At 46.6% G+C, this 288358-nt stretch overlaps 1 protein-coding gene across 1 annotated transcript; it reads right to left on the reverse strand.

Moving 5' to 3' along the window:
• Positions 1–90499: 90499 nt before the first annotated feature.
• LOC148515342 (solute carrier family 22 member 6-A-like) lies at positions 90500–190129 on the reverse strand. The gene is made up of 10 exons (XM_088480142.1): positions 189666–190129; positions 188771–188874; positions 188495–188649; positions 150077–150245; positions 133253–133376; positions 133048–133163; positions 131124–131338; positions 130935–131043; positions 93790–93993; positions 90500–91990 (listed from the first exon to the last, which is right to left on the reverse strand). Exons 1-10 carry the CDS (start codon positions 190047–190049, stop codon positions 91906–91908), a joined length of 1665 nt encoding a protein of 554 aa, XP_088336268.1. The 5' UTR covers positions 190050–190129; the 3' UTR covers positions 90500–91905.
• Between the last annotated feature and the right edge of the window lie 98229 nt (positions 190130–288358).

Below are 288358 nucleotides of genomic sequence, written 5' to 3' on the forward strand. Positions count from 1 at the left end.
TGGAGAGACATCCTCTCATTCTCTTCTGAACTCTCTGCATTCAGACTTCTGCCCTAAATATCCCCCCGTAAGTGCCCTCATAAAAGTTATAAATGGTCTAATGTACTTACAGCACACAAACAAAAAAAAGGGCAGGCTATCCCTCGAAAAAAAAACTATTTTCAGAAAACATTAAGCATCAACTGGATGTATCTACAGGAAATTGCAGCAGATATCATAGCTTCAGGTGGCATTAGCCATTGTAATCTATGGGCTACATTATGCAAAAGTCTCAGCATGGTAGCACCTTCTTATTATGTTTAGAAATAGTTGTGTGCAGTCCAAGGTCCCCCATATATTCTATATTGTGTACATGTGTACACTTGAAGGCGGAGACTCCTTCAGCTTGGACTAGCACTCCACCCATCTGTCCTTGGGTGCTTTTAATTACTATGGTTCCTTACGTTTGCAGTCTACATATTGGAATGGGCACTATCGTAGGTAAGTTCTGGATACATTTATATAATATGTCAATATTATGAATGGGTTTGGGATTGGGGCATGGGGCCCCCTGGGCTGGTGTGGCTGGGCTGCTTCGGGGCATTATTGTGAGTGAACTCATTTAACATATGAACTGTCACTTCTTACCAATCTAACACATTTTAGCACCTAGGCTGCTACTTCTTACTAGATATGAGCGGGTTTGGATCTAAGAGATCCGAACCCACCCGAACTAAGGAGATCCGAGTTTGATCCAAGTGGGCTCGGATTGTTCCCGCCGGCTCGGATCTCCAAATTGATGCAAAACTACAGAGATGAGATCTCGCGGCTCGCAAGCTTTCGTCTCTTCTATATATAGGGGACGTGACGGGCGCCATTTCACACCAGCTGTGGAGACTGAACAGGGAGGGTGGGTAGTGTAGGACTGGGGAGAGGTGCTGGTGCTGCTGATTGAGTTCTGGGCTGGTATTGTGTAACTTATGTTGTGCTGTCTGCTGTGTCCATCTGGGCTGTTGCTGCTGATCCATCAGGGCTGGTGCTGTGCTGTGTTGTCTGCTGTGTCCATCTGGGCTGTTGCTGATCCATCTGGGCTGGTGCTGTCTGCTGCGTCCATCGGGGCTGTTGCTGCTGATCCATCAGGGCTGGTGCTGTGCTGTGTTGTCTGCTGTGTCCATCTGGGCTGTTGCTGATCCATCTGGGCTGGTGCTGTCTGCTGCATCCATCTGGGCTGTTGCTGATCCATCTGGGCTGGTTCTGATCCATCTGGGCTGGTGCTGTCTGCTGCGTCCATCTGGGCCCAAGTTCTGGACCTAAATAAAGTTTTTTTTTTTTTTGTGTAATATAAATTTGTCTGTGTGCTTGTTAGGCTTAGCCGCACAAGATCTATCAAGTCGGCAACGCAAGCTAGTGCTGCCCGACTCCAGTCGTGATCAATCTGTGCTCTGGGCCCAAGTTCTGGAGCTGAAATTTTTTTTAAATCAATTGTCTTTTTTTTATCTTTAACGTTGTGCGTGTATCCAGCCAGCAATGCAACTTGCAACATCTCCATTTGTAAAAACTCTCACTATAGTAAATATACCCCTTAGTGCTTAGAGTATGCACCTACATTTTCACTTTTCAAACAGCCTGTAACATGGCAGTTAGGAGCTGATTGGTTGGTACTTTATCCTTCCACTTTTTCACTCTCCAAGGCTTAGTACATCTCGACAATGGTCTATCTATTAATGTACTATAATTACTTGTTTAATTTTTTAGATGACGCTACTGTGAGTACAGGAGATTTCATCTTTATTAACTTGTTTCTTACTTCTGTTTTAATGAATATACCATGTATCCCCATTTTGAAAGCTTGTCCTGTTTCTAACCGATAAATTATATAATATATGTCTTATTTGTCAAGTAATTTTTCAATTTATAATTGTGTAGTACTTTCCAAACCAATAAAAATGAACTAATTCTGGAATCTGCATTATTTGTTCTGTTCTTAGATATGCCATGATTCATGTTTAAGAGACTAATGAAAAAGAAGACTGACCTTTGAATAGTCTAACACGAGCTGAAAACTGTCCAGGATTAATTGAACTCTATGATGGTGGCAAACAGCCTGTAAATGTTTTACTCTTATTTTGTCACCAGCTGTACTGTAAGTACAATTGTAATAGTTACTACATAAACTGCATGATCTACATATGGTCCCTTGTCATATACTGCACCTTCCTGATCTATAGCATACTTGCCTACCTTCCCAATTCGGCCGGGATCCTCCCGAAAATCTGGTGCCGCTCCAGCCCCCTGGAAAGGCAGGCAAGCCTCCCGGGCCCCAGCGACCCATCTGCCCTCCACTGCACTTACAGTATAAATCCCGCCAGCGGAGGGGCCTGTGACGTGATTCGCGCTGAATTGCATCATCGTGGCCCCGCCCCCTGCCGCACAATGCCATTAATAACGGCATTGTGAAGAGGGGGCGGACACTACCCGCCCTGGTCCATACCTTGGTAATAAGGCCTGTATACCAGTGAAATTGGACCTAAGGATCATATAAAAACCACCAGTACTGAATATGGATGACTTGAATGAACCTTGGAGGGAGAGGGGTGAAAGGGTACATATTTAAGATGGCCAGAGTCCCTTTCAAAACAGTCATTCCTGAAAATGTGTCCAAGTCAGCAAAAATCCCTAGTACTGTATCAGGATGGTCATATGTAGCAGATACTGGGCCTGATCAGCTATGGACAGAATTGCAATTCCATCTGTGCAGATATGGTAATGCATGAGGGGGCATCACACCTCCTGCTGCATTACGTATCCAAGCTGTGTTGTCCAACGCAGCATCGGATACTCTGCGGAACATCGGCCAGCTAAAGTGACCCAAGGGGTCACTCAGCTGGCCACCACAGATGAGAAGAAGAAGCCAGGAAATCTCCACCAGCCGCCCCCTCCTCACCCACAAATGGCAGCAAACTGTCAATCACTGACAGCCTCGTGCCAGTCTCCGTGCGGGATCATGCGCCGAGCGTGCACCCACTAATTGCAGAGAGTCACATTCAGTGATTTTGGCAAAATAGGGGGCTATATTTGCCCCATAAATCTAAATAATACCTATGGGTGGCATTGAAAATGTAAAATCAACACAGCACAACATAAATATTAAAAGCATCATTGACTGAATATAATGAATATAATGAATTATCTGGCTGACACTTGACACACTGTATAAGTCTGAATTGAGTAACAACTATGAATGCACAGCATGTAATTAATCAGTAACCACTGTAAAACCGGATTCAATTAAGGCAATCAACCTGGTAACAAGTGAAATATGTAATTTATTAATATATAGTCAGCACAACAAAATACAATTAGCAAGATTAACCCCCTATATTAGTGTTACAGGGCTACACTATAATTCAGTGCAGCAACTGGAAGGAGTTAGCAAACATTTATGGTATGACAAACATATGATATATAGTTATATACTCAGCATCAGTTATAATTTAGGTAATCAAAATAAAATCACAAATAACTGAATGTGGCATTCATGACTAGTGTCTGTACCAATACCACATCCCATAGAGTTATACATCAAATAGATAAATTCATTAATTCCATTCAGCATAAATACCATTGTTATATATTTAACTGATAATAAACTTTACATAGCAATGACATGAATTGATTTGAGGTACCACTACTAGAGAGATGCAGAAATGTTACATTTATACTTTTAGTAACAATCAAAATAGAGTTATCTTTAACATGATAACAGATGGAGGGAGATGTACTAAATATTGGGAGAGAGATAAAGTACCAACCAATAAGCCCCTAGCTATCACTTTACAGGCTGTGTTTGAAAAATGACAGTTAGGAGTTGATTGGTTGGTGCTTTAGTTCTATCCATTTTATCTCTCTCCAAGGATTAGTACATCTACCTATACTGTTTCAACTAACTGCATGAATGTGCTTGAGGAGAAATCTGGTGATTCTAACAAATATCAATAGGAGCACAACTAATTATTATATAGATTGAATGATTATAAAGTGCTAATAGTACTTAGTACTATCTGAAAACAAACATATTTATTAGAGTTCGGCACAGACCACCGTGTTTTGGTTCTAAATCATCTTGGTGTGTTGGTTGTGGTTTTGGTTCTGGCAAAACCAGCTTCAGGTCTTTTGATTTTGGATCTGGATTTCTTTAAAAATGTATAAAAACAGCTAAAATGAGCAGTTCGGGTTTTCTGAAAACGGAACAATCCCAAGATTATGGGTTCAGAGTGAATCCGAGCCCCAGCTCAGGTGTCATGCCAAGATCAGATCTTAGAACGAGTCTAAACTTAATTTTCACGGAAAATGTCGGTTCTGGCGTGTTTTAGATTGCATATAAGAGTCCCTCCCTCGTGATCAGGCGCCATTTCATACAGGAGAGTAGAGGGAGAGGGTGTGGGACTGTGAGCTGTGCATAAACTCTGCCAGCAGGACGCCACTAGGGCAGAGGGAGTTGTAGATGGAGTGGGTGGGAATAGTGACTGCAGGAATCTTTGTCACTGTATGTGTGTTTGTCAGGCTACTGTGTGTAGTGCTGCAAACATAGGGCCTGATTCAGAGCCGCCCGTAAGCGGCCGCTCATTCGTTCCGAGCGATGTTTGCCCAACTGCGCATGCGTACGGATCGTAATACGCATGCGCGAACCAGTCAGTGCGGCCGAAAATCGTTTGTTCGCTAAATAGCGAATGCCTGCTAATATTAGTGACAGGAGGAGGCGTATGTGGGTGGTAACAGGGGAAGGTGCTTGAAAACGGGGAGTGGAGATCCGAACGCAGGCATGCTTAAAGGTCAAAACGGGCGTTTTATGGGTGTGCATAATTAATACAGCAGCGTCACTGACCACGTCACTGGGTTATTTTATAGTCAGAACTGCTCGCAAATTTGTGGTAGGAAAAACCAACCACAAGAATAGCGATCAGTTCATACGCTGGTCGATGTACTCGATTAATCTAATAAATAGCGGACATGACGTATGATGCGAGCGGCCAGGGGGCGTTTTTATAAAAAAAACGACCGCATGTTTTGTTCACTCATTCAGACATAGAGGCGGCAACAGACCGCAAAGAGCGAACGGTTCATTTGAATAGCCACCCCCTTTTTCTGAAAGAGCGAGCGCTAATAGCGACCGGCTCTGAATCAGGCCATAGGCTCTTGATTGTTTGTTAAAAAATTAAATTGCACTTTTTTTTATAGGAAATTTATTTATTTACACTATATTGTTTGTTACTTGTGTATGAGGGCACAGGCAGTGTTGATTTCAAGATTATTTGTCCAAAAAATGCTGTGATTTGTCTAAGATAAAAGCTCTTTTACTCTTATAAAAAAAAAATAATAATTGCAAAAACTTTTTTCGGGTTTAAAAAACCCTGCAATCTTTTCAAAATCATTTTAAATTGTATTTTTCAAGAAGTGTGTGTTTTTAAGATGCACTGTATATTACTGTTCTAACTGTGTATGGGGGTATCCCCATCATCTGCTGCTCAAAACAAGATTGCAAAAAGTAATTTTCTTTTCCTGGTGTGTAAATAATCAAATTAGCATAGTGTGTTTTTCAGTTACTGCTACTGTGTGCGTTGGTATCCCCATCATCTAAACTTCAAAACAATTATTTCACAATTATTGCACAACAATTATTGTAGAACAATGGGGGGTGAGGCTAAGCTTTGTGCCACCTGCTAGGGGAAAAATAAAACCATTGCTGCAAAACCATGGACCATAGGTGGCAAATCATCCATGGTGCATGGCCATCCCTAAACCAATCATCATGAAGTATCTGCTGATCAAATGAAAATTGATTGATAAGCAACCGACTCTCTGTAAAGTCTATGGCCTGTCTACCCCTGATTCTCATAGAAACAACAAGGTGGCATATTTTCCAGTGCCTCCCCCCTCTCCTGAATCCACCACAGGGCATTGCAGAGAAACAGGAGAGAGCTAAATGGTAAATTAAACCATTCAAAGCTTTATCAAATAAATAACCACCAGCCTTTGGATTCTAAAGACTTAGAAGCAGTAATGTTGGAGTTGTGCACTTGTAATTCTTCTTTTTGTGTTTGCAACAATAGTCTCCACAGGTAGCACCTCCCATTATATATATATATTCAGGGTGTGCAGTATAGGGCCCTTTTCCACATATTCTATTTAGTGTGCTCCTATGCACACCTGAAGGAATGAGACGCCTTCAGCCTAGGCTAGCACCCCTTCCCACCTGTCCCTTATTGGTTTTAAGCAGGGATCTGGCATTTTGACTGCACTTTAGTAAGAGGCACAATCTAGGTAAGTCCTAAAATTTTTTATACTGCAGTGAAGCTATGGGTTGATTTTTGGGTTGTGGGTCCCCTGGATTGCTTTGGTTGGGCATCTTCAGGGCATCGCATTATAAACACAATTTTCCTTTCTTGCACTTTTAGCACCTCTATTGTTTGTTTAATATATATGTATCATTTTCACATCTTCATTTTTCACTGTACTATATGCAACAGCAGCAGCTCTTATTTATCTAACACCTTTTTACACTTCACCTTTCCTCGTTAGAGTGATGCCCTGGGGTGGCTCAGCTGGGCCTGTTTGGGGGTGTCCTGTGCTCTGGATTTCAACCTCAGTATGTTAGGGACCTACCCTCAGAGGTTACCTGGGCGCGGTGGGTAGGCCCATAACCATGGCCATGATTATGCCAAAACCTCTATTTATTGCAAAATTCTATTGCACAATGTACAATACTCGTATTATATATAATTAGTAATGTTGGAGTTGTGTACTTGTAATTCTTATTTTCGTGTTTGCAACAATAGTCTCCAGAAGCAGGGGTGGGCAAACTACAAATCCCAGCATGCCTTGCAACAGTTTTAGCATGGCCAAATGGCAAAACTGTGGCACGGCATGCTGGGATGTGCAGTTCTACAACAGCTGGGGGGCCGCTTATTTCCCACCCTTAACCTAGAGAGATTGGAGCTGCTGAATACTGATATGGCAGACAGTTTTGTTTGTCACTATACTGAGTTATAGCGCCCATCTCTGCAGGCGTCCACATCAGGCCCTTTTTCACCACCACCCAATCCCGGTAATTTGCATTTGTTCAAAGGAAGGAAGGGTGAGGAGGGAAAGGGAGGGAACGGATCTTTGATCTGCAGGGAAATGCATTTTGCTGGCTGTTTGGGGGAGGAGCGAATTACCAGGGTCTGGGCAATAGTGTAAGTCAGTGATTACCCTCAAAGTGACATAGGTCTCCTGCTGCTCAATAATCCCTGGCCCATTGAACACTTTAGTTACGGGCTTCATGGGACACCCTTTGGGGATATCCTGGAGTGGGTGATCACAGAGGCAACACAATGCAACACTTGGCAGCATTTGGGAGCTGGACCATGAACATGGGTTGCCCCGCCCACTTCATTGCAGACCTGGAAGAGGTGTATGAGGGCTGTCTGCTCTCTCCAGAGTCTAGAAGAGCTTCAGTGAGAGTATGAAAGTATGGTCAAATTATTGTGTACTGCTGCAACACCCCAGGCACACACATAAGTTAATCACTTTAAATCATGAAAATTGGCCATGGCTGCACTTGCACTGTCATTGCTTAATTATATTTAGTCAGGGTAATATATAATTGGTAGCCATGGTTGCAAGTTCTAGAATTGACAGTAAATTACCCTAAATATATACTAGAAAAACATATAACACACATTAAAAGGAAGAAATAAAAGGAAGAGAACAAGGAGTTCCAGTCAGACGCCAGCCAAGGGTAACACTAGAACAGCCTTTAAATCCAAGTTTTGTTTTTTTAATGTGTTTACACAGACAGGAGCAGGTTGTTCTGAGTCTTAATTAATGTGTAACTCAGTAAACCACAGTGACACCATTTTCCAACAGACACAGAGATTTCTCAGCACTTCCTAACATGGTATGCTTAGACAATTTAACACCTGCTGATTATACATAGTTATCAATAACATACACTCCTGCTTCATATAGTATACATGGGCTTACATCTTTTAAAATACAATACTGCTACTTACCGTACAGCATAGGCAAGAGGAAGTTTGCTCAGTCAGGCAGCTCAGGCTTCTTTTGCAGGCTCTGAGACAGGGGGGTACAAGGGGGATACTTGTACCAGGCCTTGTGATTTCACCCCCATGCCTGTAAGTATGTCTATGACACCAAGGTTTGGGAATGATATGAGTCACTCATTCCTGTGGTACTCACACAATGAGCCCAGTCTGGCATGAAGGAGCAGCAGTATTACCTATGAAGCTCCTGACTTCAGCTCTTCCATAGCAGTAATGGGCTGGGAGCATGGCACTTGGGTATGAAGTCACTGCCCGGCACCACACGGTCAGATCTAATATAGTAGCAGATGATGATAATGCTGCCCCTTGCTCCACACAATGTAAGTCGCTAAGGGTGATCTAACCAATTTCAGTCACAGGCCTAGAGCCAAAGACTGTCAGTGCCGTTTAGTTCCAATGGCAACATGGTTACTCACTCTGCACGCTTCAGAATTTCCCAGGATGTTTGATAGATAGCATACGGTGATCATTAAGAGGATTTTACATGTGATACATCTCGCTCTTTGGTTTATAGCAGCCACCATGCAGGGATTAGCACTATTAGGCAGGGTAAAAGCAACCACTTTAAAGACTATAAAGCAGGGGTGGGGATTGTCCGGCCCGCACAATCATTTGGTCTGGCCCTGCCAAGGCAACCACAGGCAGGACTCGAAAATCAATAAAGCTAGACGGTCACATCGCTGCCCTTACAGCTCCCCAGGGCATCCTCAGGATGCTCCGGTTGCCGTAATCACCAAGGATTGTGGCCCCGCCCCCTCCAGATGACATCACACGGAGGGGGCATGGCCTGCACCGGGCCCGCAAATGATTTTATAAATACCCAAATGGCCCTTGGCAGAAAAAAGGTTCCCCACCCCTGCTATAAAGGATGATCTTCCTAAACCCATGTCACGCCATAAAATAATCCATAAGTGTTTTTATAGGGAAAACTGCTCCTTCTTCCTACAGATCAGAACTTGCAGCACAACATGGCCAGTCAATAGCAGAGGTAGTGCCACAATGTCTTTAATTAGTGGCTAACGCAATGTCAATGGTGCCTCCAGGAGACTGGTTACCTTATTCTGCCCAGGTAAATATAGGAAATAGCAATGCAATACCGCGCTGGTACATAAAAATAATATATATATTTTATTTTAATTTATTCTAGTTAGCAGTAAATAATAAAACACATAATTAAAGGACAAGTAACAGAAGAATAATGATAATACCACAATATGACAATATATTAAATAAATGAAAAAATAAAAAAATTATTAATAAATAAGCATAGACAATTAATCAATTAACTATCATACATAGACTAAAAGTTCCTATAAATTGAGAAGATGCTGTATCCCGAATTCATATAGGATTGTTGGTTGAGGCAATAAAGTGCAAGTGTCTTTAAAAAAGTCAATACCTATAAAAGACGAAACATAATTGTTCACCGCTTAGCTTAGGAAATTAAGAATGAATAGATCCGTGCTGTTATCTAAACAGTGGGCAGCGGGGACTGTCTCATATTCAACATGTACACACTGCTGGTATTTGTAATGGCAGTTTGACGCCCCGCCAGGTTCTAAGGATATCTAAGTTGGCTAAGTTACCTCACTTTGTGGAATAATCACTGTGGGAGGTGTGGGCCGACAAGCCACCAGACGAGAGATACGGCAAGGTGATTCTCTGCCCGACTCCATGGATAGTGTGGTTGGCTGGGGTATCTCGCTGTGTAAAATAGTTAGTACAACAAACACAAGTCACTGAAGTTAGTGCGGCTAATGACCCTATGCCGAGCTCCAGGAGTGGGTAACAAAGATGATGTGTCTTGAGTTTCTCAAATGGTGGTATGGTAGCGTGGCCGCGACTAAAGATTCCTCACACCAGAGATCAAAATGGTTTGTTCCTTGACACAATAAAGCAATGTAGCAGTAGAAGTGTAGCTTCAAGATATTTAGCAATCTCCAAGTAGTGGGCAGCAACGCGTTTTGTCCCAGGTAAATTTAGGAGGCGACATGCTGGAAACGCCAGTAGTCTCTATAGAACCCATATGGTTATCTTTAAGAAGAACTACACACCACACTTCAAAATACATTATAAGGGTATACTATTTCACATATAATAATATAATAATACCAATATCTACAACAATGCTGGGCGAATGGGGATGCCTGGATGAATAACCTTTATATTCAATATGTCCAAAACCCTACTCTTTGTCACACGACCCAATGACCCTTCTTTTGTAAATGTACAGTATTATTATCGCTCTTATTTCAAAGGGGAATGACAAACTTAACTGCCTGACCAGTAGATAATATTGTTGGTCAGTTTATGTTATGTACATGGAGCATATTTAAGAGTTGCTTTGTTGTCTTGGATCCTGGTATATTTTCAGGCTTGGAGTAGGCTACCGGGGATTCAGTGAAATCCCCAGGGCCCCCCACTGATTTGTAGCCACGCCCCCTATCACTGGAGGGCGTGGCCTACGGTGCCATGTGTAATTGTATGGCAGGTGCAGTGCTTGCATGGTTGTGACTGACCCGGTCGGCAGCTACACGCAGGAGACAGGAGCACAGTGCAGTCAGGCTCAGTACTGCAGTGCACTACTGAGTAATAACTCCCCACATCAGAGGAGCATGTGCTGAGCTTTAATTGGAGGAGCCCATCACGTGCTCCTCTGACCTGGAGTTTAGCAGCAGCGCAGCCTCATGGGTGTAACTCATTGTGGGGCTGTGACTGCTGCTCTGCCGGCTGCCTAAGGATGCTTCTGGTGAGTACACTGTGTGGGCACTACAGGTGGCATAATGTGTAGGTACTACAGGTGGCATAATGTGTGGGCACTAGAGGTGGCATAATGTGTGGGCACTACAGGTGAAATAATGTGTGGGCACTACAGATGGCATAATGTGTGGGGACTACATTGTAGCATAATGTGTGGGCACTACAGGTGACATAATGTGTGGGCACTACAGTGGCATAATGTGTGGGGGCTAAAGGTGGCATAATGTGTGGACACTACAGGTGGCATAATGTGTGGGCACTACAGATGGCATAATGTGTGGGGACTACATTGTAGCATAATGTGTGGGCACTACAGGTGGCATAATGTTTGGGGACTACAGGTGGCATAATGTGTGGGGACTACAGTGCAGCATAATGTGTGGGCACTACAGGTGACATAATGTGTCAGGACTACAATGTAGCATAATGTGTGGGGCACTACAGGTGGCATAATGTATGTCGACTACAGTATAGCACAATGTGTGGGCACTCGAGGTGGCATAATGTGTGGGGACTACAGTGTAGCATAATGTTTGGGCACTACAGTGTAGCATCATGTGTGGGTACTACAGTGTGGCATAATGTGTGGGTACTATAGTGTGGCATAATGTGTGGGCACTAGAGGTGGCATAATGTGTGGGCACTATAGTGTATCATAATGTGTGGGGACTACAGTGTAGCATAATGTGTGGGCACTACAGGTTGCATAATATGTGGGCACTTTAGTGTGGCATAATATGTGGGGCACTACCGTGTGGTGTAATATGTGGGCACTACAGGTGGTATAATGTGTGGGCACCAGAGTCGAAACTAGACTTTTTGGTGCCCTGTGCCAGAAAGAGCATTGGCGCCCCCCTCATTTTGCAAAGGGACATACAGTAATGCACCCAAAAAAAGGCCATGGCTTCATGGGGAAGGGCCAGGGAAGAGTTAGGGGAGGCCAGGAGACGGTGGGGATGAAATAAGAGGAAGCTACAACCAAGAATGATAATAAACAGAAATTTGACAGGCCCAAACAGCATCCCCTGACCTGTGGTGTCCTGTGCGATGGCACCAGCTGCACTACCCTAGCTACGCCATGGTGGGCACTACAGGTGGTATAATGTAGATGCACTACACTGTGGTAAAATATGGGGGGCACTACAGTGTGGCATAATGGTAGTACATGTAGTGGTCTCATTTACCCACAACTGACCAGCATTGCAAAGGTTAATGGGTGGCTCAGCACTACTTCTCTGACTCCTTTGTGCTTACCACTACCTATCTGGACTACCCTCTGACCCCTCCATACTCACCACTACCTATCTGCACTACCATCTCACCCCTCCTTACCAAACACTATCTATCTGCACTACCTCCCTGACCCCTCCATAGTCACCACAATATTATCTGCACTACCTCCCTGACCACTCCATAGTCATCACAATATTATCTGCACTACCTCCCTGAACCCTCCCTACTTACCACTACCTATCTGCACTACCTCCCTGACCCCTCCCTGCTTACCACTACCTATCTGCACTACCTCCCTGACCCCTCCTTACCAAACACTTTCTCTCTGCACTACCTCCCTGACCCCTCCATACTCAGAGGTAGCTATCTGCACTACCTCCCTGACCCCTCCTTACCAAACACTTACTCTCTACACTACCTCCCTGACTCCTCTATACTCACCATTACCTATCTGCACTACCTCCCTGACCCCTCCATACTCACCATTACCTATCTGCACTACCTCCCTGACCTCTCCATACACACCAATACCTATCTGCACTACCCTCTGACACCTCCTTACCAAACACTATCTATCTGCACTACCTCCCTGACCTCTCCATACTCACAATTACCTTTCTGCACTAACTCCATGACCCCTTTGTGCTTACCACTACCTATCTGCACTATCCCCTGACCCCTCCTTACCAAACACTTTCTCTCTGCACTACCTCCCAGACCTCTCCATACTCACCACTACCTATCTGCACTACCTCCCTGACCCCTCTGTGCTTACCACTACCTATCTGCACTACCCCCTGACCCCTCCTTACCAAACACTTTCTCTCTGCAATACCTCCCTGACCCCACCATACTCACCACTACCAATCTGCACTACCTCCCTGACCCCTCCTTACCAAACACTACCTATCTGCACTACCTCCCTGACCCCTCCATACTCACCACTACCTATCTGCACTACCTCCCTGACCCCTCTGCGCTTACCACTACCTATCTGAACTACCCCCGGACCCCTCCTTACGAAACACTTTCTCTTTGCACTACCTCCCCCTGACCTCTCCATACTCACCACTACCTATCTGCACTACCCCCTGTCACCTCCTTACCAAACACTTTCTCTCTGCACTACCTCCCTGACCTCTCCATACTCAGCACTACCTATCTGCACTACCTCCCTGACCTTTCCGTGCTTACCACTACCTATCTGCACTACCCCCTGACCCCTCCTTACCAAACACTTTCTCTCTGCACTACCTCCACCTGACCTCTCCATACTCACCACTACCTATCTGCATTACCTACCTGACCCCTCCGTGCTTACCACTACCTATCTGCTCTACCACCTGATCCCTCCTGACCAAACACTTCTCTCTGCACAATCTCCCTGACCTCTCCATACTCACCACTACCTATCTGCACTACCTCCCTGACACCTCCGTGCTTATCACTACCTATCTGCACTACCCTCTGACCCCTCCTTACCAAACACATTCTCTCTGCACAACCTCCCTGACCTCTCCATACTCACCACTACCTGTCTGCGCTACCCTCTCACCCCTCCTTACCAAACACTATCTATCTACACTACCTCGCTGGCCCCTCCATACCCACAATTACCTTTCTGCACTACCTCCCTGACCCCTCCGTGCTTACCACTACCTATCTGTACTACCCCCTGACCCCTTCTTACCAAACACTATCTCTCTGCACTACCTCCCCCTGACCTCTCCATACTCACCACTACCTATCTGCACTACCTCCTTGACCCCTCCGTGCTTACCACTACCTATCTGCACTACCCCCTGACCCCTCCTTACCAAACACTTTCTCTCTGCACTACCTCCCTGACCTCTTCATACTCACCACTACCAATCTGCACTACCTCCCTGAACCCTTTGTGCTTACCACTACCTAACTGCACTACCCCCTGACCCCTCCATACCAAACACTTTCTCTCTGCACTACATCCCCCTGACCTCTCCATACTCACCACTACCTATCTGCACTACCTCCCTGACCCCTCCGTGCTTACCACTACCTATCTGCACTACCCGCTGACCCCTCCTTACCAAACACTTTCTCTCTGCACTACCTGCCTGAACCCTCCATACTCACCACAACCTATCTGCACTACCTTTCAGACCCCTCCTTACCAAACACTTTCTCCCTGCACTACCTCCCTGACTCCTCTATACTCACCACTACCTATCTGAACTATCTCCCTGACCTCTCCACACTCACCACTACCTATCTGCACTACCGTCTCACCCCTCCTTACCAAACACTATCTATCTGCACTACCTCCCTGACCCCTCCATACCCACAATTACCTTTCTGCACTACCTCCCTGACCCCTTTGTGCTTACCACTACCTATCTGCACTACCACCTGACCCCTCCTTACCAAACACATTCTCTCTGCACTACCTCCCCCTGACCCCTCCATACTCACCACTACCTATCTGCTCTACCTCCTTGACCCCACCATGCTTACGACTACCTATCTGCACTACCCCCTGACCCCTCCTTACCAAACACTTTCTCTCTGCACTACCTCCCTGACCTCTCCATACTCACCACTACCTATCTGCACTACCTCCCTGACACCTCCGTGCTTACCACTACCTATCTGCACTACCCTCTGATCCCTCCTTACCAAACACTTTCTCTCTGCACAACCTCCCTGACCGCTCCATACTCACCACTACCAATCTGCACTACCTCCCTGACCCCTTTGTGCTTACCACTACCTAACTGCACTACCCCCTGACCCCTCCTTACCAAACACTTTCTCTCTGCACTACCTCCCCCTGACCTCTGCATACTCACCACTACCTATCTGCACTACCTCCCTGACCCCTGCGTACTTACCACTACCTATCTACACTACCCCTGACCCCTCCTTACCAAACACTTTCTCTCTGCACTACCACCCTGACCCCTCCATACTCACCACTACCTATTTGCACTACCTCCCTGACCCCTCCTTACCAAACACTTTCTCTCTGCACAACCTCCCTGACCTCTCCATACTCACCACTACCTATCTGCACTACCTCCCTGACCCCTCCGTGCTTACCACTACCTATCTGCACTACGCCCTGACCCCTCCTTACCAAACACTTTCTCTCTGCACTACCTCCCTGACCTCTCCATACTCACCACTACCTATCTGCACTACCTGCCTGACCCCTCCGTGCTTACCAGTACCTATCTGCACTACCCCCTGACCCCTCCTTACCAAACACTTTCTCTCTGCACTACATCCCTGACCCCTCCATACTCACCACTACCTATCTACACTACCTTCCTGACCCCTCTGTGCTTACCACTACCTATCAGCACTACCCCGCTTACCCCTCTGTGCTTACCACTACCTATCTGCACTACTTCCCTGACCCCTCCGTGTTTACCTCTGCCTATCTGCACTACCATCTGACCCCTCCTTACCAAACACTTTCTCTCTGCACAACCTCCCTGACCTCTCCATACTCACCACTATCTGTCTACACAAGCTCCCTGACCCCTCCGTGCTTACCACTACCTATCTGCACTACCCCCTGACACCTCCTTACGAAACACTTTCTCTCTGCACTACCTCCCTGACCTCTCCATACTCACCACTACCTATCTGCACTACCTCCCTGACCCCTCCAAACTCACCACTACCTCTCTGCACTACCTCCCTGACCCCTCCGTGCTTACCACTACCTATCTGCACTACCCTCTGACCCCTCCTTACCAAACACTTTCTCTCTGCACAACCTCCCTGACCTCTCCATACTCACCATTACCTATCTGCACTAGCTCCCTGACCCCTCCGTGCTTACCACTACCTATCTGCACTACCCCCTGACCCCTCCTTACCAAACACTTTCTCTCTGCACTACCTCCCTGACCCCTCCATACTCACCATTACCTTTCTGCACTCCCTCCATGACCCCTTTGTGCTTACCACTACCTATCTGCACTACCCCCTGACCCCTCCTTACCAAACACTGTCTCTCTGCACTACCTCCCCCTGACCTCTCCATACTCACCACTACCTATCTGCACTACCCCCTGACCCCTCCTCACCAAACACTTTCTCTCTGCACTACCTCCCTGACCCCTCCATACTCACCACTACCTCTCTGCACTACCTCCCTGACCCCTCCATACTCACCATTACCTTTCTGCACTACCTCCCTGACCCCTTTGTGCTTACCACTACCTATCTGCACTACCCCCTGACCCCTCCTTACCAAACACTTTCTCTCTGCACTACATCCCCCTGACCTCTCCATACTCACCACTACCTATCTGCACTACCTCCCTAACCCCTCCGTGCTTACCACTACCTATCTGCGCTACCCGCTGACCCCTCCTTACCAAACACTTTCTCTCTGCACTACCTCCCTGAACCCTCCATACTCACCACAACCTATCTGCACTACCTTTCTCACCCCTCCTTAACAAACACTATCTATCTGCACTACCTCCCTGACCCCTCCATACCCACAATTACCTTTCTGCACTACCTCCTTGACCCCTTTGCGCTTACCACTACCTATCTGCACTACCACCAGACCCCTCCTTACCAAACACTTTCTGTCTGCACTACCTCCCCCTGACCCCTCCATACTCACCACTACCTATCTGCTCTACCTCCCTGACCCCACCATGCTTACTACTACCTATCTGCACTACCCCCTGACCCCTCCTTACCAAACACTTTCTCTCTGCACTACCACCCTGACCCCTCCATACTCACCACTACCTATCTGCACTACCTCCCTGACCCCTCCTTACCAAACACTTTCTCTCTGCACAACCTCCCTGACCTCTCCATACTCACCACTACCTATCTGCAATACCTCTCTGACCCCTCTGTGCTTACCACTACCTATCTGCACTACCCCCTGACCCCTCCTTACCAAACACTTTCTCTCTGCACTACCTCCCTGACCCCTCCATACTCACCATTACCTTTCTCCACTCCCTCCATGACCCCTTTGTGCTTACCTCTACCTATCTGCACTACCCCCTGACCCCTCCTTACCAAACACTGTCTCTCTGCACTACCTCCCCCTGACCTCTCCATACTCTCCACTACCTATCTGCACTACCCCCTGACCCCTCCTCACCAAACACTTTCTCTCTGCACTACCTCCCTGACCCCTCCATACTCACCACTACCTATCTGCACTACCTCCCTGACCCCTCCATACTTACCACTACCTATCTGCACTACCTCCCTGACCCCTCTGTGCTTACCACTACCTATCTGCACTATGCCCTGACCCCTCCTTACCAAACACTTTCTCTCTGCACTACCTCCCTGACCTCTCCATACTTACCACTACCTATCTGCACTACCTGCCTGACCACTCCGTGCTTACCAGTACCTATCTGCACTACCCCCTGACCCCTCCTTACCAAACACTTTCTCTCTGCACTACATCCCTGACCCCTCCATACTCACCACTACCTATCTGCACTACCTCCCTGACCCCTCTGTGCTTACCACTACCTATCTGCACTACCCCCTGACCCCTCTGTGCTTACCACTAAATATCTGCACTACTTCCCTGACCCCTCCGTGTTTACCACTACCTATCTGCACTACCCCCTGACCCCTCCTTAATAAAAACACTTTCTCTCTGCACTACCTCCCTGACCCCTCCATACCCACAATTACCTTTCTGCACTACCTCCCTGACCCCTTTGTGCTTACCACTACCTATCTGCACTACCTCCCTGACCCCTCCATACTCACCACTACCTATCTGCACTACCTCCCTGACCCCTCCGTGCTTACCACTACCTATCTGCACTACGCCCTGACCCCTCCTTACCAAACACTTTCTCTCTGCACAACCTCCCTGACATCTCCATACTCACCACTACCTGTCTGCACTAGCTCCCTCACCCCTCCGTGCTTACCACTACCTATCTGCACTACCCCCTGACCCCTCCTTACCAAACACTTTCTCTCTGCACTACCTCCCTGACCTCTCCATACTCACCACTTCCTATCTGCACTACCTCCCTCACCCCTCCGTGCTTACCACTACCTATCTGCACTACCCTCTGACCCCTCCTTACCAAACACTTTCTCTCTGCACTACCACCCTGACCCCTCCATACTCACCACTACCTATCTGCACTACCTCCCTGACCCCTACTTACCAAACACTTTCTCTCTGCACAACCTCCCTGACCTCTCCATACTCACCATTACCTATCTGCTCTAGCTCCCTGACCCCTCCGTGCTTACCACTACCTATCTGCACTACCCCCTGACCCCTCCTTACCAAACACTTTCTCTCTGCACTACCCCCCTGACCCCTCCATACTCACCATTTCCTTTCTGCACTACCTCCATGACCCCTTTGTGCTTACCACTACCTATCTGCACTACCCCCTGTCCCCTCCTTACCAAACTCTGTCTCTCTGCACTACCTCCCCCTGACCTCTCCATACTCACCACTACCTATCTGCACTACCTCCCTGACCCCTCCGTGCTTACCACTACCTACCTGCACTACCCTCTGACCCCTCATTACCAAACACTATCTATCTGCCCTACCTCCCTGACCCCTCTATACTCACCACTACCTATCTGCACTACCTCCCTGACCCCTCCATACTCACCAATACCTATCTGCACTACCTCCCTGACCTCTCCACACTCACCACTACCTATCTGCACTACCCTCTCACCCCTCCTTACCAAACACTATCTATATGCACTACCTCCCTGACCCCTCCTTACCCACAATTACCTTTCTGCACTACCTCCCTGACCCCTTTGTGCTTACCACTACCTATCTGCACTACCCCCTGACCCCTCCTTACCAAACACTTTCTCTCTGCACTACCTCCCCCTGACCCCTCCATACTCACCACTACCTATCTGCACTACCTCCCTGACTCCTCCGTGCTTACGACTACCTATCTGCACTACCCCCTGACCCCTCCTTACCAAACACTTTCTCTCTGCACTACCTCCCCTTGACCTCTGCATACTCACCACTACCTATCTGCACTACCTCCCTGACCCCTCTGTGCTTACCAATACCTATCTGCACTACCCCCTGGCCCCTCCTTACCAAACACTTTCTCTCTGCACTACCTCCCTGACTCCTCTATACTCACCACTACCTATCTGCACTACCTCTTGACTCCTCCATACTCACCATTACCTATCTGCACTACCTCCCTGACCTCTCCTTACTCACCACTACCTATTTGCACTACCCTCTAACCCCTCCTTACGAAACACTATCTATCTTCCCTACCTCCCTGACCGCTCCATACCCACAATTACCCTTCTACACTACTTCCCTGACCCCTCCGTGCTTACAACTACCTATCTGCACTACCCGCTGACCCCTCCTTACCAAACACTTTCTCTCTGCATTACCTCCCTGACCCCTCCATACTCACCACTACCTATCTGCACTACCTCCCTGACCCCTCTGTGCTTACCACTACCTATCTGCACTACTCCCTGACCCCTCCTTACCAAACACTTTCTCTCTGCACTACCTTCCTGACCTCTCCATACTCACCAGTACCTATCTGCACTACCTCCCTGACCCCTCCGTGCTTACCAGTACCTATCTGCACTACCCTCTGACCGCTCTTTACCAAACACTTTCTCTCTGCACTACATCCCTGACCCCTCCTTACTCACCACTACCTATCTGCACTACCGCAAGACCCCACCTTACCAAACACTTTCTCTCTGCACTACCTCCCCCTGACCTCTCCATACTCACCACTACCTATCTGCACTACCCCCTGACCCCTCCTTAATAAAAACACTTTCTCTCTGCACTACCTCCCTCACCTCTCCATACTCAATACTACCTACCTGCACTACCCCCAGACCCTTCCTTACCAAACACTTTCTCTCTGCACTACCTATCTGTACTTCCTCCCTGACCCCTCCTTGCTTACCACTACCTATCTGCACTACCGTCTGACGCCTCCTTACCAAACACTTTCTCTCTGCACTACCTCCCTGACACCTATATACTCACCACTACCTATCTCCACTACCCTCTGACCCCTCCTTACCAAACACTATCTATCTGCACTACCTCCCTGACCCCTCCATACTCACAATGACCTTTCTGCACTACCTCCCTGACCCCTTTGTGCTTACCACTACCTATCTGCACTACCCCCTGACCCCTCCTTACCAAACACTTTCTCTCTGCACTACCTCCCTGACCCCTCCGTGCTTACCACTACCTATCTGCATTACCTCTGACCCCTCCTTACCAAACACTTTCTCTCTGCACTACCTCCCTGACCTCTCCATACTCACCTCTACCTATCTGCACTACCTCTCTGACCCTTCTGTGCTTACCACTACCTATCTGTACAACCCCCTGACCCCTCCATACTCACAACTACCTATATGCACTACCTCCCTGACCCCTCTGTGCTTACCACTACCTATCTGCACTACCCCCTGACCCCTCCTTACCAAACACTTTCTCTCTGCACTACCTCCCCCTGACCTCTCCATACTCACCACTACCTATCTGCACTACCTCCCTGACCCCTCCGTGCTTTCCACTACCTATCTGCACTACCCCCTGACCCCTCCTTACCAAACACTTTCTTTCTGCTCTACCTCCCCCTGACCTCTCCGTACTCACCACTACCTATCTGCACTACGTCCCTGACCCCCCTGTGGTTACCACTTCCTATCTGCACTACCTCCCTGACCCCTCCCTGCTTACCACTACCTATCTGCTCTACCCCCTGACCCCTCCTTACCAAACACTTTCTCTCTGCATTACCTCCCTGACCTCTCCATACTCACCACTACCTGTCTGCACTACCCCTGACCCCTCCTTACCAAACACTTTCTCTCTGCACTACCTCCCTGACCTCTCCATACTCACCACTACCTATCTGCACTACCTCCCTGACCCCTCTGTGGTTACCACTTCCTATCTGCACTACCTCCCTGACCCCTCCCTGCTTACCACTACCTATCTGCACTACCCCCTGACCCCTCCTTACCAAACACTTTCTCTCTGCACTACCTCCCTGACTCCTCTATACTCACCACTACCTATCTGCACTACCTCCCTGACCCCTCCATACTCACCATTACTTATCTGCACTACCCCTGACCCCTCCTTACCTAACACTTTCTCTCTGCACTACCTCCCTGACCTCTCCATACTCACCACTACCTATCTGCACTACCTCCCTGACCCCTCCGTGCTTACCACTACCTATCTGCACTACCCCCTGACCCCTCCTTACCAAACACTTTCTCTCTGCACTACCTACCCCTGACCTCTCCGTACTCACCACTACCTATCTGCTCTACCCCCTGACCCCACCTTACCAAACGCTTTCTCTCTGCACTACCTCCCTGACCTCTCCATACTCACCACTACCTATCTGCACTACCTCCCTGACCCCTCCGTGCTTACCACTACCTATCTGCACTACCCCCTGACCCCTCCTTACCAAACACTTTCTCTCTGCACTACCTCCCCCTGACCTCTCCGTACTCACCACTACCTATCTGCACTACCTCCCTGACCCCTCCGTGCTTACCACTACCTATCTGCTCTACCCCCTGACCCCTCCTTACCAAACACTTTCTCTCTGCACTACCTCCCTGACCTCTCCATACTCACCACTACCTATCTGCACTACCCCCTTTCCCCTCCTTACCAAACACTTTCTCTCTGCACTACCTCCCTGACCTCTCCATACTCACCACTACCTGTCTGCACTACCTCCCTGACCCCTCTGTGCTTACCACTACCTATCTGCACTACCCCCTGTCCCCTCCTTACCAAACACTTTCTCTCTGCACTACCTCCCTGACCTCTCCATACTCACCACTACCTATCTGTAGTACCCCCTGACCACTCCTTACCAAACGCGTTTTCTCTGCACTACCTCCCTGACCACTCCGTGCTTACCACTACCTCTCTGCACTACCCCCTGACCCCTCCTTACCAAACACTTTCTCTCTGCTCTACCCCCTGACACCTCCTTACCAAACATTATCTCTGCACTACCTCCCTGACCTCTCCATACTCACCACTACCTATCTGCACTACCTCCCTGACCCCTCCATGCTTACCACTACCTATCTGCACTACCCCTGACCCCTCCTTACCAAACACTTTCTCTCTGCACTAGCTCCCTGACCATACTCACCACTACCTATCTACACTACCTCCCTGACCCCTCTGTGGTTACCACTACCTAACTGCACTACGCCCTGACCCCTCCTTACCAAACACATTCTCTCTGCACTACCTCCCTGACCTCTCCCTACTCACCACTACCTATCTACACTACCTCCCTGACCCCTCTGTGGTTACCACTTCCTATCTGCACTACCCCCTGAACCCTCCTCACCAAACTCTTTCTCTCTGCACTACGTCCCTGACCCCTCCATACTCACCACTACCTATCTGCACAACCTCCCTGACCCCTCCGTGCTTACCACTACCTATCTGCACTTCCAACTGACACCTCCTTACCAAACACTTTCTCTCTGCACTACCTCCCTGACCTCTCTATATTCACCACTACCTATCTGCACTACCTCCCTGACCCCTCTGTGCTTACCACTACCTATCTGCACTACCCCCTGACCCCTCCTTACCAAACACTTTCTCTCTGCACTACCTCCCTGACCCCTCCCTACTCACCATTACCTTTCTGCACTACCTCCCTGACCCCTTTGTGCTTATCACTACCTATCTGCACTACCCCCTGACCCCTCCTTGCCAAACACATTCTCTCTGCACTACCTCCCCCTGACCTCTCCGTACTCACCACTACCTATCTGTACTACCTCCCTGACCCCTCCGTGCTTACCACTACCTATCTGCTCTACCCCCTGACCCCTCCTTACCAAACACTTTCTCTCTGCATTACCTCCCTGACCTCTCCATACTCACCACTACCTGTCTGCACTACTTCCCTGACCCCTCCGTGCTTACCTCTACCTATCTGCACTACCCCTGACCCCTCCTTACCAAACACTTTCTCTCTGCACTACCTCCCTGACCTCTCCATACTCACCACTACCTATCTGCACTACCTCCCTGACCCCTCTGTGGTTACCACTTCCTATCTGCACTACCTCCCTGACCCCTCCTTACCAAACACTTTCTCTCTGCACTTCCTCCCTGACTCCTCTATAATCACCACTACCTATCTGCACTACCTCCCTGACCCCTCCATACCACCATTACTTATCTGCACTACCCCTGACCCCTCCTTACCAAACACTTTCTCTCTGCACTACCTCCCTGAACTCTCCATACTCACCACTACCTATCTGCACTACCTCCCTGACCCCTCCGTGCTTACCACTACCTATCTGCACTACCCCCTGACCCCTCCTTACCAATCACTTTCTCTCTGCACTACCTCCCCCTGACCTCTCCGTACTCACCACTACCTATCTGCACTACCCCCTGACCCCACCTTACCAAACGCTTTCTCTCTGCACTACCTCCCTGACCTCTCCATACTCACCACTACCTATCTGCACTACCTCCCTTACCCCTCCGTGCTTACCACTACCTATCTGCACTACCCCTGACCCCTCCTTACCAAACACTTTCTCTCAGCACTACCTCCCCCTGACCTCTCCGTACTCACCACTACCTATCTGCACTACCTCCCTGACCCCTCCGTGCTTACCACTACCTATCTGCTCTACCCCCTGACCCCTCCTTACCGAACACTTTCTGTCTGCATTACTTCCCTGACCTCTCCATACTCACCACTACCTGTCTGCACTACCTCCCTGACCCCTCTGTGCTTACCACTACCTATCTGCACTACCCCCTGACCCCTCCTTACCAAACACTTTCTCTCTACACTACCTCCCTGACCTCTCCATACTCACCACTACCTATCTGCACTACCCCCTTTCCCCTCCTTACCAAACACTTTCTCTCTGCACTACCTCCCTGACCTCTCCATACTCACCACTACCTATCTGTAGTACCCCCTGACCACTCCTTACCAAACGCTTTTTCTCTGCACTACCTCCCTGACCACTCCGTGCTTACCACTACCTATCTGCACTACCCCCTGACCCCTCCTTACCAAACACTTTCTCTCTGCTCTACCCCCTGACACTTTCTTACCAAACATTATCTCTGCACTACCTCCCTGACCTCTCCATACTCACCACTACCTATCTGCACTACGTCCCTGACCCCTCTGTGGTTACCACTTCCTATCTGCACTACCTCCCTGACCCCTCCCTGCTTACCACTACCTATCTGCACTACCCCCTGACCCCTCCTTACCAAACACTTTCTCTCTGCACTACCTCCCTGACCTCTCCATACTCACCACTACCTATCTGCACTACCTCCCTGACCCCTCCATGCTTACCACTACCTATCTGCACTACCCCTGACCCCTCCTTACCAAACACTTTCTCTCTGCACTAGCTCCCTGACCATACTCACCACTACCTATCTACACTACCTCCCTGACCCCTCTGTGGTTACCACTACCTAACTGCACTACGCCCTGACCCCTCCTTACCAAACACATTCTCTCTGCACTACCTCCCTGACCTCTCCCTACTCACCACTACCTATCTACACTACCTCCCTGACCCCTCTGTGGTTACCACTTCCTATCTGCACTACCCCCTGAACCCTCCTCACCAAACTCTTTCTCTCTGCACTACGTCCCTGACCCCTCCATACTCACCACTACCTATCTGCACAACCTCCCTGACCCCTCCGTGCTTACCACTACCTATCTGCACTTCCAACTGACACCTCCTTACCAAACACTTTCTCTCTGCACTACCTCCCTGACCTCTCTATATTCACCACTACCTATCTGCACTACCTCCCTGACCCCTCTGTGCTTACCACTACCTATCTGCACTACCCCCTGACCCCTCCTTACCAAACACTTTCTCTCTGCACTACCTCCCTGACCCCTCCCTACTCACCATTACCTTTCTGCACTACCTCCCTGACCCCTTTGTGCTTATCACTACCTATCTGCACTACCCCCTGACCCCTCCTTGCCAAACACATTCTCTCTGCACTACCTCCCCCTGACCTCTCCGTACTCACCACTACCTATCTGTACTACCTCCCTGACCCCTCCGTGCTTACCACTACCTATCTGCTCTACCCCCTGACCCCTCCTTACCAAACACTTTCTCTCTGCATTACCTCCCTGACCTCTCCATACTCACCACTACCTGTCTGCACTACTTCCCTGACCCCTCCGTGCTTACCTCTACCTATCTGCACTACCCCTGACCCCTCCTTACCAAACACTTTCTCTCTGCACTACCTCCCTGACCTCTCCATACTCACCACTACCTATCTGCACTACCTCCCTGACCCCTCTGTGGTTACCACTTCCTATCTGCACTACCTCCCTGACCCCTCCTTACCAAACACTTTCTCTCTGCACTTCCTCCCTGACTCCTCTATAATCACCACTACCTATCTGCACTACCTCCCTGACCCCTCCATACCACCATTACTTATCTGCACTACCCCTGACCCCTCCTTACCAAACACTTTCTCTCTGCACTACCTCCCTGAACTCTCCATACTCACCACTACCTATCTGCACTACCTCCCTGACCCCTCCGTGCTTACCACTACCTATCTGCACTACCCCCTGACCCCTCCTTACCAATCACTTTCTCTCTGCACTACCTCCCCCTGACCTCTCCGTACTCACCACTACCTATCTGCACTACCCCCTGACCCCACCTTACCAAACGCTTTCTCTCTGCACTACCTCCCTGACCTCTCCATACTCACCACTACCTATCTGCACTACCTCCCTTACCCCTCCGTGCTTACCACTACCTATCTGCACTACCCCCTGACCCCTCCTTACCAAACACTTTCTCTCAGCACTACCTCCCCCTGACCTCTCCGTACTCACCACTACCTATCTGCACTACCTCCCTGACCCCTCCGTGCTTACCACTACCTATCTGCTCTACCCCCTGACCCCTCCTTACCGAACACTTTCTGTCTGCATTACTTCCCTGACCTCTCCATACTCACCACTACCTGTCTGCACTACCTCCCTGACCCCTCTGTGCTTACCACTACCTATCTGCACTACCCCCTGACCCCTCCTTACCAAACACTTTCTCTCTACACTACCTCCCTGACCTCTCCATACTCACCACTACCTATCTGCACTACCCCCTTTCCCCTCCTTACCAAACACTTTCTCTCTGCACTACCTCCCTGACCTCTCCATACTCACCACTACCTATCTGTAGTACCCCCTGACCACTCCTTACCAAACGCTTTTTCTCTGCACTACCTCCCTGACCACTCCGTGCTTACCACTACCTATCTGCACTACCCCCTGACCCCTCCTTACCAAACACTTTCTCTCTGCTCTACCCCCTGACACTTTCTTACCAAACATTATCTCTGCACTACCTCCCTGACCTCTCCATACTCACCACTACCTATCTGCACTACGTCCCTGACCCCTCTGTGGTTACCACTTCCTATCTGCACTACCTCCCTGACCCCTCCCTGCTTACCACTACCTATCTGCACTACCCCCTGACCCCTCCTTACCAAACACTTTCTCTCTGCACTACCTCCCTGACTCCTTTATACTCACCACTACCTATCTGCACTACCTCCCTGACCCCTCCATACTCACCATTACTTATCTGCACTACCCCTGACCCCTCCTTACCAAACACTTTCTCTCTGCACTACCTCCCTGACCTCTCCATACTCACCACTACCTATCTGCACTACCTCCCTGACCCCTCCGTGCTTACCACTACCTATCTGCACTACCCCCTGACCCCTCCTTACCAAACACTTTCTCTCTGCTCTACCTCCCCCTGACCTCTCCGTACTCACCACTACCTATCTGCACTACCCCCTGACCCCACCTTACCAAACGCTTTCTCTCTGCACTACCTCCCTGACCTCTCCATACTCACCACTACCTATCTGCACTACCTCCCTGACCCCTCCGTGCTTACCACTACCTATCTGCACTACCCCCTGACCCCTCCTTACCAAACACTTTCTCTCTGCACTACCTCCCCCTGACCTCTCCGTACTCACCACTACCTATCTGCACTACCTCCCTGACCCCTCCGTGCTTACCACTACCTATCTGCTCTACCCCCTGACCCCTCCTTACCAAACACTTTCTCTCTGCATTACTTACCTGACCTCTCCATACTCACCACTACCTGTCTGCACTACCTCCCTGACCCCTCTGTGCTTACCACTACCTATCTGCACTACCCCCTGACCCCTCCTTACCAAACACTTTCTCTCTGCACTACCTCCCTGACCTCTCCATACTCATCACTACCTATCTGCACTACCCCCTTTCCCCTCCTTACCAAACACTTTCTCTCTGCACTACCTCCCTGACCTCTACATACTCACCACTACCTATCTGTAGTACCCCCTGACCACTCCTTACCAAACGCTTTTTCTCTGCACTACCTCCCTGACCACTCCGTGCTTACCACTACCTATCTGCACTACCCCCTGACCCCTCCTTACCAAACACTTTCTCTCTGCTCTACCCCCTGACACCTTCTTACCAAACATTATCTCTGCACTACCTCCCTGACCTCTCCATACTCACCACTACCTATCTGCACTACCTCCCTGTCCATTCCGTGCTTACCACTACCTATCTGCACTACCCCTGACCCCTCCTTACCAAACACTTTCTCTCTGCACTACCTCCCTGACCATACTCACCACTACCTATCTACACTACCTCCCTGACCCCTCTGTGGTTACCACTACCTAACTGCACTACCCCCTGACCCCTCCTTACCAAACACTTTCTCTCTGCACTACCTACCTGACCCCTCCCTACTCACCATTACCTTTCTGCACTACCTCCCTGACCCCTTTGTGCTTACCACTACCTATCTGCACTACCCCCTGACCCCTCCTTACCAAACACTTTCTCTCTGCACTACCTCCCTGACCTCTCCATACTCACCAATACCTATCTGCACTACTTCCCTGACCAGTCTGTGCTTACCACTACCTATCTGCACTACCTCCTGACCCCTCCATACTCAACACTACCTATAGGCACTACTTCCCTGACCCCTCCTTACCAAACACTTTCTCTCTGCACTACCTCCCTGACCCCTCCATACTCAACACTACCTATCTGCACTACCTCCCTGACCCCTCCTTACCAAACACTTTCTCTCTGCACTAGCTCCCTGACCTCTCTATATCCACCACTACCTATCTGCACTACCTTCCTGACCCCTCCATACTCACCACTACCTATCTGCACTACTTCCCTGACCCCTCCTTACCAAACACTTTCTCTCTGCACTACCTCCCTGACCTCTCTATATTCACCACTACATATCTGCACTACCTCCCTGACCCCTCCATACTCACCACTACCTATCTGCACTACTTCTCTGACCCCTCCTTACCAAACACTTTCTCTCTGCACTACCTCCCTGACCTCTCCATACTCACCACTGCCTATCTGCACTACCTCCCTAATCCCTCCATACTCACCACTACCTATCTGCACTACTTCCCTGACCTCTCTATATTCACCACTACCTATCTGCACTACCTCCCTGACCTCTCCATACCAAACACTTTCTCTCTGCACTACCTCCCACTGACCTCTCCATACTCACCTCTACCTATCTGCACTACCTCCCTGACCCCTCATTACCAAACACTTTCTCTCTGCACTACCTCCCTGACCTCACTATATTCACCACTACCTATCTGCACTCCCTCCCTGACCCCTCCATACTCACCACTACCTATCTGCACTACCCCCTGCCCCCGCCTTACCAAACACTTTCTCTCTGCACTACCTCCCCGTGACCTCTCCATACTCACCACTACCTATCTGCACTACCTCCCTGACCCCTCCGTGCTTACCACTACCTATCTGCACTACCCCCTGACCCCTCCATACTCACCACTACCTATAGGCACTACTTCCCTGACCCCTCCTTACCAAACACATTCTCTCTGCTCTACCTCCCCCTGACCTCTCCGTACTCACCACTACCTATCTGTACTACCTCCCTGACCCCTCCGTGCTTACCACTACCTATCTGCTCTACCCCCTGACCCCTCCTTACCAAACACTTTCTCTCTGCATTACCTCCCTGACCTCTCCATACTCACCACTACCTGTCTGCACTACTTCCCTGACCCCTCCGTGCTTACCACTAACTATCTGCACTACCTCTGACCCCTCCTTACCAAACACTTTCTCTCTGCACTACCTCCCTGACCTCTCTATACTCACCACTACCTATCTGCACTACCTCCCTGACCCCTCTGTGGTTACCACTTCCTATCTGCACTACCTCCCTGACCCCTCCCTGCTTACCACTACCTATCTGCACTACCCCCTTTCCCCTCCTTACCAAACACTTTCTCTCTGCACTACCTCCCTGACCTCTACATACTCACCACTACCTATCTGTAGTACCCCCTGACCACTCCTTACCAAACGCTTTTTCTCTGCACTACCTCCCTGACCACTCCGTGCTTACCACTACCTATCTGCACTACCCCCTGACCCCTCCTTACCAAACACTTTCTCTCTGCTCTACCCCCTGACACCTTCTTACCAAACATTATCTCTGCACTACCTCCCTGACCTCTCCATACTCACCACTACCTATCTGCACTACCTCCCTGACCCTTCCGTGCTTACCACTACCTATCTGCACTACCCCTGACCCCTCCTTACCAAACACTTTCTCTCTGCACTACCTCCCTGACCATACTCACCACTACCTATCTACACTACCTCCCTGACCCCTCTGTGGTTACCACTACCTAACTGCACTACCCCCTGACCCCTCCTTACCAAACACTTTCTCTCTGCACTACCTACCTGACCCCTCCCTACTCACCATTACCTTTCTGCACTACCTCCCTGACCCCTTTGTGCTTACCACTACCTATCTGCACTACCCCCTGACCCCTCCTTACCAAACACTTTCTCTCTGCACTACCTCCCTGACCTCTCCATACTCACCAATACCTATCTGCACTACTTCCCTGACCAGTCTGTGCTTACCACTACCTATCTGCACTACCTCCTGACCCCTCCATACTCAACACTACCTATAGGCACTACTTCCCTGACCCCTCCTTACCAAACACTTTCTCTCTGCACTACCTCCCTGACCCCTCCATACTCAACACTACCTATCTGCACTACCTCCCTGACCCCTCCTTACCAAACACTTTCTCTCTGCACTAGCTCCCTGACCTCTCTATATCCACCACTACCTATCTGCACTACCTTCCTGACCCCTCCATACTCACCACTACCTATCTGCACTACTTCCCTGACCCCTCCTTACCAAACACTTTCTCTCTGCACTACCTCCCTGACCTCTCTATATTCACCACTACATATCTGCACTACCTCCCTGACCCCTCCATACTCACCACTACCTATCTGCACTACTTCTCTGACCCCTCCTTACCAAACACTTTCTCTCTGCACTACCTCCCTGACCTCTCCATACTCACCACTGCCTATCTGCACTACCTCCCTAACCCCTCCATACTCACCACTACCTATCTGCACTACTTCCCTGACCTCTCTATATTCACCACTACCTATCTGCACTACCTCCCTGACCTCTCCATACCAAACACTTTCTCTCTGCACTACCTCCCACTGACCTCTCCATACTCACCTCTACCTATCTGCACTACCTCCCTGACCCCTCATTACCAAACACTTTCTCTCTGCACTACCTCCCTGACCTCACTATATTCACCACTACCTATCTGCACTCCCTCCCTGACCCCTCCATACTCACCACTACCTATCTGCACTACCCCCTGCCCCCGCCTTACCAAACACTTTCTCTCTGCACTACCTCCCCGTGACCTCTCCATACTCACCACTACCTATCTGCACTACCTCCCTGACCCCTCCGTGCTTACCACTACCTATCTGCACTACCCCCTGACCCCTCCATACTCACCACTACCTATAGGCACTACTTCCCTGACCCCTCCTTACCAAACACATTCTCTCTGCTCTACCTCCCCCTGACCTCTCCGTACTCACCACTACCTATCTGTACTACCTCCCTGACCCCTCCTTGCTTACCACTACCTATCTGCTCTAACCCCTGACCCCTCCTTACCAAACACTTTCTCTCTGCATTACCTCCCTGACCTCTCCATACTCACCACTACCTGTCTGCACTACTTCCCTGACCCCTCCGTGCTTACCACTACCTATCTGCACTACCTCTGACCCCTCCTTACCAAACACTTTCTCTCTGCACTACCTCCCTGACCTCTCTATACTCACCACTACCTATCTGCACTACCTCCCTGACCCCTCTGTGGTTACCACTTCCTATCTGCACTACCTCCCTGACCCCTCCCTGCTTACCACTACCTATCTGCACTACCCCCTGACCCCTCCTTACCAAACACTTTCTCTCTGCACTACCTCCCCCTGACCTCTCCGTACTCACCACTACCTATCTGCACTACCTCCCTGACCCCTCCGTGCTTACCACTACCTATCTGCTCTACCCCCTGACCCCTCCTTACCAAACACTTTCTCTCTGCATTACTTCCTCGACCTCTCCATACTCACCACTACCTGTCTGCACTACCTCCCTGACCCCTCTGTGCTTACCACTACCTATCTGCACTACCCCCTGACCCCTCCTTACCAAACACTTTCTCTCTGCACTACCTCCCTGACCTCTCCATACTCACCACTACCTATCTGCACTACCCCCTTTCACCTCCTTACCAAACACTTTCTCTCTGCACTACCTCCCTGACCTCTCCATACTCACCACTACCTATCTGTAGTACCCCCTGACCACTCCTTACCAAAAGCTTTTTCTCTGCACTACCTCCCTGACCACTCCGTGCTTACCACTACCTATCTGCACTACCCCCTGACCCCTCCTTACCAAACACTTTCTCTCTGCTCTACCCCCTGACACCTTCTTACCAAACATTATCTCTGCACTACCTCCCTGACCTCTCCATACTCACCACTACCTATCTGCACTACCTCCCTGACCCCTCCGTGCTTACCACTACCTATCTGCACTACCCCTGACCCCTCCCTACCAAACACTTTCTCTCTGCACTACCTCCCTGACCATACTCACCACTACCTATCTACACTACCTCCCTGACCCCTCTGTGGTTACCACTACCTAACTGCACTACGCCCTGACCCCTCCTTACCAAACACATTCTCTCTGCACTACCTCCCTGACCTCTCCCTACTCACCACTACCTATCTACACTACCTCCCTGACCCCTCTGTGGTTACCACTTCCTATCTGCACTACTCCCTGAACCCTCTTTTACCAAACTCTTTCTCTCTGCACTATGTCCCTGACCCCTCCATACTCACCACTACCTATCTGCACTACCTCCCTGACCCCTCCGTGCTTACCACTACCTAACTGCACTTCCAACTGAAACCTCCTTACCAAACACTTTCTCTCTGCACTACCTCCCTGACCTCTCTATATTCACCACTACCTATCTGCACTACCTCCCTGACCCCTCTGTGCTTACCACTACCTACCTGCACTACCCCCTGACCCCTCCTTACCAAACACTTTCTCTCTGCACTACCTCCCTGACCCCTCCCTACTCACCATAACCTTTCTGCACTACCTCCCTGACCCCTTTGTGCTTACCACTACCTATCTGCTCTACCCCCTGACCCCTCCTTACCAAACACTTTCTGTCTGCATTACTTCCCTGACCTCTCCATACTCACCACTACCTGTCTGCACTACCTCCCTGACCCCTCTGTGCTTACCACTACCTATCTGCTCTACCCCCTGACCCCTCCTTACCAAACACTTTCTGTCTGCATTATTTCCCTGACCTCTCCATACTCACCACTACCTGTCTGCACTACCTCCCTGACCACTCTGTGCTTACCACTACCTATCTGCACTACCCCCTGACCCCTCCTTACCAAACACTTTCTCTCTACACTACCTCCCTGACCTCTCCATACTCACCACTACCTATCTGCACTACCCCCTTTCCCCTCCTTACCAAACACTTTCTCTCTGCACTACCTCCCTGACCTCTCCATACTCACCACTACCTATCTGTAGTACCCCCTGACCACTCCTTACCAAACGCTTTTTCTCTGCACTACCTCCCTGACCACTCCGTGCTTACCACTACCTATCTGCACTACCCCCTGACCCCTCCTTACCAAACACTTTCTCTCTGCTCTACCCCCTGACACTTTCTTACCAAACATTATCTCTGCACTACCTCCCTGACCTCTCCATACTCACCACTACCTATCTGCACTACGTCCCTGACCCCTCTGTGGTTACCACTTCCTATCTGCACTACCTCCCTGACCCCTCCCTGCTTACCACTACCTATCTGCACTACCCCCTGACCCCTCCTTACCAAACACTTTCTCTCTGCACTACCTCCCTGACTCCTCTATACTCACCACTACCTATCTGCACTACCTCCCTGACCCCTCCATACTCACCATTACTTATCTGCACTACCCCTGACCCCTCCTTACCAAACACTTTCTCTCTGCACTACCTCCCTGACCTCTCCATACTCACCACTACCTATCTGCACTACCTCCCTGACCCCTCCGTGCTTACCACTACCTATCTGCACTACCCCCTGACCCCTCCTTACCAAACACTTTCTCTCTGCTCTACCTCCCCCTGACCTCTCCGTACTCACCACTACCTATCTGCACTACCCCCTGACCCCACCTTACCAAACGCTTTCTCTCTGCACTACCTCCCTGACCTCTCCATACTCACCACTACCTATCTGCACTACCTCCCTGACCCCTCCGTGCTTACCACTACCTATCTGCACTACCCCCTGACCCCTCCTTACCAAACACTTTCTCTCTGCACTACCTCCCCCTGACCTCTCCGTACTCACCACTACCTATCTGCACTACCTCCCTGACCCCTCCGTGCTTACCACTACCTATCTGCTCTACCCCCTGACCCCTCCTTACCAAACACTTTCTCTCTGCATTACTTACCTGACCTCTCCATACTCACCACTACCTGTCTGCACTACCTCCCTGACCCCTCTGTGCTTACCACTACCTATCTGCACTACCCCCTGACCCCTCCTTACCAAACACTTTCTCTCTGCACTACCTCCCTGACCTCTCCATACTCACCACTACCTATCTGCACTACCCCCTTTCCCCTCCTTACCAAACACTTTCTCTCTGCACTACCTCCCTGACCTCTCCATACTCACCACTACCTATCTGCAGTACCCCCTGACCACTCCTTACCAAACGCTTTTTCTCTGCACTACCTCCCTGACCACTCCGTGCTTACCACTACCTATCTGCACTACCCCCTGACCCCTCCTTACCAAACACTTTCTCTCTGCTCTACCCCCTGACACCTTCTTACCAAACATTATCTCTGCACTACCTCCCTGACCTCTCCATACTCACCACTACCTATCTGCACTACCTCCCTGACCCTTCCGTGCTTACCACTACCTATCTGCACTACCCCTGACCCCTCCTTACCAAACACTTTCTCTCTGCACTACCTCCCTGACCATACTCACCACTACCTATCTACACTACCTCCCTGACCCCTCTGTGGTTACCACTACCTAACTGCACTACCCCCTGACCCCTCCTTACCAAACACTTTCTCTCTGCACTACCTCCCTGACCCCTCCCTACTCACCATTACCTTTCTGCACTACCTCCCTGACCCCTTTGTGCTTACCACTACCTATCTGCACTACCCCCTGACCCCTCCTTGCCAAACACATTCTCTCTGCACTACCTCCCCCTGACCTCTCCGTACTCACCACTACCTATCTGTACTACCTCCCTGACCCCTCCGTTCTTACCACTACCTATCTGCTCTACCCCCTGACCCCTCCTTACCAAACACTTTCTCTCTGCATTACCTCCCTGACCTCTCCATACTCACCACTACCTGTCTGCACTAGTTCCCTGACCCCTCCGTGCTTACCTCTACCTATCTGCACTACCCCTGACCCCTCCTTACCAAACACTTTCTCTCTGCACTACCTCCCTGACCTCTCCATACCACCAATACCTATCTGCACTACTTCCCTGACCAGTCTGTGCTTACCACTACCTATCTGCACTACCTCCTGACCCCTCCATACTCAACACTACCTATAGGCACTACTTCCCTGACCCCTCCTTACCAAACACTTTCTCTCTGCACTACCTCCCTGACCCCTCCATACTCAACACTACCTATCTGCACTACCTCCCTGACCCCTCCTTACCAAACACTTTCTCTCTGCACTAGCTCCCTGACCTCTCTATATCCACCACTACCTATCTGCACTACCTTCCTGACCCCTCCATACTCACCACTACCTATCTGCACTCCTTCAATGACCCCTCCTTACCAAACACTTTCTCTCTGCACTACCTCCCTGACCTCTCTATATTCACCACTACATATCTGCACTACCTCCCTGACCCCTCCATACTCACCACTACCTATCTGCACTACTTCTCTGACCCCTCCTTACCAAACACTTTCTCTCTGCACTACCTCCCTGACCTCTCCATACTCACCACTGCCTATCTGCACTACCTCCCTAACCCCTCCATACTCACCACTACCTATCTGCACTACTTCCCTGACCTCTCTATATTCACCACTACCTATCTGCACTACCTCCCTGACCTCTCCATACCAAACACTTTCTCTCTGCACTACCTCCCCCTGACCTCTCCATACTCACCTCTACCTATCTACACTACCTCCCTGACCCCTCATTACCAAACACTTTCTCACTGCACTACCTCCCTGACCTCACTATATTCACCACTACCTATCTGCACTCCCTCCCTGACCCCTCCATACTCACCACTACCTATCTGCACTACCCCCTGCCCCCGCCTTACCAAACACTTTCTCTCTGTACTACCTCCCCGTGACCTCTCCAAACTCACCACTACCTATCTGCACTGCCTCCCTGACCCCTCCGTGCTTACCACTACCTATCTGCACTACCCCCTGACCCCTCCATACTCACCACTACCTATAGGCACTACTACCCTGACCCCTCCTTACCAAACACATTCTCTCTGCTCTACCTCCCCCTGACCTCTCCGTACTCACCACTACCTATCTGTACTACCTCCCTGACCCCTTCGTGCTTACCACTACCTATCTGCTCTACCCCCTGACCCCTCCTTACCAAACACTTTCTCTCTGCATTACCTCCCTGACCTCTCCATACTCACCACTACCTGTCTGCACTACTTCCCTGACCCCTCCGTGCTTACCACTACCTATCTGCACTACCTCTGACCCCTCAATACCAAACACTTTCTCTCTGCACTACCTCCCTGACCTCTCTATACTCACCACTACCTATCTGCACTACCTCCCTGACCCCTCTGTGGTTACCACTTCCTATCTGCACTACCTCCCTGACCCCTCCCTGCTTACCACTACCTATCTGCACTACCCCCTGACCCCTCCTTACCAAACACTTTCTCTCTGCACTACCTCCCCCTGACCTCTCCGTACTCACCACTACCTATCTGCACTACCTCCCTGACCCCTCTGTGCTTACCACTACCTATCTGCTCTTCCCCCTGACCCCTCCTTACCAAACACTTTCTCTCTGCATTACTTCCTCGACCTCTCCATACTCACCACTACCTGTCTGCACTACCTCCCTGACCCCTCTGTGCTTACCACTACCTATGTGCACTACCCCCTGACCCCTCCTTACCAAACACTTTCTCTCTGCACTACCTCCCTGACCTCTCCATACTCACCACTACCTATCTGCACTACCCCCTTTCCCCTCCTTACCAAACACTTTCTCTCTGCACTACCTCCCTGACCTCTCCATACTCACCACTACCTATCTGTAGTACCCCCTGACCACTCCTTACCAAAAGCTTTTTCTCTGCACTACCTCCCTGACCACTCCGTGCTTACCACTACCTATCTGCACTACCCCCTGACCCCTCCTTACCAAACACTTTCTCTCTGCTCTACCCCCTGACACCTTCTTACCAAACATTATCTCTGCACTACCTCCCTGACCTCTCCATACTCACCACTACCTATCTGCACTACCTCCCTGACCCTTCCGTGCTTACCACTAACTATCTGCACTACCCCTGACCCCTCCTTACCAAACACTTTCTCTCTGCACTACCTCCCTGACCATACTCACCACTACCTATCTACACTACCTCCCTGACCCCTCTGTGGTTACCACTACCTAACTGCACTACGCCCTGACCCCTCCTTACCAAACACATTCTCTCTGCACTACCTCCCTGACCTCTCCCTACTCACCACTACCTATCTACACTACCTCCCTGACCCCTCTGTGGTTACCACTTCCTATCTGCACTACTCCCTGAACCCTCCTTACCAAACTCTTTCTTTCTGCACTACGTCCCTGACCCCTCCATACTCACCACTACCTATCTGCACTACCTCCCTGACCCCTCCGTGCTTACCACTACCTATCTGCACTTCCAACTGACACCTCCTTACCAAACACTTTCTCTCTGCACTACCTCCCTGACCTCTCTATATTCACCACTACCTATCTGCACTACCTCCCTGACCCCTCTGTGCTTACCACTACCTACCTGCACTACCCCCTGACCCCTCCTTACCAAACACTTTCTCTCTGCACTACCTCCCTGACCCCTCCCTACTCACCATTACCTTTCTGCACTACCTCCCTGACCCCTTTGTGCTTATCACTACCTATCTGCTCTACCCCCTGACCCCTCCTTACCAAACACTTTCTCTCTGCATTACCTCCCTGACCTCTCCATACTCACCACTACCTGTCTGCACTACTTCCCTGACCCCTCCGTGCTTACCTCTACCTATCTGCACTACCCCTGACCCCTCCTTACCAAACACTTTCTCTCTGCACTACCTCCCTGACCTCTCCATACTCACCACTACCTATCTGCACTACCTCGCTGACCCCTCTGTGGTTACCACTTCCTATCTGCACTACCTCCCTGACCCCTCCCTGCTTACCACTACCTATCTGCACTACCCCCTGACCTCTCCTTACCAGACACTTTCTCTCTGCACTACCTCCCTGACTCCTCTATACTCACCACTACCTAGCTGCACTACCTCCCTGACCCCTCCATACTCACCATTACTTATCTGCACTACCCCTGACCCCTCCTTACCAAACAATTTCTCTCTGCACTACCTCCCTGACCTCTCCATACTCACCACTACCTATCTGCACTACCTCCCTGACCCCTCTGTGCTTACCACTACCTATCTGCACTCCCCCCTGACCCCTCCTTACCAAACACTTTCTCTCTGCACTACCTCCCCCTGACCTCTCCGTACTCACCACTACCTATCTGCACTACCCCCTGACCCCACCTTACCAAACGCTTTCTCTCTGCACTACCTCCCTGACCTCTTCATACTCACCACTACCTATCTGCACTACCTCCCTGACCCCTCCGTGCTTACCACTACCTATCTGCTCTACCCCCTGACCCCTCCTTACCAAACACTTTCTCTCTGCACTACCTCCCCCTGACCTCTCCGTACTCACCACTACCTATCTGCACTACCTCCCTGACCCCTCCGTGCTTACCACTACCTATCTGCTCTCCCCCCTGACCCCTCCTTACCAAACACTTTCTCTCTGCACTACCTCCCCCTGACCTCTCTGTACTCACCACTACCTATCTGCACTACCCCCTGACCCCACCTTACCAAACGCTTTCTCTCTGCACTACCTCCCTGACCTCTCCATACTCACCACTACCTATCTGCACTACCTCCCTGACCCCTCCGTGCTTACCACTACCTATCTGCTCTACCCCCTGACCCCTCCTTACCAAACCCTTTCTCTCTGCACTACCTCCCCGTGACCTCTCCGTACTCACCACTACCTATCTGCACTACCTCCCTGACCCCTCCGTGCTTACCACTACCTATCTGCTCTACCCCCTGACCCCTCCTTACCAAACACTTTCTCTCTGCATTACTTCCCTGACCTCTCCATACTCACCACTACCTGTCTGCACTACCTCCCTGACCCCTCTGTGCTTACCACTACCTATCTGCACTACCCCCTGACCCCTCCTTACCAAACACTTTCTCTCTGCACTACCTCCCTGACCTCTCCATACTCACCACTACCTATCTGCACTACCCTCTTTCCCCTCCTTACCAAACACTTTCTCTCTGCACTACCTCCCTGACCTCTCCATACTCACCACTACCTATCTGTAGTACCCCCTGACCACTCATTACCAAACGCTTTTTCTCTGCACTACCTCCCTGACCACTCCGTGCTTACCACTACCTATCTGCACTACCCCCTGACCCCTCCTTACCAAACACTTTCTCTCTGCTCTACCCCCTGACACCTTCTTGCCAAACATTATCTCTGCACTACCTCCCTGACCTCTCCATACTCACCACTACCTATCTGCACTACCTCCCTGACCCCTCCGTGCTTACCACTACCTATCTGCACTACCCCTGACCCCTCCTTACCAAACACTTTCTCTCTGCACTACCTCCCTGACCATACACACCACTACCTATCTACACTACCTCCCTGACCCCTCTGTGGTTACCACTACCTAACTGCACTACCCCCTGACCCCTACTTACCAAACACTTTCTCTCTGCACTACCTCCCTGACCCCTCCCTACTCACCATTACCTTTCTCCACTACCTCCCTGACCCCTTTGTGCTTACCACTACCTATCTGCACTACCCCCTGACCCCTCCTTGCCAAACACATTCTCTCTGCACTACCTCCCCCTGACCTCTCCGTACTCACCACTACCTATCTGTTCTACCTCCCTGACCCCTCCGTGCTTACCACTACCTATCTGCTCTACCCCCTGACCCCTCCTTACCAAACACTTTCTCTCTGCATTACCTCCCTGACCTCTCCATACTCACCACTACCTGTCTGCACTACTTCCCTGACCCCTCCGTGCTTACCTCTACCTATCTGCACTACCCCTGACCCCTCCTTACCAAACACTTTCTCTCTGCACTACCTCCCTGACCTCTCCATACTCATCAATACCTATCTGCACTACTTCCCTGACCAGTCTGTGCTTACCACTACCTATCTGCACTACCCCCTGACCCCTCCATACTCACCACTACCTATAGGCACTACTTCCCTGACCCCTCCTTACCAAACACTTTCTCTCTGCACTACCTCCCTGACCCCTCCATACTCAACACTACCTATCTGCACTACCTCCCTGACCCCTCCTTACCAAACACTTTCTCTCTGCACTAGCTCCCTGACCTCTCTATATCCACCACTACCTATCTGCACTACCTTCCTGACCCCTCCATACTCACCACTACCTATCTGCACTACTTCCCTGACCCCTCCTTACCAAACACTTTCTCTCTGCACTAACTCCCTGACCTCTCTATATTCACCACTACATATCTGCACTACCTCCCTAACCCCTCCATACTCACCACTACCTATCTGCACTACCTCCCTGACCTCTCCATACCAAACACTTTCTCTCTGCACTACCTCCCCCTGACCTCTCCATACTCACCTCTACCTACCTGCACTACCTCCCTGACCCGTCATTACCAAACTCTTTCTCTCTGCACTACCTCCCTGACCTCTCCGTACTCACCACTACCTATCTGCACTACCTCCCTGACCCCTCCGTGCTTACCACTACCTATCTGCTCTACCCCCTGACCCCTCCTTACCAAACACTTTCTCTCTGCACTACCTCCCTGACATCTCCATACTCACCACTACCTATCTGCACTACTTCCCTGAGCCCTCCGTGCTTACCACTACCTATCAGGACTACCCCTGACCCCTCCTTACCAAACACTTTCTCTCTGCACTACCTCCCTGACCTCTCCATACTCACCACTACCTATCTGCACTACCTCTCTGACCCCTCCATTCTCACCACTACCTATCTGCACTACCTCCCTGACTGCTCTGTGCTTACCACTACCTATCTGCACTACCCCCTGACCCCTCCATGCTTACCAATACCTATCTGCACTACCTCCCTGACCCCTCCTTACCAAACACTTTCTCTCTGCACTACCTCCCTGACTCCTCCATACTCACCACTACCTATCTACACTACCTCCCTGACCCCTCTGTGGTTACCACTTCCTATCTGCACTACCTCCCTGACCCCTCCCTGCTTACCACTACCTATCTGCACTACCCCCTGACCCCTCCTTACCAAACACTTTCTCTCTGCACTACCTCCCTGACTCCTCTATACTCACCACTACCTATCTGCAATACCTCCCTGACCCCTCCATACTCACCATTACTTATCTGCACTACCCCTGACCCCTCCTTACCAAACACTTTCTCTCTGCACTACCTCCCTGACCACTCCATACTCACCGCTGCCTATCTGCACTACCTCCCTGACCCCTCTGTGCTTACCACTACCTATCTGCACTACCCCCTGACCCCTCCTTACCAAACACTTTGTCTCTGCACTACTACCCTGACCTCTCCATACTCACCACTACCTATCTGCACTACCCCCTTTCCCCTCCTTACCAAACACTTTCTCTCTGCACTACCTCCCTGACCTCTCCATACTCACCTCTACCTATCTGCACTACCTCCCTGACCCCTCCGTGCTTACCACTACCTATCTGCACTACCCCCTGACCCCTCCTTACCAAACACTTTCTTTCTGCACTACCTCCCCCTGACCTCTCCATACTCACCACTACCTATCTGCACTACCTCCCTGACCCCTCCGTGCTTACCACTACCTATCTGCTCTACCCCCTGACCCCTCCTTACCAAACACTTTCTCTCTGCACTACCTCCCTAACCTCTCCATACTCACCACTACCTATCTGCACTACCTCCCTGACCCCTCTGTGGTTACCACTTCCTATCTGCACTACCTCCCTGACCCCTCCCTGCTTCCCTCTACCTATCTGCACTACCCCCTGACCCCTCCTTACCAAACACTTTCTCTCTGCACTACCTCCCTGACTCCTCTATACTCACCACTACCTATCTGCACTACCTCCTTGACCCCTCCATACTCACCATTACTTATCTGCACTACCCCTGACCCCTCCTTACCAAACACTTTCTCTCTGCACTACCTCCCTGACCTCTCCATACTCACCACTACCTATCTGCACTACCTCCCTGACCCCTCCGTGCTTTCCACTACCTATCTGCACTACCCCCTGACCCCTCCTTACCAAACACTTTCTCTCTGCACTACCTCCCCCTGACCTCTCCGTACTCACCACTACCTATCTGCACTACCACCTGACCCCACCTTACCAAACGCTTTCTCTCTGCACTACCTCCCTGACCTCTCCATACTCACCACTACCTATCTGCACTACCTCCCTGACCCCTCTGTGCTTACCACTACCTATCTGCACTACCCCCTGACCCCTCCTTACCAAACACTTTCTCTCTGCACTACCTCCCCCTGACCTCTCCGTACTCACCACTACCTATCTGCACTACCTCCCTGACCCCTCCGTGCTTACCACTACCTATCTGCTCTACCCCCTGACCCCTCCTTACCAAACACTTTCTCTCTGCATTACTTCCCTGACCTCTCCATACTCACCACTAACTGTCGGCACTACCTCCCTGACCCCTCTGTGCTTACCACTACCTATCTGCACTACCCCCTGACCCCTCCTTACCAAACACTTTCTCTCTGCACTACCTCCCTGACCTCTCCATACTCACCACTACCTATCTACACTACCCCCTTTCCCCTCCTTACCAAACACTTTCTCTCTGCACTACCTCCCTGACCTCTCCATACTCACCACTACCTGTCTGCACTACTTCCCTGACCCCTCCGTGCTTACCTCTACCTATCTGCACTACCCCTGACCCCTCCTTACCAAACACTTTCTCTCTGCACTACCTCCCTGACCTCTCCATACTCACCAATACCTATCTGCACTACCTCCCTGACCAGTCTGTGCTTACCACTACCTATCTGCACTACCTCCTGACCCCTCCATACTCAACACTACCTATAGGCACTACTTCCTTGACCCCTCCTTACCAAACACTTTCTCTCTGCACTACCTCCCCGACCCCTCCATACTCAACACTACCTATCAGCACTACCCCTGACCCCTCCTTACCAAACACTTTCTCTCTGCACTACCTCCCTGACCTCTCCATACTCACAACTACCTATCTGCACTACCTCTCTGACCCCTCCATTCTCATCACTACCTATCTGCACTACCTCCCTGACTGCTCTGTGCTTACCACTACCTATCTGCACTACCCCCTGACCCCTCCATGCTTACCACTACCTATCTGCACTACCTCCCTGACCCCTCCTTACCAAACACTTTCTCTCTGCACTACCTCCCTGACTCCTCCATACTCACCACTACCTATCTACACTACCTCCCTGACCCCTCTGTGGTTACCTCTTCCTATCTGCACTACCTCCCTGACCCCTCCCTGCTTACCACTACCTATCTGCACTACCCCCTGACCCCTCCTTACCAAACACTTTCTCTCTGCACTACCTCCCTGACTACTCTATACTCACCACTACCTATCTGCACTACCTCCCTGACCCCTCCATACTCACCATTACTTATCTGCTCTACCCCTGACCCCTCCTTACCAAACACTTTCTCTCTGCACTACCTCCCTGACCACTCCATACTCACCGCTGCCTATCTGCACTACCTCCCTGACCCCTCTGTGCTTACCACTACCTATCTGCACTACCCCCTGACCCCTCATTACCAAACACTTTGTCTCTGCTCTACTACCCTGACCTCTCCATACTCACCACTACCTATCTGCACTACCACCTTTCCCCTCCTTACCAAACACTTTCTCTCTGCACTACCTCCCTGACCTCTCCATACTCACCACTACCTATCTGCACTACCTCCCTGACCCCTCCGTGCTTACCACTACCTATCTGCACTACCCCCTGACCCCTCCTTACCAAACACTTTCTTTCTGCACTACCTCCCCCTGACCTCTCCGTACTCACCACTACCTATCTGCACTACCTCCCTGACCCCTCCGTGCTTACCACTACCTATCTGCTCTACCCCCTGACCCCTCCTTACCAAACACTTTCTCTCTGCATTACTTCCCTGACCTCTCCATACTCACCACTAACTGTCGGCACTACCTCCCTGACCCCTCTGTGCTTACCACTACCTATCTGCACTACCCCCTGACCCCTCCTTACCAAACACTTTCTCTCTGCACTACCTCCCTGACCTATCCATACTCACCACTACCTATCTGCACTACCCCCTTTCCCCTCCTTACCAAACACTTTCTCTCTGCACTACCTCCCTGACCTCTCCATACTCACCACTACCTATCTGTAGTACCCCCTGACCACTCCTTACCAAACACTTTTTCTCTGCACTACCTGCCTGACCACTCCGTGCTTACCACTACCTATCTGCACTACCCCCTGACCCCTCCTTACCAAACACTTTCTCTCTGCTCTACCCCCTGACACCTTCTTACCAAACATTATCTCTGCACTACCTCCCTGACCTCTCCATACTCACCACTACCTATCTGCACTACCTCCCTGACCCCTCCGTGCTTACCACAACCTATCTGCACTACCCCTGACCCCTCCTTACCAAACACTTTCTCTCTGTACTACCTCCCTGACCATACTCACCACTACCTATCTACACTACCTCCCTGACCCCTCTGTGGTTACCACTACCTAATTGCACTACGCCCTGACCCCTCCTTACCAAACACATTCTCTCTGCACTACCTCCCTGACCTCTCCCTACTCACCACTACCTATCTACACTATCTCCCTGACACCTCTGTGGTTACCACTTCCTATCTGCACTACCCCCTGAACCCTCCTTACCAAAATCTTTCTCTCTGCACTACGTCCCTGACCCCTCCATACTCACCACTACCTATCTGCACTACCTCCCTGACCCCTCCGTGCTTACCACTACCTATCTGCACTTCCAACTGACACCTCCTTACCAAACACTTTCTCTCTGCACTATCTCCCTGACCTCTCTATATTCACCACTACCTATCTGCACTACCTCCCTGACCCCTCTGTGCTTACCACTACCTATCTGCACTACCCCCTGACCCCTCCTTACCAAACAATTTCTCTCTGCACTACCTCCCTGACCCCTCCCTACTCACCATTACCTTTCTGCACTACCTCCTTGACCCCTTTGTGCTTACCACTACCTCTCTGCACTACCCCCTGACCCCTCCTTGCCAAACACATTCTCTCTGCACTACCTCCCCCTGACCTCTCCGTACTCACCACTACCTATCTGTACTACCTCCCTGACCCCTCCGTGCTTACCACTACCTATCTGCTCTACCCCCTGACCCCTCCTTACCAAACACTTTCTCTCTGCATTTCCTCCCTGACCTCTCCATACTCACCACTACCTGTCTGCACTACTTCCCTGACCCCTCCGTGCTTACCTCTACCTATCTGCACTACCCCTGACCCCTCCTTACCAAACACTTTCTCTCTGCACTACCTCCCTGACCTCTCCATACTCACCACTACCTATCTGCACTACCTCCCTGACCCCTCTGTGGTTACCACTTCCTATCTGCACTACCTCCCTGACCCCTCCCTGCTTACCACTACCTATCTGCACTACCCCCTGACCCCTCCTTACCAAACACTTTCTCTCTGCACTACCTCCCAGACTCCTCTATACTCACCACTACCTATCTGCACTACCTCCCTGACCCCTCCATACTCACCATTACTTATCTGCACTACCCCTGACCCCTCCTTACCAAACACTTTCTCTCTGCACTACCTCCCTGACCTCTCCTTACTCACCACTACCTATCTGCACTACCTCCCTGACCCCTCCGTGCTTACCACTACCTATCTGCACTACCCCCTGACCCCTCCTTACCAAACACTTTCTCTCTGCACTACCTCCCCCTGACCTCTCCGTACTCACCACTACCTATCTGCACTACCCCCTGACCCTACCTTTTCAAACGCTTTCTCTCTGCACTACCTCCCTGACCTCTCCATACTCACCACTACCTATCTGCACTACCTCCCTGACCCCTCCGTGCTTACCAATACCTATCTGCACTACCCCCTGACCCCTCCTTACCAAACACTTTCTCTCTGCACTACCTCCCCCTGACCTCTCCGTACTCACCACTACCTATCTGCACTACCTCCCTGACCCCTCCGTGCTTACCACTACCTATCTGCTCTACCCCCTGACCCCTCCTTACCAAACACATTCTCTCTGCATTACTTCCCTGACCTCTCCATACTCACCACTACCTGTCTGCACTACCTCCCTGACCCCTCTTTGCTTACCACTACCTATCTGCACTACCCCCTGACCCCTCCTTACCAAACACTTTCTCTCTGCACTACCTCCCTGACCTCTCCATACTCACCACTACCTATCTGCACTACCCCCTTTCCCCTCCTTACCAAACACTTTCTCTCTGCATTACCTCCCTGACCATTCCATACTCACCACTACCTGTCTGCACTACTTCCCTGACCCCTCCGTGCTTACCTCTACCTATCTGCACTACCCCTTACCCCTCCTTACCAAACACTTTCTCTCTGCACTACCTCCCTGACCTCTCCATACTCACCACTACCTATCTGCACTACCTCCCTGACCCCTCTGTGGTTACCACTTCCTATCTGCACTACCTCCCTGACCCCTCCCTGCTTACCACTACCTATCTGCACTACCCCCTGACCCCTCCTTACCAAACACTTTCTCTCTGCACTACCTCCCTGACTCCTCTATACTCACCACTACCTATCTGCACTACCTCCCTGACCCCTCCATGCTCACCATTACTTATCTGCACTACCCCTGACCCCTCCTTACCAAACACTTTCTCTCTGCACTACCTCCCTGACCTCTCCATACTCACCACTACCTATCTGCACTACCTCCCTGACCCCTCCGTGCTTACCACTACCTATCTGCACTACCCCCTGACCCCTCCTTACCAAACTCTTTCTCTCTGCACTACCTCCCCCTGACCTCTCCGTACTCACCACTACCTATCTGCACTACCCCCTGACCCTAGCTTTTCAAACTCTTTCTCTCTGCACTACCTCCCTGACCTCTCCATACTCACCACTACCTATCTGCACTACCTCCCAGACCTCTCCGTGCTTACCACTACCTATCTGCACTACCCCCTGACCCCTCCTTACCAAACACTTTCTCTCTGCACTACCTCCCCCTGACCTCTCCGTTCTCACCACTACCTGTCTGCACTACCTCCCTGACCCCTCCGTGCTTACCACTACCTATCTGCACTACCCCCTGACCCCTCCTTACCAAACACTTTCTCTCTGCACTACCTCCCTGACCTCTCCATACTCACCACTACCTATCTGCACTACCCCCTTTCCCCTCCTTACCAAACACTTTCTCTCTGCACTACCTCCCTGACCTCTCCATACTCACCACTACCTATCTGTAGTACCCCCTGACCAATCCTTACCAAACGCTTTTTCTCTGCACTACCTCCCTGACCACTCCGTGCTTACCACTACCTATCTGCACTACCCACTGACCCCTCCTTACCAAACACTTTCTCTCTGCTCTACCTCCTGACACCTTCTTACCAAACATTATCTCTGCACTACCTCCCTGACCTCTCCATACTCACCACTACCTATCTGCACTACCTCCCTGACCCCTCAGTGCTTACCACTACCTATCTGCACTACCCCTGACCCCTCCTTACCAAACACTTTCTCTCTGCACTACCTCCCCCTGACCTCTCCATACTCACCACTACCTATCTGCACTACCTCCCTGACCCCTCCGTGCTTACCACTACCTATCTGCACTACCCCCTGACCCCTCCTTACCAAACTCTTTCTCTCTGCACTACCTCCCCCTGACCTCTCCGTACTCACCACTACCTATCTGCACTACCCCCTGACCCTAGCTTTTCAAACTCTTTCTCTCTGCACTACCTCCCTGACCTCTCCATACTCACCACTACCTATCTGCACTACCTCCCAGACCCCTCTGTGGTTACCACTTCCTATCTGCACTACCCCCTGAAACCTCCTTACCACACTCTTTCTCTCTGCACTACATCCCTGACCCCTCCATACTAACAACTACCTATCTGCACTATCTCCCTGACCCCTCCGTGCTTACCACTACCTATCTGCACTTCCCCCTGACCCCTCCTTACCAAACACTTTCTCTCTGCACTACCTCCTCCTGACCTCTCCGTACTCACCACTACCTATCTGCACTACCCCCTTACCCTACCTTTTCAAACGCTTTCTCTCTGCACTACCTCCCTGACCTCTCCATACTCACCACTACCTATCTGCACTACCTCCCTGACCCCTCCGTGCTTACCACTACCTATCTGCACTACCCCCTGACCCCTCCTTACCAAACACTTTCTCTCTGCACTACCTCCCCCTGACCTCTCCGTACTCACCACTACCTATCTGCACTACCCCCTGACCCTACCTTTTCAAACGCTTTCTCTCTGCACTACCTCCCTGACCTCTACATACTCACCACTACCTATCTGCACTACCTCCCTGACCCCTCCGTACTTACCACTACCTATCTGCACTACCCCCTGACCCCTCCTTACCAAACACTTTCTCTCTGCACTACCTACCCCTGACCTCTCCGTACTCACCACTACCTATCTGCACTACCTCCCTGACCCCTCCGTGCTTACCACTACCTATCTGCTCTACCCCCTGACCCCTCCTTACCAAACACATTCTCTCTGCATTACTTCCCTGACCTCTCCATACTCACCACTACCTGTCTGCACTACCTCCCTGACCCCTGTTTGCTTACCACTACCTATCTGCACTACCCCCTGACCCCTCCTTACCAAACACTTTCTCTCTGCACTACCTCCCTGACCTCTCCATACTCACCACTACCTATCTGCACTACCCCCTTTCCCCTCCTTACCAAACACTTTCTATCTGCATTACCTCCCTGACCACTCCATACTCACCACTACCTGTCTGCACTACTTCCCTGACCCCTCCGTGCTTACCTCTACCTATCTGCACTACCCCTGACCCCTCCTTACCAAACACTTTCTCTCTGCACTACCTCCCTGACCTCTCCATACTCACCACTACCTATCTGCACTACCTCCCTGACCCCTCTGTGGTTACCACTTCCTATCTGCACTACCTCCCTGACCCCTCCCTGCTTACCACTACCTATCTGCACTACCCCCTGACCCCTCCTTACCAAACACTTTCTCTCTGCACTACCTCCCTGACTCCTCTATACTCACCACTACCTATCTGCACTACCTCCCTGACCCCTCCATGCTCACCATTACTTATCTGCACTACCCCTGACCCCTCCTTACCAAACACTTTCTCTCTGCACTACCTCCCTGACCTCTCCATACTCACCACTACCTATCAGCACTACCCCCTTTCCCCTCCTTACCAAACACTTTCTCTCTGCACTACCTCCCTGACCTCTCCATACTCACCAATACCTATCTGTAGAACCCCCTGACCACTCCTTACCAAACGCTTTTTCTCTGTACTACCTCCCTGACCACTCCGTGCTTACCACTACCTATCTGCACTACCCACTGACCCCTCCTTACCAAACACTTTCTCTCTGCTCTACCCCCTGACACCTTCTTACCAAACATTATCTCTGCACTACCTCCCTGACCTCTCCATACTCACCACTACCTATCTGCACTACCTCCCTGACCCCTCTGTGGTTACCACTTCCTATCTGCACTACCCCCTGAACCCTCCTTACCACACTCTTTCTCTCTGCACTACGTCCCTGACCCCTCCATACTCACCACTACCTATCTGCACTACCTCCCTGACCCCTCCGTGCTTACCACTACCTATCTGCACTTCCAACTGACACCTCCTTACCAAACACTTTCTATCTGCACTACCTCCCTGACCTCTCTATATTCACCACTACCTATCTGCACTACCTCCCTGACCCCTCTGTGCTTACCACTACCTATCTGCACTAGCTCCCTGACCAATCTGTGCTTACCACTACCTATCTGCACTACCCCCTGACCCCTCCTTACCAAACACTTTCTCTCTGCACTACCTCCCTGACCTCTCCATACTCACCACTACCTATCTGCACTACCTCCCTGACCCCTCCGTGCTTACCACTACCTATCTGCACTACCCCCTGACCCCTCCTTACCAAACACTTTCTCTCTGCACTACCTCCCCCTGACCTCTCCGTTCTCACCACTACCTATCTGCACTACCTCCCTGACCCCTCCGTGCTTACCACTACCTATCTGCTCTACCCCCTGACCCCTCCTTACCAAACTCATTCTCTCTGCATTACTTCCCTGACCTCTCCATACTCACCACTACCTATCTGCACTACCTCCCTGACCCCTCTGTGCTTACCACTACCTATCTGCACTACCCCCTGACCCCTCCTTACCAAACACTTTCTCTCTGCACTACCTCCCTGACCTCTTCATACTCACCACTACCTTTCTGCACTACCCCCTTTCCCCTCCTTACCAAACACTTTCTCTCTGCACTACCTCCCTGACCTCTCCATACTCACCACTACCTATCTGTAGTACCCCCTGACCACTCCTTACCAAACGCTTTTTCTCTGCACTACCTCCCTGACCACTCCGTGCTTACCACTACCTATCTACACTACCCACTGACCCCTCCTTACCAAACACTTTCTCTCTGCTCTACCCCCTGACACCTTCTTACCAAACATTATCTCTCAACTACCTCCCTGACCTCTCCATACTCACCACTACCTATCTGCACTACCTCCCTGACCCCTCAGTGCTTACCACTACCTATCTGCACTACCCCTGACCCCTCCTTACCAAACACTTTCTCTCTGCACTACCTCCCTGACCATACTCACCACTACCTATCTACACTACCTCCCTGACCCCTCTGTGGTTACCACTACCTAACTGCACTACGCCCTGACCCCTCCTTACCAAACACATTCTCTCTGCACTACCTCCCTGACCTCTCCCTACTCACCACTACCTATCTACACTACCTCCCTGACCCCTCTGTGGTTACCACTTCCTATCTGCACTACCCCCTGAACCCTCCTTACCACACTCTTTCTCTCTGCACTACGTCCCTGACCCCTCCATACTCACCACTACCTATCTGCACTACCTCTCTGACCCCTCCGTGCTTACCACTACCTATCTGCACTTCCAACTGACACCTCCTTACCAAACACTTTCTCTCTGCACTACCTCCCTGACCTCTCTATATTCACCACTACCTATCTGCACTACCTCCCTGACCCCTCTGTGCTTACCACTACCTATCTGCACTAGCTCCCTGAGCAATCTGTGCTTACCACTACCTATCTGCACTACCCCCTGACCCCTCCTTACCAAACACTTTCTCTCTGCACTACCTCCCTGACCACTCCCTACTCACCATTACCTTTCTGCACTACCTCCCTGACCCCTTTGTGCTTACCACTACCTATCTGCACTACCCCCTGACCCCTCCTTGCCAAACACATTCTCTCTGCACTACCTCCCCCTGACCTCTCCGTACTCACCACTTCCTATCTGTACTACCTCCCTGACCCCTCCGTGCTTACCACTACCTATCTGCTCTTCCCCCTGACCCCTCCTTACCAAACACTTTCCCTCTGCATTACCTCCCTGACCTCTCCATACTCACCACTACCTGTCTGCACTACTTCCCTGACCCCTCCGTGCTTACCTCTACCTATCTGCACTACCCCTGACCCCTCCTTACCAAACACTTTCTCTCTGCACTACCTCCCTGACCTCTCCATACTCACCAATACCTATCTGCACTACTTCCCTGACCAGTCTGTGCTTACCACTACCTGTCTGCACTACCCCCTGACCCCTCCATACTCACCACTACCTATAGGCACTACTTCCCTGACCCCTCCTTACCAAACACTTTCTCTCTGCACTACCTCCCTGACCTCTCCCTTCTCACCACTACCTATCTACACTACCTCCCTGACCCCTCTGTGGTTACCACTTCCTATCTGCACTACCCCCTGAACCCTCCTTACCAAAATCTTTCTCTCTGCACTACGTCCCTGACCCCTCCATACTTACCACTACCTATCTGCACTACCTCCCTGACCCCTCCGTGCTTACCACTACCTATCTGCACTGCCAACTGACACCTCCTTGCCAAACACTTTCTCTCTGCACTACCTCCCTGACCTCTCTATATTCACCACTACCTATCTGCACAACCTCCCTGACCCCTCTGTGCTTACCACTACCTATCTGCACTACCCCCAGACCCCTCCTTACCAAACACTTTCTCTCTGCACTACCTCCCTGACCCCTCCCTACTCACCATTACCTTTCTGCACTACCTCCCTGACCCCTTTGTGCTTACCACTACCTATCTGCACTACCCCCTGACCCCTCCTTACCAAACACTTTCTCTCTGCATTACCTCCCTGACCTCTCCATACTCACCACTACCTGTCTGCACTACTTCCCTGACCCCTCCGTGCTTACCTCTACCTATCTGCACTACCCCTGACCCCTCCTTACCAAACACTTTCTCTCTGCACTACCTCCCTGACCTCTCCATACTCACCAATACCTATCTGCACTACTTCCCTGACCAGTCTGTGCTTACCACTACCTGTCTGCACTACCCCCTGACCCCTCCATACTCACCACTACCTATAGGCACTACCTCCCTGACCCCTCCTTACCAAACACTTTCTCTCTGCACTACCTCCCTGACCTCTCCATACTCACCACTACCTATCTGTAGTACCCCTTGACCACTCCTTACCAAACACTTTTTCTCTGCACTACCTCCCTGACCACTCCGTGCTTACCACTACCTATCTGCACTACCCCCTGACCCCTCCTTACCAAACACTTTCTCTCTGCTCTACCCCCTGACACCTTCTTACCAAACATTATCTCTGCACTACCTCCCTGACCTCTCCATACTCACCACTACCTATCTGCACTACCTCCCTGACCCCTCCGTGCTTACCACTACCTATCTGCACTACCCCTGACCCTTCCTTACCAAACACTTTCTCTCTGCACTACCTCCCTGACCATACTCACCACTACCTATCTACACTACTTCCCTGACCCCTCTGTGGTTACCACTACCTAACTGCACTACGCCCTGACCCCTCCTTACCAAACACATTCTCTCTGCACTACCTCCCTGACCTCTCCCTACTCACCACTACCTATCTACACTACCTCCCTGACCCCTCTCTGGTTACCACTTCCTATCTGCACTACCCCCTGAACCCTCCTTACCAAAATCTTTCTCTCTGCACTACGTCCCTGACCCCTCCATACTCACCACTACCTATCTGCACTACCTCCCTGACCCCTCCGTGCTTACCACTACCTATCTGCACTGCCAACTGACACCTCCTTGCCAAACACTTTCTCTCTGCACTACCTCCCTGACCTCTCTATATTCACCACTACCTATCTGCACTACCTCCCTGACCCCTCTGTGCTTACCACTACCTATTTGCACTACCCCCTGACCCCTCCTTACCAAACACTTTCTCTCTGCACTACCTCCCTGACCCCTCCCTACTCACCATTACCTTTCTGCACTACCTCCCTGACCCCTTTGTGCTTACCACTACCTATCTGCACTACCCACTGACCCCTCCTTACCAAACACTTTCTCTCTGCATTACTTCCCTGACCTCTCCATACTCACCACTACCTGTCTGCACTACTTCCCTGACCCCTCCGTGCTTACCTCTACCTATCTGCACTACCCCTGACCCCTCCTTACCAAACATTTTCTCTCTGCACTACCTCCCTGACCTCTCCATACTCACCACTACCTATCTGCACTACCTCCCTGACCCCTCTGTGGTTACCACGTCCTATCTGCACTACCTCCCTGACCCCTCACTGCTTACCACTACCTATCTGCACTACCCCCTGACCCCTCCTTACCAAACACTTTCTCTCTGCACTACCTCCCTGACTCCTCTATACTCACCACTACCTATCTGCACTACCTCCCTGACCCCTCCATACTCACCATTACTTATCTGCACTACCCCTGACCCCTCCTTACCAAACACTTTCTCTCTGCACTACCTCCCTGACCTCTCCATACTCACCACTACCTATCTGCACTACCTCCCTGACCCCTCCGTGCTTACCACTACCTATCTGCACTACCCCCTGACCCCTCCTTACCAAACACTTTCTCTCTGCACTACCTCCCCCTGACCTCTCCGTACTCACCACTACCTATCTGCACTACCCCTGACCCTACCTTTTCAAACGCTTTCTCTCTGCACTACCTCCCTGACCTTTCCATACTCACCACTACCTATCTGCACTACCTCCCTGACCCCTCCGTGCTTACCACTACCTATCTGCACTACCCCCTGACCCCTCCTTACCAAACACTTTCTCTCTGCACTACCTCCCCCTGACCTCTCCGTACTCACCACTACCTATCTGCACTACCCCCTGACCCCTCCTTACCAAACACATTCTCTCTGCATTACTTCCCTGACCTCTCCATACTCACCACTACCTGTCTGCACTACCTCCCTGACCCCTCTGTGCTTACCACTACCTATCTGCACTACCCCCTGACCCCTCCTTACCAAACACTTTCTCTCTGCACTACCTCCCTCACCTCTCCATACTCACCACTACCTATCTGCACTACCCCCTTTCCACTCCTTACCAAACACTTTCTCTCTGCATTACCTCCCTGACCTCTCCATACTCACCACTACCTGTCTGCACTACTTCCCTGACCCCTCCGTGCTTACCTCTACCTATCTGCACTACCCCTGACCCCTCCTTACCAAATACTTTCTCTCTGCACTACCTCCCTGACCTCTCCATACTCACCACTACCTATCTGCACTACCTCCCTGACCCCTCTGTGGTTACCACTTCCTATCTGCACTACCTCCCTGACCCCTCCCTGCTTACCACTACCTATCTGCACTACCCCCTGACCCCTCCTTACCAAACACTTTCTCTCTGCACTACCTCCCTGACTCCTCTATACTCACCACTTCCTATCTGCACTACCTCCCTGACCCCTCCTTACCAAACACTTTCTCTCTGCACTACCTCCCCCTGACCTCTCCGTTCTCACCACTACCTATCTGCACTACCTCCCTGACCCCTCCGTGCTTACCACTACCTATCTGCTCTACCCCCTGACCCCTCCTTACCAAACTCATTCTCTCTGCATTACTTCCCTGACCTCTCCATACTCACCACTACCTGTCTGCACTACCTCCCTGACCCCTCTGTGCTTACCACTACCTATCTGCACTACCCCCTGACCCCTCCTTACCAAACACTTTCTCTCTGCACTACCTCCCTGACCTCTCCATACTCACCACTACCTATCTGCACTACCCCCTTTCCCCTCCTTACCAAACACTTTCTCTCTGCACTACCTCCCTGACCTCTCCATACTCACCACTACCTATCTGTAGTACCCCCTGACCACTCCTTACCAAACGCTTTTTCTCTGCACTACCTCCCTGACCACTCCGTGCTTACCACTACCTATCTGCACTACCCACTGACCCCTCCTTACCAAACACTTTCTCTCTGCTCTACCCCCTGACACCTTCTTACCAAACATTATCTCTGCACTACCTCCCTGACCTCTCCATACTCACCACTACCTATCTGCACTACCTCCCTGACCCCTCAGTGCTTACCACTACCTATCTGCACTACCCCTGACCCCTCCTTACCAAACACTTTCTCTCTGCACTACCTCCCTGACCATACTCACCACTACCTATCTACACTACCTCCCTGACCCCTCTGTGGTTACCACTACCTAACTGCACTACGCCCTGACCCCTCCTTACCAAACACATTCTCTCTGCACTACCTCCCTGACCTCTCCCTACTCACCATTACTTATCTGCACTACCCCTGACCCCTCCTTACCCAACACTTTCTCTCTGCACTACCTCCCTGACCTCTCCATACTCACCACTACCTATCTGCACTACCTCCCTGACCCCTCCGTGCTTACCACTACCTATCTGCACTACCCCCTGACCCCTCCTTACCAAACACTTTCTCTCTGCACTACCTCCCCCTGACCTCTCCGTACTCACCACTACCTATCTGCACTACCCGACCCTACCTTTTCAAACGCTTTCTCTCTGCACTACCTCCCTGACCTTTCCATACTCACCACTACCTATCTGCACTACCTCCCTGACCCCTCCGTGCTTTCCACTACCTATCTGCTCTACCCCCTGACCCCTCCTTACCAAACACATTCTCTCTGCATTACTTCCCTGACCTCTCCATACTCACCACTATCTGTCTGCACTACCTCCCTGACCCCTCTGTGCTTACCACTACCTATCTGCACTACCCCCTGACCCCTCCTTACCAAACACTTTCTCTCTGCACTACCTCCCTGACCTCTCCATACTCACCACTACCTATCTGCACTACCCCCTTTCCCCTCCTTACCAAACACTTTCTCTCTGCATTACCTCCCTGACCTCTCCATACTCACCACTACCTGTCTGCACTACTTCCCTGACCCCTCCGTGCTTACCTCTACCTATCTGCACTACCCCTGACCCCTCCTTACCAAACACTTTCTCTCTGCACTACCTCCCTGACCTCTCCATACTCACCACTACCTATCTGCACTACCTCCCTGACCCCTCTGTGGTTACCACTTCCTATCTGCACTACCTCCCTGACCCCTCCCTGCTTACCACTACCTATCTGCACTACCCCCTGACCCCTCCTTACCAAACACTTTCTCTCTGCACTACCTCCCTGACTCCTCTATACTCACCACTACCTATCTGCACTACCTCCCTGACCCCTCCATGCTCACCATTACTTATCTGCACTACCCCTGACCCCTCCTTACCAAACACTTTCTCTCTGCACTACCTCCCTGACCTCTCCATACTCACCACTACCTATCTGCACTACCTCCCTGACCCCTCCGTGCTTACCACTACCTATCTGCACTACCCCCTGACCCCTCCTTACCAAACACTTTCTCTCTGCACTACCTCCCCCTGACCTCTCCGTACTCACCACTACCTATCTGCACTACCCCCTGACCCTACCTTTTCAAACTATTTCTCTCTGCACTACCTCCCTGACCTCTCCATACTCACCACTACCTATCTGCACTACCTCCCTGACCCCTCCGTGCTTACCACTACCTATCTGCACTACCCCCTGACCCCTCCTTACCAAACACTTTCTCTCTGCACTACCTCCCCCTGACCTCTCCGTACTCACCACTACCTATCTGCACTACCTCCCTGACCCCTCCGTGCTTACCACTACCTATCTGCTTTACCCCCTGACCCCTCCTTACCAAACTCATTCTCTCTGCATTACTTCCCTGACCTCTCCATACTCACCACTACCTGTCTGCACTACCTCCCTGACCCCTCTGTGCTTACCACTACCTACCTGCACTACCCCCTGACCCCTCCTTACCAAACACTTTCTCTCTGCACTACCTCCCTGACCTCTCCATACTCACCACTACCTATCTGCACTACCCCCTTTCCCCTCCTTACCAAACACTTTCTCTCTGCACTACCTCCCTGACCTCTCCATACTCACCACTACCTATCTGTAGTACCCCCTGACCACTCCTTACCAAACGCTTTTTCTCTGCACTACCTCCCTGACCACTCCGTGCTTACCACTACCTATCTGCACTACCCCCTGACCCCTCCTTACCAAACACTTTCTCTCTGCTCTACCCCCTGACACCTTCTTACCAAACATTATCTCTGCACTACCTCCCTGACCTCTCCATACTCACCACTACCTATCTGCACTACCTCCCTGACCCCTCCGTGCTTACCACTACCTATCTGCACTACCCCTGACCCCTCCTTACCAAACACTTTCTCTCTGCACTACCTCTCTGACCATACTCACCACTACCTATCTACACTACCTCCCTGACCCCTCTGTGCTTACCACTACCTATCTGCACTACCCCCTGACACCTCCTTACCAAACACTTTCTCTCTGCACTACCTCCCTGACCTCTCCGTACTCACCACTACCTATCTGCACTACCCGACCCTACCTTTTCAAACGCTTTCTCTCTGCACTACCTCCCTGACCTTTCCATACTCACCACTACCTATCTGCACTACCTCCCTGACCCCTCCGTGCTTTCCACTACCTATCTGCTCTACCCCCTGACCCCTCCTTACCAAACACATTCTCTCTGCATTACTTCCCTGACCTCTCCATACTCACCACTATCTGTCTGCACTACCTCCCTGACCCCTCTGTGCTTACCACTACCTATCTGCACTACCCCCTGACCCCTCCTTACCAAACACTTTCTCTCTGCACTACCTCCCTGACCTCTCCATACTCACCACTACCTATCTGCACTACCCCCTTTCCCCTCCTTACCAAACACTTTCTCTCTGCATTACCTCCCTGACCTCTCCATACTCACCACTACCTGTCTGCACTACTTCCCTGACCCCTCCGTGCTTACCTCTACCTCTCTGCACTACCCCTGACCCCTCCTTACCAAACACTTTCTCTCTGCACTACCTCCCTGACCTCTCCATACTCACCACTACCTATCTGCACTACCTCCCTGACCCCTCTGTGGTTACCACTTCCTATCTGCACTACCTCCCTGACCCCTCCCTGCTTACCACTACCTATCTGCACTACCCCCTGACCCCTCCTTACCAAACACTTTCTCTCTGCACTACCTCCCTGACTCCTCTATACTCACCACTACCTATCTGCACTACCTCCCTGACCCCTCCATGCTCACCATTACTTATCTGCACTACCCCTGACCCCTCCTTACCAAACACTTTCTCTCTGCACTACCTCCCTGACCTCTCCATACTCACCACTACCTATCTGCACTACCTCCCTGACCCCTCCGTGCTTACCACTACCTATCTGCACTACCCCCTGACCCCTCCTTACCAAACACTTTCTCTCTGCACTACCTCCCCCTGACCTCTCCGTACTCACCACTACCTATCTGCACTACCCCCTGACCCTACCTTTTCAAACTCTTTCTCTCTGCACTACCTCCCTGACCTCTCCATACTCACCACTACCTATCTGCACTACCTCCCTGACCCCTCCGTGCTTACCACTACCTATCTGCACTACCCCCTGACCCCTCCTTACCAAACACTTTCTCTCTGCACTACCTCCCCCTGACCTCTCCGTACTCACCACTACCTATCTGCACTACCTCCCTGACCCCTCCGTGCTTACCACTACCTATCTGCTCTACCCCCTGACCCCTCCTTACCAAACTCATTCTCTCTGCATTACTTCCCTGACCTCTCCATACTCACCACTACCTGTCTGCACTACCTCCCTGACCCCTCTGTGCTTACCACTACCTATCTGCACTACCCCCTGACCCCTCCTTACCAAACACTTTCTCTCTGCACTACCTCCCTGACCTCTCCATACTCACCACTACCTATCTGCACTACCCCCTTTCCCCTCCTTACCAAACACTTTCTCTCTGCACTACCTCCCTGATCTCTCCATACTCACCACTACCTATCTGTAGTACCCCCTGACCACTCCTTACCAAACGCTTTTTCTCTGCACTACCTCCCTGACCACTCCGTGCTTACCACTACCTATCTGCACTACCCCCTGACCCCTCCTTACCAAACACTTTCTCTCTGCTCTACCCCCTGACACCTTCTTACCAAACATTATCTCTGCACTACCTCCCTGACCTCTCCATACTCACCACTACCTATCTGCACTACCTCCCTGACCCCTCCGTGCTTACCACTACCTATCTGCACTACCCCTGACCCCTCCTTACCAAACACTTTCTCTCTGCACTACCTCTCTGACCATACTCACCACTACCTATCTACACTACCTCCCTGACCCCTCTGTGGTTACCACTACCTAACTGCACTACGCCCTGACCCCTCCTTACCAAACACATTCTCTCTGCACTACCTCCCTGACCTCTCCCTACTCACCACTACCTATCTAAACTACCTCCCTGACCCCTCTGTGGTTACCACTTCCTATCTGCACTACCCCCTGAACCCTCCTTACCAAACTCTTTCTCTCTGCACTACGTCCCTGACCCCTCCATACTCACCACTACCTATCTGCACTACCTCCCTGACCCCTCCGTGCTTACCACTACCTATCTGCACTTCCAACTGACACCTCCTTACCAAACACTTTCTCTCTGCACTACCTCCCTGACCTCTCTATATTCACCACTACCTATCTGCACTACCTCCCTGACCCCTCTGTGCTTACCACTACCTATCTGCACTAGCTCCCTGACCAATCTGTGCTTACCACTACCTATCTGCACTACCCCCTTACCCCTCCTTACCAAACACTTTCTCTCTGCACTACCTCCCTGACCACTCCCTACTCACCATTACCTTTCTGCAGTAGCTACCTGTCCCCTTTGTGCTTACCACTACCTATCTGCACTACCCCCTGACCCCTCCTTGCCAAACACATTCTCTCTGCACTACCTCTCCCTGACCTCTCCGTACTCACCACTACCTATCTGTACTACCTCCCTGACCCCTCCGTGCTTACCACTACCTATCTGCTCTACCCCCTGACCCCTCCTTACCAAACACTTTCTCTCTGCATTACCTCCCTGACCTCTCCATACTCACCACTACCTGTCTGCACTACTTCCCTGACCCCTCCGTGCTTACCTCTACCTATCTGCACTACCCCTGACCCCTCCTTACCAAACACTTTCTCTCTGCACTACCTCCCTGACCTCTCCATACTCACCAATACCTATCTGCACTACTTCCCTGACCGGTCTGTGCTTACCACTTCCTGTCTGCACTACCCCCTGACCCCTCCATACTCACCACTACCTATAGGCACTACTTCCCTGACGCCTCCTTACCAAACACTTTCTCTCTGCACTACCTCCCTGACTCCTCCATACTCAACACTACCTATCTGCACTACCTCCCTGACCCCTCCTTACCAAACACTTTCTCTCTGCACTAGCTCCCTGACCTCTCTATATCCACCACTACCTGTCTGCACTACCTTCCTGACCCCTCCATACTCACCACTACCTATCTGCACTACTTCCCTGACCCCTCCTTACCAAACACTTTCTCTCTGCACTACCTCCCTGACCTCTCTATATTCACCACTACATATCTGCACTACCTCCCTGACCCCTCCATACTCACCACTACCTATCTGCACTACTTCCCTGACCCCTCCTTACCAAACACTTTCTCTCTGCACTACCTCCCTGACCTCTCCATACTCACCACTACCTATCTGCACTACCTCCCTAACCCCTCCATACTCACCACTACCTATCTGCACTACTTCCCTGACCTCTCTATATTCACCACTACCTATCTGCACTACCTCCCTGACCTCTCCTTACCAAACACTTTCTCTCTGCACTACCTCCCCCTGACCTCTCCATACTCACCTCTACCTATCTGCACTACCTCCCTGACCCCTCATTACCAAACACTTTCTCTCTGCACTACCTCTCTGACCTCACTATATTCACCACTACCTATCTGCACTCCCTCCCTGACCCCTCCATGCTCACCACTACCTATCTGCACTACCCCCTGCCTCCGCCTTACCAAACACTTTCTATCTGCACTACCTCCCCCTGACCTCTCCGTACTCACCACTACCTATCTGCACTACCTCCCTGACCCCTCCGTGCTTACCACTACCTATCTGCTCTACCCCCTGACCCCTCCTTACCAAACACTTTCTCTCTGCACTACCTCCCTGACCTCTCCATACTCACCACTACCTATCTGCACTACTTCCCTGAGCCCTCCGTGCTTACCACTACCTATCAGCACTACCCCTGACCCCTCCTTACCAAACACTTTCTCTCTGCACTACCTCCCTGACCTCTCCATACTCACCACTACCTATCTGCACTACCTCTCTGACCCCTCCATTCTCACCACTACCTATCTGCACTACCTCCCTGACTGCTCTGTGCTTACCACTCCCTGTCTGCACTACCCCCTGACCCCTCCGTGCTTACCACTACCTATCTGCACTACCTCCCTGACCCCTCCTTACCAAACACTTTCTCTCTGCTCTACCTCCCTGACCCCTCTGTGCTTACCACTACCTATCTGCTCTACCCCCTGACCCCTCCTTACCCCACACTTTCTCTCTGCACTACCTCCCTGACCTCTCCATACTCACCACTACCTATCTGCACTACCTCCCTGACCCCTCCATACTCACCACTACCTATCTGCACTAGCTCCCTGACCCCTCTGTGCTTACCACTACCTATCTGCACTACCCCCTGACCCCTCCTTACCAAGCACTTTCTCCCTGCACTACCTCCCTGACCCCTCCTTACCAAACACTTTCTCTCTGCACTACCTCCTTGACCTCTGCATACTCACCACTACCTATCGGCACTACCTCCCTGACCCCTCCGTGCTTACCACTACCTATCTGCACTACCTCCCTGACCTCTCCATACTCACCATTACCTATCTGCACTACCTCCCTGACCCCTCCGTGCTTACCACTACCTATCTGCACTAGCCTATCTCTGAGTTTTCATTTTAAGATGCCATGAGTGCTGCACCTTTGCACTATACATTCTTTTTTTGAGGACACCAGCAGCAGTTAAACACTGTTATTGGGAGTTCCAGACCAAGGACGGATTTATATAGATTAGGGGTGTGCACCGGCCACTTTTCGTGTTTTGTGTTTTGGTTTTGGATCTGGATCTTTCTTCGTGTTTTGGATCTGGATTGGTTTTGCCAAAACCACCCTTCCGTGTTTTGGGTTCTGGGTTTTGTGTTTTGGATCTGTATTTTTTTGAAAATAAGCATAAAAACAGCTAAAATCACAGAATTTGTAGGTTTTTCTGCTCCTATGCTATTATTAACCTCAATAACCTTAATTTCCACTCATTTCCAGTCTATTCTGAATACCTCACACCTCACAATAGTGTTTTTATGTCCAAAAGGTTGCACCGAGGTAGCTGGATGACTATGCTAAGCGACACGAGTGGGCGGCACAAACACTTGACCCATCTAGGCGTGAAACTGCAGTGGCAGACAGGATGGCATTGAAAAACTAGGCCCCAAACTGTACATAATGCAAAGAAAAAAAAGAGGTGCAAGATGGAATTGTCCTTGGGCCCTCCCACCCACCCTTATGTTGTATAAACAGGACATGCACACTTTAACAAACCAATCATTTCAGCACCAGGGTCTGCCACACAACTGTGGCTGAAATGATTGGTTCGTTTGGGCCCCCACAAAACAAGCTGGCAATTAATCTGTCCCTGCACAAACTGGCTCTACGGAGGCAAGAAGTCGTCCTCATCCTCCTCATCCACAGATTCCTCACCCTCTTCAGTGTTATGTACATCCTCATCCTCACAGAGTATTAATTCGTCCCTGCTGGAACCACAGGTCCCTCTGTACGTTCTGGAGGCTGGTCTCCCTGGAAGAGTTGATCATTCATTTTATGAACATCATCTTCTCCACATTTTGTGGAAGCAACCTCCTACGCCTTTCGCTAACAAGGTTCCCGGCTGCACTAAACACTCTTTCGGAGTACACACTGGAGGGGGGGCAACTCAGGTAAAATAGAGCCAGTTTGTACAGGGACCTCCAAATTGCTTCTTTTTCCTGCCAGTACAGGTACGGACTGTCTGACATGCCTACTTGGATGCTGTCACCGATGTAATCCTTTAACAGACAGACGCACGCTTGTCGCTGCTGCTTTGAGGATGCAAGTGCGGCTACAGCCCACACAATTCACAAAGACAGAAAAAAGAAGAAGAATATTTTTATTCTTTGTGTAGCACACTTTGAGGGTGTCACCACCCTTTAACAGACAGACGCACGCTTGTCGCTGCTGCTTTAAGGATGCAGGTGCGGCTACAGCCCACACATTTCACAAAGACCAAAAAAAAAAGAACAATATTTTAATTGTTTGTGTAGCACACTTTGAGGGTGTCACCACCCTTTAACAGACAGACGCACGCTTGTCGCTGCTGCTTTAAGGATGCAGGTGCGGCTACAGCCCACACAATTCACAAAGACAGAAAAAAGAAGAATATTTTTATTGTTTGTGTAGCACACTTTGAGGGTGTCACCACCCTTTAACAGACAGACGCACGCTTGTCGCTGCTGCTTTGAGGATGCAAGTGCGGCTACATCGCACACAAGTCACAAACACATTAAAAAAATAGTTTTTTATTTTGTGGAGCACTTTGAGAGTTACACCACCCTTTAACAGACAGACGCACGCTTGTCGCTGCTGCTTTAAGGATGCAGGTGCGGCTACAGCCCACACAATTCACAAAGACAGAAAAAAGAAGAATATTTTTATTGTTTGTGTAGCACACTTTGAGGGTGTCACCACCCTTTAACAGACAGACGCACGCTTGTCGCTGCTGCTTTGAGGATGCAAGTGCGGCTACATCGCACACAAGTCACAAACACATAAAAAAAAAAGTTTTTTATTTTGTGGAGCACTTTGAGAGTTACACCACCCTTTAACAGACAGACGCACGCTTGTCGCTGCTGCTTTAAGGATGCAGGTGCGGCTACAGCCCACACAATTCACAAAGACAGAAAAAAGAAGAATATTTTTATTGTTTGTGTAGCACACTTTGAGGGTGTCACCACCCTTTAACAGACAGACGCACGCTTGTCGCTGCTGCTTTGAGGATGCAAGTGTGGCTACATCGCACACAAGTCACAAACACATTAAAAAATTTTTTTTGATTTTTTGGAGCACTTTGAGAGTTACAACACCCTTTAACAGACAGACGCACGCTTGTCGCTGCTGCTTTGAGGATGCAAGTGCGGCTACAGCCCACACAATTCACAAAGACAGAAACAAAAAGAACAATATTTTAATTGTTTGTGTAGCACACTTTGAGGGTGTCACCACCCTTTAACAGACAGACGCACGCTTGTCGCTGCTGCTTTAAGGATGCAGGTGCGGCTACAGCCCACACATTTCACAAAGACAGAAAAAAAAAGAACAATATTTTAATTGTTTGTGTAGCACACTTTGAGGGTGTCACCACCCTTTAACAGACAGACGCACGCTTGTCGCTGCTGCTTTGAGGATGCAGGTGGAATCTAGACGGGATTTGGAACCGAGGACACACTACCTCCATCAATTGTCTAAATCCCACTGCACTAATGTCGGATACCGGACGCACGTCTAACACCAACATAGCAGTCAAGGCCTCAGTTATACGTTTTGCTTCAGGATGACTGCTGTCGTACTTCATCCTCATCGCTAGGGACTGTTGGAGGGTCAATTGTTTAGTAAAAGTAGTGATGTTCTTACTTCCTCTCTGGGATGATGAACAACTCCCAGCAGCAGCAACAGCATTAGTAGGAAGTGGTTCTTGATCTTTCCCTATTTTATTTTTATCAGAGAAAGTTTGGTCCTCCATTTATGTTATATTGATATATATACGTGCGGCTAAAGCGCACACAAACACAGAAAATATTTTTTTATTTTTGCTGGAGAGTAGTGCACTTTGTGGGTTACACCACCCTTTAAGAAATGAGCCAGCCGGCTCTTTATTTATGGGACACAGGCGCACGCTTGGCGCTGCTCCTTTGTTGATGCACGTGCAGCCACAGTGCACACAAGTCACAAACACAGAAAATATATATTTTTTTGGTTTGGAGTGTACTTTGGGGGTTACAGAACCCTTTAACGGTCAAGCCAGCCGGCCCTTTACTTATGACACAGGCGCACGCTTGGCACTACTTTGTTGATGCACGTGCGGCTACTGCGCACACAATTCACAAACACAGAAAATAATTTTTTTTTTGGTTTGGACTGGAGTGTACTTTCGGGGGTTACAGCACCCTTTAACGGTCAAGCCAGCCGGCCCTTTACTTATGACACAGGCGCACATTTGGCACTACTTTGTTGATGCACGTGCGGCTACTGCGCACACAATTCACAAACACAGAAAATAATTTTTTTTCGGTTTGGACTGGAGTGTACTTTGGGGGTTACAGCACCCTTTAACGGTCAAGCCAGCCGGCCCTTTACTTATGACACAGGCGCACGCTTGGCACTACTTTGTTGATGCACGTGCGGCTACTGCGCACACAATTCACAAACACAGAAAATAATTTTTTTTTTGGTTTGGACTGGAGTGTACTTTCGGGGGTTACAGCACCCTTTAACGGTCAAGCCAGCCGGCCCTTTACTTATGACACAGGCGCACGCTTGGCACTACTTTGTTGATGCACATGCGGCTACTGCGCACACAATTCACAACACAGAAAATAATTTTTTTTTTGGTTTGGACTGGAGTGTACTTTGGGGGTTACAGCACCCTTTAACGGTCAAGCCAGCTGGCCCTTTACTCATGACACAGGCGCACGCTTGGCACTACTTTGTTGATGCACATGCGGCTACTGCGCACACAATTCACAAACACAGAAAATAATTTTTTTTTTGGTTTGGACTGGAGTGTACTTTGGGGGTTACAGCACCCTTTAACGGTCAAGCCAGCCGGCCCTTTACTTATGACACAGGCGCACGCTTGGCACTACTTTGTTGATGCACGTGCGGCTACTGCGCACACAATTCACAAACACAGAAAATAATTTTTTTTTTGGTTTGGACTGGAGTGTACTTTCGGGGGTTACAGCACCCTTAACGGTCAAGCCAGCCGGCCCTTTACTTATGACACAGGCGCACGCTTGGCACTACTTTGTTGATGCACGTGCGGCTACTGCGCACACAATTCACAAACACAGAAAATAATTTTTTTTTTGGTTTGGACTGGAGTGTACTTTCGGGGGTTACAGCACCCTTAACGGTCAAGCCAGCCGGCCCTTTACTTATGACACAGGCGCACGCTTGGCACTACTTTGTTGATGCACGTGCGGCTACTGCGCACACAATTCACAAACACAGAAAATAATTTTTTTTTTGGTTTGGACTGGAGTGTACTTTCGGGGGTTACAGCACCCTTAACGGTCAAGCCAGCCGGCCCTTTACTTATGACACAGGCGCACGCTTGGCACTACTTTGTTGATGCACGTGCGGCTACTGCGCACACAATTCACAAACACAGAAAATAATTTTTTTTTGGTTTGGACTGGAGTGTACTTTCGGGGGTTACAGCACCCTTTAACGGTCAAGCCAGCCGGCCCTTTACTTATGACACAGGCGCACGCTTGGCACTACTTTGTTGATGCACGTGCGGCTACTGCGCACACAATTCACAAACACAGAAAATATATTATTTTTTTAGCACTTGGGGGGAGCACCCCTGATGGACAGAGCACCCCCTGGACAACACTACAGCACCTCTTTAGGACTGGGACACTGCACAGGACTTTGGAGTGGACACAGCCCCTATGGAGAACTGACTGCACAACACAGTCCAGGCAGCCCCTATGGACTTTGAAGTAGTGGACACAGCCCCTATTAACAACAGCAGCACAGCACAACACAGCCAGCCCCTATGGACTTTGAAGTAGTGGACAACAGCAGCACTACACTACACTACACTACACAGCCCTAACTCCCACCCTCCCTCTTCACTGTCCACAGCCGAGTGAGAAAATGGCGCCGACGTGGGTACCTTATATAGGATCCAAAACCCGCGAGACTCGGAAGGCGGGATGATGACGTTTTGCCTCGATTTCAGATCCGAGTCAGGCGGGAAAAGTCGAGCCTGATTCGGATCGGACTCGGATCGGGGGGGCTCGGGGGGGTTCGGATTTCAGAAATCCGAACCCGCTCACCCCTAATATAGATAGATATGCACCCTCCAGTGTTTGAAAGATTTAAAACTTGTTGCGTATAATAAAACTAGTTGATAAATGGGCATCCTTAGTTTGAAAAATGACAGTTAGGAACTGATTGGTTGGTAATTTATATATCTCCACTTTATGAAGGTGATGTACTAAGCTCTGGAAAATGATAAATTGGAGAGTGAAAAAACTACCAGCCAATCAGCTCCTAACTGTCATGTTACAGGCTGTGTTTGAAAAATGATAGTTAGAAGCTGTTTGGTTGGTAGTTTATCACTCTCCAAGTTATCACTTACCAGAACTTAGTACATCTGCCCCTAAAAGGCTTAGTACTGTACACCTGCCCCTAAAAGGCTTAGTACCCCACTACTGTTTTTTTTTTAGTATTTGTTCAGATTTATTTTATTTCACCTTAAGGTATATGTCTCCACACTGTTAAAAAGTGCAGCTCTGAAGGTATGTGTCTTATGGACAATTTAATTTTTGTGTTTTCTATAATAACATCTACAATACATACCTACTGCTAAAAACGCAGATTATGTGGGACTGCCCCACCATCTCCATCCCATCTGCTGGGAGTTATGCCCGGTGGGCAGACATTTCTCACATGCTAGTCATGCCCACAACCAGGGGCAGCCAATCCCCCAATATGCTGTGGCCACACACCCTCAAAGGGGGAAGGGGTAGGAAGTTACTGTACCAGAACCCAAGATTCCTTTTGGCACCCACAGACCTGGGAGTCATCGTTATCTCTGTCACGGTTTTAGGGTTATTGTATAGGAGCATACACACGTAACGATTTTGTTACCAACGATTTTCTGTCAGATTTTCTATCAGATTTTTTAAAGTGTAATGAACTATTTTTTGAACTACAAACGATATTTGTAACTTCCCTTAATGAAAATCGTTCAGTTGGTCAGTTAGAATGAACTACAAACTACAAACGGGAATGCGCATAAACGATAATCGTTCATCGTTATAACTCAGAAACTGAACGATTTTTTCAACGATTGAACGATAACGACGTCGTTATAGTTAAAGGACAATCTAGGACTAAACATTTCGCTTTAGGTCACAGTATTGGTAATCAATGTAAACATTAAATTACCCTTTTAATTTATTATGTCACCTTCTGCCAAAAAAAATAAAAATAGTACAGGTAATATTCTTTCTGTAGTTTCTTTAAGTACTAATTTTCTTCACATACATGGCATTGGTGAAGATTGAAAGCTACACTCCTAAATAGATTAGGGTCATCTCTCTGTTTGACCAGGAATGCTTACCATGAAATGCTAATTCATAACGCAAATCACATTATTAATGAGATTTTGAATGATTTGTTAATGGTCACTGTGAGGACATGGGATGTGTGTTACAAATTTACTGGCAGCATCTCAGTCATTGCAGAGATCAATTTACTTTTTAGTCCTTTTGTGTCCCACATCCGTCTCCTAGTGTATGTGTGATCATTCTCAGGACACACATTTTCATTAGCATGTCTATTATGTACTGTAATAATGTAAGTTATTGAAATGTTTAATACTGGATAAGCCTTGATGTTAGCCTGGTCCATATGTCTGTGTTAGAGCAAGGTGACACCTCCCAAAACAAAAGACCCTCTAAGTTAATTCCCACCTCCCCAGGGGACGCTCAGGATTTACTCCTCCTTCCATTTGCCTGTTTTGTGCTTCACGTGAACCTGGTAGACTGAACGGAACCATCCCAGCAGGTGTTCGTCAGGGAAGTAATACCCAGAGGAGGTAGGAGAAAGTGACAGCATAAGGGACTCGCACCAATCAGGAAACGGTGCAACCCCCCCTGGGAGGTCACAATATCGTGGGAAATTGGAAGATTTTAAAACAGGTCACTGAAGGTAACTCCACATGTTAGTCGCTGACTTTGGCTAAGAGGCCTCGCTCTGCCAAGGTGCTAGTGGAACGCATCACCAGTTCTGTGGATTTATACTTGGAAATTCTGCAAGGACCTATATGCTATTCATTGCTGTGTGTTCTGTGATTAGCTTCTACTGCATGGGGTCCTGGAAATGCTTGATTGTACCCAGGGACTATCACTGCTGTGTGATCTCTGATAGTTTCTACGTGTGGGGTCCTGGAAGTGATTGAGTGGACATACGCTATGCACTGCTGCGTGATCAGTGATAGTTTCTACTGTGGGGACTGAGGGTCTCTAGCTATTTCGTGGAATTGTTCTGGGACATTATACTCTACTGGGACTGCCTCTGTCTGGACTGCTACCTGTTTATTGCCCGTTCACTGGATTTACTGCTTGTCCTGACATATTATCTATTTCTGTGTGCTGAGGAAAAATAAACCATCACGTTGGTTTCATCTGCTCGGTGTCTGGGTGATTGAGAGAACCCCGTATCCTCACATTTGGCGGCAGCGACAGTGGGATCATTCAGACACCAGCTTTCAAGCATAAAGTCATAAAATACAGCAGGGAATGGATCCAGAACCACTATGCTACCGATACCTCAAGAAGGGCCCCCTGCAGGATCTCTGCCGAATAAAACAGATTGAGTTTTATGCGGAGGACACCAGGAAAAAATTAATGGCAAAACTAGCCCAGTGGGACCAAGATCATCCAGTGGAGGAGGACGATGAGGACGATGTACCGGAGCAGACCGAGGGTCAGGGAACCACGGCGACAACGGTTTCTGGGGCAATGCCTACCATGGGAGGGGTAGATCAATTGCGGGAGTTGCTGGCAGCGTTAGGACAAGGAGCAGCGGTACTGGGGGCCGCACTGGGAGCACAGACCTACACCCCTGTCCCACCAGTATCAGTAAGTCAGCCAGCCAGGCTGCGATATCGGGACATACCGCCTTTTGATGAGGCCAGCTCGGACATTGATAACCATTTGCAGACGTTTGAATCAATGATGTCTCTGCATAAAATTGAGGCAGCAGAATGGCCTCTATATTTGTTACCCAGTCTGAGAGGACGGGCGCTGGAAGCGTGCCAGGCTTTGAGTCCAGAACAGACATTGTCCTATGAGGAGGTCCGGGGGGTGCTGCTTGCCAGATATGCGGTGACTGCTGAATCATACCACGCCAAGTTCCGGTCAATGTCATGGAAATGGGATACCTCATTTACAGAGTTTAAGAACCTGTTGCGGCGGAACTGTGACAGATGGTTGGCCGGAAAGCAGGCATGCACTGTAGTGGAGGTTAAAAACGTTATTATCCTGGAAGAGTTGCTTAACAAGATGCCCCCGGAAATTCGAGAGTGGGTGGCGGATCGGAACCCCACCACTCCGGAGAATGCAGCACACCTAGCTGACGAGTTCACAGCTAACAGGCCCCGGTGGAGAGGAGCCAACCCAGTAGAGAGGTCAGCCCCCCGACGGCCCCAACAAGACCAGAATCCCTACCTGGCAACCCAGCGCCCGGCCCCACTACACACCCCAGCTCTGCAAACGGCCAATGCAAGGCCGCGGGGCCCTGCACTTCCAGAGCCTCGGCGGTGTTTCAACTGTCACCAGGTAGGGCATGTGCAGCGAGACTGTCCGCGGGGAAGAGGACAATTTCCAGGTGCCCGACCAGCTGTGCCCAGGGTAGCTGTGTGCCAGGAAACAACATTTGGGGGTGGGGAGGGGAACTGCATTCCTGATGCGCCAGAGGCGGAGGAAGTAGCATATCAAGTGGAGGTAGTAGCAGCTATTGGGAAAGCTACCCCGGATAACATGAAAACCCACGTACAGCCTGTTAAAGTCAATGGACAGGAACTGCAAGGATTGAGAGACTCCGGGGCCTCCATTACCCTGGTCCGACCGGAGTTAATCCCCCCTGCCAACTATTGGAGAAACGGAAAATTAAAATCTCCATGGCCGGAGGGCAGATCACTGTTATCCCCATGGCCCGGGTACACTTGGATTGGGGCCTGGACTCAGGGGAAGTGGAGGTGGGACTTTTGGGTGGGTTACCCACCCATGTTATCCTGGGAAATGATCTGGGCAGTGGTTTGGCTAGTTATTTTGTGGGAGCTATCACCCGGAGCCAAGCGCAGTTGTTGGCGACAGCACCCGAGGACCCTCTCGGGCCAGCATCGGCGGTCTTGGTGGGATCAATGGCCACAACCCCTGACCTGTCACCGGTGAGTAACACTGAACCAGGCTTGTTTGACTGTAATGGGAATCTGGGGGAGCTAGACAGGACGGCATTTAGGGAAGCCCAACGGACAGACCCTTCCCTAGCTAGCCTCCGCAGTGCGGCAGAACGGGCAGATTGGGGACCTCAGGGGGATCGCATCCAGTGGGAGGAGGGGAGACTGTACAGGGTGCCTGCAAAAGCAGACCCCTTAGAGCCTGAAGTCCTAAGGAAACAGTTGATTGTTCCCCAGCAGTACCGTACCCGGTTGCTAGCACTTGCCCATGACACTCCCTTAGCAGGCCACTTAGGGGTTTGTAAAACCCGTGCCCGGCTATTACGGCACTTCTTCTGGCCTGGAATAAGCCAAGCAGTAAAACAGTATAGGGAATCCTGTGAGGTATGTCAACGCCTCAGGGGGCCCCCACGTCGAGCTCCCCTACAACCCATGCCTGTCATAAGCGAGCCATTTAAGAGAGTGGCCATGGACATTGTTGGGCCTTTTAAGAAGCCGAGCCGAACAGGGAAGAAATACATACTGACCGTAGTTGACTATGCGACTAGATACCCTGAGGCAGTGGCCCTGGCATCCATAGATGCTGAGCATATTGCCCAGGCTCTCATGGACATCTTTAGCCGTGTAGGATTTCCCCAAGAAGTAGTTACCGATCAGGGTACACAATTTCAAGGGGACTTGCTGCAAACAGTATGGGACAAATTTGGGGTCCATTCCTTCCGCACGACAGCCTACCATCCCCAGACGAATGGGCTCTGCGAGAGGTTTAATGGGACCCTAAAGCAGTTGCTGCGGGCATATGCTGAATCGGAGGGGGGGGATTGGGAGAAGTCGTTGCAGCAGCTATTATTCGCGTACCGCGAAGTGCCGCAAGATTCCACTGGATTCTCCCCTTTTGAGTTATTATATGCACGAAGGGTACGAGGGCCTCTAGACCTAGTCCGGGAAAGCTGGGAAGGGACATTCCAGGAACCTGAGGTTCCTGTCCTGGAGTATGTAGTCCAAATGAGGGAGAGATTGCAGCGTTTGATGCAGCTTGCGCATGACCACATGCTGGGGGCACAGGAACGGCAGAGCCAGTACTACAACCAGCGAGCACATGAAAGGGAGCTAGATGTTGGGCAGAAAGTGATGGTTCTAGTACCTGCCCAAAAGCACAAGTTACAGGCAACCTGGGCAGGGCCCTATACCATCATGGGTCGTCAGGGCCAGGTAGATTATATTGTTGCCCTAGGTCCAACAGGGAAGCGGGTGGGTACCTACCACATAAATCGGTTAAAGGAGTATGTCACTAGAGAAATAGGGGCTGTGGCAATCTGCTGCCCACCTATGGATGACCCAGAGACTGACCCTATCCCTGACATTTTAGCAGCAACCAAAAAGGATCTAGGGGTAGAGGCAGTGCCCATAGGCTCACAGTTAACAGCAACCCAGGCCAGAAAGATGAGGGAGGTGTTGGAGGTAGAGAGACCTCAATTCACAAGCAAACCAGGGCGCACCCATGTAGTGGCCCATCATGTCGACACCGGGGCGGCTCGGCCCATTAGGCAACCCGCATATCGGGTGAGTCCAGAGGTGCTGGACATGATCAAAAAAGAGGTTGATGAAATGCTGGCACTTGGGGTCATTGTACCATCCACTAGTCCCTGGGCAGCCAGTGTAGTCTTAGTGCCTAAGAAGGATGGGAGCACTCGCTTCTGTGTGGACTATAGGAAGCTGAATGAGGTGACTGTGATGGATGCATACCCCATGCCCCGGGTAGATGAGTTGCTAGACAGGTTGGGGGCGGCTCGCTATGTATCCACTGTGGACCTTAGTAAGGGGTACTGGCAGATACCCCTTACCAGGGAGGCACAGGAGAGGTCTGCATTCAGCACCCCATTTGGGCTATTTGAATTTGCAGCCATGCCCTTTGGTATGAAGAATGCCCCAGCCACCTTTCAGCGTACAGTAGATCGCGTGCTGACAGGGTGTCAGGAGTTCGCTCAGGCATACCTGGACGACATAGCAATTTTTAGTGAGACCTGGGAGGAACATCTGCAGCATGTTGCCCAGGTGCTAGCCCGGATTAGCCAGGCGGGGTTGACTATCAGACCAGACAAAAGCAGAGGTGTTGTATCTCGGGCACAGGGTTGGTGGACGCCAAATTCGTCCAGAGCCAGCAAAAATTGAGGCCATCTTGAAGTGGCCTCAACCCACTAACCAAAAACAGGTACGTGCCTTCCTTGGAACGGCAGGGTACTATCGGAAGTTTGTGCCCCAGTACAGCACCATTGCCAAGCCATTAACTGACCTGACGACCAAAAAGTACACCCGAGAAATACACTGGACCCCTGAGTGTGAACGGGCTTTTTCCCAGCTTAAGGAAATTTTGTCCCAATCCCCAGTATTAGCAGCCCCCGACTTTCGCAAGCGGTTCATTGTGCAAACCGATGCCTCAGGTTATGGAATAGGAGCTGTGTTGAGCCAGGTAGGGGAAGATGGATGTGAACACCCAGTGGCTTTTCTCTCGCGGAAGCTTGTCGACCGTGAGGTAGCCTACGCCACTATTGAAAAGGAGTGTCTGGCTATAGTCTGGGCCCTTAAGAAGCTGCAGCCATACGTGTATGGGCGCGAGTTCTCGGTGGTCACAGATCATAACCCCCTTAGTTGGCTACAACGTACCGCAGGAGACAATGGACGCTTGCTAAGATGGAGTTTGGCCCTGCAACTGTACAACTTCTCTATTTCCCACAAACAGGGTAGAGATCACGGAAACGCGGATGGCTTGTCCCGTCAGCAGGAACCAGACCCAGTTCTACGCAACACTGGAAGACCTAGCACCGCCTCGCCCAGTCAGTAATGTGTCCTTATCACCCCTGGGAACAAGGCCTAAAAAGTGGGAGAGGAATGTGAGGACATGCGATGTGTGTTACAAATTTACTGGCAGCATCTCAGTCATTGCAGAGATCAATTTACTTTTTAGTCCTTTTGTGTCCCCCATCCGTCTCCTAGTGTATGTGTGATCATTCTCAGGACACACATTTTCATTAGCATGTCTATTATGTACTGTAATAATGTAAGTTATTGAAATGTTTAATACTGGATAAGCCTTGATGTTAGCCTGGTCCATATGTCTGTGTTAGAGCAAGGTGACACCTCCCAAAACAAAAGACCCTCTAAGTTAATTCCCACCTCCCCAGGGGACGCTCAGGATTTACTCCTCCTTCCATTTGCCTGTTTTGTGCTTCACGTGAACCTGGTAGACTGAACGGAACCATCCCAGCAGGTGTTCGTCAGGGAAGTAATACCCAGAGGAGGTAGGAGAAAGTGACAGCATAAGGGACTCGCACCAATCAGGAAACGGTGCAACCCCCCCTGGGAGGTCACAATATCGTTGGAAATTGGAAGATTTTAAAACAGGTCACTGAAGGTAACTCCACATGTTAGTCGCTGACTTTGGCTAAGAGGCCTCGCTCTGCCAAGGTGCTAGTGGAACACATCACCAGTTCTGTGGATTTATACTTGGAAATTCTGCAAGGACCTATACGCTATTCATTGCTGTGTGTTCTGTGATTAGCTTCTACTGCATGGGGTCCTGGAAATGCTTGATTGTACCCAGGGACTATCACTGCTGTGTGATCTCTGATAGTTTCTACGTGTGGGGTCCTGGAAGTGATTGAGTGGACATACGCTATGCACTGCTGCGTGATCAGTGATAGTTTCTACTGTGGGGACTGAGGGTCTCTAGCTATTTCGTGGAATTGTTCAGGGACATTATACTCTACTGGGACTGCCTCTGTCTGGACTGCTACCTGTTTATTGCCCGTTCACTGGATTTACTGCTTGTCCTGACATATTATCTATTTCTGTGTGCTGAGGAAAAATAAACCATCACGTTGTCTGCTCGGTGTCTGGGTGATTGAGAGAACCCCGTATCCTCACAGTCACCAATGTAGTATTATGGATTGAACACAGATGATTAATAAAAGGTAATGAAGGAGAAGCCCCTGGATGGGTATATACTGTATGAATGCACACACCAAAACTAAGATTGTACTTTAACAAAAGTCTACGCTTAAGGCGTAATGCGTCAGAGGCAGTCTACGGGGAGAGAAAAGGTCATTTATTTAGATCAAGTGCTGGTAACAACAAGATTTCAGGTTTTCAATTCACTATATGGAAAATGTGTACTTGTCTACATTACCACAGATTATAACTCACATCAATATTATAAAGTCATTCATTTTTCAGCCCTTAATCTGGAGGAGTTACTAACGCCGAAATTGTACTCGGCGCTGTCAAATTTATGGTCTGCAAACAACAAAAATTATCAGACCGGCGCTGGTAAGCTAATTATGATTAACCAAAAAACAAACAGCTACACACACCTATGGGTCTGTGTACACCCAATTCAGACCACCAAGGGGTGATCAGACAAGGGGTGACCAGACAAAAATGGAACAAGGCGGTTTGCGCTAATAATCTAAATATTGGAGTTGTTAAAGGACTAAATATGGCAGAAAATCAACAAATGGATTCAAGACACCAAAAATAATATAAGAATCATCATTCTTTATATAGATTGTACTAGAAAATAGACCTAGTTACAATACAACATATACTAAAAAGTTACAATTCTTCTCACAGACTAATCTAATATACATATATAAAACCTCTTAACATACATTAAATGATGTGTACACATAAACAGCTGTAATAAAGACTACATAAAGTTGTCTTGTTGACTGACATAAAGATCTCACTGGATTGTAATCCACAAAGATATAAGTATAAATGGATACTCTTGTGTCCACAATTAACACTTGGAAGACTGAAGCCTTGATTAGGTCTCTACAGTGTCGGACTGGGGCATGAAGTGCCCACCGGGGGAAGGCAGTGGTAGGGACCCATGCTTAAACCTCTACAGAGAGGTGTGGCCAGTCACCACAGACACTTGGCTAACCATTATAGAGAACAATTGTCTGTAGACAACATGGATACTACACTGCATGGTCTGTTCATCCATGTTCCTGGTCTACCTAACAAGCTGACTCTGTAATAGAGTAACAATGCATTCAAGTGCACTGTCTGAAACTTGAAGATGTGGTGGGGCCCTCAGGCATTAGGGCCCACCGGGGATTTTGCCTGTACCCATGTGGGCCAGTCTGACCCTGGGTCTCTATATAAAAAGGTAAGTGCTGCTGATGTAGTGAAATCCAAGTCTTATACAAGCACTTAATTAGCGCCATGTAACATGGCTTAAAGTCCCCATCTATCCAGGTAGCCTGCTGTGCTGATGACCTCAAGGTCTTTTAAAACCGCAGCTTCTCCACTCCATATTTTAGATAGCAGGTGCCGTGGTGGAGTGAACCCCAAAAACAAGAGGAATACTACACAATACCAAAACTTGTTCCTTATGGAGGAAGGTAAGGAGAGAGAGGCGTTCAAACACTAGCCACAGAATTTCTCCTTCTCCACATAATACCTGCACACCTGTCCCTGCCCTGTTTTTGGGGTTCACTCCACCACAAACCACCCTTGCGTGTTTTGGTTCTGTATTTTCTTTCAAAAATCGCTAAAAACTGCTAAAATCACATAATTTGGGCTTTTTTTTAGTTCCTACAGTATTATTAACCTCAATAACATTAATTTACACTCATTTCCAGTCAATTTTGACCACCTCACAGCTCACAATATTGTTTTCATCCAGTTTAGGCCCAAAAGTTGCACCAAGCTAGCTGGCTGACTAAGCTAAGCGGCATCGGTGGGTGGCACAACACGTGGCAGTTCAACAATCAACATGGCACATAAGGAAACATGTTTTCATTAATCAAGAGGCCTGAGGAGATGGACTATGTAGGTAGTTAAAGGCAGGTAAAGGAAGTGTTGATTCATAGTACATTTTATTTCACTTTTTTATTCCGAAGTAAATTTATGAGGGAGGAAGGGAGAGCATGGGTAAACAATATGCCCCATGTTTTGCCCACAAAATCAACTTGGTGGTTCTGAATATTTTTTAAACTTAAAGGGGCATACAGGAAATGCTGTCTGTGGCTATAAACATTTCTGCATTCAGCAACCGTATGTCAGAGATTGCAGCAGCTGTGGCAGTTCAACTTCCAACATGGCACATCAAGAAACAAATGTTTTTATTACTCAAAAGGCCTGGGGGAGTTGGAATATGTATGTAGTTGAAGGCAGGGAAAGGAAGGGTTGATAAGTAGTACATTTTATTAAATTTTTTGATTCTGAAGCAAATTTATAAGGGAGGCGGGGAGGCATTTACAAAAAAATATTTTACTCATTCATATCAGTCCTTACCCCAATGGAGCTTCTCGGTGGTTCCAATTTTTTTTAAAAAAGCATCAAAGGGTCATGCAGGGGATGATGTCTGTGGCAGCACACAAAACAGAAGCTCTGAACAGGAAGGGAGCAGATGGATCTTAAAGTCTGGTACTAAACATCTCTTATCATTGTGTTTCTGGGATTATGGATGGGAAGGCTGGGAGGGGAGGAGGAAGAACATCTCCAGATACCATCACAAAGTAGCCTCTCTATCTGGGTTTGAGTTGCATCTGACCAGACATCACTGTTATGATCAAGGAAAGCCCAGCCCACCAGGTTGGTATCTAAAATCAAGGTTGAAAAATGGCATAAGAGTATTTTGCAAGTATGCCTACTTGTGATTTTAGTTAAAATAAATACAGTATGAAACTAAAAAAAAAAAGGAAGCATCAGAGCAGTGGCACAAAAGCACGGCAGTTTAAAAAAAAAATAGGACATTTATGAAACATTTGCCACACAGCAGTGGCAGACAGGATGGCAATTTAATACACTATAAAATTAAAAATGTCAGGCAGCAATGCCCCAAACAGCACATAATGCAAAGAAAAGAGGTGGAAGATGGAATTGTCCTTGGGACCTTCCACTTACTATGTTGTATATAGTAAACAGGACATGCACAGTTTGACAAACCAATCACTTCAGAGACAGGGACTGCCAATTTGTCTGTTTGGGCCCCCACAAAACAAACTGTGAAAACGGGCAGTTGATATTGCTGGCAATGATCTCTCCTTGCACAAACTGGCTTTACAGAGGCAAGATGTTGTCACCATCATCATCCAATTCCTCACCCTCATCAGTGTGTACATCAGCTTCACACAATATTAATTCGTCCCCGCTGGAATCCACCATTACAGCTTCAGGTGCCTCTGTCATTTTTGGATGTAATTTGAGGTAAAAGTCTTCCTCATGAAATTTGTAGTTAATTTTGATAAACATCATCTTTTCCACATTTTGATCGCTGACAAGGTTCTTGGCTTTGCTGAAAACTTTTTCTGAGTACACACTGGAGGGTGGGCAGCTCAAGTAAAGCAAAGCCAGTTTGTGCAAGGGCCTCCAAATTTACTTTTTTTCCTGCCAGTAGTGAAACAGACTGCATGATATGCCTATTTGGATGCTATCATTAAAATAGCCAGCAACCATTCTTTGAATGGTGACTGTATCAGATGGAGTCACGGTTGAGGTCTCATTAAATGTAGGCAATTCTTTTAGACCCGACCAGATGTTAAAACTTGGATGCGTTGACTCATGCATGACCAGTGGGTCTTTTTTTGGGAAAGTTTAGTTTTTCCTGGCAGCCGCACTTGCTGGAGAAACTGAAGGAGGAGCCGTCGCTGCATCACATGTCACTTGAGCTGACAATTTCCTTACCAACAGCTCTTTGAATCTCTTCAGATTTGTGTCCACTGGGAAGAAATACACGACATATGACTTAAACCTAGGATCCAGCACGGACACCAAAATGTATTGATCCGATTGTAAGATCCTGACAACCCTTGGATCCTGGCAAAGCGAATAGAGGACTTGATCTACAAGTCTGACATGCTTAGCGGAATCGCTTGTTTCAGCTCGTCCTTCAGTTTCTCAAGCTGTTTTTCCAACTGTCTAATTAGGAGAATTACCTGACTCAAGTTGGCAGTGTCTGAACTCACTTCACAGATGACTACTTCGAAGGGTTTCAGCACTTTGCACAACACGGAAAGTATTTTCCACTGAGCTTGAGTAAGGTACATCCCCCCTCCTCTTCTTATGTCATAGTTCTTTGTGTAGCTTTGGATGGCTTTTTGCTGTTCCTCCATCCGCTGAAGCATATAAAGGGTGGAGTTCCACCTCGTAACTACCTCTTGCTTTAGCTGGTGACAGGGCAAATTCAACATTTCTTGTAGGTGCTGCAATCTTCTACATGCACCCACTGAATAGCAAAAATGTCCAGCAATTTTGCGGGCCACAGATAGCATCTCCTGCATGGTCCTGTCATTTTAAAAGAAACATTTGCACCACCAAGATAATTGTTTGGGCAAAGCATGGTATGTGTTGGAATTCAGTCTAGGGGCAGCTGGGGCTGTTTGCAGCTGGGGTTAAAAGCACCAAGTGTTAAATGCACAAAGTGTGTTTAAATAACAGTTAATCAAACAGTTACCCTGCATGAATATAGACTAATCATTTGTTTATTTCATTTCATCCCTCAGGTATGTGACTCTCATCTTGCTTATTGCACCTATATTCTGCATAGAACCTCATGCTTGCAATCGTGTGTGGATTTAAATGTATGTGACTCTCATCCTGCTTATTGCACCTATATTCTGCATAGAACCTCATGCTTGCAATCGTGTGTGAATTTAAATGTATGTGACTCTCATCCTGCTTATTGCACCTATATTCTGCATAGAACCTCATGCTTGCAATCGTGTGTGGATTTAAATGTATGTGACTCTCATCCTGCTTATTGCACCTATATTCTGCATAGAACCTCATGCTTGCAATCGTGTGTGGAATTAAATGTATGTGACTGTCTCTCTTGCATAGATTTTTTTTTTTTTTTTTCCTGTATAGTCTGTATACTGGTCAGTGAAGCATAGTTTATGGTATATATCTGGCCTGGTTTTTGCTCCAACTCAGAGCAAGTTATCTCCTTTGATCAGCAGACCAATTGAGTCAGTTGTAGCCTGTCTTAATCAAGGGATACCACTCCTTTATATTCAGTCTAGGGGAGGCTGGGGTTAAAAGCACAAAGTGTGATTACATAACAGTTAATCAAACAGTTGAACAAACATTGACCAACATCTAAGGTCATTTCAGATTAAGAAACTGATTGCTTTAAAATTTGTCTAAAAATAACAAACCTAAAACTCACCATGTACTACACATTTCTTTTTATCAACTCCCTCCTTTGTATTTTCTTTAAGGATATAACATCCCTAACTCTCCCTGCATCTCTCCTCTCTTGGCACACTGCCGCCCTATTGAGTCACTCACCTCCTCTAAAAACTAATGAGCTTTCTTTTCATCAAAAATTGACTATTACAGCCTCATTGTGTCACTATAAAAAACTTTTACACACCTACAACTATATCTACTTCTCCATCCTTCTGCTTTGATTATCTGGTGACATATCACCAAATCCAGGCCCCACACACACACACACACAGCGGTTTTACTATGGAATAAATATCCTGCAAACCTCACATGTCTCCCATCACCCTCCAAATCAATAAATGTGCCTTATAGAATTCACACTTGATCACAACTTATTATTTTACATCTGAACATCTCTTTACAATAACTACTTTCACCAATTTCTACATTTACCTGAGACTGCTGGTTTACACGTTAACCAAACTCTCTAAATAGCCCTTCTTGAAGTGGCTTCAGCTACCCGTCAGACTTCACGTAAACTGACATAACAGCCATGGCTTTCCACAGACACCTACAAAAACTGCCTCTTAAAGTAGAATGTCAGTGGCGTAAATCTTAATTCAAATGACTTCCACACATACTGTAAAATAGGAATCCAGCCATCTGTCAGCCTAACCCTCTGTCCCATGCTCACTGTCTACCCCATCCGTGTCACCCCTGTCTGTTTGCCCATCCCCTCTAGAATGTAAGCTCTCATGAGCAGGGCCCTCTTTCCTCTTGTGCTTATCCTTTCTTTACTTATATTATCTGCTCTATACTCAAAAGCACCTAACCCGTGACTTTTGCCATCCTGCTTCTGTTGCAGCAGTGTTTATATGCCATGTACTTGTCTTGTAGTGTCTTAAACTGTATGATGCTGTTTTCTTGTTCTACTCAGCTGTTTATGTACTATGTTTATGTACTATGTTTATGTACTATGTTTGTGCACTATGTTTATGTACTATGTAAGGCGCTGCGGAACCCTTGTGGCACAATATAAACAAAGTATAATAGTAATAATTCACCCAGCTATAATGCTCTCACAATATTGGTGGCATTGTCAGAAATGAAAAATCCTGAGGAGAGTCCAAGCGAGGTAAGCCATTTTGCAATGACTTCCCTGAGTTTTTCTAAGAGGTTGTCAGCAGTATGCCTCTTAGTGAAACTGGTGATAAACAGAGTAGCCTCTCTTTGAATGAGCTGCTGTTTCATAAATGCTGCTGCTGTTGGTGGCGCTGAAGGCAATACACCCACCCAGTGGGCTGTTACAGTCAGTAATCTTGTGTTGGTCCTGTTCCACTTGTCCACATATCTGTGGTTAAGTGGACAATGGGTACAACAGCATTTTGGAGGACACTAATTAAGTTATTTTTAACGTCCCTGTACAGGCTGGGAATTATTATTATTATAATAATTTATTTATATGGCGCCACAAGTGTTCCGCAGTGCCTTACAAAGTACATAAACAAAAAAAACATAAAAACATAAACCAGTGGTTTACAATACAATACAAAGCAGGACAAAGACATGTATAATAAACATTGCTATATTAGCAACCTTAACACTCACATAAGCAGCCAAGTGTTAGTTGCCCTTGTGGGGAGTAAGATAGAAATTACATTACAGTAGGGAGAATCACAAGAGGGTAGAGGGCCCTGCTTGAAAGAGATTACATTCTTTAAGGGAGTGGCAGACAAACAGGAGTGACACAGATGGGGTAGGCGGGGAGGAAAGAAGATGTAGCAGCAAGTTACGATGAGAGCTGGAAGGCTTTAATGAAGTGGTGGGTTTTAAGAGCTTGTTTGAATGACTGTAGAGAGGTGCAGAGTCTGATGGGGAGAGGGAGAGAGTTCCAAAGGTGGGGAGCAGCAGGGGCAAAATCTTGGAGGCGGGTGGGAAGAAGTAATCAATTGGCATGAAAGGCGGCATATATTAAGTGAATGAAGAGGGTGGACAGAAGAGTGAAGAGAGATGAGATCAGAGATGTAAAAGGGAGAGGAATGGGTGAGGCCTTTGTAAGTGAGTGTGAGAACATTGAATTGGGTTCTGGAAGGGAAGGGGAGCCAGTGGAAAGCAGAAGCATTGAAGACAGACTGGAGAGGAGAGAGATGAGATTTGGGGAGACCAGATAGGAGTAGGTTACAGAAGTCCAATCTGGAGATGACCAGTGAATGTATGAGGGTTTTGGTGGCATCCTGGGTGAGAAAGGGTCTGATCTTGGAAATATTCTTGAGATGGAAATGACAGGACTGTGAGAGGTTCTGAATATGTGGTTTGAAGTAGAGGGAAGAGTCCAGGATGATTCCAAGACAACGCACTTTGGGACTAGATGAGATAGTTATGCCATCTATTGATAAAGAAATAGTGGGACATGATATTATGTGGGAGGGTGGCAAGTCGATCAGCTCAGTCTTAGGCATATTAAGTTTGAGAAATTGCTGGGACATCCAGGAAGAGATAGCAGAGAGACAGTTGGAGATACGAGTCAGTATCGAGGGAAAAGATCAGGTGAGGAAAGGTAGATCTGAGTATCATCAGCATAGAGATGATAATGAAAGTCAAAAGAGCGGATGAGTTTACCTAGAGAGGATGTATAGAGAGAATAGGAGAGGCCCAAGAACAGAACCTTGGGGAACACCTACTGTAAGAGGCTGTGGGGGGAGGAGGAGTTGTGAGAGGAAACAAAGAAGGAATGGTCAGAGAGGTAGGAGGACAGCCAGGAGAGAGCAGTATCACGTAGACCAAGGGAGTGAAGGATATGCAGCAGTAGAGGGTGGTCCACAGTGTCAAAAGCAGCAGAGAGGTCAAGGAGAATGAGCAGGGAGTAGTGGCCCTTGGATTTGGCAGCAAGGAGGTCGTTGCTGACTTTCATGAGGGCAGTTTCAGTGGAGTAGAGAGAACGGAAGCCAGACTGAAAAGGGTCAAGATGGAAGTGGGAGGAAAGAAATGTGGTGAGGTGGTTGTAAACAATATGCTCAAGGAGTTTGGAGGCAAAAAGGAGGAGAGAGATTGGTTGATAGTTAGAGAGAATGTTAGGAACAAGGTTAGGTGTTTTAAGAATGGGGGAGACAAGTGCATGCTTGAATGCAGAAGGAACAGTGCCAGAAGAGAGGGAGAGATTAAGGAGGTGGGAAACACAAGTTGTGGAAGGAGGCCACTCTTTGAGTACAGTTTTGGAAAGGTCAGGCTCACACATGGCACCCGCCGACACACTCTCCTCAGGATTTGTGACAATTTTATGTCTTTCTGCAGCTAACTTTCCCTTTGATGTTTTTTTCTTTACCAATGTAAAAGATTGGTTCTTTGATTTTAGATACCCTGACTTGAGCCCTGTATGCCCTTGGGTATCGGCTTTAGTAGATGACGTAGATGGACTAGTATCGTCATGACTTGTGGCATTGGCAGCAGCTCCAGCTCTAGATGTGGTTCCTGCTCTCCTCTAAACTGACTGTTCTCCATATCAACAATCATGAATGAAGTGGGTTACACACACACACATCAATTTGTACCAATTTTAAATATTACACTGCGGTATAAATGACCTACGGTGTCACAAGATTTTTTATGAACAAAACAAGAATAACACACTGCCCTGTCACTTACAGTGTCACAATATTTTGTATGAGTAAAACACTGCGTTACCACTTACAGGGTATCAAGATTTTTTTATGAATAAGAAAAGAATAAAACACTGCACTGCCACTTACAGTGTCACAATATATTTTTATGAGTAAAACACTGCTCTACCACTTACAGTGTCACAAGATTTTGTATGAATAAGAAAAGAATAGCACACTGTGCTGCCACTTACAGTGTCATAAGATTTATTATGAATAAGAAAAGAATAACACACTGCGCAGCCACTTACAGTGTCACAAGATTTTTAAAACACTGCTCTACTACTACTATGTGTGTGGGTGGCTATGGGGACAGTGTGTGTCTGTGGCTATGGGGGCCATATGTGTGTTTGCGGCTATGGGGCAGTGTGTGTGTGTGTGTGGGGCTATGGGAGCTGCATGTGTGTGTCTGTGCAGCTATGGGCCAGTGTGTGTAAGTGTGTGGATATGGGGGTCGTGTGTGTGTGTGTGCGGCTATGGGGCAGTGTGTGTGTGTGTGTGGCTATGGGAGCCGTGTGTGTGTGTGTGTGTGCAGCTATGGGGGCCATATGTGTGTGTGTGGCAGTGTGTGTGTGGCTATGGGAGCTGCGTGTGTGTGTCTGTGCAGCTATGGGCCAGTGTGTGTAAGTGTGTGGATATCGGGGTCGTGTGTGTGTGTGGCTATGGGGCAGTGTGTGTGTGTGCGGCTATGGGACAGTGTGTGTGTGTGGCTATAAGGACAGTGTGTGTGTGTATGTGCGGCTATGGGGCAGTGTGTGTGTGTGCGGCTATGGGACAGTGTGTGTGTGTGGCTATAAGGACAGTGTGTGTGTGTATGTGCGGCTATGGGGCAGTGTGTGTGTGTGCGGCTATGGGACAGTGTGTGTGTGGCTATAAGGACAGTGTGTGTGTGGCTATAAGGACAGTGTGTGTGTGTGTGTATGTGTGGCTATGGGAGCCGTGTGTGTGTGTGGCTATGGGACAGTGGCCCTGATTCAGAGCCGGATGCTCTGACAGAGCGCTCGCTCTGAATCAGGGCCTGCCCTCTTGTTTTTTAGAGTGGCCTCCTGGCCGCTTGCATAGCTGTGGGTGACCACCCACAGCTATAGCGAGTGGCCAGGAAGATGGTCGCGATGGTCAAGACCATCGCGACCATCGGGCTTGCGATGAGACCCTTGTGGTAGGGTCTTGTTGCCGCAAGCCCCAGAGAGATTCGGCTCTCACAGAGCCGAAATATCTCCCACTGACACCACTCATGATGTCAGTGGGGCCGCCCCCAAACGGAGGTGTTCACATGAGGGGAGAATGGCCTCAAAAATGAAACACCAGTTCAATACTTATACATATCAAAAAACAGGCGAGAGACAAAATTGCACTTGGAGTTGTTCCACACAGATCCTTTCAACAGGTGTCTTGTAATTCTCAAGTTGTTATTAGATATTTGTGTATGAAAATAAACAAACAATGAAACCCAGTCAGTATATTAATCAATATGGTTATTATGGATATAGACATAGGATAAATCCGAATACAGAAGTTTCCTGGATAAGTATTGTCGAAGTCAAATAATTGGTTATGATCGTTTGTAATTATTATCTGACAATCTAGTTGTTTATGGGCTGATAAAGAGTAAAATCAGACGCTACTCTGCGTTGGAAGCAAGCCGATGCGCACAAATGCGTACATATATATCTTTCAAGGTTTAGCCAAGTGTGTGAGAAGCAGGAGTATGTCTGAGAAAAGTAATCAAAAATACACAAAGATACTGTGAGTGTTTTGCATATAAATTGAGAAGCTCCGCATACATACAGTATGTCTGTGGCAATTGAAATGTAACCCAGACACTGATATGCACAATTGAAGTGTTCTGAATGTAGAGTTAGAAACAATTGTCAGAAGTTTGAATATCATTAGCAATTGTTTGCCTTGTGTCCAATGCTGATGTGTTTAAGAAGAACTAACAATTGTATTTTAAATAAGCATAGGAAAGCCTTTGTTAAAATTATCAGACTTCTTGCCAAGGCTTGCAGCACCTATGAGCAGGGCAAACTTCATTTTATATGACATTTTGTAATTATCTTCAGATGAATATAATATAAAAAAAACAGTTACTGGATGAAGCTATATATATATATATATATATATATATATAATGTGTATATTTATATATTACTATATATATATATATATATATATATATATATAAAATTAATCCATGACACATATTCAGACACACATTAACAAATATGTTCAGACGCACAACACACACTGCTGAATTCCTGTAAATACTCACTATTACTTATGCAAGCACATATAGAAAAGGTTCCCTAGCATTAAGAAAAGGTTTTGTTAGACAATCATTATGGTGTAAAGTGTGCATGTTTGGTACTATACTGACACCCTGTTTATTTCCAGATATTCGAGTCTATCAGCGAGGAAGTCGCATCTTGCGTTAGATGGTTATGGATCATAGGAAATTATTAGTTAGAATGTATACTCTGTATGTAGTGTCTTTAACCAGTTAAAGAAAGACAATGTAATCTCAAGACATTGTTGGAGAATTGGGACATACCCCTAGTGACAACATATGAACTACAGCATACTACAAAGACCAAGAGCAAGAACCAATGGAATTATGTTTGTCTGTCTACATTGTTGTTATCAGTAATCTGTAAAGTATATAACCTGCTTGCTGATCCCAACATACAGCCATTCTCCTTGGATTACCACAGGCTTCTGGACTGATGACTGTATGCTGGGACCAGTGCGCACGCGTATGTATTGGGCTGTATCTTATTTTTTGTATTTAATTGTTTTTGCGCTAATTGTGCTGGATCAAAGCGTGTACCTTTCATTTTGAATGCAATAGAATTTTTGTGCTTTGGAACCACAATTATTGTTTGGACAGCGATGATTTCTCTCTAGCAATTTAGGGGTATTCATAAGTATAGTATCTGCAGTCACCAGTGTATCCCTCAGAGGAAACCAAAGAGAAAAAAGCATAAGGTACTTCTGTACTTTACGCAGGGCCGGCTGGCCCATTACGCCAGGTACACAGACGCGTACGGCACCAAGTTGTAAGGGCGTCATCTGAGGCCTGTCGCTGTCCCCCACAGCCTTCGGCATTACAATGAGTCACACTGACTCATTATATGCCATTACGCAGCCAGCTGCCAGTGCCGCAGATGTGGCACTACCTAAACATCAGCCCACACATTGAATGACAAGCCAGGCACGGGCAGAGGGGGAGGAGTGGCAGCTCTCTTTTCTCCTCCCTTTTCAGCTCCTCCCCCCAGAGTTACACAGCAGACTCTGTGCCTGGCTGGAGGAGGAGGAGGGGCCTCACTTTCCCCTCTCCTCAGCTCCTCCCCTTTCTGCATTACAACCCCAGCTTCCTCTCTCTCAGAGGGTCTGCTACTGCTTGGAAGCTGGGGATCTGACGTCACAATCTCGTGACCATCCCCAGCATTAAGTCCAAGGTTAGGAAGAGCCATCCACGCGCTGCAGTAAGTTCTGGCTCCATGTAAGAAAATTTAACTACACTGTATTTGTCATGGACTGGCTGCCCATTGGTCATTCTCTCCCTTTCACCCACTGCTTTCACCGTCTCCTGGCATCACCCTCTCTCTGTCACCTAGTGCTGTCACCCTCTCCCTGTTGTCACCCTCTCCCTGTTGTCACCCTCTCCCTGTCATCACCCAGTACTGTCAACCTCTCCCTGCTGTCACTCTTTCCCTGTCACTTTGTGCTGTCGCCCTCACCCTGTCGTCACCCTCTCCCTGTCACCCACTGCTGTCATCCTCTCCCTGTCGTCACTCTGTCCCTGTCACCTAGTACTGTCGCCCTCACTCTGTCGTCATCATCTCCCTGTCACCCACTGGCTGCCTCCCTCTCCCTGAATACGTATCTTAGGGTGTAATTGTAGCTTAGCACCAGGGGGGTCCTGCTGTATAGGGGCCCTATTCATACATTTTCATGTGGCGGCCTATGTGTGTGTTTAATTATTTTCATGTAGGGGCCTATGTGTGTGGTTTTTTTGTCATGCAAATCCTATATTTTTTATTACTTTTATGTGCATGTTTTATTTTCACGTGGGGGCTAATGTGTTTTTTTTTTAATGCAAAGCCTATGTGTTTTGTTTTTTTCATGCAAAGCCTATGTGCTTTATTATTTTCATGTGGGGGCATATGTATGTGTTTTTTATTTATCATGTGGGGGCCCCCACAATGGGGGTTAATGTTTTTTTTCCCCCTGTTGGGTCCATTGTATATTATCACAAAGGATTCTGTATGGTCTGATGCAGGAGAAAATCCATGTGGGGTGACACCATGAGTGACTGCACTCATTTACGTCAACCATAGTGATGGCACTTTAGTATAGTATTACATTACAACCGTGTATATAAAGCTGGTCTTTTTATCTACAGCTTCCCTTTTGTCATTGTTACATTATTACATGTACTCCTGATAATTCACACTCCGAAATATGAGGTTTTATTTCAACAAGGGGCGCCAAAATCTATATCCGCTTGCCAAAAAAATGAGGCTTGGGCCAGCCCTGACTTTACGGATTGCAGAGAGAACCCAATGAATGTTTTAAATGGTACTTGTGTACTTTATGTACACAAGTACCGAAAGTTGTCCCCACCTTAAGAAGAAAGTTGTCCCCTCGCGGGCTCGGTGGCTCGCTACAAGGTTATATTCCCCCTCTATGCCCACTTGGATGGTAGGGAATGACGCTGGATACTGGGAATGATGCTGGACACTGGCTGATGACATCAGGGTCCTCTCCGTGAAGGGGATTTAGACATTACCATGATTGATAATAATGAGTGTCGGACACTTGGGTTCTCTCTGCAATGAGTCCGTAAAGTACACAAGTACCAAATAAAATATAGCACCCTTAAGTGTGCACCAAGTCAAAGCAGATATAAAGCTGATTACTTGTTTGCCTACATCAGTAAGACAGTATGAAGACACATAAAGGTTTCTTCATCCAAGCTTTCATCTTTCTTCAAAATATGTTGCATTCTGTCTTTAAACACAGGAACATGAATTTTCCACATTCAAATATGGCTTTAATAGTCTCCATTAAATACAGTATGTCAATAGACATATTTACTGGACACCATTAAAGCCATTTTTAAATGTGGAACATTCAGTCATTTGCAAATGAAGACTTACTGCACCATTGGACATCAAAAGTTTGGTTGATGTCCACTCCGTAACAGGTGCCGTTATTGCACGGGGCCCGACTTTCTCCACAGATGTTCCTGTGTTTAAAGACGGAATGCAACATCTTTTGAAGGAAGATCAAAGAAACCTTTATGTGTCTTCATACTGTCTTACTGATGTTGGCGAACAAGTAATTAGCTTTATATCTGCTTTTACTTGGTACACACTTAAAGGTGTTATATTATGTTTTTTTCTCTTTGGTTTCCTCTGGTGACTGCAGAGACTATACTTATCCAGGAAACTTATGTGTTCGGATTTATCCTATGTCTATACCCATAATAACCATATCGATATATACACAGACTTGGTTTCATTGCTTGTTTATTTTCATAAACGAATATCTGATAACAACTTGAGAATTACAAGACACCTATTGAAAGGATCTGTGTGCCCTTTATTCAATACTCCAATTCTCTTCCTCTTGTTCCTCTCACTCCTGTGGTTCTTCCTTGTCTTCGCTTATGTTTTTTCCCTTAAATTGTAAACTTTCCATTTTGGCTATCCTGTGATATTTTTGTATCTTCTATTATGTCTTATCCTATATGTTCTAAAGGTGATACGTTCAGTATTCCGGCACACAGGGGATGCCGACGCTTAGAATAAGGCACCGGGATCCTGAAGGTATTTAGCGGGCTGGGGGGAGGGTTAGGGATTAGGCACTATGGGGGAGGGTTAGGTTTAGGGTGCAGGGAGGGGGAGGTTAAGTTTGGGCACCGGTGAGGGAGGGTTAAGGTAGGGAGAGGTGGAGGGTTAGGATATTTGCTGACAGGTGTCAGTATCCTAACCCTGTCGGGATTTTGACTGCCGACATCCCGAGCACCGGCATCCCGTACCCATCCCGTCTTAAAGCCCTCTGTTTTCCCTTTGTATCAAGCATGATATTCTCCCTTATGGTGTAGTCATTACCTCTTACATTTTCTCAATGCCTTTAGATTTTCTCCACATTTGCATTTAGTAAATAAGTAAATAACCCCCTATTTGCTTTTTTTTACTTCCAGGGTAAGTCTGCAGTTTGTTATTAGTTTGGGAAATGTTGTTAATATGAAGTATTTTACATTAGATGCATCTCTTTCATACAGAAGAATTATTAAGGAGGCACAGGTGTGCACTCAGCGCACTTCAAGTGCTCCATAAATAGAAAATCAATTAATGTAACCTTATTGTCTGGCCCTCGGCTGGAAATAATCGTAGTTTACCCGCACAACTCTACATACGCAGCACCACCAAAAAGGATTTTGCTCTATGCCTTGGCCTCTCTGCACTTCAGAAATGAGGATCCACATTTTATGTACAATAAACTGTTTATGATTAAGACGAAGGTTGGTAAATAGTTCATTGGGTGGTCTGGCCCTTTCTACAAGATCCTTTGCAATGATCACCTACTGTACATGCAGCTAGAGCCTGCTTTATCTAACTTGCCATGGTTGTGGGGATCAGATCCAGGTATTAGAAAATGCAGTATGTGATGGTGTACTTAAAAAATGGTCTGGTGTATTATTATTTTATATAACTTTCTTATATTAGGCTGTCAGATCGATTCCATTTGTGACCGTATTAGCGACATAGATTTAAAGGTGCTCAGATAGGCTATATTATTCCATTTCAGATAGTATTCTCTTCAGATTCCCACAGTAATCTTCAATGAATGTATCTCATAAGGCCACATAAGAACTCACATAAATACATTATAGCATTTTGTCTGACTCTCTTCTGCAATCTTTATTGACATCACACCACATCATGCACAGAATTTGTGGTTACTGCCTTTAGATGTAGTATTTCCTTCTTCTGTTCTTCCACGTGTGGCTTTTTTCTGTATAACAACAAAAAGGACATTATCACAACCATTTAGAGATTCCATGATTTCCTCAGCTAAATCTACACCTATTTCACTATGTTGTACAGAACGGAGGGGAAGAGGGGAGAAAAAAACATTGCTGTGAACACAAAAAACCTATATTTAACATCCAAAGGACAACATACTTGTACAAAATCTATCATTACCCCTCACACCATACCTGCATAGTATATTCAAGAAATCTAACATTTTCCCCCATTTCTTCCACAGTTGATGCTTTATGGGTTACACTTAAAAATGCTTAATAGCGCAGATCAGGGCCGTAACTAGGGTGGTGCGACCAATGCCGCCGCACAGAGGGCAAAAGCCCTGTGAGTGGAACCGTCCGCCCACCACAATCTCTTTCCGTCAGACGCCCGCTGCTATATATATATTAATAACGCGGCTCTTCCACCGAGCCTTGCCCCTGCATCATGTCACTTACAGTATTCACCCCGCCTCCAGACCCAGTGCCACAATGTCTCCTCCCACAGTCCTAGAGTGAGGAGACGGAGGGTCAGGTGCTCTGTAGGCGGCTGCAGCGCAGCGTCAGCACAGCAGGTCCGAGTCACAGTGACAGTTACGTCTGCGGCGGCCACATCCAAGCATGGTAATGTCTAAATCCCCTTCACGGAGAGGACCCTGATGTCATCAGCCAGTATCCAGCGTCAATCCCTGCCATCCAAGTGGGCATAGAGGGGGAATATAGCCATGTGGCGAGCATAGCGAGCCACCGTGGCCGAAGCGCGGCGAGCGCAGCGAGCGTGCGAGGGGACAACAAACGTGTTTAAGTGGGGACAAAGTACTTCTTTAGCTGGCTCTCATGGGCAGGAACTGCACTTCTGCCCTCACTCACGTCACTTCCAGGTCCCTAGCACGAAGGGGAAATACAGCCAACCCATCCACCACCAAAAGGACCCATTGAATGATAGGTCCAGCGTCATCATCCACTAGGTCTGTGCTACATATATCTACAATAAGAAACCTTTGGGTGTTTTAACCCTTGATCATTATCAGTTAGTGGCACAGGTGCTGTTCTGTAGCTGCAGTGCTGCATATACAATAAAGAGCCTTGGTGTGTGTATGAGGGGGAAATGTGTCAGTTGGGAGTGTTTGAGCCTTGGGGGGGACACCAATGCCAGTGGCAAACGCAGGATTTCTAGAGGGGGGTTTCCAAATGCTTGATTTTAGAGCGAGTGTGGCCAGTCCATGAAGAGAGCAGAATTAGTACTCAACCAGTTTTAATATGCATCATACAAAGTGTATTGTGTATCATAATTCCAGCATATACAGGACCAGCGATCACAATAAGCCATTAGATGCGTCATTAGGGCCATCCTGCCTGAGCTGGATGTTTTTTATTATAGATGTGGGCACCATTCCAGACTATTGGAGCAAGTCTGGGAGCCTGGAGGAGCAGCAGAAGAACCTAGCACTGCCCTGGACATATATGTACATATTGGGCTCTATAGCAGTGCATCCCTAATAATGCATGTTTTCCAGAACACATAGTTGGTGCACATGTTATTTATTACTGTCTGATACATGTTAAAAGATCCACAGGTGGTGCTAATTATTTAATTTGTGATACTGAGAAGAACATGCAACACTGGCAAAATTCTATTATATTACTATTTCTACTGTGGTCATGTGTGTGCTGGGGAGGGGGGTTTCCAGGCAGACGGAAACCCCCCCTGCGTTTGCCTATGAATGCTGTTTCACGCACAGGGCACCAAAATATCTAGTTACGGCTCTGGGACAGATATTGGACTTACCCTGCTATCATCTCTTCTATGGTGTCTGGCAGTGGTTTGTTGACTGTCTCAGGTAAGAAGTAGATGAGTAGTCCAGATATTATAGGTGCACCACCGTATATGAGCATAGGCAGGATCGGATAGAAATCACCCAACATCTTTATTAGAGGAGCCACGATACCTCCAACACGTGCCATGGTGGATCCCAAACCCAGACCACTCTGTCTGAGAAGCAATTATATAATTTAGTGTTACATATGCTAGGACTGCGATAGATGTATTAAACATACAGTATGTATGGGATCCACTTCAGGAATACTTCTGTATTAGATACTATTTTTTATTTATTACCAGTTATTTATATAGCGCACACATATTCCACAGTGCTTTACAGAGACTATTTGGCCATTCACATCAGACCAGTGGAGCTTACAATCTATGGCCCCTATTTACCAACGAAGGCAAATATCAGCAGAATTATTTGTTTAGTATCACTGTAATACTACCGAAAAATTCACTGGTATTTAGTTACCAATACTTCTCCTGCGAGGTCCTGCGAAGTCTTCAGCGAGGTCCTCCGCTGAGCTTCTGGCAACTTAACGCTGCCAGCGACGGGGCTCCGGTGTTATACTCATACGCGACGGTCCGTCTGCACATGTGCATGACACGGGGACCCGGCACTGACGGGAAGGCTTTGCTGAAGCCAGAAAGGCACCGCTGGGTCTCCATGATGCTGTGACAAACAGCGGTAATCTTAGTGAGCGCTAAAGGTATGCTTTGTTGGTAAATGGGGGCCTATATTCCCTACCATATGCACACACACACACATATACACTAGGGTTAGTTTTTGATAAAAGCCAATTAATCTACCAATACTGTATATTTTTGGAGTGTGGGAGGAAACCGGAGCACCCATGCAAGCATGGGAAGAATATACAAACTCCGCACAGTTAGGGCCATAGTGGGTATGAAACCCACAACCTCAGTGCTGTTAGGTAGTAATGTTAACGTTCCTCTTCTGCGCACTATGGCCCTGATTCAGAGCCGGACGCTCTGACCAGAGCGCTCGCTCTGAATCAGGGCCCACCTCCATAAATATGGAGTGTCCTCCTGGACGCTCGTATAGCTGTGGTCTTGACCATCGCGACCATCGCCAGTGCGAGCAGAAGGCTGCGGTTGAGTTTCTCAACCGCAAGGCCAGGAGTGATTTTGGCTCTATCAGAGCCAAAATCACTCCCACTGACATCACTAGTGATGTCAGTGGGGCCGGCTTCTGACGGTAGGCGTTCCCTTGGGAACGCCTCCGTCTGGCAGGCACGCCCACCAAAGGGGGCGTGTTGTCAATCAACATCGACAGCATGCCCCCTTTGATCAGACACAACGAGCGAAGGAAAGTCCTTCGCTCGTCGCGTCTCGTGCATGCGCACGACGGAGCTCCCTCCGTCGTGCGCATGCGCAGTGCACACCATCGACCCACTTGCGAGCGGACAGCCGCTCGCGAGTGGGTCTGAATCAGGCCCAATGTCCTCTACCACATCATAGGTAGAGCTGCGTTTATGCAAGACAGGATTCTTAAATATAAGGGTTTATGTACAGTAATAGGGTGCACGCTGCAGCCACTGCGGGAACCCCTGCGCGTCTTCCCATATTTTTAAAGCAGCAATCATTTTAAAGTCAAAACCAGCTTGGTTTTGCTTTAAAATGATTGCCGCTTTAAAAATACGGTAAGACTGGCAGGAGTTCCCACAGCGACTGCAGCGTGCACCCTATTACTGTACATAAACCCTTATATGTAAGAATCCTGTCTTGCATAAACGCAGCTCTACCTATGATGTGGTGTAGAACATTGTGCGCAGAAGAGGAAACATCGCAGACATCACTTCAACACAGTAAAACTTTTTCAAATAAAGTTTACTTGAATAAAACATTCCTAAAAACCTTCATTAACCAATTAAAAAAATTGGGGGAGTCTCTTAAATATTAACGTAAACTGGTGTGTATGTCTGCTGGAGCCACCAGGCTGGCAAATTATCATGGCAATGGTCCCAATAAATTATACTGCAAGTGAAGGATAAGCAGGCATGGAACTACTTGCAAAATACACTCTCTTCTCCCCTTTGTCTCCTATACAGTATATATAGTAGTCTTGCTTCACAATGTGATATATAAACAGTGTCGGACTGGAGCACAAAGGGCCCACCGGGGGAATCCAGTGGTAGGGGCCCATGCTTTGGGGCATGGTCAGTTACCACAGGGGATGAGGCCAGCCCCCACAGAAGCTTGGACAGGCATTAGTGACCATTTAACTGACCCTCTAATAGAATAACAATGTATAGTTCAAGTGCACAGTCTGAAACTGACATTAGAGCAAGTGGTAGGGCCCTCAGGCAGTGGGGCCCACCGGAGATTTCCCCTGTACTCCTGTGGGCCAGTCCAACCCTGTATATAAAGTCTGAATGGCCCCACTCTGTATTTTGTTCGGATACATTCAGGCCGCCTGTACTGTCACTGATTGTAGCTCCGCCCCTGCTGCAATGTGACATTACCATCCTGTGCATTTCCAGTTGAATCTGCAATCCTACAGACCCATGGTACAATGTACCCCCTGACATGGCTGCTTGATGAGCCAGCCTCTATATGTCTCTACACTACAGGATAGTCATGGTTTTCATCATCTGTTCTCCTGAAACCTTGTGGGAGAATTGTGAAAGCTGAAATAGGTCTGTGAGATGCAATAAAAGCCATATAGATTATATTCATAACTGTAACTGCACTGGTCCCTTCAGTAATTTCCTGCAATCATGTTATTAAATGTTCAGTTTAGGGAAAATTACCCTACTATCCCCTATTCCTGTCTTGCTTTGGTCAGTGTTGTTATGGCTGTATAAAAAGAAGTTTGATCTTTATATAAAGTTCTTAGGCAGTGTTTGTACCATACTTGCCTACTTTTGAAAACTAGTTTCAGGGAGATTGCAGGTGGTAGCATAATGTGCCGCGCGGAGCGCGGCACGTTGCTGAGGGGGCGTGTCATGTCCCGCCCCAAGGGGGCATGTCTAGCTTCACCTATGGGTGTGTCTAGTCATTTAGGGGCGTGTTCTGCAGTGGCATTTGAAAACTTTAGTACTAACAGCAGCATTTTAGCAGGAGGCTCCTGAAAGTACAGCTGCCTGTTCAAAAAAATATATAAATCAAATATTAACTTAACCATTAAATGTCCTTAGACAATAGTTGCCAATGATTAGGGGCAGCTGTATTAGTCAGAGCTCTGTTATATATCTAGTGACCAGACACAGGCATTAACTGCACTCTGAAAGGGCACTCACTGACAGCTATCCATTTATTGGCTGTCAATGAGTGCCCTTTCAAAGTGCAGTTAATATTGCCTGTGACACTCAGCCCCCACACTCATCACCCAGCCCCCATCAGGGTATACATATAGCGCAGATGACAGAGGTCTCATTGGCCCCTTATAATTAGATTGGAGGCCACACACCTGTCTGTGCACACACAGTGCAGCGCTGCTGATCAGTGAGTGCAGCGCTGCCGGCTCCGCTCAGCTCAGCTCTGCCTCTGCCCGCCGCCGCCGCACCTCCCAGCCACAAGCACACTTCGTGCACAGCTTCCTGACTAGCCGGTCACCGCTACCCAGAACCCCGCAGTGGCCGGCCCTGAAGTATCATGGCGTCACGGGTCGTGACGTCATGACGTCCTCTCCGTAAACTCCGCCCCCCGGCAGTCCGGTTTGCGCATGCGCAGTAAAGGAGGGTTAGAAATAATCGGGAGATTCGGTAATTTGCGGGGGAGCGGGAGGGTTAATTAAAAAACGGGAGACTCCCGCTAAAATCGGGAGGGTAGGCAACACTGGTTTGTACAAAGCTTTTAACATGCACAACCGTATAATATAAGAGCAATTCTGTGATTTACTGTAATAGCCAGTTCGTATTCTGATGGATAGCCCTGGGAATCGGCCTATCAGAATTAACGGTATGATCTGTGAGTAGCGGAAAATGTGGGAATTGTATAATGTTCATTCTACTGCAAATCAGTGTAACCTGATTGTTTGAGGAAGAATTCTGACGGAAGATAGATATGTTTATTTAATGTATAACGTGTATATGTCCAGAAATACCTGAACTCACAGGTTTTCAATAAATCATAATATATTGCTAATAAATCATCACTTGTTAATTTATTCAGAATCCACAATTGGGATAAATGTATTAAGGGCCTGGGTCTGAAAATGTTCAAGGGCCTATACTGAAAAGAGGAGGAGCTGTGACAACCCTACATTATCAGCTCCACTGTCTCATTAAATACATAAAAATAGAAACGTTGCGTAATTTAGTGAAAAAAATGTAAATATTCTCTGAATACTATGATTTGTCTGACTGTGTGGCCAGCTGGTCTTCATCATCCTTTCATGATGATGGGCCTATTTTTATATGGAGGCCTGGTGCTGGAGGTCCATCCGCCCCATTGTTAATCTGGCTCTGTGATGTGTTATTCTGCTTCTATTTTGTACTCTCATATAGAGGCACATGTAGTGTTGGACGCATTTTGCATAAATAAACGCAGATGTAAAATGTGTTGATAAAAAAAAAATTACATCATAGGGGCATAGTCAATTCCAAGCGAAAAGTCCCATATTTTTTGCATGCTGGACTTTTCGCCGACATCAGTAGTTTTCAATGCGGAAAAGTATCGCGCACATGCCCGCTTTTCCCCGTATTCAATTAGAAATCGTCGAAAACGGGAGCTGGCAAAACTGTAATATGCAAAAAATGCTGTCAGATTTGGGGAAATCAGCCTGACACCCCCCACATGATGCACTGACATTGGGGTTCACTCTAGTTAACCCCAAATAGCCCTGCTGACGGTATTTGGGGTTCTTAAATGCTCTCAATTGCTGCTATTTGGCGTCTTTGCATGAGTGGTGAAAAATAGCATTTAACAGTTTTTTTGGCTCAAAAAAAGTAGTCCCAGCAAATTTGGGGTACATGAAAATGGGTGCTAGCATATTTTTACGTTGCTAAAGTGTAGTTGTAAAAAACTTTAAAAATCCAACTTCCGCAAGCACCTGCAATCTTAAAAACACACATACTTGGGGACCCCTGGAGTTTATTTCGCTAGTTTATAAGTTTTACCCCCAACTTTGGACTTTTTCGCCCCCAAAACTAAAGTACTTTTTTGGGGTGAACGAAATACTTTTTTTAAACTTTTTTTGAACGCAGCTTACCTTTGGGGGACTGTCCCAAGGGTGCAGGGGGGTTCCCGCAGCTTTGCACCCCAAAACCCCAATTCTGCACTTTTTTCCAACACCTATTCATAGGCAAAAATTTATCGCAGGTCCCATTGTATTGAGTTTCCGCACCAGCGAAAAGTCTACGGAATTGAATATGGAGGAAATTTTCACATGGCGAAATGACGTCACTCGCCATACTTTACTGCAGAAACGGACTTATCGCGGCTAATTGAATACGGACCATAATTGCCTACTCTCCCGGAACATGCAGAGGGCTCTAGATTTTTTGGGTAACCCCCCGCACCCCTAGAAGAGTAAGCACTTCTCTCGCGTCCAGCCCACTTCCTAGGTTCCTAGTGAAGTAGGCAGAATGGAGAGAATTATCACTGGAATCGGCTGTCCGCAAGTAGGGGGCGGGGCTTAATTACGTGATTCCATAAGAATCGTGTCATTTGGCCGGCCCCTATTTAAATATGCGGTATTCACAGGAATTTACCATGAGGGGGTGGAGCTTAATGACGCAAAATGCCCATCAGCGCCCACCTGCTTCTCCTCCTCTAGGTAAGTATGAATTACATCATTATGCTGATCCGGACGCATATCAAGATGCTTTCAGCTCTCCAGATGTGTGACAGGAGAAAACAGTAGCATATGAGCTTTATATTACCAGGACTAATCAAAGCGTAGAAATGTCACTTGATTGTATGAGTAGTAATTGCTAACGCCAAATTACCCAGTTTGTACTTTGTACACAATATTATGCAGTACAGTATTATTAATAAATGTTAAAGTTACATTTATCAATAAAAATGCAATAAAGGATTGTACTATCAGAGGGAGGGGTCCAGACACAAACAGCCAATCAGAAATGGCTACTGACTGCTCATTGGTGTGTATTTTGTACCAAGGGTTAAGCACAGCCAGAGATATGCCTTTACCAGTATTTGTGTCCAGGCATATATGTGTGTGAACACACCCTAGCTGTACCCGGCCTATGCTTGCCAGCCTATTCCTATCCCTGATTTGCCTCTCTACACATAAAGTGGTAAGCTTGAGAAGCAATTAAATCTGTATACAAAAGTTTTCTATTTTGTACATATGCACAGAACAGAAATGTAAGTTGTATACACACACACACAAAAAAAAACATATGTTCATCTCTACATGAGCTGATGAGACCAATTTGATCACTAGCCAAAAGTTACAAATGTCAGAACAAAGTGATTATGCCCAAAACAAAAACAACACAATGCATAATGGGAAAACATACAAAACATAATTGAACATGCCAGTTACTTGCTATGCAAGGCAGCAACACTAAGCTCCCAAACAGTGCAAGGGGCCTTATTAAGCCATTCTGCCATATATTACAGAAACAGTAGTTTCTGCATTATTTAAAACATATATATTTAACAAGGCTAAAAGCAGGAGATATTGCTGACAAAAAAATGTGTAGTTGCGCAATTTAACAAGCTCTGAAAAACCAAAAGTTTGTTAAGCTAGGGAGGTAATTAGTCATTTGTGAGCCCCATAGCAACATTTGTTACTGCTCAATGGCAAAAATAACTCCCATAGGGTTGCATTTATCTTCTATATTTAGAGCTATGCCGGTGTTTTCAGGGAATAACTGCAAATATTTAGTATGCCCGGATATATTAAGGAGGGACTGCAGCAGACTCCATCCCCTCCATTCCCGCTGCCAGATTTACCAATATCCGGAATGCGTTGCATTCCCGATATAGGCCCCTGCAGCTAACGCCATCTGCAGATGTCGTTAGCCACTGTAGCCCATACTTGCCTACCCTCCCGATTTGGTCGGGAGCCTCCCGAAAATCGTGTGCCGCTCCCGGCCTACCGGAAAGGTAGGCAAGCCTCCCGGTCCCCGGCGATCTATCTGCCCCCCCCGCGAATACAGTATAATCCCTGGCAGCGGGGGGGGCCGGTGACGCGATTTGCGCTGAATCGCGGCATCGTGGCCCCGTCCCCTGCTTTACAATGCCATTTATCTCGGCATTGTGAAGAGGGGGCGGGGCCGCAATGACACGATCGCGCTGTCACGCCCATGCCCCGCCCCCATTGTCGAGTCATTTTCTGGGCCACGCCCCCTTTTGATGTGGCACGCCCCCCTGCTGAGGACGCCTGACAGCTCCCTCCCGGAAGGAGGGAGCTAGAAGTCGGCAAGTGTGCTGTAGCCTATGGGCTACACACCGCATAATTAGCCGACGGAGGGTTCCTCCAGAATCCTCCCCCGGCAATAAGTGCCACACGTGCAGTCAGTGGGACTGTGCATGCGCTGCAGCCCCGGCAGCACTCCGGCACATCGCAGGGACAGGCTCCTTTCGGAGCCCCTCTCCCTGCATGTGCCGGATAATACATTGCGGTGCTACAATCGCACCTTGCAATGTGATCATGGGCAGTACTAGCATGCCCAGATTGCATTGCAAATGCGATCATAAATAAATGGGAGCCATAGAAACATGAGAGACAAGGAAGTCAGGCCCACCATCAGATGTGGGCCCCATAGCAGCTGCACCTATGGTAGTCATGTCCTTGAGCTTACCTCTGGAGCAGCCTAGTGGGGAAGGATCCTGCGATCCCTCCCTGGTGAACTGTACTGTAGCTGAAGCTGATGCCAATCACAACTATTTCGCACTGCACATGTGTAGCCTGGTCCAAGCCCTCTCCAGCATTTGCCGGCACAGGCTCTTAACTTATTAGAGCCTGTGTCATAAAGTCTAATTGTTGATACATTGCCCCAATAATGCATTAGAAATTGCCGCACTATGCAGCATTGAGAGAAAACACTATCAAGAATCTTTAAGTAGAATTCGGGCAGATCATGGCAAAGTACGTTTCAGTGGCATCAATGTAAATTGTGAGGTAATTAGTAACAAAGTGTAAACGTCCAATAGCACACGCCTGGGGCTTCGACTTTCTGCTCATTTTCTGTTTTATATATAAATATACTCTGGGCCTAATTCAGCAAGGATCACAGTTGCTAATACGCACGCAATCGTCCCATTGTTGCGTACTGCGCATGTGTGCGGGTGAGTGCTCCACTGTATAAATAAGCCACTGCGCTCTGGTATGCAGTCTGAGGACTCATAGGGGCCTATTCATCAACACTAAAAATAACGTTTTTAAGGACATTTTCCTTAATTTTAGTATTCATGAAATATCTTAACCCAGGAGATATCACTGATATATCCTGGTTAAGTCCCCCTGCCTTCATTTCCACACTCCCCATACATTAGTATGGGGATATGGAAATTATGGTATTCATCAAATTCCGAAAATTATGTATTTTTGGAATTTGATGGAGTTACTATCCGCCACTGTGAGGTGGCAAATAGCAGGTGACACTTACCTGCTTCCAGCTGGTGAGGTCCTCCGGCACTCTGGTCCGTCCTCTGGCTCCTGTGGCTGCTCTGACACTGTGTTCTGCCAGCAGCACACAATAAAGTTTAGAAAACTAAACTGTACTGTGGTCTGCTGGGAGAACATGTGTCAGAGGAGACACCGGAGCCAGAGGCAGCTGCAGCGGGCAGGTAAGTGCGGGACAGGGGGGAGGTTTTCGGAAGGGGGAGGCGGGAGACACACAAAATTACTGCAGCTGTAGGTAGTGCTGCGCATGCGCTGGTTTTTACAAATGTAACAGTGCATGCGCAGCACTGTTTCCAGCTGCGGTAAGTTAGTGTAGATAGAGATAACTATCTATTTCCCGAAAAGCTGTCATCACAAAAATTACAGCTTTTCGGAATAGATAGTTATGGGGAGGAGGAATGATGAATTCCTCCGGTAATTAGGTAGAACTCCATGCGAGTTCTAAACCTAATTACCTACAGAGAATTTTAAGTTATGATGAATAGGCCCCATAGCGTTAGAGGAAGTCAGCAGTTTCTGAGTAAGGTCAGACCTTGTGCAAGTGTGCGTGAGGCTGCGATTGTACCGATGGTTTCACAGTCTTGCTAAATATTACAAATGTGTGTAAGGTAAAGTGGGCGTCCTTATGTAGTGCCGAGATGACATAGCGATCTCAATGTATTAGCATACTATCGATCGCAATAGCTGAATCAGGCCCTCAGTTTCTTGGACTTTCTAAAGTGCATTGCTAAGGTCCCAGCCATGGCATCACACTACATCATCAAATATTGTTCAATTCCAGGGACGTGCAGTCAGGGTAGGCAGAGCCTCCCCTGTTATATCCCTGAGATTTGATATAAAAATGATTAGAATAATACAAAGAAGATAGTTATAGCTTATAAACATCTTCTTTGTTTATTGTTATAATTTTTATAGTTAACACTCACCAGCTTTGTGGAGCTCCCGGGACTGCAGGGAGACAAGCGTTGAGGCTGCAAAAGCTCAGCCTCGCTTCTGTATAATCAGATACTGCTTGCAGAGCTGGGTGCGAGGCCACACCATGGGCGGTAAGATGCACAGAAAGAGCTAATAGAGGCATGTCTCTAGTATGGGGGGCATGCTTGGGCACTGATGGACACCTTGGATGTGCCATGTGACTAGGAAGTGCACTGCAGTGTTTAGAGATCTGAGCTCAGCAGCAAGAGAAGGCACAGTGATGCAGGTAGGAGAATCAATGGACACTGAAGCTTAGTGTAGTGAGAGGAGAGTAACAGTGAGTAGGGAGTGAGACAGGATCCCAGCACTCAGACCCATCTCCATGTGTGCCTCCCCAGCCATTGATCTCACCACACGTCACTGTTCAATTCATTTCTGAGTAGAAATATCTGTTGTGGCAACCAAACAAATCCGAAGTCATATATTTATCCATAATATTTCAGTTCTTACTTATCTCTTCCATCTGTGCACCATATGGATTAGAGGAACATTTCTATAAACTAGTTCACAGAACTAAAAACAGAGATAATCAGAACATGGGATCAGTTACTTATGAAAACTTCTTTCTCTGTACTTTATAAGCTGTAATCCCCTAAAGACTCATCTCAGAAGCAGTCATTTAGGACGTACTGGTGAGCTCTGGGATTCAGAGACCTCTATGGGCCTGATTCAGAGAGGTTCAGTACTGTGTCTTCGCAGAGGATCTCAGAAGATATACAAATGCTGCAGGTGCCATCTTTTGTAAAAAGACGCCTGCTGCCAGTTTCCCGGATACGCTGCCTGTGTCTGAAGGCAGCAAATTGATGTTTCCAATAGTGTCCAATAAAGATGGTATGATTATAGGTCACCCCAAAAAAGTTGTAGCGGTATGGAGAAGGCTTAACGCGTTTCACTGGTTAATAGTGTCCAGCATCAATTTGCTGCCTGGGAATCTACATCCACCATCCATCTAAAGCTACAGCTACAAGTGGACACTAATCCAGTCAATCCTTATGCGGATTTCGCCTATAGGACTGAGATACATCTTCTATCCACTTGGTAAATATTTGCTGTGCTCTATTGGAACTATACATTTGACCCATCCAGCTAGTGTCCGCTCTACTATTATGGACTTTGGATCCCCCTAATAGTGGTTCTATTGCAGTGATTTAATATTTTTTATATTGCTACCATTTTCCTTTAAATATACTTTAACCGATCGATATACTATTTATGCTTGTCTTATTATCAGTTTTTGAAATAAATGTGATATTGTATTATACAACCGTTTCAGCACATAACTATAGATACCTATTTTCATCTTAATACCTAGCAACATTATTTAGCGCCAGTATGTACCTAGATTTATTATTCCTTATCTAGGGTCTGACTACCCCTTACTGGCTGCTCTCTTGGCAGCGCATTGGTTCTCTATGGTGATCATGATGGTGCGCCAATGGTGGAGTGATTGAAAACACAGGCAGATTTCCACTGGCATTGAAAGTGGACATCTCATGGCTTGCACTGTCCGGGGCACACTAGTACACAACAAGGGGAAGCATATGCAGATTACTGCCGCTGCGACTCCACAAAAAGTTGCGTGCATTAGCGGCCACCTCTGAATCAGGCCCAAAAGTTTTCATGTTTTTTGCTCTCGAATCTACAGAAAAATGTTTGGGCTACATCAGAGCAGCAGAAGATCAGTCAAATCATAACATTGATATTGATTCAGTATTCCGGGGGGATTACTAAACTGATTATTCTTTTTCCCATTGACTAATGGCAAAAACAAACCTATATTGATTTCAATGAGAATTCTTCTATACTTGTTTGCAGTTTATCATAATTATCCCAATTTTCCAATGAGTAATTGTGCAATATTGGATGGACAGTCACAGTTCAGTTTCAACGACCTCTTCCTCTTATTGGCTCTATTAATAATAATATTAATAAAATATTCCAGTAAAATAAAAAAATGTAATGTTTGGAAATGTTTCATATTTTAATTCACTACATCATTGAATCAAATTTGATTTCTTCTGTATTTCTTAATTTCAAACAAAACGGAATACACTGTCATGTCAATTAAAAAAAATAAAAATGCTAAGCTTATTCTTAATAATTACAATGTGGGGGTGGTGATGGTGTTAATGTATCAGGTTGGTTTGCAATTTTCTCAATAATTATTATCCCCGGGCTGACAGATATCCTCCCCCATTCACCCAGCACACACAGCTATCATGTGTATTTAGTTGCTGGCATGCAATATACTATATGCTCTCACGCTAATCAATCATAGTGTCTGCAACATGTTACACTTTATGTACAAATGAAAAAGCAATTGCACAAGTCCCACTCCCAAATAAAGGAGCTCATTCAGACCCGTTCGCAAGCGGGTGCTCGCTCGTATGCGGCCGATGGTAAGCGACCGCGCATGTGCAAGCTTTGTTCTGCGCGTGAACGAACTACTCGGAGCGATCGCAATCCGCTCGCTCGCCCAGCAAAGACAGCCCAGTGTAATGAGTGACAGGAGAGGCCATTTGTGGGTGGTAACAGGGGCAGGACACTAATAACGGGGAGTGGAGAAGCGAACGCAGACATGCCTTAGTCTTCCAACGCCATTTCATAGGCATGCATAATTAACAGCCAGCGTCATAGTACACGTCCTATGCCTGTTTTCTACACAGAAGTCATCACAGTGCTTGCGGTAGGGTAAGGCAACCACAAGTGCTGCGATCCCTTCCGATGGTCCTCGATGTACCAACGTTTTTAATACACTTCCTGGAGATGACGTGCGCTAGTGGGCGTCTCTACATATGCTAATGGGAGTCTATAGACACAAACTGATCGCTCGCAAAGTCAAAGTGGGTGTGCTTATGCCTTTCCGAGCGAGCGCCTGCCATGTTGTCACTTAGCCGAATTTGCATCTAGCGAACGGCTCTGAATGAGCTCCAAAGACCTGACCAGAAGGAGCAGCACTTTCAGAGCTATGCTCACTTGTGTGGCTCCATAGGAATGTAAGATTTGCAGAGACAGCAGTTTTTCACAAGCTGTGTCCCAGCTCTGGAGAAGTGAGACAAGTGCGCATGCGTGACCTACAGGTCACGCATGCACACAAGAGCCCCGATAACTGATGGAAGGAGCCAGACAGGGGCGGAGGGATCCAAAAGGATCCCTCTTTGTGACCCGAGACTCCTTCCCGGGTAACGGGACCACTCGCCATCTGAAGATAGCGAATGCTCCCACACTTAAGCTCCAAAAATATAATATTTTCGAAGCTTGATGAATTCTGTCGGGGACAGCGGGTCATTCCCCAGAGAAAGGTAAGCAGGAGATATCTGTGATACTAGTGTATGGGGACAGCGGGCCATTCCCCAGAGGAAGCTAAGCAGGAGATATCTGTGATACTAGTGTATGGGGACAGCGGGCCATTCCGCCAGAGGAAGGTAAGCAGGAGATATCTGTGATACTAGTGTATGGAGACAGTGGGCCATTCCGTCAGAGGAAGGTAAGCAGGAGATATCTGTAATACTAGTTAATGGGGACAGCAGGCCATTCCGCCACAGGTAGGTAAGCAGAAGATATCTGTGATACTAGTGTATGGGGACAGCGGGCCATTCCCCAGAGGAAGGTAAGCAGAAGATATCTGTGATACTAGTGTATGGGGACAGTGGGCCATTCCCCAGAGGAAGGTAAGCAGAAGATATCTGTGATACTAGTGTATGGGGACAGCGGGCCATTCCCCAGAGGAAGGTAAGCAGAAGATATCTGTGATACTAGTGTATGGGGACAGCGGGCCATTCCCCAGAGGAAGGTAAGCAGAAGATATCTGTGATACTAGTGTATGGGGACAGCGGGCCATTCCGCCAGAGGAAGGTAAGCAGGAGATACAGTATCTGTGATACTAGTTAATGGGGACAGCAGGCCATTCCGCCACAGGTAGGTAAGCAGGAGATATCTGTGATATCTCCTGCTTTACCTACTTCATGTATGGCCCGATAACTTAATGTTTACAATTGCATGTGAAAATGTTACAATTGCAGGTGCAAGTGATGATGAATAGGCCCTTGTGAATCATAGCAAAAACAAACTTTTTATGAATGCCCCTTTTTCACAGAGATTGATAAATAGCCCTAAAATTGAAAAGGGACTTTACAGGAGATTTACTAAGCAGTAGTATCTCAAAACCACTTGGTTTTTGGCAGTTCTCTGTGCAGTTTGAGATTTACTACAGGCAAAACTGCACATACATCTGCATTATTTCAAAGTGCAAGTTTGGAAACGGAAGTCCCTATTTTTACATATGGGTGGTATACAAACTGTGCCATGCATTAATGGCTTTCAAAACCTTTTAGCAAGCCCGCTGAACAGCAAACCACTGCCTATGCATACCACCGCTATTTAATAAAAAAATAAAAAAATAGACATGATTAACAAAGACAACATAGCTCAAAGCTCATGTTGATTTAACTATTTTATCTGTGACAAGTAAGGAGAAAAATGGAAATAAATAAAAATAATAATAATAATATAATAGATAGATAGATAGATAGATAGATAGATAGATAGATAGATAGATAGATATATAGATAGATAGATAGATCTAAAAAAAACCCCTCTCTTACAATCTAGACATGACCAGCGCAACACTGAATCAGGGCTCGCGACCTCTGGGGTGTGTGCAGAGGCCAGAGCCGTAACTAGACTTTTTGGTGCCCTGTGCCAGAAAGAGCATTGGCGCCCCCCTCATTTTTCAAAGGGACATAACGCACCCAAAAAAGGCTAAAGGCCTCATGGGGAAGGGCCAGGGAAGAGATAGGGGAGACCAGGAGATGCTGGGGATGAAATAAGAGGAAGCTACAAGTGAGAATGATAATAAACAGAAAATTGACAGGCCCAAACAGCGCCCCCTGACCTGCGGTGCCCTGTGCCACGGCACCAGCCGCACTACCCTAGCTACGGCCCTGGCAGAGGCATCACCGGGTGTGGTGACAGACGGTGCGGCACTCATATACCCCTAGTGCGTGCTAATGAAGGGGGGCGTGTCCGTGAAGCCATGCCCCCTGATGTGCCGTTTTAGGGGTCATGCCCCCATTCACATCATGCTGGGGGGCTTGCACAGCGCTGTGAGAGCTGCTGGAAAGCCACTGGATTCCCTCCACATAGCGTGGATGACATGCACATGTGCGCGTCATCCATCATCGCTGTGACTCTGCTATGTGGCACCATCTGAGGGGGTGACACCAAAATAGCAGAGCACACCCCACGTATAGAGTCACCTGATGTGGCCTGCATCTCCCTAGTAATGCCACTGAGCGTATGAACCAATCATTGGGCCCCGGCACCTAGACAAGACACAATGCTTAGTAGATCTGCGCCCTCCCTGTTCCTTGTGGATATCAGGAAAATTTTTTAAAATTGCAAGCAATTATGACAGCAGATGACTGTTCTTGCATTCTGCTGGTCCTGTAAAATTTCACTGTGTAGGCAACATGTATGCTAAACTGGGAATCAGAATATAGGCAATTATGCCATTGGTATTATGTTGTTTATGTACTTAGGGACTGATTCAGACACGAACGCTATTTGCGGACGGTCGTTGCAAAAAAGGGGCCGGCTATTTAAATTGAGCGCTTGCTCATTGCGGTTTGTTGACGCCTCACAATTTGCGCTCAAAATTTTGTAATGACGCCCCGTTACCGTTCGCATCACACGTCATCTCCGGTATTTATTTGATTAATCGGGTACATCGAAAGGCATCTGAACTGCTCACAGTGCTTGTGGTAGGTTTATCCTACCGCTATCACTGCGAGCAGTTCAGGCTAAAAGACAGTCAAGTGACGTGGTCGATGACGCTCCTTTACTAATTATGCACTCCAATTAAACGCCCTTTTTACCGTTAGGCACGCCTGCGTTCGGATCTCCACTCCCCCGTTTTCAAGCACCTTCCCCTGTTACCACCCGCAAACGGTACATTCTGTCAATCAAATTAGCAGCCCCTCGCTGTTTTGCGAGCACACGATTTCCAATCGCAATGACTGGTTTGCGCTTGCGCATTACGACCCATACGCATGCGCAGTTGTGCGAACATCGCACAGAGCTAACGAGTAGCCGCTTATGAGCGGCTCTGAATCAGGCCCTTAGGCCCTGATTCAGAGCCGGACGCTCTTTCAGAGCGCTCGCTCTGAATCAGGGCGCTTTCTTTGTTGTTGTTGTTTCGGCCTCCTGGCCGCTCACACAGCTTATGTGAGCGGCCAGGTGATGGTTGCGACGAGACCTTTGTGGTAGGGTCTCGTTCCCGCAAGCCCCAGTGAGCTTCCGGCTCTAAATAGAGCCGGAAGCTCACCACTGACATGACTGGTGATGTCAGTGGTGCCTCCCACAAACGGCAGGCGTTTCTTCGGGAACGCCTCCGTTTGTGTAGCCACCCCCCCTGCCCGCCTCCAAAACGGGGCGAGCTGTCAATCAAAATCGACAGCCGCCCCTTTTTGGTGCGAGACCCGTAGCGACGGAGCGCCCGTCACTGGCCGGGTCTCGCGCATGCACAGTGGGGGACCATCAACCCGCTTGTGAGTGGTACGCTCGCGAGCGGGTCTGAATCAGGCCCTTAGTACTAAGTTGAAGGAAGGAGTTATTTTAAAATTCAAAATAAACATTATTACTTACAATATTTGAGGATTTTTGTTTTGTTATTGGGGGCGAGATGTACTACATGGAAAATGCAACAAAAAATAGTTTCCGGGGTTTTACAGCATTTTCCATATGCACTATGTGGCTGCTGGGGTTCCGATGCGAAGGGTAACGCCAGCTTTTGTTGGCGTTACCCTATAGAAGCCCATGGGTTTCTATCGCATTGCACTAGTATGAGAGATCCAATCTGATCCCTCCCAGCATGCTCCACGGAAGAGTTGTCCTTTGCTGTACTGATCGCATATGTTAGTGCATATGCGATCAGTACAAATGCGGTGTCTGGCTGTAAGTACCGCATTATGGGGACGATTCAGACCCGCTCGCTAAGCTGCGTTCACAGCTGGCCGATTTTTGCTTTCTGCGCATACGTACGCATAGCAGCGTGCATGCGCAAACCAGTCTCTGTGATCAGGAAGCGATCGCACGCCAGCCATAGATCACTCGCTAGCATGAGTGACAGATAGTGCCATTTGTGGGTGGTGACAGGGGATAGTCCATGAAAACAGGGGAGTGGATGTGCGTTCTAACGGTGTTTAATAGGCGTGCATAATTAGCATGGAGCGTCATTGTACTCATCACCTGGTTGTATTTCACACTGCAGTGCTTGCGGAGGAATAGGGTTAACCTCAAGAGCTGCGAGCACTCAGCTGGCACTCCGATGGCACTCGATGTTACTGTTTTAACATACACTTTCTTGGAGATGACGTGCGCTGCAAATGGAAGGGGGCGTCTGTACACTGGCATGCGATCGCTCTGCCGTTGCACGCTAAGACACAGTGGGCGTCCTCATGCCTTGCCCTGCGATCGCAGCCTATGTATATGTTAGCAGCCGAGTGGCTGCGTGCGAACGGGTCTGAATTGAGCCCTATGTACAGTAAGTGCATCCCGCCCTGGATCACACAATTTAAAATCTACCCTAAAAAATCCCTTCTGACAAGAATAGAATCACTACGATGCATTACAATGTCCTTTGTGCTTCTCTGTGGTCAGTACCATCTCCCTGTTTGGACACTATTGCTGTGGGCATTGTAAAAGGGGCATTACTACTGTGGGCATTGTATAAGGGGCATTACTACTGTGGGCTTTGTGTATAAGGGTCACTAATGTGGACATTGTGTAAAAGGGGAACTACTGTGGACATTGTGTAAAAGGGGCACTACTTGGGCATTGTGTAAAAGGGGCATTACTGTGTTTCGTTACATAAATAAGAGACACTACTTTATGGTGTAATGTGAATCAGGCACTATGGGCCTAATTCAGAGCCGCTCGCAAGCGCACAGTGCTCGCAAGTGGCTCGATGTTTTTTTGCACTGCGCATGCGCCGCTTCCGGCATGCGCGAGCTGTCGATGGTGAGTGAGAGCTCGCCCCGTTTTATAGGCGGGTAAGGGGGGTGGCTGCACAAACGCAGGCGTTCCCTTATGAACGCCTGGCGTTTGTGGGAAGACCTACTGACATCACTAGTGATGTCAGTAGTGGACTTCCTGCTCTATTAGAGCAGGACGTCCATTCAGGCTTGAGGCAGCTGAGACCCTACCCCAGGGTCTCGTCGCAAGCCCGATGGTCGCGATAATCGCAACGGTCTCCACTCGCTCGCACAAGTTGTGGGTGCACAGCGAGCAGGTCTGAATCAGGGCCTAGGGGCCTGATTCAGAGACGTTCGCTATTTGCGGTCGTTCGTTCAAAAACAAGGGGTGGCTATTCAAATGATCCGTTCGCAAATTGCAGTCTGTTCACACCTCTAAGTCTGAACGAGCGAGCAAAACATACGCTCGTTTATTTGTTAAAAACGCCCCCTGGCCGCTCGCACCATACGTCATGTCCGCTATTTATTAGATTAATCGAGTACATCGACCAGCGTATGAACTGCTCGCTATTCTTGTGGTTGGTTTTTGCTACCACAATCTTGCGAGCAGTTCTGGCTATAAAATAACCCAGTGACGTGGTCAATGACGCTGCTGTATTAATTATGCACACCCGTAAAACGCCCGTTTTGACCTTTAAGCACGCCTGCGTTCGGATTTCCACTCCCCATTTTCAAGCACCTTCCCCTGTTACCACCCACATACGCCTCATTCTGTCACTCAAAATAGCAGACATTCGCTATATTGCGAGCACATGAATTTCGGCCGCACTGACTGGTTCGCGCATGCGTATAATGATCCGTACGCATGCGCAGATGTGCGAACATCGCTCGGAACGAGCGTACTGCCGCTAGCAAGTGGCTCTGAATGAGGGCCTATGTGCGGTGTAATGTGAATAAGATTGTGCACTGTGACTCCTTGGGCCGTAGCACACTGTGTAAACAAGTACTGTGACTCTGCTGGCCGTATCCCACTGGGTGGGTGGGAGGGCCCAAGGACAATTCCATCTTGCACTACCTTTCATTTCTGTCACTGCTGTGTGGCAATGTTTCATAGATGTGCTTTAAACTGTGGGGTCTGTGCTGCTGCTCTGTCGCTTGGTAACCAGTCAGCTCACTGCAACCTTTGGCCAATAATGGTGAAAACAATACTATAAGCTGTGAGGTGGTCTAAATTGACTGGAAATGACTGGCAATTAATGTTATTGAGGTTATGAATAGGCAGAAAAAAAAGCCCAATTTATATGATTTCAGCTTTTTTTGTCAATTTTTGTAAAAAATCCAAATCCAAATCCAAAGCTAGTCACCGCAGTTTGGCAAATCCAAATACAAAGCCGGACGACGAATTAGAACCAAATACGGCAAAAATGGTCCAGCGCACATCCCTAGTTAACACTTGTAATTATTTCTCTTTCATGCATTGAAAATACAGTTTGCAGTAAACTCATAACAGCAGATGCATTCTTTATGCATATTTGATGAGTGTTTCATTCAGATTTTATACAGATTAGTATGCTTTCGTGGGGATTTCATGCATATTCATGATTTGCTCATGAAGATCTGATAACTTTTTATGTGAATTAAATGCGTATGGCCAATGTTTCTATACTCTATGGGAGGAATCCGCAGTGTATCAGCGGCCAAACCCTACATGCTGTCCATGAATACGTAAATGGGAATAGTCCAAATAACTTTCGTGAACTTAAACTGCATTAATACCAAATGAAAACCCCCTGTGAGTCAATATACTTTGTAATTTTCAAAAGTGACTTGTGCTTTTTAAATTGGGTAATAGCTGATTATGGGTGGGATGCACTAACATTGTGCGGTACAACCTGCCAGACATCGCATCCCTACTGATCGCATATGTACTAACATACAGTATGCAATCAGTACTGCAAAGAACAGCTCTTCTGATAAAATCCTTTGCGATCAGCGCTGCGCCCTGGACTTCCGGGTTTATGAACTGGGAATCCATCTGCACATTCGCAGAGTGAAGCGGCGGCCGCGGGGAATACTAGGAGTTGAAGCCCATAGGCTTCTATAGGGTAACGCCAGCAAAAGCTGGAGTTACCCTCCGCATCGAAGCCACAGCAGCCACCCAATAGTACATCCCGCCCTATGTTTGTAGCCATAATACCAAGGGGTAGGGGAAGGAGTTATCTCCTGTATTAGGCGATCTCTAAACTATTTCCCTCTCTGTTACTGTAGAAATTCTATATATATATAAAATCAGATGTCCTGAATGACTCACTCACTCACTCATTAACGCCCAGCCAAAACCTCTGGACCTAGAAACATGAAAATCATGGAGTATATTGCTTTCATGATGTAGGTGCCCACCAAAGAGGGATATTTTGAAATTCGACTCCTAAGGGGGAGAAAAGGGCTAAAATGTTTCCTCCCCCTGTGCATTGTCCTGACTGGTCTCATCATGGCTGCAGCACAGTTCATATTCAAACACCAACTGTCATCCCAAGTGCTGCCAAACATCACTGGCAGTTGGTGTGACTCCACTATTTGAATAGTGAAGGAAGGGAATGTGTTACTACAGAGGTGGGAGAGAAAAATGTGCTACAAAACAGGTGAGGGACTGGAATGTGAAATATTTTACTACAGGGTGAAGGAAGGGAATGTGTTACAACACGGGTGAGAGAGGGGAATGTGTTACTACAGGGGTGAGCGGGGTAATGTGTTACTACAGAGGTGAGGGAGCGGAATGTGTTACTCCAGAGGTGAGGGAGGGGAAAAAGTTACTATCGGGGGTATTATTACTAAAGGTTGATTTTAATCAATTTAAAATCGATCAAAATTGATTAGCATTGAAGTTGTGTTTCTGGGGCTAAATTACACATTTACTAACAGACAATTTTTTATTTCTTTTTTTAAGTATTAGTAAATGTATGATTTAGCCTAAGGAATACAACATCGATGTTGATCGATTTTAAATCGATTAAAATTGACCTTTAGTAAATATACTCCCAGGTGTGAGTGAAGGTAATGTGTTACTACAGGTGTGAGGGAGAATTGTATTTCTACACAGGTGAGGGAGAGGAATTTCAAATGTGTTACAACATGGACGAGGGAGGGAAATGTGTTACTACAGAGGTGATGGAGTGAATGTGTTAGCACGGTGTTAGGTGAGGGAAGGTAATGTCTTACAATAGCAGTGATTTAATACTATAGAGGTGAAGGATTAATGTGTTATTTGGGTGGTGAGATGGAAATGGAAACAGTAAATATATAAGGTCTACCTGGGTGAAGCTGGATACATCAGCTAGTGGTTTATATAAATATTGTATTTTGGAGGTCATTTCCTTTAACTGACAAACCTGATTTTGGTACACATGAACTAAATGTGCTGTGATATGTTCTTTAATGTAGTACTACATTTCGGGTAGTGCGCTCCAGCACTACCTCCTGTCTGTACCTCCACTGAAGCAGCCCAGCGTCCTTTACCAACACATCCGCCAAGGGAATTACTGTGCATGCGAGTTTGCGCCATCTTTACTGTGCTGAGAGTAGCAGCTCTCAGCTCCGGGTGTGAGTACTTACAAATACCCTGTATTGCTGTTGTATTACTTGACCAGGTGGTCTGCCACTTATCTCCACTGTCAATGCTTATAATGCTGTTACCACCATTACCAGTTACCCTGTGCAGCACTGCCGCCCCTCTCGCTCCCCCCCTCCCCCCTCCTCCCCATGAGAGCTTACCTTGCCATCCAGGTGATGTAGGGTGGGTGGGATCTTCCACCGTTGTTCTTCAGCACCGCTCACCACTGCCAGAGGTCTCTTCCTGTAGACCTCCAGCGCCGGGAAGTGTGTGTGGCCGGTGACCCTGGAGGCTTCAGCCCTGTGCGGAGGCACCGGCCGCACCACCCTTCCTACGGCCCTGACCATTACTGTCTTTACCACTGTATCCCTGTATTATGGTTCCTCACCAATAGCACATTGAGTCTCCCATATCCAAACTGCTTGGGATCAGGGGTATTTTGGATAAAGGAATATTCCGTATTTTGGAATATTTGCATACCATATTGAAATGTCTTAGGAATAGGACCCAAATATACACACATAATGCATTTATGATTTATATACACCTTATACACACAGCCTGCAAGTAATTTTATACAATATTTTCAATAATTTTGTGGCTCCAACAAAGTTTGTGTAGATACATGAAATTCATTTATATGTCATATACACCTTATACAAACAGCCTATAGGTCATTTTATACTTTATTTTTCATAATTTTGTGCCTTAAACAAAGTTTGTGTACATTGAACCATCAAAAATTAAAGGTTTCACTATCTCAGTCATGCTAAAAATATTCCGTATTTCGGAATATTCCATATTTCGGAATATTTGGATATGGGAGACTTAACATGTATCAACTATACAGAGTGAGGTTTAGCTGTTTTGTACATTTCAGTGTTTGCACAACCTGACGTGACGTCTCTTTTTCATGCTGTTACCTGAAGCTGAAAACTGTCTCAGCTCTGGCAGACTAAGGACCCTAGTTATTATTATTACTTATTGTGACAATAAGTCATACTGGCCTACCCTTCCAGAATGGCCAGGAGGCTCCCGAAAGTCGGGTAACGATCCCAGACGGATGGAAAGACGGAAAAGTCTTATGGAGGCTGGGACCACTCTGCTGCAACCGCCCACTTCCCCAATGAAGGGGACAGTTAATGCAATTTGCATTAAATCGTGTCATTGTGGCTCCGCCCACTGCTTCACAATGCTGGTAAACATGGCATTGCAGAGCGGGGGACGGGACTACGATTATGCAATCGCACCATCACTCCCCCGGAGTGATGGTGCGATTGGGGGAAAGATTGGGGGGAAGATGTTACAGACATTTACTAATTAAATGCTGATTAATAAGTCTGCATTTATATACCTTATTTACTTGCTATTCCCAGTGATATTATAATGGTGGGATCAATATTGACTTTTACAGCATATATTATCTGTTTATTTGCACTTTTGGTTACTTATGTCTCAGGATCAGCCCAAAATTGTATACGAGAAGTTCCTGTTTTATGATAGAGGGGTGAGCTCATATCTTTTAGATTGTTAAATACATAATGAAATTTCCCGCAGCGTGTATGTCAGGTCAGTAAAGCAATTACAACACAAGCACATTTATTTTTGAAGCAACATTTGTCTACATGACATTTAAATGTTTAAATTAACATCTCAAAATCAAAGAAAAAAATATAGATTTATTTTCTGTTCAATCATATCTATATGTAACCAAACAAGTACATTTCTGAATGCAGACGCTGCAGCAGCTCCCCCTTGTGGTGTAGCGTCACATGTTTATGATAGAGTTATTTATTTAGCACCTGCAAATAACAAACACTTTACAAATGTGTATTCATTCACACCCGTTCTTGCCCCAGTGGACCTTCCAACTAATCTACTCTACAACAAACGTATAGGCTAAAAGGGGAAGTTGGTTAGGATGATTAATCTACCTACTAGAGATGCGTGGGTCTGGTTCTCAGAGAACCGGACCCACCCAAACTTGCAGACACCTGACTCGAAACTCAAAGTGAGGCAAAACATCATCCTCCCGCTGTTGGATTCTCGCGGGTTTGGATTATAAAAAAATCCCCACGATCGGTGCCATTTTCACTCCGGCTGTGGAGAGTGTAGTGAACGGATGTGCTACGTCCATCCAAGAGCTGCTGTATCTGTCCAGAGCAGCGACTGCTGTGTCAATCCAGGGGTGGGGATGCTGTGTCCATCCAGGGGCAGTGGCTGCTGTGTCCATCCAGGGGCTACTGTGTCCATCAACGGCAAGGGCTTCTGTGTCCATACAGGGTCTGCTGTGTCCATCCATGGGTTGCTGTGTCCATCCAGGGGCAGTGGCTGCTGTGTCCATCCAGGGGCTGCTGTGTCCATCCAGGGGTTGTTGTGCCCATCTAGGGCAAGGGCTGTTGTGTCCATCCAGGGGTTGTTGTGTCCATCTAGGGCAAGGGCTGCTGTGTCCATCCAGGGTTTGTTGTTTCCATCTAGGGCAAGGTATAGCTGTGTCCATCCAGGGGTTTTTGTGTCCATCTAGGGCAAGAGCTGCTGTGTCCATCCAGGGGTTGTTGTGTCCATCTATAGCAGGGCTGCTGTGTCCATCCAGGGGCTGCTGTGTCCATCCAGGGCAGGGGCTGCTGTGTCCATCCAGGGATTTCTATGTCCATCCAGGGGAAAGGGCTGCTGTGTCCAGCCAGGGGTGCTCTGTCCATCCAAGGGTGCCCAGTGTATAAAAAAATAAAAGCTAATAATAATATAATTAATAAAACAATAATATATATTTTTTTGTGCTGTACCCCAGTGTACTATATTATTATTTAGTTTTTTTACTGTGACGCTGCCTGTCAGACCGCAGTGTAATATTCATACAATGTATTGTTTGTGACACTGTAAGTGGTAGCGCAGTGTATAATAAATAATGTGACACTGAAAGTGAAAAATGTAGTGTATTCGTATAAAATATTGTGACACTAAGTGGAAAATGCAATGTATTCGTAAAAAAATATTAACACTGTTAGTGGAAACGCAGTGTATTCGTAAAAAATATTGTGTCACTGTTAGTGGAAATGCAGTGTATTCGTAAAATATTGTGACACTAAGTGCAAAACGCAAAACGCAGTGTATTCGTAAAAAATATTGTGACACTAAGTGGAAAATGCAGTGTATTCATAAAAAATATTGATACTGTTAGTGGGAATGCTGTGTATTCATAAAAATCTTGTGACACTGTTAGTGGAACCGCAGTGTAATATTCAACACGTATTAAATTCATTTGTGACACTGTAAGTGGAAACTTCACAATTTTACAATTTAATAACACAAAGTTAGCAATAAAAAAATTTTACTTTTCACTTCTTTCCTCAATCATGCTACACACTGACTACAAGACCACAACAAATTACTAATTAACGTGCATAATATATTAAACATAATGACATCACAAATGCCTCAGTTGAGATTCACATAAACATATTTTCAAAAGGTGAAAATAGAGGATATGGTTTAAAAAAAAGGAATAGAGCAGCTAAAACTGTGTTCTCTGATATAGTATCCCTACTCACTACCCATGGCCCCTCTACCTGAATTTCAGCGAGTCAGAGGGGCAACTTCATGCAACCGTATTCCAGAGTGCAGCTGCTACTCCTGTAGCCCAGGTCAGAAGATGTGTAGGGGGTGTGGTGATATGGACTAAAATGGAGCTCACATCCACTAAAGTGGACAATGAATCCCCAATCTAAAGGCCCCCATACATCAGAGATTGATTGCAGCAATCGTGCAATTTACAATCGATTGTGTATAAAAATATTTCCCTTTTTCAATCGATTGTGGTAAGTCTGCAATCTGCAATCGATTGAAAAAGGGAAAGATTTTTATACACAATCGATTGCAAATTGCACAGTTGCTGCAATCAATCTCTGATGTATGGGGGCCTTAACAGGATGCACAGCTGTAATTTATACACAACACATGATGGGATAATGATATAGGCTTGGATATGGTATAATCTGGGGTGATGGTATAGGCTGGGGTAATGATATAAACTGGAGTTATAGGCTGGGGTAATGCCTGGGCATCAGACCAGAAAAGCCACATCTTGGGTGTGGAATTATTTTAACCCAATTCCTGACAACAGTTATGAATCATCTGTACCATTTGTAAAGCCAAAATTAGGAGAGATAGGGGCCTTAACCATCTAGGAACCTCCACCCTGTTACATCATCTGCAGCACATCCATCAAAAACATTTTTGCTAAATTCAGAAACTTTGGCTAAAAAAGTAACAACAAGCAGTCCAGTGTCAGCTAGCTCCCTTCTCTCTGCTAGATTCAAGCACCAGACATCTTCACCACCAACACCTTCATCAACAATATCCTCAATCATGAAGCATTGGTTTGTTTGTGCCCTCACAAAACAAGCTACCAATGGGCAGCTGACATTGCTGGTAATGATCTCTACGTGCACAAACTGGCTTTACAGAGGCAAGATGTTGTCGCCATCATCATCATCCGATTCCTCACCCTCATCAGTGTGTACATCAGCTTCACACAATATTAATTTGTCCCCGCTGGAATCCACCATTACAGCTTCAGGTGCCTCTGTAATTTTTGCATGTAATTGACGGTAAAGGTCTTTCTTGTAGAATTTGTAGTTCAATTTGATGGACATCATCTTTTCCACATTTTGGGGAAGTAACCTCATAGGCCGATCAATGGCAAGGTTCCTAGCTGTGCTGAAAACTCTTTCTGAGTACACACTAGAGGGTGGGCAGCTCAAGTAAAGCAAAGCCAGTTTGTGCAAAGGCCTCCAAATTACCTTTTTTTTCCTGCCAGTAGTCAAACGGACTGTCTGACATGCCTATTTGGATGCTATCATTAAAATTTTTTAAAAAGTCCTCAACCTTTCTTTGAATGGTGACCATATCAGAGTCACGGCAGAGGTGTCATTAATTGTAGGCAATTCTGATGCGAACAGAAGTCAAAAGTTAAAACTTGGTTTTGTTGACTCTCTGCATCACCAGTGGGTGTTTTGAAAGTTTAGTTTTTTCTCGGCAGATGAACTTACTGGAGAAACTAAAGGAGAAGCCATCCCTGCATCACATGCCACTTGAGCTGACAATTTGCTTACCAACAGCTTTTTACATCTCTTCAGATCTGTGTCCATTGGGAAGAAATACACAACGTCTTCATCCCTTCTAGGATGAAAATCCACTCCCATCAGCAGCAGCAGGCATGGCGCTCAAGGATTCTCAAGAAAGAGACAACGTAAGACTTAAACCTTAAATCTTGAATTTGCTCTGTTTGGCTTGTCCACATATCTCTGGTTAAGTGGACAGTGGGTACAATGGCAGTTTGAATGCCACTGTTTTTTTAATGTCCCTATACAGGTTGGGTAATGCTTTTCAAGTTGGAATCTTTGCAAAGGATTATTTAACAGTCAATCATTTTGGAAAGCATTACTAGTAGTCTTCCTGATCCCTTTCTGGAATAAATATTGACTCAAAGCAGTAGCAGGCATGGTGCTCAAGGATTCTCAAGAAAGACACAAAGTAAGACTTAAACTTTAAATCTTGCATTTGCTCTGTTCGGCTTGTCCACATATCTGTGGTTAAGTGGACAGTAGGTACAATGGCAGTATGGATGCCATTATGTTTTTTGTAATGTCCCTACACAGGTTGGGAAATGCTTTTCAAGTGGAATATTTGCAAAGGATTATTTAACAGTCAATCATTTTGGAATGCACTACTAGTAATCTTCCTGGTCCCCTTCTGCAATAAATATTCACTCCCAGCAGTAGCAGAAGTAGGCATGGTACTCAAGGATTCTCAAGAAAGACACAACGTAAGACTTAAACCTTGAATTTTAAATCTTGTATTTGCTCTGTTCAGCTTGTCCACATATCTGTGGTTAAGTGGACAGTGGGTACAATGGCATTTTGGAGGCCACTAATTGTCTTTTTTTAATGTCCCTGTACAGGATGGGAAATGCTTTTCAAGTGGAATCTTTGCAAAGGATTATTTACCAGTCAATTTTTTTTAAAGCTCTACTAGTAGTCTTCCTGGTTCCCTTCTGGGATGAAAAGGATTCTTCTGGCGCAAGGACTGATGTGAATGAGTAAAATATTTTTTGTAAATGCCTCCCCTCCCTCCCTCCCTCCCTCATAAATTCCGAATCAAAAATGAAATTAAATTTACTACCAATCAACCCTTCCACTCCCTGCCTTCAACTACATACATACTCCAACTCCCTCAGCTATCTTGAATAATAAAAACATTTGTTTCCTTAGGTGCCATGTTGGAAGTTGAACTGCCACCTGTTTGTGCCACCCACTGCTGCCGATTAGCTTAGCCAGCTAAATTGGTGCAAATTTTGGGCCTAAACTGGATGAAAGCAATATTGTGAGCTGTGAGGTGGTCAACATTGACAGGAAACGAGTGGAATGATGTTATTGGGCACCGGGGATGTGAGTTGGTCACGTCACGATCTCGTGACCGCCCCGGTGCCTACTGTGGGTGGAAGGAGATAGAGGATCAGAGAAGCATAGGCATCCATTTCCCTGCACAGCAGCAAGACTAGGTAGGCAAAAAAAAAAAGTTTAACAAAGCTGATTTTCTGCATACAATATGTGCTTTATTAAGGATGCTGGTGAAGCAGCAGTGACCAATGACCATTGCTGTATGATTCCCCACCTCACATCACATGCTTGAAGGAAGTAAACAATACAACAAGGTACTAACGTCTCTTGTTTTCTTTCTGTGGGTTTATGTCAGATGTTGGGGTGCGGGGTGCCTGGAATGGGGGGAGGCCCAAAGCATATTCTTGCACCTGGGCCCACCACACTTTACAGCCATGGCCAAAGGTTTTGAGAATGACACAAGTATTGGTTTTCACAAAGTCTGCTGCTTCAGTTTTTATGATGGCATTTGCATATACTCCAGAATATCATGAAGAGTGGTCAGATGAAGTGTAATTAATTGCAAAGTCCCTCTTTGCCATGACAATGAACTTAATTACAAAAACAACATTTCCACTGCATTTCAGCCCTGCCACAAAAGGACCAGCTGACATCATGTCAGTGATTCTCTCATTAACACAGATGAGAATGTTGACGAGGACATGGCTGGAGATCAATCTGTCATGCTAATTGAGTTAGAATAACAGACTGGAAGCTTTAAAAGGAGGGTGGTGCTTGAAATCATTGTTATACCTCTGTTAACCATGGTTACCAGCAAGGAAACACGTGCAGTCATCATTTCTTTGCACAAAAAGAGCTCCACAGGCAAGGATATTGCTGCTAGTAAGATTAAACCTAAATCAGCCATTTATCGGATCATCAAGAAGTTCAAGAAGAGATGTTCAATAGTTGTGAAGAAGGCTTCAGGGCACCCAAGAATGTCCAGCAAACGACAGGACCGTCTCCTACAGTTGATTCAGTTGTGGGATCAAAGCACGACCACTGTAGAGCTTGCTCAGGAATTGCAGCAGGCAGGTCCGAGTGAATCTGCACGCGCAGTGAGGTGAAGACTTTTGGAGGATGGCCTGGTGTCAAGAAGGGCAGCAAATAAGCTACTTCTCACCAGGAAAAACATCAGGGACAGACTGATATTCTGCAAAAGGTACAGAGATTGGACTGCTGAGGACTGGGGTAAAGTTATTTTCTCTGATGAATCACCTTTCAGATTGTTTGGGGCATCTAGAAAAATGGTTGTCCGGAGAAGGAAAGGTGAGCGCTATCATCAGTCCTATGTCATGCCAACAGTAAAGCATCCTGAGATCATTCATGTGTGGGGTTGCTTCTCAGCCAAGGGCAAAGGAAGTAGGTTCACTCACAATTTTGCCTAAGAACACAGCCATGAATAAAGAATGGTACCAAAACATCCTCCAAGAGCAACTTCTCCTAACCATCCAAGAACAGTTTGGTGACAAACAATGCCTTTTCCAGCATGATGGGGTACCTTGTTATAAAGCAAAAGGGATAACTATGTGGCTTGGGGAACAAAACATCGAAATTTTGGGTCCATGGCCAGAAAACACCCCTTATTGAGAACTAGTGGTCAATCCTCAAGAGGCGGGTGTTCAAACAAAAACCTACAAATTCTGACAAACTACAAGCATTGATTAGGCAAGAACGGGCGACCACCAGTCAGTTTGTGGCCCAGAAGTTGATTGATAGCATGCCAGGGAGAATTGCAGAGGTCTTGAAAAAGAAGGATCAACACTGCAAATATTGACTATTTTCATAAATTTAATGTAATTGTCAATAAAAGCCTTTGACACTTATGAATTGCTTGTAATTTTACTTCAGTATACCATAGTAACATCTGACAAAAAGGTCTAAAAACACTGAAGCAGGAAACTGTGGGGGTCATTCAGACCCACTCGCGAGCGGCAGTACGCTCGCAAGTGGGTCGATGTTCCCCACTGCGCATGCGCACGACGGAGGGAGCTCCTTCGTGCGCATGCGCGAGACCCGGGGAGCGACGGGCTTTCCATCGCTCCGGGTCTCGCACCAAAGGGGGCGTGCTGTCGATGTTGATTGACAGCACGCCCCCTTTTGTGTGCGTGCCAGGGGCGTGGCGGCCAGACGGAGGCCCATGGGAACGCCTACCGTCTGAAGCCGGCCCCACTGACATCACTAGTGATGTCAGTGGGAGTGATTTTGGCTCTGATAGAGCCAAAATCACTCCAGGGCTTGTGGCAGGGAGACCCTACTGCAGGGTCTCCGTCGCAAGTCCGATGGTAGTGATGGTCAAGACCATCGCGACCATCTTTTTGGCCTCTCGCATATGCTGTGGGTGGTCACCCACAGCTATACGAGCGGCCAGGAGGCCGCTCCATTTTCATGGAGGATGGCCCTGATTCAGAGCGAGCGCTCTGGTCAGAGCGTTCGGCTCTGAATCAGGCCCTGTATCCATACTTGCCTACCCTGCCAATTTGTCCGGGAGCCTCCCGAAAATCGGGTGCCACTCCCGGGCCCCTCGGAAAGGCAGGCAAGCCTCCTGGCGGCAGTGTTCCCAGATATTGAGACAGTGAGATGGATGAGGGGGGGAGTGATATATGAGGGTGACACTGGGTTGGATGGAGAACAGTGCTATGGGGGGCACTGAGCTGGATGGCAAGGGGGGTGGAGACACTGGGCTGGTTAGATGAGATACACTGGCATTTGGGGGATCAGTTATAGATGGTAAAGGACCTTGGGCTGGAGAAGTGGAAGAGACTGGGTGGGGGTCAGTGAAATGGGGGGGCACTGGGCTGGGGGGATGGGAGCAGGGCCGTAGGGAGGGTGGTGCGGCCGGTGCCTCCACACAGAGCGGAATCCTCCAGCGGCACCGGCCACACATTTCCTGGCACCAAATGTCTGCAGGAAGAGACCTTCGGCAGTGGTGCGCGGCGCACAAGAACGTCAGCACAGGATCCCACCCCCTGGAAGAAAAGGTAAGCGCACAGGGGAGGAGGGGGGCGGAGAGGGAGCGAGAGGGGCAGCAGTGCTGCACATGGCGCACTGCCATCCAGATACGGCGCTGGATGGGAGCACTGACCTAGGCTTGCTGCTGTTCCAGTAGACGGCATGCCTGATCCCGCACACGTTCTCCAGAACCGCACATGCTGACAGCTGCCTCCTAAACAAACCGCACCGAGTCTCCATCTCCCTGATGTGGCTGCGGCTGGGATCTGTAAGTGGCTGCCTCACTTTATGGCCAGTGTCTGTGGAGACTTTTCCGTAGGTGCGGGGAGAGGGGGGGAGAGGTCAGACCGCCCTGGTGAGAAGAGAGTCTGTTATGCCCAGCGCCAGCCCAGGCATGCAGCCACCCACCATCACAGAGCTGTGAGGAGTCAGGATTGATGGCAGGGCCTCCCTCCAGCTCTCTCTCTCTAGTTGTCATACGCTGGGGGCCAGCTCCCGAACAGCGCTTACAGGGCACATATTAAAAAAAAAAAACAGATAAGTTCCAACGGCCGCAAAACTCTCTGGCCCACCAGCAAAACTCCAGCTGTGGCCTACAGGCAATCCGCCCTCTGCTGAGGGCACATACAAACTCCACACTGACAGTGCTACAGTCAGATTTCAAACCAAGGGCCTGATTCAGAGCCGCTCGCTGCTGGCGAGCTCTCGCTCTGAATCAGGGCAGAGATTTTTTTTTTCTTCAGGCCTCTCACTAAGCTGTGGGTAATCACCCACAGCTTTTGCGAGCAGCCTGGAGATGGTCGCGATTATCGCTCAACCCTTCAACCCGCCTACAAAACAGGGCGAGTTGTCAATCAACGTCGATAGCCGCACCATCTTGTAGCGAGCCCCGAATCGACTGAACTTCAGTCGCTCGCTGGGGCTCGTGCACACGCACATAGGACGTGGCGCATGCGCAGGGGGCAAACATCGACCCGCTTGAGAGCGCTGTGCGCTTGCGAGTGGGTCTGAATTGGGCCCCAAGGCCCTACTGTTCTGAGACAGCAATGCAAAACACTGTGGGCCTGATTCAGCAAAGAAGGCAGTTGCTAATACGCAGGCAATCTGTCGATTAGTTCGAACTGCGCATGCGCAAGCCAGACCCTGCGGTCAGAACTGCGTACGCAGAGGCAACGCAGACTCACAACAAGGTGATTGTCAGGAAGTGCCATTTGTGGGTGGTGACGAGGGGGTGGGCGGGCGAACGCAGGTGTGCCTATGCACTGGGGCGCCGTTACAGGGGAGTGCACAATTAAGGCAGACCACTCGATGAACGCAGGAAGTGGGCAAAATCCTGCGCAAGCTCAGGTCAATCACTATTGTGCGTATGGGTCCGATGGTTCTTGATGTTACCAATATTTCCGCTGTCTTGCGGACTACTCAGGCTTTGAGTAAAGGAAAAGCATTATGTAGTGCTGGGCGTCTGCATCTTATGCTGCGGTTGCCGTACATATGCATTGATTAGCATATTCTCGCAGCAGCCGGCTCCATGCATTCTCTCACCCGCATTCCTTACGGAATCAGGCCCTGTGTTATTTTAATTAGAGAATTGTGGGTTAAATGTCGATATTTACGCAGATTGAGCGATTGAGCGTGCAGCAATTGAATTTCAATTATGCTCACACAGAATATTCACTCACAAAGTGAGTAACAGGTAGACAGCGTTTGGGGGAGATAATGGGGTGTGGTTAGAAAAATGCAGGCGTGTCGGACTGTTTAAACGCCATTTTCACCACGTGCATAAATTAGCCACTGCATTCTTGCTGGCAGCTGGAGAGCCCTCTGTGTGTCCGGAGACCCGCCATATCCCGGCAGACTCAGAAGGCTGATGACCACCGGATCTGCAAATGATGTTTCTGGTGTTTCCTTATGTTTTTTTGTGTGAGTGGCAGGTGTGAGTTGCTTTCAGTGGGCATCTCTAAGCCCTGGACAGCAAGTGAGTCATTAGCATATTTTCGCAATTGCGATCCGTGAGATATCGCAGTCACGATTGTATCTAACTCAGGCCCCAAGTTTGGATCTTAGAAATAACGTAATTTTCACGGAAATCTTGGATCTCGCGTGTTTTGGATTGCATATAACAGTCCCTCCTTGTGATCAGGTGCCATTTCACACAGCAGAGTGCAGGGAGAAGGTGTGGGCTGTAGTTGTTCTTCAAAAAAACGTCATTAGGACAGAGATTTGTAATGGGCAGATGGAGTGACTAGAAGGGGTGACTTCAGGTGCAGGCATTTTTGTCACTGTAATGTATGTGTGTTTCACCTTGTTTGTCACACGACACACCAACCAGCAATTGCAATCGAGTGTAACACAAATTGCAAACAAGCTACTGTGTGTTTATCAGACACTAGTAGCAGGATGCGGTTAATATACCGACGATCGGGATGCCGACTGCAAAAATCTCGATGCCGGAATCCCGATTACCGAGAGAACACTGGCGTCGGAATCAAAGCCTTCCAGCTGTCATTCTAACTCCCTGATACATACACTTTCCTCCCCATCTGTGTCATCCCTATTTGTCTTCCCCTCCCGTTTTAGAATGTAAGCTTGTGCTGTGCCTGAGTGAGCTGCACGACAGAAGTCCTATTTTCCCGAACAAACAAAGAAGGCATTTTTTTTTTGTCTTTAGTCTTTTATAATTCAATGTAAATCTTATTCTTTCTACTGGAGTGTGTGTTTTTGAGAGACAGTGTATATTAATGTACTTATGGGTGTGTTCGTGTCCTCGTCAGCTGCACCCCAAAAAATTATAAGTGGAAAAAAAACATTATTTTTCCTGGAGTCTAAAAAAATCTCCAGTCGTCAATTTAAATCATTTTCTAAGTATTAGAGTGTGTGTTATTATTGTACTTACGGGTGTGTTTGTGTCCCCGTCAGCTGCGCCCCAAAAAATAATAAGTGCAAAAAAGGCATTGTTTTCTCGTGTATTTTATAATGAAATATAAAGCATATTCTCTCTACTAGATCAGTGGTTCTCAGGTCACGTTTTCCAGGTCACCCAGCAGGTGCACAGGTGAATTCTTTAGTCACTGACACATCTTAAAAGATTCACAGGTGAAGCTAATTATTTAACTTGTGATTCTGGGAGGAGAGCTGGAAAACATGCACTGTTTGGGGTCCTGACGACCAAGTTTGAGAACCTGTGTCCTAGATGTTACAACGGCAGTACCACTCTTCCTCCATTGGTGGTCTCACAGGCCAGTCTGCAACATTGCAATCCGTGCTACTCCAGTGTGTATGTGTGGCTGTACTCATTAGCCCTTCAAGTGATTTCCATATTACAGGACTTTGCCTTATTGCCACAGTCTATACTGCAATACAAGTCAAGTCTGCTATCTTGCTATATTGGGTTGGGTACGGGATCCTGATGGTGAGGATGCCAACGTCAGAGAGCGGCACCTGGCAGGTAGAACCCAGACAGATTTCTGTAAGTATTATAACCCTTACCCTGACCCTCCCCTCCCGCAGCCTAACCCTGTTCATCCTCCCAGTGCCTAACCCTAACCCGTCCCTAAACCTAATTCTCCCCTTGACCCTAATACTTACCTCCACCATCTGGGGATTCTGAAAGTCGGGATGCTGCTGTCTGTATTGTGGCCATCGGCATCCTGACTGTCAGGATGCTGACTACATCCCGTTATATTACATTGCAAGTCAAATCTGCTATTCTGTTACACTGCATTACACGTTACTCCAGTCTCAGCACATCCTCCTATACCTGCTGTACCTGTCTATGGTTTTGCAAGCTGCAACACATCCACTATACCTGTCTACAGTGCTACAAGTTAAACCAGTTTCTGCACATCCAGCAGTTCCTGTCTATGTGTTCATCCAGCTTGGCAGTGCCAATCTCCGCCAGAGAAGTCTACATTTATTCTGCATTCTAGTGGAAAGTGTTCATAGACTGTCCTTAGTTTTTCCTCAGTGTGGGTAATCTGCTGCTGCTCAGCTATTAACCCAGGGGCATTTCAAGAGAGGAGGGGCCTGTGTACAGTCTCTGTCAGGGCCCCCTCCTCTCTCTTCGGCAGCTGGCAGCGCACTGAGCACAGTGCCGCGCCGGTAAACTCTGGGCACTACAGCGCATGCACAGGTCACCGGGTAAATGGCACCGTGGACATTTTCCCAATGTTTTTCCTACTGCGCATGCACAAAGCGCTAGGAAAATGTCCACGGCTGCCATTTTCCAGGCGATTTTGACAGCGCTGACACCGGTGCCGATGTGGGAGGTAAGTATTAAAAATATGGGTGCAGGGTGTGCGATGTGGGTCCCCCTGGAGCCATTATAGAAATGTCCCTGTATTAATCCCTGCCTGCAGTACTGTTTTATTACTGTAATTCTGGACTTTTCATAATTGAACTGTTTTGTGCTGTCATTATCCTGATACTGTTGCACCATCCATGCTGCTGTATATTGCTGTGTGCGAACCTAACATTCTCAGAATATCCTCTGTAAACCCTGGTCTCTGTCTCACCCTCAAGTGTTTAATAAAACAGCTACTGTTTCAATCCACTTGTGCATCACATCTCTGAAATACACACTTGTAAGGGTAATCCAAGAGAACTCATGACATGAGTGTGTGTTTTTGAGAGGCAGCATATAATACTGTAGTTACTGGGTGTGGACGTGTTCCCATGAGCTGCACCTCAAAAATAAGTGCAAAAAATATATTTTTTTTCTTGGTGTCAACTAAAATCTCTAGTCTTTTAATAAAACTGCATTCAGCAACCATATGTACAAGATTGCGGCAGCTGCAAAAACAGTTATATTTGCCATGACACAACTGAAGCAAAAGGTAGTAACCAAGTGGAATTCCACTCTTTATATGCTCCAGCGACTGGAGGAACATACACATCAAGTCATGAGATAGGGAGAGTTGAACATGGTACCTTAGTCCAGCACAGTGGAGAATACTCTCAATTTTACGAAAGCTACTAAAACCATTTGAAATTGTAACCAATGAAGTGGATCAGAACATACCCTTAATGATACTACTGGAAAAGCAGCTAGTGAATTTGAAGGAGGAGATAAAACTAAGTGATTTCACTAAGTATGTTGAACTTGTAGATCAGTTTTTTAACGCTTTGCCAGGACCAAAGGGTTTGTATCATCTTGCAATTGGATCAGTACATTTTGGCAACCATGCTTGATCCTAGTGTTAGGTCCTATGTAATGTCTTTCTTTCCAACTGACACAGATCTTAAGAGATGCAAAGAACTCCTTGCGAGCAAGTGGACAGCTCAAGTGGCACATGACATGACAACATCTCCTGCTTCAGTTTCCAAGAGACCCAATGGTGGTGTTGATGAGTCAACTCAGTGTACCAGAGTGAAACATTATGACATCTGGTCAGGCTTAAAGAATTGCCCACAATTATGGACACCTCTAACGTGACTTAAACTGATACCGTAAGCATCAATAGATTGGTGGAGGATTACTTTAATGATAATGTACAAATTTGCATCTTACACAGTCCCATTGAATATTGGGAGAAAAAAAAGGCAATTTAGAGCCCCTTGTACAAACTAACTGTGGTGTAATTAAGCTGCCCTAACTCCAGTGTGTACTCAGAAAGAGTGTTTTGTATAGCCAGGAACTTTGTGAGTGATTGGCATAGAAAGCTACTTCCAAAAATTTAAAAAAATAACTGATGTTCCTCAAAATGAACTATAAATTATATGAGGAAGATCTTTGAGGCTCAGTTGCAATAAACAGACTATATGTTGAATTCCAGTGGAAATGAGCTAATATTGTGTGATATTGATATTAACAAGAGTGATGAGGGTGAGGATGATAATGCCATTTACCAACTGTGGGGATGCTTGGTTTAATCAATTCACCAAGATGTTTTCTTTTGTGGGGGCCCAAACAAACTAAGCACTTCAGCCACAAAAGTGGCAGACTCTGTTGCTGAAGTGCTTGGTTTGTTAAACTGTGCATATCCATTTTAGTATAAAACATAAGGGTGGGTGGGGGGACCAAATGACAATTCTATCATGCACCACTTTTCATTATGGACTTTGCCAAGACTGTGTATGTTTGTCAGGCAGCATATATTATTATTACTGTGCTTTATTAGGGGTTTTGGCCCTGAATCAAAATCATATTAATACAAAGCAAAATTCTGACTGCATGAAAACAAGGTTGCAAGTTTCTACGCGATTATCATCACTATGCTCCCGTACAATTAATGTGAATACTTGTAAATTATTAATCACTGCCATCCTGTCTTCCACTGTCGTACCACTATGTGTCCTACATATGCTATATCCATTTAAACTGCCATGTGTATGTACCACTGCTCTGCAGCCTTTGGCCAATATTGGTGAATACAAATTGACTGGAAATTAATGTTATTGAGGTTAGCAATACTGTAGCAACAAAATAGGTCCAAATTACATTATTTTAGCTGTTTTTATAAACTTTTAAGGAAATCTAGACTCAAAACCGAAACACTCGAGGATGGTTTTGCCAAAACTAAGATACAAAGATGATTTAGAACCAAAACCAAAACACGGGGGTCAGTGTACATCTCTAATTTTTATACTACACTCACCTGATGACTGTAGGATACAATTCTGTGGTGAAAAGAAAAACACAACTAAATGAAGCAGCCAAACAGCCCTTTCCAAATACTGCCAGGCTGGCTCTCAATATCTGAAGGTCTAAAAACAAAAAACAAATTAGATTTTCATCTATAGAGAGACACTTCTAGAACATGCAAATAGCTTCATGTGTCTCTTACCATTGGGTACAAAGATGTTTGCCAATATAGCCAGTCCTCCAAGGACTAGGGAGAAGAACTGTGTGACTCTCCGACCAATGTAGATCATGCATATAGTTGAAATTAGCTTGGCTGGGAAATCAACAGCTCCAAAGATAACCTGAATAAGATAGATGCTGACACCAAATTTTTGTAAATCCATCGCCAAACCATAGTAGGAAAAACTAGTGGAGAACCTGGGAAAAGAATGAAAATTGGCAGCTTGTTCATATATTTTTTTTATTTAATAAACATGTGATCCAAACATTGCAATGCCTTGTGAAACAGTCTGCTCTACAGTATGGATGCTTAGATATTGTGACCTACACACTTACATAAGTTATATAGATTACAGATGAACAACCTGTCTCCCTATATGAGTGTATCAGTGGATTGGTCTGGATTCCCAAACTTAAAAAAAAGAGAATTCTCTGCCTCAGCCAGCCGCTCAGACATGCTTTTAGTACACCACAAGCTCACGTTGGGCTACTGCAGCTAATTATTTATTGATGGAATAATTGATATACTGAATCACTTGTTGATTCCCTCCACAAATTAGTGGGATCTCCTGGGAAAGATAAATTTGTTATACTTTTAATGCAGTCATAAGGTGAAGCTATTGTACAGACTAAATGTAGCTTCTAGTGGTGTACTGGCTGGCAGTAACACTGATAAAACATTTCTTTAATTGGGCATACAGACGTAGGATGGTGTGTCTTGTATGCAAGGGCTGTTTTTAGTCTCTGTTTGTCCAAGCTATGCACTGCTAAGTGCGCGTACTGTAGAAAGTGCAACATTAAAAGAGGCTACAACCATTTCTTAGTGTTGTAACCATTTGTAAGCACAAATATCACGTATGGGCAATTCTTTTTTCCCCATGTCATGGTACTCTGCGTTTTGTGCTCTGTGCTACAAAAGAGATTGTGTATTAAATCCCATAAGAAGAAGCTCCCTTTATTCCCAACTCCCAGGGCCATTAGGCCCATTGGGGAACAATAGTCCTCAGCTATCCTTAATTGCAATGCCGTGGAAAGTATCTCTATAAGGGCGGGATGTACTAGGGCGAAAATGCGGTAAAACCCTCGAAAATGGCATTTTCAGGGTTTTACCGCATACCCCATATCTATACGGAATATGTACTAAGCACTGGAATGCAATCCCAATGGGTAACGCCCCTTTCAGGTGGTGTTACCCTATAGAAGCCTATGGGCTTATTATCGCGTCACGCTTACTTAGGAGGGATCCGGTCGGATCCTTCATCACCCCCGCTGCCCGCAGCCTTCTGCGCATGCCCAGAAGGACAGCAGGGGGACTTCTTTGTGTTATACCTGGAAGTCCCTCTGACCGGAGTCATCGCAAGGACAGCTCTTATCGTGAGAGCCATATTCTAGGTACATACCATGGTAATGAGCCACAGTATGTACCCGAAGACAGGCGACACTTAGTACATCCCGCCCTAAGGCTTTTGTCTACCAAAGCTTCCCACTAGGACCCAAATCTCTCTCACTACATAAAAGACTGAGCTTCCGAAATATCCAGAGCGATGAAGGCCAAAAAGGCCATCTTACAGCACCTAGGCTATAATACATCTATTTATCGTCATGCCCAATTTGTTAGATCTTTTCTGCATTTATCTGGATGCCAGCTGGAGTCTTCTTTTTGAGGATCTCTGGACATAAATCTTGCTACAGTATATTACTGAGCTTTTCCAACTATAAACACAGCTGAACCGCTTTAATAGGGCCTATAATGGGAACTTGTTTTCAGCATGTTATTATTATGTTTTCTACAACTAATTTATATACGGTCTGAGTTCTGGTATTTGTACTTTAACCAATGGCTCCGCTAGTTTCTTTATGGTCTATAACGTCAACATATTTTGAGACAAGGGATGAGGCCTTCTTACCAAAGAAAGGAGATGGCAAAGGATATCTTCCGCATGAGACTAGTTCGAAACAAATCAAAAACTGAATAGGATGTTTTCATACAAGCCATCTCTTTCACCATGTCAGCTTTTAGTGTCTATAAGGAGAATAAATGAAGACATGTACAGTACAAAGGCATAAAAAGGGTGAAATAATAGACAACATTCTCCCTATGTACTACATTACCTCCAGTGTTATGTTCTCAGCCGCTTCCGTCTTTCTGTTGTACTTGGCTACTCTCTTCATTGCACTGACAGCCTTTGTGGGATTACCAGAGAGAACGAGCCAGCGAGCAGATTCAGAGAACCACCTGTGCAGCAGATTAGCCACAGTGTATATTGTCATACATATTACTTCTATAATAACCCAAGGGTTAGAGGCTTCTGTATGCAGTTATAGGACCTTAGGCAATAGCCAGCAAGTTGCAGGAACTGTCATGAATCAGGTGATTTAGCGGTATATATTTACGTGTTACTCTGTATCAGGTCTTAAGTTAGCATCATAAATGATGCCCCTTGTTGTATGTAGATGTACAAATGTGCACATTTTGATTGAAATCATAATTCTGCTATTACAAAGTGTATCTTAATAAGATTTCACAACTCACTGTTTAATTCCTTACATACTTACTGATTTATATTTCACATCAATGCGTTTGTACAGTACATACCAGAAATAATACAAAGGAGGAAGATTTTAACGCCATACATCAGAGGTACTATCTGCCATTTGGAGGCTGAATACTGAAACCACATTTGAGGTGTGAAGTTTGCAAACCCTAAATTACATGTGGTTTAGGGCAAACAGCATGGTAAAACCAGAAGTGCATGGTGGAGCCCCTGCCAATCTCACTTGGACTAAATTAAAATAAAGTATGAGCAATAATTATGTAAGAGCTGGACCCACTCAATATTGGGCATGGTCTTCTAGGGAGGATCACTTGATAAAATGATTGTGCACCCACAACTAGGGAGTAGAAGCCCAATGTTGAGTAGCAGTGTGACCCTCCTGGTACCCCGACTGTTGTGTACCATGGTGATACTCTCAAATGAGTGCATTAAATTCGATGTTCGCAAAGTGCAGGGCCGTAGAGAGCTTGCCTGGACCCGGGTACTGGCAAGGGGGCATGGTCTAATGTAAAGAGGCATGGCCATGCCTCCTTAAAAAACGATACGAGGGGGGGCAATCAGTGCAGTCACTCTCCCCCCTCCTAACAGGTGCTGGCAAAGGAGCCTCTCTGTACTCACTGCAACTTAGCACATGTCAGTGGGGAGAGTGGGGAGGAGCAGCAGACCAGTAATCAGTACCAGTCTCCCTCCCCTCTCGGCGCCCGTGGCCATCGGATAGTCAGAACTCCATGGCCAACAACATTGGCAATTTTCCCTTGCATTTTATAGAAGTGTGTAGGCAAATTGCAATGGTGGATTACCAGAATTCTCAGAGATGCAGAAGCACATTGACAAAAATTAGAATTTCCCCATAATATAGTGCAAGCAGTAGTAACACTACGAGTGCCGGCAAGCACTGACAACCCATGTGGGTTATTGCATTCAGTCACTTGTAGAACTGCAAGCACCAGTAAGCACAGGGGCACTATGCTATGCCATGTTGTACCTGGTATATACTGTGGTAAAATAATATAGAGTTAGTACTGTATTGTTATTACACATTATTTTACAGTGTCTCTCTGCCGCTTTAAAGTTTTTTTTCATTGCATCCCTTACATCAAATAGATGTTGACATTTATGCTGGTATAGGAAATAGTAGCCTTCCAGCATTTAAATGTGAACTAACTGGATTAATCTGTATTAAACACACAGTTACATTTAATGTGCTAACATTTCCCATTCATTTGATATTTCTGAGATAAAACAAGGCTTGTTTTGTTTGTAAGCATTTTATTTGAAGTGTGAATGATTGCAGAACACTGCTGGGCAGATTGTAGAAAGGTTCGCTAATAGCAGATGTCCTTTTCTATTGTGGAGAATACAGGCAGGGCTAAACACATCACTTGGCTGCAGCCACATAGTTTTAAAAAATGTACAAGTTAATCCTGAATAACTGATCTGCTTATTGCTAATTATTCTTGTTTTTTTTTCCTAATGGCTTTGATTATACACCAGGGGGTAAATGTGGGTTGAGTATGAAATACCGGCTGTCGGGATGCTGCTGTTCAGAATACCGACAGCGGCATCACAACAGCCATAACAATGGCTGGTAAGTATTTTAAGTACCCCTACCCTAACCCTCCCTCCCCGGTGCCTAAACCTAACCTATCCGCCGCCGCACCCTAAATCTAAGTCCCTCTCCCCGGTGCCTAAACCTAACCTCCCCCCCTAGTGCCTAAACCTAACCTCCCCCTCCCCACACCCTAATCTTAACACTCCCTCCCCAGTGCCTAAACCTAACCTCCCCCTACACCCCGATACTTACCTTCAGGATGCCGGCGGTCGGGATACTGGTGCCGGGATCCCGACCTGTCGGGATTTCGGCACCGGTATTTAGACCGTCGGCATCCCGCACGCCGGGATGCCAACTACATCCGGTAAATATAATAGCCTGCATACTGCAAGCATCTGCGAGTTCTGTGCGAGACTATCTGATGTTTTAAAGTAGTAGTCATTTAAAAAGCAAAATCAGCTTGACACATAGGGCAGTCTTGCACGGAACCCGCAGTCCACAGGCTATTACATTTACCCCCAAATATGAACATACATTAGGTGGACTTTTACATCTCTTGTGTTTCTGCAATGTCAACTCTGTGGCTGATACAGTGCGATTACTGCACCAGTTTGCAATGTGCATCATGAGCAGAAAATGAATATATAGACAGGCACAATTGCAGACCTGCATGCATCTGCGCTTACATCCACCTGGGTCTGGAGATGCAGGACAGGGGGAGGGAAAGAACGTTCTAGGCTAAGTACAGTAAAGTCATGTTTATGCAAATATGTCTCATATGGACTTGCAGAAACACGAATTTAAGCATGCAGACAGGCTGATCCTGTGGTCTCTAGGACCTGCCGACGTGCAGTCAGCAAGCCCGACCTCTGACATGTGCTACTGCGCATACGCGGCATCTTCGTGCATATCTCTCCCTGGTGTACATATGGAGTGGACAGAAGTGTGAGACTCTCCTGTAGTTACTAGCAGTATCAGCATCCTAGGCTGCTGCAAGTATACTATACTACCACTGATGTATTAGGGCACTTTATGCTGCCACCTGCCGCCGTCCATTACACCCAGACACCTGGCACACTACAAAGCCGAGCAATACCCCAAAGGGCTCCAGGCAGCTTCTACTATATTGCAAAACTGGGACCAACAATAAAACACACTCTGCTAATAGGTTCAGTGCCCAAACCCCTAGTATTGTGTAAATGTTATACTCTGCTAATATATATATATATATATATATATATATATATATATAAGCGCAAGCATAGGAGGCACTCCAGGACTTGTAAATGATGCAGACAGCAACGTTTCGGTTAATTTCAAACCGTCATTAGCCTGGTGACGGTTTGAAATAAACCGAAACGTTGCTTAGCATTCAGTATTGCTGTCTACATCATTTACAAGTCCTGGAGTGCCTCCTATCCTTGCGCTTTTTACATATCCTCCATTTAGGTTTGTGCACCTGGGCTATAGCCTACAACTAAAGGTGAGTGCTGGTTTTTGTGACTGTTATATATATATGTATCTAATGTATCCACTGAAGGAAGGATGCACTCTCCACTTTAAAATCATCAGTTGAATTTATTCATAATGGAAAATCATAATAGCACATAACTGCAGTATGAGCTGGCGCTTGCACTGGTTTGCACCCAGTCTCGCTGCCAGCCATCCCCCTTCAATACTAGACTCTGGATGCTTTGAGTGCTTTCTATGGTGTCTTGGTTGTATGCTCCTTACAAGGCTAGTTGAGCCCTGATCCAATTGTCATTACGTTTTGTGCGTTCCTGATTGCCCCACCCTGATTAGGGTATTTTTCCAGCATTGATTGGACTGATTGGACTGGCACTGAGATTATGTCATATCATTCTGCTATTATTGTTGACAGGGTTGGACTGGCCCACAGGGGTACAGGGGAAATACTGCCTGTGGGCCCACCCTCCTCTTCTAAGTGTCAGGTTTCAGACCTCAAATTATAGATTGTTACTCTAGACAGTCAATTACTTGGAGGAGCAGAACCACTGATCAACATGGGGCTTGGTTCCCTTCTATAGAAACTACTGTACACCAAGATTTGATTAATGGATAGTCAAGTGTCTGTGATGGCTGGCCACAAACCTTAAGCATGAGCCCTTACCACTGCATTTTCCCGGTGGGCCCTTCATGCCCCAGTCCGACACTGATTGTTGGTTGTGAGTACCAGTGATTGAGGTCTTGAGAAAGGTTCAGATTGGAACCGAAACGTCGACCACGACCATCATTTCATTTGAGCTATTATGATGTTCCATTATGAATAAATTCGACTGATGATTTTAAAGTGGCAAGTGCATCCTTCCTTCAGTGGATACATTGGATTATTTAGGAGCCTTTGTGGTCCTTGGAAGCACCCTGAAAATGTCTTTGTAAAATGAGAGAGCAGGACTTTTTTGATATATATATATTAGGGGTGTGCACCGGCCACTTTTTGTGTTTTGGTTTTGGATCTGGATCTTTCTTCGTGTTTTGGATCTGGATTGGTTTTGCCAAAACCACCCTTCCGTGTTTTGGGTTCTGGGTTTTGTGTTTTGGATCTGTATTTTTTTTTTTTTTAAAAAAAGCATAAAAACAGCTAAAATCACAGAATTTGTGGATTTTTCTGCTCCTATGCTATTATTAACCTCAATAACCTTAATTTCCACTCACTTCCAGTCTATTCTGAACACCTCACACCTCACAATAGTGTTTTTATGTCCAAAAGGTTGCACCGAGGTAGCTGGATGACTACGCTAAGCGATACGAGTGGGCGGCACAAACACGTGGCCCATCTAGGAGTGGCACTGCAGTGGCAGACAGGATGGCAGTTTGAAAAACTAGGCCCCAAACTGTACATAATGCAAATGCAAAGAAAAAACAGAGGTGCAAGATGGAATTGTCCTTGGAAGTGACCACCCACCCATATGTTGTATAAACAAGACATGCACAATTTAACAAACCAATCATTTCAGCGCCAGGGTCTGCCACACTACTGTGGCTGAAATGATTGGTTCATTTGGGCCCCCACAAAACAAGCTGGCAATTAATCTGTCCCTGCACAAACTGGCTCTACGGAGGCAAGATGTCATCCTCATCCTCCTCATGCACCGATTCCTCACCCTCTTCAGTGTTGTGTACATCCTCATCCTCACAGAGTATTAACTCGTCCCCACTGGAATCCACCACCACAGGTCTCTCTGTACGTTCTGGAGGCTGGTCTCCCTGGAAGAGTTGATAATTCATTTTTATGAACATCATCTTCTCCACATTTTGTGGAAGCAACCTCCTACGCCTTTCGCTGACAAGGTTCCCGGCTGCACTAAACACTCTTTCGGAGTACACACTGGAGGGGGGGCAACTCAAGTAAAATAGAGCCAGTTTGTACAGGGGCCTCCAAATTGCCTCTTTTTCCTGTCAGTACAGGTACGGACTGTCTGACATGCCTACTTGGATGCTGTCACCGATGCAATCCTCCACCATTCTGTCAATGGTGACAGTATCATATGCAGTGACAGTAGACATGTCAAAAATTGATGGCAGGTCATTCAGTCCAGACCAGATGTCCAAACTTGGTCCTGCCTGGCCTGCATCACCGCCAGTGGGTTGCTTAGGATACCTAAGTTTTTTCTTGGCAGCCCCAGTTGCGGGAGAAAATAAAGAAGGAGCTGTTAACGTGTCACGTTCCGCTTCAGCTGACAGTGTTTTCACCAGCAGGTCTTTGCACCTCTGCAGGCTTGTGTCGGCCGGAAAGAGAGACACCACATAGGCTTTAAACCTAGGATCGAGCACGGTGGCCAAAATGTAGTGGTCTGATTTCAACAGATTGACCACCCTGGAATCCTGGCAAAGCGAATGAAGGGCTTCATCCACAAGTCCCACATGCTGAGCGGAATCGCTCCGTCTTAGCTCCTCCTTCACTTTCTCCAGCTGCTGATGAGGGGAATGACCTGACTCAAGCTGGCAGTGTCTGAACTGACTTCACGTGTGGCAAGTTTGAAGGGCTGGAGAACCTTGCACAACACGGAAATCATTCTCCACTGTGCTTGAGTCAGGTGCATACCCCCTCCTTTGCCTATGTCATAGGTGGATGTATAGGCTTGAATGGCCTTTTGCTGCTCCTCCATCCTCTGAAGCATATAGAGGGTTGAGTTCCACCGCGTCACAACTTCCTGCTTCAGGTGATGGCGGGGCAGGTTCAAGAGTGTTTGCTGGTGCTCCAGTCTTCGGCAAGCAGTCGCTGAATGGCAAAAGTGGCCAGAAAATTTTCGGGCCACCCAAAGCGTCTCCTGCACGCCCCTGTCGCTTTTCAGAAAATTCTGCACCACCAAGTTTATTGTGTGAGCAAAACATGGGACGTGCTGGAATTTGCCCAGATGTAATGCCCGCACAATATTGGTGGCGTTGTCATATATCACAAATCCCCAGGAAAGTCTAAGTGGGGTAAGCCACTTGGCGCTGATTTCCCTCAGTTTCTCTAAGAGGTTGTCGGCGGTGTGCCTCTTACTGAAACCGGTGATACACAGCGTAGCCTGCCTTGGAACGAGCTGGCGTTTCTGAGATGCTGCTACCGGTGACGCTGCTGCTGTTGCTGCATAAGGTGATACATCTACCCAGTGGGCTGTCACAGTCATATAGTCCTTAGTCTGCCCTGTTCCACTTGTCCACATGTCCGTGGTTAAGTGGACATTGGGTACAACCGCATATTTCAGGACACTGAGGACACTTTTTCTGATGTTTCTGTACAGTCTCTGTATCGCCTGCCTAGTGAAGTGGAATCTAGACGGGATTTGGAACCGGGGACACACTACCTCCATCAATTGTCTAAATCCCACTGCACTAATGGCGGATACCGGACGCACGTCTAACACCAACATAGCAGTCTAGGCCTCAGTTATACTTTTTGCTTCAGGATGACTGCTGTCGTACTTCATCCTCCTCGCTAAGAACTGTTGGAGGGTCAATTGTTTAGTAAAAGTAGTGGTGTTCCTACTTCCTCAGGACAACGGGATTTAGGTGTCCCTGGACTGCTTACGGTCTTAGCCAAAGTTTCTGAACTTGACAGTAACTTTTTATGAACGCGCTGCAGGTGCCGTATAAGGGAGGATGTTCCTAGGTGGTTAACGTCCCTACCCCTACTTATTTCAACTTTACATATGGTACATATGGCAAGACAGTTGTTGTCCGGATTTGGATAGAAATATTGCCAGACCAAAGAGGTGGAATGTTTGGTCTTCTGCCCAGGCATGACCGTGATGGGCTTTTTCATCCCACGGACAACAACTGTCTCCCCCGGAGCCTGATTTAAACAAACCATATCACCATCAGAATCCTCCTCGCCAACTTCCTCCTCAGCGCCAGCTACACCAGTATCCTCATCCTGTTGTACTTCAACAGTGACATCTTCAATTTGCATATTAGCAAGTGGACTGTGGGTGCTCCTTTCAGCACTTGCAGGGGGCGTGCAAATGGTGGAAAGAGCCACCTCTTCCCGTTCAGTGCTGGGAAGGTCAGGCATCGCAACCACCACCACACTTGGACTCTCCTTGGTGATTTGTGATATCTTCTTAGAACGCACAGTTCTTCGCTGTGCTTTTGCCAGCTTAACTCGTTTGATTTTTTTAGTGGGAGGAGGGCTTCCATCGTCATGTGAAGCTGAACCACTAGTCATGAACATAGGGAAAGACCTTAGCCGTTGCTTGCCACTTTGTGTCGTAAATGGCATATTGGCAAGTTTACGTTTCTCTTCAGATGATTTAAATGTTTTTTTCAAGGTCATTTTCCTGAACTTTGTCATTTGGGATTGTATGTGCCCTCTACTATGACATTGGGCATCGGCCTTGGCAGACGACGTTGATGGCATGTTATCGTCTATGTCATGACTAGTGGCAGCAGCTTCAGCACTAGGAGGAAGTGGTTCTAGATCTTTCCCTATTTTATTTTTATCGGAGAAAGTTTGGTCCTCCATTTATGTTATATTGATATATACGTGCAGCTAAGGAGCACACAAACACAGAAAATAATTTTTTATTTTTGTTGGAGACTAGTGCACTTTGTGGGTTACACCACCCTTTAAGGAATGAGCCAGCCGGCCCTTTACTTATGGGACACAGGCGCACGCTTGGCGCTGCTCCTTTGTTGATGCACGTGCAGCTACAGCCCACACAATTCACAAACACAGAAAATATTTTTTTATTTTGTTTGGAGTGCCCTTTGAGGGTTACAGCACCCTTTAACGGACAAGCCAGCCGGCCTTTTACTTATGGGACACAGGCGCACGCTTGGCGCTGCTCCTTTGTTGATGCACGTGCAGCCACAGTGCACACAATTCACAAACACAGAAAAAATATTTATTTTTTTTGCACTTGGGGGAGCACCCCTGATGGACAGAGCACCCCCTGGACAACACTACAGCACCCCTTTAGGACTGGGACACTGCACAGGACTTTGGAGTGGACACAGCCCCTATGGACAACTGACTGCACAACACAGTCCAGCCAGCCCCTATGGACTTTGAAGGAGTGGACACAGCCCCTATGGACAACAGCAGCACAGCGCAGCACAGCACAGCACAGCACAGCACAACACTACACTGCACTACACTACACTACACAGCCCAGCCAGCCCTAACTCCCACCCTCCCTCTTCACTATCCACAGCCGAGTGAGAAAATGGCACCGATGCGGGTACCTTATATAGGATCCAAAACCCGCGAGACCCGTAAGGCGGGATGATGACGTTTTGCCTCGATTTCAGATCCGAGTCATGCGGGAAAAGTCGAGCCTGACTCGGATCGGCCTCGGATTGGGGGGGCTCGGAGGGGTTCGGATTTCAGAAATCCGAACCCGCTCACCCCTAATATATATATATAGTCCACTATATATATATATATATACATATATATATAGTGGACTTGATGTGCAGCAACTATAGTGCTTAAATACTGTATGTGGAGTAATTAAAACTCGTTGATCGACAATAGACGTATACAGTATAACAGTGTGAACGCCTTCACTTAGTACTAATACAAGATATAATATACTCTAGTAGACAATATACATGGTGAATATAGTTTCTTATAGTCTAAGAGCCGTATTCAATTAGAGCGGATCCACGATACTTTTCCGTCTCCCAGACTTTTCGCCTACATTGCGTCTTTTGTAGAGATGAGCGGTTCGGATTCTGTGGAATCCGAACTGCTCCGAACATTGGGGATCCGAGTCCACCCGAACCCTGTTCAGGTGTTCCCCGCCTGACTCGGATCCCCGTTCGGGGCCGAACGGCGGCCGCCTGATGTCGGATTCTCGCTAGAGAATCCGACATCAGGGCTCCTATTGTGTAGGGCAGAGCGCTGTGATAGCGCTCTGCCCTACACAGATACAAACACACAGCCGCCAGCGGCAGCTGTGTGTTTGTTACAGCAGCCAATGAGAGTCACACAGACTCTCATTGGCTGCTGCATGGAGGGAGCCTGCTGGAGCTCACACATAAGCTCCGTCTTCCGGCTCCCTCCTCAGCGTGTGACAGCAGAGCGGACGGCGCGGGAGCGGGGATACAGGTAAGTTGTTTTTTTTTTACTTGTGCAAGGGCCGGGGGCGCTACTGGGGGGGGTCTGCTACTGGGGGTCCATACTACTGGGGGGGCCTGCTACTGGGGGGGGGATATACTACTGGGGGGTCTGCTACTGGGGGTGGCTATACTACTGGAGGGGGCTATACTACTGGGGGGGTCTGCTACTAGGGGGGGTCTGCTACTGGGGGTCCATACTACTGAGGGGCTATACTACTGGGGGGGCTTACTACTGGGGGGTGGTCTGCTACTGGGGGGGTCTGCTACTGGGGGGGCCATACTACTGAGGGGCCATACTACTGGGGGGGCCATACTGGGGGGGTCATACTACTGGGGGGGCTTACTACTACTGGGGGGGGCATACTTCTGGGGGGGCTTACTACTACAGGGGGGGCCATACTACAGGGGAGGCTAATACCGGGGCAGCCTACTACTGGGGGGGGCCTGCTACTGGGGCAGCCTACTACTGGGGGTGCATACTACTGGGGGGGCCATACTACTGGGGGGCCATACAACTGGGGGGGGGCTGCTAATGGGGGGCATACTACTGGGTGGCATGCTAATGGGGGGCATACTACTGGGGGGGCCTGCTAATGGGGGGCATACTACTGGGTGGCATGCTAATGGGGGGTATACTACTGGGGGGGCCTGATAATGGGGGGCATACTACTGGGGGGCATTCTACTGGGGGCACTGCATAAGGGACCCTACTACTAAGGGGACTGCATAGGGGGCACCACTGCTGGGGGCATTGTGTAAGGGACACCGCTACTGTGGGCATTGTGTAAAAGGGGCACTACTGTGGGCATTGTGTAAAAGGGGCACTACTGTGTGTCGTAACATAAATAAGAGACACTACTTTATGGTGTAATGTGAATCAGGCCCTATGTGCGGTGTAATGCGGTGTAATGTGAATAAGATTGTGCACTGTGACTCCTTGGGCCGTAGCCCACTATGTAAACAAGTACTGTGACTCTGCTGGCCGTACCCACTGGGTGTGTGCACTACTTTTTATTTCTGCCACTGCTGTGTGGCAATGTGTCATAGATGTGCTTTATACTGTGGTGTCTGTGTCGTTGTGCCACTGCTTTGTCGCTTAGTAACCAGTCAGCTCACTGCAACCTTTGGCCAATAATGTTGAAAACAATATTATAAGCTGTGATATGGTCTAAATTGACTGGAAATTAATGTTATTGAGGTTAATAATACTCTAGGAAGAAAAAAAAGACCAATTTATGTGATTTTAGCTTTTTTTGTCAATTTTTGTAAAAAAATCCAAATCCAAATCCAAAGCCAGTCACCGCAGTTTGGCAAATCCAAATCCAAAGCCAGTCACCGCAGTTTGGCAAATCCAAATCCAAAGCCGGACGACGAATTAGGACCAAATCCAAATCCAAATCCGGCAAAAATGGTCCGGCGCACATCCCTAGTCTTTTGTATGCGGAAAAGTTTTGCGGCCGTGCCCGCTTTACCCCGTATTCAATATGGAAGTACGCGAAAATGGGACACGGCGAAACTTGAACAGGAGGAAAGTACTGTCAGATTTGGGAAAATCAGCCTGACACCCCCCAAGAGTTGCTCTGACATGGGGGTTAGCTATGGTACCCCCCAATTTGGCTTGCTGAAGGTATTTGGTGTTTTTAAATGGGCTCAATAGCTGCTAAATAGCGTTTTTCTATACGTGGTGCAGAATAGTATTCAGGAGTATTTTTTCCAGAAAATAAGTTATCCCAGCAAATTTGTGGTACTTGAAAATGGGGGCCAGCATATTTAAAAGTTGCAACAAGAAAAGAATGGGAACCGCACTGAAAAATATACTTCCGCTGTGACTAGGTGATATATCTCTCAAAATAAAACCTATAAAGGACTGCACAAGTAATAAACAAATTGTTGAAATACTCCCAAGAATGATCATAAGACCTTGGTCTAGCAGATCTATTAATAGGTAAGTCCTTGGTGCTCCCCAGAGTCTGTTTATAACATATAAACCAACAAGAAAAACGATTAAAAAGGTCTCTTATTGGGGGCACACAAATAGGTATAGAGATTCGGCCAGCCAGCCTATTAAAAATTAACTTTTATTAAGTATAATTAAAAAAGAGCAACTATAAATGAACAGACAATATTAACAAACAGATATTTAACACATAAATGACTGGGGATGCATCTCTCCCAATGTAAAGAAAGTGAATTATTAAGGCTAAATATAGTGGTTTAGTCATGTACTAACAGCCACAAATCAATATATTGCCATTAGTATACCACATGTCAAGGAAAAACCATCCCTCCAGTGAGAAAATATAAAAAATATAAAAAGCCAGGCGAGATAATAATGTTGATTGAAATAATCTATTGCAAATAGCCACAATTCATGTATCACCAATGGTTTACAGTCTAGACATATGATTTCAAACGTAAATAAATTATTATATTATTTTAAATAAGGTAAATAATTTCCTAATGCCTGCATGCACTCTGAGCTATACACATCCAGATAGTAACTATCAGTGAGTCATCTGATGTGCATTTGACATTACTGATTGGAATACACATTGATTTGCTTTGCTGTTCATAAATATCACAAGTTTAATAGAATGGAGATCAGAATGTACTGTATATTATCTTTTTCTCCCTCATATAAATGATCAAATCTGCTGAAATAGCAGTAGTCCAGCAATGTGTGTATATGTAAAATGGTGCGCTGTCAGGACCAGTGGCCGTCTGTCCTGATGCGCTAGGCAGTGCAGGGGGTATGCGCCAGTTACCTGATCAGCTGTCCGGACGTGTGAGACTGGTGGTGGTCAGTAGAAAAAGTGCATGCCGCTGTGTGATCGGAGTGCCGGAGTCACGTGTGCTCATCACGTGACCCAGTAGTGCCTGACGCGCATTTAGCCTAGAACGGCTTGTTCACAGTTCCAACCCGGGGTTGGAAAAGGAGTCCTTTTTTCTCTTTTTTCTTGTTGGTTTATATTTAAAAGTTGCTAAAGTTAAGTTGAAAAAAACGTGAAAAATCCACTTTCCGCAAGCACCTGCAATCAAAAAAACACTTGGGCATACTTGGGGACCCCCTGAGTCAAGTTCACTAGTTTTTAACTTTGTCCCCCAACATTTTTTTTTACACCCCCAAATGCATTCATATTTTTCTTAAGTGTTTTTTTTTTATTTTTTGACACAGTTTAAATTTGGGGGACTGTCTGAAGCCTCTACGGGGCTTCCCACAACGTTGCACCCCAAAACCCCAATTCTGCACTTTTTTCCGCCTCCCATTCATAGGCAAAACTTTTCCGCCTATTACATTGCATTGACTTTCCGCCTAAGCGGAAAGTCTTTCAAATTGAATACGGAGTAAAATCAAAATAGGTGAAAATAACGTCATCGGCGAAAAGTTTCCGCCTAAAACACGCAGAAATGGCTTTTCGCCTCAAATTGAATACAGGCCTAAGATGTTATAGATGACACTCCCTTGTTTTTCATATAAACCAGAGAGACAGGTAGCAATTTGATATAACAAAACATTAGGTGTGGCCAAATCAACTGTTTGGAACATTCTTAAAAAGAATGAACGCACCGGAGAGCTCAGCAACGCCAAAGACCCGGAAGACCACGGAAAACAACTGTGGTGGATGACAGAAGAATTATTTCTCTGGTGAAGAAAAACCCCTTCACAACAGTTGGCCAAATCAAGAACACTCTGTCAATGTCCCAATATTTATGTACCTGACTGTATATCGTCTTAGACTATAAGAAACTTATTTTGCATGTGGTAATACTGTGTGTACACAAGTTTTATTTCTGAAATATTCACCTTGCACAATTGCACTGACACTTTATTTATTTTTCATAATTTTTTCTATTTTTAGTATATTTATTAACCATGTATATTGTTTACTAGAGTATATTATACAGTGCATCCGGAAAGTATTCACGAGGCTTCATTTTTTCCACATTTTGTTATTTTACAGCCTTATTCCAAAATGGAATAAATACATTTTTGTCCTCAAAATTCTACACATAATAACCCATAATGACAATGTGTAAAAAGTTTTTTTTGCGATTTTTGCAAATGTAATTAAAAAACGTTGGATCTGCCGTTGCATCGCAAAGTGCATATCGCACCGTGTACGGGGCCCTTAAGGGCTCTTAACATAGTCTTAATATAGTATACCTCATATTTTCATACTTGTGACATTTAGTCATTGTAGTATATGCATCACGCACTTTAAGTCTACAGACACTTCTCTTGCACTAGAACACTTGATGTATTTGCACTTTATTATATCCTATTCTATTGTATATAAGTATCCTGCAGTATGTTGTTTATATGTTGCAATAGATACTAAAGGTCCCGGCATGGGCATCTCCGACATACATGCTCTGGGAGACATTACTTGCGGTAAGACACACATTGGTGGGGCATGGCGAATGCTGGCCAGAAGCATGGATGGCAGTGGCGCGGGATGCCAGTTGGGTTCTGGACCTAAGTATCTAAGTTTTTACTTTTGCACAAATGTTTGTCCTGATGACGGGGATACATTTCTCAAAACGTTAATGTAGAATAAACACAATCTTTTCATCTTAAGAAGTCTCTGAGTGCCGCCTCTAACCGTATGAAATGCATGGGGAGAGGAATAACCCAAGGGCAGAGCTTATTTCCCCTTCATGCTAAGGACCTGGAAGTGACATGGAGTGAGGGCATTCCATGCCCATAAAGGCCACCTAAAGAAATTTGTTCGCTCGCCACTCTTCGGGCTCGGTGGCTCAGTTCACTCGCCATAGGTTTATATTACCCCTCTATGTCCACTTGGATAGTAGCAGTGTTCTTCCCAGACTGTTTTTTGCGGGTGCACCACCTGGCAAAAAACAGCCTACCACCCGGCACTTTGGGAGCCTGCAAGTGGGGACAGTATCTGGGATGTGTATAAAAAGGACCAGATCCTACAGACTTTGCAGCTTTTTCATAATCAGACGACTGGGCCTCTAATAAGAAGAGGAGAATTAATATATAAAATGTTATTTCAAGTTTAAATCATTACAAGGTCAGGGTTCAAAACATTTTATTATTGCGAAGGCCCCCACCCGGCTACTTCTTGATGCCACCCGGCTGGAAAAATTTTCTGGGGAGAACACTGTAGTAGGGAATGACGTTGGACAGTAACTGATGAGATCAGAGTCCACTCCGTGCAGGGCATCTCGACACTACCATGACCCAAAGAAGGCACCGTGAGCAAGTATTTTTTGGTCTTATCTTTAGAGTGCCCGATTTATCTCTTGCTGCATATATATATATATATATATATATTAGGGATGTGCAGGCTCGGATAGGTTCGAGTTTGCACGTGGAGTTCGGATTTTTCCCTCCAAAAAAACGGAACTCAGAACGAGGCAAAACGTCATCTTACATGGACGAACATCATCATTCCTGGACAAAAGACCAGGAATGATGATGTTCGTCCATGTAAGATGACGTTTTGCCTCGTTCTGAGTTCCGTTTTTTTGGAGGGAAAAATCCGAACTCCACGTGCAAACTCGAACCTATCCGAGCCTGCACATCCCTAATATATATATATACAGCCGTGCCCAAAAGGTTTGAGAATGACAAGTATTAGATTTTGAAAAGTTTGCTGCTTCAGTGTTTTTAGACCTTTTTGTCAGATGTTACTATGGTATACTGAAGTAAAATTACAAGCATTTCATATGTGTCAGAGGCTTTTATTGACAATTACATTAAGTTTATGCAAAGAGTCAATGTTTGCACTGTTGATCCTTCTTTTTCAAGACCTCTGCAATTCGCCCTGGCATGCTGTCAATCAACTTCTGGGCCACATACTGACTGACGGCCGCCCATTCTTGCCTAATCAATGCTTGGAGTTTGTCAGAATTTGTGGGTTTTTGCTTGTCCACCCGCCTCTTGAGGATTGACCACCAGTTCTCAATGGGATTAAGGTCAGGGGAGTGTCCTGGCCATGGACTCAAAATTTCGATGTTTTGTTCCCCGAGCCACTTAGTTATCACTTTTGCCTTATGGCAAGGTGCTCCATTATGCTGGAAAAGGCATTGTTCATCACCAAACTGTTCTTGGATGGTTGGGAAAAGTTGCTCCTGGAGGATGTTTTGGTACCATTCTTTAGTCATAGCTGTGTGCTTAGACAAAATTGTGAGTGAGCCCACTCCCTTGGCTGAGAAGCAACCCCAAACATGAATAGTCTCAGGGTGCTTTACTATTGGCATGACACAGGACTGATGGTAGCGCTCAACTTTCCTCTTCCGGACAAGTGTTTTTCCAGATGCCCCAAACAATCTGAAAGGGGATTCATCAGAGAAAATAACTTTACCCCAGTCCTCAGCAGTCCAATCCCTGTACCTTTTGTAGAATATCAGCCTGTCCCTGATGTTTTTCCTGGAGAGAAATGGCTTCTTTGCTGCCCTTCTTGACACCAGGCCATCCTCCAAAAGTCTTGGCCCTGTGTCATGCCAACAGTAAACCATTCATGTGTGGGGTTGCTTCTCAGACTTATGAAATGATTGTAACTTTACTTCAGTATACCATAGTAACATCTGACAAAAAGGTCTAAAAACACTGAAGCAGCAAACTTTGTGAAAACCAATACTTGTGTCATTCTCAAAACTTTTGGCTGTATATATAACATAGTTCCCAATAGATGGGTGCACCTCTATGACGTCATCACGACTTCAGCTGTGGTGGCTCAATTGGTGCACGGGTGTATCTATGTTTGCTATATATGGTATGCAATTGCTCCTTATACTTGTTCCTGACAAAATAATTTATATCATGAAACGTCGAAAACAACTAATGTGTCCTAGCTTTTCTTTTTTCTATATAGAATCTCCTTGAGTGAACTATAGGAATGCAGCCTTTTGATTGAATATATATATATATATATATATATAATATAGGTTGCTATATATATATATATATATATTTATATATATTTATATATAATGTGCAAATCTATCAGGGAACATTCATTATTACTGTAAAATCATTGACGGAAATATATTTATGACAGTTAGGAATAGGAGGAAATATATTGTGATGTTTAAATTATAGTTAATTCAACACATTTTTATTTAATACTGTGTCAATTCTACAATGGGACAAATTATTTTGTTGTTTCAAATCTAAAATATGTGTGACATTTGAACAGTAGCTGCCAAAAAGAAACCAAACCAACCGTAAGGTTATTAGAAATGTACTGTGTCCACCATCTATTATACATAAATCATCATAATACTTGCCAGGAGTAGAGGAAAAACAAAAGAAATGGAAGCGAGACAGTCAATTGTAGCCATCGCCAGTCTCTGATGCCATATGCCAAGCCTGCTAAGAAAAGTTGCCCAACTGTGTACGAATATCCTGCCAGGGTACCAGTGATGGTGCGAACTTTGGTTGGAACCCACTCTACAACTGCAATGATAAAACACCATATGCACAATGTAAACAACATGATGGTCTCTACTGCCACACTGTGAAATAAATATAATAAATGCAATGTATCATCACTTTACTCAGCATATGCATGTATGGTAATTAGTGAGAGGCTAAATCTGAGTCACACAAAGGGGTATATTTACTAAAGTACGGGTTTATAGAAGTGGAGATGTTGCCCATAGCAACCAATCATATTTTAGCTGTTATTTTCAAGAAGAGAACTTGATAAATGATAAGTAGAATCTGATAGGTTGCTACGGGCAATATCTCCACTTTAGTAAATATACCCCCATGTGGCAGTAGTTGCTGGCATCCAAGGAAGCCGGATATACAGCCTAATGCTAACGTGAGTATCTGTAGGACTAATGTGGGGTATTGTGTACCTGCAAGCGGAAACCCGTGCTGCCCATTTCTTGTACTCCAATTGCTGCAAATGGCGTCATTAGGGCTTGCACAAGCCCCATGCTAGGTGCATCAGATACATCAGAACTCGGCTTCCCTTTTCCGTGTACAAGGCTCAGAATCTCACAGAGCTTTACCAGGCTCCCATGACACTCCCACAAGGCAGGGCATTTACGTGTGATCACATTGTTGCGTTCCAGTTGCCGCCCTAAAATGCCCAACTTGACAGAAAGGCAGATCCGGCAGAGTGCCGTCTGACTCAGAATAGGACGGACGCGAGCAAAATGTATAAATTTGTATCTGCACATGCGCTGTCTGCACATACTCACAGGTTACGCCTGAGCATGGGATCCGTTCAACTGAGGATCAGCTCCTGAGTTCAATATATTTGTTAAACATGTTCATCAAGCCTCTTACTGTACCAGAGCCGTAACTAGACTTTTGTACTGTACTGAACTAGCTTATCTAGTTAAATAGTTAGTAAAGATGAAAATGGGAACAGATCAAGTTCAACCTTTTAGAAATATTGTTTTGATCTAGACAAGGGCAAAGCAAAACCCCTAGTGTAACAGTTGCCAAATAAGGCTCACAGGAGCGGAAAAAAACCTTGCTGGTCCCAAAAATGTCAGCAAGTTAAATGACCAAACACAATCACCTCCATAAAGTCATGCACTATTTATAGGTACAGATTGTACTTTTTATAAGCAAGACGTCTAATCCATTTTTAAATTCTGTTACTGAATTTGCCACCATCACTTACATAAGGTGATAAGGTATTCTATATTTTTTACTGGGTACACACTTAACGATGTGTGTACCCAGCGATGTGACACACGAGTCCACGACCATAGCGCCGATGGCCCGACACATCGGGCGGTCCGTATACAATGGGCGCGCCGGTGCCCGATATGACGGCCCCCTTTCCGTATAGCACTGCATGGGGTCGCCAGCAACATCGCCTCATTTTATTGCATGTACAATAGATCAGGCAGTGCGGCTGACGACCCCACAGTAGCACAAACTGGACCTATTTCAGACCCGCTCGTTAAGGTGCGATCGCTCACTGAGCAATTTTCGCCCATCTGCGCATGTGTATAATTCCCAGTGCGCGTGCGCAAGCCATTCGTTGCGATCTGATTTTGGTTGCTCGTAAGTCACTATCAGGTCGCTGCTTTGAGTGACAGTTAGTGCCGTTTGTGGGTGGTAACAGGGGAAAGTGCTTGTCGTTCCGATGCGTCAGAATCGGACAAATTGTAAGCAATATCGTTTAGTGTGTAGGGGCCTTTTACCTCCCTTATGTTTACAAAGTTTTGTAGATGCTTTGTTGTTGGCCAGAAATAAATATGTATATATACGAAGGTGGTTCAATAAGTAAGGTATCAAGAATTCTCACATGTATAATGTTCTCTATTTCATTCTAATTTCCCACCAGGTCAAGCAGGTAGACCACTGCATCCCCTCACGGTCATTAGACTGCGCCTCATATCAGTCATACTGTCCCAACATCAGTTGTAAGATGGCGGGGCTGGCGGAAACATGGTCATACATCCAGGGCCGATGAGAGCCGCGCCGGGCCCAGGTGACAGGGGGTGTGGCCTAATAGCGGGAGGCGTGGCCACGCCCCATAAGAAAAAAAAAGAAAAAATATTTTTCCAGCGCTGTGTGCCCCTCAGCCCGGCGCACAGCCAATAGGGGGCACTATCAGTGTGATTGCTTCCCCCATAGGCATAGGAGACTGCTCCAGCTGCTGCTTTAGCAGCCACAAGCAGTCTTCCAGTGCAGCCCAGCACACAGCAGTGTGTGCTCGGCAGCTGTGACTTAAGATGGGTGGGGAGCGGTGCCGTGCCCCTGCAGCAAACCTGGGCCCACGTAATTTGTACCCGCTCCCCCCCCTTCTTGACGCCCCTGCATACATTGAGGTGCATAGTGTGATCAGATTTCTGCGGCTAAAGGGCACATCAGAAGCTGAAATTCATTGGCAACTTCTCGTGGTGTATTGTGATAATGTCATGTCACAGAAACAGGTTTGGTGCACTGCATTTGATAACAGCAGGACAGACGTTCAAGATGAGTAGAGATCCGGCCAGCCAAGCACGTCCACCACAGATGACAATTTGTGCTGCATTGAAAGTCTGATTCAGGAAGACAGATGCATTCCAGTTAGTGATATCGCTGACAAACTGAACATCTCAGTGGGTACTGTGCACAACATCGTTTATGAGCAACTAGGGTACAGGAAAAAGTGTTCACCCTGGTTACCAAAGCAACTCACACAAGTTCCCAAAACCAATAGGATGGGATTGTCTCTCGTGCACTTGATACGGCACCATGAGGAGGGAGTGCAGTTCCTGCAGCGTATGGTTACAGGCGATGAAACGTGGGTGCATCAGCAAAGAAGGTCATGGTGACTGTGTTTTGGGACACCAAGTGCGGGATGCAGCAAAGTAAAAAAATGCGGTCGAGTCCTGAAAATGCAGGTTTGACTGCATTTCTCATATGTACCAAGCCCCAGAATGCGATGTACTCCGGGGCTTGGTTGCAGTGGGTAACGCCATCTTCTCTCCACAGAGTGCACCCCCTGCAGCACGTGCGTTCTCCTGCGCATGCAAGGACACCGGAGGGGCTTCTGGGCCATAGACTCGGAAGTCCCTTCACCACAAAGGGCCACTCTTACTGAGAGAGCGGTCATTTGCAGGATTCATCATGCATACTGGCGTTGCAAATGCCAGCATGCTTGCGATGATCGGCGGAATGCCTTCGCACTACCCCAAAAACGCCTCTGCAATCAGCAGTGTGCTGGTATACACTGCTGAATGAGGCCCAATGATCAAGACGGCCTTAACAGCCACCGTCTGACAGTGTGCTGCAACTAAGCTCTCTGGGCCTTATTCAGACATGTACGCTAACCCGATGGTTAGTGCACATCTCCGATGGTGGGAGGATTACGCATGTGAAGGAGGTGTACTGCACATGTGCAGTCCTCCGACTGCGAGCCCCTGATTGATAGGCTGCGGCGTTTGCGAGGCGGAGCGGGGGCGTGCCGCCCCGTTTTCCAGGAGGGACGAGGCTAGAGTCTGTGTGGGTGCACTTCCTGGCCTCGCAAGTTGCCAGGATCCGGCCAGGCTGGGCAAAGTTTTAGCTCCCACAGCCTGGCCGAAGGAACATCAGCAACAATCGCGACCTTTGACACCTCCTTCTGCATTTGCATTTTAAATGGACGGAATTGCACAACTGCCTGTTTGAGTTTGCAATTCCATCCATCTCTGAATCAGGCCCTCTGTAAAGTACTGTAGTATCCCTATTATCCCTATATCCTTTCCATCTCAGTTCTCCACACTTGTGTTCAGTTTATTAGGTAAGTAACATAAAAAGCAGTTCTTTGTGATATTGTGTTATGGAAATACTTTCTACAATGTACTTCAAATCTCCTGCATCATAATCCTTTCATATAAGTTACAGGTGATGGGAGTCAGTCTGACATGTCTATCATTTACTGTTAGTACAGTTTTTTCCTTTTTCAAGATTGGATGAAGACACCTGTGGCACCAATCTAGTGGCAATTACCCAGTTACAGGGAAGTCAATAAATTAAAAAAACAGTGGTAGCAGACTCATGGATTATGTGTAAAACTTGGTGCACAGCTAAAATCCCAGGTCATTCAGCTCAGATCCCTGTTCTCCATGTTTCCTATCTGTCTGCTGTTATGCTGCATACACACGGTACGACTTGAACAACCAAAGATATCGCTGATAGATTTCCCTCCAACTTTCTGTTGTACACACTGATAGATATCTATGATAGATATTTCAGTGAAGATATCTTTTTACAGGCAAATCTTTACAAAACCATCTAAGTTGGCCTGCAGGGGTGCAGGAGGGTCCAGCAGTGTCCGTGACAGGATACGGGGAGGTTCCGCAGCGGCAGTGGCGTAACTTCATCCCAGGTGCCCGGAGGAAAGATAAATGTTGGTGCCCCCCCCAAACTAAAATGTACCACCCCCCAGCACCTATGCCAGCCCCAGCTGCCACCGCCCCCCTTATGCAGTTCCTTTTATATAATGCCCCCAGTAGTGGTCCCCCTATGCAGTGCCCGCCTATGTAGTACTCCCCAGTAATGATACTCCTATGCAGTACCTCCAGGAGTGAGCCCCCGGTAGTTGCCCCCAGTAGTGAGCCCCCTGTGGTTGCCCCCAGTAGTGAGCCCCCGGTAGTTGCCCCCAGTAGTGAGCCCCCTGTAGTTGCCCCCAGTAGTGAACCCCCTGTAGTTGCCCCCAGTAGTGATTCCCTTGTAGTTGCCCCCAGTAGTGAGGCCCCTGTAGTTGCCCCCAGTAGTGAGCCCCTTGTAGTTGCCCCCAGTAGTGAGCCCCCTGTAGTTGCCCCCAGTAGTGAGACCCCTGTAGTTGCCCCCAGTAGTGAGACCCCTGTAGTTGCCCCCAGTAGTGAGCCCCCTGTGGTTGCCCCCAGTAGTGAGCCCCCGGTAGTTGCCCCCAGTAGTGAGCCCCCTGTAGTTGCCCCCAGTAGTGAACCCCCTGTAGTTGCCCCCAGTAGTGATTCCCTTGTAGTTGCCCCCAGTAGTGAGGCCCCTGTAGTTGCCCACAGTAGTGAGCCCCTTGTAGTTGCCCCCAGTAGTGAGCCCCCTGTAGTTGCCCCCAGTAGTGAGACCCCTGTAGTTGCCCCCAGTAGTGAGACCCCTGTAGTTGCCCCCAGTAGTGAGGCCCCTGTAGTTGCCCCCAGTAGTTGCCCCCAGTAGTGAGCCCCCAGTAGTGAGACCCCTGTAGTTGCCCCCAGTAGTGAGGCCCCTGTAGTTGCCCCAGTAGTGAGCACCCTGTAGTTGCCCTCAGTAGTGAGCCCCTGTAGTTGCCCCCAGTAGTGAGACCCCTGTAGTTGCCCCCAGTAGTGAGGCCCCTGTAGTTGCCCCCAGTAGTTGCCCCCAGTAGTGAGCCCCCAGTAGTGAGGCCCCTGTAGTTGCCCCCAGTAGTTGCCCCCAGTAGTGAGCCCCCAGTAGTGAGGCCCCTGTAGTTGCCCCCAGTAGTGAGCCCCTTGTAGTTGCCCCCAGTAGTGAGCCCCCTGTAGTTGCCCCCAGTAGTGAGACCCCTGTAGTTGCCCCCAGTAGTGAGACCCCTGTAGTTGCCCCCAGTAGTGAGGCCCCTGTAGTTGCCCCCAGTAGTTGCCCCCAGTAGTGAGCCCCCAGTAGTGAGACCCCTGTAGTTGCCCCCAGTAGTGAGGCCCCTGTAGTTGCCCCAGTAGTGAGCACCCTGTAGTTGCCCCCAGTAGTGAGCCCCTGTAGTTGCCCCCAGTAGTGAGGCCCCTGTAATTACCCCCAGTAGTGAGGCCCCTGTAGCAGCCCCCAGTAGTGAGCACCCTGTAGTTGCCCCCAGTAGTGAGCCCCTGTAGTTGCCCCCAGTAGTGAGCCCCCTGTAGTTGCCCCCAGTAGTGAGACCCCTGTAGTTGCCCCCAGTAGTGAGACCCCTGTAGTTGCCCCCAGTAGTGAGGCCCCTGTAGTTGCCCCCAGTAGTTGCCCCCAGTAGTGAGCCCCCAGTAGTGAGACCCCTGTAGTTGCCCCCAGTAGTGAGGCCCCTGTAGTTGCCCCAGTAGTGAGCACCCTGTAGTTGCCCCCAGTAGTGAGCCCCTGTAGTTGCCCCCAGTAGTGAGGCCCCTGTAATTACCCCCAGTAGTGAGGCCCCTGTAGCAGCCCCCAGTAGTGAGCACCCTGTAGTTGCCCCCAGTAGTGAGCCCCTGTAGTTGCCCCCAGTAGTGAGCCCCCTGTAGTTGCCCCCAGTAGTGAGACCCCTGTAGTTGCCCCCAGTAGTGAGACCCCTGTAGTTGCCCCCAGTAGTGAGGCCCCTGTAGTTGCCCCCAGTAGTTGCCCCCAGTAGTGAGCCCCCAGTAGTGAGACCCCTGTAGTTGCCCCCAGTAGTGAGGCCCCTGTAGTTGCCCCAGTAGTGAGCACCCTGTAGTTGCCCCCAGTAGTGAGCACCCTGTAATTGCCCCCAGTAGTGATTCCCTTGTAGTTGCCCCCAGTAGTGAGGCCCCTGTAGTTGCCCCCAGTAGTGAGCCCCTTGTAGTTGCCCCCAGTAGTGAGCCCCCTGTAGTTGCCCCCAGTAGTGAGACCCCTGTAGTTGCCCCCAGTAGTGAGGCCCCTGTAGTTGCCCCCAGTAGTTGCCCCCAGTAGTGAGCCCCCAGTAGTGAGGCCCCTGTAGTTGCCCCCAGTAGTGAGCCCCTTGTAGTTGCCCCCAGTAGTGAGCCCCCTGTAGTTGCCCCCAGTAGTGAGACCCCTGTAGTTGCCCCCAGTAGTGAGACCCCTGTAGTTGCCCCCAGTAGTGAGGCCCCTGTAGTTGCCCCCAGTAGTTGCCCCCAGTAGTGAGCCCCCAGTAGTGAGACCCCTGTAGTTGCCCCCAGTAGTGAGCACCCTGTAATTGCCCCCAGTAGTGATTCCCTTGTAGTTGCCCCCAGTAGTGAGGCCCCTGTAGTTGCCCCCAGTAGTGAGCCCCTTGTAGTTGCCCCCAGTAGTGAGCCCCCTGTAGTTGCCCCCAGTAGTGAGACCCCTGTAGTTGCCCCCAGTAGTGAGACCCCTGTAGTTGCCCCCAGTAGTGAGCCCCCTGTGGTTGCCCCCAGTAGTGAGCCCCCGGTAGTTGCCCCCAGTAGTGAGCCCCCTGTAGTTGCCCCCAGTAGTGAACCCCCTGTAGTTGCCCCCAGTAGTGATTCCCTTGTAGTTGCCCCCAGTAGTGAGGCCCCTGTAGTTGCCCACAGTAGTGAGCCCCTTGTAGTTGCCCCCAGTAGTGAGCCCCCTGTAGTTGCCCCCAGTAGTGAGACCCCTGTAGTTGCCCCCAGTAGTGAGACCCCTGTAGTTGCCCCCAGTAGTGAGGCCCCTGTAGTTGCCCCCAGTAGTTGCCCCCAGTAGTGAGCCCCCAGTAGTGAGACCCCTGTAGTTGCCCCCAGTAGTGAGGCCCCTGTAGTTGCCCCAGTAGTGAGCACCCTGTAGTTGCCCCCAGTAGTGAGCCCCTGTAGTTGCCCCCAGTAGTGAGACCCCTGTAGTTGCCCCCAGTAGTGAGGCCCCTGTAGTTGCCCCCAGTAGTTGCCCCCAGTAGTGAGCCCCCAGTAGTGAGGCCCCTGTAGTTGCCCCCAGTAGTTGCCCCCAGTAGTGAGCCCCCAGTAGTGAGGCCCCTGTAGTTGCCCCCAGTAGTGAGCCCCTTGTAGTTGCCCCCAGTAGTGAGCCCCCTGTAGTTGCCCCCAGTAGTGAGACCCCTGTAGTTGCCCCCAGTAGTGAGACCCCTGTAGTTGCCCCCAGTAGTGAGGCCCCTGTAGTTGCCCCCAGTAGTTGCCCCCAGTAGTGAGCCCCCAGTAGTGAGACCCCTGTAGTTGCCCCCAGTAGTGAGGCCCCTGTAGTTGCCCCAGTAGTGAGCACCCTGTAGTTGCCCCCAGTAGTGAGCCCCTGTAGTTGCCCCCAGTAGTGAGGCCCCTGTAATTACCCCCAGTAGTGAGGCCCCTGTAGCAGCCCCCAGTAGTGAGCACCCTGTAGTTGCCCCCAGTAGTGAGCCCCTGTAGTTGCCCCCAGTAGTGAGCCCCCTGTAGTTGCCCCCAGTAGTGAGACCCCTGTAGTTGCCCCCAGTAGTGAGGCCCCTGTAGTTGCCCCCAGTAGTTGCCCCCAGTAGTGAGCCCCCAGTAGTGAGACCCCTGTAGTTGCCCCCAGTAGTGAGGCCCCTGTAGTTGCCCCAGTAGTGAGCACCCTGTAGTTGCCCCCAGTAGTGAGCCCCTGTAGTTGCCCCCAGTAGTGAGGCCCCTGTAATTACCCCCAGTAGTGAGGCCCCTGTAGCAGCCCCCAGTAGTGAGCACCCTGTAGTTGCCCCCAGTAGTGAGCCCCTGTAGTTGCCCCCAGTAGTGAGCCCCCTGTAGTTGCCCCCAGTAGTGAGACCCCTGTAGTTGCCCCCAGTAGTGAGACCCCTGTAGTTGCCCCCAGTAGTGAGGCCCCTGTAGTTGCCCCCAGTAGTTGCCCCCAGTAGTGAGCCCCCAGTAGTGAGACCCCTGTAGTTGCCCCCAGTAGTGAGGCCCCTGTAGTTGCCCCAGTAGTGAGCACCCTGTAGTTGCCCCCAGTAGTGAGCCCCTGTAGTTGCCCCCAGTAGTGAGGCCCCTGTAATTACCCCCAGTAGTGAGGCCCCTGTAGCAGCCCCCAGTAGTGAGCACCCTGTAGTTGCCCCCAGTAGTGAGCCCCTGTAGTTGCCCCCAGTAGTAGGCCCCTGTAGTTACCCCAGTAGTGAGGCCCCTGTAGTTACCCCCAGTAGTGAGGCCCCTGTAGTTGCCCCCAGTAGTGAGCACCCTGTAATTGCCCCCAGTAGTGAGCCCCTGTAGTTGCACCCAGTAGTGATGGCCCCCACCGCGCGCGCGCACACACACACAAAAAAAAAACCACTTACCTTTATCCCCGCTCCAGTGCTGCTGCCGTCCATCCCCGGCGTCCACTCCTCAGCACTATGGGAGTGATGTCATTACGTCACTGCCATAGTGCACAGCGGGACCCTGAAGATGGAGCTCACTCCTGAGCTCCGTCCCCGGCGTCTGCTCCTCGGCACTATGGGAATGACGTTATGACGTAACTCCCATAGTACACTGCGGGACCCGGAAGACGGAGGGAGCTCCGTCCTCCGGCTGTCACCGGGGGTTTGAATAGGTGCCTGGCGCCCGCTGGTAACACACTCAGCGGGCGCCCGGCAAGTGGAGGGTGCAGGGGGTTCAAACAAGCTTATCTGATGGTAGCTGGTCTTAGAGTCTAGGGGTACACCCACAGTCCTCAATGCGTTTCATCCTTAATGCAGTTAAAGCTGGACTTCTTCAGGAGGATTCATATGGCAACCTCAAGTGCTGTCTTATATACCTTTAAAAATAATTGCTAGTGTCCATAACTGGTGTTTCCGGCAATCGCCGCCATTTTGTTGGATACCGCGCATGCGCGGGATTAGATAACACTTCGCGAGTCTCCAGGAGGTATGGGACACCATGCGCGAATCGCGGCACCTTCTTGTGTTTACCCACGCATGCACGGTTAACACTGCGCTGGAGACATGGCGTTGTAATACAGTAAACAGCGCTGTTTCCCACCAGAGGAGGAAGACAGAAACTTAAAAAGGAGAAGAAACCTCAAACACCACTAACGGGATCAGACAAACAGAAACAAGGGATTTTTAATTTATCAAGCTACAAATTGTCTAACATAGATGTCTCCCTTTTGAAGAAAGGGTTCTCTTTTGCCCCTACAGCACGAGCAAATAGTTTTCAAATGTTCATTGATTTGAACAAATATACCAGGAATCTCACATTAAAAAGACATTTCCTGAAAAAGGATACAGGCATCTTAAAAAATTATGAGGCAGCATCAAAATCAGGGTTGAAACTTCCATCAAAGTACTATCCTTTAGAATCAAGGAGCACACAAATAGAAACCTTCTACGACTTAGTGAAAAGAGACTTATGTGCTATTGATAGTAGAGCCCCTAAGAATTCTAATTTAACCAATTTTGAAAAGGAAGCATTGAAGAAACTAAAGAATAATGAGCAATTAGTCTTTAAACAGGCAGATAAAGGGGGTGGACTTGTGATCCTTAACTGGAATGATTATATTAAAAAAGCCCAGAGACTTCTGGGAGACCAAATATCTTATAGGGAACTAGAAAAAGACCCTACTTCAGTGTTTATAGAGGATTTACGGAACATTTTAGTGGAAGCACTCCACACTGACATTATCACTAAGGATGAATATCAATTTTTGATTAAAAATAATCCAGTCGTCCCTACTTTCTATTATCTGCCTAAGGTCCACAAAAGATTAGTGTGGATCCCCCGGGATGGCCTATAGTATCAGGGATTGATTCTCTGACCTCGGGCTGTTCAGAGTACATGGAGAAGTTTTTAAATAACTATGTAGGCACTTTAGAATCCTTTATAAAAGACACTACGTCGATTCTACAAATACTGAATACTATACAGTGGCAAGATGGTTTTATATGGGCCACGGTGGATGTACAGTCCCTGTATACCTCGATTCCACATAATAAAGGTATATGTTTTAATCAGTCAAAAACATAAAGATTTTATCTGCCTTTTAATGACATTTACTTTAAGTCATAATTATTTTACATTTTTAGATAGATTTTATATTCAGATTGAAGGTACAGCAATGGGTACTGTTTTTGCTCCCAGTTTCGCCAATCTCCACATGGGAAGCTGGGAGCGTAAATACATCTATGGAAACCACCTTTTTAAAAATCATCTAATTTTATACGCTAGATACATAGATGACATTTTAATAATCTGGGATGGCACAGAAGCCGATTTTATGTCTTTTATGGAGTACTTTAAACCAAATTAATATAATCTATGTTTCACATATAAATTCAGTGAACATGAAATTGAATATTTGGATTTGATTTTAAGTAGTGATAATTGTGGTATTAAGAGTCGTAATTATATCAAACCGGTGGACACAAACAGCTATGTCCATTTCAAAAGTGGACACAAGAATAGTTGGAAAACAAACATACCGTTCTCCCAATTCTGTCGTCTAAGAAGAAATTGCACCTCGATGGATACTTTCAAAGAACAAATGGGAATTTATTCAAACAGATTTCGGGAAAGAGAATAGACAAAAGAGATCGTAGGTCAAGCCACAGAAAAAGCGACCAACATGAAACGAGAAGACTTATTGGTCTACAAACCTAAGAATACAAATGATAACAATCCAATCTTCGTCACTCAATACAACAGCAAAGAGAAAGAAATACGTAATTTTTTTAATAAACACTGGAATATACTAAAGACTGATCAAATTCTTGTAAAAGCACTCCCTGACAAACCATTATTAGCTTTCAGGAAGGCCAATAACCTAAAAAATTTCCTTGCTCCCAGCATTTTGAAACCACTAGAAACCAAGTCCACACAATAGATTAGACAAACTAAAGGTTTTTTTTAATGAAATAATTGCAATATCTGTAAGTTTGTAACTAATAACAACAGCCAATTCTCCAATCATGATAATACATCTTCTTTTAAAATTAAGAGTCTAATGAATTGCATGAGCAACTGGGTTATATATGTAATTGAATGCCCATGCCACTTGAAATATGTGGGCAAGACGAAAAGAAATGTAAAATTGAGAATCCAAGAGCATATATGAGGAATCAAAAATAGGGTTGATAACCACTCTGTCCCTAAACATTTCTGCAAATATCATAATGCAGACCCCGCCGGTTTGAAGTATAAAGCCATAGAATATGTCTTGTTAGGGAAAAGAAATTATCACAACGTGAAATGTTTTGGGTTTTTACTTTAAATATAATGGCCTCATTTGGTCTTAATGAATCATATGAGATTGCACCATTTTTTTAAATTCTGATTTTTAGTAAAAAAATATTTTTTTACATTTTTTATATATTTCATAGATTTTAGTAATATTATATTTGGAACCCTTTTTTTAAGATGTTTGCATGTATTTTTAACATCAATGCACTGATTCCAGTTTTATATATAATCTGTTTTGCATACTAAATGTATCCTCCCTTCTTAATATACATCCTCATTTTAGTCTATATTATTAATATTAATCAATTTGCTGCTAGTGTTTTTAAAAATGTTTTGCTGCTATATATTTATTACTGCAATTATGCCTGAGTAAATATGTATATGAATTTTGCCAAACCTTGGACAAAAGGGCAGCCACTATTATGTCTATGGAGGTACTTCAACAAAATGGCCACTGAAGGTGGGACATTTTTTGAGTAGTACTATATTAGTAATAGTGCATTTTGGGAAAAGGTGATAGTCAGTGACAAGTATTTTAAGTAGTCAAACATACATAAATAACAAGCCTTATAATGTGAGACATGAGGGCAAGATACGGTGTAACTAGTTAAGCCCACAGCTTAGATGCAGGGAAACAGCGCCGTTTACTGTATTACAACGCCATGTCTCCGGCGCAGTGTTTACCGCGCATGCGCGGGTAAACACATGATGGCGCCGTGATTTGCGCATGGTGTCCCATACCTCCTGGAGACTCGCGAAGTGTTATCTAATCCTGCGCATGCGCGGTATCCAACAAAATGGCGGCGATTACCGGAAACACCGATTATGGACACTAGCAATTATTTTTAAAGGTATATAAAACAGTTCTTGAGGTTGCCATATGAATCCTCCTGAAGAAGTCCAGCTTTAACTGCATTAAGGACGAAACGCGTTGAGGACTGTGGGTGTACCCCTAGACTCTGAGACCAGCTATCATCAGATAAGCTTGTTTTAACTTTCATAAATGTAATTCTTCATTTTTATGTGTGTTGTGTGTATTTTGGATTAAACTTTTTTAAACAAACTACACTATGAGAAGTGTTCTCTCTCTTCTTAAACCCTCTGCTTGGAGTATGTAACCAGCTGCTTTTGGATGTGTAAGAGGACTAACCTGGTGAAGCCTGGAAAAAGGACTCATAAATAAATGCTTGTTGTTCTGGGTCATTACGGTATGCATGCCATTTATTGAGAGAGTGTGCTGCATTTTCACTTAATACCCACTATATAGGCGCTTGTTCTCACCTTTTGTTTTTCATAAATTCCTGGGATCATACAACAACTGATTCCTCTGGAGAACATACAGCTGCCACCGCAAAAACGGGATTATAGTGGATCAAAATATTCATATTGATATAAAATAATAGCATTTACACAGAAACATACGGGATTGAGCGCTGCTTCAGTACCATACTGTAATATATAAATATATATATATATATATATATATATATATATATATATAGTATGCTCAAAGAACCAGCACATCCAATTAGTAAATGCAAAAAAAGTCTGTATTAGTAAAAAATACACAATAACATCATGAATAGAGCAGCAACGTGAGTGATTTCAGATTTGAGATTAGACTTAGTGCCCTAGGGTCCTGTTGGATGCATGCACGTACTGACAGTTTGGTGACCACCCTGGCTCTGCTAAGTATACTATTATGATGTCATGCTTCACTTCTTTATTGGACTCTATTTTGGGCTGAAATCACTCATGTTGCTGCTCTATTCATGATGTTATTGTGTATTTTTCACTAATACAGACTTTTTTGCATTTACTAATTGAATTTGCTGGTTCTTTGAGCATACTACCTACCATTACTTTATGTACCGTGCAGTCCCCTGTCTCCATATCTAAGAGTGCTACTGGGTCTTGAACTCTGTCTCTCTTTATAATTTATATATATATATATATATTCTAATGGCAGACCTTAAGCCAGTGCCTCTGGTTTTGATGCAGCACACAGGTTCTCCACACTGTAAATTTAAACGTGAAGAGTCCTTTAAATGACAGCAGCACATTGAAACTGACATTCATGAAAGCTGCTGTACTTCTTGACCCATCTCTATCCAATGTGCAACTAAGTTTCTGATACTCTTTATCTCTCTAGAGATTCTCTATGTGCAGTTTCTCTACAGTAATCTGCAGCTGTCTGATTTGTTCTTTTTTATTTGGGAGCTACTTATATAGGCCTTGTCCATGTCACCCTCACAGGCCTCCTGCCTCTTCTCAGAAATACAAAGGCCTCTTACTGGGCACTCTACTTAGCTCCTCTCTGAGCTCCCCAAGCTGCTTACTTGCCATGTGCAGATCTTTGCTGTGCCCTCTACTCAGCTCCTTGCTGAAGCCTATACTGAGCCCTATTCTGAGCTCTTCTCTTGTGGCGGAGGATCCTACATCATACATGCCTACTCTCTCGAAACATCCAGGAGACTCCAGAATCTCAGATGGCTCCCCAAGACACCCAGAAAAATAGGCAAGTTTCCCAGAGCGCTATTGCGGCTGCCCACTGCTTCCCAATTCCTGAGTAAAGTCCGGGAGACTTCATGACACGATTCACAATGAATAGCGTCATTATTGTCCTGCCACCACTTTACAATACTGGCAATCGCTGCACTGTATAGCGAGGGAAGGGCCACTAAGATGCAGGGGCTTCATCTCACACCACTTGCGCTGCCCACTGGGCCGCACCATGCACACCGCATATACCACCTGTCTGCCTTTTCCCAGGGGCAGACCGAACTTTGTTAGGTATGTTGTACATTCCCAGGTTTGGAGCAGGTGGTGGTGGACTAACCTCACTTCCCCAGTGACTTTGCAACATACCATTAATGCCAAAGTCCCACTTTTACGACTTCATCAGGTTCTTTCCAGTTCTTGAGGATATCTTGATTCTTCTTCCATGCAGAATTGTCTTTGTGTATATACAGTATGCCTGTCTTTGTGTATATACTGTATGCCTGTCTTTGTGTATATACAGTATGCCTGTCTTTGTGCATATACAGTATGCCTGTTTTTGTGTATATACAGTATGCCTGTCTTTGTGCATATACAGTATGCCTGTCTTTGTGTATATACAGTATGCCTGTCTTTGTGCATATACAGTATGCCTGTCTTTGTGCATATACAATATGCCTGTCTTTGTGCATATACAGTATGCCTGTCTTTGTGCATATACAGTATGCCTGTCTTTGGGCATATACAGTATTCCTGTCTTTGGGCATATACAGTATGCCTGTATTTGTGTATATACAGTATGCCTGTATTTGTGCATATACAGTATGCCTGTATTTGTGCATATGCAGTATGCCTGTATTTGTGCATATACAGTATGCCTGTCTTTGTACATATACAGTATGCCTGTCTTTGTGCATATACAGTATGCCTGTCTTTGGGCATATACAGTATGCCTGTATTTGTGCATATACAGTATGCCTGTCTTTGTGCATATACAGTATGCCTGTCTTTGGACATATACAGTATGCCTGTATTTGTGCATATACAGTATGCCTGTCTTTGTGTATATACAGTATGCCTGTCTTTATGCATATACAGTATGCCTGTCTTTGTGCATATGTGGAAGGCTGTGCTGGGATCAAGGGTTTGATCCCAGCATCAGCAGAGTTGCTGGGGCAGGCAGAGGGGATGTGTCCTCTGCGGGACACATCCGTTGCCGGCGCTGGGACAGTGATGTCCCTAGCGTCGGTGCAGACGCCGCGGGCACCTGGTGAAGGGACCGCCTGGTCCCTTTCATCAGTGCCGGCGGTATTGTGGCGCCGGGAGAAGCTTGGTTCCGGGCACAAGCTCAGCGGAGCTTGGCGTCCGGCAGCCAAGAAGCGGCGGGTAGCCGGCGCTGTGACAGAGTACCTGCTCCCAGCGCCGGTCAAGCGTTGGGCGCGGCGGGTGTTTGGCTCTGGCCACGAGCCAAACCTGGCTCACGGGCCAGCAGCCAATAGGAGGCGGACGCGACGAGCCAATCGCGGCTCGCCACGTCATAGCCCCGCCCACTCGCGCCATCTTGTATTAGACGGCGCCAAGCGGGAAAAGTTAGTTCGGCGGTGGAGAGGGAGGAGAGAAGACCTCCCGAAGAGCGGAAGATCGGCGTGTCAACAGGGGCGGCGGCCGCGGAAGAGGCTAGAAGACGCCGCTGTCAAGAGAGAAGACAGGCGGCGCCGGCTGGAAGAAGAAAAGAAGAGGCAGTGCCGCTGGCCAGGACGGGCCAGCGGCCGAAGGATGCGGCTGAGGACTGGAGAGGACTGCGGGGGTGGGAAGTAAAGAGCTACACAAAGTTCCCCGCCGCAGCCTCTTCCAACGTAGCAGGTAGGCCCTCCGTGAGGCGCACCATATTCCCCCCTCCCTAGAACGCCAGGGTTGTCGGGCACTAGGCCCGTTGGGCATAGTCGTGCACTAGGCCCGTGCGCAAATAGGCGGGCACAAGGCCCGGGGCACTATAGCTGGCATTAGGCCCCATTAAAGGATTGGCCCTTAATCAGGTGTGAGTGGCCTGGGTACTAGGCCCAGGTCACAAAATAATAGAGTAGGCGGGCAACTGCCCGAGCCACCCAAAATATAAGGTGGTCTGGGCATTAGGCCCAGACCGCTAAGTGAGCCCCACAGATAGGCAGGCAAATAGGCCTGAGCCCCACAAAAAAGTGGTCTGGGCATTAGGCCCAGGCCACTACCAGAGGCCACGGTTAGGCAGGCCCCTAGGCCTGAGCTGAAAAATAGATACGGGACTCTGGGCAGTAGGCCCAAGTCCCTTGAGTACCCTGCAGTAGGCAGGCATAAGTCCTGAGCCGCTGGTAAGACCCTGGGCGTTAGGCCCAGGGCCCTAAGCCCATTAGGTGTGCCCCTCATACAGAAAGGTAGCCCCGCATAGATGATCAGAGGTGTGAGTTGTGGTGGAGAGCTGTACGGCTCCCACCAATAGTGTTTCCCCAGTCACTGAGAAGAGGAGCTGGCCAGCTCTGGAAAGGTAGGAAGCAGGCATTTAAAGGGACAACACTGTGTTTTTGTATACGTATAGTCTGCGTTTGGTGTTCCGTGCAGGGCAAAAGTTTAGTTATTGTTATATCTGTCGCACTACACACACTGTAGGTTGAGGGCTATGTCGTTTTAGTATGTGTAGTTGCATGACATAGGTTTAGGCCCTGCACGGCTGTGTTGTGTATCTCCTTACAGGGACCTGTAGGCGAGTGAGCGGACGAAGAGCAGGAGTGGACACGGTGAGAAATATCTGTGTGTACTGTCTCTCCCTGTTTGTTTGTCACTACCTATCCTTCCTTCCTTCTGGGCGGACGGTGAACCTTGCAACCCGGTGCAAGGACGGATCTTCACCTGGTGCGTGAGTACCGATAGGTGAAAATTCGGGATCTGAGGCCAAAAGTGCCAATGATGATCTTCACTTAAAACCTGAATTTATCCCTCGGTTCGGTAGGGCGCGTCGGTCGACGTGAGGAAGGACGGTACTCACCTCGTCTCCTTCCCCCTAGGTTATCGTGTCCGTGTTCTATTTGCTGGTTCCAGGACCGTCTGTTCAATACACGGCCTGAAGGTGAGAGGGTGCGACGCAAGGTAAGGAACAGACGTACACCTGCACGGCAGCAGGCACTGCACCGCACTACCTCTTACACATATACAGTATGCCTGTCTTTGTGCATATACAGTATGCCTGTCTTTGTGCATATACAGTATGTCTGTCTTTGTGCATGTACAGTATGTCTGTCTTTATGCATATACAGTAGGGATTAGGTGAAAGCCGGATCAGATTAGATTCCGGAACGCCGGACTGTGACAGTTCCCTGCAGCGACCTCTGCTGCTGAAGAGCTGGCAGCTATATAATGCGCGTCCCCGGCACCCCGTCCCCGTGTGTCAGTGACAGGCAGGGATCGATCATTACAGTGGCTCCCTGCTGGACCAGATGCCGAGACGCCGGAACGGACCAGCTCTGCTGTAATGCGCTGTCTGTCCGAGGGAGCCGGCTGTAATCTCTCAATCCCCCCCGGTGACAGGCTGCCACTACACGGCACTACACAACCCCCAGACACAGCTTCTTAGCAGCAGAGCTGGTCCGTTCCGGCGTCCCGGCATCTGGTGCGGCAGGGAGCCACTATAATGAACGCTCCGTTCCTGTCACTGACACACCTCCCGGACGGGGACTCACATTATACAGCTGACAGCTCCTCAGCAGCAGAGGTTGCTGCAGGGAGCTGTCCCAGTCAGGCATTCCGGAATCTTGTCCGGTCCGGTTTTCACCGATACCCTATGCAGTATGCCTGTCTTTGTGCATATACAGTATGCCTTTGTATTTCAGTCCTTTAATATGTGACTGCTCTCTTTTAGCATTTCACTAATCCCCTTTTACTTATTGGGAAGTTGTGAAAACTGCTGGTTTTGTTCTCTTATGCAGATTTTCCTATTTACCTGGCTTCATTACCAGGGCTGCCATCAGAATTGGTGGGGCCCGGGACTGACAAAATAGGCAGCCCCCCCCCAGGTTATTAGATCCAGTCTCTGCCCAGCATTTTTCTTCACACTCCCCCCCCATTATTAGATGCAGTGTCTGACCAGCATTTTTTTTGCCCACTTCCACCTCCCTTATTAGATCCAGTCTCTGTCCAGAATTTTTTTTCCCACTTTCCCACCCTTATTAGATCCAGTGTCTGACAAGCATTTTTATCCCACTTCCGCCCCCCTTATTTGATCCAGTGTCTGCCCAGAATATTTTTTCCCACTTTCCCACCCTTATTAGATCCAGTGTCTGCCCAGAATATTTTTTCCCACTCCCCCCCTTATTAGATCCAGTGTCTGCCCAGAATACTTTTTCCCACTCCCTCCCCCTTATTAGATCCAGTGTCTGCCCAGAATACTTTTTCCCACTTTCCCACCCTTATTAGATCCAGTGTCTGCCCAGAATACTTTTTCCCACTCCCTCCCCCTTATTAGATCCAGTGTCTGCCCAGAATACTTTTTCCCACTTTCCCACCCTTATTAGATCCAGTGTCTGCCCAGAATATTTTTTCCCACTTTCCCACCCTTATTAGATCCAGTGTCTGCCCAGAATATTTTTTCCCACTCCCCCCCTTATTAGATCCAGTGTCTGCCCAGAATATTTTTTCCCACTCCCTCCCCCATATTAGATCCAGTGTCTGCCCGATGTGCACACCTTTCTTGTCACTTACCTTATTTCCTTGAAGCCTTCAGTTTCTTCTCTGCCTCTTCCCCAGCACTGCAGACGCTGGTCCAGCTTCTCCGCAGCTCTTCCTACCTCAGGCTCTCCCTCCAGAGGCACGGCGTGACGTAATGACGTCACATGCGCCGACTTCAATGCAGCACACTTTATTGACATCCCAGGGCAGACGGATGTTGGTTGGTGGAGGAGCGGCCCGAGCGGACCCGCTGCCTCTTCCATATGGGGACCAGGGTGGAGGCCGGTACCATCGGTGCCGGCGGCTGGGCCCCTTTTCTTCTGATTGCCGGTTAGTTTGGGCTGCAAGCTGTGCAGTGCCGAAAGCGGCCAGGCGCCGGCGGGCCCGCCCTCCTTCAGCCAGGGGCCGGGCCCGGGACTCCAGTCCCGGCAGTCCCCCCCTGACGGCGGGCCCATTCATAACTGCTTTCTTCTTAGCAGCTTTTTTTCTTTCTGGTACTGTAATGACCATTGTCCCATCACATCCATGAGAGCAGACTACCAATTCCTCTCATAGACAAATTAAACTGGTCTAAAAAAGATAGACAGTTGCTGATTGATTGCTATGGGCAACTTCTCCACTCTTTAGAAGGTTTGATATATTTTCCCTTACATCTTTCACAGTCTTCTTACTATCCATCCTCTTCTGTATGTCATCACATCCACCGCCATATCCAGAGCTTCTGGGAGCTCCTACTTTATCATTATCTTTATACTTTATATTTTTGAGACTGCTCTAGCTGACAACTCGCCATCAGAATATTTTTGGGAATATTAAGGGTTCTATGTACTTAGCCAATTAACTCCTGACTGCCATGTCACAGGCTGTGTTTGAAAAATGTCAGTTAGAATCTGGTTGGTTGGTTTGTTATCTCCGTTCAATTTATCTCCATCCAAAGCTTAGTACATACTATAGACCCCACAGCCTGTAACATGACAGTTAGGAGCTGATTAGTTGGTACTCTATCTCTGTTCACTTTATCTCTCTCCAAGGCTTAGTATATAGACCCCTAAGCTCTTTCCTGTGACTCTCAATCTTATTACATGGAAGAGTCTTCACTTAATTGGCTAGATCATTACACTTACTTTCCAAAGCCTTGTTGACATTATCCCAGCACTCTTGCACCTGTTTTGACTGTTCCAGTTGTTCAGACAGTTCCTTGTGGTAATTTCTGTTCGAGCTCTTGGACTCAAGCTCCACATATTTGCACTGTTTCACCCTTAGCACTTTTCAAGTTCTCTTTCTCATCATGCAGTGGCTTGTTGAGTGTGTTTAGTTTAACATGAATTTCCAACCCTTTCTTTAGGTCATTGAACTTTTAATCTTCTCTACAGGGTGCGACCGTTCTAACTCCTGCATCTTCTCTCGCAGAGCCTTTTCCTGAAGATTTTTACATGCCGGGGTCAGCACCATTGAAAGGGTCTCTTTCAACATTTTTATCCTACTATCTCCGTGATTTACTCACTGTCACATAGATATAGTAGAAATACTACCCATTAGATACAGGAAAGTACCCTAGTGGCAGGAGCTGGGAGCTATTATGGCAGAGCGAAGGGAAACTGGATATATGGAGATGCTGGGATGTGTAATATGAGCAAGAAATGCTGACAGACAGAATAATATGAAGCAACTGAGGATGTTCTATACACCCCTCAGTCTGCAGTGAGAGAAGGTGTTTACTTTAGGGGCATAGGCCAACCAGCTGGCTCTCGACTAACCATAAATAACTCACAGACATGTATTGGACAAAAATGGTCACAGCTTTATATTCCGATACAACAGAGTGCAGGACAAGAAAGTATTTAGCAAGACTACCCTAAAGAATCTGGAATGTAATCATTACATTGAGGGATGCTCCAACTACCATTTAGCCTTTCTGCCTACCATGTAGGCTGTTCAGCTTACCATATAAGCACTTATTCCTCTCACACCCTCTGGAGACCAGTCCTTGCTAAATATCACCCTTTTGCTTGTACCTTGCACACTACCAATGGTGTCTCATCCATTGAAACCGGAGTCAGGTGTGCAGGCCCAGCTGGCTCCCTTCCTCATCCCTATGAATTGGGAACCACTTCTCAAGTGTACGTGATTACACAGATATCAACAACACCACACAGTCTCGCTGTTTACCAGGACAAGCTAGGCACTCGCTCTTGATTCCTTGTTTTTTTTTTTTTAGACTTACTTAGTCTCGCTGCCCCTGAATAGTGAGCGGGGCTGCTGAGATGCCAAAGGTAGAATAGGAATACCTGCCCGTTCCTCTTTCATCCCACCCTTGCCCCATGGATCGCCTGGGCCCAACCCTCTTACCGGGGCTTTGCTTCCATTTCAGCCCTTCCATCTAATCTTTTGCAAAAACGACTACAGAGTCTGTGAGCAAACCTTTGCGCTCACAGAGCAAATATGCTCATTGTTATGACTGCGATGGACAGTAAGAAATCATCGAGGTAGTGCACTATATGACACAGTGTGCATGTCAAGTGACCAGTGCAGGAAATGGCATGCCCCATTGGCAAGCATTTACTGTATATATGAAAAATACACATCAACCTATGAGCTTGAAACTCTCTGTGTGTAGGGGCAAAAGTGTGACTCTATGGGGCATTTTCAATTAGCCGCGATAAGCCATTTTCGGCGAAAACTTTCGCCGGTGACGTCATTTCGCCCGGCGAAAAGTTCTACCCGTTTTCAATTACAAAGACTTTCCGCCGGCTAATTGAATATGGCCCTATGTCTAACGTCACAATAATCGCCCTTTGCCATGTTTCCTAACTACAAGTGTGTCCTTACTAATCTTTGCTAAACTCGTGCAAAAGTCCCCTCTGTCTAGTGCCACATTATATGATACAGTGGTGTGCCAAATTATAGGCCGTTCGTAATATGCGAGTTCTCTCAAAACATACCTGTTCATCTACATTAAATATGCAAGAAATAAGCACTTTCAATTGTGCAAAATATTTTCTCACTCTTAAGAGCCTATCAAAAAATATTTGTGGGATATATTAAGTATTCCCTGAATGTACCATGGAGGGACTGCAGCAGTTTGGCCCCACAGCTAATTATCCAGTTGTAGCTTATGGGCTACATATAGCAGGAATCACCGGTAGAGGGTTTCCGTGGAACCCCTTCCTGGCATTGGCTGCGGCATATGTGTGGTCAATAGATCATGTGTGCACAGGAGTCCCAAAAGAGGAATGAAGAAAGCACTGATGTGGTCACCTGACTCCAATCACATTGCATGGACGGGCTCCTTACAGAGCCCCTGTTGCTGCGTGTAGTTATTCAATTAGTTTCGCGCACGCAAAGCTTCTTCGCATGCCGTACTTTTTGCCAACATCCCGTGTTTTGGCCACAGAAACTTTTAGTGCGCGCCCCCACTATTCGCCGTATTCAATTCCAAAAGACGCGAAAACGCATCCCAGCGAATGTGTACCAGGTGAAAAGTACTGTCAGAATCATGCACTAACATTGGGGTTCAATATAGATGCCCCCAAATAGCCCTAATAAAGCTATTTGGGGTACTTAAGTTGTCTCATTTACTTCTATTTACTTCTATTTAGTGGTGAAAAATAGCATTAAGCTATTTTTTTTTGTGAAAATAAGTAGTCCTGTCAAAAATGTGGTACTTGAAAATGGGTGCTAGCATGGTTTAAAGTCGCTAAAGTAAAAAACACACCTGAAGCAAGCACCTGCAATCCAAAAAACACCTCACCCATACTTGCAGACCCCCAAAAAGTTTATTTCGCTAGTTTTTATGTTGTACTTGTACTTTTTCACCCCCAATTTCAAAGTGCTTTTTTGGAGTGTACCTCACTTTTTTTAGGGATCTTTTGATGCAGTTATTCTTTGTGGGGCTGGCTGTCCCAAGGGTGCTGAGTGGTTTCCCCAGCTTTGCACCCCAAAATAGCGATTTTGCACTTTTTTTCTCCATCTATTCAGAGGCGAATCTTTTTCGCTTATTACAGTGCATCGTGTTTTCGCATACGTGAATTGAATAGGAGATATGTTACCGTCTGGCGAAAAGTAGCAATCGGCGATACTTTTTCGCGGATTCCGACTTTTCACGGCTAATTGAATTCGGGACTTAGGGCCTGATTCAGACCCACTCGCGAGCGGCTGTCCGCTCGCAAGTGGGTCGATGTTGTGCACTGCGCATGCGCACGACGGAGGGAGCTCCGTCGTGCGCATGCGCGTGACGCGACGAGCGAAGGACTTTCCTTCGCTCGTTGTGTATGATCAAAGGGGGCGTGCTGTTGATGTTGATTGACAGCACACCCCCTTTGGTGGGCGTGCCGGGGGCGTGCCTCCCAGACGGGGGCGTTCCCAAGGGAACGCCTACCGTCCAAAGCCGGCCCCACTGACATCACTAGTGATGTCAGTGGGAGTGATTTTGGCTCTGATAGAGCCAAAATCACTCCGGGCCTTGCGGTTGAGAAACTCGACCGCAGGCTCCGGCACGCAGTGGCGATGGTCGCGATGGTCAAGACCATCGCGACCATCAACCTGCACGCTCGTATAGGCTGTGGGTGGTGACCCACAGCTATACGAGCGTCCAGGAGGACGCTCCATAATTATGGAGGTGGGCCCTGATTCAGAGCGAGCGCTCTGGTCAGAGCGTCCGGCTATGAATCAGGGCCTTAGTCGGTATATAATTTCTTTTTGAAGTGAATAGCAGCGATAAGAAATTACAATGTTCTGGTCTGAAACCCAATAATTAATAAATATGCCCCTCTATGTTTTATGGTCAGGTGAACTTTTTCCAATCCGCACTCCATATGTGTCATTTGTAGGGATTCATTCAATGAGTCTCTGGACCTCATTCAGATTCGGTCGTTGCGGCCGCACGGTCGTACGCCACCGATGTTCGCTAAACTGCGCATGCGTAAAGTTCGCAATGCGCGTGCGCAAACTAGCTGCTACGATCAGAAATTTCTCTCTCCTTGAACACAGCCAGGTCGGTAGTTTGAGTGACAGAATGAGGCGTTTCTGGGTGGTAACAGGGGAAGGTGCTTGAAAACGGGGGAGTGGAGATCCGAACGCAGGCGTGCCTAATTATGCGAACGGCATTTTATGGGAGTGCATAATTAACAAAGTAGTGTCATGGCACACGTGACATGGGTGGTTTGTACACTGACCTGATCATAGTGCTTAAGAGAGGGTATGGTCAACCTTAAGCTCTACGACCAGTTCCGATGGTTACCGATGGTCTCGATTAATCCTTATATGGCTGGAGATGACTTGTAATGCGTACGAGAAGGGGGCGTATTTTTTGTCTTACGGCCGCATCCTCCCCTTGGTCGGCCAGCTAACGATCCGATCTTAAGGACGCAACTTGCGAGTGCATCATTTGCATATCCGGCCCCTTTTCCCTTACGACCGTGCGGCCGCAACGACCGACTCTGAATGAGGTCCTCGTTCTTTTAGCACCAGAATTTGGTGGGACACTTTCTCCTGTGTGTGTTCTGTTTTGCTTTGATATCCTTTATACATTCATGTAATGTTGCCATTTCTTGCTGAACTACTGTAAGTTTTTGAATCAGAATAACATATTTTTGTTCTCGCTCTGCTATGATCTGACTACTTTTGGTGCCCTGTTTGCTTTTCAGTCTCTTTGAATAGTTCATATTTCTGAAGGCGCTTAGCCATATCTGCCAGGTATATCTTCTCTTTACTAGCAGTGACAGCTGTCTGTTTCTTTTCCTAACACTGTAAGAACCTTAACTTCATACTATCTTTGTTCCTGATGCTCTTTTAAGTCTTATTTTCAATCTCTCTCATTTTTCATTATGTACATTTATGACATGTTTATGACATGTTTAAGGATTATAGTTCACTCTGAAAGTTTTCAATAGTTGTTCTCGAACTGTTTCTCTTCAGCAAACTTTTGACTGGTTTCTTTTTTTTAACTATTTTCCTCCAAATGGCACAAATTTTTTTTCACACAGAACTTGGTGCATATCATCTTCCAAAGTCACATAGTTTACTCCAGGTAGACTCAGCACCGTACTTTGGCACTGACCACACATCCTTTATGAGCTGTACCAGCTGCTTGCCTGCTACATGAAGGTCTTTACTGGAAACTCTAATTAGTTCCTCACTTGCGCCTACACTGAGCTTTCCAACTGTAGAGAGGTAACACCATTTTTTAATTTTGTGGGGAAGGATCCTATATTACCAGGCTTATACAGGAGGATGGCTAGGAGGATGACTAGTGTCACATAGCATGTGACTATCACACATCAGTGGCTTCACTATAGGGGTACGGGCCACACCTGGGTGTCACCCTCGGAGGGGGTGTCACCAAAATATTCCTGCAAGGCCACACCCCCTTTGTGGTAGGCCATGCCCCATTTTTGGGCACGGAGGGATTTAGAGTGCTCACCGGGTGTCATCAGACCCAGTGACGTCTCTGCCACACATCCCTCTCCCCAGTTCACAACCTATGGGGTGCAATGAGGAACCTTCCAATACTTTGTCAGATGCTTTACCCATCCAGTGGTCTCATCACATGTTATTTTGTATTTCTTAAAGTGTCAATACGTGACTGCTATTCATTCTCACGCAGCATTTTGCCAGCCCATTTTTATTTATTAGGAACTTTGTACAAGCACTTAATTTGTTATTTTTTAAACTTTGACTTTGTAAATCAGCATCAGCAACACTGTAAGCTCTATACAGGGCTCTCCAAGGGCCACACCTCTTTTCAATTTTGTGGAAGAGTGTCCTTCATTCCCATGTTTTAACAGGTGGTCGATTAGAGGACCCACTGAAGAAGCCACACACTGGTGGCAAAATGTGTTTGGGAAAAATACTACACTCATAACAGTTTGCTTTACAATTATATCTTATTTATTTCATAGTTATTTCTTATTTATTTAATTTTCACTACTGTGATCGTCCCCAGTTTCTTTTACTCAGTATTTTTTATGTTATCTGCTAGTACATTAAAAAAGCCAAATAAAATGGAGTGGAAAAATTAGTTTAAATACCAAATCTTCACAATAAAAACCTTTATAGCAAAAAACGAGGCCCTGAGTACCACAGACACGAATTTAATTACTTCAAATATTAATATGAAGGAACATGTAGCTTCTCTCCTCACCACCTCTCCTAAAATAATCTCTCATCACTTGTCAGAATTCCTGGATACATCACATTCTAATATCCAACTACAACTATATATATATATCTATATATCCAACTATATATATATATATAAAACACACACCTAAATTATTCTACCACATTTATCTCTTACCACACTTTATTCCAGCATACAATTTAAACACCTCTATCATAACACCAGGGACGGATTGGGCCACTGGGACAGCGGGCAAGTTCCCGCTGGGCCAGTCCTATTCCCCTCTCTGCTGGGCTGGATTTTGCTGCCTACCGAGCCTGCCCACCGTGCCTACCAGCCCGAGCTGATTCATGTGTCTGCCCGGCTGGTTGCCGCACTTCCAGGATTTGCATTCCACATTATGGGATGCAAACCGGAAGTTGTCATTGGCTCCTGGCTAGCAGGCACTTCCGGGTGCAATTAGCCAGGAACAGCGGTATAGCTTTGGGGTAGAGCTTATTTCCCCTTCGCGCTAGGAACCTGGAAGTGACGTGAGTGAGGGCGGAAGTGCAGTTCCATGCCCATAAAGGCCACCTATAGAAGAAAGTTGTACCCTTGCTTCGCTCGCCACGCTTCAGGCTCAGTGGCTCGCTTTGCTCGCCACAAGATTTTATTAACCCTCTAAGCCAGAGGTTCTCAAACTCGGTAGTCAGGACCCCACACAGGTCATGTTTTCCATGTCACCCAGCAGGTGCACAGGTGTAGTCATTACTCACTGACACATTTTAAAAGATCCACAAGTGGAGCTAATTATTTCACTTGCGATTCTGTGAGGAGACCTGTAAAACATGCACCGTGTGGGGTCCTGAGGACAGAGTTTGAGAACCTGTGCTCTAAGCGAACATGAATGGTAGGGAATGACGTTGGACAGTAGCTGATGATGTCAGGGTCCTCTCCGCAAAGGGAATCTAGACACTACCATAGCGTTGGCACTGCTGCTCCCTTGCCTTATTATTAGTAGCATGCTCACCCTGCTGCGGTGCAGCCAGCTAACCACACTTATATTGCCTGAAAGCCAATGTGCAGGCGGATGCAGAGTGTTGTACATTAAGCACCCTCCCGCCCCATGACATACACTCCCCACCCTACCTCCCAACCCCTAGAAACAGTGCCCCCCAACTCAGGGACATAAACTACACACTCTACCACCACCATACTCTCCCTCCACACCCGCCTTGCCCCCAAAACTCCAGCTGCGGCCCGCAAGGCAGTTGGGTACGGCTGATTCTTCCTGCAGTACCTGTGTTGGTACTGTTGCCAGCCTGCGCACCTCAGTGATCACAATAAATTACAGCTCCCAATGGCTCTTGTGCCGGGAGCTAAACAGCCGAATTCACAATGCTCTGTGGGGCAGAGCCAAGCATGATATTTAGTACTGCAGAAAGATCAGGCTTCTGTGAGGAACTGGGGCAATTATGTATTATTTTTTTTCCTGTGGGGGCCAATGTGTTTTATAGTTTTTTCCCCGTAGGGGCCAATGTGTTTAATTTTTTCCTTTGGAGGCTATTGTGTTTGTTATTTTTCTGTAAGGGCCAATGTGTGCATTTTTTTCCCTGTGGGGGTCAATGTGATTGTGTTTTTTCATGTGGGGCCATAGTGTTTTACTTTTTTCTTGTGGTGGCTGATGTATTTTATTTTTTCCTATGGGGGTCATTATGTTTGCTCTTTTCTGTGAGGGCCAAAGTGTGTGATTTTTTCCTGTGGGGGACAATGTTTTATTTTTACATGTGTCGGCCATTGTATTTTAATTTTTTCATGTGGGAGCCAATGAGTTTTATTTTTTTCTTGTTCTATGTTTTTCATTTGTACTTGCATATGAATTGCACCATGCATGCGTTCCCAATGGTGTTCATACAGAGCTATAGTACAGATTCAGATGCTCACACAAGAAGTGTATTAGAAATGTGTTGGGCGGTCAAAGTGGGTTGGCTAATCAGAGGGGATCCTCAGCCCTATAAGTTAACAAATAAAAAGAAAATACTGGAAGTGAATCCCAGCGCATAACCAACAGTATGATATGGTAACAGAAAGATAATATCAGATGGTGACAGTGGGATAATATAAATAATGATCGAAGCACAATTTAAACATGATAAATAATTGTAGTGGATTATCTTAAATTGTTCATCAATACACACAAATTTACAATAAGTTTTGAAAGAATGGTTTACCATAAGAAAAAAAGTTAAAAAGAAGGAAAGATTCTGGGTGGCGAGACGCTTAACCCGCAGTGTTAGTTTCCTGCCTGAAGAAGCATCTGAGTAGGAGAAACACGTTGCAAGGAAACTAGCACTGCGGGTTAAGTGTCTCCCCACCCAGACACCGAGCACCTGTCCCCATTTTGCAGGCAAAACCCCTCTCTTTTCCCCTGTGGATTTGAAAAGTAAACTCTTTATTACTTCATTGGAAGGACTTATGAATTGTATCTATGTCTCCATTAAGGATTATCAACTGCAGTAGTGACTCTTCTTAGTTTTGGATTATACCCTTTGCATATTTTTTTGATTTATACTGAACATTTTTTGCACCTTGCTATTGCACTTTACATTGGGACTTTTATTGATTTTATCCAGTGTTGTTGTTTTTTTCCCCTCTTTCCTTCTTCTTTTTTTTCCTTCTTTTCAACTTTTTTTCTTATGGTATAGCATTCTTTTAAAACTTATTGTAAATTTGTGTGTATTGATGAACAATTTATGAACATTTTATTGTATGTTTTTTTAAACTCCCTGCAAGTTAATAAATCCACTACAATTATTTATCTTATTCTCTATTGTCCTGAAGAAGCCTCTTAGCAGGAAACTAGCACTGGGGGTTAAGTGTCTCACCACCCAGACATCGAGCACCCGTCCCCTTTTTGCCGGCAAACCCCCTCTCTATTCCCCTGTGGATTTGAAAGGTAAACTCTTTATTACCTCATTGGAAGGACTTATGAAATGTATCTATATCTACATTAAGGATTATCAACTGCGCTAAAGACTCTTCCTATTTTTATATTATACTCTCTTGCACCCATAGTTACAGCCCTGAATAAGGTGGTTATGCACACCACAACTCACATGTGTTACCTCTTGCCACCCCACATCCGCTTAGCTGTTCATACCAGGAACTGCCTACTTCTACTGAACCCACTGTCACTCTACTTATACAGGACACAACTGCATCTCCATATACAATATCTATAGGCCACAGCTACTGCCCAACAACAACAGAAAGACACCCTACTAAAAGCAGCATTCCTCGGCTACGGACAGATAGAGCTGTTTTTAAAAGGGTGAAAAGTGGCTATTGCACTGGGACCACCAGAGCTTGGGACCAGCACTACATTTGTTAGTAATGGAGTCCGGATTGGAGTGTGTTCTCAGCTCCTTGTTTCTCATAGGGGTGAGTCTCCTCATTCAAGTGAAATGTAAAATTAAATCGTATAAGATAAAAAATAAATATTGCACTCAACTTTAACATTACTTACTGACACTTACATTGCAAGAGCATTAGACCAAATCCTAAATCTGCTAGATTTAATCGAATACCTACAGTAGCCTAAACTCTAGTCTAATGGTTGCCAAACTTTTTCCATTCACAGCACCCTAGGGTCTCAGCTTTTGTTTCCTGACACCATTAGGCCAAAAGATAATCATCAAAACTTGTGCTTAACAGTCATCATTAGGTTCAGTTATGTGGGGGTGGACACCGTTGCGCTTCTGTTTGTCCACGTGTTTTATGACTTTTAGCCATTAGCATTGGTTATGGCTATCACATTGATCATAAATAAATTGATTTGGGATTGGACTACCAACCTGTGGCACAAGTGCCCTGTGGTGCCCCAGCATTCAGTTTTGAAACCACTGCCCTAATCCAAGTTTGTCCATTATCCTAGATCAAACTCTAATCCCAGATTAATCATAGCAGTAGTTTAATATCTAATCCAATTAAAAAATAAACCTAATTTAAGAACTGATCACAGTCTTACTAAAAATCTAATGCTGGGTACATACTGGCCGATATATTGGCCGATCAATTGATATATATATCGTGCCTCCATTGGCCAGTGTGTACAGACGATATGTCTGTGAACAACGTCGTTCACAGACATATCGCATTGGCTGTGCTGCACAGCCAATGAACAGATATGTCTGCAGACATATATGTGCTTCGGCAAGTGTGTATGGGCGATCAGCCAATCGCCCGTACACAGGGGTGCAGAGAGGGGGGGGAGCCGCAAGCGGGTACTACTTACCCAGGTCGGTCACAGCTACCCATCCACAGCAGCCCAGCACACGCTGCTGTGTGCTGGGCTGCACTGGGAGACTGTCTGAGGCTGCTAAAGCAGCAACCCGAACACGGTGCCCCAGTGGCGTAACTAGGGTATTTGGAGCCCAGGGCAAATTTGAAAAGAGAGCCCCCCCCACTAACATACTGATCTGTGCGCGCGTGGAAAAAATGTGCGTGGTCACTTAAAAATGGGGCGTGTCAACATGACACACCCCTTTATTTTCACACTGAACATTCCTATCCATATGCACCTTAACCCCAGTAGTACCCCTTATACAGTACCCCCAGTATGCAGTTGTGGTCCCTCTTATGCAGGCCCATAGTAGTGCCCCTTATACAGTATCCCCAGTAGTGGTCCCGCTTATACAGCCCCCAATTAGTTCCTCTTACTCAGTACCCCCAGTAGTGGCCCCCCAAATGCAGTGCCCCACGTAGTGTTCCCCCTTATGCAGTGCCCCCAGTAGCAGTCCCCACAATGCAGTGTGCCCAGTAGCAGTATCCCCTTATGCAGTGCCCTTTATATGGTGCCCCCAGTAGTAGTCCCCCCCTATGCAGTGCCCTTTATATAGTGACCCAGCAGTAGTCCCCCCCCATGCAGTTTTCCCAGTAGTGGTCCCCTTATGCAGGGCCCTGTAGTGATCCCCCCTATCCAGTGTCCCCTGTAGTGGCCCTTCCTATTACTTCCCCCAGTAGTGGTCCCCCGAGTGCAGTGCCTCTAGTAGGCCCCTTTTATAATGCCCCCAGTGGTAGTTCCCCCCCAAGTAGTAGTCCCCAGTAGAGTAGGTCCTCCCAATGGTGCCCCCAGTAGTAGCCACCCCTCCCCCAGTAGAGGTCCCCCCAGTAGTAGCCACCCCTCCCCCAGTAGAGGTCCCCCCAGTAGTAGTCACCCCTCCCCCAGTAGAGGTCCCCCCAGTAGTAGCCACCCCCCTCCCCCGTTGTGCAGATAGGTTAAAAAATATATATATATATATATATATATATATATCTATATCTATAAAAATATACTTACCTGAATCTCTGCTCCTGATCCTGGTCCTGGTCCTGCTCCTGCTCTCGACGCCGCTCCCGCCCGGGCGGGCACGCTCAGCATTATGGGACAGACGTCATGACGTCATGACGTCAGTCCCATTACCCACTGCAGGAGCCGGACGGAAGTCCGGCTCTTGCAGTGGGTGCTGCAGCAGTCAATGAGAGTCTATCTGACTCTCATTGGCTGCTGTTTAACACACACATCGCCGCCAGCGCTGGCGGCGATGCGTGTGTTATGCACAGCCTGAGCCTGCCTCCTGGCGCTATTGGGCAAGCACTCAGGGGGAGGGAACGGGCTCAGGCGTGCAGCACAGGACCGGCGCTGGAAGCCTAGCGCCGGTCCTGTGTAAATGTGTAGCGCTGACCGCACTCACTGCGGTCAGCGCTACACTGGCTAACTAGGGTGGACGGGCCAGTACTGTGGCCGGCGGCGCCCCCCCGCGCCGCCGGTCCAACAGCGCCCAGGGCACGAACCCCGCCCGCCCTGCCCTAGTTACGCCACTGCTGTGCCCCACTCCCCAGTGCGCAGCGTCGCAAATGTATTTTTCCCCAAAGGGGACATGGCCACGCCTTCCGCGATTAGGCCACACCCCCTACCCGCCCCCAGGCTGGCCCGACCCGCTGTAGCATGCAGATGATGGTCGTTCAGTGTGTATGAATGACCATCATCTGCAGATCTATCTGTCAGGTGTGTACCCACCTTAACACTCTAAAACTGTCCATATACTGTATATAAAGATCTATAATGTTCTTACTTAAATTCTAAAAAATTCATGAAATCTCACACAGACCAGTTTGTTTGTACCAGTGGAAGAAATATTAATCTTAAGAAACTAGATACTTTATTCTTATGGTATGAATTCTGTTTTTATTGTGCAGAAGGGTTATTTATCAACCCTATGTACCCTGGCAATCATGCGGAAACAGCATTTTTTACATGTTTATCTCTACATTAAGTAACAAGGTAACTTATTAAGGTTATAACTTTTAACGCAGGAGAGTCTAATTTCTGCTCTCCAGTAATTAACAGAGCACATCACAGTCCCCATACAATGTATGGGAACATAGCGGTTGGGCTATTTATCAAGCCATTTGAAAGCTTCCAGAGCTTGACTGCAGGTACAGTACTAACTCCATCTAGCCTGCTCCTAACTTTGGGAAGAGGGCCAGAGTGCAATAAGAGATCTGTCCACTTCCTCCAGCCCTTATAGTGCATGCACAGTAACACTGTCAGGACAGAATCTGACAATGCCAACCTTAGCTGCTACTATTAGCTGTGAAAGTGTTAGTCAGAGCCGTAACTAGACTTTTTCGTGCCCTGTGCCAGAAAGAGCATTGGCGCCCCCTCATTTTTCAAAGGAACATAATGCACCCAAAAAAGGGCCATGGCTTCATGAAGAAGGGCCAGGGAAGATATAGGAGAGGCCAGGAGATGCTGGGGATGAAATAAGAGGAAGCTCCAAGCAAGAATGAAAATAAACAGAAATTTGACAGGCCCAAACAGCGCCCCCTGACCTGTGGTGTCCTGTGCGATGGCACCGGCCGCACTACCCTAGCTACGGCCCTGGTGTTAGTGATAGGCTTTGCAGCTATTGTAGGAGATGTTCCTGCAAGTGGTTGTAATGGAGTCAACGATAAATAGCCCGAAACCCATTCCTATCTGGCCGTGAATAGGAACACTATATTTTGGGGCATTTATCACTATATTGATAAATAGGCCCCTTTAAGTGACATTGCTTACAGCAAGTTTAGTAAAGAAAGTAAACAAAAACGGAATACCGAACTGAAAAATTATCTGCCTGTATATCATAAACTATGTATGTCTCTCAATGGGGGAGATTTATTATTACCGAGGCGAAGCAGGAAGCACTAACAATGAGATGTATGAATGGGTCCCAGCCCGGATTCTGCCTGTTCCGGTCCCAGCCCGGATTCTGCCTGTTCCAGTCCCAGCCTGGATTCTGCCTGTTCCGGTTCCAGTCCGGATTCTGCCTGTTCCGGTCCCAGCCCGAATTCTGCCTGTTCTGGTCCCAACCTGGATTCTGTCTGTTCCGTTAGGAGACTCCAGTTGGCAACCCCAGGAGGGGCCTCCAGAGTCTCAACCCCAGGAGGGTCCTCAAGTCTCGTAACCCAAGAAGGGGTTTTGAGTCACTCACCCCAGGAGGAAGTCTCTGTCCTCGCATCCCAAAAGGGGGGTTCATGTTCCATACCCCAAAAGGGAAAGTCGAGTCAGCTTCCCCAGAAGGGGATTTTGGGTCCCATATTCCAACAGGGAGTGTCAAGTTCTGTACTCCAGGAGGGGACCTTAAGTCTCTCACCCCAGGAGTGGGTTACAAGAATTATGCCCCAGGAGGGGGTCCCAAGTCTCGCACCCCAAGAGGGGGTCCCAAGTCTCTCACCCCAAGAAGGGGTCCCAAGTCTCACTCCCCAAGAGGGGGTTCCAAGTCTCTCACCCCAAGAGGGGGTCCCAAGTCTCTCACCCCAAGAGGGGGTCCCAAGTCTCTCACCCCAAGAGGGGGTCCCAAGTCTCACTCCCCAAGAGGGGGTCTCAAGTCTCTCACCCCAAGAGGGGGTCTCAAGTCTCTCACCCCTCGCACCCCAAGAGGGGGTCCCAAGTCTCGCACCCCAAGAGGGGGTCCCAAGTCTCACACCTCAAGAGGAGGTCCCAAGTCTCATGCCCCAAGAGGGGGTTTCAAGTCCAGTCCTCCAGGAGCAGATTTCAAGTTCAACACTCTTGGTGGAAATTTCCGTTGTCCTGTCTATGAAAGAACATCTATTAAGTTCGGCTGAATCATCTAATCATCATGTTAAAGAATTTCTAAGTGGTTCCTTCTCAGTTCCTGAAAAGAATGCTGTAACTCAGGATGATATAGTGTCCATGACCTTCGATGATGATGTGTCCCAGTACACCATATTGCTTAAGCATTATGATGCCCTAATGAGAACCAATCCAACCTGTGGTATTACTCCCACCAACATCGTCCTGTTTCTTTTTATGCACTTTAGAGGTAAAGCCTTGGAGTGGGCCAACCCACTCATTGAGTCCAAGGATCCAATTCTACAAGACATAATAGCCTTCAGTACAGCTCTGCTTAAAGAATTTGCTCCTATGTGTCCGTCTCCAGATACCCGTTCTGATAAATATTCTAGAGTTATTTCAGCACCTTCAGATATTAAACTCGCATACACCGCTGTTCTCCCTTCTCAAAATCATATGGTACAGGATCAATCAGTCCGAAAGAAGAAGACTCAAAGAACTTTTAGAGACCAACAACATGATACCATGAGAGTTGGTTGTGTTTCCCTCTGCCCATCTCCGGAGTCCTCTAGGTTTTCAAGTCATGTTAACTCCTCTGATCTTCCTTTGGACATGGATTCTGATTCTGAATTCGATCCTGTGCATGACAATACTCCTTTCCTCGACAACCATTTGGTATCAGACCATGTTCTTCCTAGTCATACATTCTCCCAAGAATTACCACTAAAAACTAATTTGCTGAAAAAGGAAAATTCTTCAGCTACTCTTCTTAACACTATGCAAATTCCTCTAGGGACAGAGAGATGCTTGAAGGGATTAACCTTTGTGATTGTGGGATATTTGGAGTCCATAGAAAAGGAGGAAGCCAAGTTGTTAATTGAGAGTTATGGAGGTAAAGTTTCCGAGAAGATATGCAGTAAAATCGATTATCTCGTTATGGGTCATTTCGGTGGAAAAACCAAGCGAGAGAAAGCAAAGAGTTTTGGGGTCAAGGTTATTAAGGAAGATGGCTTGTTTAAGTTGATTGACATTATGCTCTCCAAGGAAAGATTTTTTGAGCAAATTACCTCAGGAAACAATTTTCCAACCACCTTCTAGAGTTCTCAAAGTTTCAATTTCTTGAAGATATCGGACAGGCTCAGCCAAGTTTTTAGAAGTTTTCCAAGTTGTCCTGATGTTTCGAGTTTCGAGTCTTTTGGAAGCTTTCTTGTATTTCTGAAGGAAGTTTTGCCTGGGTGTTCGGAGTCCACCCTTGAAGAGGGGGGTACTGTCACAATCCTGGCTAGTTTTTACCTTTTGTGACTAACCTCTGCCAGCTGTTCCATGGATCTGTGTTTGTAATTTTCCTGGGACATCTGCTCTGGCTGAATCATGCTGGCTGTAACATCTCTGTGTGTGCAGACTGCTCTCCCCCCACACTGATTAAACACCTGGACCCTGCTCTGTCTGTGAGCATTGCTAGTCTTAATTGGAATCACAGGTGTGGTCCTGATTCTCAAGGGCTGCAGAGATGAATACTCCCTCTGCATGCTGGGCCTTGCTCCACTCTGAATGCCACTGCCAGACCACCTGTCTGTATCCATCAATCGCTGCCAGACTCTAGGTATATAGATCCTCCTCTAATAGCACTCAGTGCTTGAACATCTTGTTACATTCCATGGTGTACAACTTATGCTATAGCTGTACCTCTGAGTACCAGTATGTCCCAGGCTCCTGCTGGTTCCTAGACCAGTGCTATCCATAAGCCTGCTGCGTTCAGCTATCCATGCTACCAGCCTCTCACCTACAGCTCCCAGGCTGCTCCAAGTAGCTTCCACGCTACCAGCTTCTCCACACGGCTCCCAGGCCGCACCAAGTAGCTTCCACGCTACCAGCTTCTCTACACAGCTCTCAGGCCGCACCAAGTAGCTTCCACGCTACCAGCGTCTACCCACAGCTATCCGGCCGCTCCACGTAGCCACCCAGCTACCAGCGTCTACCCACGGCTATCCGGCCGCTCCACGTAGCCACCCAGCTACCAGCGTCTACCCACGGCTATCCGGCCGCTCCACGTAGCCACCCAGCTACCAGCGTCTACCCACGGCTATCCGGTCGCTCCACGTAGCCACCCAGCTACCAGCGCCTACACACGGTTATCCGGCCGCTCCACATAGCCACCCAGCTACCCACGTCTACCCACGGCTATCCAGCCGCTCCATGTAGCTACCCAGCTACCAGCATCTACCCATGGCTATCCAGCTGCTCCACGTAGCCACCCAGCTACCAACGTCTACCCACGGCTATCCAGCCGCTCCACGTAGCTACCCAGCTACCAGCGTCTACCCACGGCTATCCGGTCACTCCACGTAGCCACCCAGCTACCAGCGCCTACCCACGGCTATCCGGCCGCTCCACGTAGCCACCCAGCTACCCACATCTACCCACGGCTATCCAGCTGCTCCACGTAGCTACCCAGCTACCAGCATCTACCCACGGCTATCCAGCCGCTCCACGTAGCCACCCAGCTACCAGCGTCTACCCACAGCTATCTGGCCACTCCACGTAGCCACCCAGCTACCAGCGTCTACCCACGGCTATCCAGCCGCTCCACGTAGCCACCCAGCTACCAGCGTCTACCCACGGCTATCCAGCCGCTCCACGTAGCCACCCAGCTACCAACGGCTACCCACGGCTTCCCAAGCCACAACAAGTAGCTTCCACGCTACCATACGTCTGCAAGCCCATCTACTAGTAACTCTACCAGCTCAGTAAGCCTTCCTGCCGGTCCCAGTCCGGTTCCTCCAAGTCCACTCACCTCACGGCTCATTAGCTGTACCAAGTAGCTTCCGTGCTACCATCCACCTGCAAGCTCATCTACTGGTACCCCGACCAGCTCAGTCAGCCTACCTGCCGGTCCCAGTCCGGTCCCTCCAAGTTCCTTCTGGTCTCATTCCAACGTCTCAAGTTTCCAGTTCCAGTCACTCATCACCAAAGGCAGTTCTCACTGCTACCCACTTCTTATATTAAAAGAGCTATTCATGTTACCCATGGTTCCAGTCCTGCCGGCCTCCAGTGATTCCAGTTCATCACCTGATACAGGTAACTCACTAGCACCAACTGTGACATAAATGAAGGGACTTATTGTCTTGAAAGGTTGAATTAATTCCCTAAACTTTAAACATCAACATCTTTATTTCCTTCAACGTTACAGCCTGAGTTAAAGATAATTACTCTTATTAGATAGCGAAACTGATCACTTGAGAGATCTTAGAAAAGAAGAAGGTTCTGAACAGAAGAGGACAGCTTACTTTATGATGTAAGTCATGACTACCCAATAACATGCCTCCCTGCTCTTTTCAGATATCTCTAAGCAAGGATGTCATCAGCTTCAGATAATGGTGCAATACTGGATGACATATCATATTAAGCAGGTTGCTGTCTTACAGTAGACAACAGTTTTAAGATATCTGGAACATGTGAAAAACTATACCGGAATATATAACATTTAAATGTATTTACAGCACTAAGGCCCTGATTCAGAGCCGGTCGCTCTGACAGAGCGCTCGCTCTGAATCAGGGCCGGTCTTTTTTTTTTTTAGAATGGCCTCCTGGCTGCTTGCATAGCTGTGGGTGACCACCCACAGCTATAGGGAGCGGCCAGGAAGATGGTCACGATGGTCAAGACCATCGCGAGGAGACGAGACCCTTGTGATAGGGTCTCGTTGCCGCAAGCCCCAGAGAGCTTTCGGCTCAAACAGTGGGGCCGCCCCCAGACAGTAGGCATTCTCATGGGAACGCCTCCATCTGGGCAGCCACCCCTCTGGCCCGCCCACCAAAGGGGGCGTGCTGTCACGCAACATCAACAGCACGCCCCCTTTGGTTCGAGACCCGGAGCGGCGGCTTGCCCGTCGCTATCTGGGTCTCGCGCATGAGCACAACGGAGCCGGCTCCGTTGTGCGCATGTGCTCTGGGCCACCATCGACCCGGTTGCGAGCGCTCAGCGCTTGCGACTAGGTCTGAATCAGGCCCTAAGTGTTAATTGTTTAGCAGTGTACAGCAGCTAATCAACAGGTCAAAATGTCCACCACACCTTGTATATTGTACTTTCCAACATAACAAACATATATTATGTAAATGCCCTTCTACATACTTAATGCAGTAGTGTTCATGCCAATTCCTGACAGAGCCATCCCAACAAGGAAGCGGAACACACAGTAGGAGAGGTAATTCGGAGAAAAGGCTGTGCAGACCCCGGTGACAGCCATCTGTAAATAAGACCAGATCAGCACTACCCTTCGTCCGTACCTAGGAAAGATTAAGAACCTTTATGATGATGAATCATTGTATGGGCATAGACAACAACAGAGACAGATTATGACAGTAAATTCAGATGAAGAGCATTAGGGGCCAACAAAATGTTGCTCACCTGTCTGATAGACCTCCAAGAATGATGGCTCCAACCAGCACACCTGACATATATATGGACTGAGCCAGCTGTCTTCCATTTTTCTTTCCGCATACCAAATCCCACTATAAAAGTCATCATCTGTACATTAACAAAGTTCTGGATATTTTATGTGTCTACTGTTATAGACTTGGATCTCTTATATATTTGATTGATAATTCCATCTCAGTAGAAAATACATCAGGGTATAGCATCACACTGAAGTCCATGCCTTAACTACTGGGTGTATTAAGCATGGCAGGGACCCATTCTGAGACAAACTGTTTCACCCTCTACAGGGAGTACTAAGCAGATAATAGGATTAAATGGGATGTAGATCCCAGCGATCAGGATGCCAGTGGTCACAATCCCGGCGCCGGAATCCCAACAGCAGTTGGGATCTAGGCTCCCCTATCCCGACAGCTGGCATCCCAATGGTAAGTATTAGGCTTAGGATAGGGGTTAGTGTTAGTCACTATGGGGAGGGTTAGTGTGCGGGGAGGGAGGGTTAGGCTGTGAGAGGGAGGGTTAGGCTGCTAGGGTGGAGAGTTACGGTTAGGGTAGGGGTACTTACCTGTAGGCGTTGGGATTCTGACTGTTGGGATGCCGCTGTCAGGATTTGAAACCACCGGCATCCCGACCACCAGGATCTGGTACGCAACCCGATTAAAGCACCTATCTTGCAATGAGACTTAACAAGGGCAAAAGCATTTTTCAACATTTGCATATTGCCTTTAGGTGGTAGCCCAAAGGTTTCCCTAACTCAGATTATTATTCCAGTGAGGAAAACAATATATAAACAGTGTTTACACTGAGGTGAGAAAAATTTTCTTTGATGACTTGTTGAGCCAGCCTCCCAATGCCTTGAAGCACTTACCTCAGTGATTATTGTTGAGCTAAATTCATCCTTGCTATACTCCCATCCACTCATGCATGCTCTTGTCTGCACATCTGAGGCATTGTAGAAAGTGATGTTGGAATCCACCATCCTCCACTGTTCTTCAACAAACTCCAGGCAGGACTCAGGCCTCCCATTTCCATCCAGAGGACTGAACACCCTCAGCCAGCCATCCCTGACAGAGCTACTGTTAAGAATCCCAGAGTCATTAATTTTGCACTTGTGACTTGGAATTGCAGCACTGAAGTTTTGTAGAAGGTTATGACTGGCCAGCAATAGTATCGGAAAGCATAGCAATATAACCTGCGTCTTCTGGAACCGTCCCATGCCTCCAGTTTTCTCCAACAGATCAGCAAACGCCATGACTACTCAATATGACTTCTCAAATATGGAAGTAGACTGTATTCTTACTGTAGATAAATATATTTATATTTCTCTTGAAATTCAACAATAGTTTTTTAAAAACATAAGTATACAATTCCACTCCCACATACAAAACAAATTAAGAGTTTTATATTCTGTTTAGTGAAGTACTCATGCCAATATTTCCACAGGCATTCTTAAACAGGATTATAATAAAATCCTCTCTTCTTGCTTAGAATTATGTTCTTTATTCTTTGAGTATTTAAAACCCTTGTAAAAAATTCTTAGATAATTGCTGCTGTTTTATTAATAATCCTTGAATTTCCTTTAGATCATTAATGAAAATGTTCAGAATACTTGTTTTCCACACCAAATTACGGCTAACTCTAGTTCAGCATTTGTCTTCTTAGAAGCGTCTGTTAAATTCAACTTCTTTCAGATGATGTAGGTGCCATTTGTCTCTGTAATTATAAATGGTTTCCAATAACCTTGGTCTTAAACAATAACAGTAAAAATGGGCAGTTTCTTGAAAACATCAAAACACCTTAATAAAAGAAAAGTCAAAATGATAAATAGTAAATAGCTCTTAAAGTAGTCAGATACATATACTGTATCTACGGATGTGTCACATAACAAATATATACATCCATCTGAATTTACACCCTAGATGTATAATAACAAGCATGCTCTTTAGGGAAGGGATTGCATCATTTATTTAGGTAATCAATGATAATATATCGATACTGACTATGAAGATCAGACATACATAGCTCATGTTTATGCCTGTAATGTTAGATTGTGAGCTCTGAACAAAAAGTTACTTTACTAAGAATGTAAATAACATGAGATTTGAAAAATTTACCTGCAGTGTTTGTAATAAGCCCCAGAATCCAGTCAGAAGCAAAGATTTCTAGTATTTACTCAATTTAGTGGATTCATGAAATCGAGTCAGAGATTCATTAGGAATGAATACAGGGCGCAGCATTCCCTAGGGTAGAGTGTGGCAGGCAGAACTTGCAGACTTTCCAAGCAAGTCACAGGCAATACAGGCATTTGTGTCTCGAGGTTCGGGATTATATAGAGAGTCAGAGTCCAACGGAGTTAAAGTATCACTGCAAACAGTGGGGGCTTAATGAGAGGAAGCTGAAAATGTGGGGAATGTACTATAAACTGCATGAAATATATGGGGTTCATAGTGTGACAACTGTATACTATGTAATCAGCTACTCAAGTTATAATAAATAAACACAGGGTCCTGTTAGTTGAATTAATTAGAGGTGAATATAGCATAAGTATAAATATTGTCCTCATCATAATCATTTTCTTTTATTTGTAAAGATGTCACAAAATTCTGCAGTCTGAATAGTAAATCATAAAAACTAAAAACGTGTAAAAAAACAGATTGAGTACATAGGATCTTAAGAAAATGTGCAGATTTGAAGGGAGCTGCACCTGAAGAACTTGCAGTTGGGATTGACAGGTACTTATTAGAGAGGAGGTGAGGCACACGTCAGAGGCAGACCTAAAAAAGGCAAATGGAAGTGTATCTTGTGATAAGGCAAGAAATGTATGAGTGGGAGGTATTGGTGAGGATAATGGTGAGTAGCTTGGCTTGGATTCTGGAGGCTATGGGAAGCAAGTGTAGGGATTTGCAGAGTGATGCAGTGGGTATGGAACAGTAAGGGAGGAAAATCAGACACGCTCAGGCATTTAGGTGTCTATTTAATAAGCCTTACAGGGGTATTCAATATGGAGCGAAAACTCACTTTTTGTGATGTTTTCGCACCGATGACGTCATTTTCGGAGGTTTTGGTTTTACACCGTATTCAATTTCAAAGACATTACGCAGGTTCGAAAAGTCTTTGAAATAAAACGGAGATAACTTTTCACCATTGAATAAGTGGCGAAAAAAAGTGCAGAATTGGGGTTTAGGGGTGCAGGCTTAAAAAAATACGTCTGCACCCTTCAGAATGACCCCTTGAAAAGATCTGTGTCAAAAGAAAAAAAAATCGGGACACCCCAAAAAATACACTTTGAATTTAGGGGCCAAAAAAAAAAAAATGTTGGGGGACAAAGTTAAAAAATAGCGAACTTGACTCTGGGGGGGTCCCCAAGTATGCCCCAGGTGTTTTTTTCATTGCAACTGCTTGCAGCAGGTGGGTTTTTCAGGATTTTTTCAAGTCACTTTAGCAACTTTAAAATATGCTGACCCCCATTTTCAAGTACCCCAAATTTGCTGGGCATAGTTATTTTTCCCCAAAAAAATTCTAAATGCTCTTCTGCATCATTTTCTTCAAAGTCGCATTTATGCACTTGCCGCGGCTATTAGAAACCCTGACTTCCTTCAGTAGTTAAAAATGGGGGTACCCATAGTGATCCTCCATGTCTACACATCTTTATCGGGGTCCCTAGAATATTTCCCGAAAATTTCCGTTTTTGATGAACCTGTAAAAAAAAGTAGCAAAAATTTACAAAAAAAAATGACATAAGGTCCCACCCCCAAAAGCCAAACCTGCTCCAGGCTTGCAAACCAGTGGTGGTTTCTAAAAATATGGGGCAAAAAAGATGTGGGGTACCCCCTATATTTAAGACCAGCACCAGACCCAACTGACCAGGGTGTAATGCCACAGCCCGGAGACCCAATCACCGGGGCTCCAGGTCCAAAGCATTACACCCCAAGTCTGTCAGCGCAAACCGGTGATCTCGGGGGAGTCGGGGACCCCCCAGAAAAGGGTCCCCCCACTCCCAAGCACCACAAGCTTACGCTGAAGCCTGGGGCTCATCCCCATGCCCCTGGAGCGGTGGGTATGGGGGTAATAGGGTGGCCAAATAATGTCACACTTTTGTACTTTACAGTGGAACTACAAGTGCCAGCAGACATGTCCAGTATAAGTTTATTTAACACACCTACCCATTCACACATACTTACCTATACCAGATGTTCGGTCCCCTTGTCCAAGTAGAATATCCAAAAAAACATGGCCCTGCAAGAAAGATTTCATACTCACCTACATCCAGCACTGGTCTCCGCAGTAATCCATGGGTGTTTAAAAACAAAAAAACGAGTTACCCAATCCACGGAACACAGCTATCTGTATGTGTGTTGCCACACATACAGATAGCTCCCGAATGCCAGCTATCGGCACTTCACGGGGCATTGCAGTCCCGTGAGCCAATCAGCGGCAACGCTGACTGTAGAGCGCCTGCTGATTGGCTCCAGCAACTGACAGTTCCCATGTGGGCGAGTCACACCACGTGGGAACTGTCAGTAGCCGGAGCCAATCAGCGGCCGCTCTACAGTCAGCACGGCCGCTGATTGGCTCTCTGGACTGCAATGCCCCGTGAAGTGCCGATAGCTAGCATTCGGGAGCTATGTGTATTTGTGGCAACACACATACAGATAGCTGTATTCCGTGGATCGGGTAAGGACGTTTTTTTGTTTTTAAACACCCAAGTATTAAATCTTTCTTGCAGAGCCATGTTTTTGGGAAATCCTACTGGAGAAGAGGACAGATTCATCTGGTATAGGTAAGTATGTGTGAATGGGTAGGTGTGTGTAATAAACTTATACTGGACACGGTGTGGGTGTTTTGTCTTTTTTTAACTATTTATTTTACAGTGAAATTACAGGTGCCGCATGTCTGCTGGCACTTGTAGTTCCACTGTAAAGTACAATAGTGTGACATTATTTGCCCCCCCTATTACCCCCATACTCACCGCTCCAGGGGTATGGGGATGAGCCCCAGGCTTCAGCGTAAGCCTGTGGTCCTCGGGAGAGGGGGGACCGACTTGGGGTGACCGACTCTGGGTGTAATGCTTTGGACCTGGAGCCCCGGTGATTGGGTCTCCGGGCTGTGGCATTACACCCCGGCTGGTTTGGTCTGGTGCTGGTCTTAAATATAGGGGGTACTCCACGTCTTTTTTGTCCCCTATATTTAAAACCAGCACTAGTCCCTGCAGCCTGGTGTTGGTTTCTAAAATACGGTGGAACCCTACACATTTTGTTCCCCGTATTTTTAGAAACCACCAATGGCTGGCAAGCCTGGGGCTGGTTTGGCTTTTGGGGGGGGAAATTTTTGCTACTTTTTTTTACAGGTTCAACAAAAACGGGAATTTTCGGGAAATATTCTAGGGACCCTCCTAAAGATGTGTAGACATGGGGGATCACTATGGGTACCCCCATTTTTATCTCCTGAAGGAAGTCGGAGCTTCTAATAGCCGCGGAAGGGAAAAAGACCTGGCAAAGCTATTTATAAACCCGACTTCATTTTGCAGGCAAAAACAGGGGTTCCCATAGTGATCCCCCATGTCTGGACATCTTTAGGGGGGTCCCAGTCATATTTCCCAAAAATTCCCGGTTTTATTCCTTAATGGGGTCAAGGGTCATTTTTAAAAAAACAGGGATAATTTTTCAAATCATTACAGCAAGTGAAAAAAAGTGCAGAATTGGGGTTTGGGGGTGCAGGCTTATAAAAAATATCCTGTACTTTTGGGAATGTCCCCTTAAAAGGAAATGTTCAAAAACAAATTGTTTAAAAAAAAAAAATCGGTACACCCTAAAAAAAAAAAAAAAAAAATTGTTGTGAAAATATAAAAAAAGGAAAAAAAAATGCCAAACTAACGAAATTAATTCTGGTGGGGTCCCCAAGTATGTGGCAGGTGTTTTTTCATTGAGCAAAGTAGCGGCAGGTGCATTTTTGCAGAATTTAAAAAAAAAAACTTTAGGGACTTAAAAATATGCTAGTACCCATTTTCATGTACCCCAAATTTGATGGGACCACTTTTAAAAATGAAAAAAAAAGCTAAATGCTCTTCTGCATCACTTCTTCAAAGTTGGGAAAAAATACCTGCAGCGGCTATTTAAAAACTCCGACTTTCTTCTGCAGGCAAAAACGGGGGTACCCATAGTGGACCCCGAGGTCTGGACATCTTTAGGGGGGTCCTACAATTATTTCCAAAAAATTCCCATTTGTTTTCACCAATCCAAGTATCGCCGGGTCCCGTTTTCGACGATTTCATATTGAATACGGGGATAAGCAGGGGCGCGTGCGATACTTTTTCGCCGGCAAAAGCTCCAATGTGCAGCAAAATTTTCGATAGCGAGGTTAATGTTTCATATTTAATACCCCTCTTAGATGGAGATAATGTGAACGGGGATAAAGTACCAGCTATTTAGCTCCTAACTGCCATGTCACAGGCTGTTTGAAAAATGACAGTTAGGAGCTGATTGGTTGGGACTATTTTATCTCCATTCACTTTATCTACATCCAAGGCTTAGTAAATAGACCCCTTAGAATGGATTGTAGCTGGGATAAATACAGTAGATGACAGGAAAGTCAGGTAGGCTACCGTAAATATTGAGAGAATGGGTAAGGGCTTCTGTAACATCCAGAATGAGAAAGGGGCATATTCTGGCAATGTTTTAAAGGAGGAGCGGAGTAGGCTGAGGATGAACTCATAAATTATATCTCTGTAGTGGGTATGGGCAGCTATGAGCGAGACTAGAAAAAGCATAGTAACACTATAGGTGTTACAGTACTCTAGGGAAAATAATAAAGAAATGACTGCCCAGAGCTATTCAATTGTCCGCACTATGCATTTAAGTCAGAAGATACAGTTTATTGCACCTAATGCCAGGGGTTTAGTCTCGGTAAACAGAATTTTCCAACTCTAATCCATGCACTCATCATTTCCTGCATTCACTATTGCAATAGTCTCCTTACTTGTCTTCCCAAAAATTGGCTCTCACCACTACAATCCATTATGAATGCAGCTGCAAGGCTGATCTTCCTCTCCAAACATTTATCATCTGCTGCTCCGCTCTGTCAGTCCCTCCATTGGTTGCCCGTTTTCTACCGTATTCAATGCAAAATACTTTTACTTAAACATAAAGTTATTAAGCAAACCACACCAACATACATCTCTTCACTCATCTCAAAATATCTCCCAACCCGAGCTCTCCGCTCAGCACAAGATCTGCGTCTCTCATCCCCACGCACTACTTGCTCCCAATCACAGTTACACAACTTTTTTAGGGCTGCACCAACTCTGTGGAATGCCCTTCCACGCACAATAAGACTTTCCTCTAGTCTCCAAACCTTCAAGCGTTCCCTGAAAACTCACCTTTTCAGACAAGCTTATCAGATTCCAGAACCACCCACATAACCTTCATAGCTTCCATATCTAATTACATCCCCTCTCACAGTCCACACATAGGCCCTCATTCAGACCCGGACGCAAGTGGCCGTTCGTACGTTCGGCGTACATACAAACATATGTAAATTCAAGCACTCGCTCGTATTTTCGAACGCAGCTAAACATCCTCCCCAAACTCTACCGACCCCTCCTCTAACTAACGAGCGTGCCAAATAGCGAGCGTACATCCCCAAAGTGGCTTGAAGGGAACGCACGCACAAGTACAAACCGGAAGTGGGACTGTCAGATTCCGATTACCTGCTCCTTTATTCTGCTTACCTCCCTCAATCGTATCATGCCAATCAATATATCAATTAGCTTAATTGGTTTTTTTATTTTTTTTGGACAATGCAATAAACTTTAATCTTGTCCGTGTTTGTGTTTACCCGCAGAATACGTACGGCTTAAACATTCGCTTTTCTTTGTCAAAATACATGTTAGAGCCAATTAAACATTTGTTTTATTTGTTTTTAACGACGCATATTTTCCTGGGTTCATTTCTTTATTTAAATTTGCTTACGCATGTCACTGCATCAAGCCTATCATAACTCTCAAGAGATTTCTGGCCCTGTCGAACACATGACTCATACTCTAACCAATAGAATTGGTCCTGTTAATTACCCAAATACATTAGCCAATCAAATTTATTTTCGTGTCTTTATTAAAAATGATTTTTAACAAATACACCATTGCCATCATGAGAGCCTCGGCATACACCAGGTGCGAGCTGCTGGTGTTAACCGAGGTGATGGATAGGCGGATCACCAGCCAGCCTCCACCCATCACAAATAGAGAGAAGCGTTCCGCATATGCGGAGGTACGTGGCCGCCTGCGTTCCTTCGGCTCACGCCGCCAGATCGGCCAGCTGGAGCGCAGGTGGTCCGACCTGCAACGGCGGACGCCCCGCTTGCTGGCATGCTTTCGCATGCAGATCGCGGAAAGGAAGTTTTTGGGACTGTGGTTTTCATGTTTATCTTTGTGTCCCTAACTGCGTGTGCATGTTTTCATGTATGTCCTATTTATTCATTGTACTCATATCTGCTTGGCCATGTTTTCATGTATGTCCTATTTAGTCATTGTACTCATATCTGCATGGCCATGTTTACATATTTGTGTTGTCATAAATTAGTGTTTAACTAGGTTTTGGTTGAAACTAACCACAATTTGTTTCACATCTTTTAGGGGCAGAGCGAAGACTACGGCGTCATCGGCGTCAAAGACGGTGCTCTCGCCCACTCTCCCCAACCCCAAGCCAAACCTCCACACCCCCAAATTCCCGTATTTCCCCCTCCTCCCCAGCCTGCACAGACCCTGTGGAGGATGTTTCGGGGCTCCTTCCTCTCCATCCCAATTCCCCCTCTCCTCCAACCACCCCTCTTGTAACTACCCCCTCCCCTGAATCCCAAATCACCCCGCCAACCTCGTTGGGGAATGGAGGCACCTCCGAGGAGGAAGAGGGAGTGGCTTCTGGAGCGGCCGTTAGTTTGAACGGTATGGTTTTTTTTTAGTTTCGTTTTTTGCAAAAACTGTTTGTATGTAATCATGTGTCTGTGCCTTTTTTTGTGTTGTTTCGGAGAATTTGTTGGAGTTTTCGGTTTGTCTTTACCTGTTACTGCTGATGTCACCATACACATATCACACCTGTCTGAATCTGATTTTTTGACTTTTAATTTTTGGGGGGACTATTTTTGGGTGCTTGGTATTTTCGGTGTAATTCTGCTTTGGGTCACAATATTGACATTTTTGGTTAGCTTGGTTTGGCTTGTTTTTTAATGTGGTTTCATTATTGATGTATTAATCCCCACACTTTTCTAACCCACAGAGGAACAGAGTATGGCGGAATTAGCTGGATGTGTGGGACGGATGCGTGCCAACGTCATCGGGCTGCTGGTGGTCCTTGACCATATGTCGGTCCTCCTTCGGAACTAGTTTTTGGATTTTTTTGTACAAAAGTTTTATAAATTAAAAATTTAAACTTAACGTTCTGTCTCATTCCTTGTTTCCAAATCAGAGATTGTTTACACTGACATAAGTAGACTCTTCCAGCAAGGATTTGCAATTATTGTCACTAAGATTGTGTGTTGTATTTTTTAGGAAAACAGGCACAAGAAACACCTAACAGTAACAATCTGATTGGCCTTTTTTGGTGTTGTACAAATTATATATTACTACATTTTACAGGTTCCTATTTGGGGGGCAACCTGCTTAGGCCGATATTACGAAGCCAACTGATTGTACAGGATTCCTTTGGGTGTTGGTTTGGACCCAGAAAACATCTTACATTTTAGCTCAACTTGCGTCATTACAGGCTTACCCCTTAGGCAAATTTAACGTGGGTGAACCTGGTTACACTTGCTTGTAATGGGCAAAAAAAGGTACAAAATTACACTCTCAAAACATTTATTCACAACATAACTAAAATAACAAAGTGTTCACTCACAAACAATACACACAGTGATAATCATAAATACAACCCATACAAGAACCTTTTAAAAAAAAATAAAAAATCAAGAACTGGTTGACGAAGGACCATGCCAACATGATTCCACAAATGTGGCGTTGCAATATGGGTTCCATAATATATTTCCAAAGTGTCCCCATGAAGGTTTTTTTAGGGTAGCAGGAAGTAGTCATCGTTGGAGTCCCAAAGATTATGAAAACAAACAGAAGATGGAGAAAAAAATACAAAATAATTAGATGTTCTCAAACAATCCTTACCACATTGTGTCTAAACACTGTTGTGTTGCCAATAATTACCTAAAATATCTGGCCACCACATCATCGCGTATGGCCCCCCCACATACTGACCTCCGACCAACCTCGGGGGGGCCATCCTCTGGCTGCATTGGGACACCACTCCTTATGGTGATGTTGTGAAATATCCCACACAGGACCACAATTTTAGAAACCATATCCGGCAAATACATGAGCTCGCCACCAGAGCGGTGGAGGCATCTGAATCGGCCTTTTAAAAGGCCGATACAGTGCTCCACCACTTGCCTGGTGGCTGTAAGTGCGGCATTAAAATTACTTTGTGGCCCTGGTGTGGGAGCCAAATAAGGAGTGAGCAGCCAGGGTGTGCAAGGGTAGCCACTGTCTCCTGTGAAAAAGAAGTGACAACATCAGGATCACTGTGTATCAAGCTTAACATTGTTATGTACTAAAGGTCTCCACTTACCCAGAAGCCACGCATCACCAGCTTGTAGGTTGTTTAATTTGTGCCATATCCCTGATTGCCGGATGATGAATGAGTCATGTGCACTTCCTGTTAATTTTGCATTCAGGGACAGGATCTGGTGGGAGGCATCACATACCACCATTACATTCAGGGAGTGATAGTGTTTACGGTTGCGAAATATGGCCTCCAGCCGTGCTGGAGGCTGAAGTGGTATGTGAGTACCATCCACAACCCCTATGATGTGTGGGAAGCCAGCTATTTGGTAAAAATTGGCCTTGGCCACACTAAGGGCACCCATATCCAAAGGCATTTTAATAAAATGATGGAGGTGCTTGAAAAGTGCCTCCATCACTGCCCTCAGGATCCGGGAAAAGGAGGATTGGGAGATGCCCGCCACTATTCCCACCGTTGTTTGAAACTATCCTGAGGCACAGAAATGTAACACCGCCATAAATTGCATAAGTAGTGGTATTGCTGTAGGACTGTCAATTTGCCGCTCAAGATCACTCTCTATTAATGAGAGAATGTCTATGATGATTTTGGGAGGAAGACGGTAGCGTCTTAACACCTCATCATCGGGCATTCCAAAAAGGGTGACACATGTTCGATATATCTGGGGCCTTGCACGCCTACGATGCTTACGCCTGGGACGAGATTGAGGTTGGTCGGGAGCATGGCCAGAACAATCCGACCAAGATCAACCTGAAATGGCAAGATTTGAATGTAAGGCTTTTTTCCCCCCCCAAAAAAATAGATTTTTACTTAGCTTGATGATACAATCCATTGATGCTTACATGCCGGGGTATTGTCATGATTGGGCCAAACTCTAAATAATCACAATATAAAAATGCAACAATTTAGGGTGGGCATTTAGGAATCTAAATTGGGTGCAAGACAAAACATAAAAGGGGAGAAACACACATTTGGCCAAATAGCAAAACGACAGTGCGCAGACTACCTCAAATTGGGCCAAAATGTAATCAACAAATGCTAAAGGGAAAACACAACCAATTTAACGGGCCTAAATAAGCATTTAAAAATGCGCTAATTAGTTCGCAAATACCAGTCACAATAGAAACAGTTAAAAATGCGCTAATTAGTTCGCAAATACCAGTCACAATAGAAACAGTTAAAAATGCGCTAATTAGTTTGCAAATACCAGTCACAATAGAAACAGTTAAAAATGCGCTAATTAGTTCGCAAATACCAGTCACAATAGAAACAGTTAAAAATGCGCTAATTAGTTCGCATATACAAGTACAAAAATACGCAGATAGAAAAACACGAATTATTTTAAACATTTCTGACTAATAAAAACAAAGGTTACAAGTGTAAGGTCAAACTAAGTTGTGTAAATACAAACATGAACATTTAATAACCAAGTGAAAAAATAAGCTTACCAATAGATAATATATAAGTCTCCGGATCAAAAGATCGTTGGGGCAGAGCCAAAAAAAAACTAACAAAGGGGAAATTTGGAAAAATTAACGAGCCAAAATTCAGGAAAAGAAGGAGACACAAATTGATCAAAAGTTAGACGGCCAAAACCTTACCAAATAAATACACGCCAAAAAAAAAACCACCAGAAAAAAAGCGAACGGAAAAAAAATAAAGAAAAAGACCAAACAAAAACAACTCCCACCAACGCCAAATCCAAAACCCGCCAACAATCAACCCCGAGCCAACAAAAAAGTTCTGGTGTATTTCTTGTTTGGAGATAAGACATGGCTACAGACCAGGGAAACAATGGGCAACAGTCTGGCGGTAAGTATTTCAGGCATTTGTAAACAATGATTAATTTGAAACATAATATAGTGCAAGTTGTGAAGCTTACAATTCTCAACATTTAAACAAATAGGTGAGGAGGATGACATGGAAGAGGCTGCTGGGCCCAGTATTCCGGCCAAAGCTGGCAAAAAAGAAAAGGCAGCCACAATTCACAAGAAAGGAGATGGAGGTTTTGGTTCAGAAGTGTGTGGACATCCTGCCACAGGCAGACAGGAATATGAGTGCAAGCCAGAAGTGGAGAATGTGGGAGGAGGTAGCCGTTGCTGTCAATAGGGTGGGTGATTATGTCCGTCTAGCCCGGGATGTCAAACGGCGGTAAGTAAAAACTTGACCCCCCCTAAAACCAAAACCCATTTAAAACAAAAGGATAATGGTTCCAATTTCACCCACAGATGGGCCGACTTCAAATATCGCCTGAAGCAAAAACTGGCGGACAGGGCTAGGCATGCAAGGGGGACAGGTGGGGGTCCCACCCCTGTGTCATTGGAGTAGAATGATTTAGAAGAGCTGGCACAGGGGTGTGTGCAGGCTGTGGAGGTGTTTGGCGTGTCCAACATGGATACGGACATGCCAGACTTTGCGGCTCCTCATGTTGTCCAAGGTAAATATTGTGATGTCACCAACTCTGAAATGTTATTGTGCCAATATGTAGATTCTAATGTGACTCTTTTCTCATTTTTCCAACAGAGACACAGGCGGATGAGTCTGCTCCAGAGGGGAGCCTTGGCCGCAGAATTTCTGCAGGCTCTGCAGGGGAGGAACCAGTACATCCGGCTGAGGACCCTGCAGAAGCCAGTCCAGGGCAATCCCCCTCGCAGGCAATGTCCCTCCTCACAGAACTCAATTTTAAATCGGATTTCCATACGGAGATTCTGCAGAGGACGGACGCCAGTTTGGTACGGGTGGCTGAGGCCCTGGAGCAAAATGCTGCGGCCAACGTGACTATTGGTCAGGCCCTGGCGGAAAATACCTTGGCCAACATCCGCATCGCCAATGCCCTGGAGCAGCTCGTTCGCCAGCACATGGTGGAGCCGACCTCCCTTCCTGCCGAAACATCAGGATCCTCCACCTCTGGCACAACATCAGCCAATCCTCTAAATGTGCCTAGCCCTGTGCCTAGTCCAGAGGCCACAACATCTGCCTCTGGACAGGCCAGCCCGATGACATCCCGGACCCGGTCTGGCGCCCTCCCTCCCCCTGCCAAACGGGGGAAAAAACGTTGATAGCACTGGCTACTTTTCCCACACTCCTTCTGTGCTTGCCCCATATTCCTTTCTGGCCAAAACTTCCCTCTCCTTTCTTGTGAATTGTTTATAATTTTTAGCTTTACGTTTCCATAACTTTTATGTTTGCACAATTATTAAATTTTTTGGAATGAACACTGCAAAAAATGTTTGGGGAAAAAATGTGCATGAAATTGTTTTTATTTTCCAATAAATTTGAAAAAAATGTACGACATTGTATTCTGACATTATTGTAGAAATGGTTTACATTTAATCCTGGCCCACAAGGCAAAAACGCGCACCACCAACATTTTACCTGAGAAAAAAAAAGGGCTCTTTAAGGAACGTTTTTAAATTTACATAAGGATGCAAATTCACCAGCCAAAAGCAAAATGGCCAAAAACACACAAACATGATGACATTATTGTTTCAATAGGCCAAAAACCAAATATCAACCCAAAAACCCCCCCCACAAATGTACGCTAATTGATTGTGTAATCCTGACATTAGCAGCTATGATTTCCACCTGCGTACGGTTTTGTGCTAACCCAAAAAACTGATTTCAAAACACATTCCAAGCCGGTTTTCAATACAACACTAATACCCCTTTTACACCAGAGCAAAAACCTTGGTTTTTGCTGGGTCTACCCGGGTCGCAGCTCAGTGTAAAAGGGTCCCTGAAAAATAACCTGGATCAAGTGACCCTGCAATCCAACCCAGGTAGCTACCAGGGTTGGACCCAGGATGGACCCAGGTAATGGTGCAGTGTAAACGGTGCAACCCGGGTTATCCGACCTTGGTCATGCCTAAAATGAGCTGATTGGTGGTTGTGGAGCATTCACCTCCCACTTTTTATGACCTCACAGGTTTAGCAGGGCAGACCTGAGTTCAGTGTGAACAGGGCTGACCTGGGAGTAACCCAGATCAAAGGTGCAGTGTAAATGGGTCTGACCTGGGTCTGACCAGGGTTGGAACCATGGCCCTCATTCAGAGCCGTACGCTCTGAGCAGAGCGCACGCTCTGAATGAGGGCCGGGCTCTATTTTCATGGAGCGTCCTCCTGGACGCTCGTATAGCTGTGGGTCACCACCCACAGGCTATACGAGCGTGCTTTGTGATGGCCGCGATGGCCGAGACCATCGCGACCATCGAATTTGCGAGCCGGAGCCTGCGGTTGAGGTTTTCAACCGCAAGCTCCGGAGTGATATTGGCTCTATCAGAGCCAAAATCACTCCCACTGACATCACTAGTGATGTCAGTGGGCCGGCTTCTGACGGGAGGCGTTCCCGTGGGAACGCCACCGTCAGGGAGGCACGCCCCCGACACGCCCACCAAAGGGGGCGTGCTGTCAATCAACATTGACAGCACGCCCCCTTTGATCGGACACAACGAGCGAAGGACTTTCCTTCGCTCGTCGCGTCTGGCGCATGCGCACGACGAAGCTCCCTCCGTCGTGCACATGCTCAGTGCCTAACATCGACCCACTTGCGAGCGGACAGCCGCTCGCGAGTGGGTCTGAATCAGGCCCCATGTCCAAAAACCCAGGTCGGACCTGGGTTTTTGGTGGAAAAGAGGTATTATTGATTTTCTGACAAGCCGTGATTAATCGATGCAACATCGTGGAGTGCCGGGACGGAGGAGAAGGCCATCGCCAATGTGGTCGAGTAATCCAGACCCTAAGCTGTGCGACCGTTTTGAACGGAAAGAGGATCATCCAGTGACGTATGAGTTGGTACGAACACATTTGACGTTCGCATCTGATAATGTATGTACGCCCCAAAAACGCCTCGCCACGCCTGCGTTTTTCCATCTCCACCCCCGTCAACGCCCAAAAATGCCCTGTTCTGTCAATCACATTTGACATGTCACTTCCTGTACGCTATTTGACGAACGAGACAAAAAAAGCTCGCAATCTGCCGTACGCACATGCGCAGTGTTACACCGACGTATGCGCGCTTTCTCAACATCGGAACGCAACGAGCGTACTGCTGTTAACGAACGGCTCTGAATCAGGCCCATAGTCTTTCTTTCACATCCTCCTGACCTTTGGCCAACATTCCTAGGTGACTGGATCATACAGCCCACCAAGAACCTCTGCTATCTGGCTAGACAAAAATACAATATATAGCACCTATCCTTGTGTATCAATACTTATTTCCCTATAGGTTGTAAGCTTGCGAGCAGGGCCTTCCTACCTCTAGCTCTGTCTGTTATTACCCAGTTTTGTTCTATTAATGGCCCTCATTCAGAGCCGTACGCTCTGAGCAGAGCGCACGCTCTGAATGAGGGCCGCCCTCCATAAAAATGGAGCATCCTCCTGGACGCTCGTATAGCTGTGGGTCATCACCCACAGCCTATACGAACGTGCAATTTGATGGCCGCGATGGTCTTGACCATCGCGACCATCGCCACTGCGAGCCGGAGCCTGCGGTTGAGGTTTTCAACCGCAAGGCCCGGAGTGATTTTGGCTCTATCAGAGCCAAAATCACTCCCACTGACATCACTAGTGATGTCAGTGGGCCGGCTTCTGACGGTAGGCGTTCCCTTGGGAACGCCCCCGTCAGGGAGGCACGCCCCCAGCACGCCCACCAAAGGGGGCGTGCTGTCAATCAACATCGACAGCACGCCCCCTTTGATCAGACACAACGAGCGAAGGAAAGTTCTTCGCTCGTCGCGTCTGGCGCATGCGCACGACGGAGCTCCCTCCGTCGTGCGCATGCTCAGTGCAGACCATCGACCCACTTGCGAGCGGACAGCCGCTCGCGAGTGGGTCTGAATCAGGCCCAATGTTTCCAATTGTGAAGCACAATGGAATATGTTGCGCAATAAAAGAAACTTAATAAATAAAATAAATAAATAAAATTAAGTTGTGGGCGCGATGCTGTTAACACCCACTGTAAGGCTGCATCTAGCATCGCGGCACTAGTTTAGTCAGATCTCAGAAATCCTCTAATTGCATGTTTATAGTGCAGCCAATTGAATAGCTCCAGGCACTCATTCCTGGCACTATTTAACATCACATTCAATTGCATTCCCCCCCAAAAGAACAAAAGAGAAGAAGAAAAAGAGAAAAAAATATGTCAGGTAATGAGAGATAGATTTTCATAGTGGTTTTACTCAAGCCCAAAAGAGCATATTAGTTTACTGAGAAAAGAGGGCCAGGAGCAAATCATTTACAGAGGCTGAGGGGGACCAGAAAACAACAATGCCACAAAGGTCAAGCGAATGAAGGATATTGGATTAATGTATCCAATGTCCTCCTGCAACACATCAGCTGTATGTTCTCCTGCAATAGCATCAGCTGTATGTCCTCCTGCAATAGAATAAGCTGTATGTCCTCCTGCAATCACATCAGCTGGTTCAGCCTAGTGTTGGTCATTGGAAAATACGGGGAACTCTGCGTCCCCTGGTCTATTACCGTGTTTCCCCAATAATAAGACCTACCCTGAAAATAAGCCCTACCCTTACTTTTGTAGCCCGGTCTAAAATAAGCCCTACCCCGAAAATAAGACCTACCTTAATCTCTTTTTGAGCTGGGAACGCTGCAGAGACCAGCATTCCCAGTCATGCAGTGCGCGGGTGACGTCATGACGTTATCCGCGTGCTGAGGATCCTGTGCGGCCGCGCCTGCTGGATCATGTTAGATCCAGTCAGCGCGCAAGTTAGATGGACATCCTGGACGGCGGCGACACGGGTAAGTACCGTACTGTACTGGTGGGGGATCAATTACAGGGGGGCTTGCACTGAAATAAGGGGGCCTGCATAAAGGACATTGCTGTGGGGGGGGGGCCTGCAAAAAGGACACTGCTACAGGGGGGCCTGCATAAGGGGCACTGCTACAGGGGGGGCCTGCATAAAGGACACTGCTACAGGGGGGGGCCTGCATAAGGGGCACTTCTACACAAGGGAGCCTGCATAAGGGGCACTGCTACAGGGGGGGCCTGCATAAGGGGCACTGCTGTCAATGTTAGTTAAAATAAGCCCTACCCTGAAAATAAGCCCTATGGTGTTTTTTGGAACCAAAAAAAAAAATAAGACAGTGTCTTATTATCGGGGAAACACGGTACTTGGTGGAGTTTGCATTTGGCTTTGCAGTGAGTTCTAAATCCGATGCCTAGTAAATCCGTGGTTTCTATTCTTTTAACTAAAAAGACATAGATTGTGAGCCGATGTTCTAATGTGTTCTAAAGTCGGTCATTTGATTAATTTCTCATCATGGTCTTTAGTAAATGGGCGGATTACAAAACTAAAGGAAAAATGCCCCAAAAGTTACAAATAATGATGATCCCTTCAAAGAGCATTAACACTCATGTTTAAAAGTTAGGCCTCCATTCCTGCAACAAATCGTTACTAACAGTCACATTTAACAAATCAACCCCAACCAGTCTTGAGCTTAGTTTAACAATAGAAATTTTAGGCAAAATTTACTAAGCAGTGGGTTCTTGCTATCTGCAGATTCACAATGGCCAAAACCGCTGCAAAAACGACATCATAACACATTTTAGAGTTGAATAGAACAGGGCTAGGGCTAAAAGTACTAGGCAGCGGTTTTGGTGTCATTCAGAAACTGCCGCCAAATTGCCGGGTTTAGAACCCGCCGTCAAACCACCACCAAATCGCTGGCCAATTAGAAAATTTTGCCCTATCTCTCATTGCAGTTAACTGGGTAAAGAGTCAAATTATTTAGTTTAGTATGTTTTGGCACACATGTATTGGGAAAATTGTATTATTTTGTGCAAAAGCGTGCGCAGCACATTTTATTATGGTGTGCACGGCCGGAGGATCATGTTTAGCACTGCCTGTCCGGTGTGTCTATCACTGCCTATCCGGTGTGTCTGTCACTATGGTATGTTATTTAATGCCATCTTTAAATGGTGTTAACCGCTTTAGGAGGCATTCTCACAGAAGAGGGATCTTACAATCCCTTTCCTGCCGCCTCTGACTGGCTTTGGTAATTGTAATTGTCACTGGGCACATACAGTGTCAAAAACTTAGGTGGAGTCTTTCAGAAAGGTAAAAGACTCCTCCGATGTGACCGGGATAGAACACGCCGATCCACGATTATTATTACTTAGCCCCTATAATATGCTATATTAAACACATACAATTTCTCACTAAAAGATGTTAAATAAATAATACATTTTTGAAAGCTTAAAGTTTTTTCTCATTAGTCAAGTTAGCACAGGATTGTAGGATTAATTAATATACTCTTATGCAATTTACATAAGAGAATATTAACTAATCCTGCTGTACTGTGCTAACCTGACTAATCCAAAATGCAAGGCATATAACAATACTTTTCACAGAAAATAAAGGTTCTATAAAAAATAAACACTTTCATTTTCTTAAACATATTTGTAGCTTGTTATTAGTTATAATTAAAAATAGCCAAATATATGGCCAAAGTTTCACCCCCATATATTTCAACTGTCTGTCACTGTATGCATCTGAAGTTTGCATCCTCATGGTGACGGCGCCCTCCTCCATAGGTTCGCTTCAGACAGTAGAGGACGGCAGTGCTGCTCCTTGTTAGGGATGGCCATCGATGGGCCCATTGGTGATTGCCATCAAAGGAACACAAATCATCGATGCTTCACCACCCCATTGATGGTCAGTTTTGATGCGGGAACTCCGGGCCGCGGACCAATGGCAAATGGGGATGGAGCTTAGCACCAGCTGGGAGCGGGGCTAAGCTCCATCCAGCCACAAAATTAAAAAACCATCGGCTCCTGCTCATCCATCGATGGCAGAGAGCCATTGATTCTCTGCCATCGATGGCAAAAATAGTTGACATCAACCAGCAACCATCAATGTTTTGGAAACATAGATGGTCGATGGCCATCCCTTCTCCTTGTCATGTCGCGGCTCATACATCCTGCTGAGCAGAGCCCCAGGGGCTGACCTGCTCGGCAGGGCTTAGGCTATGATTCATAGCATATGAATAGCATCTGCCTCCCCTGTGTGTGGGAGTGCCCGACTGTCACAGCTTATACTGCCCACCTGCAAGGCAGTGCACCAGGGAACTGACCTGCTCAGCAGGGCTATGATTCAGTTGCTGGCCCTGCGTGTGGGAGGGTGTCGGCCTTAGGCTACATCTGCGCACGCCTATGATTATATGCTTACCTTCTAGTGGTGATATTGAGGCACAATAGATATTGCATGTAATCCCTTAGCAACATATTCATCTAACTTTTAGTAGATATGGACATTTAAAGCAGGGCTGGCCTTAGCCCTAATTTTTTGGTAAGCGAATATAGTTTTTGGCGGCCCTAAGCATATTGTTGTGCATGTCCGAAATAATTAAGGGGCCGTGGTCTCATGGGAAAATCCATACACACGAGCCACACCCCATTTTTGTCACACTGGATGCATGCCCAGCACTCTGGGATCTCCTGGGCATGCCCCTAGTCCCTCTCTCCAGTGAATAGATGTGGCGCGCATGCGTACTGCATTTATTCACTGCTTGCTCAAAGCAGCTACCCGCCTTTTGTTTTTACTGAGGATAGATATGGCTACTATGCAGGTGTATAGCAGTCACCCATTGTCACACACTCCAGTCATCCATTGTCTCACATGCACACGCACACCAGTCATCCATTGTCTCACATGCATACCCACACACCAGTCATCCATTGTCTCACATGCATACCCACACACCAGTCATCCATTGTCTCACATGCATACCCACACACCAGTCATTCATTGTCTCACATGCATACCCACACCAGTCATCCATTGTCTCACATATATACCCACACACCAGTCATCCATTGTCTCACATGCACACGCACACCAGTCATCCATTGTCTCACATGCATACCCACACACCAGTCATCCATTGTCTCACATGCATACCCACACACCAGTCATCCATTGTCTCACATGCATACCCACACACCAGTCATTCATTGTCTCACATGCATACCCACACCAGTCATCCATTGTCTCACATATATACCCACACACCAGTCATCCATTGTCTCACATGCACACGCACACCAGTCATCCATTGTCTCATATGCATACCCACACACCAGTCATCCATTGTCTCACATGCATACCCACACCAGTCATCCATTGTCTCACATGCATACCCACACACCAGTCATCCATTGTCTCACATACATACCCACACACCAGTCATCCATTGTCTCACATGCACACGCACACCAGTCATCCATTGTCTCATATGCATACCCACACACCAGTCATCCATTGTCTCACATGCATAGCCACACCAGTCATCCATTGTCTCACATGCATACCCATACACCAGTCATCCATTGTCTCACATGCACACGCACACCAGTCATCCATTGTCTCACATGCACATGCACACCAGTCATCCATTGTCTCACATGCACACGCACACCAGTCATCCATTGTCTCACATGCACACCCACACACCAGTCATCCATTGTCTCACATTGTCTCACATGCATACCCACACACCAGTCATCCATTGTCTCACATGCATACCCACACCAGTCATCCATTGTCTCACATGAATACCCACACACCAGTCATCCATTGTCTCACATACATACCCACACACCAGTCATCCATTGTCTCACATGCACACGCACACCAGTCATCCATTGTCTCATATGCATACCCACACACCAGTCATCCATTGTCTCACATGCATACCCACACACCAGTCATCCATTGTCTCACATGCATATCCACACACCAGTCATCCATTGTCTCACATGCATACCCACACACCAGTCATCCATTGTATCTCTCTCTCAAGGTAAGTAGTGGGGTTGGGGGTTTAGGCTTAGGGGTTAGGCACTGTGGGGAGGGTTAGGCACTAAGGAGGAAGGCTTTTGGTTTAGGGTGCTGGAAGGGGGAGGTTAGGTTCAGACACTAGGGTGGGAGGTTAGGGTTAGGCACCAAACATGGAGGGTTAGGGTAGGGAGAGGGTTAGCATACTGACCAACAAGTGTTGGTATGTTACACAGATTACCACTGGTAATCCATGATTAGTATTTCAGAAAAGCATAACAAGCGTGTGAACCTCATTTCTTTAATATGTCTATGGGGGCGATTCAATGCAGCGGGAGTTGAATATGCCAAGAAGTTGGCCCCCGAGCTATTCAATTCAGCGTCTTTTAGTTCGACACTTACAAGTTAAGGCCCGTATTCAATTAGCCGTGAATCGCCAAGATCCGTGGAAAAGTATCGCCGATAACGGCTTTATGTGTGGCGGAAACTTATCTCCGTACTCAACTCCAAGCGCTTTTCACGTCCACAGAAAGTCAAGGTAATGTAATAAGCGAAAAAGATTCGCCTCTGAATAGCAGGAGAAAAGAAGTGCATTTTTTTTTTATTTTGGGGTGCAAAGGTGGGGAAACCACTCAGAACCCTTGGGACAGCCCCCCAAAGGACAACTGTGTCAAAAAATCCCCCAAAAAGTTAACACCCAAAAAAGTGAAGCAAAAAAGTAAAAGGTGGGGGAACAAGCATAAAAACTAGCAAAATAGACTTTTGGGGGATCTGCAAGGATGGGTCAGGTGTTTTTTGATTGCAGGTGTTTGCAACAGGTGCGTTTGTTAAGATTTTTTTAACTTCACTTTAGCGACTTTAAAATATGCTTGCACCCGTTTTCAAGTACCCCAAATTTGACAGGACTGCTTATTTTCACCAAAAAATACTGCAAAATGCCATTCTTCACCACTTGTGCAAAGGCGCTAATAGGAAGCTATAGAAAAAACTTAAGTACCAAATAGCTTTATTAGGGCTATACGGGTATATCTACATGGACCCCCAATGTTAGTGCATCTTTTGGGGGGGGCTTCAGGCTGTTTTCCCCATTTCTGACAGCACTTCCCACCTGTTCCGACTTCGCGGCTTGGTTTGGAATTGGATAGGGCGAATAGCGGGGGCGCGCACGATAAGTTTCAGTGTCCAAAACACGTGATGTAGGTGGAATGTTGGCCTGGCGAAACTTTATCGTGGACGCAAAACTAATTGAATACCGCCCTAAGTCGGAGAATGCCGGCTCTCGCAACTTAATCTGGGTGTTTAGTCGCTAGAACTGGCATTCTCAGACTAAAGTGACAGCCTCGTGGCTGTTAGTACCACACTAAGCCGGAGGCTGGCACTTTAGTCGGATTTCTCCTCGCATGAGAAGAAATCGTTTAGTCACCTTAGCAGCGCAGTCATTTGAATAGGTAATTCATTAAGCAATCTCAGACAGTGTCTTTAGATAATGTTTTTCAGGCAAGACTAAACATATGTAAGAATGATTCATATAAATTAGGCGTGAGCGGGTTCGGATTTTAGATATCCGAACCCCCCCCGAGCCCTCCTGATCTGAGCCGGGAACCGAGTCAGGCTCAGGTTTTCCCGCCTGGCTCGGAACTGAAATCGAGGCAAAACGTCTTCATCCCGCTGTCGGATTCTCGTGGGTTTTGGATTCTATAAAAGGTCCCCGCGTCGGCGCCATTTTTCATTCCGGCTGTGGACTGTGAAGAGGGACGGAGGGGGTTGCTGTGCTGGTGCTGCTGTTGTCCATAGGGGCTGTGTCCAAAGTCCGTAGGAGCTGGCTGGGCTGTGTTGTGCAGTGCTGTTGTCCCATAAAGGCTGTGTTGTCCATAGGAGCTGTGTGCAGACAGAAGAGGGGGGGCTTCAGTGGCTCCTGTGTCACTGTAGTCCTAAAGGGGTGCTGTAGTGATGTCCAGGGGGTGCTCTGTCCATCAGGGGTGCTCCCCCCAAGTGTAAAAAAAATAATATTTTTTTTTCTGTGTTTGTGTGCGCAATAGCCGCACATGTATCAACAAAGTAGCAGCGCCAAGCGTGCGCCTGTGTCATAAGTCAAGGGCCGGCTGGTCTGTTGAAGGGTGGTGTAACCCCCAAAGTGCCCCAAAAAATTTAAATATTTAAAAAGTGTTTCTTTTTCTGTGTTTGTGTGCGCATTAGCCGCACGTGCATCAACAAAGTAGCAGCATCAAGCGTGCACCTGTGTCATAAATCAAGGGCTGGCTGGTCTGTTGAAGGGCGGTGTAACCCCCAAAGTGCCCCAAAAAATGAAGACATTTAAAAAAAATTTATTTTTCTGTGTTTGTGTGCACATTAGCCGCACGTGCATCAACAAAGTAGCAGCACCAAGCGTGCGCCTGTGTCATAAGTCAAGGGCCGGCTGGTCTGTTGAAGGGCGGTGTAACCCCCAAAGTGCCCAAATAAATCAAGTGTTTTTTTCTGTGTGTGCGCGCCTCACATAAATGGAGGACAAAAATTTGGAGGATAAAATAAAGAAAGATCAAGAACCACTTCCTCCTAGTGCTGAAGCTGCTGCCACTAGTCATGACATAGACAATGAAATGCCATCAATGTCATCTGCCAAGGCTGATGCCCAATGTCATAGTAGAGGGCATGTAAAATCCAAAATGCCAAAGTTCAGTAAAATTACCTTAAAAAATAAATTTGAATCGTCTGAGGAGAAACGTAAACTTGCCAATATGCCATTTACGACACGGAATGGCAAGGAACAGCTAAGGTCCTTCCCTATGTTCATGACTAGTGGTTCAACTTCACATGACGATGGAAGCCCTCCTTCTCCCAGAAAAATGAAAAGAGTTAAGCTGGCAAAAGCACAGCAAAGAACTGTGCGTTCTTCTAAGAAGATATCACAAATCCCCAAGGAGAGTCCAAGTGTGGCGGCGGTTGCGATGCCTGACCATCCCAACACTGGACGGGAAGAGGTGGCTCCTTCCACCATTTGCACGCCCTCTGCAAGTGATGGAAGGAGCACCCACAATCCAGTTGCTGATATTCAAATTGAAGATGTCACTGTTGGTGTAGCTGGCGCTGAGGAGGAAGTTGATGAGGAGGATTCTGATGGTGATGTGGTTTGTTTAAATCAGGCACCGGGGGAGACAGTTGTTGTCCGTGGGATGAAAAAGCCCATCACGTTCATGCCTGGGCAGAAGACCAAACATTCCACCTCTTTGGTCTGGAAATATTTCTATCCAAATCCAGACAACAACTGTCTTGCCATATGTACCGTATGTAAAGGTGGAATAAGTAGGGGTAGGGACGTTAACCACCTAAGATGATCCTCCATTATATGTCACCTGCAGCGCGTTCATAAAAAGTTACTGCCAAGTTCAGAAACTGTGGGCAAGACCGTAAGCAGTCCAGGGACACCTAAATCCCTTTGTCCTGTTGTATCCAAGTGCCTGCAAACCCTCCTCGTCAATTTCCTCCTCAGTCAGGATCGGAAGTAGTCCTGCAGGCCATGTTGCTGGCATGACTGACGCTCCTATCCGGGATTCCTCCGGAGGATCCTGCATTGCTACGCCTACTGCTGCGGCTGCTGCTGTTGTTGCTGGGAGTCGTTCATCATCCTAGAGAGGAAGTAGGAACACCACTACTTCTTTTACTAAGCAATTGACCCTCCAACAGTCCTTAGCAAGGAGGATGAAGTATGACAGCAGTCATCCTGTTGCAAAGCGGATAACTGAGGCATTGACAGCTATGTTGGTGTTAGACGTGTGTCCGGTATCTGCCATTAGTGCAGTGGGATTTAGACAATTGATGGAGGTAGTGTGTCCCCGGTACCAAATACCATCTAGATTCCACTTCACTAGGCAGGCGATACCGAGAATGTACAGAGACGTCAGAAAAAGTGTCCTCAGTGTCCTAAAAAATGTGGTTGTACCCAATGTCCACTTAACCACGGACATGTGAACAAGTGGAACAGGGCAGACTACGGACTATATGACTGTGACAGCCCACTGGGTAGATGTATCGCCTTACACAGCAACAACAGCAGCGTCACCAGTAACAGCATCTCAGAAACGCCAGCTAGTTCCAAGGCAGGCTACACTGTGTATCACCGGTTTCAGTAAGAGGCACACCGCCGACAACCTCTTAGAGAAACTGAGGGAAATCATCGCCCAATGGCTTACCCCACTTAGACTTTCCTGGGGATTTGTGATATCTGACAATGCCACCAATATTGTGCGGGCATTACATCTGGGCAAATTCCAGCACGTCCCATGTTTTGCTTACACAATAAATTTGGTGGTACAGAATTTTCTGAAAAACGACAAGGGCGTACAGGATACTCTTTGGGTGGCCCGAAAAATTTCTGACCAATTTCACCATTCAGCCACTGCGTGCCGAAGACTGGAGCACCAGCAAACACTCTTGAACCTACCATCACCTGAAACAAGAGGTTGAGACGCGGTGGAGCTCAACCCTATATGCTTCAGAGGATGGAGGAACAGCAAAAGGCCATTCAAGCCTATACATCCACCTATGACATAGGCAAAGGAAGGGGTATGCACCTGACTCAAGCGCAGTGGAGAATGATTTCCGTGTTGTGCAAGGTTCTCCAGCCCTTCGAACTTGCCACACGTGAAGTCAGTTCAGACACTGCCAGCTTGAGTCAGGTCATTCCCCTCATCAGGCTTTTGCAGAAGCAGCTGGAGAAAGTGAAGGAGGAGCTAAGACGGAGTGATTCTGCTCGGTATGTGGGACTTGTGGATGAAGCCCTTCATTTGCTTTGCCAGGATTCGAGGGTGGTCAATCTACTGAAATAAGACCACTACATTTTGGCGACCGTGCGCGATCCTAGGTTTAAAGCCTACGTGGTGTCTCTCTTTCCGGTGAACTCAAGCCTGCAGAGGTGCAAAGACCTGCTGGCGAAAACACTGTCAGCTGAAGCGGAACGTGACACGTCAACAGCTCCTTCTTCATTTTCCCCCACAACTGGGACTGCCAGGAAACAACTTAGGTATCCTAAGCAACCGGTTGGCGGTGATGCAGGGCAGACAGGACCAAGTTTGGACATCTGGTCCGGACTGAAGGACCTGCCAACAATTTCTGACATGTCTACTGTCACTGCATATGATACTGTCAGCATTGACAGAATGGTGGAGGATTACATCGGTGACAGCATCCAAGTAGGCATGTCAGACAGTCCGTACCTGTACTGGCAGGAAAAAGAGGCAATTTGGAGGCTCCTGTACAGACTGGCTCTATTTTACCTAAGTTGCCCCCCCTCCAGTGTGTACTCTGAAAGAGTTTTTAGTGCAGCCGGGAACCTTGTCAGCGAAAGGCGTAGGAGGTTGCTTCCACAAAATGTGGAGAAGGTGATGTTCATCAAAATGAATTATCAATTCTTCCAGGAAGACCAGCCTACAGAAAGTACAGAGTGACCTGTGGTGATGGATTCCAGCGGGGACAAATTAATACTCTGTGAGGGTGAGAACAACACTGAAGAGGGTGAGGAATCGGTGGATGAGGAGCCAGTTTGTGCAGAGACAGATTAATTGCCAGCTTGTTTTGTGGGGGCCCAAACAAACCAGTCATTTCAACCACAGTCGTGTGGCAGACCCTGGCACTGAAATGATTGGTTTGTTAAAATGTGCATGTCCTGTTTATACAACATAAGGGTGGATGGGAGGGCCCAAGGACAATTCCATCTTGCATCTCTTTTTTTTCTTTGCAGTATGTACTCTTTGGGGCCTAATTTTTCAAACTGCCATCTTGTCTGCCACTGCAGTGCTACTCCTAGATGGGCGATGTGTTTGTGCCGCCCACTTGTGTCGCTGAGCATAGTCATCCAGCTACCTGGGTGCAATCTTTTTGCCTAAAAACAATATTGTGAGGTGTGAGGTGTTCAGAATAGACTGGAAATGAGTGTAAATTAATGTTATTGAGGTTAATAATAGCGTAGGAACAAAAAAAAATAAATCTGTGATTTTAGCTGTTTTTATGCTTTTTTCCAAAAAAATACAGATCCAAAACACAAAACCCAGAACCCAAAACACGGAAGGGTGGTTTTGGTAAAACCAATCCAGATCCAAAACACGAAGAAAGATCCAGATCCAAAACCAAAACACAAAACAGTGGACGGTACACACCCCTATTATAAATAAGTTGTCCATCATTTTCAGAACAAATATTAAATGATTAAGGCAATGCTTAAGCACATAAAAATAGTACTGTAAAACATTCTCTTTTGAAAGCAATTATACCAGTGGCTGCAAGCTGATAAGTGACAATAGGTAATATATTAATAAGTTATAACATACGAATAACTGTTGACACAGAAAGGACTTTTTCCATTTGAACTTGTTTGAACTGCAAATGTTGTTCCAAGACCATTTTTCCCTTATTAATACCATGACTCCTAGGTATCACAGTGGGCAGGGCTAGAATGGCCATCTGGCGCTTCTGGCAAACGCCAGAAGGGCCAATGGCCTGATGGGTCGGTACAGTCTGAAAGCCTGACCATGCAGCTCCGCCTTCTGGTGCTCTGCTCGGTTGGCATGCAGAGACAGGGGTGTGCCATGAGGCCACACCCCCATGACTCACGCCACACTTTTCTGAGGTGTGACCATGCCCCCGTGAGGCGTGACCATGCCCTGTGATGTGTGATCATGCCTTCTGCTGTATGTTCTTTCTTTGTGCGCGCACAGAGGGATGCCGGGGCTGTTCTTACGGACCCATTCTGTCTCTAACAGTGGGGAATGTTAGCAATATCTGGCAAAGGTCCGAGAAGAGTACCAATAGCTGAGCGTATTATAGCTTGTAAATGTAAATCTTTAGCTGCCACCCTGGTTGCAGCAGCCCCGTAAGGAGTGACTCTTAAAATTGCAAGTGTCAATTCCAGTCTTTGTTCTTTGGGAGGCTTGCCACCTAGGAACAGCTAGTGGGTGTAGGCAGCAAATCACTTCCCTGATGATCATGTATGTAGGTCACATACATGCCCTCTGTCAGCTGGGTACGCAGCTGCAGCCAGTTTTCAGATTTTCTCTCAGCAGTGAGGACGCAGTCTCAGTCTCTGCCACATTGACAATGCACTTTTCTCCATTAAAAGTAGGGGTGTGCACTAGCCACTTTTCGTGTTTTGTGTTTTGGTTTTGGATCTGGATCTTTCTTCGTGTTTTGGATCTGCATTGGTTTTGCCAAAACCACCCTTCCATGTTTTGGGTTCTGGGTTTTGTGTTTTGGATCTGTATTTTTTTTTTAAAAAAGCATAAAACCAGCTAAAATCACAGAATGTGTTGGTTTTTCTGCCCTATGCTATTATTAACCTCAATAACCTTAATTTCCACTAATTTCCAGTCTATTCTGAACACCTCACACCTCACAATAATGTTTTTATGTCCAAAAGGTTGCACCGAGGTAGCTGGATGACTATGCTAAGCGAAACGAGTGGGCGGCACAAACACGTGACCCATCTAGGAGTGGCACTGCAGTGGCAGACAGGATGGCAGTTTGAAAAACTAGGCCCCAAACTGTACATAATGCAAAGAAAAAAAAGAGGTGCAAGATGGAATTGTCCTTGGACCCTCCCACCCACCCTTATGTTGTATAAACAGGACATGCACACTTTAACAAAGCAATCATTTCAGCGCCAGGGTCTGCCACACAACTGTGGCTGAAATGATTGGTTCGTTTGGGCCCCCACAAAACAAGCTGGCAATTAATCTGTCCCTGCACAAACTGGCTCTACGGAGGCAAGATGTCGTCCTCATCCTCCTCATCCACCGATTCCTCACCCTCTTCAGTGTAGTGTACATCCTCATCCTCACAGAGTATTAACTCGTCCCCACTGGAATCCACCACCACAGGTCCCTCTGTACGTTCTGGAGGCTGGTCTCCCTGGAAGAGTTGATAATTCATTTTTATGAACATCATCTTCTCCACATTTTGTGGAAGCAACCTCCTACGCCTTTCGCTGACAAGGTTCCCGGCTGCACTAAACACTCTTTCGGAGTACACACTGGAGGGGGGCAACTCAGGTAAAATAGAGCCAGTTTGTACAGGGGCCTCCAAATTGCCTCTTTTTCCTGCCAGTACAGGTATGGACTGTCTGACATGCCTACTTGGATGCTGTCACCGATGTAATCCTCCACAATTCTGTCAATGGTGACAGTATCGTATGTAGTGAGAGTAGACATGTCAGAAATTGTTACCAGGTCCTTCAGTCCGGACCAGATGTCCAAACTTGGTCCTGCCTGCCCTGCATCACCGCCAGCGGGTTGCTTAGGATACCTACGTTTTTCCTGGCAGCCCCAGTTGCGGGAGAAAATGAAGAAGGAGCTGTTGACGTGTCACGTTCCGCTTCAGCTGACAGTGTGTTCACCAGCAGGTCTTTGCACCTCTGCAGGCTTGTGTCGGCCGGAAATAGAGACACCACATAGGCTTTAAACCTAGGATCGAGCACGGTGGCCAAAATGTAGTGGTCTGATTTCAACAGATTGACCACCCTGGAATCCTGGCAAAGCGAATGAAGGGCTTCATTCACAAGTCCCACATGCCAAGCGGAATCGCTCCGTCTTAGCTCCTCCTTCACTTTCTCCAGCTGCTTCTGCAAAAGCCTGATGAGGGGAATGACCTGACTCAAGCTGGCAGTGTCTGAACTGACTTCACGTGTGACAAGTTCGAAGGGCTGGAGAACCTTGCACAACACGGAAATCATTCTCCACTGCGCCTGAGTCAGGTGCATACCCCCTCCTTTGCCTATGTCATAGGTGGATGTATAGGCTTGAATGGCCTTTTGCTGCTTCTCCATCCTCTGAAGCATATAGAGGGTTGAGTTCCACCGCGTCACAACCTCTTGCTTCAGGTGATGGCGGGGTAGGTTCAAGAGTGTTTGCTGGCGCTCCAGACTTCAGCACGCAGTCGCTGAATGGCGAAAGTGGCCAGAAATTTTTCGGGCCACCCAAAGCGTCACCTGCACGCCCCTGTCGCTTTTCAGAAAATTCTGCACCACCAAGTTTATTGTGTGAGCAAAACATGGGACGTGCTGGAATTTGCCCAGATGTAATGCCCGCACAATTTTGGTGGCGTTGTCAGATATCACAAATCCCCAAGAGAGTCTAAGTGGGGTCGGCGGTGTGCCTCTTACTGAAACCGGTGATACACAGCGTAGCCTGCCTTGGAACGAGCTGGCGTTTCTGAGGTGCTGCTACTGGTGATGCTGCTGTTGTTGCTGTGTAAGGTGATATATCTACCCAGTGGACTGTCACAGTCATATAGTCCTTAGTCTGCCCTGTTCCACTTGTCCACATGTCCGTGGTTAAGTGGACATTGGGTACAACGGCATTTTTTAGGACACTGAGGACACTTTTTCTGACGTTTCTGTACAGTCTCGGTATCGCCAGCCTAGTGAAGTGGAATCTAGATGGGATTTGGAACCGGGGACACACCACCTCCGTCAATTGTCTAAATCCCACTGCACTAATGGCAGATACCGGATGCACGTCTAACACCAACATAGCAGTCAAGGCTTCAGTTATACATTTTGCTTCAGGATGACTGCTGTCGTACTTCATCCTCCTCGCTAAGGACTGTTGGAAGGTCAATTGTTTAGTAAAAGTAGTGGTGTTCCTACTTCCTCTCTGGGATGATGAACAACTCCCAGCAGCAGCAACAGCAGCAGCGGCAGCAGGAGGCGTAGCAATGCAGGATCCTCCGGAGGAATCCCGGATAGGAGAGTCAGTCATGCCAGTGACATGGCTTGCAGGACTACTTCCAATCCAGACTAAGGAGGAAATTGACGAGGAGGGAGTTGATGGTGTGGTTTGCAGGCGCTTGGATACAACAGGACAACAGGATTTAGGTGTCCCTGGACTGCTTACGGTCTTAGCCAAAGTTTCAGAACTTGACAGTAACTTTTTATGAATGCACTGCAGGTGCCCTATAAGGGAGGATGTTCCTAGGTGGTTAATGTCCCTACCCCTACTTATTCCACCTTTACATATGGTACATATGGCAAGACAGTTGTAGTCCGGATTTGGATTGAAATATTTCCAGACCAAAGAGGTGGAATGTTTGGTCTTCTGCCCAGGCATGACCATGATGGGCTTTTTCATCCCACGGACAACAACTGTCTCCCCGGAGCCTGATTTAAACAAACCACATCACCATCAGAATCCTCCTCGCCAACTTCCTCCTCAGCGCCAGCTACACCAGTATCCTCATCCTGTTGTACTTCAACAGTGACATCTTCAATTTGCATATCAGCAAGTGGACTGTGGGTGCTCCTTTCAGCACTTGCAGGGGGCGTGCAAATGGTGGAAAGAGCCACCTCTTCCCGTCCAGTGCTGGGAAGGTCAGGCATCGCAACCACCACCAAACTTGGACTCGCCTTGGGGATTTGTGATATCTTCTTAGAACGCACAGTTCTTCGCTGTGCTTTTGCCAGCTTAACTCGTTTGATTTTTTTAGTGGGAGGAGGGCTTCCATCATCATGTGAAGCTGAACCACTAGTCATGAACATAGGGAAAGACCTTAGCCATTCCTTGCCACTCCGTGTCGTAAATGGCATATTGGCAAGTTTACGTTTCTCTTCAGATGATTTAAATGTTTTTTTCAAGGTCATTTTCCTGAACTTTGTCATTTGGGATTGTATGTGCCCTCTACTATGACATTGGGCATCGGCCTTGGCAGACGACGTTGATGGCATGTTATCGTCTATGTCATGACTAGTGGCAGCAGCTTCAGCACTAGGAAGAAGTGGTTCTTGATCTTTCCCTATTTTATTTTTATCGGAGAAAGTTTGGTCCTCCATTTATGTTATATTGATATATACGTACGGCTAAGGCGCACACAAACACAGAAAATAATTTTTTATTTTTGTTGGAGACTAGTGCACTTTGTGGGTTACACCACCCTTTAAGAAATGAGCCAGCCGGCCCTTTACTTATGGGACACAGGCGCACGCTTGGCGCTGCTCCTTTGTTGATGCACGTGCAGCCACAGTGCACACAATTCACAAACACAGAAAAAAATGTTTTATTTTGTTTGGACTGCCCTTTGGGGGTTACAGCACCCTTTAGCAGTCAATCCAGCTGGCCCTTTATTTATGGGACACAGGCGCACGCTTGGCACTACTTTGTTGATGCACGTGCGGCTACTGCGCACACAATTCACAAACACAGAAAATATTTTTTTATTTTGCTTGGAGTGTATTTTGGGGGTTACAGCACCCTTTAGCGGTCAAGCCAGCTGGCCCTTTATTTATGGGACACAGGCGCACGCTTGGCACTACTTTGTTGATGCACGTGCGGCTACTGCGCACACAATTCACAAACAGAAAATATTTTTTTATTTTGTTTGGAGTGTACTTTGGGGGTTACAGCACCCTTTAACGGACAAGCCAGCCGGCCCTTTACTTATGACACAGGCGCACGCTTGGCACTACTTTGTTGATGCACGTGCGGCTACTGCGCACACAATTCACAAACACAGAAAATATTTTTTTATTTTGTTTGGAGTGTACTTTGGGGGTTACAGCACCCTTTAACGGACAAGCCAGCCGGCCCTTTACTTATGACACAGGCGCACGCTTGACACTACTTTGTTGATGCACGTGCGGCTACTGCGCACACAATTCACAAACAAAAAAATATATATTTTTTATTTGTTTGGAGTGCCCTTTGGGGGTTACAGCACCCTTTAACGGACAAGCCAGCCGGCCTTTTACTTATGGGACACAGGTGCACGCTTGGCACTACTTTGTTGATGCACGTGCGGCTACTGCGCACACAATTCACAAACACAAAAAAATATGTTTTTTAATTATATTTGGAGTGCCCTTTGGGGGTTACAGCACCCTTTAACGGACAAGCCAGCCGGCCTTTTACTTATGGGACACAGGCGCACGCTTGGCGCTGCTCCTTTGTTGATGCACGTGCAGCCACAGTGCACACAATTCACAAACACAGAAAAAATATTTTTTTTTTTAGCACTTGGGGGGAGCACCCCTGATGGACAGAGCACCCCCTGGACAACACTACAGCACCCCTTTAGGACTGGGACACTGCACAGAACTTTGGAGTGGACACAGCCCCTATGGACAAACGACTGCACAACACAGTCCAGCCAGCCCGTATGGACTTTGAAGTAGTGGACACAGCCCCTATGGACAACAACAGCACAGCGCAGCACAGCACAGCACAACACTGCACTGCACTACACTACACTACACTACACTACACTACAACACTACACTACACAGCCCAGCCAGCCCTAACTCCCACTCTCCCTCTTCACTGTCCACAGCCGAGTGAGAAAATGGCGCCGACGCGGGTACCTTATATAGGATCCAAAACCCGCGAGACCCGGAAGGCGGGATGATGACGTTTTGCCTCGATTTCAGATCCGAGTCAGGCGGGAAAAGTCGAGCCTGACTCGGATCGACCTTGGATCGGGGGGGCTAGGAGGGGTTTGGATTTCAGAAATCCGAACCCGCTCACCCCTAATTAAAAGTGTAAATGGACCTCAGAAAGTCTCACAAAGTCATATTACTCTCCTCCTCAACGTCTTCCTCAGCTGAATTAAAGAGAAAATAATCTGATTTGGACCATTTGGAATCAATTTCAGATGTAGGAATAAGTGCAAAAAAGATGTCTATCACGCAAAAATCATTTTGAACAGGGCAAAAAAATGTTTCATTCCCTGGTATTGCCCACAGCAGGCAAGAAAAACTTGTCAGAAGCAGACAAATCAGCCCTGTCCATAGTTAGCATAGCTCCTCTGCCTGTAGCAGGTACCATTTGGACTACCGTTCACAGGCGAAAGGGTCTCCACACAACTGCCCAGCAGCAGCAGGCACTTCATCCTTATACCTTCCATCTCCTACTACCTCTGAGAGTGTAGACTTTGAATCTGAGGAGGTTGTTAGTTCTACAGCATTGTCTAAGAGGTGTGAATTATGTGAACTGCAAATGGCGAGGTTAGCCTTAGAGGGAATCGGTATGATTTACCGCCGGACTGAAATCCAGACAGCGGATGCCCGACATGGGTGAAAATCCTGATTGTCCCTAAGGAAAGTATAGACTAACCTAATTCCTTCCCTTAACCCTAACCCTCCCTTAGGGGTGCCTAACCTTCCCCCCAGTGCCTAACCCTAATCCCCCCTCTAAGTGCCAAACCCTAATCCCTCCCCCGGGGGTGCCTAACCCTAAGCCTCCCTCCCCCTAGCCTAACCTCCCAGGTGGGTGCCTAATCCTAAAACCCCCCGGGAGCCCTAAACCTAACGCTCCCCCCCACCCGCGGCTGTCCGCGAACAGCGACCGACATCCCTTCGATCGGGATGCCGGTCTCCGGTCTCCCAGCGTTGGTAAAAATGACAGGTGTCTAGATTTAGACGCCTGTCATTTAACCCTCGCCGGGATAAAGCAGTCGGGAAGCCGGCTGTCGGGATTAGGTCCGCCAGCTTCCCGACTGCATACCCCTTAGAGGGTAGGGTGCCCCTTCTGAAACTCTATTTGTCTCTCTGGGGTATTCAAGAAATTTATGAAAAATTGGCTTTCAGATCGCCCTTAAATAAGGAAGCTGAATAGATACTTAATAGCCATACTGGTCTCCCAGACATACCAGCTCTTTTTACCCCTAAGGTCAACCCAACTCTGAAAGCATTAGCAGGTGACAACATTTTGACTCACTCTTAAGAAAATACAATATAAAAAAGCTAATACTAAATATTAGATAAATCTGAGAAGAAAGGCGATTTAGCTTGTTCTCCAGAAATCTTAGTGGCTTCAAAATACACAATACATAAAGCAGAGCCACATTGATAATTGGTCAAATGTTCAATTATGTCACTAATTGTAGGAGGTCCCAATGGCTTACTAAAACAGGTCTTTCTGGGATTGCTCCCCATCCTATTGATTTTCCAAACTTTATTGGACACAGACATGTTTGGCCCAGAATTCATTTCTAAGGTAACATCACGCTACAAAGCCAGAAAATCCTTTGCAGATCTCAAAATGACAAACTAGGAACACAGGCAGCCCTTTCCACAGGGGGGTCTTACGTCCAGCGTTAGAGATATGACCCAACATTATTCAAGCTTCCCCAGCCCTCAGAGAGTAGGATTCGCATCTGGAGGAAGAGGAGCCACACGTGCAGGCTGAAAAGCCTCTAAAAAAGGATGCAACCCTGGTAAGTGTCTCATCCTTATATAGAACTCTGGGCCTGATTCAGACCCGCTCGCGAGCGCTTGCAAGCGGGTCGATGTTGGCCAAGTACGCATGCGCACGAGGGAGTCGGCTCCGTCGTGCGCATGCACGAGACCCGCATAGCGACGGGCAAGCCGTCGCTATGGGTCTCGTTACAAAGGGGACGTGCTGTCGATGGTGAGTGACAGCACGCCCCCTTTGGTGGGCGTGCCAGGGGCGTGGCTGGCCAGACGGAGGCGTTCCTATGGGAACGCCTACCGTCTGGGGCCCGCCCCACTGACATCACAAGTGATGTCAGTGGGAGTGCTTTTGGCTCTGATAGAGCCAAAAGCACTCCAGGGCTTGCGGCAACGAGACCCTACCACAAGGGTTTCGTCGCAAGCCCGATGGTCGCGATGGTCTTGACCATCGCGACCATCTTTTTGGCCACTCGCTATAGCTGTGGGTGGTAACCTACAGCTATGTGAGCAGCCAGGAAGCCGCTCTAAAATTCAGAGGGAGGGCACTGATTCAGAGCGAGCGCTCTGAAAGAGCGTCCGACTCTGAATCAGGCCCTCTGTCTTAGGGCCATATTCAATTAGTTTCGCACCCACAATAAAGTTTTTGCATGCCCGACTTTCCGCCGACATCGCGTGTTTTGGACACGGAAACTTTTTGCCGTATTCAATTACAAACCACGCGAAAACAGCAAGCAGCGAATTCAAAACAGGCGGAAAGTGCTGTTAGAATTGGGGAAATCAGCCTGGATCCCCAAAAAAGATGCACTAACATTGGGGATCAATGTAGATGTGCCCAAATAGCCCTAATAAAATTATTTGGGGTATTGATTGTTTCAATAGCTTCCTACTAGCGTCTTTGCACAAGTGGTGAAGAATGGTATAAAACAGTATTTTTTAGTGAAAATAAGCAGTCCTGTCAAATTTGGGGTACTTGAAAATGGGTGCTAGCATATTTTAAAGTCTCTAAAGTGAAGTAAAAAAAACTCCCATGAAAACGCACCTGTTGCAAGCACCTGCAATCATAAAAACACCTGACCCGTCCTTGCAGACCCCCAAAAAGTCTATTTCGCTACTTTTTATGCTTGTCCCTCCAAATTCAAAGTACTTTTTTGGGGTGTTCTTAAGTTTTTTCCCGTTTTTTTTTTACACAGTTGTCCTTTGGGGGTTGTCCCAAGGGTTCTGAGTGGTTTCCCCACCTTTGCACCCCAAAATAAACATATTGCTCTTCTTTTCACCTGCTATTCAGAGGCGACTCTTTTTCGCCTATTACATTGCATTGAGTTTCCGCGTATGCGACACCCGGCTGGAATTGAATACGGCGATACTTTGAAACCAGGCGAAAAGTCCAAATCCGCGAAAACTTTTTGCAAAACGGCACTTTTCGCATCTAATTAAATACGGCCCTTCGTCTCTCAACATTTGGAGACAGATCACTTCAGACAATTGGCTGTTGAAAACAGTGCAATTTGGCCTCAGTGTGCCACTAAAATTTAAAATGGTTTCCTCACCAAAAAAGCGAACCACTCATAGGGGTAAATTTACTAAAGTGAGAGTTTTTAGAAGTGAGTTTTAGAAGAGATGTTGCCCATAGCAACAAATCAGATTCTAGCTATTATCTTCTAGAAGGTGCTCGTTAAATGTTAAGTAGAATCTGATTGGTTGCTATGGGCAACATCTCTTCTAATACTCAATTCTAAAAACTCTCACTTTAGTAAATTTACCCCATATAGTGCAGTCACAAGTCAGATGATACTCTATACATAGTACTGGCAGAAGGCAAAACAGAATGTGGAAACCCCCTGAAGAAAATTTGGACTAGTCACATTTTCCCATTAGGAAACATGATGGTTCCTTCACACCTGTACTAACTGTAATAGCTTTAATTTGGTTCCTGAATCTCGAAATGTTCTACAGTACATGGAAGGCTTTAGCAGAATGGTTATTGTGTGAAAATAGATCTATAAAACGCTTTCCATTATGGATCAATCCTTCCTCACCACAGGAGCCTACTAAGGGTAATGAGAGTGGTCCTGTCACATATCCACCAAAAACAAGTCTAGTATATAGCTTATCTGGATGATTTGCTTTTGACACACATAGATCCACTCATTCTCATACAACAGAGATATGACGCTGTGCCTTCTAGCAGACCTAGGTTTCACTATAAACTATCTCAAATAATAATAATAATAATAATAATAATAATAATAATGTTATTTATTTAGCACTTTTCTCCTAAAGGACTCAAATTGCTTTACATTTGCCTTTACAGCACAAAATACAAAACAAGCATCATAAGTGAAGTGTATGTATTTATTGATTACCAGTTATTTATATAGCGCACACATATTCCACAGCGCTTTACAGAGACTATTTGTATGTTCACATCAATCCCTGACCCAGTGGAGCTTACAATCTATGTTCCCTATCACATGCACATATACACTAGGGTTAATTTTGTTGGGAGCCAATTAACCTACCAGTATATTTTTGGTGTGAGAAGAAACTGGAGCATCCGGAGGAAACCCACGCAAGCACAGGGAGAATATACAAACTCCGCACAGTTAGGGCAGTAGTGGGAGTCAAACCCACAACCTCAGTGCTGCGAGGCATTACACCATCTGTGCTACCCTGCTTGGGTGAATAGGTGAGTCTTGAGTTTATTTTTGAAGGATTCTAGAGTGGAGGCCTCTCGAACTGTGCGGGGAAGCGAGTTCCATAGAGTCAGAGCCGCAAAGCTAAAAGCTTGACCCCAGGCGAATTCCGGGAGATTCAACTGATCGCAGTAATTGAGTAGGACAATAAATCACACAACTAGCTTTATCTCCTGCTCTTTCCTTATCTGTTCTCTCCTAGCTTTCCCTCATTTTCCCTCTTATTGTTATATTTACCCTCTCCCCCCTCCTCTGACACTCTTTCTGTTCTGGCTAATGCTCCCTCCTCACCTGGCAAATCCCCCCCCCCTTTCCCCATGCTGTCCCTCTCTACCCTCAAACTGATTTCTACAATCTGGGTACTATCAGTCACATATGAAGATACTCGATAAAAGTCATATGTTGACAAATTCTGATGACACGAGTTATGTGCTCATACTGTATGTTGGATATTATTACCCTTGTCAGTGTATTTTTATTATAATAATGTAAGGTCAGGTGAGCACTGCTGAGCTGCTCAGGTGCATCAGGTAACTGCAATGGAATGTCTCTGCATAGGCCTGGACACAGCAATGAAAGAATGTCTGAGCTTGTCAGAAATGCTAAAGCTGCATACACACGCAATGATTTTTTGAACGATTATCGTTAAACGATATCGTTTAACAATAATCGTTTGAAAAAATCATTCACTTTCTGAGTTAAACGATGAACAATAATCGTTCATGCGCGTTCACGTTTGTAGTTTGTACTTCAGTCAGACTTGTCAACTCAACGATTTTCATTAAGGGAATATGCAAAAATCGTTTGTAGTTCAAAAAAATCGTTCATTACACTTTAAAAAATCTGACAGATAATCTCACAGAAAATCGTTCAGAAAATCATTGGTAACAAAATCGTTGTATGTGTATGCAGCTTCAGACCCAGATTCATGACACTTGCATTGTAAGACCACATCAACATAACTTCCCCAGTACTTCAAGAAATGTAATGTTGGAGCACTATGGACCTCATTCAGAGTTAGTAGTTGCGGCCGCACGGTCGTACGCCACCGATGTTCGCTATACTGCACATGCGTAAAGTTCGCAATGCGCGTGCGCAAACTAGCTGCTACGATCAGAAATTTCTCTCTCCTTGAACACAGCCAGGTCGGTAGTTTGAGTGACAGAATGAGGCATTTGTGGGTGGTAACAGGGGAAGGTGCTTGAAAACGGGGGAGTGGAGATCCGAACGCAGGCGTGCTTAATTATGCGAACGGCGTTTAACGGGAGTGCATAATAAACAAAGTAGCGTCATGGCACATGTGACATGGGTGGTTTGTACACTGACCTGATCGTAGAGCTTAAGAGAGGGTTTGGTCAACCTTAAGCTCTATGACCAGTTCCGATGGTTCCCGATGGTCTCGATTAATCCTTATATGCCCGGAGATGACGTGTAATGCGTACGAGAAGGAGGCGTATTTTTTGTCTTATGGCCGCATCCTCCCCTTGGTCGGCCAGCTAACGATCCGATTTTAAGGACACAACTTGCGAGTGCATCATTTGCATATCCGGCCCCTTTTCCCTTACGACCGTGCGGCCGCAACGACCGACTCTGAATGAGGTCCACTGTCCACTGTGCTGGTAGAAGGGTGCTGTGCTGGGTGATGTGTGCTGTGCTGTGATCTGTGCTGGGTGATGTGTGCTGTGATCTGTGCTGGGTGATGTGAGCTGTGCTGTGATCTGTGCTGGGTGATGTGAGCTGTGCTGTGATCTGTGCTGGGTGATATGTGCTGTGATCTGTGCTAGGTGATGTGTGCTGTGATCTGTGCTGGGTGATGTGTGCTGTGCTGTGATCTGTGCTGGGTGATGTGTGCTGTGATCTCTGCTGGGTGATGTGAGCTGTGCTGTGATCTGTGCTGGGTGATGTGTGCTGTGCTGTGATCTGTGCTGGGTGATATGTGCTGTGATCTGTGCTGGGTGATGTGTGCTGTGATCTGTGCTGGGTGATGTGAGCTGTGCTGTGATCTGTGCTGGGTGATGTGTGCTGTGCTGTGATGTGATCTGTGCTGGGTGATGTGTGCTGTGCTGTGATCTGTGCTGGGTGATGTGTGCTGTAATCTGTGCTGGGTGATGTGAGCTGTGCTGTGATCTGTGCTGGGTGATGTGTGCTGTGCTGTGATCTGTGCTGGGTGATGTGTGCTGTGATCTGTGCCTGGTGATGTGTGCTGTGCTGTGATCTGTGCTGGGTGATGTGTGCTGTGAACTGTGCTGGGTGATGTGTGCTGTGACCTGTGCTGGGTGATGTGTGCTGTGCTGTGATCTGTGCTGGGTGATGTGTGCTGTGCTGTGATCTGTGCTGGGTGATGTGTGCTGTGATCTGTGCTGAGTGATGTGTGCTGTGATCTGTGCTGTGTGATGTGTGCTGTGATCTGTGCTGTGTGATGTGTGCTGTGATCTGTGCTGGGTGATGTGAGCTGTGCTGTGAGCTGTGCTGGGTGATGTGTGCTGTGATCTGTGCTGAGTGATGTGTGCTGTGATCTGTGCTGTGTGATGTGTGCTGTGATCTGTGCTGTGTGATGTGTGCTGTGATCTGTGCTGGGTGATGTGAGCTGTGCTGTGATCTGTGCTGAGTGATGTGTGCTGTGATCTGTGCTGTGTGATGTGTGCTGTGATCTGTGCTGGGTGATGTGAGCTGTGCTGTGATCTGTGCTGGGTGATGTGTGCTGTGCTGTGATCTGTATGGAAAGGGAAAACGAGCGCTTGTTAAAACTGGATCAAGGAAAAAAAAAAAAATTAAACAATAAAAAAATAAAAAAAAATTAAAAAAATTATATGGACAAACAACTGTATATATCAACTGACTATAAAATGGAGTGAAATAAATAAATGTATAAATTTAAATATAAATACACAGCAGCCTTCCACCTGGGAGTATGCCAACACTCCCAATAAGCACAAAATGCCCAAAAATTTAAGGAATGGAAGAAGGTGGGATGGCGCTAGTATCACATATAAAACATATTATAGATATAATTGCATAAAATGTTTATTACAAATATAGTTAATACAGTACTGAATGTCAATCAAAACATTAATATCAACATGTAAAAATAAAATAGATTAGTATAACAACACTCTGCACCAGAATATGCGTGTTGCCAATCGAGATAATATAGCAACTTATGTATCACATGACTAGAAATCGATACAGAAATGAGGAAAGAATGTATTAGAGTATCTATTTCCAAATGACTGGTAAATGTGAAGCTCCAAAAGGATGACCTGGTTAGGATAGACCAAAAAATAGTATGGATCCGTATATGGTTAATGGTAAAAAATAATAATGAATTGCAATAGATAGACTGACTTTTATATACAGTCAGGTCCATAAATATTGGGACATTGACATAATTTTCAGATTTTGGCCTCTACTCACCACCACAATGGTTTTGAAATGAAACAAACAAGATGTGCTTTAACTGCAGACTTTCAGATTTAATTTGAGGGTAATTACATCCAAATCAGGTGAACGGTGTAGGAATTACATCGGTTTCTATATGTGCCTCCCACTTTTTAAGGGGCCAAAAGTAATGGGACTATCAACTCAAAACCTATTTCATGGACAGGTATGGGCTATTCCCTCGTTATTTCATTATCAATTAAGCAGGTAAAAGGTCTGGAGTTGATTCTAGGTGTGACATTTGCATTTGGAATCATTTGCTGTCGACTCTCAATATGAGATCCAAAGAGCTGTCACTATCAGTGAAGCAAGCCATCATTAGGCTGAAAAATCAAAACAAATCCATCAGAGAGATAGCAAAAACATTAGGTGTGGCCAAATCAAATGTTTGGAACATTCTTAAAAAGAAAGAATGCACCGGAGAGCTCAGCAACACCATAAGACCCGGAAGACCATGGAAAACAACTGTGGTGGATGACAAAAGAATTATTTCCCTGGTGAAGAAAAACCCCTTCACAACAGTTGGCCAAATCAAGAACACTCTCCAGGAGGTAGATGTATATGTGTCGAAGTCAACAATCAAGAGAAGACTTCACAAGAGTGAATATAGAGGGTTCACCACAAGATGCAAACCATTGGTGAGCCACAAAAACAGGAAGACCAGATTAGAGTTTGCCAAACAACATCTAAAAAAGCCATTACAGTTCTGGAACAACATCCTATTGACAGATGAGACAAAGATCAACTTGTACCAGAGTGATGGGAAGAGAAGAGAAGGAAAGGAACTGCTCATGATCCAAAACATACCACCTCATCAGTGAAGCATGGTGGTGGTAGTGTCATGGTGTGGGCATGTATGGCTGCCAATGGAACTGGTCCCCTTGTATTTATTGATGATGTGACTGCTGACAAAAGCAGCAGAATTAATTCTGAAGTGTTTCGGGCAATATTATATGCTCATATGCAGTCAAATGCTTCAGAACTCATTGGACAGTGCTTCACAGTGCAGATGGACAATGACCCAAAGCATACTGCAAAAGCAACCAAAGAGTTTTTTAAAGCTAAAAAATGGAATGTTATACAATGACCAAGTCAATCCCCTGACCTGAATCCGATTGAGCATGCATTTCACTTGATGAAGACAAAACTGAAGGGAAAATGCCCCAAGAACAAGCAGGAACTGAAGACATTTGCAGTAGAGGCCTGGCAGAGCATCACCAGGGATGAAACCCAGAGTCTGGTGATGTCTATGCGTTCCAGACTTCAGGCTGTAATTGCCTGCAAAGGATTTGCAACAAAGTATTAAAAAGTGAAAGTTAGATTTAGGATTGTTTAGTTTGTCCCATTACTTTTGGCCCTTTAAAAAGTGGGAGGCACATATAGAAACCGTTGTAATTCCTACACCGTTCACCTGATTTGGATGTAATTACCCTCAAATTAAATCTGAAAGTCTGCAGTTAAATCACATCTTGTTTGTTTCATTTCAAAGCCATTGTGGTGGTGAATAGAGGTCAAAATATGAAAATTCTGTCAATGTCCCAATATTTATGGACCTGACTGTATATAAAAGTCAGTCAATAGAGCAAATTGATCCGGATAGCATATGGATTATCCTATGTTAAATAACTCACATGTCTGTGCTCACCCCAAGGCAATGATGGTATGTTACTCCAGAAATGGATGCGGTGCCAGCCTGTTGGTATGAGGCCGAAGTGAATACACACATCTGTGCCAAGGAGGACTGGCCGCTCTGGTGGTTGTGGGACACAACCAAAGCCCCGCTGTGAGGACTGCAATCGGTGAGGCAGTGGGATGTCCAGCAATAGAGTCGCTCTCTCCAGAGAGATGAAATGATGCAGCCGCGTATGTGTTCTCCGCTCTGCTGAGCCGCGGCTGGTAAACAAAATCGGCGTGGCAAATACTGGATTCTGGATATTATGTCAGCTTGCTAGTGTACAAAGAAATGGTAATCTTTTCTGGAATCCTTAACGCGTTACACTACATATAGTAGCTTCTTCAAGAAGGCAGAGGCACTGCCTTCTTGAAGAAGCTACTATATGTCTGTGTGTGTCTATCTATATCTATCTAATCTATCTATCTATCTATCTATCTATCTATCTCATATCTATCTATCTATCTATCTATCTATCTATCTATCTATCTATCTCATATCTGTCTCTCTATCTATATATTATGTGTTTATAACATATATGTATGTAAATATGTATGTGTGGATATAATATATATGTGTATGTATGTAAATATGTGTGTGTATATATATATATATATATATACATACACAGGAATCATTATAATATACCACCGGACGGGATGCCGCCGGTCAGAAGACCGACATCGGCATCCCGATCTTCAAAATCCCTACAGGTCCCAGTAAGTACCCTAACCCTCCCCCTCTCCCCCGCTAACTCTTCCTCCGGTGGTGCATAACCCTAACCTACCCCCAGTGGTGCCAAACCGTAACCCTCCCTGTGACGCTTAAACCTAACCTTTCCCCTCCCCCCCACAGCTAAGTGCTAACCAGCCCCGCTATACTCACATTCAGCATCCTGGCTGATGGGATTCCGGCGCCGGGATGTCACCTCCTGTCGGTATTCCGGCGCCGGTCTTGTAGCCAGGTAGTGGCATTCCGGTGTCCCGGGAAATCTTCAGCTGGGATGCTGCATGTCAGGATTATAACTACATCCCACCGGATTAAGGTGTATTGGGGCCCCAGAAAGTTGGTTTATGAACGACCCCTAAGATTACCCCCCTCCATTGTGCTCACCATCCCATCCCTTCTGCTGTCTGTCCAGTTTGCACTGTGCTGTGCAGTTCTCCGTCACATGCTGCTCCTCCGAGTCCCAGCTGTACTGCATGGTCGTGCTGTATGTGTGTGCATCCGACTGGATCCTTCCCAAGGGCGAACGTACCGATAAGAAGCCCATAGACTTCTATTGGGTAATGCTACCTAAAGATGGCATTACCCATCAAGCTTTGTACATATAGGGAATGCGGTAAAACCCCAAAAAACTGAATTTTCAGGGTTTTACCGCATTTTCCCCATTAGTACATCCCGCCCTACCTGTTCGATTAGCACTATCTCAGGATGGCAATAACAGATTACATTTAAATAAAAAATAAAAAATATATATATTTTTTATGTGTTTTTTTTTTTTTACATTTTAAATATTGTTTTATTTTAAACTTTATTTTTTTTTAATTAACAAAATGCAAAGCCAACCCAAATCATGCTTGCACAGCTGCAGAGCAGTAAGGTAGCCCTTACTGCCATAGTCCAGTATTATCATTGCAGATGTTTATTTTTTTTTAAAAGGAACAGCTAAAGAAGGCATTTCATGTATTAATTTACGGTAGTGACTAAGGATGTGGGATGAATACTTCTAGAAATATGACAATGGTCAGTGAACAATTTGTTTTTTGTTTTTTTTCAATTGCAAAAATTCTAAAGGTGCGTACACACGGGACGATTTTCACCCCGAACGAAATCGTCATGTGGTCCCCGGCAGAGGTGTGCTCAGTGTCGTTATCGACACCGAGCACAAACACTGAACGAAATCAAGAACGATTTTGTTCAGTGCCGGGCTCCCTCCCTCATCCCTGTATATGTTCAACCTGACAATATCGTCAGCTTGGACAGGAGGTTCGGGCGATGAACGGCAACTACCAACTACAAACGGGAGCATGCATTGGTAGTTGCCGTTCATCGTTTTGGGGCTGAAACTGGTTGATTTTTTTGGACGACTGAACAGTAACGAAATCGTTTTAGTTCAGTCATCCAAAAAATCGACCTGTGTTTACGTACCTTAACACTTAATGAAAGACAGAGAATAGAGGCCCTGATTCAGAGCCGGACGCTATTTGCAGACGGTCGTTCCAAAAAAGGGGCCGGCTATTTAAATTGAGCGCTCGCTCTTTGCGGTTTGTTGACGCCTCTATGTCTGAGTGAGTGAACGGAAAATGCGCTCGCTATTTTGTAAAGACGCCCCTTTGCCGTTCACATCACACGTCATCTCCGGTATTTATTAGATTAATCGGGTACATCGAAAGGCATCTGAACTGCTTGCAGTGCTTGTGGGAGGTTATTCGTACCGCTATCACTGCGAGCAGTTCAGGCTAAAAGACAACCAAGTGACGTGGTCGATGACCCTCTTTTACTAATTATGCACTCCCATTAAACGCCCTTTTCACCGCTAGGCACGCCTGCGTTCGGATCTCCACTCCCCCGTTTTCAAGCACCTTCCCCTGTTACCACCCACAAATGGTACATTCTGTCAATCAAATTAGCAGCCCCTCGCTGTTTTGCGAGCGCACGATTTCCGATCGCAATGACTGGTTGGCGCATGCGCATTACAACCCATACGCATGTGCAGTTGTGCGAACATCGCACAGAGCGAACGAGCGTCCGCTTACGAGCGGCTCTGAATCAGGCCCAGAGTTCCTACCATTTCACACAGAAAGCAACTTTTTCTTGTAATTGCGCCACTATAGCCACACCCATGACACAGTCAACACCCCCTGTGCAGACCACACCCACACCACACAGGTCATTCCCCCACATCACTAGTTACACCACTGCAGCGACTGTCACACCCCCTGCAGCGACACGCATTAGGCCCTTCATAAATTTCAGCTCCAGGCCCATGTGGACATTAATCTGGTACTGCTCACAGCGGGGCTTTGGTTGTGTCCCACAACCGCCAGAGCGGCCAGTCCTCCTTGGCACACACGTGTGTATTCACTTCGGCCTCATACCAACAGGCTGGCACCGCATCCATTTCTGGAGTAACATACCATCATTGCCTTGGGGTGAGCCCAGACATGTGAGTTATTTAACATAGGATAATCCATATGCTATCCGGATCAATTTGCTCTATTGACTGACTTTTATATATCTATTGCAATTCATTATTATTTTTTACCATTAACCATATACGGATCCATACTATTTTTTGGTCTATACTAACCAGGTCATCCTTTTGGAGCTTCACATTTGCCAGTCATTTGGAAATAGATACTCTAATACATTCTTTCCTCATTTCTGTATCAATTTCTAGTCATGTGATACATAAGTTGCTTTATTATCTCGATTGGCAACACGCATATTCTGGTGCAGAGTGTTATTATACTAATCTATTTTATTTTTACATGTTGATATTAATGTTTTGATTGACATTCAGTACTGTATTAACTATATTTGTAATAAACATTTTATGCAATTATATCTATAATATGTTTTATATGTGATACTAGCGCCATCCTATGGGGGGCACCTCCCAAAATCTTGCCTAGGGCACAAATTTGGCTAGGGCCGGCTCTGCTGTCCCTGTTTCATTCGACTAATTTTTCTGTTGCCCCGCTCCCTTCTGTGAGCCCCCGCTGGTAGCATGCCACGTCCCCGTCGCAATGCACCCCCCCAGCGCTTGATGGAGGCGGCCCGGCCTCTTGCAGTAGCGGCCTTCTCAATACACATGAGCAGCGCGCACTGCGCACGCTCGTACATCCGCCAGGATGCCAGCTTCAGCCGCATCCAGTGTGGCCCCCGGCACTCCGGCTCCTTCACTGTCGGGCCCTTTCCCCAGCACCTCCCGATCACTGGTGGTCGCGATCTCCGCGGCTCCCGTGTTAGGCCCCGTCCCTCAGCTAGTGGCGGCCGTTTTAGGCAACCAGGGCCTGCACAGCTCTCCATTAATGGCAGCCATGGATCAGGGAGCAGGGAGGGTGGGGCCGCTGACCCCCGTTCCTGGCCCCGCCCCCCAGCTACCAGCAGCCATTTTAGGGCCCCAGGGTCTGCACAGCCCTGCATTACTGCCCTCCTCTGCTCTAGGGGCAGGGAGGGCGGGGCTGCTGACCCCTGCCAGCATTCAGTCCCCTTCTGGGAGTCCATTCTTTGCCTGCCCAGCTGGCCTACACACATCCCCCATGAGTCAGGAGGCTGCTGCAGATGGACATCGCAATGTCTCCGCACGCAGCACCCCTGTCACGCCTCAGCTGTTCCTCCCGGTAATGGCACCAATACATCAGATGGCTAATTGTCTTTGTATGGCCCTCCACTGGGAGCGCAGTGGTCCCCTTATTTTGGCCACGGATACAGTCAGCAAGCATTCGCATCCTCCCTTCCTCTGTTTGCCCAGCAGTACATTGACCCTCAGTTGTCCCAAGCTTCAGGCCATTATGTGCAACAGGCAGTACCCCCCTATTTGGGTCAGCAGTTCCATACCGCCCCTGCCTTATATAACCCTCACCCCCAAAATATTCCACCAGGCGCCCAGTTACATTTTGCGGCAGGATCCCATTCCACAACCCCCCTTGCCAGTGACCCCTCTGCCTATCAGACCCCCCACCCCACCACGCATCAGCCAAGTACAAACACCGGCTCCCCCGCCCACGCTAACCCCGCCTCCCGCTCCTGCAGCGGTTTCTGTTTCCGCATTCACTATTGCTAACGTGGATCTTCCTAGTTCACAGGATCCCCCGACACCAGCGGTACTGGCTCCAGCTGCTGCTGCCACAGAGGATACTCCAGCTTCATCACTTCAAAACGCGGTGGGCGCACCGCACAACGTGGTCCAAGATTCGGCTTCTGCTGTGGAGTCCGCTACCCCATTGACTTCTGGAGCAGGTGAGATCACATTGTCTCATAACACTGTTGAATTATCACACTCTGAGGACTCATGTGACTCATCTAGCTCAGTTGAGAAACCGCACAAGCTCATGCGCTACTTTGTTTTAACTTTGTTCAGCAGTTAAAGGGGAAGCGTAGGAGCCCAAATAGAGCCCGTAGTTCAGCGGGGAGTTCGGTTCCGGATACAACGGGTGATGCAGTACTTTGTTTTAATCCTGCTATTTTGAGAGGGGTTAGATCAAAAGTTAGGGAGCGCATTCGGAAAGGCAAGTGCTTGGATATGTTCTCCATTACGCATGACGCAGCTATGCGAATTGGCTTTCTGGGATGTACATATTTGCGGCTTGTTATATGGAGACTAGGCATGCCGAATTTTAAACATCCTAAAGTATTTGCACCTAGTGCATAGCATGCAGTTGTCTGCTAGGCATAACGTCTGGCATCAATATGATGAGAAGCAGGATGGTCAAAAGATCTTTAGCTTCGGATACAAGGATGTAGAAGTTTGGTTAGAGGTCACCCATCAAAATAAGCCCACCACCGATACTCCCGTTGCTCGTAAGCAGCCCTTTGTTGCCCGCCCAGGATTCAACACAGCAGGAAAGGGTAAATGCTTTGCTTTTAATAATGGGCAATGTAGCAGAACACAAGCTGCCGGTTTAAACATGCCTGCCTGTCGTGCGGAGGTGGTCACACAGCCAAAGATTGTAAGTGTCCAAGTGGGCAGGCAGCAGGGCAGGGTGAGCAACATAGTGCTAGGTAGAGCTTTTTCCCCAATTAAAATCGAAGTTCTGGAGCGTTGGTTGGGTCGCTATCCTCTTAAGGCGGAAGCGGCCTTTTTTGTTACAAGGTTTTATCGTGGGATTTCGTTTGCCGGTAGTTCGCCCAGTTTTTGTTTTGGCAAAAAGGAACCTTAAATCAGCCAGGGATTACGCAGATATTGTGAGGGACAAGATAGCGGCGGAAGTGGATTCGGGCCACATGGCTGGCCCTTTTCCATCTCCTCCCTTAGTCGATATGTGCGTTTCTCCTTTGGGTGTTGTTCCTAAAAAGGTCCAGCACCTGTCCTATCTGGATGGGGGGTCCGTTAACGATGCTTTAGATCCAGAGGATTGCAGCGTCGCTTATCAATCTTTTGCGGACGCCCTCCGGATGGTACAGGATTTTGGTAGGGGAGCGCAGGATTACAAGCAGTGTGTGCAGGAAGAGATTCAGTATAACCAGCCTGATAGCTGGCTGCGTGCAGGAAATCTGTGCTGACAAGCTGAGGGATTGTGTTTTAAATTGGATTTTATGCTTCAGAGTGAATGTCTGCTGCTTAAACCACACCTTGGATAGAAGTTGAGTTGTCCTGCATGGGCATTTTAATTGTTTAACAAAGAGTGCCGACATATGGTCAAAGCAGCGTGCTATTCAGCCATACAAACGGACTGCCGAACCTCTGCCCGGGGACCAACTCTTGCGGAAGCCTACCAGCACTAATTAGGACCCCTCAATTCAAGTGGACATTGGATTTGGTAATTATAAGTCTGGACTGATTCTCAGAACTGTACATGCTCAGTACCATTGGATCAATACCTATTGGATCACTATTTAAGCCTCCCAGCATCTATATGAGACCGATGTGATTGGTGGATTGGACTGCTTTTATGCTTCCTTTATACATTTTAATAATATGTATGTCGATATTTTGCATGCTTTATTAAATCAGTAAATTGTTTATTTTTCAAGTGAGCGCTGTTACTCTTTCCATTTTGGTAGGGGAGCCCTATTGGAGAAAATAGACATAGAGTCTGCTTTCAGGCTTCTTCCTTTGCATCCTGATTCTTTCAAATACATGGGTTTCAAGATTGACAGTTCATATTTTGTGGATAAATGTTTGCCAATGGGATGATCTATTTCCTGCTCCTTTTTGGAATGTTTCAGCTCTTTCCTGCAGTGGTGCATTCAGGTGGGTTCAGGGCAGTCGGGTCTAGCCCATTATTTAGATGATTTTTTTATTGGTTGGGCCAACTGATAGTGCCATTTGCAGCGAGCTGCTTTTTTCAGTACAGGCTCTTTTTCGCATTATGGGAGTTCCCATTGCTGCGAAGAAGACAGAAGGGCCAACCACAGTGTTGTCCTATTTGGGTATCGAAATCGATACCGGGATGGGGCTTTGTAGGGTGTCCAGCGATAAAGTTGCTAAGATGCGTGAGGATTTAGAACTTTGTCTTTCCGCTAAAAAGATTCCCTTAAGGCAGCTGCAAGCGTTGCTCGGCCTGCTTAATTTCTCTTGCCGAGTTATTCCTGTGGGCAGGGTTTTCTATCGTAGGTTGGAGAGGGCCACAGCAGGTGTTAAAAAGGGTCCACCATTTGATTTGTTTGACTAGCGTACTCAAGGAGGACATGCGCTTATGGTATTTGTTTTTGCAGGACTTTAACGGGGTTCAGATTTGGTTACCCAAGCCAGTGGCCAACTCTGAACTCCAGCTTTATACGGATGCATCTGGATCTTTGGGTTTCGGGGCCTTTTTCGAGGGTCAGTGGTGCGTGGAAGCTTGGCCACAGGATTGGCGAGCTGACGGTTTTACAGGCAATATGCTCCTCCTTGAGTTGTTCCCAATTGTGGTAGCTGTAGAAATTTGGGCTGCGCAGCTTAGTAATCGTAGCATAAATTTCTGGTGCGACAACCTGGGGCTGGTTCAGGCCATTAACAACCAGAGGACCGTTTGCCCCAGGCACTCAGTTTGCTTAGGCATTAAACATTAATGGGCCAAATGTAATAGGGTGAGAGTTTAGAAAAGTGAGAGTTTCTGACACTTTTTAAACTTTGCCAATGTAATAGAATCCAAAAACAAAGTAACAGAGCGAACTTGCATATTTTTTTAGACTTAAAAAACTCTCACGATCTAAAATCTCATTCAGATGTTTTCCCATTTTGAGGATAAAACTCGACTAATGTGAGAGTTTACTGCTAAACTCTCACATTTTCTAAACTCTCACCCTATTACATTTGGCCCCATTATGTCTGATAAGGAACATTGAAATTAAGACTAGGCACGTCCCGGGCGTTGAAAACAAGATAGCGGATGCTTTATCTTGTTTTCAATGGTCCAGGTTTAGGACATTGGCGCCCACAGCCAGCGATCATGGTTTACTTTGTCCTGCTCATGTCTGGCAGATCATCAGGCCGGCATCGGCGGACTCGCTCTGAAAGCTTTGGCCCCGGTACCCTAAAGTCCTATACGGCGGCATGGAACTCATGGCTGGCCTTCATTGCCAAAGGAGATTAGGGTAAGAGTGTCGAGGATACCATGTTGCAGTTCAATTGGTTTTGGCATGAGCATGGTCGGTCAAAGGCGGCAATGTCCGGTGCTTTGGCGGGCATTTCATATTTTTCACGCTCGCGTGGCTTGGTAGACCCAACTAAGTTGGTTATTATCTCCAAAGCTCTGAACGGTTGGACGAGGGGGCAGGCGCGTTTAGGCGATTCTCGTAGGCCAGTGGACACCAGTTTGTTGAAGAATCTCGTAGTGGTAGTGGCAGTTGTGGCCCTAGGTGATTATGAGGCGGTGTTGTCAGTTTGGCTTTCGTTTTGGCATTTTTCGGGGCGCTGCGAATTCGAGAACTGGCGGCTGCTAACAAGAAGTCAGTGCAAACAGGGATTTTGATGGATAATGTGCTCGTAAAATCAGATTTGATTTTGCTAAAAATTCAGAGATCAAAGACTGACCAATTAGGTAGGGGGCATTGGTTGTCAGTTCCTGCGCATCTGGGCCCGAGCATATGCCCCGTAGCAATTTTTAAACATTGTTTAATAGCCCTTGATTTGCCAGTAGAACATTATGGCACGCACCCGTTTAGAATTGGTGCGGCTACTTGTGCGGCAGTAGTGGGTTCTTCCAGCGAGGCAATCAAACGATTGGGTCAGTGGAAGTATTCCACTTATAAAAGTTATGTTAGAGGTGACAAGCTGCCTAATTAGATAGCGCTTCATGCGAGTTTGTTATTTGGGAAACCCAGTGCCTTAAGCTACCTACCGCTAGGGGGGATTGGAGTTCTTTTCACCTTTTGCCCTCAATGAGGTTTTGGTGTTGTTCACCTCCATCTGGGTCACCCAAGCAGTGCAGTTTTCCCTCCCTGGTTGTTTTAAAATACTATGGTGTATAAGCACTAATGTTCCTTTATAAAACTTTTTCCATACAGGTCTTGGTAGGGTATTTGGTAGGGTGTGGATAGTCGGACATTCGTATGTGTATTGGGCTAACAGACACCCCCTTGCTCGTGAGACCCCCTTTAATGTATGATGGATTGGGGTGCGGGGTTTCAGGTGGAATGGCCTTTTGACTCTTCTCTGGGATTTAGAGAAAAAATGGGGGGCCCCAGACTGCGTAGTCATCCATCTGGGAGGTAATTATTTGGGCATGTGTAAAGGTGTGGAGCTCATCATTGCTATGAAGAGAGACCTCCAAATAATTGCTGAGCATTGGCCACACGTCCAGATAGTTTGGTCGGAAGTCATTCCCCATAGATTCTGGAGAGGGGAGCAAGGTGGCGCGGCTTTGGATAGAGTGTGGAGAAAACTGAATTCTGCAGTGTCTCGGTTTGTATCAAGTCTGGGAGGGCGTGTTATCAAACACCTCCGTCTCCGCTACGAGGAGATTGACTTCTATAGATCAGATGGAGTGCATTTGGCTGGAGAAGGTTTGGTCTTATTCGTCTCAGCTCTGTTATTAGAGGTAGTTAGCAGTCCTAGTTAGTTGGTGGCGGTACGTCATCAGTGGACCCCGTATTTGGCAGAAACCAATGCTCCTCAGCGGCTCAATTTAATGCAGCTGAACTTGGCTAGCATCCCCCCTTTGAGAGAGGCGAGTCGGTGGCTGCCTTAGGGGAGGAGCAGGTCTCCATCTTATGGAGGGATCAGCACTTTGCTAGATTAAGGGGGGATTGTACTATTCGAGATAGCTCGCACTTGGGGGTGGAATCTCCATCCCCATCTTAGTAATACATTCTTTATACAGGCTGTAGCCGAGTTAGCACTGCTTTTTCACCACCATGCTCGAATCAATTACAGATCATTTACAATCCAATTAAATAAATTTGGCTGCCGCCTCTTTTTTGCAAATCTATTCAGTTGTCAGTGTCGTTATTTTAGAATGGTTAAGTTTAAGTTAAGTATGGTGAAAATAATAAAACTATGGGTGACTTAGCACCGTATAAGTAAAAGACAATATAATAATAACAATAATAATTATCATAACAATAATATATTACAAGTGAGTCAGCATTATTGTTATTGCATATAACTCTTTAATGTGTGATATAGTCGTTACTTTGGTAATTTTGAGTTAGGGAAATGACAAGCGTGAAATGTGAAATTACTTATGCATTAGCCAGTTTTTTATGTGTAATTAATTATAGCAGGTGTTGGGTGTTAGACATTGACATTAACTCTGCTTGTCAGGAGGCTTGCCATCTAGTAACAGCTGGTGGGCTAAGGTAGCAAGCCTCTCAAATCTTGCTGAAGGCAGGGAGTGTAAAAAATGTTTTCCTCCCCTGCTATAACTATGGGGAAGCTGTGCACATGCCTGCTGTGATGGATGAGGTAGTTTCAGTGTCTGTCATTGATTCACTGTCATTTTCTCTCATTATCATAAAAGTTGACTTAAAGATGCCTAATAAAATGAGTGCCACACTATCTTCTTCCTGTTTTTCATCTGAAGAGAATGGTTGTTAATGATTATTTTTCTGTCTGATTAACAGAATACATCTTTACTTTAGATTCTCAGATAAAATTTCCTTTCAATCAGTCTGACTCTTCCTCTAATCTAATGAAAAGTGATAATTTAGAAGAACTGTATAGAAGAAAGCAAAACATTGTGAAAAAGCCTCAGTGATGCCAACTTAAATTGGTGCACCCCTGATGAAGTCATCCTGATGAAATGCATTGAATAGCCTCCCACATCATGTGCCTTTTAATTAGAGATGAGCAGTTTGGTTTTATGGGAGCACACCTGAACTTTGAGGCAGAGCCATAGCTAGACTTTTTGGTGCCCTGTGCCAGAGAGAGCATTGGCACCCCCCCCTCCCATTTTTTAATTAGGGACATAAGATAGTGCACCTGAAAAAGGGCCATGGCCTCATGGGGAAGAGCTAGGGAAGATATAGGGGAGGCCAGGAGATGCTGGGGATAAAATAAGAGGAAGCTACAAGTGAGAATGATAATAAACAGGAAAATTGACAAGCCCAAACAGCGCCCCCTGCCCTGCGGTGCCCTGTGCCATGGCACTGGTTGCACTATCCTAGTTACAGCCCTGCTTTGGGGTTCCGAGTCAAACCGAGTCCTGGCTCGGATCACTTTAAGGTTCCAAGTAGAACCTAGTCCAGACTTGGGTCTTCTTGCCAAATTGGGATCTTGGATCTCAAAAATGGATCTTGCGTATTTTGGATTGCATGTACTGTAAGTCCTTCCCTAGTGACTTTATGTTCCATATTACACAGGAGAGTGTATGGAGAGGGTGTGGACTATAGTTCATGCTGCGATACTACATACTGGTCACCATTAGAGAGAGGTGTAGGTACTATAGATGGAGTGGGTTGGAAGCAGGTAAAAGACTGTAGACATCTTTGTCACTGTAGAATTTGCAAAAAGAATATTACCAAAACACTCCTCAGGCGCTTTTAATAGATATCTAAAACTCAAACAAGAAAACATAAAAAAAATCCCATAGTGTAATAAATTCAGGAAAAATCACTTAATATACAGTAAGTGACCCCCCCTTTTTAATGGCTCATACCAGAAGTGATGGTCTACTATGAATAAAATAGACAAATCAGCCTAGAGTATCTCTCCTTCAGGAGTATGGATTCCTTTTCCTCTAAATGCATGGTATCCACCGTCGTATGTGTAATGGAAAAACAGTTCCAAATAGTGTGATACTGTTTTTAATATTCAAACACAGAATAAACAATCTTCAAAACATAACATATGTAGGTGAAGGATAGATGGACTCTCACCAGACTGAATGGTCTACCAATTAAAGTAGACAATAAAGCATAAGTCCAAACATCAGGCGTCCCTGGTAGTTGTAAAAAAGACTCCCTGGGAAGTGTCCAAAAGATCCCCAGTCAGCTCCTCCAGGCGCATGGGAATCTTTACCATTGTTTTCACATTGTATTATCTTTGTCACTGTGTACAGTATGTTCGTTTGTCAAACACTAGCTAGCACCTGTAATTAAGTGCAAACAGGTTCTTTTGTCAGCGGTTCCCAGAGCCCAGTGCTGGCTGTACTAAGTACAGTGAAACCCTACATATTTTTTCCTCTGTACTTAGACAACCAGGAATGGCTATGAAAAGTCTGGGGCTGGTTCTGTTTTAGGGGGGGACCCCACGTCATTTTTTTTCTAAATTTAACTCTTTCTTAGCTTTTTACAGTAAGATACATGCATGCATCTCACTGATGTATGCATGTATCTGTGTCAATCTGACTTGCTCATGCTCAAATCAAAAGCATGAAGCAGGTCTATTCATTTGGGGATTTGAAGTTTGATTTGAAGTTCGACTTTGTGTTCGATTTCAAATTGCATGATAGTAAATGAGGGATTTGTGTGTTGGTCTATGTAAAAGTACCGATGTTATTCCAATGGTCGATTTGAGTAAAATTTGGTTTTAAATTACATTTTACATTCGATTTGGCCTTTAGTAAATACCGAAATGCAAAATCGAATGCAAATCTAATTCAGGGCCTGATTCAGAGCCGGATGCTATGCTGCGCTCGCTCGCTTTGATTGATTTTTCGCAATCTGCGTATGCGTATGAGTTGCAATGCGCGTGCGCGAACCAGTCAATGCGTTCGGAAATTACTCACCCGTAGCCCGCAGTCGGGCCGCTATTTTGAGTGACAGATAGTGCCGTTTGTGGGTGGTAACAGGGGAAGGGGCTTAAAAATGGGGGTGTGGTTGTGCGAACGCAGGCGTGCCCGACCATCAGAAGGGCGTTTAATGGGTGTGCTTAATTAGCAAGTGAGTCATTACACACGTGACTAGGTTGTATTTCAGCCAGAACTGCTCACAATGTTGTGGTAGGAAAATGCAACCACAAGCACTGCGAGCAGCTTCGATGGCTCTCGGTGGTCTCGATTATTGCTTCAACTGCTGGAGATGACGTGTGTTGCGAGAGGCAAAGGGGCGTCTTTATACAGGTGCGAGCGCATAATACGGACGCTCGCTATTACTTAGTGGGCGGCTTTACATGATGCAGTGCGAGCACATGATTTAAATAGCCGGCCCCTTTTAGAAAGCGAGCGAACGCTTATAGCGTCCGGCTCTGAATCAGGCCCTCAATTCGACTGCCAAATCACTCAAAATGCAAAAGTAAATATACTCCCAGGTCTTCGATCAATGTCACTTCCAGCCGTCCGTGGTACAGTGAACCGTTTATTTAAAATCTGGAAGGAGGTAAAGAAGAATTTGTGCAAAGTCTCTTCAAGGTATAAACTGTTTGCGGACAGGAAGAGGAGGAGGGGTCTGATACTGAGCCCTTGTGATAAAGTCAAGCATCTGAGATTAAGAGTTCCAACAGTGAAGTTTGCTCCCAGATACATTGGTCCCTTCCAGATTCTCCAGGTGATTAATACAGTGGTATTCCATCTGAAACTTCCTGGTAGACTTAAGATACCCAATGTATTTCATGTGTCCCTCCTAGAACCCATGGTGCTTAATCGATTCTCAGCACCCTGCTACCCTCCCTCTGTAATTTCAGTAGACCATCAGGAAGAATATGAAGTGAAGCAGATCTTGGACTCCAGGACTTCTGAGGGATCTGTTTAGTTCTTGGTATACTGAAAGGGGTATGGTCCTGAGGAACGTTGTGGGGTCTAGGTTTCAGATATTCACACACCTCAACTTTTTCAGAAATTCCATCAGAAGCTCCCTGGCAAGCCATTTGTGGGGTGTTCGGTGCCCACCAATAGAGGAGGGGGAAATGTCACAATGCGACGGACACCGGGACGCACTTACCAGGTCTGGTGGCACTGGTTTGCGGCAGGGCAGTGGGTGCGGAGTCCCCGGCACCCACTGCTGTGTGATCCTCCTTCCCTCCGGCGGCATGGTGTGGGCAGCCGCTGCTCCTTATGGACGCGCCCCAACCTTAAGTTAAATTTAAAGGGCCAGACACTTCCCTACTGATGTCACAGGAGGCATCTAATTTCATATATAGGTATAGGCTACAGTATAGGCTCCCAAACCTTACTCCAGCATTCCTGTGTGTACTTCATTGCTTGTTCCTGACCTTGGATTTGTCCTTGACCTGATTTTGTCTGATCCCTTGTACTGGTCTTGGTAATCTGGTTTTGACCTTTGCTAAACATTGTGACCTGCATACATCTGCACCCTAGTCAGGGGAGTAGCGTGGAACCATGGAGCCTGGAGAAAGTGCATGTCATAGCCCCCCCCCCACCCACCATACTGAACTGTGCCAGTAGGGTATGGCCAGCCTGTAGGGGAATACTGAAGTGAAGAGAAAAACAGCAAACAGTGGCAGTATCGCGCTGGGCATAGAGGTCCAATTGGGGGAATAGATTGCTTTGGTGAGCTGACATTAAGGAGTAGCTCATTTGGCACTGATTTATTTATCTATAACACCTAGGATCTGCCATTTATCTCTTTTGAATCATTGTTATTAGTCAATAGAGGAGATTGTATTATATATTCTGATCATTTAACTTAAATTGACAGAATACATGTGCTAGAGTGAAATTCCATAGGGTGCACAGCTTATGACTGCAATTGTGGCCCCAAGCAGCTTTCATTGGAGTGGGAACACCTATTGGAAGCTCCATTCTTAGCTATGCTCCTACTTTGCAAATATACATTGCACCTATACTAATGTGAGTACTATTAATCATGTCATGTTCTGTCTACCACCATTATTATTATTTCAGGTCTCCTAATATTTTTTAAAAGACATTTCAAATAACACTGTGTGGTCATGCCTAGGAACACTTCATTACTTTAAATAGCAAAGCAGATACTTTTTTTAAACTCATACCTTATAATTGAAGTGTTGGATTTTACCTCAGATGTGTAACTATTAACTCCATTGAAGCACAATGAATGAATGAGGAGAGAAGGAGGGGAGGATCAAAGAGGAGAGTGGAGAGGAAAGTGCTCATCAGAGAGTGGCGATGACAGAAGCCAATAGGAAAGGAGAGCTGTGGGGAAAGGGCCGATCAGAGAGGGCCAGTAACAGAAGCCAACAAAAAAAGGAGAGGAGATGGATGGTGACAGAAGCCAATAAGAAAGGAGAGGAGAGGGGTGGTGACAGAAGCCAATAAGAAAGGAGAGGAGAAGAGGCAAAGAGCCAATCACAGGGTAGAGAGGGGAGGGAATTAAAGAAGTGAGAAGTGAATGTAATCAATCTAACAGGAAAGGGGAGGTGACAGAAACTGATCACAGAGGAGGGAGGGCCGGAGGGGAGGCAATCTGGGCAGCTTGAGGGATCATGAAATGTAGAAACAGATCTCAGATTCATAACTTATTTAGGATAAAGAGCAAACAAACCAAGATAAAACTAACAGGTGGCTGTCACACTGTGCAGCGCCCAATGAATTCCAGAACCCCGGAAGGTGCCCTCTGTCAATTTTGGTGCCCGGAGTACATGCTCCATTGGAACCACCCTCGCTACTCCCCTGACCTTAGTACAGTCTTGTCTGTTTGGTTCTGACCCGGCCTGTTGGCTACGCTGAAAGTCTTCATCCTTCTTAGCTCCAACCAGAGTTCACCAGCACCTGTATAGGGGAACCTGGGCTGAGGGCCACAACCAGCATGTCAGATGCAGCTAAACCCATGCCTCCTTACGATGGTCCCTGGCATGTTAGACTCTGCACCTTAGTTATAGGTCTCACCAATCCCAATACGGGTTGCATCCTTAATCCACCCGAGAGTTACGCCACAGAGCATACAGTAGACCAGAGGTTCTCAAACTCGGTCCTCAAACAGGTCACACCCATCAGGTGCACAGGTGTAGTCATTACTCACTGACACATTTTAAAAGATCCAAAGGTGGAGCTAATTATTTCACTTGTGATTCTGTGAGGAGACCTGGAAAACATATACTGTTTGGGGTCCTGAGGACCGAGAACCTGTGCAGTAGACCACCCGGTCATGTTTGGAAGCAGGTAATCAGAGCTGGCCCTAGCCAATTTGGTGCCCTAGCAAAATTTTGTGCAGATAATCGCACCACCAATTTTAAAGTGGGTACACAGCTGAAAGATATATCTGCAGATTATGGTTCTTCATACACAGTGAACAATCATCTTCTCTGATCCCCCTGGCCGGGGGTCGCATCGCCGGCTTCTGCAGCAAGTGTACAGGCGGGTGGTAGACCGCCCATAGACACCGCACGATGAGCAGATATATCTGTCATCAGCTGTGTAGCGATATTTCTGTGAATTGCATTCAACTGAACGGCCGATGTTACAATGTTATATGCGATTATATAATATATTAATATATTATTATATATTGTGACGTTCAGGCGGGTTAGGGTCCCTCTCCTGGGTAGAAGGACTCCTTTCTTACACACACAGCAGCTGGGGAAACAGCACACCAGTCTGGATGCGAGTACAAGCTGGTCGGCACCAGTCTTTATTGTACAACGTCAGAAATTACATAAATGAAAACATAAACATAAATCCTAGCCTTGTCTGGGCTCTAACTTCACAAGTGATTTCCCTCACTACATGAACCTGGCAGGGCCTAACACCCTCGCCAGCAACAAAAGCACAGCACAGTCCTTACAGCTAGGTTTTCCAAGTATCTCTGAGCAAACTCCCTGTCTGCTCCCCAGGTGAGCACCTCAGCCCTAAACAAACTAAGCATATGTTGGCCATTCTCAGCTGGAAGCCCTAATGAGCCTGTTACCAAGCTGAAAGGCCCAAAACCTGGAGTGGCCGTGGGTGGAGCCCTTCCTCTCACCCATAACTCCCAGGACCCAAACCGGCTTTTCAAAAAGCCGAGACTCAAGCCTGCTACACTGCAGACTTTCTCCCGGGGATTTAACACACATAAGACAGGAATCTGGGACCTATGTCCCTGCCACAGACCCCTTTACCAGTGATCCTACCACAATATATATTGTTAAATGTGTACACAGCATAAGACCAGACACAAGGAAGTGTGTGTGTATATGTTATATATATATATATATATATATATATGTATATATATATATATGAAAAACGGAGGGCACTCCACAGGTCTCAGCAGCAACTGTAAGCAAACCACACCTGGCCGGTAGTATATGCCAACGTTTCAGCGCACGTTGGCATATACTACAGCTCTGTCTGGTTTGTTTTACTGTTGCTGCTGAGACCTGTGGAGTGCCCTCCGTTTTTCCCATATACATGTGCACTTTTGTTGGACAGGCACCCAGGCACATTGCGTTTCCCATTGGCGAGTGCCGGACTATTCTGTACCTATATATTATATATATATATAATATATATATATATATATTTATTAGGGATGTGCAGGCTCGAATAGGTTCGAGTTTGCACGCCGAGTTCGGATTTTTCCCACCAAAAAAACGGAACTCAGAAAGAGGCAAAACCAGTGGTGTAAGTTCATTCCAGACGCCCAGGGGCAAGTTATAATTTGGTGCCCCCCGTCACAGCTGCTGACACTGTAATGTAGCAATTGTCATGCAGACAGGCTATAGATAGACTAAGGCAGCAGCTGATAGTCTGACACGGAACTCTCCACTAGTGTATGGTGGCTTCTCAGGTGCCAGGAAGGGCCATTATGGTACACTCCAGGTACATAGTTACAGCCCTAAGTGGGGTGAATATGTTGTGGACAATGGAGGAGGTGTCCCCTTAAGATCTGGAGCCCGGTGGCAGATGTCTCCATTGTCTCCGATAGTTCTGCCCCTGGGCAAAACGTCATCTTGCATGGACAAACATCATCATTCCTGGACTTTGTCATACATACATACAAATACATTAATATATATATACATATATTATATACACACATTAAAATTTATATCACACAGATATATAGTATATATACACACACATACTATAATATATATATATATATTAAAAAAAAAAAATATATATATATACATATATACACACACATATATATTTATATATATATACAGTCAGATCCATAAATACTGGGACATTGACAGAAGTTTCATATTTTGGCCTCTATTCACCACCACAATGGCTTTGAAATGAAACAAACAAGATGTGCTTTAACTGCAGACTTTCAGTTTTAATTTGAGGGTAATTACATCCAAATCAGGTGAACGGTGTAGGAATTACAACGGTTTCTATATGTGCCTCCCACTTTTTAAGGGGCCAAAAGTAATGGGACTATCAACTCAAAAGCTATTTCATGGACAGGTATGGGCTATTCCCTCGTTATTTCATTATCAATTAAGCAGGTAAAAGGTCTGGAGTTGATTCTAGGTGTGACATTTGCATTTGGCATCAATTGCTGTCGACTCTCAATATGAGATCCACAGAGCTGTCACTATCAGTGAAGCAAGCCATCATTAGGCTGAAAAATCATAACAAACCCATCAGAAAGATAGCAAAAACAGGCCCGTACACAGTAAAATTACTTAACGTGACAACATTGATAGGCAGAATAATCTGGCAAATTTTTATTTTTAGCAAACTAGGAGGACATAGGTCCAAATAGGAAAATATAATATGAGGTATGCAAGAACTAAGTATCAGCATACAAATGACATGAAGCTTCACACAATAATTACTATGCAGCAAATAAGCAGAAATTAATTATCACCATGCAAATGACATACACTTCCGCACAAATACAATAATGTTAGTATACACTAAATTCCTATCAATAACTCTCTATGGTGAATAACCAGCAAACTGCGTCTCTTGTCAATCAAAACACACTTCTTAACCTCAGCTGCTGCAGCACTTCTCCAGTTATCACTTGGTAGAAAATACAATTCCTAAACTACTTCAACACATTATATTCTGATTATATGGAAAATAGCTCACACATATGTATAAAATAGCTTAATAGCATCCTTTTTATAGTCATATGCAAAAGACCATAAATACCCCAGGCTGAGCAGTAATTTATTCTATAAGAGATAACAGAGTCCTTTCGTTGGCGTACTCTCTTGCTAAATGGTCACTGTCAAGCTATTATTGCTCTGTTGTGTTATGTTGGTTTACCATCCGGACATCGAGTATATGTTATTTATTGATAATACCTGTTATTGGGAGTTTTCCTAGAGAATATCAGGTCATTTTTATATGTGATTGTATCCAACAAGCATCCTGAGTTAGAGTGTAACAATGTATTTTGACTCTCATAATTATTCACACCACTGTAGAGGATTATAACATCGTATCTTTCTTGCAATCCTGTGCATCCGCCTGATCAAGACTGATACATCTAGTTGATGATCTAACTACGCAATACGGTAATTTTTTAAGTACCATCAGGTTGTATGAATGGGAAGCAGTCGGGAAGCCGACGGACGCAATCCCGACCGCCGGCTTCCCGACTGTCTAATCCTGGCAAGGTACAAATTACAGGTGTCAAAATCCTGACGCCTGTTATTTTACCTACGCTGGGAGCCCAACACCCAGCTTACTGATCGAAGGTAAGCCGGGCGCTCACAGCCGCAGGGGGGGAGGGTTAGGTTTAGGGCTCCAGGGGGGGACTTAGGGTTAGGCACCCCCCCTGGGAGGGTTAGGTTTAGGATAGGGGAAGGGGGGTTAGGGTTAGGCACCCCCGGGGGGAGGTTAGGGTTAGGCACCCCCGGGAAGTTAGGGTTAGGCTAGGGGGAGGGAGGGTTAGGGTTAGGCACCCCCTGGGGGAGGTTAGGGTTAGGCACCCCCCCCGGGAGACTTATGTTTAGGCAGCGGTGTTGGGGGGGTTAGGTTTAGGCACTTAGAGGGGGGGAGGTTAGGGTTAGGCACCCCTAAGGGTGGGTTAGGGTTGGGGGGGAAGATTAGCGATACTTACCTTTAGCAGCAGTTGGGATCCTCACCCCTGCCGGCCATGCACTGTCAGGATTTGATACCGATCCCTTATGAATCCCTGAAATCCTTTGGATGTATGTGGAATTATGTAGTGTGATAGGATCACTGGTAAAGTGGTCTGTGGCAGGTACATTTGTCCCAGATTAATGTCTTATGTGTTTTAAACCCCCAGGAGAAAGTCTGCAGTGTAGCAGGCTTGAGTCTCGGCTTTTTGAAAAGCCGGTTTGGGACCTGGGGGTTGTGAGTGAGAGGAGAGGGAGGGCTCCACCCACAGCCACTCCAGGTTTTGGGCCTTGCAGCCTGGTAACAGGCTTGTTAGGGTTTCCACCTGAGAGTGGCCAATATAAGCCTAGTGTGTATAGGGCTGAGTGTCTCACCTGGGAGAGCAGGCAGGGAGTTTGCTCAGAGACACTTGAAAAACCTATCTGTAAGTGCTGTGCTATGCCTTTGTGGCTGGTGAGGGCATTAGGCCCTGCCAGGTTCTTGTAGTGAGGGAACCACCTGTAAAGTTAGAGCCCAGCCAGGGCTAGGATTTATGTTTATGGTTTCTTTATGTTGTTTCTGTTTTGCACAATAAAGACTGGCGTCGACCAGCTTGTACTCGAATCCAGACTGGCGTACTGTTTCCCAGCTGCTGTGTGTGTAAGGAAGGAGTCCTCTACCCAGGAGAGGGTCCCCTAATCTGACTGTGTCACAATATGGTGGAGAATGCGGGCATCCACACACACTGAAGTTGCAGCGAGAGGAAAACTTTCCATTTAAAAATTAAAGGGACAGACACCCAATTTGTGAGTGTGGAAATAACACTGTGTCCTTGGAGTCCCATAGAGGAGGCGTCAGCCAATGCTCAGAGAGGCAAGGTTCAGCTTCCAACCTACACCCCAGGACAAAATGGAGGAAATTATTAAGGCCTTGCTCCAAGCTACAGCAGCTCAGCAGGAATCTACCAGGGCTCAGCAGGAAGCTACAGCAGCTCAGCAGGAGACTAACAAACTTCAGCAGGAATCCACCAGGGTGCAACTGTTGGCCTTGGAGACAGCCCAGAGGCAACAACAGGTTTCCATCGAGGAAAACAGCCAGGCCATAAAAGAGGTGGTACAGCACCTGATCGCCCGACCCAGAGATGTTAATACTGGTCCTCCCACCCCCACTTACTCCGTACGAGCCAGTTACTTCCTCCAAAAGATGACTTCGGGCGATGATGTGGAGGCCTATCTCACCGCATTTGAAAGAACGGCCGAAAGGGAGAGTTGGCCCAAGGAGCAGTGGGCAAGTCTGGTGGCACCTTTTCTGTCTGGGGAGCCACAAAAGGCCTATTTCGACTTATGCCTGGCTGATGCCAAGGACTATAAAAAACTAAAACAGGAGATCCTAACTCGCTTGGGAGTCACCACCTTTGTTCGTGCCCAACGGGTCCACCGCTGGGAGTTCCATATGGACAAGCCTCCACGTTCACAGATGAATGACCTCGTCCATCTGTCCTCAAAATGGCTACAGCCGGAGACGCTGACGGGACCACAGATCGTGGAAAGGGTCGCGATGGACCGGTACCTGCGATCGTTACCTGCGACTCTGCGCAAGTGGGTGAGCCATGCAGACCCTAAGTCCACGGACCAGTTGGTCGAGCTGGTGGAGAGGTATGTGGCGGCTGAGGAGCTGATGAGTATGCCCCACCGAGCCCCGATGGCGCACCGGCGAACTCCCACAGACACTGATAAGACTGTTCCAGGGGAGAAGGGTGCTGGGCAGTGGAATGTACCTAAGACTGAGGGTGTAGAACCTGGAGACAGGCCTGCCAGGCCAGGAAGGTTCTGCCCCGTAAACGACTAGACATTAATATGACTCAGTGTTTCTGATGTGGTGGCTTCGGCCATATTGCCGCTAATTGTTCACTTACAACTGAACCTATGCAATGTGATACTGCTCATGTCTACCGCAGGGGGTCTTTCTTTGCACAGACAGCCTGTACGGCTGACCGGCAGGCTGAGACTGATAAGCACATGTGTGTACTCACTGTAGATGGCAACCGAGTAGAGGCACTGTTAGACTCTGGTAGCTTGGTGACACTTATGAAAGCTGAGCTGGTGAACCCCTTGAGGCGTAAGGGGAAAACTGTTGGTGTGACCTGCATACATGGGGATACTCGATATTATGTTACTGCCGAGGTGAACATTGAGACACCTTGTGGTTCTGCTATAGTTTCTGTGGGTTTGGTGCATGGTCTGATGTACGATGCAATATTGGGGAGAGACTTTGCTCACTTCAGGAAGTTGTGGGAAAGTCGTTTTGTTCCAGAGGTGAACAACCCCGACCCATTTGAGAAGATTGTCGATGTAGTAGAGGAAGGAGTTTCTTCTGAGTCAGAGAGATTCCCTTTTTCTAGTATGATTGGCGAACCAGAGAATGCGGAGCCTGAGGGTGGCTCGCCAATTGATGTGCCTCCCATTGAGGTGGGAAGTGTTGTTGGGCCAGTTAATCGTCTACCTGATTTAGAAGTCAGAAGAGAGGTCTTTGCCGTAGAACAGTTGAATGACCCTACTTTGGTAAAAGCCAGGGAGAATGTAAAAGTAGTTGATGGTAAACCCGTAGACCCTGATAGTCCTGTGTCCTATCCCCACATGGCAATGTGTCAGGATTTGTTATATCAGGTGACTAAGAAGGGGGAAGATGTTGTGGAACAACTAATAGTTCCCAAAGCCTACAGAAGAACAGTGTTGGATCTGGCCCATGGTCATATAACGGCAGGCCATCTAGGGGTAGAGAAAACCACTGAGCGAATAATGCAGAGGTTTTTCTGGCCCGGGCTCCATAAAGAGGTATCTGACTTTTGCGCATCCTGCCCTGAGTGTCAGTATCATGCTCCCAGACCACATTTTAAAAGTCCACTAGTCCCATTGCCTATTATAGAGGTGCCGTTTGAGAGAATTGCGATGGATTTGGTTGGACCTTTAATGAAGTCTGCCAGGGGACACCAGTATATTCTGGTCATAATGGATTACGCTACTAGGTACCCGGAAGCGATCCCGTTGCGCAATACGTCAACCAAGACCATTGCCAGAGAGCTAGTTCATGACTTTAGCAGGCTGGGTATACCTAAGGAGATTCTAACTGACCAGGGTACACCGTTTATGTCAAAAGTCATGAAAGAGTTATGCCGCCTGTTCAAAATTGAACAGTTAAGAACTTCGGTTTATCACCCCCAAACCGATGGGCTGGTCGAGAGGTTTAACAAGACGTTAAAACACATGCTTAAGAAAGTGGTCGACAAGGATGGTGGGGATTGGGATTACTTATTGCCGTATTTATTGTTGGCCATAAGGGAGGTTCCCCAGTCCTCCACCGGGTTTTCACCCTTCGACTTGTTGTATGGGAGACACCCAAGGGGGTTACTAGACATTGCCAAAGAGACATGGGAGGGGCAGTCTAGTCCTTACAAAACGGTGATTGAGCATGTTTCTCAAGTGCAGGAGAGAATTGCTGCGGTAGTGCCGATAGTGAGAGAGCACCTTGAACAGGCTCAACAGGCACAGCAGAGGGTATACAACTGCAATGCTCGGTTACGCAGCTTTGCTCCTGGGGACAGAGTGTTAGTGTTGGTTCCCACTGTGGAAAATAAACTTTTGGCTAAATGGCAAGGGCCCTTTGAAATCTTAGAAAGAGTGGGACAGGTCAATTACAAAGTTTACCAGCCGGGGAAAAGAAAGCCGGAACAGATATACCATATAAATCTGTTAAAGCCCTGGAAAGATAGAACGGTACTGTCGGCCCTCCGAACCCCTCTAGTAAATCCAGGGCCCTTAGTTCCCGAAGTGACAGTGGCAAGAACCCTGTCGGCAATTCAACAACAAGAGGTCAAGGAGTTTCTGATCAGAAATAGGGTGCTGTTCTCTGACGTACCTGGGAAAACCTCGGTCATTAAACATGACAAGTTAATCTAAAGCCCTATAGGTTACCAGAAGCACAAAGAGAATCGGTGTCGAAAGAAATAAAAAATATGCTAGAGTTAGGGGTTATTGAAGAATCACATAGCGAATGGTCAAGTTCCATTGTGTTGATTCCAAAGCCCGACGGGAGTGTGCGTTTTTGCAATGACTTCCGAAAGTTGAACAGTGTTTCAAAATTCGATGCCTACCGATGCCAAGAGTGGATGAACTGTTGAGAGACTAGGGACGGCGAGGTATTTAACCACTCTTGACCTAACCAAAGGGTATTGGCAAGTACCGTTAACTGAGAGCGCCAAACAAAAGACAGCTTTTTCAGCGCCAGAGGGCTTGTTTCAGTACAAGATGTTGCCCTTCGGGCTACATGGGGCACCTGCTACCTTCCAAAGAATGATGGACAGGATTCTAAGGCCCCATAGACGGTATGCGGCTGCTTATCTGGATGACGTGGTCATTCATAGTCCTGATTGGCAGTCTCACTTACCCAGTGTACAAGCAGTGTTGGACTCCATCTATAAGGCAGGTTTGACAGCCAACCCAAAAAAGTGTTGTCTAGGCATGGAGGAAGTAAAATATCTGGGATACACCATTGGCAGAGGCCTGATAAAGCCTCAGCTCAATAAGGTTGATGCCATACAAAACTGGCCACGGCCTCTGAATAAGAAGCAGGTGAGAGCCTTCTTGGGAATTACGGGGTACTACAGGAGGTTTATACCCAACTTTGCCACCATGGCAGTCCCACTGACTGACCTGACCAAAGGCAAACAAAAAGTCATGGTGGAATGGAGTCCTGAGGCAGAAAAAGCTTTTCAGGAGTTGAAAGTAGCGTTGTGTTCCCAACCAGTCCTGGTGACTCCTAATTTTGACAGGGAATTCATAGTACAAACCGATGCGTCAGAAGTAGGTATAGGAGCAGTCCTGTGCCAGAACAAGGAGGGTGAGGAACACCCTATTTTCTATCTAAGCAGAAAGTTGAATGTACATGAGAGAAACTATGCCACAGTGGAGAAGGAGGCGTTGGCCATAAAGTGGGCGTTAGAGGCTCTCAGGTACTACTTGGTTGGAAGAAAGTTCAAATTGATCACTGACCATGCCCCTTTGAAGTGGATGTCCGAAAATAAGGACAGTAATGCGAGAATTACGAGATGGTTCTTGGCGTTACAAACTTTAAAATTTTCAGTGGAACACAGGCCAGGAAGCCAGCTGGCCAATGCTGACGCGTTGTCATGCGTTCATTGTTTGGGGGCTTCAGTTGTTCCGCCCCACAGGTCGAAACAAAGGGGGGGGATATGTGATAGGATCACTGGTAAAGTGGTCTGTGGCAGGTACATTTGTCCCAGATTCATGTCTTATGTGTTTTAAACCCCCAGGAGAAAGTCTGCAATGTACCAGGCTTGAGTCTCGGCTTTTTGAAAAGCCGGTTTGGGACCTGGGGGTTGTGGGTGAGAGGAGAGGGAGGGCTCCACCCATGGCCACTCCAGGTTTTGGGCCTTGCAGCCTGGTAACAGGCTTGTTAGGGTTTCCACCTGAGAGTGGCCAATATAAGCCTAGTGTGTATAGGGCTGAGTGTCTCACCTGGGAGAGCAGGCAGGGAGTTTGCTCAGAGACACTTGAAAAACCTATCTGTAAGTGCTGTGCCTTTGTTGCTGGTGAGGGCATTAGGCCCTGCCAGGTTCTTGTAGTGAGGGAACCACCTGTAAAGTTAGAGCCCAGCCAGGGCTAGGATTTATGTTTATGGTTTCTTTATGTTGTTTCTGTTTTGCACAATAAAGACTGGCGCCGACCAGCTTGTACTCGAATCCAGACTGGCGTACTGTTTCCCAGCTGCTGTGTGTGTAAGGAAGGAGTCCTCTACCCAGGAGAGGGTCCCCTAATCTGACTGTGTCACAGTAGTTATGATATTTATATGTGTAACAGCCTTACCGATAAACTTAAAACTTATGTATCTACCGCATTAAATGACCAAGTGTGATTAATAATTATCATATACTATGATTTATAATTATCATTTATTGCTTCATTGAGTTATGTGTTAAACCCACTATGCCAAATCTGCTAAAACATACCCTTTAGGAGACTTATTCAATTAAGTAAGCATACTGTAGTCACCATATAATTTATAAAAATACGTAGAATATGAGATAGGTTATCCTTTAGATAATATAATGAAATTTGAATAGGATTGTTCTAGGAGGCTCGATTAGAATTTCCCATAGTAGAGCATAACAAACCCCAATTTTTATATAGGAAATAATAATAAAAGTTATATTTTAATATGATTCAATTATTCATCTACATATAAAATAAAAGAAGGAATCTCTAACTGATAGTTGGCTGCACCAATTATTGTTATTTTGGAGTATTTGAACTCAAAGTCAGCAGTGTCGGTGCCAAGTGGCAGCAGGATTTAGGTTGATGGCGGAGTCCCTCTCCACACTTATGATCCCCTAGTTGTTAATCAAGTGAAAGACAAGCAGCACATTGATACTGCTTATCTGTACCTAATCCTTGGAACCAACCCTGTGTGTCTGGTTCCAAGGATTGGAGTGATGGAGTCCAGACTGACTTTGCAGGGGATGCAGCAAACGGCACACTTTTTAAAGTTGATCCACTGGGCTTCTACCTCTGCTTGGGGTCAGTGGTTGGAGTGGCGCTGTCGGAGGTCTCCCTGATAAGGGTTCACCGCGGGGGTCCTTCTCCCTCCTCTCCCACAAGTGCATGGCTGTTACACTTGACTTCATGTGGAATTCACAGCTGATTGCCCTTTACGGGTGGTACAGGATACAGTCTGGTCACTTGACGCGGCTGAGTGAATGAACGCTACTGAAGCTACTCAGTGTGTTTGTTAGGGTCTGGATAGCATGCAGTATGCTCCAACGCGTTTCAACCTCATGGTCTTCCTCTGTGGGTGTTTACAGAGAATATTTGGTCATTCTCATCAGTCCCTGTCCTAGCGAAGCTTAGAATCTATATTCCCTACTACATGTACACACACACAGGGTCAGACTGGGCCACCATTCCCCGCTGGACCCCACTGCTTCAAGCTCCACCCCTTTCTGTGAGTGTGCAGGACTTAGCGGGCCATGATCGTGGACCGGGCTTAGCGGCCCGCAATCGGGGGAGGGGGAGCATGCACTGGCTCGCTATCAGAATAACATGACAATTACAGTCTGTGGTGTGCAGCAAACTCTTTTGCAAGCAGGTGCAGGCAGCAGCAGCCTCCACGCAGTGCACTTACCCAGTGTCGGATCTACATTTTTTGGGCTCTGAAGCTTGAACTGTTATGGGGGCCCCTTTGCAACCAGCAACAATAGGGCAACATCCAAAAGGTTCAAAGGGCCTTCCAAGGACCTGGATGCCCAAATGGCATATAATGTATGTAGAAACCCCCAGAGAGTGAGAGACTGTAGAAAGATAGATAGATACCCCCAGAGAGTGAAACACTGGAAATAGATACATAGATGTAAAAAAAATCAGAGTGAGAGACTGCAGATAGATAGATAGATAGATAGATAGATAGATAGATAGATAGATAGATAGATAGATGTAGAAAACCCCTAGAGAGTGAGAGATTGTAGATACATAGATAGATGTAGAAACCAAGCAGAGAGTAAAAGACTGTAGGTAGATAGATGTAGAAAGCCCCAGAAAATAAAAGACTGTAGATAGATAGATAGATGTAGAAACCCCCGAAGAGTGAGACACTGTAGATATATAGATGTAGAAACCCCCCAGAGAGTGAGAGACTGTAGATATATCGATAGATGTAGAAACCCCCCAAGAGTGAGACACTGTAGATATATATATAGATGTAGAAATCCCCCAAGAGTGAGACACTGTAGATATATAGATAGATGTAGAAACCCCCAGAGAGTGAGAGATTGTAGATAGATAGATAGATAGACAGACAGATAGATAGATAGATAGATAGATAGATAGATGTAGAAACCCCCCAGAAAGTGAGACACTGTAAATAGATAGATAGTTAGATAGATTTAGAAACTCCCCAGAGAGGACTGTGTATAGATGAAGAAACCAACTAGAGAGTGAGATACCATAGATATATAGATAGATATATGTAGAAACCCCTCAGAGATTGAGACACTGTAGATAGATTTAGAAATCCCCCAGGAAGTGAGAAACTGTAAATAGATAAGATACGTAGATAGATGTAGAATCCATCCAGAGAGTTAGAGACTGTAGATAGATAGATAGATAGATAGATAGATAGATAGATAGATAGATGTAGAAACCCACCATAGAGTGAGACACTGTAGATGGATAGATAGATAGATAGATAGATTTAGAAACTCCCCAGAGATAGAGAGACTGTATATAGATGAAGAAACCAACCAGAGAGTGAGATACCATAGATGGATAGATAGATAGATAGATAGATAGATAGATAGATAGATAGATAGATATAGAAACCCCCCAGAAAGTGAGATACTGTAAATAGATAGATATGTAGATAGATGTAGAACCCCTCCAGAGAGTGAGCGACTGTAGGTAGATAGATGTAGAAACCCACCAGAGAGTGAGACACTGTAGATAGATAGATGATAGATAGATTTAGAAACTCCCCAGAGATAGAGATTGTGTATAGATGAAGAAACCAACCAGAGAGTGAGGTACCATAGATATATAGATAGATATATGTAGAAACCCCCCAGAAATTGAGACACTGTAGGTAGATGTAGAAACCCCCCAGAGAGTAAGATAGATAGATAGATAGATAGATAGATAGATAGATAGATAGATGTAGAAACCCCCCAGAAAGTGAGAGACTGCAGATACATAGATACGTAGATAGATGTAGAATCCCTCCAGAGAGTGAGAGACGATAGATAGATAAATAGATAGATAGATAGATTTAGAAACTCCCAGAGATAGACTGCGTATAGATTAAGAAACCACCCAGAGAGTGAGATACCATAGATACAGTAGATATATAGACAGATAGATAGATAGATGTAGAAACCCCCAAGAGAGTGAGAGACTGTAAATAGGTAGATAGATGTAGAAACCCCCCAAAGAGTGAGAGACTGTACATATATAGATGTAGAAACCCCCAGAAAGTGAGATACTGTAGTTAGATAGTTGTACAAACCCCCCAGAGAGTGAGACACTGTAGATAGATAGATAGATTCTGTAACCCCCTTCCCTGCTCTGCACCCAGATCATCCCCATACATTCGGTAACCCCTTCCCTGTTCTGCACCCAGATCATCAACATACTGTGTATTCATTAAACCCTTCCTTGCTGTGAAGTCAGATCCAGGGGCATAATAAGAGAGGAGGGGGCACATGTTCATTCCCTCTCCAAGGTCCCTTTCTCCAAGGTCCGGCTGCACATAATAACATTATTATTAATTATTATTATTATGAATAACATAATAAATGGACCCCTTGGGAAGAGATAAAGGAGAGTGGATGCACAAAGCAATCAATACACTTCTGACTGTCAGAAAAGGTGAAAGGATGTTTTGGTAATGAGCTAGTAAGTTGACTAAGGGGGAGATTTATCAAGTCTTGGGGTGGGGGTGGGGGGGAATCCATTTAGCCACAAGGTTTTTCCTACAGTATATTCTTTATATAATTATTGTTTAGATCCAATGATCCAGTTTTTGTTGCAGAATAAAGTATACTACTACTTTATTTATAGCCAGTAGTAGCTCAACAGCCTGAACAAAATACTAGAAAGAAAGAATTAAAACTATTTTTACTTTCATAATGATATACATGGCACAATATAATTGTATTTATACAATGTAAATGTTCTTATTTAAATCTGTATTGTGGTGTGTTTCACAAACAACTAAACTGATCTGTCTGCTCATACTGCTCTACTTACAGACACCCACTGGGGGTCATTTACAAGCTAGAAGATATGTGAGGTCATACGGCATTATGGGGCTGATTGTGAGTGGCAGCTGTGGAAGCCTGATTTGTTACCTTACTGTATGCTATGCGGGAGTTCATGTGTCATGCCGCCCACTGATTTTACTCCAGCCACCGCGACCATCATCAGTAGTTTCAGCACTTGCAAGAGATTGGTCAGGAACAGGCCTCCTTTTCTTGTACGTAGGGCTCAGGGTATGCAGTCGGGAAGCCGGCAGACCTAATCCCAACAGCCGGCTTCCCGACTGCTTTATCCCGGCGAGGGTTAAATGACAGGCGTCTAAATCTAGACACCTGTCATTTTACCGACGCCGGGAGGCCGGCGCTCGGCATCCTGATCGAAATGATGCGAGGCGCCGCAGCGGACAGCTGTGGGGGGGGGAGGGTTAGGATTAGGGCTCCCTGGGAGGACTTAGGGTTAAGCACCCCCTCGGGAGGTTAGGGTTGGGCTAGGGGGAGGGAGGGTTAGGGTTAGGCACCCCCGGGGGGGACTTAGGGTTAAGCCCCCCGGGGCACCTAGGTTTAGGCGGCGGGGAAGGGTTTAGGCACTTAGAGGGTGGATTAGGGTTAGGCACTGGGGGGGAAGGTTAGGGTTAGGCACCCTAAAGGAGGGTTAGGGTTAAGAGGTTAGAAATAGGTTAGCTTATACTTACCTTCGACGATCGGGATTTCCTCCTCTGCCGGCCTCCTGGTGTCGGGATTCCAAACGCAGGGAAGGGGTCCGGCGGTAAATCATACCGCTTCCGGGCTCAGAGTCACACTCCCACTTTAGGTATACTCCCACGACACTCATACAAGTCAAGGCTGTTACAGATGTGAGATCGCATTGCTACAGCACAGTTTCACCCCGAAGAATTCTATTGTATTTCACGGAAAGACGGATCCAGACAGAGATATGAACAATTGCATAAATTAGCACCTGCGCATGCGCTATATGACAAAACTCACTTTAACGATTGGAACCGCACTCAGAACTCTATCCCAGTCAGGTGGTCGTGATGTCAGTGTTTTGCAAATTACCTTAACAACAAAATATAACTCATCTGCCATCACCAAGGAATTTGTGTAGGAAGAAAACTCCTCCTACAGTGGTCCTTCGGTTCCGCTCACAGTATATACTGTACGCTTTCAAAATCAGTTGGATACGCCTCACAATGCCTAAGAAGACAGAATATCAGAACTATAAATTAAGTTTTAATTTCAAGAATACTTCAAAGCCTACAGGGCCAAAAAAGAGTAACAAATTATTATTACAATTATTAAAAGTACACACAGATTACAGACAATTTCAAATAAAATAAAAAAGGTAAAAAAAAGATCAAATATCACCTTCGGAATTGAACAATGCTGGAATAATTTTGTATCATCCCAGCCATGTGATTCCCTTAAAAGAATGAACGCCTGCTGTCCAGTTTTATGGGTTAATATACCCATTCTGTCTCTCACAGAAATGAATTCTGAAATTCATAGCATATGGCAGAGGGAGACAGCAAGTTTGAAATTTAATTACTTCCCTCGTTTCAGATGTGATGGCCGGACCTTGTTCTCATAACACTTCCTGTCCGGCAAATGCAGTGTGCAACGTGAAATAGGACATGCTCCAGCATACTGAGGAGACAGGTTTAGATTTCAGACAACTTACAAGTGTGAATTCCTTAGGTTTTTGCATAAATGTAAACATTCTGGCCTGCTAGGCTGAAAATACACTCATTTGGTTAGCTGATAAAATTTAAACATATATACAGTGGATCAGTCTATAGATCATAACATGCTGTTACCAATATTATTGTCAATATGCCCATTTCGATATGAAATGGGCTGTATCATTACATTCACCATTTGCAGCAATGTACAAAGCTCTGTCAGACTCAGCATTAGGTCCTATGTTGCAAAATGCACTAATTTATCCTTTATTCCTAATTGTTGTTGTCTCAGAATGAGTCCATGCACTGCTGTGCGACATCTTGTAAGATTGTTTTCTGTCATAGGCCTACCTGGGAGCAACTGCCTTACTTAGGCATTTTGGATCCTATTCGGGATCCCTGCGTGTTCCTACTAGGCCATGCTCCCTGGGTGGTGCGTTTTTGGGTGCATACTTGCAAGTCACGTCCAATGATTTTACATGGAGACACGGGACAGAGGCTGTGGGCACGGATAGCAGACACCGGGGACAGAGGCTGCAGGTGCAGGGAGAGAAGACAGCCGGGGACAGAGGCTGTGGACAGAAGAAGAGGAGACATTGGGGGCAGAGGCTGCGGCTGCAGAGAAATAAGACATAGGAAGCAGAGGCTGCTTCCAGGGAAAGGAGGCACTGGGCAGAGTATGTGCCTGATGGCGCCTGCTCCCCTCGTCCAGTCTTCTAAAATATAGAATACTTTAAAATATTTATATAATTACAAGGGCACAGTCGTGCCCTTATATTAAGGCTGCATCTAAAAAAACGTATTTCTCCATAGAGAATTCTGAAGGGGGGGGGCAGGGTGTTTAAGGGGTTACACCTCAAAAGCTATAGGAGGTACCAAGTTGAAATTTAGGGGTGGGTAGAACTGCCGCACGGTGCTGTATTTCAGGGCAAAAACATAAAAAATTAGGACATGGGTGTAATCTAAAGCTCCAACTGTCACTTTTTTCTGACATTTTCTATTAGGAACCCTTTTCTGCTATAGTCTATGGGTTTTTTTTGGGAAGGCATAACTCAGGGTAGGGGTGGAATTTAGACTTGGGGTTTGTTTATTAGGTAGCTATTGTGCCAGGATACGTGCTTTTGTGGTTCAGGTAAATTAGAAAGTTACAGTTTTTAAACTATTACCTCAAGAACGAGGCATTGTAGAGCTAGAACTTGTCAACTTGTTGCGCAGCCTCAGTAGGAGCCTACAGCAGGTGTAGTCATAGTGGCTTCACGTGGGTGCAGCAAGATGGCCTCAGCGCCATTTTTGAAATTCAAAGATGGCCGTCGCGAGTCAATCACGGCTCGCGGCGGCCTTCTTTGTATTTCAAAAATGGTGCTGAGATGCCATTTTTGAAATGGGCGCCGCTGCCGTACTCTGCAGAATGCTGGCAGGGACTGGATCCTCCACCGACACCTGAACAGGTGCCAGTCCTGCAGCTGCCAGGTGGCGCTGACGATGACGTCGCGAGCCGTGATTGGTTCGCGGCGGCCATCTTTGATTTTCACGACTCGTGAAGTCATTGGAGGCGGCGGCACCTGAAGAGGACATCAGAAGTCCTGGGGAGGTGACAGCCACCCCCCAGGTGAAGTTGCCAGAAGCCCTGGCAGGTGGGCGCCCACCAGGCAAAGACGCCTGAAGCCCTGGCGGGTTGGCACCTACCAGGCGAAAACGCCATAAGTCCTAGTGGGCGGCATCCATGAAAAAGAGCTGACACAGGCTGTTGTCCACCAGGTGAAGACATCAAAGCCCTGGTGGGTTGGTGCCCGCCAAGTGAAGACGCCGAAGCCCTGGCGGGTTGGCTCCCGCCAGGTGAAGACACCAGAAGTCCTAGTGGGAGGCAGCCACAAAAAGAGCTAACACAGGCTGCTACCCACTAGGCAAAGACACCGAAGCCTTGGTAGTTTGGAGCCCACCAGGTGAAGACGCCAGAAGTCCTTGTGTGAGGTAGCCATGAAAAAGAGCTGACACAGGCTGCCGCCCACTAGGTGAAGGCATCAAAGCCCTGGTGGGTTGGCGCCTGCCAGGTGAAGGTGCCAAAGCCCTAGCGGGTTGGTGCCCACCAGGCGAATATTTCAAAGCCCTGGCGGGTTGGTATCCGCCAGGCAAAAACGCCGGAAGTCCTAGTGGGAGGCAGCCACAAAAAAGAGCTCACAGGCTGCAACCCACTAGGTGAAGACGCCGAAGCCCTGGCAGGTTGGCGCCCGCCAGGCACAGTTGCAGAAGTCCTAGTGGGAGGCAGCCACAAAAAAGAGCTGACACAGGCTGCCACCCACTAGGTGAAGACACCAAAGCCCTGGCGGGTTGGTGCCCGCCAGGCGGAGACACCAAAGCCCTGGCAGCCATGAAAAAGAGCTGACATAGGCTGCTGCCCACTAGGTGAAGACGTCAAAGCCCTGGCGGGTTGGTGCCCGCCAGGTGAAGATACCGAAGCCCTGGTGGGTTGGCGCCTGCCAGGCGAAAACACCAGAAGTCCTAGTGGGAGGCAGCCATGAAAAAGAGCTAACACAGGTTGGTTGTGCTTAAATACGGGGGAACCCTATGTCAGTTGTCCCCTGCATTTAAGTACAACCAGGACTGGCTGCCTGTGTTTAACAAAAAAAAACTGTAAAAAATGGCCTCACCCTGCTCCCCAAAAAACAACCAGCACTGGGTTTTGGAGACCCAGTACTGGTTGTGCTAAATACAGGGGACAAACGACGTAGGTGTCCCCCGTATTAAGCACAACCAGCACCAGGCTTTTCAGAACCTGTCCTGGTTGCCAAAATATGAGGGACAAATGACGTAGGGTTCCCCCGTATGAGGGCGCAACCAGCACAGGGCTCTGAGTCGGTCCTGGTTCTGGAAATACAGGGGGAAAAAATGCATAGGGCCTACCTATATTTCCCAGAACCAGCACCGGACTCCTTCTAGCGGGGGGGGGGGGGTGATGCCACAGCCAGGGGAGCCCTTTCACCGGGCCCCCCAGCCGCAGCATCACCCCTGACTGCTAGTCAGCCCAGGCCGGGGATCCCTGGGGGTTGGGGAGCCCCCCAATAAAGGGGTCCCCCTCCTCAGGGCACCCCAAGTCCAGGCTGATAGCCCAGGGCTTTCCCCAGCACGCCTGGGCAGTGGGTGCTGGGTTGATTATGTAAAGTGTGGTGCATTTGAAAATATAAATATTGGCTTTTGCTGTGGAACTACAAGCCTCCCCCGCATGCTGGTACTTGGAGAACCACAAGTATCAGCATGCGGGGCATTACGGGCTTGCTGGTACTTTTAGTTCCACAACGAAAGCAATATTAAAAAAACACACAACACACACCGTAGAAAAGTATAATTTTATTAAAACATACATGTACACACACATGTACTCACACATGCATACTCACCTAAAATCCCTGAAGCAATTCTGTCCTCTTCTCCAGTAGATAATCCAATGGGGAGTACCTGTAATAAAAATTCCATACTCACCTCCTCCTATGCGTAGATCAGGTCCTCTTCATACAATCCAGGGTCTTGGCAAAAAAAAAGAAACGAGATGCCCGGACCCTCCCACATTAGTAGTGTTCTCAAAGAACACTACTACCCGAATGACAGCTCCGCCGCCCGGGATTTCAGTACAGAAATCCCAGTGCGGAGTGCTCAATGGCTGAGAGAGGCGAGCCTTCCGCTTCTCAGCCAATGAGCTGTTCTCACCATTGACTTCAATGGTGAGAACCGAGCGTGCCCTTTTCAAAAATGGCGCCTCAGGTCCATTTTTGAAATTCAAAGATGGCCGCCGCGAGCCAATCACAGTTCGCGACATCATCGCCCTGCCTCCTCGGCTGGCTTAATACTGCCAGCGTGAGTTGCCGTGCACTCAGTCGGCGGTGGGGAGGCAGCAGAGAAGAGCTGCCGAAGACAGAAGATAGAAGACGCCGTGGAAGCCCTGGATGGGCGACGGCCAGGAAAAAGAGCTTAAAGGTCATCGCCCTTCAGGTGAACACGCCATAGAAGTCCTGGGGGAAGGTGCGGCTAAATAAAATATTTAAAAAAACGGTATCTGTCTATTTTATTTTAATATTTATTTTGCAGGGGTACTATAGGTACCAGCAGGACCTTAGTGCCCCGCCTGCTGGTACTTGTGGTTCTCCAAGTGCCAGTATGCGGGGGATGCCTGCTGGGACCTGTAGTACTACTGCAAAAGACAATATTTATATATTCATACACAACACAAATCAACCCAACACCCACCACCCAGGAGTGCTGGGGATAGCCCCGGGCTATCAGCCTGGGCCTGGGGTGTCCTGGAGAGGGGGGACCCCTTTATTGTGGGGAGTCCCTAGCTCCCATGGGATCCCCGATTTGGGCTGACTTGCAGTCAGGGGTGATGCTTCAGCTGGGGGGCCCGGTGAAAGGGCTCCCCTGGCTGTGGCATCACTTCCCTGCTAGAAATGGACCGGTGCTGGTTCTAGGAAATACAGCTGCTAATTCACAGAATTGTGTGCTCATTGGAATACACACATGCAGTCTATGCAACTGAGGTTTGAGCAGTTATGTGGCTCCCACATCCCAATCAGTGCCCATAATCTTCCCATTTGATCACCAAAACAATCTCACTGGCTTCTAACATCCTTCTCACTACATTTATCTCATTTAGAAAACACGTTCAGCTCCCTTATTTTTAAAAATATCATACTCTGTCTATGCATGTACACTTTCTTCCCCTATATGCCTCCATGCTGCTATATATTCCCCAATCCCTACTGCTGTGTGATCTCCCAACTGTGATAGTCTGTGTTCCCTCATCCGCACCAATGTTTTTACCCAGCCGCACCGTCCTGCATCCGTGCCTTCTCCACAGCCACGTTGCTGTCTTTCTCTCATCTGTGGCACTCTTTCTTTCTCCATCTGCACTCCATCTGTATTGGAGAGCAGATGGAGGAATGATCGTAATTTCATTGCTTTTTGAAGTTTGAGTGGCAGAAAATCAATAGGTTTTGTGAATTTTCAGATCATGTCTAAGCATATATATATATATATATATATATATATATATATATATATATATATAACAACTATGGCAATATATATATATATATATAAAATCCAAGTCAGGACGGCACTCCCATGTAAAAACATAAAAGACTGGTGACCTCCGTAGGTACCTGAAGCAAGGTACAAAATATATCACAATGCCGGCGGCACTCAGTTTCAAACAAGATCACAGATGCAGGGTTATGAAGTCACCAACGTTTCGATACTTTTAATGTCCAGCCAAAATCCTGCCTAGGGCACCAAATTGGCTAGGGCCGCCTCTGCCCCTCAGGCTTACTGAATTCTGTCATCAGGTAGATGGTGGGACAGGTTGCTCCAGCTGCCCTTGAGGGGGCGACATTCAGCAATTAAGGGGTGCCAAAGTGAAAATATATTTTGGTCTCCATACAGCAGGGAAAGTTCAGTGAGTGCGCTCACATGAACATGTGCTACAGGTATGTAGACCTGAAGTTCACTGAAAATGGGTCTGTTGAAGGTGTATCTTTTGCATCTGATGATTATGACTAATATCACACCAGACATACATGCTGATGCGGTTGCATCTCAAGAACCCTCTGCATATGGTAAATATATACGCATTTTTCCATGCATGCTTTTTTTGGGCAATATTTACTTCCGTTTTACTTACAATTCTATTCAGGCCCATGGTCTACTGTTGTATTCCATTGCATTATATACAACACGTGATCAGGTGGATTTACCAGCAGGTGGGAAACTGCATAAAAACGTATTAAAATTCCTTACAGAGGGAAACAGAAATAGCACAGGCTGGAGTCAGACAGAGCGCTACTGAAAAGGACAAACATAGTACCACCAGTCATGTACAGGCAGCTGACTACAGCACAGTATGGGGTATATTTACTAAAGTGACAGTTTTTAGAAGTGGAGATGTTGCCCATAGCAACCAATAAGAATCTAGCTATTATCTTCTAGAAGGTGCTAGTTAAATGTTAAGTGGAATCTGATTGGTTGCTATAGGCAACATCTTCTAAAAACTCTCACTTTAGTAAATATACCCCTATGAGAGAAGAACAACTACCATAGAAAGCAAACCATACTTGCCTACTTTTGAGAAAGCATGTCAGGGAGATTGTGAAAGCAGCACCTACTGCTAAATCTGAGAGGCGTGGCATAACATTAATTTACATCCAAATGTAAACGAGCCCAAAAGCAGTTAGTAAGATCTACTTGTTGATGAAAACACACTGATACTTTTCAGAAAATGCATGTAGCCATAGGAATCATTCTGGTAGATGTATGAAAGCGGCACGTTAAGTGCCGCTATAACGCTTCCTGCTTCACCTCTTTACCGAGGCGCAGCAGGAAGCACTACCGATGAGATGTAAGAACATCTCATCGGCTGGAGAGGGGGAGCGATAACTCCCCCCTCCGGCGCTACCCGCTAGAGACAGCAGCGCATCAGCCTAGTGCTGATGCGCTGTATCTCTGTCCCGGCCAGCTCCACTGAGCATGCGTGGGATCTCGCAAATATCGCAAGATCCCCGCGTGCAGCCTGGAGCCGGCAGCAGGGACAGCGCTGTCCCTGCTGTGGGTATAGGCTAGCGCCAGGCTGTAGCTGTCGATAACGACAGCTACAGCTGGCCGACCGGTCATGTGGTATGACTGTTCGTACATGGCCCTGCCGCTTGGCGCTGCTATCTTGTAGATAGCAGCGCCGATAATGACAGAGGCGCATAACGCCCCTGTCATTTACCGCCCAAACCCAAATTATGGGCTTTAGACCACATAATTATAAAAATCGTTGGCATTTATGAAAAAACACATGCAGGTATAGGGACTCCCTGCGATATGTAATAGTAAAGTGATCTTATTGCTTCGGGGCCAGACATGCTACTGCGTATCAGACTGCACAGAGTGTAAGCGGAAAGTAGCTACCAATGGCTAACGCCATCTAAAAATGTCTCACACAAAGCAGCCCAATAGAAACCTATGGGGGCTGTTTGTGAGATCGAAAACAGAGGACCACAGCAGACTCTCTGATATCTGATGCGGTCCCCCCAGGGGCATATCTATATAGGGTGCAGGTTGTGCGGTGCACATGGGCCCCTGGGTCCAGGAGGGCCAACATCGCACACCCTGCACCCATATAGTCTTATACTTAAATGTCCGCAGTGCTGCTCTGCAGTGCCAAGCAGGCGGTGCAGAGCAACGAAAATCACTGCAAAAATGTAGGTGGACATTTCCCCGGAGACCCGCTCATGCGCAGTAGATTCTGACACTAACCCGGAGAGAGGAGGGGGCCTGCACTGAGTCTGCACACGGGCCCCCTCCTCTCTTAAAAAGACCCTGGGTCCCCCTCTATATACTGTACATCCAAGTGATACTTGAAATATGGAGATATATTCCAAAAACAGATGTTTTTCAGGGGATATCATGCAACTATTCTAATTATATATATAATATCAGTGACTGCAGTATTTAGTTTTATTATACACTTTTTGCACCTTTTTCACTTTAATGGTTTCAATTGCTTTATACTAGTCCATAAGCATTGAGAGTATGCTCCAAATCACTGCATATAATTAAGCCAGTTCAGCTCCACATGAAAAGCATTGTGAAGTGCTGCATGCGGATTAGATTACAGTATTCAGCTCCACATATATTGGGTTGATACAAGTCCTCTTACCTCCCAGCTGCTGTTTGTCCCTTTTGTGCAGCCTGTAAGAAGGAATCCTGCCCAAATAATCCTTCCAGGAAACACAGGTATAAAGGCTTTCATTACCCCCTGCGTACAGGCAGACATGCGGCACCTCCAGTGACATTAAAAAGTAAAAACGCTTTTCTCCACCTCGCTGTTGGTCCTCAGTGGCTTCCTCAGTCATCCAGCAATTGAAACCACTAACAACTTAGCTATATGGATGTTATATATCAATTGAAAGTACTAACAACTAATGATCATTTGGACTATTTTTAATACTGTACATAACTAATTTATTGAAATTGATTATTTTGCACATGGTTTGAACTGTTGTTTATAATTACTGAACTCTAACAACCACTATTTAAGGTAAAGGACTCGAGTGGCTTTTGCAATTTATGTTGAGCTGAACTGACATAACTACATGCAGCTATCTAGGGTCACTTGGACTATGTCTAATACAAAATGAATCTGCTGAAGATTTGATATATAAGCACAAAGTTTTTTTTTTAATTATGGTTTTATACTTTATTGGATTCTAACAACTAATATCCAACACTGCAGGATCGAAGTTGCTTATTGAATTGTTATTGTGACTATTGGTCTGATTCAGAGACAGCCGCAATGGCTATTTTTACACAGATGGGCATGTGTATAAGCTGCACTGCGCAGGAACTGCGATTGTCTTGCGACTCCTCACACACAGAGAATCCATTCACAAGTAAGTAACAGGTAGACAGTATTTGGGGTAGGTAACCGGCGGGTGGTCAGAAAAAAGCAGGGTCTTACCATTTCAAATTAAATGGTGTTACATGGGTGTGTGCATAAATTAGCCATTGAGACCTCCTACACAGCATGAAAGCCCTCTGCATGTCAGTAGAGCTGCAGCGTTTGTGGCTGGTCAGTCCTTCCGTAAGGCCAAGATGGCTGCCCGATGCCGGTATTACCAATATTTACGCATGTAACTGAAGTCATGCGCATATGAGTGTTATGAACCTCTGGGAAGATTCACAGTGGAAACATTGCCAGGAATATGAAGCTCAATAAAGTATAGTGAGTTGATTGATCAAGTGTCAATTGATAATGAATTGTGAGAACAAGATGGCTCCTAGTTGAAATGTGACCTGGAGGGCTGAAACGTACTTGGCAGGTTGCAGCCTTCAGGACTGGTATGCACATGGCTAGTTACAGCCTTAATAGCTGGTATGCACTTGGCTAGTTGCAGTCTTGAGGACTGGTATGCACTTGGCTAGTTGCATCACACACAAGCTGGGAAGTGGCAGTCACTGCTTAGATGTAACTTGCAGGGAATCCACACAGACACTGAGGTGTGGCAGGCACTGCTCTGATGTTACTTGCAGAAAAATCACACACGCTGGGAAGCGGCAGCCACTGCTTAGATGTAACTTGGAGGGAGATCACAGACTCTGAACACGAGGTGCTGGAACACACAGGAGGATAACCTCTCACTAGAACCGGAAGCCACAACAAACGCTATAGCCGATATCAGAGCAGAGCACCAGCAGGGGTAGAAAAGGAAGGTGATCCAATCAGAGCAGGGAGGCGGAGACAGAACAGTCAGGTAGGAAGACCTTGTGAAGCAGCAGCTCGGTGTTCTTGTCTCCTAGCAACGGGCCTGACAAAAACACCCAAAGCACCATTGTCAGACAAGGCGCAGCGGTGGCTTGTGACAGTACCCTCCCCTTAATGAAGGGTTAAGGAAACCCTAGAACAGGGCTTATCAGGAAAAGTCTTGAAAATCCTTCTTTTCAAGGCAGGAGCATGCAACGATTTTTCAGAGACTCAAGAACGCTCCTCCGGTCCGTATCCTTTCCAATGAACCAAAAACTGTAGACCTCCCTGTGAGAATCTGGAATCCACAATCTTCTCCACAATGTATACTTGATGACCCTGGATGAGAATAGGAGAAGGTCTAGCTGGACGTTTGGAACTGAACCTGGCAGAAGAAAAAAATAGTTTAAGTGGAGAGCAATGGAAAGTATTATTAATCTTCATTGTGTTGGGTAACTTTAGCCGAAAGGCAACCGGATTGATCTGAGATATGATTCTGAAGGGACCAGTAAATCTAGGACCCAACTTTTGTGAATGTTGATGTTCTTTGAAGACAGTCAAACCAGATCTCCAACCTTGAACTTGCATTGTTTGCAATGTTGATCTAACAATACTTTGAAATGAAAAGATGCTTTGGGAAGACACTGCCTAACCTTCTTCTAAACTGAAAGCAGCCTACAGACTGGCGTAGAAAAAGAAGTTCTTCCAGAGATGGTCTCAAGAGAATTAGCTCTAGGATGCAGTCTGGAATTACAAGAAAATGGAGAAATGGCAGATGAAGAATGACAAGAATTATTGAAGGTGAATTCCGCCAGTGGTAGTTGAGAAACCCAATCATTTTCATATTTGGAGATAAAACACCAGAGATATTGCTCCAAGTACTGATTGACCCATTCAGTCTGTCCATTTGACTGAGGGTGGTATCCTGAAGACAAACTGAGGCTGATGCCAAGAGAAAAACAGATAATCTTCCAAAAACGAGCAACAAATTGAGTTCCTTGATCTGAAACGATGTCCACAGGTAAACCATGAAGTCTGAAAATGTGTTGGATGAACAAAACAGATAACTCTTTGGCAGGAGGCAGTTTGGAGAGTGGGATAAAATGAGCCATTTTACTGAAACGGTCAACAACTGACCAAATGACCGAACACTGAAAAGAAGGTAGATCCACAATAAAATCCATTGCAATATGAGTCCAGGGTTTAGACGGCACTGAGAGGGGAAGAAGTAGGCTAGAAGGAGCGGTACGAGTTTTATTATGGGCACAAACATCACAGGCCATGACGAATTCCCGAACATACTGGAACAAAGGTGGCCACCATCCTGAGTGGAAGAGTAATTCAGCAGTCTTGAAAATAACTGAGTGACCAATGGCTTTTGCTGAATGAAAATCTATAAGAACTGCTTTCCAAAATCTCTCAGGGACAAAGAGTACTTCTGATGGCTTTCCCAAAGGAGCTTCAGACTGACAGGAACAGAGAGTATCAGCTAGATTCCTAGTTGAGGCCAAATTAATATCAGAAGCCGGAATGATGGTCTCTTCAGAAGGAGTAGAAGATATAGTGGGTTGGTAGCTTCGTGAAAGAGCGGCTGCCTTGAGATTCTTGGAATCAAGTCTAAAAGAAATAACATAATTGAAATGAGTAAAAAAGAGCACCCAACATGCTTGTCTGGGATTCAATCTCTTAGCACTTCAATATAGGATAAGTTCTTATGATAGGTCAAGACAGTAATTTGATGTTTAGCTCCTTCCAACCAGTGCCTCCAATCTTCAAAAGCCTACTTGATGGCTAACAGCTCTCGATTGCCGACATCTTAATTCCTTTTCGCTGCAGCAAATTTACATGAGAAAAACGCACATGGGTGGAACTTCTTATCCCGGGGGTCCTTCTGTGATAAGATAGCATCCGCACCAACTTCGGAGGCATCCACCTCCACCATAAATGGAAGATCCAGATCAGGATGACGGAGAACAGGAGCAGTGATGAACGCAGACTTTTAAAAGCCTGTAAGCCTGTACCGCCTTGACAGACCAGTTAGCTGTATCCGCTCCTTTTTTAGTCAACTCCACAATAGGTGCGACAATAGAAGAAAATTACTTGATAAATTTGCGATAATAGTTTGCAAAACCCAGGAAGCGTTGGATGGCCTTGAGTGTGGATGGTTGAACCCAGTCAGAGATGGCTTTGACTTACTAGAGTCCATAGAGAATCCCTGGGAAGAGATGACATACCCCAAAAAAGAGACCTTCTTCACCTTAAACTCACACTTCTCCAGATTCGCATATAGATTGTTCTCTTGCACATTTTGTAAGACTTGTCTCACATGCTGGCGATGTTGCTCCAGGGATTTAGAATAGAGAATGTCATCTAAATACACGACGGCACAGACTCCAAAGAATTCTCTCAACACATCATTAATGAAGTCCTGAAAGATGGCAGGAGCATTTGACAGACCAAAAGGCATGACCGGTTATTCATAATGACCAGAGTGAGTATTGAAGGCCATCTTCCACTCATCATCCTCCTTGATCTGGATCAGATTATAGGCCCCTAGTAGGTCGATAATGGAAAAAATGGATGCCTCACGGAGATTGTCGAAAAGAACTGAAATGAATGGTAAAGGATGTGTTCTTTATGGTGATGTTATTTAGGCCCCGGAAATCAATACAGGGTATAAGTGATCCGTCTTTCTTCTGCACAAAGAAAAAAACAGCTCCAACTGGAGATTTGGATGGACGAATGAACCCCATATAGTCTGCCTTTTCGGGAAGTTTTGCTTCTGGCTGTAGTTCGGTGGTACAGTCATATGGACAATGTGGAGGTAGGGTATCCGCTTTTTTCTTAGAAAAAACATCAGCGAGGTCCCAATAAGGAGCAGGAATAGCAGCCACGGTAAAGCCAGGATGACAGGTGCCAAAGGCTTTCAGGTGAGTACACCTTTCATATTATATTGTATCCAAATACCCAGATATGGAACTTGATTATAAAAAGTAACTGAACTAGTGACGGCCGTCTCTCTAAATACTACGGAGGACACTGTCATTGTACCTATTAAGGATTACATCTGCTGGGTTATGGACTTGAGTTACTGGCTTATATACATTTTATTATTATATGTAGCACTGAATTATATTGTTTGATCATATATGCAGCAGATTGTTACAAAATAAATAAAACCATTTTATCTGAAGCCCAGTTCATGCACATACTGTTTAGAGTGTGCTAGATAACTATTTATTATATTGTAAAGTTTATTGCTTGCTTGAATATACAGACAATGAATTGCAACTAGCGTATAACTGAGGAGTTGTAAATTGCAGAAAGTGCACATAACACTGAATTGCAGTGCAGTCAGCTGGGTGTTAATTAGCTGATTGGCCACACAGACATAGAGAAGCTGCTGAGAGTGCTGGAATGAATAAACAAAAAGTTCACAGTTCTGAAGTGCAGCTGACACTGCTTTAATGTACTTGCTTGGAATCCACACAGATGCAGAGGTGTGGCAGCCACTGCTCTGATGTTTCTTGCAGGAAAATCGCACACACAATGGGAAGCGGCAGTCACTGTTTAGATGTAGATTGCAGGGAATCCACACAGACGCTGAGGTTTGGCAGGCACTGCTCTGATGTTACTTGCAGGATAATCACACACACTGGGAAGCGGCAGCCACTGCTTAGATGTAACTTGCAGGGAGATCACAGACGCTGAACACGAGGAGCTGGAACACACAGGAAGATAACCTCTCACTAGAACCGTAAGCCACAACAAACACTATAGCCGGCATCAGAGGAGAGCACCAGCAGGGGTAAAAAAGGAAGGTGATCCAATCATCAGTGCAGGGAGGTAGAGACAGAATAGTCAGGTAGGAAGACCTGACCTTTTGGAGCTGTAGCCCGGCATTCTTGTCTCCTAGCAATGGGCCTGAGAAAACCACCCGAAGCACCATTATCAGAAAAGGTGCAGCGGCGGCTTGTGACAATGAGAAGGCAGCGGTGGACAAGGCCGGCCTGCCCATCGGGCACTTCTGGCATACGCCAGAAGGGCTGATGGCCTTAGGGCCGGCTCGAGGAGGGGGAAGGAAGAGTCCCCCGCCCTCCATCCCACGACTCCGGAATCATTCTGATCTCACGGAGACGGAAGGGGCGGAGGCATGGATGGGCCGGCGGTGGCTGTGCTGGGCTGAGAAGCGACAGGGGCGTGCCGCGAGGCCAGCCCCCATGAATTAACCACGTCCCCCTTTGCAAACAAGTGCAGGGCGGACTGCCAGGGCTGATATACATCCCCAGTCCGTCCCTGGTGGTGGGCGTCCTTATGCTTGGGTAAGCTTTAGAACTATTAGTATATTTTTGCAGCTGTGTTCCATGTGAAATGACAGCTCCAACCACATTAGCGTCCATCTCTGAATCAAGCCCTACAACAATTTAGTAGTTAAATACTTTATATATGTATTTGAATTGGTTTTAAGTATATATGCTATATTAAATTTTACTTTCTATTAAAATATCTACACAAACAGCGCTTCCTATAACTTTCATATATAGTACTGTCATTTTAAAAATGCCATATTTTTCATTTTAGAAGCAAATATGGAACAAATGATCAGGTATTAAAAAGGACTGTCTGAAAATTTGGGAGTCTGATGACCAAAATCTTCCAGTGTGTGTAACCATCAGCACTAACTGGGCCCCCATGTAAGTGGTGAAGTTGGACACACATCCAGTTGCTCTTTTCTCAGTATGAGTGACTGGATCACCCTGTGTATGGGTGACTGGGTCATTCCATGTATAGCTATGGTATCCTAGGTATCCTATATCTGTGTCAGTCTGCCTAAGTGTTATTCACATAATCTAAAAGGATAAAACAAAGCTGATGTAAATAAAAGTGTTTTGGTGAAGCAACAAGAAGAGAATTACAGTAAATGGGGCACAGTGGATGTAAGAGAGTGCACTAAGAAGGCTCCCCTTATTAAGGGACATAAGCTAATTTTCCCCCTAATGGAAGCTATTTGAGACAGTATGTCCTGGAAGTTATATTCTCACTCTGGTCTGTCTACTTCATTAAAAGATTACAGTATAAATAGAAATTTATATAGATCTATATAAGCTGATGTGAGTCCAGCTGTGGGGTCTGGCAGCCCAAGGTCACCAGTCTCCCACAGACCTGCCCTTTTCTAATCAAATGTCACATTCCCGGCTGACAGTGGGAGCTGTCAGTGCCAGTCTGACCCAGCAGACATCATAGAGTGGCAAGCGATGAGGAAGGGAGGGTGACTTTTCTATAAAAAATAATGATTACAAGGTATTGTGCTAATGTTGTAGCAAAGTGGTTAAATCTCATTCTATTCAGCAATGGTACAGTTTAAGTTTTGCTGGGTATCCCAGTCTTGGGAATGATTCAGTACATGTCACAGGTTTGACACCCGAGTTACAGTCACATACTGATCATTATCCACAGAGGCTGTTCTGAGACAACCATTCATGCTTGGAAATAAATTATAGGTGGCCTTTCATAAACATAAATAGCACAGTGGCCCTGGTAAGATTCCTTATTTGATCACTGATTTGATGGAGAATAGTCTGTAGATCACTGTTTATGGTATTGCCATTCCTTTACCTGTATGTACAATGAGGAAGAAACCTTATATAACCAGAGGTGTAGCATGTGGCCAGGGCGCCCGGAGCAATCTTAGTAACTGGCAGGTGCAGCCGCACACCCAGTACGACCCAGCTCCTCTCTCTCTGCTTGTGACACTGACATCATACGTTAGTGCGTGTGATGTCTTGACGTCACATGCACAAACACGGCACCCGCAGGCTAAACAACACAGCAGAATACTGACCCGGTAGGCTGCCAGCTGTTTGACAGCTGCTACCGGGGTTTGACTTCAGCCAGCGTAGCGCCCTTTGGCAACTTTGGCATCTGGAGCTCGTGTTCCGGTGGAATTGCCCTCCCTACGCAACCCCTTTTCCAGCTGAATAGTGGATGGCTGGGATTGGCTGGTAATGGCTGCAAGTCGATGCATCCACTGTGAACTATAGAAGGAACTGTAATGTTCAGAGGCAAAGGTCACATTTGCGTGCACAGCAATCTGTACAACAGACGCATGGTAATTGTGCAGCAGCAGAATATTCCAGATTTCATTGGTTATCTGTGCAAGGTTTTGTTCACTTTTCCACTGGTATAAATAGTACCTTGGGTGGGATGCACCAAAGCCAGAAATGCATCCAAACCCCCGAAAATTCAATTTTTGGGGATTTGACCACATTTTTCATATGCACCAAGCCCCAGAATGCGATACATTCCAGGACTTGGATGCAGTGGGCAACGCCATCTTCAGATGGCATTGCCCAAAAGAAGTTCATGGGCTTCTATTCACGATGCCCCCCTGGGAGGGATCCAATTGGATCCCTCCCAGAATCCCCCAGCATGTGCAGAAGGACATCAGAGGGACTTCTGGGTCATAGGCCCGGAAGTCTCTCACTTGTAAAGGACAGCTTTATTCGGGAGAGCTGTCCTTTGCGTTTTTCTTCATGCATACCGTCATAATTAACGCCAGCTTGCATGCGATGACTGGTGGGATGCATCACTATGCAAATTGCGATGCCTCATGCATCCTGTCCCATATGAGGGGTTTGTTGCACTAATGATACATGTGGATTATACAAACTAACATATCCTCATCTGATTATAAGGATACTGGCAGTCGCCTGTAGAAATCCATTTACATAACTAGAAAGTGCTCGGTCTTCTGAAGAGACAGGGTATAATTTGTGTGGGTACTGCATAAAATATTAGTGATATCGATGTTGGAATGCGATGAGAGAAATCCTCAAAAACTGGGCTTGGCACAGGAGTGACAAAATCCTCAGCCACAAAAGGGTAAAAGTAAGAAACTATCTGGCAGAAAGATGAGGCCGGAGTAGACACGCCATCATCATTATCACTAACCTTTTTCCGGGACCAAGTTGGTGAAGTTGAGGTAGTGGACAGATAGAAAGAGTGATGAGAGAGAGAAATAACGTGCACAATGTTTGAAGAACTAGGTAGTGGCTAACTGACTGTCCCTATCGATGCCTTAGTCTTCTGGCAGTGGTCCGTCTTCTATTTCTCCCGGAGTCCGGGCCTTCTTCCCTGCCAGCGATGCTGCTGTCGCTGGAGACGCCAGAGTGATCTGTTACGTCACTTCCGGTCCAGCGATTTCCGGATGTCCCAGTATCCAACGCATTTCATGTGGTAAACACTTTGTCAAGGATCCTCCTAGGTCACGGTGCTTCCTCTTTATAGGTTTTTTTCAAAAAAACTTTATTAGTAGGAATTATAAAAAACAGAAGTCCTGCAGCAGATCTTACATATATAGAGCGGCAAGCACATGTAAGTGCAGCTTGTTTTCAGCATTGTCTCTAAGTACAAAGATTAGAAAAAGTAGTGATGTCACTTTGCATCTATGTAGTTCTCATGCCGGTCATGGGGCTGATCTGCGCTTACATAGGGACTCACCCTATGCAAGCGCAGAGCAGCCCTGTGACCGGCATGAGAATGATACAGTATGCGTAGCAGGAACCGGTAATGCAGGATCAGCAGGAAGTGTAGAAGGGATTCGGACTGACTATATATTGTGACAAGATAAGTCTCATACAAAGCAGCCTATTGGCCAATAACTAGTGTAAGGGGCAGAATGTTGGTCTCCATCATCAGAGTTTGGAACACAAATTAACTTTACCCTTCAGTGTAAAAAATAACCCTGACTTAAAAATAACAGAACTCCTAACACCCACAGGCAGTGCTAGTTCACTTCTTTACCAATCTCTGGGCCTGACTCAGAGCATGACTCAATGCCAATGTTTATGCAGTTGTGCGATTATCGGCGATCTGCGCATGTGTCTGAGTCACACAGCACACGCGTCATGTTCCATTACTTGTTGGTGAGTGGCAATAGGGAACGGTGACTCAAATGCAGGCGCGTCACGTGTCTCAGCCCTGAATATAGTTGCGACCGGTAAGCAGAAAAAATGTCAGTTACAGTGGCCATTCTGCTTGACCATAAGGTTACTCAGAAGTTCAATAATTGACTGATCTGCGCCCGATGCTGCGTCTTTGTAAGCAGTCGTTTGGATATGTGAAGCCGCCGGTGGCTGTGTCAATACAAATCCTGAAGGCTGCGACATTTACATATCTTCACACAGACACTTGGTAAAGATTTGCAAAAGCAGTGGCTATAGCGCACATCCCTGAGTCAGGCCGTCTATCAAGTGTGTTATTCCGTTACATTTTGCAAATATCGGAACTACTGGATAGAAGTAAATACTATTAAATCCTTCAGTATAACCAGGAAATTAAGTGGTAACCCAAAAATGCATTTTAACCTTTGTGTCTAGGGACTCTATATATTATTATTATACAGCCCTGCATAGAGAATGTGTGGTACCCCAAGCTATGGGAGTACCGCTTTAGAAGACCCCTGGTGATTAAATGACCCTGCATTGTTAAAAGTGATAGTCATTGATGAGGGGTGTTTTTCCTTCTTTCTTTTGTACACACACAGGCCACTGCCAGCTTGTTTAATCCCAATATATATGAAGCAAATATTCTATTCATTATTTAAATAACTAATATCAGGTTATATGTAACATAAATATATAAACTCGCAACGTGTTTAACCAGAATTATATACCTTTTAAATAATTTGGATAATTTCCTTTCATAAGGATAACGATGCACACAAAATGTTATAAGTAAAGTGTATTTATATTCATGAAATCAATCCTCATAAAACAGTATTAATTAAATCAATGCTTGTTAAAATACAATATAGACGATACAAAGATGAAAGAGAAAGAGAGAGAGAGAGTAAAATGGCTGCTGAGTGAGTGTTGGTGGGGATTGTTAGGGCCCATGTCCTATTGTCCAAACCCCATGGTCTCTAGACAAACTCCATTTTGAAAACTCACATAATACACTCCATTTTGAAAGTAAGAAAACTCACATAATGTTGTAACTTCTGTAAATCATATATCCATTAATGATCATAATTATAATACCTATAACAACCTATTTGTACTATACAACACCAAAACTGTAGAAAGATTAGTAATTCACAACTTCCATTGAATCAAGCACATGATTCAATGAGGGAGGGGAGTATCACATGTAATGCTATTGTCTAACCCACTTGCTGGCAGCCATCTTTAACAAAACTGCAGACTACCTTCCATACGGTTGTTATTACTTATACCAAAAATCCCAAAACTATGATAGTACATAACTTCACAATACTATCACAATATGGCTAGCAATCCACAACTCCCATGGAACCACAACCAGTAGCCGAATTCAACCTGAAATATTCACATTCCATACTACAATATTTCAACCAGATTCCATTATATAATATTTCAGGAAGTATAAACTACTAAACAGTGTACATTACTTATAAACTTATTACAATGTAATTGATCACTACCGAATTACGGGTTCCTTCATCACAAGCTGATATAAAACAATTATATATTCTGCAGATTGCAATATTTCACCCAATTTCCATCTTAATCCTAACTGCACAATGTTACAGTCAGACCACAAGAATACAACACACACTAAACCTATCTTTCTCAGACAGTGCTATTGTTCAAGCACATGGGAAGGAAGGGGGAAAGAGTATACCTATATAAAACAATATATATATCACAGCCAGCCATATATTTAAAACTGAGACCAAATCACTGCAAATTTTTACATAATGTCTACTACAGATTAACACAAACTATCTAAGGCATAACCAAAGCATTACAGCTTGATGACCTGGCCGTTAACAAAGATTCCACTATGAACCACCAATCCTCACTACATAAATCACTACAAACTATTCTAACTACTTAATACATAAGGCATATCCATTAAAAACACATGATATCTGCATCTTGCCTGTAAGCCATGTGTGGTTGGAGAGACAGAATACTTAGCCTCCAGGTAGATAAACGGCCAGTTTCTCCATGTCTCCAAGAGATTGAGGTTGCATCTTTAGACGTTAGTTATCAGTCAGAGAGGGAGCACATCTTTTTGTGTCTTCCTCCAAGTGTGTGTGCCTGGATATGTGAGAAACCCTTCCTGTGTCTCTGTAGAGTGTTTGTGTGAATGCCATCCTCCTTCCCCTCACCTGTGAAGTTGTACCTATACAAATGGCATCCCAAACCTTAGTGTGGTGTGCAGGGTCTTAGGCAGGAAGTGGTCTATATGTGTGAACTAAGGGCCTGATTCAGACCCGCCTCCATCGTGCGCATGCGCGAGACCCGAATAACGACGGGGTAGCCGTCGTTATGGGTCTCGCACCAAAGGGGGCGTGCTGTCGATGGTGAGTGACAGCACGCCCCCTTTGGTAGTCGTGCCGGGGGCGTGGCTGGCCAGACGGACGCGTTCCCATGGGAACGCCTACCGTCTTGGTCCAGCCCCACTGACATCACTAGTGATCTCAGTTGGAGTCATTTTGGCTCTGATAGAGCCAAAAGCACTCCAGGCCTTGCGGCAGATGAGACCCTACCGCAAGAGTCTTGTCACAAGCCCGATGGTCACGATGGTCTTGACCATCGCGACCATCATCATAGATGCTCGCATAAGCTGTGGGTGGTAACCCACAGCTATGCGAGCGTCCACGAGGCCACTTCGCAAAAAAAAAACAACACGCCCTGATTCAGAGCGGGCGCTCGTTCAGAACGTCCGGCTCTGAATCAGGCCCTAAGGCTCTAGCCAAGTCTGTTCATATGCTAATGTGGACCCTGATAAACTTGTTTTGGGACCTGACTCTGGGATAAGGGATGACAGATTACATTTATATATATTTTGGTTTTAGCTGTATAAGGAATTAATATTCTATATTTTGTGATTATTAAACTATATGTTGATTTTAATATACACACTGTAACATTTCCCGCTGTTGTCAGTATTGATGACATCTGACAGCTGAACTGACATAGGCTTGTGTATTATCACTATTTTAGTGTATGTGTTATGTGTATGTTCGCTGATCGTACAGGTGGTGAGAAGAGAGAGAATTCAGTTTGGAGAGAATCATAACAATGTAATTTTCACAGTTCAAAATAAAGGTAATGAAAAGGCGGAGAAGTAACGGTCCTCTCCTGCTTCGCATATGTAGATGGAAAAAACCTTGTTTGAGTGTATGTAAGGATAAAAAATCTTTCATATGTGAACCAAACCCTTTCCTAATTTTTATTAACATTTGGAATCAAAAGCCTATAATTGTCAACTTCGCCACATGCGATGAGGGAGCACTTCTGGAGTGTTGTCATCTTGGACATCTGCTTTGGATGATCCGTATCCTGGTCCTTCCGATCTGTTCCATCTGATTATCTTAGGGTTTGTGTAGTCATCTGCCAGGAATATCGTCTGTCTGCAGCTGGGCCTTGTCAGCATCTAAATAAGAAATTGGAAGATATGTATCAGTACTTTTGAATGTCTCCATATTTCCTACCAAATCTGATGTCTTGTCTTCCATCCGATGTGTCTGCAGCTTTCAGATATCCTGTTGTTGACTTGATTTGCCTACATGGATGAAAAACAGATTCTCCGTGCGTCAGTGGTCCCTCCCCACCCACTGTGATAATTTAGAATTTTGTCTGCTCCATACTGGAGTTTCCAATGATCACATATCATTAACATTGACGAGTGTTACAGACTCAACTTTACATTGTTTTCCCCACTAGGTGGCATTCAAGATCCTACAATGCCTTTTTTTCTAAGTTTGATGAAAATCGACAAAAAAATATCCCTGATCTGGGAAATTCTAAATTTCCAACCTTCAAATACCCATATAACACCCCCCCTTTTCTCCTGACAATAATCTGTGTATTAATTGTTGAGGAGAATCAGGGAAGTCTTGAGTCATTTGATCTACTTTAACCTGCATTCTGATGTTCCGAGAAAATAGAAAGAAATGTTAAGTTTACATAATACAGACATGCCAATATGTAACTAATTCTTATCTATTCTAAACATACAAACTGTTAATAGATATACACAATTACTTATTAGTAACAGAAAATCATCCAGTGGAACCTGATTAAATAAATGACCATTTTAAAACAACCTTAAATGTATTTTTTTTTCATTAAAAACCCTTAGTAATTCCAGGCATTACCACCTCTGCTGGGAAATGGATGTGTATTTCCCCTTCTACTACTCCTCCTCCTAGGACCTGTGAGTGTCTCCTGGTCACAAGAGGTAAAACATCAAAATTACAACGGGTGTTTTCGGGAAAAAAAACTTACATTCTGCTGAGTTATTGTCACTGCAACAATTTAAAACAGTGCGATCATATGCATATTTTTATGGTCTATGGCAATCCCCCTGTTCTGGTGAATGAAACCTCCACCATAGGGTTATCCATAATACCTATATCACAATTTAACTAGATTTTACAGGGATTTATAAACACAAAAATATCACGTTTGTGCATGTTACAATCTATCACTTGGGATCTCTAAGAACTATTTCTTATGAACTGTTGTCACTTACAACAGTTCCGATGGCATTTCACATACGCCACTTCATGAGAAATACACAGTATTTTCAGCTATTAATATTTCCAAGATACTACAAAAAAAACCTTGTCCACCCATCTTCCAATTCCTATGAATTTGGTCAGGGGTTTCAATACTTACTTATTAACACTAGGGGATTTTAGAATCCTTTACTCCGATATACATATTTATACCATTATACTTTACGTGTATACACCTGGGATTTAAAAATGAGCAGGATTTTACACCACCTTTCTGTTTTTAACCCATATTATACCATATACAGTCTTAAGAACAATTGCATATACCGTAATCTTTGCTATAAGCATAAAAGTTAAATCCATTATCACCTGTAATCAGTATCATAAGGACATCTCCTTATGTACTGAGGTAATGACAAATCCAGATTTCCTTATTTCTACTTTTCATGATATCCCTACTTCTAAAGAATATCTCAAGTCCAACGTTCTGAGTATTACGCATATCACATTGTTCTTAATATCTATAATGTAACGTATATCGCTGTCTAAAAATCATATTTCCTGCAGTCATATATACCTACCACATGACCTGTTTACCTAAAGGAAAACAATTATTCAGACATCCTAACATCTGAGGCATCTTAAATTAAATTATCCATTTTTACCTTTATTACAGACTTCGCCGACCTGTGATTCAGTCTTTTTAAACCATATTCTGCTTATCAGTACATATAGAACGATTATTACAGGACTCATTGCAAACCTGCTATATGATCCAATTAATCACAGCCTGCTTAGCAATACATCACCTGATTCTAAGCTTCACACCGGTGTCACCTATATATATATCTGTTGCAGAACTGAATAAATGGGTTAAACACATATACCTCCCTTTGCGAGTTACTTAATCTATTTACGGAAATCCATATCTATCTGAGTTATGACTAGTATACAGGGTCAGACTGGGCCATAGGGGTACAGGAAATCTCCGGTGGTCCCCACTGTTCCAGTCCCACACTGCTGGTGTATTACTTTTTCCTGTCCGTATTGGTGGAAATGAAGTCCTCAATCCTTACAAGATTGGAGAATTTATCTTACAGATCTGAGATCACACAGCGAGAGTAGCTAATTCACGCCATTCACAGGTTCTCAGTGCGCGCTTCTCTGCTCAAAATTCTTACCGCGTCGCTAAATGCAGTTCCCGCACAGACAACTATTAAAGACATGCTTCTGTAGGAAGTAATGGTTAGAATTAAAACAACAGAATGCCTTATATCATAAGCATATCTCTCTGAACCTTGCTAACCTTTCCATACAGTATTCTTACATTTTCTGTCCTGTACCACCAGACCCCAGACACCGGGTCGTCATCGCTTATGCTCTATGCATGTATAGCGACCAAAGCTTCATGTGAGCTAAACATGCAAGCTTTCACAGGGCTCATACCGCCCTAATATTCCTTGACAAAACACATCAAGTCCCTGAATATCTTAAATAATGTATTATGCATATTACGCAAACCTTTAAATCATACTCAGTTATAACTGCAAGAGTATATGTGGTTTACATGCGATCTAAATACATAGATAATACAGTATAGCACTCCACATGTTATAACTTACTCAGAAATGGATTTCTTAACCTAAAATAAATCTATAAACTGTTGCATTGCAAGGATTTTTCAGAAGTACATACAAACTTTTGCGACATGTACAAACTCCAAACAGGTGAGTACATACAAACTCCACACAAAATTTTCACATGATGCACGCACAGACTCCACACAGATCACGTGTACAACACAAATACCTCAAAACTTCTGTATTGCAGCCATGTTTGTGTTCAGTAATGTCATATATTACACAGATCCCTGTTTTCCGAGATTGTGTATAAACCCCCCCTTTTGTTCACAATCAGACATTGAGAACAACAGAAGGTAATGAATGCAAATCATAATTCAGATTGGTGCTGTATCTTAGCTCCTGTATAAATCATGATTATTCATAACAAACATCATAAAATTTGCCAATTGTAATGTTTGTGACATTATCAGAACACACGACATTGGAACAATCCGGCAATACATTGCAGTACAATAGGTAAAATAAGTTTACCATTACTAAGATGAATTTCCAATTTACATTAATTTGCTTCAAATACAGTCAGGTGCATAAATATTGGGACATTGACAGAATTTTCATATTTTAGCCTCTATTCACCACCACAATGGCTTTGAAATGAAACAAACAAGATGTGCTTTAACTGCAGACTTTCAGATTTAATTTGAGGGTAATTACATCCAAATCAGGTGAACGGTGTAGGAATTACAACGGTTTCTATATGTGCCTCCCACTTTTTAAGGGGCCAAAAGTAATGGGACTATCAACTCAAAAGCTATTTCATGGACAGGTCCGGGCTATTCCCTCGTTATTTCATTATCAATTAAGCAGGTAAAAGGTCTGGAGTTGATTCTAGGTGTGACATTTGCATTTGGAATTAGCCTCATGGTAATGCAGCCATGATGTTGTAAAGAAATCTATTGTACTAAGTGTAAGTGTGTTTATTTTTTTGTAGTGTGTTATTGTAGATCTGATATATGCAGCACAGAGAGGGTTAATACAGGTTACCTTGAATAACCAGGAGGTCACCATTGCTTAGAGCCTGCTGTTCAGTGTAACTTCAGGCCTTGCAGTCCTGCAAAATACGCTTGTTGGAAATGCATCCGAATACTTGAATAAGTTTGAGGATAGATAAGCACCCTGTTTCATATGTAATTTTGTTAGGTAAGTTAAGGGTTAAAAGCTGGAGGGGGATGTGGTTAGTATTCGTCACTTGAGGAGTATAAGCCTATAGTAGGATTTATGGGAGGGCTTAGAGGTCCCATATAAATAGCCTGGTGAGGGGAGCCATCTTCCTCTTTCCAGTTTATTTCAACCAGGCTGGCTAAGTGACATATGTATTG

The sequence above is a fragment of the Taudactylus pleione genome, unplaced genomic scaffold, assembly GCF_031769625.1.
Source record: "Taudactylus pleione unplaced genomic scaffold, aTauple2 ptg000250l, whole genome shotgun sequence".
In the NCBI taxonomy this organism is placed as follows: Eukaryota; Metazoa; Chordata; class Amphibia; order Anura; family Myobatrachidae; genus Taudactylus; species Taudactylus pleione.

Coding starts and splice junctions, on each gene's coding strand:
- LOC148515342 (XM_088480142.1), bottom strand. CDS start 190,049: ATGGCGTTTGCTGATCTGTTGGAGAAAACTGGAGGCATGGGACGGTTC. Junction 188,875..189,665: donor GCTCAACAATAATCACTGAG/GTAAGTGCTTCA, acceptor TGACTTTTATAG/TGGGATTTGGTATGCGGAAA. Junction 131,339..133,047: donor TTTGCCATCTCCTTTCTTTG/GTAAGAAGGCCT, acceptor TTCTTTTCCCAG/GTTCTCCACTAGTTTTTCCT.